Genomic DNA, 224,276 nt, shown 5'->3' with positions numbered 1-224,276 from the left:
TTCTCTAATATGAAAGGTTATAAAGAGTGAATAAATCATCAATTTTCAGTCTGCAAATTTTAGATATATTGAGAAGTTAGACCAATCCATATTGGAATAAGTCCAGGAATGCAAGATTTAAAGCCATTTGGGCTAACCGAAAGTTTACTGGTTGTGTGATGCAAAGGAAGGGGAGGGACAAGAGGCAGTGAAGGTATAAGCAAAAGACAAAAGATTCTTGAACAAGAAAATATAAACTAATCAGAGGATTGAGTAAATGAGATAGTGCTAAAGAATTTGGAAAAGTTGTCCCTGAAATGGAGCTTCTAAGCATCTAAGACAGATTGAGACTTAACTCCACAGAGAGGCAAATACACATGCTACATATTACTTTTATTTATTCACTTTTGTAGTGCTGGGGATTGAGCCCAGGGCCTTACACATATAGGCAAGTGATCTACCACTGAGCTACAACCTCAGCCCCCAAATTACATTTTAAATTTGGCAAACTCTGGCTTAAACATATTGCTTAGCCTGTGATTAGTTCTTTGCTTTCTAATCATAAAGTGGATTTTTCTTTCAAGCATATTCACTGCTTCTCCCAAATTTACATAAATTTTTTTTTTCAAATTGTTATCAATAACCTCCCACATCCAGACTCTTTTCATAGGAATTTAAGTTGATGTTCCTTAATTATGTTTTTTACATGTCTCTTCTGATATTTGAATCAGTTTATTTCACTCATCACATAAATCAAGCATAAAATTTCCTCCTAAGCTTTTTTTTTTTTCCACCTAAGCTTTTGAAAACAGTAGTGTAATTTTGAAGGCTATTTGCCACCATTATCTCAATGTTTTCAGCATTAAAGTTTTCCATATGTGTGAAGTCAGATCCTTTATGTTCAGATAATTCTCACCACCATCAAGGAACTAAGCCCACCACAGAGGTCAAAAAATAAACATTTACCAATTTATTAAGGCTGATTTCCACACAACAATAACATGAGATTTTCATAATGTTTTAAAGAAGCCAGTGGCACATACCTGTAATCCCAGTGATTTGGGAGGCTGAGACAGGAGGATCCCAAGTTCAAGACCAGCCTGAGCAACATAGTGAGGGCTTAAGAAATTTAGCAAGACCCTATCTCAAAATAGAAATTAAAAGCGCAGGGGACTGCCTGGAGTTATACTCAGTGGTAGAGCGCTTGCCTCCCACGTGTGTGGGGGCCCTGGGTTCCATCTTCAGCACCATAAACAAAAATATTGTGCCCATCTACAACTAAAAAAAAAAAAAAAATTGCAGGGGATGTAACTCAGTGGTAAAGTAACCTGGGTTTAATTCCCAGTACCAAAAGGAAAAAAAAAATCTATTGGAGAACAAAGGAATTTAGTATGTACTGAGGACCTACTAATGATGAACACAGCATTGTACTGATCGTCTCTATAAAACAGACTGTTAAATCGCCCAGGATCCTAAAAATAGATCGTGTGGAAGCAGGAATATGAACCCCAAGTTTTTGGTTAAGTGTACAAGCATTTGCCTATGGGGGAAAAAAATAGGACCTATTACTACACTCTCAACCCTTGGGTACTGCCTGAGGTTGTAAACCGGATTGTAATAATGACATGGCCATACTCACAATTCAATTAATTGCCATCATACCCCTAAACCAGGTCCAGCTCTACTTTTTTCTGTAACCTTTCTTGCTAACATGTCATGTAATTTATGTTTATTATCTGACTCCACACTTTTCCTCCCCACAGAGCTACTTCAGATTTTTCTTTTTGAGGTGCTGGGGATGGAACAGAGATACAGCACATCTATGCACGTGTTCTACCACTCAGCCACACCTCAGCCCCGGGAAATATTTTCTCAGCAACAATTTGTACATATATTTCTGGAGCAAAACCAGTTCCCACGTTGGCAGAACCAGAAGCTGGAGGACAGTTACTTCACAAATAGGGCTGCTCCCCCAGATCATGTATTAAACCAACAAGTTCAAGGTCAAGTGAAACGGCCTGATTCTCGCTTTTTCCCTTTAGTAGAGCCTTGCAAAGGTTCTAATCAGACTGATTCTTGACTGGCATACCCCCAATCTCAATTTCCCAATTAATAATAACAAGCATTGATTCCAAGGTTTTAATTTGTGAGGAAGAAGGTACGTAAAGCCTTTCACAGAGCGTCCACAACAAAACTAGCCTACACAATTGTTAGCTATCACGACTAATGACTTCCTACTCGTTTTGTGCTTCGCCCACTTTAATCAAAGGAAGCGTGCGCACAACTCCTCTCTGGGCATGCGCATCAACATAATGGCCGCGCCCTTTCGTAATTAAATCATTGAGGTGAGGCAAAGTAGACTAGCTTCTGCCCAGCTCAGTATAATTTTGTGGTTAAAACAATTTAAGGCATGTCACAACGCAAGCTAAAAGTGATAGATAGCTCCGCGCCCTCCTTGCCAGAACTGCGGCACCACGAACTCGCGTCCCGGAAAAATCAGGGCCTCTCAAGCCCGCCCCGGCTCTGCGCTAGAAGCCGAGCCAAGCCACCCGCAGCTAACAGGGGAGGGAGCAGAGCGCCTTGCCGACTTTTCATTGGCCCAGGGTCACAAAGGCTGGAAGCTTCTCCCCCTTCCGGTTTCTGAGTGGTTGAGGCTAAAAAACAACGCCTATTATCATTGGCTGAACCCGGCTGTCAGTCGTTTTGCGTGTCGCGGCGCGGCACGGCTCGGCGCGGCCTATAGAGCAGCGCCGAAGCCTGCTGCAGGGAGAAGATGGCGGTCGCAGTGAGAACTTTGCAGGAACAGCTAGAAAAGGCCAAAGAGAGCCTAAAGAATGTGGATGAGAATATTCGCAAGCTCACCGGGAGAGATCCGAATGACGTGAGGTAAGGGCCGAACGGGAGCTGCGAGCTCGAAGAGGCATCTCAAGTCTATGTGAATTGGGGACGGGGAGGTCGGCCCTCTCTGAGAGGGCTAGAACATCCAGGCCTGTTCCCCGGGCGGCGGTAGAACCCCGTCCTCAGCGGGTTGGGGAACTTCCCGGCTCCCACTGTAGAGCGCTGGGCTTAGGTACTTGCGGAAGGAGAGGGAGGCCTGGTAGCGCTAGGATGGCCTCCCGACCTGTGAGGAGGCCCGGACTGCCGATTCCCGCCCTCGGCGCTGCAGGCCCGGAACTACAGCACAAAGCCCATTCGCGCTGCCGCGGCCACTCGGCCCGGCCTGGCCCGGAGACCCACCTGGGCCACACTCGGCTACCTCGCACACAGGCTGTGGACTAGGTGCCACTTTCTTGGGGATGGCGGGCTAGGGCCCGACTCAGGTTTGTTAATGTGTGGTGGCATCGAGTCAGTGTAAATTCTGAGATAGCCGTCTTGGAAAAAGAAGGAAATTTAATGAAATTATATTTCCCGACCTGCTTTAAAATACATGGATATTAAACCGTCATTTTAGGACGATTGTTTTTTTTTTTTTACCTGTGATGTACCACATCTGTGAAAGTGCCCTAGATGTGTCTACATATGATTTTTTTAATTGATTGTAAATCTTTTGTAGGCCCATCCAAGCCAGATTGCTGGCCCTTTCTGGTCCTGGTGGAGGTAGAGGACGTGGTAGTTTATTGCTGAGGTAAGATTTCCTTAAGACTTAAACTCATACTGTAAGTGTTGGTACTTCCTATGTTAATGTATTTGAACCAAATTCATGCAAATATTAGAATAACAGTGTTTGTGTTGTCTTTATTTTGTTTAATGCTGTGATATGCTAGTTTTCTCTGTAGTTATCCTGCATCTTCATTTGTGTGTGCAGCTAGGGATTAAAGAGTATATTTACTGTTCTATATAAACTTAATTGTACTTTTTAAAGTAATATAAAACTCTTTTGGAGGGGTGGATGTTGCCTACTGCATGCACTAAGCCCAGGGTGCAAACCCCAGTACTAAAAAGAAAGGGGGGGGAGCTTTTTGGAGTGAATGCTTATTTAAGGCTACTTCAGTGGGAAGACTTTGTTTTTTCTTTAATTCAACCAGATTTTCTTGCAAGTGGAAATACCAGTTCTGTCTTTGTATTTCAAGTGCTTTTATATTGGACATTTTTAATTGCAGGCGTGGATTCTCAGATAGTGGAGGAGGACCCCCAGCCAAACAGAGAGACCTTGAAGGGGCAGTCAGTAGGTATGTTTAAAAAAAAAAAAAAAGGTTACTCTGTGGGGAGGGAACATGCCTGTAATCTCAGAAGCTAGGGAGCTAACACAGAAAAATGGAAAGTTCAAGGCCAGTCTGGGCAATTTAGTGAGAACATGTATCGAAATGAAAAGGGCTGGTGATGTTAATTCAGTGGTATAGTATCCCTAGTTTCAGTCCCCAGTACTGAGAAAATAAATACATAAAAATTGAACGAATATAGCTCAGTGGTAGAGCACCCCAGGTTTAAGCCTTAGTACCACCTTTTTAAAAATTCTTGAAAACGTTCTTGTATGCTCTCCTTTCTGAAGTGGTACACAAATATAAACATTTAATAGACGTTATTGAATTGAATTGTATTAGGATTAGTAGTATACCACTTCCCACTGAGGATCTTTAGTATTTGTTCAAACCAAGACAGCCAGCAATCTTCAAAACTCAGATATTCAGGGCTGGGGATATAGCTCAGTTGATAGAGTGCTTACCTCAAATGTAAAAGTGCTGGGTTTGATCCCCAGCACTACAAAAGAAAGAAACACTTAATTCAGGAAGCAGTGGCACATGCCTATAAATCCTAGCATTTTTTGAGGCTAAGGCAGTAGGATCATGAGTTCAGGGCCAGCCTCAGCAACTTGGCCAGGCCCTGGTCAACTCAGTGGACCATGTCTCTAAATATAAGGGCTGGGGATGTGGCTCAGAGGTAAAGCAACCCTGGGTTCAATAAATTATAAATATAAATAAATTAAAATACCAATAAATTAATAAATATACACTCAGTTTTATTTTAAAAAAAAGATGATGATACAGAATATCCAAGATTGGTTGGAACATTAGTTGCTGTACTTTATTTTTCACTGCTAGAGGAAAGAGTAAAATGGGATAGAGACTGGTAGAATGAGGCTTCTGGAGATGAGTCCTAGAAAAAGTAGGCATTTGACATTAGTATGCACTTATCTCAAATTCTACAGTGGTCATTTAAATGATATTTTTTGTGCAGGCTGGGCGGGGAGCGACGGACAAGAAGAGAATCACGCCAAGAAAGTGACCCAGAGGATGATGATGTTAAAAAGGTACTGAGATTAAAAGAACATATTAGAGAATTAATATAGTACTTTCACTTTACTGCTAGTTAAATTTCTGAGATTTTTTTTTTTTTCTTTTTGCAGCCAGCGCTGCAGTCTTCAGTTGTAGCTACCTCCAAAGAACGCACACGTAGAGACCTTATCCAGGATCAAAATATGGATGAAAAGGGAAAGCAAAGGTATCTGTAGAATGCTTCTAGTGGGCAAATCTGTCACATAAATTGTTGGATTTATCAAATGCCCATAGTTTCTCTCGGAAAATGGCAAGTTTAATGAAATGAATCCTATTGAATTTTTTTTTCTGCTTTTTAGGAACCGACGAATATTTGGCTTGTTGATGGGCACCCTTCAGAAATTTAAACAAGAGTCTACTGTTGCTACTGAAAGGGTATTTATGCAATATTTTCTTTGCTTTGTTTATTTCAGTTACCAGAGTATTCATGTTTAAAAAAGAAAAAAAAAGCTTAAAAGCTCTTTAGACTTAATTTCAAGCCTAAAATAAAGTAAGAATTCATTAAACTTTAAGATTGTTGTATTTTCAGCTGGTGACAGGGGTGGGAGTTGCTGTATATTGAATGAACTTCTATTTTTGGTACAAAGACCATGACCTATAAATCTTGAGAACTGGATTCTAATCTAAGCTCTTTAATAATCTCATTGTGTAGTTAGACAAATCCCTTCATTTCTCTAGGTCTCAGTACTTTCTTTGAAACAAAAGTAGTTGATTTTGCAACTAGTCCAGTGATCATAATTTTTAAGACGCGCACGCACACATCTATCCTTCACAGTTTATTTAACTGTCACCTTTCTAGAATTTTTCTTTTGTTAAAACTACAAAATTGTGTCTGGAGTTTATTCTCAGGTTATTGCTTCTAAAAGAGAACTACTACAGTTGAAAGGGAGTTAGCAATTCAATTATGGGTGATTCATAAATTATTTTAGTTTTTACATATTAATTTTGAGACAGTAAAAAAGCTTAAAAGCATGTTCATGTTTGAAGAATAAGTTGATAGGTTTTTGAAACAGGCAGAGAGGAAAACACTACTTTGTTGGTTAGGACTCCTGTCTCATTGTTTGATTTGGAGAAAAGAACAAATGAAGATAACTTGGAAGGGTAGCACCATTCTTTTTAGGTTAACTTATTTATTTATTTAGTTAGTTGTAGATGGACACAATATATTTATTTCTATGTGGTGATGTGATGCTGAGGATCAAACCCAGTGCCTCACACATATGAGGCAAGTGCTCTACCACTGAGCTACAGCCCCAGCCCTGTAGGTTAACTTTTAAGAAAGAACCTTACTTAAACTTTACGATTGAATGGAACATTGGTCATTTTATGGCTAATGGCTTCTAAATACTCAGTTCTGGTATCCTAAGTTGAAAAAAAGAAACATGCAGAAAAGTTTCTGTAGTAAAATTGTAATGTTTCATGTAATCCGGATGTATATTTTTTCTGTAATTAAAGTACTTCTTGATTTGATTTTATCTGGACATAAATATTAAAGGAATTTACTTATTTTTAGCAAAAGAGACGCCAGGAAATTGAACAAAAACTTGAAGTTCAGGCAGAAGAAGAGAGAAAGCAAGTTGAAAACGAGAGGAGAGAACTATTTGAAGAGAGACGTGCTAAACAGACAGAATTGCGGCTTTTGGAACAGAAGGTTGAGCTTGCGCAGCTGGTGAGTAATGTTTCAGAATCCTAGGATTGGTAATCTTTCCTGTTTACAAAAGCACTGACCTTTTACCTCTTCTTTAGCAAGAAGAGTGGAATGAACATAATGCCAAGATAATTAAATACATAAGAACTAAGACAAAGCCCCATTTATTCTATATTCCTGGAAGAATGTGTCCAGCTACCCAAAAACTAATAGAAGAATCACAGAGAAAAATGAATGGTAAGTACATGAAAAAGCCTGTTTTGAAATTTTCTTAATGAATAAGATAATACGTTCACACAGAAATATTTGTTTCCTAAAATAATCATGATTGAATAGTCTAGTTTTGGGGGCAGTTTTGTTTTTTAAGATTTTCTGAGATGCCAGTGAAGTTGGACTGAAGGAGTGTTTCGTGATGGATTTCACCTGAGACTCATTTTGTAGGCAATGATTATGCATGTGTATTTCTGAAATTATTTGTGTAAGATAACTTTTTGCTTGATAGTCTTGGTAGCCATATAAAAATGCTAATGAGACAATGTTCATAGAAGGATGTACATATGGTAGTATAAACATTATGATTTATTTTTCCTTGGGATCAGAAAAATTAATGCATGATTATACTAACTATAAAACTGGTTGTGCTTTAAGGAAGTTTTGTTAAGTTTCGTCTAGCATAAAGTTAAATAGCAATAGTGACCTTTCTCATCAGGTGTGGTCCAGTTTTGCCTACTATAGTTTTTTAGTGTATAAGTTTCTAGTAGGTCTTTGCTTGAGTTATGTCAGTTTGTAATTATTTATTTGCCATAATCAATATTTTGTCATTATCTCTTTACAAAAAGACATTTAGAAGAAGCTGACAGTTTGTGACCAGGTATAAAGTTGTGACTGAATTTTCTCGATTATAGTAAATTTTACACGTGTAAATTTGTATTTTTAGCTTTATTTGAAGGTAGACGCATCGAATTTGCAGAACAAATAAATAAAATGGAGGCTAGGCCTAGAAGACAATCAATGAAGGAAAAAGAGCATCAGGTGGTGCGTAATGAAGAACAGAAGGCGGAACAAGAAGAGGGTAAGGTGGCTCAGCGAGAGGAAGAGTTGGAGGAGACAGGTAATCAGCACAATGATGTAGAAATAGAGGAAGCAGGAGAGGAAGAGGAAAAGGAAGTAGGTATAGTTCATAGCGATGCAGAAAAAGAACAGGAGGAAGAGGAACAAAAACAGGAAATGGAGGTTAAGATGGAGGAGGAAACTGAGGTAAGGGAAAGTGAGAAGCAGCAAGATAGTCAGCCTGAAGAAGTTATGGATGTGCTAGAGATGGTTGAAAATGTCAAAAATGTAATTGCTGAGCAGGAAGTAATGGAAACTAATCAAGTTGAAAGTATAGAGCCTTCAGAAAATGAAACTAGCAAAGAATTGGAGCCAGAGATGGAATTTGACGTTGAGCCAGATAAAGAATGTAAATCAATCTCTCCTGGAAAAGAGAATGTTAGTGCTCTAGAAATGGAAAAGGAATCTGAGGAAAAAGAAGAAAAAGATTCTGAGCCCCAGTCTGAGCCTATGGCTCAACTTCAAACCCAGCCCCAACCCCAATCCCAACCTCAATCCCAGCCCCAGCCCCAGCCCCAGCCTCAACCCCAGCCCCAACCCCAACCTCAGTCCCAGCCAGTACTTCAACCCCAGCCTCTCTCTCAGCCTGAGACTTTGCCATTAGCTCTTTTACAGCCACCACCTCAGGTTATTCAGGAGCAAGGGAATTTACTACCTGAGCGGAAGGAGTTTCCTTTAGAGACTGTCAAACTTCCTGAGGTGCCAGTAGAGCCAATCTTGATGGCACATTCAGAAAGCAAAAGCAAAACCAAAACTAGAAGCAGAAGTAGAGGTCGAGCTAGAAATAAAACAAGCAAGAGCAGAAGTCGAAGCAGCAGCAGTAGTAGTACTAGTAGCAGTTCAACCAGCAGCAGCAGTGGAAGCAGTTCCAGCAGTGGCAGTAGTAGTAGTCGAAGCAGTTCCAGTAGTAGCTCCAGTACAAGTGGTAGCAGCAGCAGAGATAGTAGCAGCAGCACTACTAGTAGTAGTGAGAGTAGAAGTCGGAGTAGGGGCCGAGGGCATAATAGAGATAGAAAGCACAGAAGGAGCGTGGATCGGAAGCGAAGGGATACTTCAGGGCTAGAGAGAAGTCACAAATCTTCAAAAGGTGGTAGTAGTAGAGATACAAAAGGATCAAAGGATAAGAATTCCCGGTCCGACAGAAAGAGGTCTATATCAGAGAGTAGTCGATCAGGCAAAAGATCTTCAAGAAGTGAAAGAGACCGAAAATCAGACAGGAAAGACAAAAGGCGTTAATGGAAGAAGCCAGGCTTTCTTAGCCTATTCTTTGCAGCAGAAGATTTCTTGATGAGTAAAAGGATTACCTTTCCTTGTAAGGAGGATGCTGCCTTAAAACATTGCATGTTGTAAAAAATCTTTTTGGAAAATACAGACTGTTTGTTTACCAGACATTCTTGTACTTTTTGCATAATTTTGTAAGAGTTATTTATCAAAATTATGTGAGGTTCCAAAATATGTAAAATAATAATAATAAAAAAAGATTAACATCCCTTGTCATCTTTTTTAAATATCCTATACTCTTCAGTAAGAATCTGTATATTTTAATAGGTAAATCTTTACGTCTGTTCCCTTCTAATTCTGTACCATACATTGCTTTTGTAGAAATAAATGTTCATTTCTTTCATTATTTTTGGGATGTCCTTGTTGACACTTGTATAATAAATATCCTCTTGGTGTCATTTTCAGCTTTTATAACTAGATATTGAACATAATTAGAATGTTTTTGAAGGTTTCATCATTTTATTTACCTTAGACAATTATTTTGAGTTCTCAGAGTCAGATCTTTGAGGGGGAATAGTTCTCTCTAAAATCATTTACTGTTTTCTAATCTCCCTTGTTTTAATCTAAGCATTGTCCTGTTTCTCATTTTTAAACCATATAGTTGGTAGATAACTTAAAAACAGTATGATTTGGTTGTCATTTTCCTGATTATGGGAGCATCATTCTTTTGTCTTCATGGTTACTTGTGTGATAACAGCATATACAATCTGTTAAAAATAATGACTTCTTTCTAGGGGAGGGAGGTAGAAGTATCTTCTAAACTTGGATTTTGAGTTTGTGGTCTTGTCTTAACTTTTGTGTTGGCTCTAACTGAAACATGCTGATATGTGTTTTCAAGAATTTTTGTTTAAGGGTGTTGTATGAAAGTTTACAAAATGAAGGAAGTTCATCTAGACTTGAATATGTAAGCAAGTTAGCACACAAGTGTACCGAGTGATTATTAACTTTGTTGTTTTATAAATTTGTATGAACTTGAGTATCTGTTGCCCATTACTATACATGTGCAAATAAATGTGGCTTAGACTTGTGTGACTGCTTAAGACTAGTACTTGTATTAACTTGATGCTTTATAAGAGAGTAAATTACAAATGACCTTTTTTTTTTTTTGAGTTAACTTAACAGCTTTAGGCTTGACTTTGAATATTAAATATGCCTTCTCTTGACAAGTAAAATGGTTATAGTGAAAATGTGAACAAGCATTTCCAGTTAGCTTTTGTGTCAATACAGCTCACTTATGTAAGTGTAAGCAAACATGTTAAAAAGAACTCTCTAAGATGCTCTTTTCTTGGAATGATTATTAAAAACAGTACATGGCCAGAACTCAAATTGCAGAACCATCTACATCCCTGATTCAGTTTTCACCAAGAGTAAGCTTCATGTATAGCTTGTAGTACTCTGTAGCAAATTGTTATTTCCTGTGTGCCACAAGAGGGAACAGGTTGGTGAATGATGAAATGAATGGGATGGCTGTAAATTTAACTTGGTTGAGGGGGGAGAACCTTATTTGACTCTTCCTAGGTGTAAAGATCCTTTGTATAGGATTTCAGGGTATAAAGTCTAGTAGTAGAGGGCTCACATAGCATGAGGCTTTGGATTCAGTCCTCCATACCACCAAAATAAGTGTGAAGTAAGCATTGTTCACTCACTCTTTGTGTTTGGTGCTGGGGACCCAGCACCTTGCTCATTCATACTAAATATACACACTACTACCATTGAGCTATATACGCTGGGCTTCCTTTTTGTTTATTTTGCTTTTTTGGTACCAGGGATTGAAGCCAGAAGTGCTTAACCACTGAGCCACATCCCTAGCCCTTTATTTTTTTTATTTAGAGACACCAAGTTGCTAAGGCTGCCACTTATTCATCTGGAAAATGTGAGCATTTATACTTTTAAGTGAAATTGTTGGGGTTGGTAGTTTAATACGTGGGGAAAGGGGCAGTTATTTTTAATTACTGCAGTCAAGCTCTAATTGTATATAGGAAGAATTTTAACTAACATTTAACTGGTGAGCATTTTTAAATTGCAAGGTTTAATTTTTTTAAATTCTAAGATGTTTCCAATTAATGCTTTATCCTTAGCAATTAAGTTTTATGGAACTCACATTCAGAGAACCAGGAATTATTTATTCAGATAAAAGGAATGTAAAAGTAATCACAATTTTCTTGGGGGAAAAACACAAGAGGGGGCCTCCTACTACGTATCACAAGTTAGTGTTTATGGAAAGTTTAGAAGCCAAAAGGGTAGGGCTACTAAGAACTGAAGTAAGTTTGGAGCTCTGTTAATTAACAAAGACATCTGAGGGGTTGTTTAGGGAAACATACTTATTCTAATTCCAAGTTTTGGATAACCATTGAAATTTATATTCAATGAGCTATATTTCTAGAGTACTACAATCTGTAGAACTCTGGAAACTATTCAGGTAATTTAGGCTAAGTAAAACCCACTGAAGCAATGTCAAAATAAATTTAGAAGTAGTGACATGGCCCAGTGCTGTTAGAAAAAAGGACTAAGGTATTTTTTGGAGCTAAAGCACTTAAACATGAGGGCTTTTTTGTTTTGTTTTAATTTGTGAATTCAGACTGATGGAATCTTTGGCTATTTTTCCTTTTTGAAATGCTACCAAAACAATACAGAAAACATGTTAGCCATCTACTTGGTTGATCTCCCCGTCACATGTCAGTGGGAGGGGGCTGGGATTGTGGCTCAATGGTAGAGCGCTTGCCTAGCATGTGTGAGGCACTGCGTTCCGTTCTCAACACCACATATAAAAAAATAAAGATCCATTGACTATTAGATAAAAATGTCAAGAGAGCCTGAAAGTTGGTAAAAATATACCTAAGATATCTGAGGATTTTTTAAATGCACTTTTAAAAGATGATGCAGAAATGGCTACAACTGCTTCCCCTTGATGACTTCCCTATTAATAATAAATTGTTATTTTCTTATATTTAACACTACTTTGTTCAGTTATACTTTATTGTCTGTAGAATGCAGACTCCATAGTAATAGGGATGCTTGCCACTAGAGCTTTCTTTGAGGTACTTAGAATAGAACTTCTGTGTAGCAGACATTCGGTGTTATCACGACTTAATTTATGACAGGTCCTTGACATTTTTATTCCAAATTATGGAGACAACATTTTGACTTTTTTTTTCTTCTTAATGCTGTGTAACTAAAGGGTGTTAAGAGTGCTGTTTGTTAAATAAGCTCAATGGCATAGCCATGCAGTGTGCCCTGGGTTTGATCCCCAGCACCATGCCAGAAAACACACACATACCTAGTAAAATATATCTCTGAAGGAACGTGGTGGATACAGATGAAAATCAGAGGTTCTATCAAATTACTAGGATAGACCCTATCTCTAAGAATCCATGTTGTGAGCTGGATGTGGTGGCACATGCAGCCTCAGCAGATTAGTGAGGTACTAGGCAACTCAGCAAGACCCTGTCTCTAAATAAAATGAAAAAAGGGCTGGGGGTGTTGCTCAGTGGGTTAAATTCCCTGTACCAAAAAAAAAAAAAAAAAATCCATGTTGTTTTAGGGCACCAGCATTTCCTCTTTAGATGTATAGCTTTAATGTGCTAGATGGGAAGAAAATCTTAAGTAATCAAGATTGTAAAATGAAAGTTAAAAAAAAACTTGTGTCTTCTAATTCAAGTTATGTATGATTGCATTTGATACCATCAGAGCCCCCGCTTTCCTCCCTCCCTCCCTCTCTCTCACGGGTACTCCACCACTGAGCCACATCCCCAATCCGATTTTGTATTTTATTTAGAGACAGTCTCACTAAATTTCTTAGTACTTCACTGTTGCTAAGCCTGGCTTTGAACTCTCATTCCTCCTGTCTCAGCCTCCCAAGCCACTGGGATTATAGGCACGTGCCACCGTACCAGCTCCAAAGGGATTTTTTCTGGGTCTCATTTTATTCCTATTTGAAATGTGATATTTGAGTTATTTGTTATCTATCTCAGCAAAAACTTTTCTGCCTCTAACCTGACAAGAAAAACCTTGGTACCTCATTATTTTAAGATGACTTTCTTTTTACATTCTACCTAGGAATTATGAATGTTTTTAGTGGAATGATCTAACTTCTACATCATTGGAAATAGAGTTCAGTATATTTCAACAAATATTAAAAACTTACTGTACGCTGGGCATGGTAGTGTACGCCTGTAATCCCAGCAGTTTGGAAGCCTGAGGGTGAAGGATCTCCAGTTTGAGATCAGCCTCAGCAATTGAGTGAAGACCCTGTCTCAAAAAGAGCTGGGGATGTGGCTCAGGGGGTAAGTGCCCCTGTATTCAATTCCTGGTAAGAAGAAAAAAAAGTTAAATTTCTGCTCTCATGGAGCTTACATTCCTTTTCTCTTTCTCTTTTTCCTTTCTTTCCTGGTGGTACTAGGGATTGAACTCAGAACCTAAAGCATGCTAGGTTAGTAGGTAAGCACTTTATCACTGAGAGACATCCTATTTTTTTTCCTTCACTCAGAATCTCACTAAATTGCCCAAACTGGCCTGGATTTTGCAAGGCAATTCTGTTATCTTTCAAGTAACTGGGATCAGAATTTCTGGCTCATTCTTAATCATTATTCCTTCAGATATTGCTTCTAATTTTCTTTTTCCTTCTTGGATTCAGTTTAGACACATGTTAAAGCTGAAAAGCTCAATCTTGCCTCAGTGTTTTTCTTTCTCTCCCTTTTTTTTTTTTTTTTTTTTTTTGGCAAGGGGAGTCAGGTTACTTGGGGTTGGACCTAGGAGCTCTTTACCTTTTTTTTTTTTTTTTTTTTTTTTTGGTACCAAGGATTGAACACAGAGGCACTTAACCACTGAACCACATCCCGTTTTATTTTTTTTAATTTTTTTTTCAAATATTTTTTTCGTTGTAGTTGGACACAATACCTTTATTTTACTTATTTTTTATGTGGTGCTGAGGATTGAACCCAGTGTCTTTCACGTGCTAGGCGAGCACTCTATACCTTTTTTATTTTGAGACAGGGTCTTATCTTAACTAAGTTGCTTAGGGCCTCACTAAATTGCTAAGACTGGCTTTGAATTTGCGATCCTCCTGCCTCAGCCTCCTGAACTGAGGCCCAACCCTTCTTTTTTTAAAATTTTAGATGGGGTCTTGCTAAGTTGCTGAGGCTGGCCTTAAACTCATGATCCTCCTACCTCAGCCTCCCAAGTCCCTGGGACTACAGGTGTGTGCCACCATACCCAACTTCTTCAGTATCTTTGAATTTATCACATCTATTTCTTCATCCTGAATTCTGAGTAATTTCTTTTGATAAATCTCTGGTTTGTTAATTCATGTCATTCATGTTCCCCAACTTTATATTTTATATATATATACTTAAATATACCATATACCACAACACAATTTTAACAGAAATAGAATTATACAATCTTTGCAGTATTCCCTGTACTAAATAAAATACAGGGGCTAGGGATGTGGCTCAAACGGTAGCGCGCTGCTGGCCTGGCATGCGTGCGGCCCGGGTTCGAGCCTCAGCACCACATACAAACAAAGATGTTGTGTCCGCAAAAAACTGAAAAATAAACATTAAAATTCTCTCTCTCTCTCTCTCTCTCTCTCTCTCCCCCCCCATCTTTAAAAAAAATAAAATACATCTTTGCATAACAACTATTTCTTGCACTCACTCTTCCTCTCTCTCCTGTTTGCTAATGTTTGAGCTTAAACCCAGGACTTCATACATGGCAGGCAAGTGTTCTACCACTGTGCTCAATCCTCATCCCCATATTCCTATTTTTTTTTAAATTTTTTAGTTGCAGGTGAACACAATACCTTTATTTTGTTTTTATGTGGTGCTGAGGATCAAACCCAGTGCCTCACACGCACTAGGCAAGCGCTCCACCACTGAGCCACAACTCCAGTCTGTATCCCTAATATTTTTAAGAGCTACAGCAAGCTGCAGGAATGCACACACGTTATCCTAATGGCTCAAGAGGCTGGGGCAGGAGGATCACAAGTTCAAACCAGCCTCAGTAATTTAACAAGACCCTAAGCAACTTAGTGAAATCCTAACAATATAAAATAAAAAGGGCTGGAGATGTGGCTCAGTAGTAAAGTGCCCCTGAGTTAGATCCCTAGTACCAAAAATGAATAACAATTAGGGATGTGGCTGAGTGATTAGTGTCCCTGGGTTTGATTCTTGGTACCAAAATAAAATTTTAAAAAAAGGAAACTGCAGAATTTTGTACTGTACGAGTGATAATAGTCTGAAATCTTTTTTCCCCCAATCCTTCATTAGATCTAAGTGCTAGGTAGGGAAATGCAATCCATGTAGACACTACATTTCTCAGTGTCTGGCAGCTAGACATGGTCACGTTCAACCTCTCCTCCACTTTTCTTCCCCTTTACCATACACTAGCATGTTTGGTAGCAGTAAGCATGGACTACACTGGAGAAAAGTAGAGCAAAACAGTGGAAGGAATCTGGATGATCTTGAGGTGTAGCCCCTTGGACCTCCTATCCTGATTACAAATTTGTATGAAAAATACATTTTCAGTCTTGTTTAAGACCAATTATTTGATGTCTTTAAGCAAATGAGTTAATTGCCTATAATTAACAATAAAGATTGACTTCTAAATTGTTTGTAATCTTTCATTATTATAAGTAATGCTGTGTAAAATTATCTACCTAGGGTAGGTTCATATGCATAAAATTGATGAAACCATAAGACATTTGAAACATTTTGGAAAAGCATACAGTTTATACTCCTACCATCTGCAGAGGAGATTGCTTTCCTCTCTAAATTCTTCCCAACACTGGTTTTGTCAAATTTATTTATTTATTTTGGTACTGAGGATTGAACCCAGGGGCACTCAACCACTCAGCCACATCCCCAGCCCTTTTTATTAGTCTTTAATTTTGTCCATTTTAAATTACTTTTTTTAAAATATTGTTTTGAGTTCCTTATATATGTTGGATGTTGATGAACCCCTTATCAAATATTTTCTCCCATTTCATAGAATATCTCTTCACACTGTTCCTTGTTTCCTTTACTGGACAAAACCTTTTTAGTTTGATATAATCTCATTTGTCAATTTGGGGTTTTGTTGCCTGTACTTCTAGGGTCATATCCAGGAAATCTTTACCTAAAAGAGTGTCCTAAATAGTTTTTCGTATTTTCTTCTAGTAGTTAAATACTTTTGGGTCCTTTATTTAAATTTGTGATCCATTTTGAGTTGATTTTTGTAAATGGTAAGAGATGAGTCTAGTTTCATTCTGCATATGAATATCCAGTTTTCCCATAACCATTTATTAACTAGAATGTCCTTTCTCCAATGTATGTTCTTGGTGGTTAACTCTGGATACGTGTATTTATTTCCGTTGTGTGTGTTTTTTGTTTTGTTTTGTATTCAGGATTGAGCCCATGGGTGCTTTACCACTGAGCTATATTCCCAGTCTTTTTTAATTGTTTATTTTGAGAGAGGGTCTCACTAGGTTGCTGAGGGTCCCGCAAGTTGCTTAGGATGACCTTGAATTGTAATCTACCTATTTCAGTCTGCCAAATCACTTGGATTATAGGCATGTGTCACTGTGTCCAGCTGTATCTATATATTTTTAATGAAAACTTTAGAGTGACTTCTCAAGTACCAAAAAGTGCTAATTTTGGCTGTGATTGAATTGACTTTTTTTTTTTTTTTTCATACTGGGAATTGAACCCAGGGGTGCTCAACAACTGAACCACATCTTCAGCCTTTTTTTTTTTTTAATATTTATTTTTTAGTTTTAGGTAGACAAAATATTTTATTTATTTTTTTATGTGGTGCTGAGAATCGAACCCAGGGCCTCACACATGCTAGGCAAGCATCCTACCACTTGAACTACATCCCCAGGCCCTCTTCAGCCTTTTTTAATATTTTATTTAGAGACAGTATCTCACTAAGTTGCTTAGGGCCTTGCTATGTTGCTGAGGCTGACCTTGAACTCATGATCCTCCTGCCTCAGCCTCCAGAGCCACTGGATTACAGGCATGCCTCAACCTCCTGAGGCACTGGGATTACAGGCATGCACCACTGCTCCTTTCTTTGACTTTTAAATTATCAACATCTTTGGAATATTGTATCTATCCAAACAAATAAGTATAATTCTCCATGTTTTTGATTGTTTTATATTACTTAGTTTAAAATGGAATGGTTTTCTTCATCCAGATTCTACATGTTTGTAAGTTTTCCCAAATGTTTGTTTGCATGTGTTTGCTATTATGAGTATAATTTTTTTTTCCTTTTCCTTGTATTTCTACTTATTTGTTGTGGTTTACAGAAAAAATTTATCATTGTAATAGCACAATTTATATATTTCAAATGGACCAAAATTAGTATAATTAACAATATTGTGAGATAAATTGCTGCTGGAGTGATGGTGCACACCTGTAATCCCAGAGGCTCAGGAGGCTGAGGCAGGAGAATTGCAAGTTCAAAACTAGCCTCAGCAATTTAGCGGGGACTAAGCAACTGAGTGAGACCCTTTTTGTAAATAAAATACAAAAATTAAAAGGTGGGTGGGCTGGGATGTGGCACAATGGTTAAGTGCTCTGAATTCAATCCCCAGTCCAAAAAAAAAAAAAAAAAAGATAAATCGCCTTTGGGAGCTTCCTTTCCAATACTTTGAGGTCTACAGGATATACCTGGAAAATTTACTACTGTAAAAAATGACTGCTTAGGGCTGGGATTTTGGCCCAGTGGTAGAGTGCTTGCCTCATACATGTGAGTCACTGGGTTCAATCCTCAGCACCACATAAAAATAAGTGAACAAAATAAAGATATTGTGTCCATGTATAACTAAAAAAATATTTTTAAAAAATGACTGCTTAACTCAAATTAAGCAGGGGGAGGGCCTATTTTTTTTTATTTTATTTTTTCTTTTCTTCATACTGGGGATTGAACCCAGGTGCACTTTGTCACGAGCTACCTCCCCAACCCTTTTTATTTTCTATTTTGAGACCATCTTATGAAGTTGCTTAGGGCCTCACTAAGTTGCTGAGACTGACCTCAAACTTGCAAACCTCCTGTCTCATCCTTCCAAGTTGCTGGGATTATAGTCATGCACCAATACTCAGCTTTCTTTTAATTGCTATAACTCATCCTTCTGGCAATTTGAGGAAGTTTCATATTTTCTTTAGACATCAAGTACTGCAGCCCTTGCAGAACAAATTTGATGCTATATGAATTCTGTTATTTTACTAGCACTGATATGGCTCTTGGGTTCACCACTCCATTAGAACTATTAATACTATTCATATTGATTTTTTGTTACAAATCCTGTAAAGAAGGGTACTTCTGGGTATTTAGATCCACTTTGTATTTTCAGGCTATGTATTCAGTTTTCATAAATTGAGCCCATAAGGGCTGCCATCTTACATTGCTCTCACTCAAAGGCTATCATATATAGTAAATTTTAAAATGTTTTTCCAATTTACAGGAAGCTCCTGTTTTCCTTTTGTCTATAGTGTAGACCCTTGTGACTCTGTTTTCCCTGACATGGTTGGTTGGATCATAGTTAAAGAAACTATGTAAGGCCATTCACCAGAAGATTAGAGAATCTCTTTTTTTGTGTGTTTGGAACTTTAACATGTTTTCTTTTCCTTTTTGTTTATTTTTCTACTATCAGGGGTGCTTAAATATTGAACCATATCCCCAGCCCATTTTTTGTCGTTTGTTTTGTTGTTTTTTGTTTTGTTTTTGTTTGAGACCAGGTCTCACTAAGTAGCTGAGGCTGGCTTTGAACTTGAGAATATCCTGCCTCAGCCTCCTGAGTTGCTGGGATTACAGGCATGTGCCATCACACCCGGCTCAAACATGTTTTCTTTTTGTTTTTGCTGGGGATTGAACTCAGGGATGCTATACCACTGAGCTACATCCTTAGTCTTTTTATTTTTTATTTTGAGACAGGGTCTTGCTAAATTGCCATGGCTGACCTCAAACTTGCAATCCTCTGTCTCTGCCTCCTAAACCTGGGATTAGAAGCATGTGCCACCTCACCTGGCCCCATACATGTTTAACTGAAGTAGTAAGTCTGGCCATTCAGGCTGCTATTACAAAATACCATAAACAGGGAGGCTTATAAACAACAAATTTATTTCCCAGAATAAATTCTGAGTTTTAGAGGCTAGGAAGTTCAAGAAGATTTAGTCTGGTTAGGGCCTGCTTCCTCATACATATCCCCTTCTCTTTATGTCCCACATGGTAGAAGGGGTAAGGAGTCTCTCCTGGTTCACTTTTATAAGAGCACTCATACTTTTAATGACCCCGCCTTCAAATACCATCACCTTTGGATTAGGATTTCAACATAAATTTTGGAGAGATACAAATATTCAGACCACAGCAGATTCTTATTTCAATAATATATAATTTTCCTTTTAAAACTGTTACCAAAAATTATATGTTAAATCTTTAGTCATGCTTTCTTAACAATTCAGTCCAATTTCATAGCCTTAAAAAGCACTTTTAGTGTGAAAAGCTTTGAATATATAAAGACAGAAAGGATGTTGGGCTGGGTTGTGGCTCAGCAGTAGAGTGCTTACCTAGCACATGTGAGGCCCTGGGTTGGATCCTCAGCACCACATAAAAATAAATAAAGACATTGAGTCCAACTACATCTAAAAAATAAATATTAAAAAAAAAAAAAGAGGACTGGGGTTGTGGCTAAGCTGTAGATTGCTCGCCTCACACGTGCAAGGCCCTTGGTTCAATCCTCAGCACCACATAAAAATAAATAAGTAAATAAATAAAGGTATTGTGTTCAGCTACAAAAAATAAATATTTAAAAAAAGAAAGTATATTATAATGAACTTCCATGTGTTTAAAACTCAACTCATAGCTATTTTTGTTTCATTCATACTCCACATATCACATATCCTTATAACACACACCCTTAGTATGTGCCACTTGAGTCATTTCCACAGTTGTTTTTTTTTTTTAAGACTGTTCATTAAATTGCCAAGGCTGACCACAAACAAGGCTGGCTTCTGCTTCAGCCACCCAATTTGTCCGGGATTACCATGCACATGACACTGCACTCAGGTATTTCCAAAGCTTTTTGATGCCTAGGTTTCTTTGTTGAGTGTGGTAACTACCCTCTTTTCACAATGTCTACTTCATCAAGAGGAACATGATTAAATATTACAACATTGAATAGGAATACAGGCTGCTCCTCACCTTTTCCCTTCCCTCTCCCTCTCTTCTTCTCTATTTCTTTCTTAGCGGCAGTGAGTCTGAGCATTAGATATTATGCTGTTTTGGGGGTTAGTACTTTTTAGATGGCAATATGAGCAGTAGAGGAGTTAGTTTTAACATGGCCCAGCAATATACAAAAGGGATGACAAATTAAATGCAAAATACTCCCATTTCTCACTTGTGCTCATCATGAAAGCAGGGGGATAATGGACACTACTGTGAGCTCTGTGTGCCATCTTCCATTTCTTTTTTTTTCATGGAAAGCTCTACAAAGAAGTTACTGCATTCAGATATCAGTTTTCTGAAAATAGAGTGTGAAAGTATTTAGTGTTATTTTGTTTGTTTTGTTTTTTGGTACTGAGAGTTGAACCATGCATGCTAAGCATTGGCTATACCCCTGAGATACACCTCCAACTCCCAGCTATATTTTCTAGGAAATTCATTGGATACAGAAAAGACACTGCTTGACACAACAGTATGTTACACATATAAACTCAAGAAATGTAGAGAAGTATATAATACCATGGGTACTAGAGAATAATGGAAGCTAGTCTGTAGAGAAAGAATATAACCAACTAAAGAAAGAAAGAAACTGGAGAAAGAATATTTCTTGAGGTCCTGATGGGTTTTATAGGCACTACTTCAAGTAGATTTTTCACTTTATTTTTTTTATTTGTTTCTTTAATTTGTTTTAATTAGTTACTCATGACAGTACAATGATCTTGACATATCATACATTTGAATCAGATGGGATATAATTTTTCATTTTTCTGAGTGTACAGGTTGTAGAATTACATTGGTCATGCAGTCACAAATATACCCATAGCAATAATAATGTCTATTTTATATTCTGCTGTCCTTCCATTCAGCTTTTTCACTTTAAATTCCATACTTTTCCTTTTAATAAATTATCCATTTTTGCTCAAGATAGCAGGACTTAAGTTCTGTAACTTGCTATCGAGGAGTCCTAATTAATGTAGTTTTGTAATTGGCCATCCAACTAAACTCTTATTAAAAATATAGTTTTCAGGGCTGGGATTGTGGCTTAGCAATAGAGTGCTCGCCTAGCATGGGCGGTACCCGGGTTCGATCCTCACCACTACATAAAAATAAAGGCATTGTGTTGGGTCCATCTACACCTAAAAAATAAAATATTTTTTTAAAAAAATATATATAGTTTTCAATTGATTTTATTTTTCTAGAAACATATGACCTTGAAAATAAAGATAAGTTTGCCTCTTCTCTTCCAATACTTAAACATCTTTTACTTAATTATCTTGCCTAATTGCATAGGCTAGTATTTGTTCAATAATTGAAAATGAACAGGCCCAGGCTGGGGTTGTGGCTCAGTGGTAGAACGTTTGCCTAGCATGTATGAGGCACTGCGTTCGATCCTCAGCACCACATAAATGTAAAATAAAGATATTGTGTCCACCTAAAATTAAAAAAAAAATTAAAAAAAGAAAGAAAATGAACAGGCCCTTCTAGTCCTCAGCAACAAAATAGTCTTCCCTTTAGATTTAGCCAGCGAAATAAATTGGCACTGCTTAATTTCTAAATTTTATGTTCATATATCATTTGACCCAGAAAACCCATTTTTATAGGTCAATTTTAATGATACCCTGGCAAAAACATTAGAAATGATGTATGTCCAAGACTATTTACTATAGTAATATTTGTAGCAAGAATGTGTATCAATAGAGGAGTAGATGAATAAACTTTGTACATCCACGTAGTAGAGTACAATGTATCTGTGAAAGTAATCAGGAAGCATCCTATATGTACTGCTATGGAATGATCTCCAAAGGATATTAAGTGAATAAAAATAAAAGACAAAGAGAAAAAAAATGAATAGTATATTACTTTTTGTTTATTAGGGGTGGCTTGAGCAGAAGAATAAACACATTCTATGTGTACACGTATTTGTTTATATTTTTTTTGTTTTCTTTCTTTCTTTCTTTCTTTCTTTCTTTCTTTCTTTCTTTCTTTATTTCTTTCTTTTCCATATGTATGTGTGTGAGAGCAAAAGAGAGGGATAGAGAGACAGAAAGAGACACCATGTGAGAGTGTTACTGGCAATGAACCAGGGGCACTTTACCACTGAGCTACACATCCCTGCCCTTTTTATTTTATTTTTGAGGCAATGTCTTGCTAAGTTGCCAAGGCTGGCCTCACACTTTTGATTCTCCTACCTCAGCCTCAAAGGGAGATCAGTAGAAAAAAGGGACCAAAGGGTAGGAGGTATGTGTTGGGGGAGAAGGTGGGGAGTAATATTGGCCAAAATGTATTTGTGTGCATGTACAAAACTGTAACATCAGTATGTACAAGTATGCACCAAGAAAATTTTGGCGGGGGGAAATATTTAGAACCCAATATCATGTGCTTTCAAATGTGATGCAATAGGAAATAGCCAGCATCATATATTCTACCCAAATGTGAATCTAGATGAAGCAGGAGGATCACAAGTTTGAGGCCAGCCTTAGCAATTTAGCAAGACTCTGTCTCAAAATAAAAAATAAAAATGACTGTGTTGTAGCTCAGTGATAAAGCACCCCTGAGTTCAATCCCAAGTAAAAAAGAAAAAAAAAATTTGAATCTAATTAATTGAGTTCTCAGTTTATAGAGAATAAGGTTCAAGGATAAAACACATTAAATGACAACACAAGGATGAAATCAGTCAAATTCAAAATGTGACAAATTCAATAAGACAAATGTCAACTAATAATTGACATAGAAAACAAAAGGGGAAGAGGGGACTATTATATATTGAAAAAGACTTAAAATATATATCAACCAAATTTAATATCTTGTTTTAATACTGTTCAAACAAACAAACTTTAAATATTTGGATATTTTGAGACATTTGTGAAAAATTATTCATGGTGTCAAAATAAGATATTATGGAATTATTAAAAGTTTAAAATATAATAATGCTATTATGTTTTTTAAAAGTTGTTATCTGATAAAGTTGTGATCTAAAGGTATATGGGCGGAAATTACATGACATTTGAGATTTGCTTTAAAACTTAGCCATCTCAAAAAACAGTTTGGAGGAAATAGGTGAAACAATGAAAAAATACTGGCTGCTGTTAAAGCTAAAATAATGGATACATGAATTTCATAGTGCCATTCTATCCATAGTATTTATATATTTTTGTGTGTATGTTTCAACATTTTTGTAATAACAAGTAAAAAATAAAAAAGTTCTTGCTTAGCTGCCACCCCTGACCAACATGGACAGCTGAACTAATATCATTTGTGTGATTTTGCAGAGACACAAAATAAAACACAGACACAATTTACATTTACACAAGTTTTAGGATGGCTTCCAGAGCTCTCGGCTTCAGGCTCCCCAAAAAGGAGAGCAAGAGAAAGTCGAGAGGCTGAGAGAGGGGGGGGGGGACACACATGTTGGAAGTCAGCTTTTATTAGGGGAACTCTTGTTCTTAGAAAGTTCTATCCATAAAGGGCAGAGGGGTGGGGTGGGGTTGTGGCTCAGTGGCTCAGGTGGTAGAGTGCTTGCTTAGCATGTGTGAGGCACTGGGTTCGATTCTCAGCACCACATATAAGTAAATAAATAAAGGTCAATAAACAACTAAAAAAAATTTTTTTAAAAGGGGGCAGAAGAGGCAGGACTACCAGGGAACAGGTGAGTGTAACTCAACCCTAGGGGCACACCCCACAAAGAAGACCTCCTTGCTATCTAGCCAGTCTCTGCCAGACCACAAGGAATGCAGTGGTTGGCCAGAGCCTGAGGCATCAGGACTGGAAGGCGTGGTCATTCAATGTGGCTCCCCACACTTAGCCAAATGGTTTATCTTTTTTTTTTTTTTTTTTTTGCAATGCTAATGATTGAATCCAGGGGCATTCTACCACTGAAATACAATCCTGACCTTTTTTATTTTTTATTTTGAGACAGGGTCTCACTAACTTGCCGCTAAGTTGCCAAGGCCATTTTTGAACTTGGTATCCTCCTGCCTTAGACTCCTGAGTTGCTGGAATTAGATGTGTGCCACTGTGCCCAGCCACCCAACCCTAGTGATGAGACTGTTTTTGAATGAGATCAACATCTGAATCAGTAGACTAAGTAGATGGCTCTCTCTAATGTGGTTGCCCCTCCTTTAGTCAGCTGAAGGTCTGACTAGAACCAAAGGACTGAGGGAACTCCTCCTACCTGACTGTCTTGAACTGAGATTTGAGACCTTTCTGATTTTCAGACTTGAACTGAAGCATCATCTCTTCTTGGTTCCAACCTGTTGGGTTTTGGACTAGAATTATACCATTGGCTGCTTCTTAGGCCTTCTGACTCCATCTGGAAATACACGTCAGTTTTCCTGAATCTCTAGCTTGTTAACTGCAAATTTTGAGATTTCTCAGCATTCCTAATTGTATGAGCCAATTCTTTATAAATCTGTGTGTGTGTGTGTGTGTGTGTGTGTTCCTCTTGGTTCTGTTTCTCTGGGAATCCTGACTAATACAGATTAACTATTTTGCTTGATTGCCCTTCATTAGCTGAGCAACTAAGGGAACATCATTGTATCTGTCCATAGAGCTTTATGATTTCAGTTTATTTCCCTAAGTATGTTACTTGTCTTCATAGGTTTGAATGTATTTTACCCCGATCCAAAAATTCTATTGAAACAAGAATGAAAAAATTAGTACACATTAGAACAATAGTCAGATGAGGGTGGGGGCCAGAATTTTCTTTTTTTTTTTAATTTTTTAATATTTATTTTTTAGTTTTTCGGCGGACACAACATCTTTGTTTGTATGTGGTGCTGAGGATTGAACCCGGGCCGCATGCATGCCAGGTGAGCGCGCTACCGCTTGAGCCACATCCCCAGCCCCAAAATTTTCTTTAAAAAATTAAAATAAAACTCCAGGGCTGGAGTTGTGGCACATGCAAGGTTTTGAGTTCTATCCTCAGCACCACATAATATAAATAAACAAACAAATAAATAAATAAATAAAAGGTATTGTGTCCAACTACTATATATATATATATATATATATATATATATATATATATATATATATATATGAATAAAATAAAGCTCCACTGAAAGTGGTAAAGAAAGCCCCCCAGGATATCATCCACAAGTCTACATGCCCCTTTGAGGTCTAAGACTGTCTACCTCTGTGTCAGAGGCAAAGCTGTGTCATCATTATTCCTTGACAAAGGAGAAAGGGAACGTCTTCCCTCTACTCCTACCTGCAGTTAGGTGGAGCCATGTACTTATTTCTGACCAAAAGAATATAAACCACTCTCAGTTCTGGTTTTTAACAGCATTGAGATGTAACCTTGGTCATACTCCAGATGGTTTAGCCACAGGTTAGCTGCTTCCAGCTCAGTTCACACCATACTGTCATGTAAACAAAAAATATGCTTTTATTGTGTTAAGCCATTGAAATTTGTCCATTTCCTACAAACTTAGCTAATGAATCACCCTAATAAATATACACTGTGGGGATAATGCTGTATTAACTCCTGCATTGTGAAACTTATTCTAAAAATACAGGTAATTCTTTGCTATATATTCTTTATAATTTCCTATAAAGGAAATTTTGTATCCTGCAACTGTTGATTGATTCCCATAGATCACATCCTAAACCCCTCAGTGTCAGCCATTTAGTAAACAGAATATATAACGCATGTGATTACTATTGGTAGTTTATCATATTTATAGTAAACAGCAGTTTCTCTTGTAATCTAAAGTAAAGAAACTTGCCAGGTGATGTGGTGCACACCTGTAATCCTAGCGACTCAGGAGGCTGAGGCAGAAGGATCATAAGTTTGAGGCTAGCCTCAACATCTTGGCAAGACCTGGTCTCAAAATAAAAAAATAAAAAGGACTGGGGATATAGCTCAGTGGTAAAGAACCCCTGAGTTCAATCTCCAATAACCCTACCCCAGATGTAAAGAAACCTTGCTTCATAAGGTAACAAATTCTCTTTTCAGAAGAAAAACTGTAATAGTCCAACTCACCTACTGCAACAATATAACATTAGTAGTATAATCACCCTCCATTGCATTGCACTGTCCTCATTTTTATGTGAATGGGGCACCACTGGAGGCCCTAATACCATAAAAGGATCAACAATTTTTCTGCTCTTTGATATTTTAAGATTTTACAGATGTAGATATTTTTTTTTTTGGTACGAGGAATTGAACCCAGAAGCTCTCAACCACTGAGCCCCAGGGTCACTTTACCACTGAGCTACATCCCCAGCCCTTTTTTACTGTTTTATTTTGAGACAAATTCTCCTTAAATTGCCCAGGCTGGCCTTAAGCTTGTGATCCTCATCTCCACATAATATGCTACATGTGAAAAATATGCACTAGGTGAAAAAAGAATATGCACAGTATGAAAAAAGAAAATATGTAACATATCTTATTATAAGTACCGCGCGCTAACCGATTGCGCCACTGGAGCTCCAACGTATCCTATTAATAAATGTTTAATTGAACATTGTAGTAGGCAAAATAATAGTTTAAAAGATCTCCATATCCCAACTGCAAATATATTACGTTTGTTATATGGCAAAGGAGAATTAAGATTGTAGGTAGAATTAGGTAGTAAAATCAACTGACCTTAAAATGGAAAATATCATAAGTTGTCTCTGTGGGGTCAATGTAATCACAGGTGTCTTTTTTATTTTTATTTTTTGGTACTGGAGAATGGACCCAGAGTCACTTTACCACTGAGCTACATCCACAGCCCTTTTTTACTGTTTTATTTTGAGACAAATTCTCCTTAAATTGCCCAGGCTGGCCTCAAGTTGTGATCCTCCTGTCTCAGCCTCCCCAGTTGCTTGGATTATAGTTGTCCACCATTGAATTGGGCTCAGTAATGTCCTTAAAAGTGGAAAGGGATCTGGTTGTGGTGATGCACACCTATAATTCCAGTAACTCAGGAGCCTGAGGCAGGAGAATCACAAGTTCAAGGCCCACCTTGGCAACTCAGTGACACCCTAAGCAACTTAGCAAGAAATAAATAAAAAGGGCTGGGGATATAGCTCAGTGGTAAAGCACTCCTGGTTCTAGCCCAAGTATCTAAATAAACAAACACATAAATAAATAATACATACAATTCAGCATCTAGCATGCAATGTAGAATAGTACATTTTACATATTGTCTGGGAATATGACCTCAGATTTACAGCTATTTAGTACTTTTTACATTTTACAGTTCATTTAAAGAAGTCATGATTATTGCTAAAATTCAGAGGCAAACAAGTGCTACACATCTTTCTGTAGGGCTACTTCAAAACTAGCAATAGATATTTGCACAAAACCATGTTACAGAGGTTTTGTGTCTACCTCTGTGTAGAAGCTAGCTAGATTGACACAAAATATTTCTTTTTCCTGGGCAGCACAATCCTTAGCATAAGTTAGGCTGTAGCCATGGGATTGGGTTCTGTCAAGAGGTAGTGGGCAAAAGGGATGGGCTTCCAGACCTGATCATAAAAGTCCATGCATGATTGCCTGTGTTTTCTCTTTTGCTTTTGTGTTGACCTCTAAGGCCACATGTTATAGATGGCAAAGTCACAAAGTAGAAGGATTTTGAATCTCTGAGTTACCACCTGGAAGAAAGTCACCAAAGAAAGCTACAAGACCGGGGCTGGGGATGTGGCTCAAGCTGTAGCGCGCTCGCCTGGCATGCGTGCGGCCCGGGTTGGATCCTCAGCACCACATACCAACAAAGATGTTGTGTCTGCCGAGAACTAAAAAATAAATAAATAAATATAAAAAAAAAAAAAAAAAGAAAGCTACAAGACCAACTGTGTGAGTGATAATTAAGCTATTTTTTTAAGTTGCAGAGATTCGGTGGGTTTGTTACCAGGCCATAGCTTATACTAACTAATATAGTTCTATTTAATAATGACTTTTTAGGAGATAATTCTAGAAGCTACATGGGCAAGTTTATCTCCAACTCCACATAAGTGTTATAATTTGCAAAATATATATGCTCATTGTCCATCAGGCAAACATTTCTTTAAATATATATTTTTTTAATATTTATTTTTTAGTTTTCGGCAGACACAACATCTTTGTTTGTATGTGGTGCTGAGGATCGAACTCGGGCCGCATGCATGCCAGGTGAGCGTGCTACCGCTTGAGCCACATCCCCAGCCCCTCTTTAAATATTATACAATGCAAAAACAAAGAAATAGTGTATGTGCCCTTGGGGATTGATGTGATAATTCATAAATTCATATCAGAAGGGCACAATCAACTTTGTTACAACTCTTTAAAGTCACACTTTATTGGAAACTGTATACTTACAAATACTAAACAATTAAATAAAAATAGAACAGGTGGCTTTTCTTTTGTTTCTCTTTATAATTACAGGGTCTTAATATTTCCCCAAATAGAGCTTCTTCAAATAAAATTTGATGATATTAAAGTATACTCTCAGATTCTTCAAGATAGATATATTAATAAGTATTTCTAGATATTTTGCATGTTTGAAGGATAAAGGCAAAGCATTCTACCTTTTTTATTATCTTCATTGTTTCACGTGTCTATCTTATAATTAGTAAGAATTTTAATTACAGATCAAAGCTAACTACTATGAAACTTTTAAAGTATATTGTGTGTGTATGTTTACACATACAAATAAATACAATATTTGTACAAGTCAGGAGGATATTTTCTAAAAATTCCATTATAAACATGAATAAAACTCACTTCTACATTTTTATTCCAAACTATACTGAGAAGCAACATTTGGTCCAGAATCCTAGATTTGTGTCAAGGCCACCAGTGCTTTACAAATCCAAAGTTATACTTTTTTGAAGCCAGAGGTGGAGAGGGTATAGGTGGAGGAATAAATCTCATGAAGAGTGATAATCAAACAATACATTAGTAGAGTTAATTCATGACTCTTTCAAGACTTCAGAGGGACATTTCTATACTTTGTCTTGCTGAGCTGAGTCACAAATATACCTCAGATCTATACACTAGAGATAATATCATGGCCTTTAGTTGTATTGTTTCTAATAATGCACATGCTTAAAAGTGTAAGAGAATGAATTACAAGGGCTGTTAATGCTGAAAAGTACAAAATTCCTGTACTATCGTCTATAGGAATGAGATATTTGAGAATGGTATGTGATCTTGAAAAAACATTAGGGGGCTGGAGATGTGGCTCAAGCGGTAGCACGCTCACCTGGCATGCATGCGGCCCGAGTTCGATCCTCAGCACCACATACAAACAAAGATGTTGTGTCCGCCGAGAACTAAAAAATAAATATTAAAAATTCTCTCCCTCTCTCTCTCTCTCTCTCTCTCTCTCTCAAAAAAAAAAAAAAAAAAGAAAAGAAAAAACATTAGAAGTTATAATAGTCAGGCTTAGGCATAGTACCTAATAGCTGTAACATAAAGTTTTACTTCTGTGGTTATTTGCCCTGCCTCCAAGAATATCTTCAAGCTAATTCTTGCCATCAATTCATGTGTATAGAGAAATAAAATTTTTTATATGTTTGAGAAAAATACTAATAAAGCAATGAGAACTATTTCCCTGAATCTCAGAATATGTTCCAAATTAAATATCACTTGTTCGGTTATTCTCATTGTTAATGAGAATTTAATAGTATATGTTCCTCTGGTTAGAGAAGACTGCTTAGTCCAGAGGAAACCTAATGTAGAATGAAAAAGTTATTGAAAATAGTAAAATTGGCATGATTGTGGTGAACTCTGGAGCCTCCTTCAGAGATATTGAAGTGAATATCAATATGAAGTGAACAGGACATAATTAATATGATTTTATAATTTATAAGTATGAAAGGAATTTATCATTACTTTTTTTTTTTGGTAGTGGGGATCATACCCGGGGTGCTTAACCACTGAGCCATATCCCCAGCCATTTTGATTTTTTATTTTGAGACAGGGTCTTGCTAAGTTGCTTAGGATCTCACTAAATTGCTGAGGTTAACTTTGAATTTGTGATCCTCCTGCCTCAGCCTCCTGAGCTGCTGGGATTTCAGGCATGCACCACCATGCCTGTCTATAAGGAATTTGTCATTTCTAAATCAACCACAATAATCACAACATTCAGATAGTGAGACTTCTAAAGATGAATTCTAAATATATATTTGTATCACATTATAGGAAATAAAGAAACAAAGACAATTCCACAGGAACAAGGAACAAATCACAAGTAGAGACATATAGTCAACTTCTGAATTGACAGATCAGGATCACATCATTCCATATGTTGCTCAGATCTCAACTTTGCCTTTGGGTAAAATTATGACAATAAAAATTGCCCAGGATCCTGATGATTTACTCTAAAGTATTACTTAGAGTTTGAAATATATTCATAAGAAGATTGTTCAATGAAATCTTATAATGAAAAATGTAGACTCATACATCATAAATGATAAAAGGTATTTGAAAATATTGAAACTTGAAGAAGTATAAAATAAATCCCTAAGGTAATAGTAATAAAAAAAAAAACTTGAGGCATTTGTCATGTGAAAGCCATATGAAACCAGTGTGAGCTCAAGTACCATTTATGCTGAGTCTTACAGGTTGTGTATATTTAGTAGTATTCATGGTCAAAGTTTTAGAAAGTAACTTATCAAATGTTTTATTGTTTTTGTCACTAGGATTACATTGTTAATCAAGAGTTTGATCAGTTATAATGGTATCATGCTTATTCACGAGGTCAGAGTGTACCTTTATTGTTGTTTTTTAAATTAAATAGTATTCTTGTGTGGTGGGTCATCCTGTAGATACTGGTTTAGGAATAATTATGTGTGTCTGAACAAAGCCTCCATCTCCTGGATCCACTCTGTCTTCAGTCCTCTGTGCTCCAGGACACCTCTTGGGGAGATGGTTATTCACATCCAGGAGCAGGTTACACCACCACTTCACTTCATTGAGTTCTCTCTTGAGGCTACTGAAGCTTCTGTTTTTCATCCCTTTCTCACTATCATCTTGCTGCTCTGTTGCCTCCCCACTGCCACTTTCTATTACTTCATTAGGAGCCAAGCCTAGTTGGAGAACTATTAACTAAGAGTAGATGAAGTTGCCTGGCTTGACACATTCAAAAGTGTTAAGGGCTGGGCTGGGGTTGAGGCTCAGTGGTACAGCACTTGCCTAGCACATGTAAGGCACTAGGTTTGATCTTCAGCACCACATAAAAATAAATAAATAAAATAAAAGTATTTTTTAAAAAAAGTCAATTGGACAGATGCCTTAAAAAAAGAAAAGTGTCAAGGCAGGCATTGTGTGCATGCCTGTAATCCCATAATGGCTTATGGAATTTATTTTTGTAAAAAAGAACATTTTTAGGGGTTGGGGTTATGACTCAGTGGTAGCGTGCTTGCCTAGCATGCGTGAGGCACTGGGTTCGATTCTCAGCATCACATACAAATAAATAAAATAAAGATCCATCAACAACTATAAAATATTAAAAAAGAACACTTTTAAAAGCATGTAGTGGGATGGGGATGTGGCTCAAGCGGTAGCACGCTCGCCTGGTGTGCGTGCGGCCCGGGTTGGATCCTCAGCACCACATACAAAGATGTTGTGTCTGCCGAAAACTAAAAAAGAATAAATATTAAAAAAAAAAAGCATGTAGTGTTTTAAAATGTATTTTAATTAAATATGTTAAGTCTAATAAGTGATTTTATTTTGCATTTCTTTTTGTATGCTTAGTGTCAAATATGATTGACTTGATTCCTGACTAATGTCAAAAGCCTCAAAAGATGTCAACTTTGAACATCTGAACTTTGAACTAGCAGAAAGTCTCAAAGGTAACCTTTATTGGAGTTTAATCTTGCAAAGATTAAAAGAAACAAAGATATGTTTGTTTTGCTTTCAATTCTCTTATACTTTCATTATCTTTCTATTCTGCTGAAGGATTAATAAGCCTCATGAAGCGAATCAGCAAAGTTAAGAATTCTCCACATAATTCAGATAAAATAAATTTTGAGCTTAAAAGTTAACTTTAGAGGGCTGGAGTTATGGCTCAGTGATAGAGCACTTGTCTGGCATGTGTAGGCCCTGGTTTCAATCCTCATCACCGAATAAAAATAAAAGATCCATTTATAAGTAAAAAATATTTTTAAAATAGTTAACTTTAGAAAGACTTGGAACTGTTCTGTACGGCACAGTGGTAGTGGATACTTGTCTATAAATTTGTCAAAACTCATAGAATGCATACCTATCCCACAAAGTGTTAATTGTACTGTATGCAAATAAAAAAAAAGTCAACTAGGACTAAGCAGGGGAACTCATGATGGAATGTAGGTGATGACAAGGAAATCCAAATGTATTACAGAATGTATGACATAACCTTACTGAAGGGGATGGGGAAGAAAGGAGCTCACCTAAATAGCTGTAAAAATAATTTGATTAGATAATATAAAGCTAAAGACAAAAAGAATTGCATACAAATGTCTGACTGTGGTAAATTAGTTAAGTACAGGGTGTGGGTTATCAATTTCAAAACTACGTGTACATTAGGGTAGAACAAATGAGGAAATATGTTGTAGCCAATGAACTAGGAGTCTTACTGTTGGAGAACCTACTGTTAAGTTCTTTGATACTCCTCCTCCACGAGATAGAGCTGAATTCCGCTCTTGAAAGTGTACTAAACACTTTAACTCTATTCAAACAAACAGAATATGAGAGGGAAAAATAGTTACTTTACTTTGAGAATACCTGGTAGATATTATCTTAGCCAGGTGACAATCAAGGTTAACAATACCAGTAATCTGATATATTTGTATCATGGATAGTCATTTAAAGGGTGATATGAGGAAGTCAGACCACTTTGTGGCATTCTCACCCACAAATCCACAACTTTAATCATGAGAGAACATCAAACAAATCCAAGTGAGGGACATTCAAAAGTGTCAAAGGAGGGCATGGTGATACAAGCCTGTAATCTCAGTGACTTGGAGGCTGAGGCAGGAAGATCTCAAGTTCAAGTCCAGTCTCAGCAATTTAGTAAGACTGTCTCAAAATAAAAAATATAAAGGGCTGAGGATATAACTCAGTGGTAAAATACCCCTATGTTAAATCTCCAGTGCAAGAAAAAAAAAAAAAAAGAAGAAGAAGGAAGGAAGGAAGGAAGGGAGGGAGGGAGGGAAGTCAAGCATGGTGGCAAGCGTCTATAATCCCTGTGACTCATGAGGCTTAAGCAAGAGGATTACAAATTTGAATACAGCCTCAGCAATTTAGCAATGCCTTAAGCAATTTAGCAAGACCCTGTAAAAAATAAAAAGGGGGGCTGCTAGGGACATGGTTAAGCACCCCTGAGTTCAATCCTTGGTACAAAAAAGAAATTAAAGAATCAAGGAAAGGGGCTGGGGATGTGGCTCAAGCGGTAGCGCGCTCACCTGGCATGCGTGCGGCCTGGGTTGGATCCTCAGCACCACATACCAACAAAGATGTTGTGTCCGCAGAGAACTAAAATAAATAAATATTAAAAATTCTCTCTCTCCTCTCTCACTCACTCTTTAAAAAAAAAATTAAAAAAAAAAAAGAATGTTTAAAAAAAAAAAAGAATCAAGGAAAGACTATCTCAGATTAAGGAAAATGAGGAAACATAGAAACTAATACAATGTTGTATCCTGAATTAGATTCTTGAACAGAAAAAAGGCATTATTTGTAAAACTAGGGAAATTATACAGCCTGTAGGTTAGTTGATAAATTATAATGTAAAATCTCGCCCACGTACTGCGCAGGTGATGGAATTTGGGATTCCTCTGCCTGAAGCGGGCTGGCTGTGAAATAAAGCTAAGAAAAGAAGGTGGCAAAAAAACAAAACAAAACAAAAAAACATGACACAGAAAATAATTTTAGAAAGGGAGACCAGGACAGCTCTTCCACCTTAGGGGTCAACTTCCACACTGGAAAGAGTGAGAGCCCACATTTGCTTTATTTATACAGGGGAACTTCAAAGGCTTTCTACAGAATGTTGTTCGCCAAATAAGGTAGGAAGTGGGTTGTCCGGTTCCCAATGGGAATGCCCAATTCTGGAGATCAGTCTTCCTAGCCCAGCAAAGACAGAGGTCACGTGCATTGCACAATCCATTAAGTGGGAGGAGATACAAAATAGCTTGCAATGCCAAACCAAAAATCTCCTTGGCTCAAGGCCTAGTGAAGACTTTTTAAATAGCTCAGAGTGGCTCCCCACAGTAATATTAACTTCTTATCTTTGATAATTATACAAATGGTTATAGAAGATGTTACCATTGGAGGAAGTTATGTGAAGGTTAAACAGGAACTCTATATTTACAAATTTCCCTCCCTACAATTTGTTTTTGTTTTTTTCTTTTACTTACTACTTACAGAGTTCTCACATTAGTACTTGCCTTAGTTCCTTTTCAGTTGCTAATCATACAATACAAATGTTGAATAGTTACAAAGAAAAGAGGCATATTTTGGCTTGCAGTTCTGTCCAAGGTCAAGAAGCACCATCTGGTGAAGGCTTTCTTGCTGGCAGAATCCTGAGGCAACTCACAGTATCACATGGTGAGGCAGGGAGAGCAGGTGTGTGTCTCTATTTGAAATTTTTTTGAAGATGAGACACATCCCACTGAGATACATCCCCAGTCCTTTTCTTTATTTCAAAATAGTCTTTTTTTCTACTTTTGATATATTATAGTTGTGGGTAATGGTGGGATTTGTCATTGAATATTTACAAATGCACATGATACAACAATATAATTTCACCAATATCATTCTCCAGTATTGCCTCTTTCCTTCCTCTCCTCTCTTCCCCTTTTCCCTTTCCTCTACTCTACTGATGTCCCATTGATTTTATGAGATTCCCTGCCCCCCTTTCTTTTCCTTTTTTCTTTTCTAGCTTCCACATATGAGAGAAAACATATGACCTTTAACTTTGAGTTTGGCTTATTTAGCTTAACATGTTTTTTTTTTTCTTTCTTTCTTTTTTTTTTTTTAATTTATTTTTTTATTGGTATTAGGGATTGAAACCAGGGGCACTCAACCACTGAGACACATCCCCAGTCCTTTTCTTTTTACTCTCTTTAGAGACAGGGTTTAGCTGAGTTGCTTAGGGACTTGCTAAATTGCTGAGGCTGGCTTTGAACTTGCAATCCTCCTGTCTCAACCTCCTAACTGCTGGGATTACAGTCATGTGCTACTGCATCTAGCAACATAATGATTTTGATTCAATTTTGGCAGGTCATGTGTGTCTAGAAAAGTATCCATTTCCCATAGTTTTTCCAATTTATTGGAGCATAAGTTTTCAAAATAGTCACTAATGATTGTCTGGATTTCTGTAACATGATGATTACTCCTTTTTCATCTCTAATTTTACTAATTTGGATCTTCTTCTCATTTGGTTAGTTTGTCTAGTGCTTATTAACTTTTTTTTATCTTTTCAGAGAACTAACTCTTCCTTTCATTGATCCTTTCTATTTTTGTTTGTTCTCAATTTCATTGATTTTGGTTTTAATTTTAATTATTTCCTTCCTTCTACTGGTTTTGGAATTTGTTTTTCTTCAAAATAAAGATTTTAAAAGCCTTCTTAAAAAAGATTTACAAGTAATTTTCCAAAATATTTAAATTTTGATTTTTTTCTACAATAATTTGTTTTACTCTCAATTAGCATGTCCTAAATTCACAATCTCCCTCTGCCTCTCTTTCAAAACCTGCCCCTTTTCTGTGTTCCTGTCTCAGTAAATGACACCACCTCACTCTCAAAAATTTAAATGAGAAACAGAGAGCCATCCTTGACTTTCCTTCTCTCTTGCTTCACAACTAAAACTAATTAATCACCAATCCTAGCACCCTGAATATCTCCTTCATATTCTTAAATTTAGTTGCCTTATTTGTCTTGCTTTTTGGATTATAAATTCCAAGGAGAGAATAGTATTGTCTTCTTTTGCTCTGAATGTTCCATAACTGAGTGAAATGTTTGGTGCATGGTAGACAATTAAATTTGTTCAATAAGAGTATGAATTCATATTTTATTGTATGTTGCTGTTTGGTGGCATATGATATCTGGATCTTCTTTTTTCTTTTTTTTTTTTTAAGTTGTAGATGACACAATATTTCTTTTTATGTGGTGCTGAGGATCAAACCCAGTGCCTCATGTGTATGAGGCAGGCGTTCTACCACTGAGCTACAACCCCAGTCCCTGGATCTTCTTGAATCTAATACATTATGATGCATCTGTATGCCTCCTTTGTTTTTTTAATCTGTGGTAATCAAGTTTCTCTTTTTAACAGAAGGTCCACTGAGTACAATAAGGTATTCTCACTGTAAAATTAATGAAATTTTAGAGAAACATGGAATATATGACCTCAAAGGACTTGGAGAGGTCATTAGACCAAATTTCTTGTTCTATGGTTAGACCTGATCTTATTCTATGGATGAGAACTTCGAAACTCCAGGAGATTAAAATAGTTTGTCAAGTGTTATCATTCATTCATTGACTGAGGGGGTATTTATTTAATTGTTCCAGGAAAATATAAAGGGGAGAGAAAAAATTAAAGAAAATAATATCAGATCAAGTATTATTTCTTTATTTCATCTTTGAAAGAAATTAATATAATAAGGAATAATTATTATGAAGTACTTATCTTAATTTCCATATAGAAATTTTATATGATAAACTCTTAAATGTAATTATTTGGGAGAGACAAACATTAAGTTACTGAGCTTTTTGTAAGTTATTTTATTCTTTTCTTAAGGAAGCTTGGGGGCATGATGTATCTAGGGACATGGACACCAAAAAGGAGTATGGGAAAAAAAGGGGTAACATAAATGGAAAAGGGATGGCGGCAGAGAATAAAGGAGGATAATTTTGGAGAAGATAGTACAAAAACATTAAAATGGCCCATATGTATTCTTTATTCACATCTAAACTATTAATTATTGGAAGTTAGTTGGAATATGAAATACATCCAGACTGTCTGTTGCTAATGAACCTACTCATATATACCAACTTGTCAAGCATTCCCTGCAGTATTTGGGAATCCAAAAGCTTTTCATAGGTTTACTTTCTGGATATTTAGACATTTTCTGTTGCTGCTAATGTCAATCTAGTAATGAAGATAGATATGAAAAAGTTGGATCTGATTCCTTTTGGCCATTTTTACAAAAGAGAAAAACTTAATTAAAAAGATTACTTGCATTTCTTTTTGAAATGGCAGAGTTTGGATCACATAGCTGATGGATTTTAATTTAGTCATGAGGAATGACTTACTCTTAAAAAAAGAAGTCAGTTCATGCTTGCATTCTACATTCATTCAATAAAAAGTGTGATAAATTTATTAAGTGAGTTAGCCTGAGTCCTGAAGAATAAATATGAATTAGCAAAGCAAAACAGTAAAGTTATATGATAAAACAAATCACATCATTCCGTTTTTAAAAAATTCCTACAGCTTATATTTTAAAAAATTATACAGTTTTTCACTGTGCTTAGAATAAAATACTCTACACTTTCACAGCCAAAAGTCCCTGCATGATTGGATTCTTGTCTGTGTCTTCTATTTTCTTTCCTATTGCTTTCCACCTGCCTTTATGTTTTTGAACATGTAGTCTTCACTCAGTATCTCTAGGGATTTGTTCCAGCACTCTCTGAAGGTGTATTTTATAAGTAAGTTTCTTATAAAATGACACAATATTTGCATATAACGTATGCACATCCTCCCATATACTTTATTTACTACTATTACTACTACTACTTCTTCTTCTTCTTCTTCTTCTTCTTATTATTATTATTAGTAGTAGTAGTAGTAGTAGTAGTACTAGTAGTATTTTGATTTTAGAGATTGAACCCAAGAGTGCTTAACCACTGAGACACATCCCCAACCCTTTTTATTTTTTTATTTTGAGACGAGTCTCACTAGGTTGCTTACAGCCTTGCTGAGTTGCTGAGGCTGGCTTCAAACTTGTGATCCTCCTGCCTCAGCCTCCAGAGCTGCTGGGATTACAGGAATGTGCCACAGTGCTTGGCCGCCCATATACTTTAAAGCATATCAAAATCACTTATAATACATAATAAAATGTAAGTGCTATGTAGAGTTGTTATACTGTATTTTTTAAGAAATAAAGACAAACAACAACAACAAAAAAATGGTCTGTACGTATTCGGTACAAATGCAATTTTTTCCCATGTATTTTTGATCCTGTTAGGTTGAATACACAGATGCAGAACCTACAGGTAGGGAGGGCTGACTGTATATATCAAGTTATTTTCCATCTTCCTGAAGGCCTTGTTTTCTGACATATTGGAGTACATCTGAATGCTTCCTTTGTTTTTTGTTTTTTGTTTTTTTAAATTTGTGGTAATGAAGTTTCAGACACTGAAGTATGGTTTCCTCATTAATTCTGCTCTGTACACAGAATGTTCTGTCTCTCCACCCTCCTTTACTCTCCAGAGATGCCTTCCTTAATACCTTATCTAAGCAGACATTTTTATCTGTAGGAACTTATCACTACCAGAAGTTATCTTGTTTTTTTGTTTGCCTGTTCTTGTACCCTTCATTAAGCATGCAAGGTCCATAACCCAACAGGAAGCTCTGGATGAAAAGTATCTGGAAGGTTCTCCCACATTAGGCTGAAATGACCATGCCTTTCATTCCCTCCTTTACTCAATAGATTTATTAGACCACCCAAGACGGAGCAATTTGGGGTAAGGGAAGTCACTGCACTGAGGCCAACCTTGACATACCTACCAGTTGGAAACAGTCTGCTAACTGTATTCCCCTTATCAGGGAAGAAGTCCCACCTTGAAGAGGAGTTTGGGGGGCAGTTTTCATGTCTTCCACATCAGTTTGAATCTCAGTCCCTCCAGGGCCCTATCTCTCAGTGCACACCTATTTGCCATAGGGATTGTTTCCAAAGGAATGTTCTCATGCCCCATTCCTACCATCCCTAGTAATGCCCCCCAGCTTAATCAGTTCAGCTTATCCCAAGTACTTTCTAATTAAATTCTGTCTTATAAATTGCCAAAATGGTGGGCAGATGGAACTATCTTCCCATTTTAGGAAATTTGAGATAGTAAGAAGAAGGTACTAAATAACATCAGAAATAACATCTCTACCCCATTTGTGAACATGTGTCAAAATGCATTCTAGTGTCATCTATAATAATTTTTTTAAAAAATAGGAGACCTATAGAATAGAAGAAGGGGATTGGGGCAAGGAAGGAGGGAAAGGGGAGGGAATGAAATTGATCAAATTATGCTGTTTTATTGTGTGCACATATGATTATATTACAACAAATCCAACTTTTATGCATAATTATAATGCATCAATAAAAAGGAAAAAAATCTATACCATAAAATTAGCCAACTTAAAAAAAATAACATCACCTGAAAAACCAGCCTCTATCTCAGAGCAAAGCCTGTCCAAGGAAGGGACATGACCTTTGTCCTTGGAAAGACCCACAGAGTTGGGCTGGGGATGTGGCTCAAGCAGTAGGTAGCGTGCCCGTCTGGTATGCGTGCGGCCCGGGTTCGACCCTCAGCACCACATACCAACAAAGGTGTTGTGTCCGACGAGAACTAAAAAATAAATATTAAAAAAAAAAATTCTCTCTCTCCTCTCTCACTCTCTATTTAAAAAAAAATTAAAAAAAAAAAAAAAAAAAAGAAAGACCCACAGAGCACTCCTAGGCACATTCCCACCCTGCTAAATTGGGAATAACAGGAGAGATCTGCTGCACCAGGTGTCCCTGATTCAGGCTAGGTGGGGATCCATAGCAACCCCCTAGTAGCCACCAATCAGCATGAGACAGGGAAATACCTGGGATGACAGATGACCCTCCCAGTAGTTTATGGTGTTGAGAAACCCTGTAGTTCAGCAGGAACACCCCTCTTGGCTTAAGCCAATAAGTTCAAATGAATACCTCTTTTGTACTGACCAATCACCCTTACCCAACTTGTTCCTGCCAGTGAATGTACTAATCATGTTTTAGAGTTGTTATTTGATTTTCCCACGGTGTGTGATGATTTGCTAAGAGATGCTATGATGTATGTGGGGGTCCCTGCCTTCTCCAAAGAATGTATAAAACTGCTGCAAACCCTGGGCCTCTCAGCATCACCAGTTGCTGTGTGTGCACGCGGAGGACCAAGGTAGCTCGCAATAAACACCTCTTTGCTGTTTACATCGATCTTGGTCTCTGGTGGTCTTTTGGGGGTCTCGAATTCGAGCATAACACACCAAGCATAGGAGTGAAGCACTCATGATCATTTTTATGTTCCCACAGGAAGACTTGTTCTGGGATTTTATCGCTAAGATACTATGAGTAGCTCTGATGATTCATTCTTTTGCTTTATGAGGTAGGTGTTCTTACCTCCTGTTCCATTTGTGTAGAAGGATATTCTTTCAGTGTTCTTAGCTGAGTTATTACCAAGACACCTTTCTCAGGGTTAGCTTTATATATTTGAATATTGTTACATTTAATCTATCAAATACATCAGCAATTAGGTAATATATGTCTAAGTTACCATGACTGTTATTTATAGTGAAATAGCCTTCTTTGTTTTTCAACTAAATGTGCTTGTCCTCTTTATGTTGTAAGGATCTGGCGAATCGTTGGAGAAAGAGACCACAAGAGATCAGCTTCATGCAATGGGCAGGAGGGAGTTTATTGAAGAGGATCCTAATTCAGCATGCTGAGGCTCAAGGCTCACTCAGGAAGGGAGAGCAGCCCAGAGCAGAGGTCGAGCAGAGCTTAAGTACACTTTTTGGGGAGGGCGGGGGGGGGGTTTGCATACATCACAACAAATCATCATGAGGCGCGGGAAAATTTTTTTTTTTTAAAGAGAGAGTGAGAGGGGGGCGGGGAGAGAGAGAGAGAGAGAGAGAGAGAATTTTTAATATTTATTTTTTAGTTCTCGGCGGACACAACATCTTTGTTGGTATGTGGTGCTGAGGATCGAACCCGGGCCACATGCATGCCAGGCGAGAGCGCTACCGCTTGAGCCACATCCCCAGCCCAGAGGCGCGGGAAAATTGAACAACAACTCTGAGACATGATTAGCACATTCATTGGTGGGAACAGGTCGGGCGGGGGTGATTGGTTACTCCTAAGGGGGGTGGGTACACATTTAAACTGATTGGTTCGGGCCCTAGGCTAAATGGCCAGTAGGGCGTTGTCTTAACTATCTCAGGAATTTCAGGTTCTGGGTGTAGCAGAGGAACTTTGCGATGCCCGGGTCTTTTACATGTTAATTTTGCAGTTTAGAATCAGCTTAGAAATTTTATCCTTACATTGTATCCTTTACCTGGTTCTGTGAGAGACTGTTAATCAACATTGTTCTATCATACTTTTAAATATCTTGTTAAATGATATTTAAATGATGATCTGAACACAAAATGAGATCATGTGCATTAAATAGAAGAGTGTGAGAGCATTTCTAGTAGGAGCAAATCTCTCTGGGCTGGTATTGTAAGCAAGAATTTTTCTCTACTCAAGTCTCCTTTAGGCCAATCAACACATGAATTTAAATTTTACCGGGTTCATATTGTTCTTAATTTAGAACATGATTAATTAGTCCTAAATTTAGTCTTAATGTTTTTAATATTGAATATATAACAAGGATAATTAGGCTATATGAATTACTAGATATTCTTGATTTAATATTGGACTTGGTAATATAAATTATGCTAATAAACTTGTGCCAAATTTTGAAGCTGAAAAACTTGATTCTTTTTTAGATGTCTTTGGCATCATTGCTTATAGATTTTCAAAGGTATTACCCGCTGGGTACATGGCACATGCCTGTAATCCCAGAGGCTGGGGAGGCTGAGGTAGGAGGATCATGAGTTCAAAGCCAGCCTCAGCAGTGGCGAGACGCTAAGTGACTTAGAGAGACCTTGTCTCTAAATAAAATACAAAATAGGGCTCAGGATGTGACTCAGTGTTTGAGTGCCCCTGAGATTTAATCCCCTGTACCAAAAAAAAAAAAAAAAGAACCCACTTCTTTTTGTTTGTGAATGTGTGCAAATGATCTGTGCTCTGTTGCCAGCGAAATAACCCACAGGCATCTACTTTTTAGATTCTTTCAGAGGATGTAAAAATCTTAGCTCTGAGAGATCAGGCTTTGTACCTATTATTGATTTTGAAAAACAAATACTTCCTTTTTTAGAACTTTGAAAGCAAAAGTCCTTCACGTTAGATTTCTCAGGTGCTGGGCATTTGTCTTAGTTCTGTCAAGCTTGATTCTTGGTGGTAAATCACCATGGTTACCAGTGTGAAGTATCACAATACCTAGGTTTAAATTTCTTCTCCATGCTATATGACATTGGGACTTAGAGTGTCTCTATGTGCCTAAATTCCCTCATATGCAAGTATGGAGATGATAATATTGCCTACCCAGTAGAGTTGGTATAGGTTAAATCAGATCATGTATCTACATACTTAAGATGGTACATGAAACAGTGAATAGTTACTACATTTTAAATATTACTCTTAGCTAAACACAGTTATAGTTTCATAGTAACACTGAAGAGCTTTTTAAAATATTAAAATAGAAATTTTTTTCAGATACTTTTCATTATATTGCTGTTTCTACTTAAAACTATATACTTTGTCTGTTGAGGCTGGGATTTTCATGTAGCAAATACTTGGTTTGTACTTGTTGACTAATCTACCCAAAGACTGTAACTGTTTTTGTGAAGGTCCGCTTGAGAACTGTCCTGTCAAATGTAAGGTACCTTTAAATGAGACTGTTGTACATGGGCTGCCTTTATGAGACATTAGTCCAACTACAATCCTCTGTTAATTATTAAGCCTTACGTATTATCTGGATACCACAGATTGAGAACACAGTGTTTACTCAAGTTAAACTTACACACAGATAGAAAAATGTAGCTATCAGGGGACTAAAAACCAAAAGATCTTTGCTGTTTAATGAAGACAGTAGAATATCTCCTGTTTTGGCTGGCTTGTCTACAACCTAAATAACTGGTTTAGATCTCATTTGGAATTCCTGGTTTCTTGTTTTAGCATGGCGGTACTTGCTGTTCACAGAATCCTTCTTTTGGTTATTTCACTGACAAAGTACCTGGAGGGTACAAAACTGCTGGCAGAACTTAAAAAATGTGGTGACGTGGAATGTGAAAGTAAGTTCATTTTTCTTTTCATTCTACTCTTAAATTGAGGCTCTGAAATCACATAAATGTTTTTTTGTGGGCATTTGTGATAAAAAATGAACCTTAATATAATTGTGAAATATTTGAATTATAAGTATAGCCCAGTATAAAAGAAAAATTCTGGAAGAAAAGCATTTTTTTTAATAATGTTTAATATAAGCATACAAAGGACAAATATCAGATTGATACAGAAGTATATCAGAGTTAAATAATATAAATCCATACCTCAAACACAAATTAATCAGTTCTTTTAAAAAGATAAATATAATTGATTTGAATAAAAAAGATATCAGGCCGTTGGATAGTTCTTTATTTATAAAATTTCTACTATTTAGTTTCTATTTCATATGATTCTCATAAATTTTCTAAAAAACTTTTTATTTCAAAAAATCTGTCTAAACTTTATCAAATATTAATCATTTCTGTATTTATTATATAAAAGTATTGAAGTAAATCTTACAATATAAATATAATTTTATACTATTAAATACCATTAAACTTTTTTGATTTACTGTGAGGAAAAATTAATTTCCATTTTATTGTTTGAGAACTTATTTTTTGTGTTATTAGCATTATGTTTAAAGTAAATGAATCCTCATATAGTATAGTTGCTGAAAATTCTTTCTTTCCAATATGTGATTTATGTCCAATTTGCAACATACATATTTTTAGCAGTGCAAAATATTATTAATGTAAACATGAATAATTTATAAGTAACATTTTTATGAGTAAACATTTTTCTCAAGCTTTGGGTAAATAATTTAATATGCAAAGAAGTATATTAAATAGCATATTATAATAATAAACCCTCTTCCCCTATTTATGCTGTAATATAACCCATTTTAGTATCCTTGGGGCCTGACAGAACATGAAAAAATTACACTCCAACATTTAGTAAGTTATAAGGTTATTTTAACTTTAATTGTATGGCTTTAAAATATTTAAAAATTTTACATGTTAGTATCATTATGATAGTTAATGCATGCACATTGCCTTGTATGATTCTAGCATATGTAGTTATGGTTCATAGTTACTGAGGGTCTATACTATGTGCTGGGTCTGGGGGGTAGGTGGTTGCCTACCCATATTCATTCTACTTAATGATAACAAGACATATCAATATAAAATAGCAAATAGTGATATAACACAATAAGAGTAATAGCCCTAAGTTTGTGGGGTTTTTTTTTGTTTTTGTTTTTTCAATGAGACAGAGAATTTTTTTTAACAGATTTTTTTTTTTTTTTTAAAGAGAGAGTGAGAGAGAGGGGGACAGAGAGAGAGAGAGAGAGAGAGAGAGAGAGAGAGAGAGAGAGAATTTTAATATTTATTTATTTTTTCTTAATTCTCGGCGGACACAACATCTTTGTATGTGGTGCTGAGGATCGAACCCGGGCCGCATGCATGCCAGGGGAGTGCACTACCGCTTGAGCCACATCCCCAGCCCCTTAAGTCTGTGTTTTAAAGTAATAGTAAGGAGATCTTTTTAAATAGGGAAGGGGGACTAGATCATGGATGTCCTTGAATACCAAGCCAAAACACCTGGGCTTGAGGGTGTGTGCTGTGGGAAGTGTATATAGGTTTTTGTGACCATAAATGACATAAAAGAATTAGCATTTGTAAATACATAGAATGATGAAGATCAGAGAAAGGGAAATCAGAATAGGCTAAATGATTAGGACTGCCTTGGAGAGGAATTAGGATATGAGTGAAGCATGTAGAGATAGAGAAGAATTTCTTTTCTTTCTTTCTTTTTTTTTTTAATATTTTTTAGTTGTTGATAGACTTTTATTTTATTTACTTATTTATACATGGTGCTGAGATTGAACCCAATGCTGCACACATACTAGGCAAGCACTCTACCACTGAGCCCCATTCCAGCCCCCTCTTTTTTTGTTTTTTGATTCAAGGATTAAACTCAGGTGCTTTGACACTGAGCCACATTCCCAGCCCTTTCAATTTTTAAAAAAATAATTTTTAGTAGTTGATGGACCTTTATTTATTTGTATGTGGTGCTGAGAATCAAACCCAGTGCATCACACATCCTAGGCAAGCGCGCTACCACTGAGCCACAACCCTAGCTCAATTTTTTATTTTGAGACAAGGTCTAGTTAAGTTGCTGAGGGTCTCCCTTAGCTGCTGAGGCTGGCATCAAACTTGTGATCCTTCTGCTTCAACCTCTGAGTTGCTGGGATTACAGGTGTATGTCACCATGGCCAGTTTGGGAGGGCTTCTAGGCTGATCCAAGAGCAGAAATAGAAGCTCAGAATAAGAAAGGTGGTGCTGCAGTGAAAGAAAGGGAGGGAGGGAGGGAATGTCAATGCACATCTGGCTCCACCAGAGTTGTATGACCAATTCTCTAAGCCTCAACTAAAGGCTCACTTGTTAGACCAAGATTTCTTTACAGACCTGTTTTGAGGATTTAATAAATAAAATGAAAGTGGTTATCATAATGTTTGGAAATATAGTAGGTACAAGAAAGAAAACTAACTTTCCTTTTCAGCAGATTGGATAATGGTAATGAAATATTCCAGGGACAACGGTTTTATAACCTTGATTGTAGCCCTAAGTCTGTGTTTTAAAGTAATAGGAAGGAGATCTTTTTAAATAGGGAAGGGGGACTAGATCATTGATGTCCTTGAATACCAAACCAAAATACCTGGGTTTGAGGCTATGTGCTGTGAGAGATGTATATAGGTTTTTGTGACCATAAATGACATAAAAGAATTAGCATTTGTAAATATATAGAATGGATTAGAGGAGAGCAAAATGGAAGAAGGAAAAATAACATTTTAATTTAAAGTATGTTTTTCTTTTTATGTTTACATAGCTTTAATAAGCAGAGTTGTAGCCATGAGAGATTACACAGGACCTGATTGCCTATTCCTGAACTTCACTAAGGGAGAAGAAATATCTGTTTATGTTAAACTTGCAGGACAAAGAGAAGATTTGTGGGCAGGAAGTGTAAGTAATCAGACTTATGAACTGAATACAGAATAAATAACCAACTTAGACAAGGATGCTTATTTTTTACCTTTAAAGGAACTCTGGGATTTCAAAGTATTGTAAAAATATTAAAAGCCCCTAACATTTAAACAAACAAAAGTGGTTATGTTCATTGGTGGTTCCAATATTTCCATAAAAGAGGCTTTTGGAAAGATAGTCTGATTGAGATGGAAGACAAAGAGAATGCCTTGAAATTATTTTTTGTATAACATGCATATATTTTAAACTTAGCTTTTATTTTTATTTGGGGAGACTTTAGGGGTGTTGTTGTAGATTATGGGGTGGGTAGGCAATTCCAGCTATCTGTTAGTGTTGCCATGTCAAGTTGGGGAGGGACTGGAAAGTTTTAGTTAATGGGATTATCTTGTTTTTCTAAACAAAGGGTTGAGTTGTTTTTGAAAAGATCATGAGAAAGGTTGGTAGCTTAGGGAAGCAAGGTTCATGTGTTTTTATGAAAAATAAAATAATAACTGGGAGACACTTTTATTGTAACAGTGCTGGATTAGAGGACCAAAGCAAGTAAGTTTTTTTATTTGGCGCAAACTCTTAGTACACTGACATTTCTAGAAGGGCAACATCTTGCATGTGCTTGAGCCAGGTTAAGAGAATCTCTGTTACCAAGTCAATCCCAGGGAAGTTGAATTGGACTAAATCTTATCTTGATGACTCCTGGGCCTTTACTATTTTAATGAATCTATCTGTGGCTCTTCCCTGAGCATTACATCTTGAAAATGTTGACTATGTCACAGCTCTGTCTACCATGGCTATTGCCGCCACTGCCTTGCCTTTTTATATTCCATATCTACTAGTGTAAGTCTATGGTTGACCTGTTCAACAAGATCATTAAAGAACAGAGGGAGAGAATGAAAGAGAGAGAGAGAGGAGGAGAGTATGATTATATGGTGTAGTTTTTGTTTGAAACAGTAGAATTTTAGAGTTTGGCTCAGTATGTTCTTAAATTAATGTTATTCTTTTGAATAATAAAAGAATATGGTTTTACTCATTTTTTTAGATGGTATTTGATAGCCAATTAATGTTTTGTGATTTGACTTAGATAAAAGCCAAGGACATGGTATAAAATCAGACTCAATAGTTATTATTGCTTTGATCACTCTTCCTTGGTAATTTTTGTTCTTCATTTTGATAGAAAGGAAAGAACTTTGGGTTTTTTCCCAGAGATGCAGTCCAGATTGAAGAGGTATTCATATCTGAAGAGGTTGAAATATCAACTAAAGTGAGTAAATTCATTCTCAGCTATGAATTGAATTTAAAATTTCTTGGCCAAAACAGTTTTTCTTGTACAAGTGTCCATTGATTGTGTATCTCATATAGTAAATGTATAAAATAGTTGGTCTGTGGACTTACCTTAGGAAGAGTTCGATGATATGAGTAAAATTAGGTAAGACAAAATTGATGATAAAGATTCTGCTTTTAGAACAATTCATAGGTGATAGTTAAAAGCATGAATTCTAGAGATGGATTGAATTTAAAGCCTGACTCAGATACTTACTAGTTATTTGGCTCTCCCTGTCTCAATTTCTTCATCTGCAACAGGGGAGTGATGAGTATAACATAGTGCTTCCTCAAATTTATTGAGGAATACATGATCATATATAAAAAGTACATAGACACTTAGTAAGTACTGTATAGGTGTTAGAGACAATTACTTAATACTCCTGTGCTACTAGGACCAGAGTTTATTTCCCACCATATTCCCTAGGTCTCAAATTTGTACCTCTTTTGCTGTTGGAGTTTTAAATGAATTATTAATGTTGATCTTAATAATAATAAAGGGACTCAGAAAGTAACTTTAAAAAATTTTGTTTTAGTTGTAGATGGGACACTATATCTTTATTTTTATTTATTTATTTTTATGTGGTGCTGGGGATTGAACCCAGTGCCTTACATGGGCCAGGCAAGTGCTTTACCAGTGGGCTACAACCTCAGCCCAGAAAGTAACTTTTTAATATATGAACATGATTAGCCCATTTAATTCAGATTTCAGGTTTGGCCAATTTATTGCAAATAAGGTCAGTGTGATGTGAGCCTATCTAGTTAAACCAATTATCTATTGTCTGGCTTTTTCCCAACACAAACTCAGGGATTAACTGTCCATTTATTGTATAATAATTGGTCCTGTCAGTTCTATTACTATAATGTGTCTGCAGCACACTGTCTTCTGCTAATTTCTGCTCTCCCTATAGCACTAATCCAAGGCATCATCCTCACTTGATTGAAATGCTACCATACCATTCTAACTTTTCTTGCCTCTTCTTTTGCCTTCTTCTAATCCATTCTCTAATGATCATATAAAAACAAACACACACACACACACACACACACACACACACACAAAATGAGATGTTTACATGTTCTGTCATTGCCCCCTGCCCTCCTCTCTCTTTCAGATTCCTGCTTACTGCCATTCCTCTCATTCACCATTCTCCTGATCTAACAGGCCTTTGGATCATTCTTAGAGCATGAAAAGCTCAGGGACCCAAATAGGTTTTTTTCTTTTTTGTTTGAATGCTTTCTCCAAATTCTTCACCTTGCTAGTTCCTTTATATCCTTTAGGTCACAGTTTAAACATCATTAAAGTTTTCTGCCTCCCAATGTGGGGAAAAAGGCACACTCATACATTGCTGGTGGGACTGCAAACCGGTGCAGCCAATATGGAAAGCAGTATGGAGATTCCTTGGAAAACTGGGAATGGAATTACCCTTTGACCCAGCTATCCCTCTCCTTGGTCTATACCCAAAGGACTTAAAAACAGCACACTACAGGGACACAGCCACATCAATGTTTATAGCAGCACAATTCACAATAGCTAAACTGTGGAACCAACCTAGATGCCCCTCAGTGGATGAATGGATTAAAAAATGTGGTGTATATACACAATGGAATGTTACTCAGCAATAAAAGAGAATAAAATCACGACACTTGCAGGTAAATGGATGGCATTGGGGAAAATAGTGCTAAGTGAAGTTAGCCAATCCCCAAAAAAACAAATGCTGGATGTTTTCTCTGATATAAGGTGACTGATCCATAATGGGGTAAGGAGAGAGGGAGCATGGGAGGAATAGACAAACTCTAAATAGGGCAGAGGAGTGGGAGGAAAAGGGAGGGGAGTAGGGGGTTAGCAATGATGGTGGAATGTGATAGACATCATTATCCAAAGTGCATGTGTGAAGACATGAATTGGTGTGAACATACTTTATATACAACCAGAGATATGAAAAATTGTGCTCTATATGTGTAATAAGAATTATAATGCATTCCACTGTCATGTATTTTAAAAATAAAATCAATTAAATATATTTTTTAAAAAGTTTTCTGCCTCCCAGAAAACTTTTAGGATAATAGGCACATACCTGGATTGTGATGGTAACAACAGTATATTCATTTGTTCCAACAGAAAAATACATAAGGTAATTCTGTGCAACTTTTTGATAGTCTTCCATACAGCTGGGGGGGAAAGTATGCTGAGTTTACAAAAACAAACAACAACAAAATCTTCAGAGAGGCTTTCTATGATGATTCTAAAGGAATTATTCCTTAAGTGCTTTTTTTTTTTTTTTTTTTTTTTTTTAATACTGGGGATCAAACCTGCTTAACCATCCCTGGATATTTTTATATTTTATTTAGAGACAGGGTCTTGCTAAATTGCTGAGACAGGCTTTGAACTCCTGATCCTCCTGCCTCTGCCTCCCGATCCACTGGGATTACAGGAATTCTTGCTTCTTAATGATATCACCGGTTATCATTATTGTGACAAGTTCTGTTCCCTCACATGTTGAAGTGTAACATTAGAGAAGCATGCCGAGGCAAACATATGAAACAGGGTTTATTTAAAAAGGGGTTAACATAGACTTCTCCCAGGAAGGAGAAGGGGGCCATAGCTGGTATCCTGGTATCCCAAGAAGTGAAAAGTGTTCTGCCTTTTTTATAGGTTTTAGGCTGTTGTTCTCCTGCTCTCTTCCCCTTATCTCTCTCCTTCTTGACTAGGCCCAGGAGAAGCTCAGTGGGATGGCCAAAAGGTGGAAAGCAGATGGGTTGGAGTGATCTGGGCAGGAAGGGGGCATAATTAACAACTCCCTGTAGGGAGGGACAGGTTACCTTAGCAACAGGTTGGAGCAAGGGCAGGTTATCATGATAATAAAGGTGGAGAAAGTACTCTGAAGGAATTAACATCTCAATTCTTCATTCTCTGGATCCAACCCTTGCCTTTCTGCCTATCTAATTTTGGCTTTTTGGCTTCATTAATGTGATTTTCTTTCATGGCACTAATTGCAATTTACAACTACCTTTTTTTTTTTTTTAATTGCTTACTGTAGAACCCTAACATCTAGCATGGTAGCATAATAAAAGAAAAGGGCCTGGATTCTTTTGTTTTGTTTTGTTGAGATTGTGACCTGCTGTGTTGCCCAGGCTGGTCTTGAACTCCTGATCCCTTTTTCTCAGCCTCCTGAATAGCCAGATTACAGGCACCCACTAACATGCCCACCTCACCCAGATTCTTGTATCAAATTCCCTAGGAAACAGACACTGAGGCATGTTTTCTGAGGAGTACCGTTGGGCACAGTACTTGTAAGGCAACAAAAGGAAAACAGAATTGGGCTGACAGAAGCTGAAAAGTCATGCAGTTAAAATAAAGGTAGCCTTGGATTCCATAAGGAGCTCTGAGGTTAGAGTTATCCTGAACATAAATAAGAGCATTGGGCCATCTACCCTTATAATACTGCAGCAGAAGTAACTTTTTCTGGAATAGTTTAACTTTGAGCTGGGTGAGGCTAATATGTACTGGAGACAGTTACTATTCGAAACACTTGACTCATTTAATACTTAAAATACTCTTGTAAGGAAGAGGACTATCACTGTTCCCATCTTACAGATCAGGAGAAGGAGGCATAAAAAGGTCATAATTCATCCAAGGTCGCAGAGCTAATAGATGACAAGATCCAATGTCTGTTCTTAGTCACCTACTATTCTGTAGTGTCAAACATATATTATAAAATTGCAATTCTGAAGTTTTTTCCTCAAAAATCTAAACTTTATCCTCATTTTATAATGGTAATAGCCAAAGAGGAGCCCACACCACTATTTCTAAATTTCAGGTTTTTAAAAAATGACTTCTTAATTTTTTTTCCTTTATGATTTTGTTGCTCTGTGAGATAAGCAAATAAAGCCTCACTGTCATTGGTTATATGTAAAAGCCGAATAAGGACATCTGAATGTTTTAGTACAGCTTTTAACTAGGGCTTCATACTTCAGCATCACAGGTCTATCTAAGCTGTGATAATATGCAGTAAAATTCCCTAGGTCTCGTCTGTTCTTGCTGCTGTACCAGAATACCAGAGATTGGGAAACTTTTTAAAAAAATTTTTTTAGTTATAGATGAACACAATACCTTTATTTAATATATTTATTTTTATTTGGTGCTGAGGATCGAACCCAGTGCCTCCCACGTGCTAGGCAAGCATTCTACCACTGAGCCACAACCCCAGCCTGAGACTAGGAAACTTTTAAAGGGAAGAAATTTATTTTTCACAGTTCTAAAAACCAGGAGGGAATGCAAATCAAAACCACCCTAAGATACCATCTCACTCCAGTAAGATTGGCAGCCATTAAGAAGTCCAACAACAACAAGTGCTGGCGAGGATGCGGGGAAATGGGTACACTTGTTCATTGTTGGTGGGACTGCAAAATGGTGCAGCCAATTTGGAAAGCAGTATGGAGATTTCTTGGAAAGCTGAGAATGGAACCACCATTTGACCCAGCTATTCCCCTTCTCGGTCTATTCCCTAAAGACCTAACAAGAGCATGCTACAGGGACATTGCTACATCGATGTTCATAGCAGCACAATTCACGATAGCAAGATTGTGGAACCAACCTAGAAGCCCTTCAATAGATGAATGGATTAAAAAAATGTGGCATTTATACACAATGGAGTATTACTCTGCAATAAGAAATGACAAAATCATAGAATTTGGAGGGAAATGGATGGCATTAGAGCAGATTATGCTAAGCGAAGCTAGCCAATCCTTAAAAAACAAATGCCAAATGTCTCCTTTGATATAAGGGGAGTAACCAAGGACAGGGTAGAGAAGAAGAGCTTGAGAAGAAGATTAACATTAAACAGGGATGATAGGCGGGAGGGAAAGGGAGTGAGAAGGGAGATTGCATGGAACTGGAAGGTGAGCCTCAGGGTTATACACAATTACATATAAGAGGAAAGGAGGGGTAGGAGAAAAATTATATAAGTGGAAGAAACGATTTATAGTAGAGGGGGTGGAAAGAGAGAAGGGGAGGGGAGGGGAGGGGAGGGGAGGGGGGATAGTGGAGAATGGGATAGACAGCAGAATACATCAGTCACTAGAAAGGCAATTTGTAAATCAATGGTAATGTAACTGATGTGACACAGCAATCTGTATACGGGGTAAAAATGGGAGTTCATAACCCACTTGAATCAATCTGTGAAATATGGTATATTAAGAACTATGTAATGTTTTGAACAACCAACAATAAAATAATTAAAAAAAAAAAACCAGGAGGAAGTCCAATATCAAGAGACCCGCATCTGGTGAGGGTTTTCTTTCTGCATCATTCCATGGTGGCAGGTGAGAGGATGAGAGAGGACATGAGAGAGCAAGAAGGGGTTGAGTTCATACTTCAGAGAAGGAAGTCACTCCTGGGATACATGGTAGGATGAATACACTCCTACCATAGCAAAATTTATCCATTCTCTCTGCTCTCATGGTCTAATTACTTCTCTTTTGGTCCCATATCCTAACACTGTTGCATTGAGAATTAAATTTCCACCACAGGCTTTTTGGTGAATACATTTAAACCATAGCAGTCTCTCATATCACCACACAGACACATGTATCCTCTCAGTATAATCTTCAGATGTGCAATATTTTGTGGATCTGCATGCCTTTTCTTCAAGAGCTTATTTATAGAATATACTTGAAGCATTGATTCTCTCTTCTTCTCAACTATTTAATAACTCAGAAACTGTAATGTAAAAGGATTTTCATTATAAAAAGAGAAAAGAAAGAAAAAACTGGATTTTCTTTTAGGTTTATATTATTAACCTTTAGAAGTCAGTTGTGATGTGTTTGAGATTAGAAGATCTGATTTTAGTTTTTGCTCTGAAGTTGAGCTTATTGTTTTGTCTTGGGAAAATCATAGTCATCCTTTTTAAATGGTACAGAGAGAATGAGGAGCTTTAGTACATTTATGTGAAATGCAATTTTTTTTTTCTTTTAGGAATCTGACTTTCTTTGTCTCCTTGGAGTAAGTTACATATTTGAAAATAAAGATAGGGAGTTTAACAGTCACAGTGGTGAAAATATGTATCCATATGAAGAAGAGCAAAAATATAGTATATATGGAAGTGATTTCCAGATAGAATCTGAATTTTATGCAATTTCTGAAGGCCAATTTCCCACATCAAAGTCTTCTGAAGATATTAGAAATGACTGGGAAGAAGCCAAAAGTGGAAGTGTGAAACAGGATCACGTTCCAGAAGTGGATCATATCTCATCACCCTTAACTGAAGTACAAGGATGGTTTGGACTGAGAAAGGAACATGGTGAAGAAAAGGCTCTTGAATCAGTCATTGAACCTGTGCAAGGAAGCTCATTTCAAAGTAGAAAAATAACAGTGGAAGATGAAAATAACCTAGAGGAATTAAATAATGGTGAGCCCCGAACTGAACATAAGCGAGAATCTGAATCAGAATTTGATTCAGTACCAAAGGAACAGTTGGCACTAGCACTGGAGTCAGAGCATGTACTCAAACCCCAAGCCAATGGTTGGTTTGGTGGTGAATTTACAAGTAAATCTGATCACAATAATGAACAGGAAATAAAAATGATAAAAACTATGGAAACAGAGGATCAAATAGATAAGGAAAAAGTCTTAGAGAAAACAGATGATTCTTACACCATAGCATATTTTACAAAGTTATTCTATAATTTTGATAACCCTTGGAGCTTCCAGAACATTCCAAAGGAAACAGAGTTGCCATTTCCCAAACAGATACTGGATCAAAGTAATATGGTTGAAAATAATGAAAGAGAAGAATTTTCTGGAGAAAATGATCCTATAGATAATATGAAAGATCTCACAATGTTGAAAAACAGATATTATCAATCAGGTTGGTATGAAGATATTTATAATTTATTCATTAACATAATTTTTTTTATTTTAATTTTTTTAGTTGTAGATGGGCACAGTACCTTAATTTTATTTATTTTTATATATTGCTGAGGATGTGCTAGGCAAGCACTCTCTCACTGAGCCACAATCCCAGCCTGACATAATTTTTTTCAACATTTATTTTTTAGTTGTAGTTGGTCAGAAAACCTTTATTTTATTTATTTACTTTTATGTGGTGCTGAGGATCGAATCCAGGGCCTCACACATGCTAAGCACTCACTCTACCACTGAGCCATAATCCCAGCCCCACAATTTATTTAAGTACAAAGTGGATAAAAAACAGTCCAGGAAACCATGTTGTTCAAAATATTCAATAATTAGCACCAACCACTCTTTTTTTTTCTTTTTTTTAGAGAGAGAGAGAGAGAGAATTTTAATATTTATTTTTTATTTTTTTTTGGCGGACACAACATTGTTGTTTGTATGTGGTGCTGAGGATCAAACCCGAGCCGCACGCATGCCAGGCAAGCGCGCTACCGCTTGAGCCACATCCCCAGCCCTACCAACCACTCTTTTATAAATTTCTAGTTTACTGTGGAACTTAGATTATAATCTTATAAGGCAAAATCCCATGGGAAAAAGAATAATTGGAGAAATATTGATGTTCTAAGAAGATCCTAAGGTATTTTATAGAAACTTTATTATCAAATTGATATATGTAAATAGGTTTAAATTTTTAAATAGCACTAAGCCATTTTTTAAAAGCAATTTATTTCATATTCTTATTTCCTGAATTCTCCAAGTGCCATGGGGGGGTCCTCAGATCTTTTCAAGAGTTCCAAAAGGAGGCTTTACGTGTGTTCATAAGCCATTCTGTTGTTGTCACAATGGGGCAGTTATATCAGGTTCTCTCTGACTTCAGCTCTCACCAGATGACTCTCCATGACCCTAAACCCTTTGAAGGAATCAAAACTGTTGTGTTTCTGGTCATCTCAGGAAGCTGGGTTTCTGTCTACGGGGAGATAACCCACAGTACATGGGCCTCCAAAGTGATTTGTGTACTATGGGTTAGCTTCTGACCTTTCCCCTCTGATCTCATAAATTGAGATCAAAAGTCAGAAAGGGAGCATCTACTTGATCAGTCCTCCTCCTCTCTACCAAGATCCTCCTTCTGCCCTTTATCCTTTGCCACCTTAAGGCAACTTTAGATTCTTGGAGCCAGGACAATTGCAAATCTCCATCTCAGAAGGAGCTGTTCCTTCACATTTGCTTGTCTGCAAGATCAATTTGAGTGCTTTTTCCTGATACAAGAACTGGGTGTCCTAAAGGCATATAGAAATTTGTATAGGAACGGGATTCCAGTGAAAAGTTTGCTTTGATTGTTCTCTTGGGCTCATTGAAAATCTTAGGACTGAGATTCTGTGGAGCACAATATAACGTAAGGGTCCAAGTAATAAATAAGACAAATTGAGCCTTAAAAGAAGTGAAATTATTTGTAAGATGAAAAAAAAAAAAAAGCAATTTCTATTGCTTCTATTCCAATCCCACCTTTGTTCCAGAAAAAATAATTTGTTTTTTTTAAACATTTTTTTTTGGAAGTGGTTGGAAACAATACTTTTATTTTATTTATTTATTTTTATGTGGTGCTGAGGATCGAACCCAGGGCCTTGCCTGTGCTAGATGAGCGCTCTACCACTGAGCCACAATACCAGCCCCAATAATTTGTTTTTGATGTTTTAAAAATCAAATCTTTTTAGTATTTTTCTTTAGTTTTCTAAATATAATCTTTATATTATTCTGTTTTTATTAATCTATTTTATACAAAGTCTTTTGACTTCCTGTTCTGATAAATGAAGATTTTTGCTTATTTATACTCATTTTTTATTTATTTATTTTTATTTTTTAAGAGAGAGAGCGAGAGAGAGAATTTTTTAATATTTATTTTTTAGTTCTCGGTGGACACAACATCTTTTTTTTGTATGTGGTGCTGAGGATCGAACCCGGGCAGCACACATGCCAGGCGAGCACGCTACCGCTTGAGCCACATCTCCAGCCCCAATATACTCAGTTTTTAGACTTTCGCAGTATAACCATATTTGAAAGGTTTTCTTAGAAACCTAAGCTAAGGGAAACTTCAGTAATTCAAAATAGTCTTGATTTTTTTATTTTTTAAAAATTTTTATATCAGGGATTGAACTTAGGGGTACTCAACTACTGAGCCACATCCCTAGCCCTTTATATTATTTTGAGACAGTGTCTTGCTCATTTGCTTAGGGCCTCACTAATTTGCTGATGCTGACTTTGAACTTGTGATTCTCCTGCCTCAGCCTCCCCAGCTATTGGGATTATAGCATGCACCACTGTGCTGTGCCTTGATTTTTAAATTATATTTTATTCTAGATCAGTAGTAATGCTTTGTTTTGTTTTACCTAAGAAGCATATTTTAAAAAGGGTTTTCTCTAAGTGTTCAGGTAATAAGGAATTTTTAAGCATAAATAAGGTAAAATGTTTTCAACTTTCTCCTTCAAATCTCTCAATTCTGGAAGTTTATCAGAGGGCAATAAGAGAGTGTGAATATCACAGGACACTTCCAGATTTAGATGTCCTGGTATCTAGTAACTCTTTTGATTAGAAAGGATTGTGTTATGTGACTTCTCTACATCTCCATTCTGATCTCTCTGTAATGGACAGATTAGAAACTCAGCAAATATTTACCAGTAATACAGAAATGATAACCCTTTCAGAAGAGGCCAACAGTGTTGCAAATTCAGGAAGAATTTTCCTAAATTTCCAAAATTATATGTCATGTCTTTATATTTCCCCAAATTTTAGCTCTGTGCTTGACCAGCATCCTCAACCAGCATACAGGGAGATTATTAACTTGTTTTCCAAGTTAGAAAGGCACATGACTAAAAACATTAGAGACTTAGATGGTCAAAAGTGATTGAAGGGCTGGGGATGTGGCTCAAGCGGTAGCGTGCTTGCCTGGCATGTGTGCGGCCCGGGTTCGATCCTCAGCACCACATATACAACATCTTCCGCCAATAACTAAACAACAAATATTAAAAAATTCTCTCTCTCTCTCTTAAAAAAAAAAGTGATTGAAAAGTAAATTCCCTTGTATCAAACTTGACATATTCTAAAGGAATATGTGTGAAAAAGCAGATCAGAGTCATTGGAAAGAAGAGAGAGTACAAGAAAACAAAACAATATCAGGTCCAGAAATATAGAAGATTCAAAACATTAATGTATAAACATATTTTAGACATAATTATATGATTTCAGGGCATCCTCAAAATAATTTTATTTATTTATCATACAGAATGATATTGGGAGAATTTCTAAGCATGAAAAAGCCTGATGAGTAGTCAAATGAGAATAGGGTATTCATGCAATTATAACTAGTTTTGAGGGATTTTCATGAAAATATTCAGAAATTCTTTTAAGGTTCAGATAGAAGATATATAATATATAAACAAAGTGGGTTATTCCAAAACATTACATTATTAAGTAAATGAAAAGGAACTTGGGCTTGAATAAAAATTAAAAAAAAAAATAGAATCCTAAAGGAGGAATTTAGATTAAAACCACAGGCCCTATTTTCTGGATATTGAAAAAAGCTAAAACAGCCAGTCTTTTCAGATCATTTCAACAACTGTTTTAGGGAATAACAGATGAAACTTGCTTTAATTGGAAAAATTGCATAAGAAAATGGAATCAGATCCTAAATCAATATTTTTGAAAGGCAGAGACTTGAGATAATGATATTACAGAAACACCATGCTGGTATAGATATTTATAAGAGAAAGCAGGGAATTTTTTTGTATTACAACATTAATGCCTATTTTACAAAGGGACTCCAACTGAGTTTATTTAAAGGACATTTCAAAGAACTGTTAAATATCAAAAATTATTATTTTGGGGGCTGGGGTTGTGGTTCAGTGGTAGAGTACTCGCCTAGCACACCTGAGGCACTGGGTTCGATTCTCAGCATCTCATAAAAATAAAATAAAGTTATTGTGTCCACCTACAACTAAAATATATTTTTAAAAAATCATTTTGTTTGACTTAAAATTGTGTCACGAATTATAAGGAAATTGCATGTCTGAATCTAATGTATATTTTAAAGTCAGTTTAAGTTATGAAAAATTATATCTCGGGCTGGGGATGTGGCTCAAGTGGTAGCGCGCTCGTCTGGCATGCGTGCGGCCCGGGTTCGATCCTCAGCACCACATACCAACCAAGATGTTGTGTCCGCCGAGAACTAAAAAATAAATATCAAAAATTCTCTCTCTCTCTCTCTCTCTCTCTCTCCTCTCTCACTCTCTCTTTAAAAAAAAAAAAAAAAGAAAAATTATATCTCAAAATTATAATTAAATATAAAAATGCTATAAGAAGTATCCATTTTTCTTAATATATATTTATTTCAAATGCAGTTTAAAACAGTATTTTGAAAAAATCAATATAGACTCATATAAATTTGAATATAAATAGTCCTTTTTCCCTAATTAAAAAAAAAATTTTTTTATTTTACTGGGGATTGAACCCAGGTACATTTAACCACCGAGCCACATCCACAGCCTTTTTAAAAGTGTTTTATTTTTTTATGGTTCTGAGGATTGAACCCAGGGCCTTGTACGTGCCAGGCAAGCACTCTTTTTTTACAACTGAATTATATCCCCAGCCTTATTTTGAGACAGGGTCTCACTAAGTCCTTAGGGCCTTGCTAAATTGAAGAGGCTGGGCTTCAATTTGTAATCCTCTGGCCTCAGCCTCCTGAGTCCCTGGGATTATAGGTGAACACCACTGCACCCAGCTTCCTAAGTATTGTTGAAGATCGCTATTTTGATCCCTGTATTTACAACAATTTTAGGATATTCAGACTTTGGTTGCTGCAGTCATAGCATTTTCCAGGCTGAGGTAAGAGGGTGCCTCAAGTCCAGGAGTTTGAGACCAGCCTGAACAACAGAGCAAGATGCCCACTCAAACAAAACAAAACAAAATGCCCTGGGTTTGAGCCAGGCATGGTGGCTGTTTTAGTCAGCTTTTTGCTGCTATGACTAAAGGACCTGACCAGCACAATTATAGAGGACAAAAGTTTATTTGAGGGCTTGTAGTTTCAGAGGTCTTAGTCCTTGGAAAGACGGCTCCATTCCTGGAGGCTGAACATCATGGTGGGAGAGAGTGGCAGAGGGGAGCAGCTTATTTCATCAGGAAGCAGAGAGAGTCTCCACTCTCAAGATATAAAATATATACCCCATAGCCACATGCTATCACCTCAGTTACCATTCAGTTAATTCCTATCAGAGGATTAAATCAGACTCTTACAACCCAGTAATTTCTACTCTGAACCTTCTTGTATTGTCTCACATGTGAGCTTTTGGGGGACACCTCACATCCAAACCATAACAGTGGCACATGTCTATCATCCTAGCTACTCCAGAGGCAAAGGCAGGAGGATTGTAAATTCAAGGCCAGCCTCAGCAATTTAACAAGCTTCCATCTCAAAAAAAAAAAAAAAAAAAAAAAAGAAGAGGAAGAAAAGGGTTGGGGTTGGGGTTCAGTGATACAACTGGGAGCCCTCAGGAGGCCCTAGGTTCAATACCTAGCACCATAAACAACAACAAAGTCAAAACATAAATCAAACAAATAAAAGTATTGGCTTAATTGTTCTTTACTACTAACTTCCACAAGTGATATTATTAAATGACTGATATGTGTTTCTTCATTTGGGACTTTCATCTTTTATTAAACAATGCTAAATGAGTGACAGCATCAAAGTGTTAAGAATTATTAAGGGAGGGCTGAGGTTGTGGCTCAGTGGTAGAGTGCTTGCCTAGCACCTAGCATCCTCAGCACTATATAAAAATGAATAAGTAAATAAAGGTATTGTGTCCAACTACTACTATATATATTTGTTAACTCAAAGACCAGAATTAGACATTGAATATTCATTTACTACTTAGTTGCTTTCAGGCCTATACTGATACTTTTTTTTTTTTTAATCCTTGTCTTAAAAAGTCAAAGTAACTGAGAAGTAGATTTCACAGATCACTTGAAATCTATACTTCGGATAGGGCTATTAGAACTGAAACCCATACACAACTTGTTTCATTATACTCAATTCAATCAAGTGATCAGATTAAACTACATTTGAAAATTTAATGGATTATCTTTTCTTTCCTTTTTTTTTTTTTTCTTTTTTAAATTCAATTTTGCAGCAGTGGGGATTGAACCTGGGAATATTTACCACTGTGTTATCCCTCATCCCTTTTTAGATTTTATTTTGAGACAAGAGCTCACTAAATTGCCCAGGCTCATCTAAAACTTGTATACTTCTGCCTCACCCTTCCAAGTTGCTGGGATTATAGGTGTGTGCCACAAACACAGCATCAGGTCAAATTGAACTTTTTAAAAGTAAATTGATGGCTATTTTGAACTGACATGGACATAATTATATGATACAATATTACAAACATGGCAACTTTTGATCTAGAGATGGGTCAAATTTGAAATTTTAAAAGTAATTTTGGGAAAGGTAATACTTTTTAAATGAAGGTTGAGAGATATGAATAAGTATTCTAAAGTTGAATTCAGGCATATTATAGTTCATTTAAAGATGTAATTTGTAGCATAAAAGCATAAAAGTCAGGATTATTTTATTTAATCCTGTATAAGCATTGTTTAATTGCAATATTTTCCCTTAAGTAATAATTATTTTATCATTTGGATAACATGGATTTTTATCTAATAGTGCAGATTTACCTGCTTTCTGTAAAAACAAAGAAACAAACAAAAAATAGGAGATATATTTGATTGCGGGATTTAAAAAGCTGTTAAAAACCTGGGTATGGTGGCATATGCCTATAATCCCAGCAACTTGGGAAGCTAAGGAAGGATGATCACAAGTTTCAAATTAGCCTCAACAATTTAGCAAGGCCCTAAGCAATTTAGTGAGACCCTGCCTCAAAATAAAAAATAAAAAGGGTTGACTATAGCTCAGTGGTAAAGGGCCTCTGGGTTAAATCTCAAGTACTCCCCACCAGAAAGAAAAAGTTGAGTGTCAACATAAAGTAGCGGGCTGGGGATGTGGCTCAAGCGGTAGTGCACTCCCCTGGCATGCATGCGGCCCGGGTTCGATCTTCAGCACCACATACCAACAAAGATGTTGTGTCCGCCGAGAACTGAAAATAAATATTAAAAATTCTCTCTCTCTCTCTCTCTCTCTCTCTCTCTCTCTCTCTCTCTCCTCTCTCACTCTCTCTTAAAAAAAAAAACATAAAGTAGCTGTAGATACTATAAATAATTTTGGTCATTTTGATTCTTTAACAGCTAAAATAAGAAAAAATATTTCTCATTGATTTTCTTGAAAGGCAGAAATATGTATTTTTGCAATGGTATCTAGATATTATACCTTCTTGGATGATAAATGTATCTAACAGGAATGAAATCCTAAGGGGACTATGTATTATCTTATTCTTAACCATAAGCTTATATGGTTCCACAGAGTGTTTGTTGACAGTTATGTTAGTTTTAGGTTTTTTTTTTTAAACATACTTTTTAGGATTAAAGGCAATGTAGAAGATAGAATTGCATATAGTTTTTGTGATTCTTCCTTGGACAAGGAATAAAGGAAAGACTGTACGGTAGATTGAATAAAGGTGCCTCAAATGTGTCAAAGTTTTAACCTCCAGGCCCTGTGACTTTGGAGATGTTCCTAAGGATCTGGGATGGAGAGATTATATTTTATGGGCCCCAAATAATCACAAGAACGAGGCAGGAGGGTCAAAATAAGAGAGACAGATTAGAGGATGGATTCTGCTGGCTTTGAAAGTGAATGGTGGGCTGGGGATGTGGCTCAAGCGGTAGCGCGCTTGCCTGGCATGCGTGCGGCCCGGGTTCGATCCTCAGCACCACGTACCAACAAAGATGTTGTGTCCGCCGAGAACTAAGAAATAAATATTAAAAATTCTCTCTCAAAAAAAAAAAAAAAAAAAAAAGAAAGTGAATGGTGCTGTGAATGAAGGAATGCTGGAGGCTTCTAGAAGACAGAAAAGGCAAGGAAAATGATTCTCTTTTAGAGCTTCTGGAAGAATGCAGCCCTGCCAATACCTTCTGACCTCTTGTACTCTGAGAGAGAAAATTTGTATTACTTAAGCCACCAAGTTTGTGATAGTTTGTTATATCAGCAACAGGCATTAATATACAGACTACAAATTTATGTTTTAATGCATTATTTATCAAACAAATTGTCACAATGATCACAAAGTTTCAAAGAATGACCTCCTAGAAGATAAAAGGGAAGCCCACAACAATGTAGGTATTTCTAAAAAGACATTTCTTTGTATTTGTTTGTAGATATGATCGCTCAAATAAAGTTACCTATGAAAATTCATGAAGAAGTATTTTTTGAAACCTCATCTTCTAAAAATGATGAAAAATCAAAACCATCAGTGGACTTTGAAGGGTCTGCTCAGGTGGAAATAGACAGATCCATGGAAAATCCCCTGTTAAACAGCCAGATGGTTTTAACTGATTGCTCTTTGTCTTCTCAAAATTACATTTCTCTAAATGGTAAGAAACAGGTTATTGTTTTCTAATTTCTCAGTTAAGGAACAAATTAGGATCAGCAGTTATATGTCAAATATTAATATTTTTATTTATAACTCCACAGAAAATGCTACTGAGTTTCAGATTCTGAAATACATATTTCAAATTAATGTTTATGAGTTCGTGAATTCTGCACTTTCACTGGTTATAATTCTTACAGAAAGGGTAAGTTGGCCTTTTAAATCTTTCAAAATAATTTAATCTATTTTACTAAATATTTAGAGCAGCTCCAAAATGTTTTTTCAATCTTTCTTTTTACAAATTAATTTATTTTAATTAGGTAAAATGACAGCAGAATGCATTTTGATTTATTATACACAATTGCAGCACAACTCTTCATTTCTCTGGTTGTACACATTGTAGTGTCACAGCATAAGTCCAGTCACACATGTACCTAGGGAAATGATGTCCATCTCATTCCACCATCTTTCCTGCCCCCATGTTCCATCCCTTCCCTCGCTCTCCTTTGCCCAAAGTTCCTCCATTCTTCCCATGTCCTCCTCCCATTCTGTATCAGCATCTACTTATCAGAGAGAACATTTGACCTTTGGTTGTTGGGATTGACTTACTTCATTTAGCATGATATTCTCCAACTCCATCCATTTACCTGCAAATGCCATAATTATTTGATTGTTTTAATGCTGAGTAATATTCCATTGTGTGTGTGCATGTATGTGTGTGTATATACATACATATATATATATGTATGTATGTGTATGTATATACATAGATCTATCTATCTATCTATCTATCTATCTATCTATCTATCTATCTTTCTCACAGTTTCTTTATCCATTCATCTATTGAAGGGCATTTAGGTTGCTTCCACAGTTTAGCTATGGTAAATTGAGTTGTTATGAACATTAATGTGGCTGTGTTACTATAGTATGCTGATTTTAAGTCCTTTGGATATAGACCAAGGAGTGGGATAGCTGGGTCAAATGGTGGTTCCATTCCAAGTTTTCTATGGAATCTCTATACTGCTTTCCAGAGTGGTTGCACCAATTTGCAGTCCAACCAGCAATGTATGAGTATGCCTTTCCCTCACATCCTCACCAACATTTATTGTCATCTGTATTCTTGATAACTGCCATTCTGATTGGTGTGAGATGAAATCTTAGAGTAGTTTTGATTTGCATTTCTCTAATTACTCTTATGCTCGAATTTGGGGACCCCCCAAAAGACCACCAGAGACCAAGATCGATGTAAATGGCAAAGAGGTGTTTATTGCGAGCTAGCTCGGTCCTCTGCGTGCACACACAGCAACTGGTGACGCTGAGAGGTCCGGAGCCCAGGGTTTGCAGCAGTTTTATACTCTCTTTGGGGAAGGCAGGGACTTCACATACATCATAGCATCTCTTAGCAAATCATCACACACCACGGGAAAATCAAATAACAACTCTAAAACATGATTAGCACATTCACTGGTGGGAACAAGTTGGGTAGAGGTGATTGGTTACAACAAGAGGGGGATTTATTTGAACTGATTGGTTTAAGCCAAGAGGGGTGTACAGTGCTGAACTACATGGTTTCCCAACACCTTATCAACCACCATAAACTACTGGGAGGGTCATCTGGTATCCCAGGTATGCTGATTGGTGGCTGCTAGAGGGTTGCTATGGATCCCCACCTAGCCTGACTGAGACAGGGACACCTGGCACAGCAGATCTCTCCTGTTATTTGTAGATAAACAACTTAGCAGGGTGGGAATATGCCTAGGAGTGCTCTGTGGGTTTTTCCAAGGACAAAGGTGATGTCCCTTCCTTGGACAGGCTTTGCTCTGAGGTAGAGGCTGGTTTTTCAGTACTAGAAATGTTGAACATTTTTTCATATATTTGTTGATAGAATGCATATCTTCATCTGATAAGTTTCTATTCATCTCCTTGACCCATTTATTGATTTGGTTTTTTTTTTTTTGGTGTTAAGTTTTTTGGATTCTTTATATATCATGGAGATTAGTGCTCTATGTGACTTGTGTGTGGCAAAAATTTGCTCCCCAAATGTAGGCTCTCTGTGCATTTTTTTTTTTCTGAGAAGAAGCTTTTTAATTTGAGTACATCCCATTTATCAATTCTTGATTTTTTTTTCTTGTGCTTTAGGAGTCTTGTTAAGGGAGTTGGGGCCTAATCTGACGTGATGAAGATTTGGGCCTACTTTTTCCTATATTAGGTGCAGGGTCTCCTAGGTCCTTGATCCACTTTGAGTTGAGTTTTGTGCATGATGATGTTACCACTGTTGACTGGTGTCGAGTCCTTGCTTCCCCAGTGTTGAAGTATAACACCAGAGAAGCACGCCGAGGCAAGTTTAGAGTGGAAATAGAAGTTTATTAAAGGATAGCAGAAAAGACTTCTCCAGGAGGAAGAAGAGGACCCAAGAGGTGGAATCTGTGGAAGTGTGGTTGTTTCCCTTGTTTCCCCTTTTTATAGTTCTTTTAGTGATGGAATGTAGGTGGGAAGGCCTGAGGGGTGGGACACAGGTGGGCCAAAGAAGTAATCTGGGCTGGAAGGACTTCATTAACACTTCTTCGGGATGGGCTATCTTCAAATCTGCTGGGGCTGTTCATTAACATTTTTTTGGGATGGACTTTGGGGCTAGGGCTTTTCTCGGGACTTCGTTAACATTCCATGAGTTGTCCTGAATTTCTCAGAATTCATTCTCAGCATGCCCTCCATTTTAGATTTCACTTGATATTAGACCTGATTTAGCTAACTACACTGACTACCTAATTTTAAATCTGGCTTCATTCCCCCATCTAATTTTGGGAACTCCTTACTACTGTAAGGAAAGGGGGCGAAGATCATTCTGGCTTCTTCAAGCTGAAAAGGGGAGGATGTTGGGAAAGCAGTTTGGAGTCCCCCTTTAAAAATCGGGTCTATCGAGTGGTCCATGATAGAAGTCTGATTGAGAAGTAATAGGCTGGAGGGCCATTTGAGTGGATGGGTGGTCTATAAAAGAAACAAGAATTCATTAGTACTGGAACCAGATCGATGCAGCGATAAATGCCACAGTACAGGAATATGCCAATGAGTATGATGATAAAGACAGAGACTAACAATGTTTTCCACCAAGAAGTACTGAAAAACCAGCCTCTACCTCAGAGCAAAGCCTGTCCAAGGAAGGGACATCACCTTTGTCCTTGGAAAAACCCACAGAGCACTCCTAGGCACATTCCCACCCTGCTAAGTTGTTTATCTACAAATAACAGGAGAGATCTGCTGTGCCAGGTGTCCCTGTCTCAGTCAGGCTAGGTGGGGATCCATAGCAACCCTCTAGCAGCCACCAATCAGCATGAGACAGGGAAATACCTGGGATGCCAGATGACCCTCCCAGTAGTTTATGGTGGTTGATAAGGTGTTGGGAAACCATGTAGTTCAGCACTGTACACCCCTCTTGGCTTAAACCAATAAGTTCAAATGAATACCCCTTTTGTACTGACCAATCACCTCTACCCAACTTGTTCCCGCAAGTGAATGTGCTAATCATGTTTTAGAGTTGTTATTTGATTTTCCCGCGGTGTGTGGGTGTGTGATGATTTGCTAAGAGATGCTATGATGTATGTGAAGTCCCTGCCTTCTCCAAAGAATGTATAAAACTGCTGCAAACCTTGAGCTTGGGGCCTCTCAGCGTCACCAGTTGCTGTGTGTGCACGCGGAGGACCGAGCTAGCTCGCAATTGCTGCTTACATCGATCTTGGTCTCTTGTGGTCTTTTGGGGGTCCCGAATTTGAGCATAATAGTACCAGAGAACCAGGAGCTAAGATATTGTTCCCATGACAAAGTTGGTGAGGACATGGCTTCTATCTGAGCATGTCAGTCTTTAAGGATATTTGTCACATTGCCAGAATTGTCAGGGATGTAAACACAACATTTAACTTTTAGGGTTACAGATGTCCTTCCCCTTGAGATACAGTTTAATAATTTAATGTCATCTGATCTTGCAAAATCCTTTTACTAGTATGACCTCTGTGTCTAATAGAGAAATCTTTAATTCTGTTACTTAGGGCTGGATAACCATTCTAGCAAACACTAAGCCTACCTGTGTAGGTTAGAAATAGCTCTACTCTGGCAGTTCCTTTTGATAGTTATCAGGCATTCCTGCCTAAGAATCTCTTTTGTAGCCTGCAGTTTACTTATGCATGCCAGGGGAGAGTGCTACTTCAGGAGCCACATCTCCAGCCCCTCATTAACACTTCTTTGGAATGGGCTGTCTTCAAATCTGCTGCGGCTGTTCATTAACATTTCTTTTGGGATTAACATTTTTTGGTGCCTTTATCCAGTATGAGATATCAGATATCTGTATTTATGTGGGTATGACTCTGTGTCTTCTATTATGTACCATTGGTCTACATGTCTATTTTGGTGCCAATACCATGCCATTTTTGTTACTATAGCTTTGTAGTATAGTTTAAGGTCTGGTATTATGATGCCTCCTGCTTCACTCTTCTTGCTAAGGATTGCTTTGTCTATTCTGGGTCTCTTATTTTTCCAAATGAATTTCATGGTTGCTTTTTCTATTTCTATAAGGAATGACATTGGGATTTTAATTGGAATTGCATTGAATCTGTATAGCACTTTGCATAGTATGGCCATTTTGATAATATTAATTTTGCCTATCCAAGAGTATGGGAGATTTTTCCATTTGTACGGTCTTCTTCAAAATCTTTCTTTAGTGTTCTGCAGTTTTCATTATAGAGGTCTTTCACCTTTTTTGTTAAGTTGATTCCCCAATTTTTAAAATAATTTTTAGTGTTGATGGACCTTTATTTTATTCATTTATTTATATGTGGTGCTGAGAATTGAGGCAAGCGCTCTACCACTGAGCCATAATCCCAGCCCCCAATTTTTTTTTTTTAGGCTATTGTGAATGGGGTAGTTTTCAGAGGATATCTCTTTCAGAGGATTCATCCACAAATGTATAGAAATGCATTTGATTTATAGGTATTGATTTTATATCCTGCCTACTTTGCTGAATTCATTAATTTTAGAAGTTTTCTGGTGGAGTTTTTTGGATCCTCTAAGTATAGAATCGTGTTGACAGCAAATAATGATAGTTTGAGTTCTTCTTTCCCCATTTGTATCCCTTTAATATCCTTCATCTGTCTAATTGCTCTGTCTAGAGTTTCAAGGATTATGTTGAATTAAAGTGGTGAAAGAGGATTTCCTGTATTGTTTCAGTTTTTAGAGGGAATGCTTCCAATTTTTCTTCATTTAGAATGATGTTGGCCTTGGGTTTAGCATAGATAGCTTTTACAATGTTGAGGTATGTTCCTACTATCCCTAGTTTTTCTAGTGTTTTGCACATGAAAGGGTGCTATATTTTGTCAAATGCTTTCTCTGCATCAATTGATATAATTATTTGATTCTTATCTTTAAGTCTACTGATGTGTTGAATTACATCTATTGATTTCTGTATATTGAACCAAACTTGCATCCCTGGAATGAATCCCACTTGATCATGGTGCACTATTTTTTAAAATATGTTTTTGTATGCAATTTGCCAGAATTTTATTGATATTTTTTGTGTCAATGTTCATCAGGGATATTGGTCTGAAATTTTCTTTCCTTGATGTGTCTCTGCCAGGTTTTGGTATCAGGATGAATGAGTTTGGAAGTGTTCCTTCCTTTTCTATTTCATGGAATAATTTGAAGAGTATTGGTATTAGTTCTTCCTTGTAGGTCTTGTAGAACTCATCTATGAATCCTTCTGGTCCTGGGCTTTTCTTGGTTGGTAGGCTTTTGATGGCATCTTCTATTTCTTTGCTTGAAATTGATCTGTTTAAATTGCATATATCCTCTTGATTCAGTTTGGGTTGATCATATGCCTTTAGACATTTGTCAGTGTCTTCGAGGTTTTCTATTTTACTGGGTATAAATTTTTAAAATAGTTTCTGTCTTCTGTATTTCAATCATGTCTGTTGTGATATTTCCTTTTTCATCACAAATTTTAGTAATTTGAATTTTATACCTCCTTCTTTTCATTAGAGTGGCTAAAGATTTGTAAATTTTATTTATTTTTTCAAAGAACCAGCTTTATATTTTGTTAATATTTTGAACTGTTTCTTTAGTTTCAATTTGAAATATGTTTTAGTGAATCTTTCTTATATAAACTTTATATAATGTCTATTTTTCCATAAAATATTACATGTAAGAGTCCTGTTTATTTAACGGTTTTGTTGCAAAGATGCTGTTAAGGATTTTTAAAAACCATTTCTTAAGCTTTGCTGATCTTGACTTTTTTTCCTCCCTTTCTATTTTTCAAATTATGGGAAATTACACTAAATGAGTTAAATCAGAAACAGTACAAACTAAAAATAATTTTAAGCACATTATTATTATCCAAATGATAGTTGTGACCTCCAAATGTTATAAAATGAGAGTATAAAAGCAACTAATACCTTAAAATTTCACCAACCTGTAACTAATATCTCAAATTCTGTTCCCTTTTTTATTTATTACAAATCTTAGTATTGCATATAATTTAGGAAGCATTTTTATCATCTCATTTATAAGAAGAAATTTAACAGTGGTTGTGTTCAAAGAATTCATTCTAGTTAGAGGACACAGATAAGGAAAGCAATAATACAGTGTTGTAATAGCCATAGTGTGCTATCTAATTATCTTCCTACCTGCCTACCTACCTAGTAGATTGATAGGGATTAGTAGGTAGAGAAGGTAGGAAGGAGGAGACTAGGAAGGTATCTCAGAATCGATCATTTGAGCTGATCTTGAATGAAGAGTAGAGTTAGCCAAATTTAAAGGATGGGCATTCTAGGTTGAGAAGGAGTATTATTTGGGGAGTGGGGATTGAATTCAGCGGCACTGGACTACTGAGCCACTTCCCTAGCCCTATTTTAAATTTTATTTAGAGTCTATTCTCAATGAATTGCTTAGTGCCTCACTTTTTGTTGGGGCCAGCTTTGAACAATCTTCGTGCCTCAGCCTCTGGAGCCGCTGGGGATTACAGGCGTGTGCCACCACACCCAGCTGAGAAGGAGTATTTTTAAAAGTTCAGAAGTGAGAGAGAACATGGCTCCCACTATCCACCAATCCCTCTCCAATACTCTGGGGACTGGACTCAGGAATGCCTTATCACCTAGCTATATCCTCAGCCCTTATTATTTTTTTATTTTTGAGATAGGGTCTTGCTAAATTGCCAAGGTTGGCCTGAAATTTATGATCCTTCTGCTTCAGTCTCCTGAGTAGCTGAGATTATGGTGTGCACCACAAGCTGAGCATGACAATTTTGAGAACTATAAGCAATGCAGTCTGATTGAGCATAGGGTGAGGCTGAAAATTTATATAGGGATAAAGTCAAGAGTACTTAAAAAAATTTTTTTTAAAAACAGTATCCTGGATTAAAGTCAGGAGTTACTGAACTATGTCCCCAGGCTTTTTTATTTTCTGAGACAGGGTCTTGCTAAATTGCCCAGGCTATCCTTGAACTTTCTATTTTCCTGCCTCACCCTCCTGAATAACTGGGATTATAGGCATGAACCATCACAATGAGCTCAAAAATAGCTTTCTGGGCTGGGGTTGTGGCTCAAGCGGTAGCGTGCTTGCCTGGCATGCGTGTGGCCTGGGTTCGATCCTCAGCACCAAATGCAAAACAAAGATGTTGTGTCCGCGGAGAACTAAAAAATAAATATAAAATTCTCTCTCTCTCTTCTCTCTCTTTAAAAAAAAAAAAGCTTTACATGTTATAACAGAAATTAAATTCTATCCCCGTTTTTTAAAAATTTTTTAATTATTTATTTATTTATTTTAAAATTATTTTTTAGGTGTAGATGGACACAACACAATGCCTTTATTTTTATGTGGTGCTGAGGATCAAACCCGGGTCCCGCCCATGCTAGGTGAGCGCTCTATCGCTGAGCCACAATCCCAGCCCCTGTTTTTTATTTTTTAAATCCCAATTTGTAATGCTGGCAAATATTTGAAGAAAGAAAACAACATACAAGTCAGACTAAATATTCTGTGAATTGTATTTGACTCACTAGCCACATTTTTATACCGTGGCCTGTTCTTATACAGCAATAAAGCTCAAGCAGTACTGCTTACTTATGTAGATATGTACTCTTCCTACATTTATTTCAACTGTTTGGCTTCCATATGGCTTTACGTTTATAATATTTTTTTTTCCTTTTTTTAAATATTTTTTTAAGAGAGAGAATTTTTTTTTTTTTTAATATCTATTTTTTAGTTCTCAGTGGACACAACATCTTTGACAGTATGTGGTGCTAAGGATCCAACCCAGGCCAGCGCTAAGGCTTGAGCCACATTCCCAGCCCTAAGTTTATAATCTTTACACTAAATCTACTGAAGAGTTCCTGTCAGATCTAGAAATCTAACAATCTGAATGCATCTATTAAGCAACCATAATATAGATTTGAATAGCTGCAATAAGTGGAAAATTTGAGTTATTTTACAGTTAAATTTAAGTGAAAGGGTTCTTTTCTTCTTGCCTAAATGTTTACACAATTGTTTTAATTTGCTGGTAGTTTCAGGTAGATTTTGTATAGAACATACTTTCTTTGTATTGTTCAGGTAATAGCAATAAACACTACTTTTTACCTTTATTTTATAAATGAGGAACCTATGAGAGTTCTAACATTTATGTACTCCTAAATAACAATCTTCATTTATAGTTAAAAGAAACAATGGAAATGACCTAGCTCTTATTCAACAGGTAGCTTCTGATTCACTCTTCTTAGAAAAACTCTTACATCACTAGTACAGAGAATGACAAGGTGGATCAACAATTTTGTTTGATTTTCTTCCAAAGGCCTAGATCTTATGTCCTGTGACACTGCCTGTTTAATTAAGAGGGAGTAACTAGCACTTACAGCATTGTCAGGGCCGCTCATCAGGGGAAAGGGTTTCCAAATTTGTGGAGGAAGTTACTGGTAAGTATGTTTCCAGTGGTTTTGGATACTTCCTAGTAGGTGTTACACACATTAAATATTTGTTGCCCATTTCCTTTAATGCAGGTCATATATAAGCCCATAGCTACTTATGGAGAACAATTTTTGAATATCTTTTACAGGATAGAAAATATATACCCTTCATAAATAGACTATAGAATTTAGTTCTTAGTAAAATTAGAATTTTTCTTTCAAATTGTAGGTTTTAAGATGGTAATAATATGTGTGATATTTAAGGAAAAAAAAGTTTATGCTGTGAGGTCCATTAAATTGAATTACAGGTTGGTAGTCACAACTCCACCTATAGCACCCCTTTATCACACAAGTGTCAAAACAGGATCGGTCAGTGTGGAAACAGAAGGGTACAGGATGTATTAGAATCTGAAATCTTTCTCCAGGATATGAGGTGCTTAGAAGAACTTTATTTACATCTAAGGTTATCTTAACATGAGCCATTTAAGGAATGGAATTGAATGATCTTGAGGAAGAGGTAAGTTAAACATACAGAAAAGAAATTGGGTTTGGAATTCTGTACTGAGTTTGCTAAGATTTACGTGTTTTTGCTATGGAAGAAGATTAGATTTTTTTTTCTATTTTTTAGAATTTTACTTACTCTTTTGTCCCTAGTCTGTTTTTACTATTTGGAATGGTTAATTATTGAAAATTGGAAATGGGCACAGACTAATTTAGGGAGCACAAAGGGATTATTATTATTATTGATAAATCCTTAAAGTTGGAAATGTTCTGGAGTCTCTGAAAATGTCCAGACTCATTAAAGAATTTTAATGGAGTAATACAAAGTTCTAATTGAGAAATACATTGTTCTAAGAGTCTTTGAAATTCTGAAGATAAATTTATATGATGTTTCTGTTCTGACTAGCTACTCACATAATTTAATTTCAATACACACTACACAACATGTATGGAAGGTTTGTAACACCTTAAAAATAATTATTAAGCAATATTTCTGCTACTCTCTGATACTAGAAGTTCTTGAAACTCACCAGGATGATGTGGGAAAGGAGAGAAAGAGCAATTTGAGTTCTGGAAAACTAGGTCACATTTTAGTTCTTGAAAATCACATTCAGTTAACTTTGACTTTTTTTTTTTTTTTAATTTCTACAAGAGCTTACACTGGGAAATTTTACTAAGGTTCTAAGATTTTGTTCATCTATTGTGTTTTCTTGGGAGATTTGTTCAGGTAGAAGTATCTGCTCCTTTTTCAGTTGCTTCCCTGCAGACTTGAGTTAGGCAGAATTTGATGAGATTATACTGGTATGGAGACCTATGTATTAGGAATGGGTCATCCTTTACACCTATTAACCTAAATTGCCTACTACAGACAAATCCATCTCTGGGCACTTTATTCAACCTCCCTAAAAATAGGATCCTAAATTTAGAGGGCAAGTTGCTACTTTTAGCTCTTCTACTCAGATGAAAACAACATGTCTTGGGCCAAAGTCTACACGGGTTGGATTTAGTCAGATCCATCTGCCAGCGCCTAGATCACTGAGAGAAGTGACAAACCCCTGGCACCCTCCATAGGGCAAAGGAGAGCCTATAGATGTTTTCTTGTGTAGGAGAGGTTAAACCCAGACCAGACCACTGCTGACCCGAGACGCTTTCCTGCCCAAAGTCCAAAGTCCAGACACGGTTGGCAATGCACCCTGGCTGAGTACTGCAGGCCATTTTCTAACAGGAATGCAGGAGGCGGCGGGTTTCCTTGGGCCAGCTGGGTCCCCCGGGGTACGACGCCTTAAGGGCTTGTGTGGGGTGCAGATGGCTCTAGTGGAGGAGAGGGCTGGGGTTGGAGTTGGGGCTGGGGCTGGCTCCGGACCCTGGGTCGAGGGGGCGCGCCGCGCTCACGCCGGGCTGCGCCAAAAGCCTCTGAGAGAAGTTGCCGCCACAGCAACTGAAGCCAGAGCCCTGCCACAGCCCTGGTCTTCAGGCCTGTGCGGCCCGCACCCCAGCGCAGAGCCTGAGATCGAATCCCAGATCCTTTGACTTCCAAGGCCCTTGGCTTCCCCAGGTACAGCGCCGGTCCCTTTAAGAGCTAACTACCAGGACACGTCTACCAACATCGCGCGAGGAAGAAGGGGAAGTTTACCGCGGTCCGCGCCTCCCCGCCTCTCCGCGGCAGCCTGGCCGAAACCAAACTGAGGGGTGGGTGGCATGTCGAGGAGGCGCCGTGGGCTGGAGTGGGACGGGCTTGAACCTGCTCTGTTTCAGAATGCACGGCTTAGCGAAGGGGTCCAGGCTCCCCCCGCAGGCAGCATGAGTGCACGAGGCCTGTGGGATCCCGTGCCCGCGGCTCCCCCCGCAGCCGGCTCGCAGTGGTCTGCTCCGTCGCCGGGTGCAGGTTCGGGTTCCGGACCGAACGCCGAGTGTCCGCCGCCTCTTTTGGCGTGGCTGGGCAGGCCGTCGTTGCGGCGGCAACAGCCAAAGCAACCTTGGCGTGATGGAGGGGCCCAGGGGTGCCCCTCAGCGGTACTGGAGGCTGGTCCTAGAAGAAGTACGCAGGGTGAGTCGGCGCGATCGGGGTTTCGGGGTTACGTGGCCCTGGCGTAGCGGGGCCGCCGGGGAGCGCAGCCCCTGACTTTGGCGTTGGGGTTGGCGCCTCGCTTGTCAGGGGTTCTGAAGCCAGATCTATCCTGCCTCCGGCGGTAGTCAGGTCAGGGTGCTTGGAAGGGTTTTGTGTAGTAGCAGGGGACCCGGAGATCAGGAAGGTGACGAACGCATTCGCCCTGCTGGACTTTGCAAAGGGGTAGTTACCGTTAACCCCTACTCCCCAAATGAATTAGCTGTTCCGTTTTGTTATTTGTTTTGAAGAGGGATTATTGACACGTGATTCTTCCGACTGTGAGAACCTTGGGGAACGATCCTCTGAAATGAGTTTTATATTTAGTGATGAAACTTCTCGTTGTCTTGCGCGGGAGTTGGGATTCTAATTCTGCCGTCTTTCAATATAGAATGCCCGTTTGAGGTGCTTTGCCATAAAGCGAGATTGTTTTTTGCTTGTTTGTGTCTTAACGTAAAAGGTCTAGGCATAGTAAATTCTCAGTTAAAATTCACTTTTTTTTCAGGTTCACTTTGTAATCAGGTTGCAGAGATTTTTCTCCTTAAGTGTCCGTAAGTGTTTTTGTTGTCATGTTCAGGAGCATTTATGTCGCTCTGTTTCAAAAAAACTGCATTACGTTTTATATATGTATATATATTTTAGTTGTAGTTGGACACAATACCTTTATTTTTATTTATTTTTATGAGATGCTGAGGATCGAACCTAGGGCCTCACATGTGCTAGGCAAGCGCTCAACCCTGAGCTACAACCCCAGCCCCTTAAAAAAGACTTTTTAAAATCTTGAGGCAATTATGATTGTTTTCTTCCTATGTGAATTAAAAGTATTGTTGCCATGCTTTTCGTTCATTTATTCAACCTTAGTGTATCTAGCATACACTCATGAATGACAAGGTCAGCTCTGTGGAGGTTCTAAATGGACTAATACGAACTTCTGGTCCTTAGAAACATGCTGTCTGTTAAAGGAGAGAAGACAAAGAAATTAGTCCAAAGTAGAAACTGATGAAGTGCTTACTGAAGTGTACATACAAAGTGAGGGGTGGGAAAGATAACATTTTCTTAATTGGTTAGTAAAGTCTTTCCAGGCTGTGCAAATAGTTAAGTAGAGGAGGCATAAAACAGCCAGGTGTGTGCAGAGAAGTAGGACCTGTATTACTTAGAGTATAAAGTGGACTCAGGGCATGATGTGCAATGATGCTTACTGGAAATAAGTAGGTTCCAAGTGCTACTGTAAGGTGCTGGAGAGCTGTTGAGGGCTTTTCAGTGTTTCGACTTTACATAGCTTCCTGATAGTAGCATGTAGGTTAGATGTCAGTGAAACAAAACTCAAAACAGGCTTTAAGGGAGAAGTGACAATGGTAGGGATAAGAGATACAGGGTACTGAATGTGGAGATATTTAGAAGCTAAAAGTTAAAATGTTTATGGATTATATGGTTACTGATTAGATTTGATTAGATGGAAAGAGAGAAGAAACCTAAAATGACTCCTAGGTTTTTGGCTATGGCAGTTTAACTCATTTACTAAGATGGGGTTTATAAGGAAGTTGTGGAGGAGAGATAATTTTCAGATTGTACATATTTCTTTCTTCACTAAAGACAACAATAATCAATACTTTTTTTTTTTTTTAACAAGACTCCAATGGAGAGAGACATGGAGAGAGGCTGTCAGGTTCTGCAGGATTTTCTTCTCTGATGATCATATCCCCCCCCCCCCCCCCCCCAGGGATTGAACTCAGTGGTACTTAACCAGTGAGCCACATCCCTATCCCTTTTTATGTTTTATTTTGAGACAGGGTCTTGCTAAGTTGCTCAGTGCCTCCCTAATTTGCAGAGGCTGGCTTTGAACTCAAAATCCTCCTGCCTCAGTTTCCCAAGTCACTGGGATTACAGGTGTGTACCACCACACTCGGCCATCCATATGATTTTTTTTTTTTTTTTTTTTTTTTGCTAAATGACACAACTTTTACCACACTGGCCTGGGTGTTAGGAAGTCACAACATTGCTTTGATTTTAATTTTCTTTCTAGTTTTTTTAAAGCATTATTTTTTGGGAAGTGGGAGGTACTGGGGATTTAACCCAGGGACAATTTACCATTGAGCTACATCCTTTTTATTTTTTATCTTGAGACAGAGTCTCACTAAGTTGCTTAGAGCCTTGCTAAATCACCGAGGCTGGCTTGAACTTGTGATCCTCTTGCCTCAGCTTCCTGAGTTGATGGGATTATAGACATGTCATGGCACATTTGACTTTGAGCCACTGTTAAACTGTATTCCACAGAGGCTACATCTTTTTACATCCCCATGAGCAGTTTGAGTTCCAATTTTCTGTACTCTTAACATTTTTATGTGTGTGTGTTTAAATAGCTACTCTGGGGAGTATACAGTGGTATCTTGTGGCTTTGATGTGCATTCCCTAATAAATAATGACATTGAACATCTTTACATGTGCTTATTGGCTATTTGTATATATTTTCTTTGGAGAAATATCTATCTTTAGTCTATTTAAACAAATGATTTGTGTTTTTATTAAGTCATAAGAGTTCTTTTAAAGTTTTTTTTATTTTTAAAATTCTTTTTTAGTCATACATGACAGCAGAATGTATTTTGACATATAATACATACATGGAAGAGTTCTTTATTTATTTAGGTACTAGTCCCTTCTCAGATACATGATTTGCAAATATTTTCTCTTATTCTGTGTATTGTCTTTTCTTGATGGTATTCTTTGAAGCACTACAATTTTAAATTTTGATTAAGTTCAACTTGTTTATTTTTTCTTTGATTGCTTGTGTTTTGGTGTCATATCTAAGAAACCATTGCTTAAAACAAGTCACAAAGATTAACACCTATGCTTCCTTCGAAGAGTTTTAGCTTTCACATTAAGATCTTTGATCCATTTTGAATTAATTTTTTATGTATAAAGTCTGAGTCCAGATTCATTCCTTAGCATTTGAATATTGATTTATCCTAGTATGATTTGTTGAAAGGACTGTTCTTTCCACATTGATTTGTTTTGATATTGCTATTGAAAATAATTGGCTGTGAATTTAAGGGTTTATTTCTGTACTCTAATTTCTGTTCCTTTGGTCTATGTATTACATAGTTATGTTATTATATTGTCTTTTAAAATTTTTCTGACATCATCTTAATTATTATAGTTTTGTAATACATTTTTGGAGTAGGGAAGTATGAGTCTGCCAATATTATTTTTCTTTATCAGTATTATTTTGGATGTTCAGGGTTTCTTGCATTGCTAAATGAATTTTATGATCAGCTGGTCCATTTCTGCAAAAAAAAGGATGTTGGAGTTTTCATAGGGATTGCTTTGAATCTGTAAATCACTTTGGGAAGTATTGCTGTCTTTGACATAAAGTCTTCCAGTCCACAGACAGAGGGTATTTTTCCATTATTTAGATCTCAGTTTCTTTCAACAATGCTTTGTAGTTTTCAATGCGAGCTTCTTTTGTTGAATTTAGTTCTAATATCTTATTATTTTGGATGCTACTGAAAATAAAGTGCTTTTTTAAACTTGCTTGTTCAGTTTGTGGAATCCAGCGTATTCACCAGGTAAAACCTAAGCTGGATGAAATGAGGGAAGGAACATCTGAATCTGAGTCATTCAACTTCTTTCTTTGCCTTTCCAGCTGCTATTTCTCATCCTTGAAAGGTCTGAGGCATTTCTGTTGCACTCCAGTTTGAAAATCTTTGTATCTCACTATGATGCTTTTCTTCATCACTTGGTGATAATGGTTGAAAGTTGCCAGAGAAATGTTTTTGGATATCTTCTGTTTGGTGTTACTCTGGCAGCCCATTTTGTGAAAAGGATATTAATAGAGTTGAACACATGCATTGGAACCTATATTCGTAATCAATAATTATTGTCAAAAATGCAGGTTTATGGACTTAATTTTTTTTTTTTTTGTCTTGAAGGTTGTGGAAGCATTGCCTGAAGATATGAGACCAGGCCCTAATCCTTATGGCCTTCCGTGGGAGTTGGTGATATGTGCAGCTATTGGATTTTTAGCTATTCTCTTGTTTTTGTGGAGAAGTTTTAAATCTGTAAGTAAGCAGTATATACTAAGAGAAAATGTTCATTCTGACTAGAGTCTGAACAAGTAGTATGAGAAACATTTGTTTTTTTAAGGAAACAGGCTGTAGTTTGGTGGTAACACATGTTAATGTGTGGCTAACAGAAACTATGTATTCAGAGGAACTTTTTTTTGTATACAAATTTTATTTTGTTTATTTAAAAAAAAACATTTATTTTTTTAGTTGTAGGTGGACACAATGCCTTTATTTTATTTTTATGTGGTGCTGAGGATCGAACCCAGTGCCTCACACATGCTAGGCAAGTCCTCTACCTCTGAGCCACAACCCCAGCCTCATGTATAAAAATTTTAAAGAATTTCTTTATAGAAGTATTATACACTAATATTAAACCCCTACCTTTATTTATTTATTCTTTTTCTCTCCCCACCTTCTCCAACATCTGTGAATGTATCACTTAACTTGGAATAAAAAACATTGTCGGGCTGGGGATGTGGCTCAAGTGGTAGCGTGCTTGCTTGGCATGCGTGTGGCCCGGGGTTCGATCCTCAACACCACATACAAACAAAGATGTTGTGTCCGCCGCAAACTGAAAAATAAATATTAAAATTTCTCTCTCTCTCTCTCTCTTTAAAAAACAAAAACAAAAACAAAACATTGTCATTTACATTTAGGTAATCCTCCCTCATTTCACTCCCCGCCTTTAAAAATTTTGGGGACATCATATTATATCCTTTAAAAGTATAGATTATAATTTTACTTGATATCATGCCATATGTCATCTTTTGAGCTTTGTTTTTGACCTTATGTTGTTAAGATACATCCATATTTTGAATGTTAAGATTCATCATACCATGCTGCATGCAGTGGTGCGTGCCTGTATTCCCAGCAACTCCAGAGTCTGAGGCAGGAGGATTGAAGTTCAAGGCCAGCCTCAGCAACTTAGTGAGACCCTGTCTCAAAATTCAAAGGGCTGGGGATGTAGCTCAGTGGTAAGTGCTCCTGGTTTCCATCCCCAGTACCAAAAAAAAAAAAAAAAAAAAAAAAAAAAAAAAAAAAAGATTCACTATTATTTACTATTTCTGTAGAATATCACATTATAAAAAATATAGTTTTGGGCTGGGGTTGTGGCTTAATGGTAGAGCGCTTGCCTAGCATGTGTGAGGCCCTGTGTGAGGCCCTGGGTTCGACCCTCAGCACCACATAAAAATAAAAAAAGGTATTGTGTACAACTACAACTAAAAAATAAATATTAAAAAAATATATACATATATATATTATAGTTTTATCTGTACTTTTATGGCCCTGGACATTTGGGTTATTTCCCAGGCTTTTTTCTATTATAAACAGTACTGCTGTGTTTATTATTAATTCACATCTCTTGTTGTATATTTGTAAGAGTTTTCTTGGGAATATATGTAAGTATGAGATTATTAGATTATAAAGCATATGGAAGTTTTACTTTTAAAAGATAATGTCAAATTCTTTTCTACATTATCTGTATTGCTTTATACTTCTCTCAGCGCTATATAAGAAACCCTACAGATCCATTTGGTCCATGTTCTCTCCAACACTTACTGTTGTAGTTCTTGATTTTTATCATTTGAGTGGCTATAAAATGGATCTTATCATGGCCTTGATTTGAATTTCCTCACGATCTCTCCCAGTACATTTATTAGCCGTATATATTTGTTGTTCTTGAAAATCTTTGTCTTTTGCCAAGATTTTTTTGAGTAGTTTGTTTTTTCCTATTTCATTATATAGTCGTCTTCTTTTTTTTTAAGTTTGTTTTTGGTTATTTACTCACATGTGCCTGTAACAAAGCAGGTATAACTGTTGTGTATCTTTATTTACTTATTTGTGGTGCTAGGGATTGAACCTAGGGCTTCTTGAATGTCAGGCAGACACTCTACTACTGAGCCACGTCCCCAGCCTTCATTATATATTTTTGTTGCTATCTTTATTATGTGTATTGCAAATGTCCCAGTATGAAATATCTTTTCCTTTTCTTTTAATTTTTTTATGATATACAGAAATTCTCACTTTTGAATGTGAAAAAATTCTCACATTCTCAGTTTTGCTTTTAATACTGAAATCCTTGATCTATCTTTTTTTTGTTTGTTTGTTTTGGGGGTACCGGGGATTGAACTCAGGGGCACTTGGCCACTGAGCCACATCCCTAGCCCTATTTTGTGATTTTTACTTAGAGACAGGATCTCACTGAGTTGCTTTGCACCTTGCTTTTGCTGAGGCTGAGGCTAGCTTTGAACTTGAAATCCTCCTGCATCAGCGTTCTGAGCTACTAGGATTACAGGCATACACCACTGCGCCTGGCCCTTGATCTGTCTTGAGTTATTTTTTTAGGTTAGGGATTCAGTATGTCTGGTTCCACATATTAAAATTCATGTATATGAGAATCTTTAATGCATTCTATTCCATTGAATATTGTTGAAAGTAGATGCATGTACACATTAGATTACGAATGTTAATTGACTGATTGTATTGTTCATGAATTACATTTTTTTGTTTTTCTTTGTTTCCTACATTAATCAAAAATGAAGAAAAGTGTACTGCATTCCATTGTTATGATGGATTTATCACGTTCTGTTTTTCTGTTCATTCTTGTTTTGCATATTTTGAGGATATTTTGTTAGGTGTATATATGTTTAGAATTACGTATCTTCTTGGTGAATTGAAACCTGGCAGTATCTAGTGACCTTCTATCACTCTAATGATACTTTTAAGACCTCTTATATCCAATGTTAAGAGAGCCATACTAACTTTGAGTGATAGTTGATATCTTTTCTCATCCTCATATTTTTCAGCCTTTCCATGGTCTCTATTTAATGTGTATTTTGTATATGTATATTAATATCTAATCTGGCAATCCTCTTTTTCACTGTTGAGTGTAGTCTATGTACACATATTATGATTATTGATTATGGATGCATTTGGAGTTTCTTCCAGTTTAATTTATTAATGTGTTCTACTTTTTGTATGTTTCTTTTAAATTCTTTTCACTTTGATAAGTAGATCTTTCTGCCTGGAAGACAAGAACCTCAGCACATTCTTATATCCAGGGTGTCCTTTTTTACTTTCCAATCTTTATCATGTTGATATAATCTATGTTTTTATCCTGGATTTATAAGCAGTCTCTCTCTCTCCCTCCCTCCCTCCCTCCCCATTTTTTGTTTTCAACTTTTTATTCACCTCTTTTCCATGATCAAGACAATGACAGATATTATAGTATATGATTACTGTTAATTGACATATTTTTTGCTGGGTCTTCTAGAAATAATTTTTGTCATCTTTGAACACTTGAAATTCAAGATGTGTTTTAATGTCTTTCTTTTTTTTTTTTTTTTCTGTTACTGGGGATTTAACCCAGGGGCAATTTACTACTGAGCTACATCCCCAGTCCTTTCTATTTATTATTTGGGACAGTATCTCACTAAGTTACTTAGGGCCTCACTAAGTTGCTGAGGCTGGTTTTGAACTCTCAATTCTCCTGCCTCAGCCTCTCAAGCTGCTGGGATTATAGGGCAGGCACCATTGTGCCCGGCCTGACTTCATATTTCTTAACTTCCATTTTTCTATTTTTTATGGGATTCTGTTACTTTACTTTTTTTTTAAATTGTAGGTGCAGAATACCTTTTTATTTATTTATTTATTCTTTATGTGGTACTGAGGATTGAACCCAGTGCTTCACATGTGTTAGGTGAGCACTCCATTACTGAGCTATAACCCCAGTCTTGGGATTTGGTTACCTTTTGAGAAGGTTCTTCAATCTGATGTTTCATTCCCTAATTTCTTCATCTGTATCCATTCTGCCAAACCTTGTCTTTTAAATTGGCTCTTTTCATTTCATGTCTATACATGTTCTGTAGGTGACCTAAGTTCCTTTTTGTCTTTTCTACTTGGTTATGTTACCTCAGCCCTAAGAGTGCTGCTTTCTCATTATTCAAGAGAGAAAAAGCTTTTTCCAAAAAAGAAAAAAAAAAATTGGTTTGTGGTTTCTTTAATTAGGGAGACTTTAATATGTAGCATTTTCTTTTTTCATTGGAAGTAGAACTCTTTTGGCTAACTCATGTTTATAGTAAGGCAAGAAAACTGTTATTTTTAAGTTGGTAGTAGAAATTAAATAAATTAGATTTATTTGAATGTATGCTTGTTTTAATATGATTTTTGTTAAAAATTTGTTTCAGATTAGAAGCCGGCTTTACATAGGTAAGCTAATTTTTCTATTTTAGATCCCATCATTTGTTGAGTATAATTTAAAAACTTATAATAAATAATTCATTCATAATAATATTGACCTTTATTTTTTTGTTTTTTTTGTTTTTTTTTAAAGGAAGAGAAAAAAAGCTTGCTCTAAAACTTTCTGGACTAATTAAAGAAAAATGTGAACTACTTGAAAAAGTTAGCCTTGTTCAAAAAGAGGTAAGACATTTTTGGAAAATAACATTTATGTTAGAGTCATAGTACTGACTTTCTTTTTTGATACTGGGGACTGAACTTAGGGGTGCTTTACTATTGAACCACATCCTTAGTCCTTTTTATTTTGAGACAGGTTCTTGATAATTTGCTGGCTTTGAACTTGCAATCCTCCTGCTTCAGCCTACTAAATCACTGGGATTATGGGCATGTGCCACTCATGAAACTTTCTGTTTTTCAATGTATCTACTTCTATGTAAATTTAAGATTAGTAATGCTCTATTTGCAAAGTATGAGAGTTCTGTTGTTCCTCAACTTTAGTGCTTAACCCATCATATTAATTTTGGCCATTATATTAGGTGTGTAGTGTTTTCTTACTGTTGATTGAATTTGTATTTCTCTGCCTAATGAGAGTGAGTGCATTTTTATATATTTTTTTGGCCATTTTGATATTCTTTTTGTGAATTTGTCTTCAGGTCTTTTTCATGTTTTAAAAGGAATTGTTGTCTTCATCCTTTTTTTTTTATGTAGGAGTTTTTCTATATCTCAGATACAAGTTCTTTGTTAGATATATGAACTGCAAATATCTTCTTCCACTCTGGCTTACCTTATTTCAAATGTGCCTTGGAAAGCAGAAATTCTTAATTAGTATAAACTAATTTGTCGGTTATTTATTTGTGATAACTGCGTTTTGTTTCCTGATGAAAGAAATTTTTGTCTACCTGAGGGTATAAAGATACTTTTTTGGTGTTATCTTTTAGAAACTTAATGGTTTTTCTTTTTCTTTTCTTTTTTTTTTTTTTGTCTTTGTATTAGTTTGTTAGGGCTACTGTCATAAAATATCACAGACTTAGGGACTTAAATAGCAGAAATTTATTTTCTCACAGATCTGGAGATAGGAGTCCAAGTTTAAGGTATTGACTCATTTGATGTCTTTTGTGACCTCTCCCTGGCTTGTAGATGACTGCCTTCTTGCTGTATCTTTATGTGGAATGGGCATACACATATTTCTGGTATCTCTGCATCCAATGGTCTTTTCTTATAAGGACACCATTCGTATTGGATGAGGACCCATTCCAACAGCTTCATTTTAACTTAATCACAATTTTAAAGGCTCTGTCTCCAAAAATGAAGTTATATTCAAAGTACTGTGGATTCGAGTTTCAACATAGGAATTTGTGGAGGACACAATGCAACCCATAACAGTTTTTGTTTTTTGGGATACTGTGAATTGAACTCAGGGGTACTTGACCACTGAGTTACATCCCCAGCCCCATTTTGTATTTTATTTAGAGACAGGGTCTCACCGAGTTGCTTAGTGCCTTGCTGTTGCTGAGGCTGGCTTTGAACTGGTAATCCTCTTGCCACAGCGCCTGAGCCACTGGGATTATAGGTGTGCATCACCACAGCCAGCCTATAACAGTTTTTAATCCATCTGGAATTGAATCCATGATGATGTAATGGGAAGAATATGTCAATAGTAAATTTTTATATGGATATCACACTAATTATTGACATTTATTTATTGATTGATTTTTAAAATATTTTTTAGTTGTAAATAGATCTTTTATTTATTTATTTATTTATGTATTTATTTATATGTGGTACTGAGGATCGAACCCAGGGCCTCACACATGCCAGGCAAGTACTCTACCACTGAGCCACAACTCCAGCCATAATTATTGACATTTATTGAAAAGACTTTTTTCTGTTGTTTTATAATGTCATCTTAAATCAAGTGACTGAATATTTGTGAGATTATTTCTATAATATCTTATGTTCTGTTGGTCTTTTTAAAAACTTTTATACCAATACTATACTTTTTTGATTACTATAATTTTATAACCAGCCTTGTTATCAGGCAAGGTAAACCTACAAGTTTGTTGTTCTTCAGAATTTTCTTGGCTCTCATGACAGTCTTTCTATATACATTTAAAATCTTTCATGTGCGCGTACACACACACACACACACACACACACACACACACATGCATGCACTCAACCTGCTAAGAGTTTGGATTCTGTTGGGTGTATAGATCAATTTTTAGAAATAATTGACATTTTTATAATGTTGAGTTCTTATCCCTGGTGGTACATTCTTCTATTTATTATGTCTTTTAAAATTCTCTCAGCTGGGTGTGGTGGCACATGCCCAATTCCAACAGCTTGAGAGGATGAGGCAGGAGGATTGCAAGTTTGAGGTTAGCCTTAGTAATAGGAATTAGGAAGGCCCTAAGCAACTTAGCAAGACCCTGTCACAAAATACAAGATAAAAAGGTCTGGGGATATAGCTCAGTGATAAAACACCCCTGGGTTCAATTCCCAGTACCCCCACCCCCCAAAAAATTGTTTTACAAATTTTTGATTTATGGTCTTGAATATCTTTTCTTATATTTATTCCCAGGTATTCTTTTTTTTTTTTTTTAAACAGCTTTATTGGGATACAATTACATAACATAAAATTTACCCATTTAAAGAATATAAATGAATGGCTTTTAGTATATTCACAGAGTTGTGCATTCATCATAGCAATCAACTTTCAAACATTTTTATTACCCCAAAAAGAAACTATGAGCCCTTTAGTTATCACTCTTCACCCAGTCTGACCCATGCCAAAGTCATGGATAATTTCTATTTCTATAGATTGGCCTATTCTGGACATTTAAGTGGAATTATATAACATATGGTTCTTTGTGATTTTCTCTTAGAATGATGTTAAATACAGATGCAACAATTCAACTCCTAAGTGTATACCCAAAGGAAATGTTTCATTTATATTATAGCATGTATCAGAATTAATTTATTTTTTGTCAGATATTTATACCACAATTTATATATCCATTTGTCAATTGATGAACATTTAGGGTTATTTCCACTTTTGGTGTTATAAATAGTAATGCTTACTATATTCATGTACAAGTTTTTGTGTGAACGTACAAAAGAATTACTAGTTTTTCACAGTGGCTGTACCACTTTACATTCCCATCAGTAGTTTGTGAGTTTTTTGACTTTTGTATACCTTTCCCAATACTTGTTGTTGTATTTTTTTTATTACAGTTCTACTGGGTATTAATTGATATCTCATTGTGGTTTCGATTTGCATTTCCCTGATGGCTAATAATCATCTTACTATAGCTTACTGGCCATTTGTGTATCTTTTCTAGAGAAAATTTTGTTCACTTCTTTGCCTGGTTTTTAATTGGGTTGTCTATTAAAACTTCTGTCTTTATGTATTCTGGATATAAAGCTTATCAGATATATGATTAACAAATATTTTCTCTCTTGGGAGTTGTTTCCTCACTTTCTTAATGTTGGTATACTATGAAGCATAAAAGTTAAAATTTGATGATGCTCAGTTGATCTTTTTTTTTTTTCCTTTTCTGTGCTTTTGGTAGCAGGTATATGTAATGACTGCTTAATACAGGATCAAAAGACTTACACTTGTTTCCTTCTAGAAGTTTTGTAGACTTCTTATGTTTTAAGTCTGATCCATTTTGAATTGATGTTTATATATAGTGTGAGGTTTTGTATGTTGATTTTATATTCTACCACTTCATTGAATTCATTTATTAGAAACTATAGTTTTTTGGTGGAGTCTTTGGAATTTTTCTACAGGTATGATCATGTCATCTGCAAATAGAGATAATTCTATGTCTTCTCATCTAATTTAGGTAACTTTTATTCTTTTTTATTTGTTGTTGTTCAAGTGTGTTTGGTAGAACTCTTCTAGGTCTGTTGACTGAAAGTGGTGAGAGTGAATATCCTTGCCTTGTACCCAGGATCTTTGAGGAAAAGTTTTCAGTTTTTCCTGATTATGTTAGCTGTGAGTTTTTCATAAATGGCCTTTATTATGTTAAGGAACTTTCCTTCTATAATTAACTGTTAAAGAGTTTTTTCAAGAAAGAATTTTGTATGGGCTGGGGCTGTAGCTCAGTGGCAGAGCACTTGCCTAGCTTTTGTGAGGTACTGGGTTCGACCCTTAACACCACATAAGAATAAAAACAAATAAAATAAAGGCATTCTGTCCATCAACAACTACATTTTTTTTTTTAAAGACAAGATATTGTACTATGTCAAATGCTTTTCTCTGTCAGTTGTTATCATCATGTAATTGTCCTTCAGTATGTTAAGGTGATGCATCACATTGATTGATTTACATATGTTAAACTAGCCTTGCATGCTGGGGATAAATCCTACAAGATCATGATGTATAGTCTTTTTTTTTTTTTTTTTTTTTTTAGTACTGGGAATTGAACCCAGCAGTGCTTTACACTGAGCTATATCCCAGCCCTTTTTTAAAATTTTGAGATAGGGTCTCCTAAGTTGCCAGGCTGTCCTTGAACTTGGAATCCTTCTATCTTAGCTTCCCAAATGAATAATGTATAAGTTTTTTGATGAGTTGTATTTTATTGAGGATTTTTGCTTTAAAGCTTATTTTTTGTAATTTTTTTTCACATTAATGTTTAACAGAAATATTGATCTGCAGTTTTCTTTTTCTTTTGGTGTCTTTATCTTGCTTAGGTATCAAGGTGATGCTGGCTTCTTAAAATGTGTTAGAAAGTATTCCCTCTAACTGTGTTTGAGAAGAGTTGAAGTATTGGTCTTAATTCTTTGTTTGAAAATTTGTTTGAATTCTGCCACAAAGCAGCCTGGTCCAGGACTTATCTTAGATGGGAGATCAGATTACTTTAATAACAGATTGAGATGTGTAGGAGCTATATCTCAGTTCAAAAGATTAGTCTGTTTCTGGTTTAAGCTTTAATAAGATAGTCAGTTTTAGCTGGGTGAAGGTGGTATATGCCTGTAATCCTAGTGACTTGGGAGCCAAGACAGGAGGATCACGAGTTCAAAACCAGCTTTAGCAACTTAGCGAGGCACTAAACAACTCAGGGAGACCATCTCTAAATAAAATATAAGAAATGGCTGGGGTTGTGGTTTAGGAGTTAAGTGCCTCTGGGTTAAATCTCTGGTACCCAAACCAAACAAACAAAAAAACCCAGTTTTGATTAGTATCGGTTTCCTAATAAATACCACTCTAACAAATTACTACAAACTTAGTGATGTAAAGCAACAAAAATTTTTTCTAATTCTGGAGGTCAGAACTATAAAACTCTTGTTTTGGGCTAAAATAAAGATTTAGCAAGTCTGTTTTCTTATGCAGGCTCCCAGAGAGAATTTATTCCTTACTTCTTCCAGATTCTAGAGGCTGTAGTGATTTCTTGGGCTCATAGCTGCATCACCCTGATCTCTGCTTCTATCTTTACATACTTCTAAAGATACTTGTTAGAGGGAATAATAGACATCTTATATAAAAATATACTTTTAAAATAAATCTTTGGATAATCTTCAGTACAACCTTGCCATTAGACTTTTCATCTCCTTTTTAGTTGCCTGCCCTCTTTGTTTTTGGTGCTAGGGATTGAAGCTAGGGCCCTCTGCATGTTAATAAGCACATGATCTACCAGTGAGCTACATATACCCTCAACCCCCTTGCCTCTTGCCTTGGATATATTGGGCTTATCAGAATATTACTGGTTACTCCTATCTCAAGATCCTTAACTTAATTGTACCTGGAAATACTGAGGATTAGTACTTAAACATCTTAGGAGAGGTTATTATTCAGTGAAGGGACAGGGTCCTATCCTGACACCTGAGTTCTATGGCTCATCCTACTCAGCAGGTCCTAAATTCTGCATTTTATCTTCTCAGCTTCTGCTTTTCATGATCTCTTTGCTCAGTTTCCCACCTGTCAGCCTTTACTTTTTGGGGAAAAAGAATTGTCAAATGCTGAATTTGTCTTTCTGGGAATTCCCTCTTCTCTCATATTATTTTCACAGTTTTAAGTAGTCTTTGAAGCCATCAGACAGATCCTGTTTCTTTTTTGTCCAGTTCTTCTTAGCAGAAAGACTGATTTAAAATAGCCTAGTTTTCAATTTAATCTCTTTTTAAAAAACAGTGAATAAGTGCACTTCGTCAGATTTTATAATATTGTTTATTTTATTGTCCTTATTTTTCATTTATTCATGACAATCCTCTTATGTTCTAAAGATTTTGCCTTCCTTACTTGCTTTATTTGTCTTATTCTATGAATTTAAAGTGAACATTTCTGATGGCCAGCTACTATAAATTTCTCTTTATTGAAAAGACCTAAAAAGACTTGTTAGAGGGAATAATAGACATCTTATATAAAAATATACTTTTTGAATAAATCCTTGGATCATCTTCAGTACAACCTTGCCATTATACTTTTCACCTCTTTTTAAATAAAGAATGATCATATGAGTTACAGCCTTATGTTTTTTGAGAAGCAGACTTTGAACAGTTTTCCTAGTCTTTAACATTTTTTTTGCAGTATAGGGGATTGAACCCAGGACCTCTTGCATGCTAGGCAAGTGCTCTACCACTAAACTTCATCCTGAGCCTTTCTTTCCTAGTCTTAAGGGCGAAGTTCTGCCATATATTGCCCAAGTGAATGATTTGTGATAACGTTAGCTGCCCTGGCTTTGTTTGTTACAGTGGTCAGATTTGAAGAACTTAAAAGCTGAGTAAATCCAAGTGAATTTAACATACGTGAGGAAATAGATGCTGTCTGCTTCTTAGACATCTGTCTAGATAAAATCTGGTATAATATTTTTATTTTTATTTTTATTTTTTTATTTTTTTTTATAAATTGAAATCCATTGCAATTTTATTGAAGCAATAATTTAACCAAAGAGAAAATCATTAGAAATTTTGTTATTTTAAGTGAAGGTATTAGTCTCAATAACTATTTTTTTTGGTACTCAGCTGTATAATATTTATTTATTTATTTATTTTTATTATTGGTTGTTCAAAACATTACAAAGCTCATGACATATCATCTTCCATACATTTGATTCAAGTGGGTTATGAACTCCTATTTTTTACCCCAAATACAAGTTGCAGAATCACATCGGTTACACATCCACATTTTTACATAATACCATATTAATGACTGTTGTATTTTGCTACCTTTCTTATCCCCTACTATCCCCCCTCCCCTTCCCTCTCATTTTCCCTCTCTACCCCATCTGCTGTTGTTTAATTCTCTCCCTTGTTTTTTTTCCCCCCCTTTCTCCTCACAAACTCTTATATGTTATTTTGTGTAACAATGAGGGTCTCCTTCCATTTCCATACGGTTTCCCTTTTCTCTCCCTTTCTCCCACCCCACTCGTCTCTGTTTAATGTTAGCTTTTACTTATGTGTTGCCTTATTTCAGTATGAAGGCTTAGAGTCATCTTTAAAGGATGCCAGTTTTGAGAAGGAGTCAACAGAAGCACAAAGTTTGGAGGTAAAAAAGAAAAAGAAAATTTAAAACATTGGGGTAAAGGGTTCTTACTAAATAACTTGAACTTTAAAAATAATAGAGCTTCTCAAAACTTAAGTATTTCAAAGAAATGTGAATGAATATCTCCAAATGCCAAAGCTTAAAGAATTAAAAAAATTAGACGTAGGTAGCATAAAATACTTTAAAAATTTGAGCCTTTGATGCTTAACTTGTTTTTAGTGAGGAATAGTCAGTTATTGGAATCTAGAACTGTACAGAAGTTTTTATTCTTCATTGCTAAGAAACACATTAAAGTAACTATTCCTACAGATTTAGGATTCGCTGGAAATAATACATTATGTAAATTGCCTTTACTTCATCCAGGATAGTAGAAGTTAACTAGAATTAGGCCAATGTAAGTAGTGGGGAACTAGTAAATGTTTAACAACCACTCTCTGAAGAGCATTTACTGAGTTTTATGTATAAATATTCCCACTGTGGCCAATTTTAGGCTATCAATATGATCTCACTGAATAACACGTTTTGAAGAGATTTACATAGTTGACTTTCCTGAGCCAGGTGTGATTCAGTTATTCATAAAGAAGGAAAATATGGTAATTTAGCTAAACTAGGACAGATTCAGGCCTTAATGCTGTTAAGAGATGAAGGTGTTGTATTAAGTGAAGTAGTAGAGAGGGACAGTAGAGGAAGCCTGTTTCTGATAATGTAAAGGTAGAAAGCAGTAGACCTTGTACCTTTGACATATATGTTCAGTCCAGGTTGGCAGTTCTCAGTCACTAATGTCTGTTCTTAGAAAGTTATATGTCATGATTCAGAATTTCCTTGTTAGAGCCACAAGGAATTTATAAATTGAATTCCCAAATAAAACAAATTTCTTGGTTTTCTCTTTCTTCAGTTGTTACCTTTTAATATCCAATAACCACTGAAATTGTATTTTATTTGTTGACCCTGTTTTAAATTCTGTCCCAGTAGTAATTTATTAGTTTGATAAATAAAAAGAATTTTAGAAGACTTTAAGCACGGTAACAGAACAAAAAATGGGTAGTAAAGACATTTACTTAAGTTGGGTGATATTGTGAATAAAATAAAATATACCAATTTGTTGTCAAGGCATGAATTTATATAACTTAGTAGTAAAATTTGTTGAGTTTTTAACTGAAAGAAATAAATTTTGGGAAAGTTTCTCAAATTTAGTATTTTTTTTTTTGGTGGTGGTGGGGGGATTGAACCTAGGGTCTTGTGCATGCAAGGCAAGCACTCTACCAATTGAGCTATCTCCCCAACCCCTCAAATTTAGTAATTTTTTAAATAAGTATTTTTCAGGAGTAGCCATCATAATTGAGTATACACTATATATAATGTGATATAATTTGTGGAAAGTTTGATGATTATAGATAAAAATCAAACAAATAAAGTAATTTTGATTCAAGTTAGATTTCCTATAATAAAATTGTCAAATTGGGTAAATATATAAAACAAGTTTTTTAATAACAGTAGTATCTTTAGATTTGTTATTTTTATTTATTTATTTTTTTAAAAAAAAGTTTGAAGGCTCACAAATATCAGAGGTATGTTTATTATAGCATTTAAAATCCACTTGAAATAATCTAGTGACTAATCACTTTAAATCAAAGAGGCTATAGAAAATATGTCATAATTCAATGGGGGAATATTATAATTAAGCAATCTTGATTGGTTTTGAAGTTTATTTTTAAAATTTTCTCTTTTTGTGTGCAGTTCTAGGGATAAAACTTAGGGCCTCATACATGCTAGGCAAGCACTCTATCTATCACTGATCTTTTCTTATTGGACCTGTTTTTCCTTAATGTGCTTTAGGGCAGAGGTTGGCAAACTGCTAGGATTTTCCACCTGTTTTTGTAAATGAAGTTTTATTGAAACACAGCCATGTTTGTTCATTTAGGTATTGTCTTTGTTTCTTATTAACAGTGACATACATAGTTGAGTATTTATGACAGACTACATGTTCTACAAACCTGAAATATTTACTCTCTATTTACAGAAGTTGTTTGCTGACCACTGATATAATTTCTCTATTTTAATATTATAAAAATGAGCAAATATATAAATTACATATGTAATATGTACATGTTTGTCTATACTGGTCTGATTTACCTTAACCAAAAATTCATGAGTTTGTCTTATAAAGTTGATTTTCTGTTTTAGGCAACATATGAAAAGCTGGATAGGTCCAAATCTAAACTTGAGGATGAAATACTCTTTCTAGAAAAAGAGCTAAAAGAAGAGAAATCTAAACATTCTGAACAGGATGAATTGGTAAGGCTTTCATATTTGAGGAGAAAATAAGAAAAAGACAGTTATTGTTTTAAAAATTAATCCAATATTGCTAAAATATTACAAGTACTATAAAAAGTGCAAAGAATACAGAAGAGCAAAAATTTCCAGATCTACTCTTTTTACTTCCTAGATGTTATTTTAAATTTTTTGCATGTTCCAATAGAAATTTTCTATGTGCATTCTGTAAGTAACTCATACATATTTCAAGTTGAATCATTACATGCCTGGTGGGTATTTTTATTACTTAAATAAAAGATATATTAAGAACATTATGACTTTCTGTTTAAAATATGGCTTAAGGAAAATTTTGATGTGGTGAGATTATTTAATAAGATGATGTAATATTGATGGATTTACTTGAGCCTGTGTAAGTGTTACAAAATATTGAATTTGAGTTTAGATACTGTTGTTATGGAATGATGGTATAAAATCCCTACCAGCATATGGTAAATAAACTGAGGAACTTCTAAATTTGAGCCCTTACTTATAAAACAAAAACAGTAGATTAACAATAAACCTAATATATATGAAATCTTTGAAACTGAACGGGTTTAGTAAATACTTATTTGTTGAATGATACTGTCTTTACAGATGGCAGATATATCAAAAAGGATACAGTCCCTAGAAGATGAATCAAAATCTCTCAAATCACAAATAGCTGAAGTAAGTTGAATTAGTCTAACAGTCTATTGCTTATGAAAATCACTGTAATTTTATTGTTACTTTTATTATTAAGAATTAAGATACTATACTAGGATTTGAGATATGGGGAATCTTAATCTATTTTTATTTACGTGAGATACTTCAGAGAAGTTCATTTTTTACTGGGCAATTGAATGTGAATAGCACATGTGGATACAAAAGTGTCCAGGGGGTTTAAATTTTAGTAGGGGAGACACAGATTGTTAACAAAATTTGTTGCATAGTACCTAGTTTACAGACTATTAAATCATTTGTTCATGTCACATGGCAAATTAGTGGCACAACCAGGACTATACACCTGATTCTACTTTTTTTTTTTTTTTTTAAGAGAGAGGGAGAGAGAGAGAGAGAGAGAGAGAGAGAGAGAGAGAGAGAGAGAGAGAGAGAATATGAGAATTTATTTATTTTTTAGTTTTCGGCAGACACAACATCTTTGTTTGTGTGTGGTGCTGAGGATCGAATCCAGGCCGCTACCTCTTGAGCCATATCCCCAGCCCCCTGATTCTACTTTAATGTTTTTCCTGTAATACTATGCTGCCTTGGGCATGTTTTTGCCTTTGTTTAAATTCCATGTTCTAGAGAGAAATGTGTAAAGATAAGCTGTTATGTTAAACTAATTGTTAGAAACTAAATAATTTTTGTTTTACTTAGGCTAAAACAACCTTCAAAATATATCAAATGAATGAAGAACGACTTAAGGTAGTAATAAAAGAGGCTTTGAATGAAAATTCCCAACTTCAGGAAGGTCAGAAACAGGTTTGTACTCTGTAAAGACTCTTTAGCTCAAGAATATATAATCATAAATTTTCTGGGAATACTTATGACTTACTCATCCTAGGAGCAAGAGTGGGCTTTTTTTTTTTTTTTTTTTTTGGAGAGCACAGGAGCAGGACAATCTCTGTTGCTTACTTTGTTGTTTCTTTTGCATAGAATACTAAAGTGTATACTTCAGTCACCTTCTTTTTCCAGGAATGAAAGTAAACTGGGGTATTTAGCATTTTGGTAAACACAGAAAATAGCATTTAACACCCACTCCTCAAAGCTAGCATGCAGGGCAGGGTGCAGAGAATACCAATCAGGATTATTGAAGTTATCAGTTGGGGACTTAAGGATGGAAGGAGTTCTGGTGGTAGAATAAATTAGGATTTAGCTTTTATTCTCTTCTTCATATAGACATATACAGTCCCATACATTCACTTATATTTCCTACTCTTTGTTTTCCTAATAAAGTTAATAGTTTTTCAGTGAGAAAAATTTTAGGGGTTATTGTGATTCTCTCAATCTGGTATACCCTTATTATATATTCCATTTTTATCCAACATTTATTTTACCTGTAGTTAATAATGGTTTTGTTTCCTGTAATATCTACCTGTAATCCACTGTCTTCTAGGGTTGTGAATTTCTTATTTATGCTTTCAAATGCCTTGGTTAACTTGTTTATTTCACTTTCTTTCTAGAAGCAATTTGTCCTGGGGCCTTGTATTCTCATGGTTCAATAATAACTTGTTCTGTAGATCTGTTAGGCTTCTGTTGTCCTTAAATTTCACTTTCCTTCCATTCTGAGGATTCCACCTCTTTTTCCTGTGCTATACCTAAGACTAACTCTTTTGTAGTTAATTCTTTTGATTAGCTTCTTGAGAAAGAGGTATAGAAGGTAGTGTTTTTAGACCTTGCATACCTGAAAATATCTTGTTTTTCTCTATTACTGATATTTTTATAGCATCTGACTTGCAATTATTTTTCCACAAAATCTTGTCATTATTATTCCATTGGCTTTACTGTCCATTGTTGCATTTGAGAAGTTAAATGCTGTATGGATTATGGTACATGTTTTTGTTACCTTTTCTTCCCTGGAAGATTTTAGTAACTTTTCTTTGTTTCCAGTTCTCTGAAATTACATGACTATGTGCCTTGGTGTGTGTTGTTTTATACATTGTGTTGGATCCTTTCAGTTTGGTTTGATTTGGAAACTCCTCTTGATTCAGTTCTGGGAAATTTACTTAAATTATTCCATATTTTTTTGGGCATAATTTCTTTAATAATGACTTGAAAACATCTTCTTTTTCATCTTTATGTAACTTTTGTTCATTTTTTTTTCTAATCTTTTTTACTTGTAAGGATTTTTTTTTGGTTTGCTTTTGCTTTTTTTTTAATCTTGCTGAGGATTTTGAAGGTTTTCTTAAATATTTTTCATTTCCCTGAATTGCCTTGTTAACTTTGAGTTTCTTTATTTTGTGTTTTGGCCTATATCTTATCTAAAAGATTCTCTTTACAGATATTTGGAGATTTATGGCTGTTTTCTTGTTTGAGATGCCTTCTAAATCTAATTGGAAGTACCACATTTGTCACCCAGGGTCTTTTCTATAGCGTGATCTGGCTGGGGTGTTTCCAATTAGAGGATCTCTAGGATCTCAAGGCCCTAGGTTCATTCCTCAGTGCTAGATGGAAAAGGTAAGGAGGAGACCAAATATAATGGCTATGTACATGTCAGAAAGCCTTCTATTTGATATGAATTTATTTTGTAAATCAGTTGAATGTGTAAATTGTCTCTTATTTTGTCTTACTCCTATTTTGAAAGTTCTTTGAAATTAGGAGCCATATCTTTCTTTCTTTTTTAAGTAGCAGTACTGCCTTCTTAATATTTTTAAATATATACCCAAATATATAAATAAGTGCATCTACCCATAAGCTTGATGAGGTGAAGTTGAATTTCTTTGTTGTTTTTTTCAATTTCAGCTTTTGCAAGAAGCTGAAGTGTGGAAAGAACAAGTGAGTGACCTTAATAAACAGAAAATTACATTTGAAGAATCTAAAGTACATGCAGAACAAGTTCTAAATGATAAAGAAAATCACATTAAGGTAAATGGCTCTCATCAATTTTAGTGACTGAGCTGGCTAGACTTTTATACTAACTCTGAAATTTGAAAACTTTTGTTTTTAGCCACTTTTGATTATGTATTTGGCCAGATTTCAAAATGCTATTTGAAGATCTTTGTAATATATATCAACATATATGTCTATGTCCTTTTCCTTTTGTCTCTGCAGTGTTTAAGCATAAGTATTTCATAAAGAAAAAGAATAATGTTTTTTGCCTTTCTAGGTTTCCATCTGCTTTTGATGGTAAGAAGATGTTAGAGTTTGAGAAATTAGGCAGATAGTTAATTTTTTTTTTTATTGCTTGTGTACCTTTAATACTTACTGGTGTTTTGTATTTTTACAGAGATGAAGAATTTTAAAGAGTAGATTTACTTTCAACTTGACTCTAATCATAGTAATAGAGTAATTGATATTACTCTGTTGACTTTTTCTTATTCCTTGTTCTCCCTACTGCTAACCCCTTTCCCCTGTGTATATTCTTTTAAATCTTATGTTTTCAATCTATAAACAAATCCTCAAGTGTGAATATCAAGAAATGAAATGTAAAACTGACCATTTTATAATTTGCATAGTAAAATGGATGTTGTCATAATGAAAGCTATACATTTATGATATTTATGTTGCTACTAAGAATTTTTTCAAGATTCTGATTTTGGAGTTTTATTCTTAATTTGGTATATAGTTGGCCCACGTGTCTGTGGGTGTCACATCTGTAGACTGAAAAAATTACAGATTAAAAGCATTAAAAAACAGTATCTGTACTGAATAATATACAGATTTTTCCTTGTCATTATTCCCTAAACAGTACAGTGTAACAACTATTTATATAGCACTTGCATTGTATTAGGTGTTATAAATAATATAGAGATGATTGAAAGTATACAAGCAGCTGAGCGTGGTGGTACACACCTTCAATCACAGAGGCATGTGAGGCTGAGGCAGGAGGATTGCAAATTCAAGGCCAACCTCAGCAATTTAGTGAGGAAGTAAACAACTTAGACTATCTTAAAATAGAAGGGGCTGGAAATGTAGTTCAATGGTAAGAAATCACCTCTGGGTTTAATTCCCAGCACTCCCAACCCCTCAAAAAAAGTATACAGGCAGATGTACATAGGTTATATGCAAATTCTTTGCCATTTTATATAAGGGACTTAAGTGTGTATGAATTTTGGTATCTGGATTGAGTGTGTCCTTGAACCAGTCCCATTTGGATATGGAGAGATGACTCTACTAATATTTTCCCCCTAAACTTATTGTACTTAAAGAGTTTATAGGGTGAAAATTTTAGAGCAGAGTAGATTTTTAGGTGGGCTTTTCCAGAGAAATACTAGGCACAGTCATTTGGTTATCTGTAGTGTTAGAAAATCTTTCTTTGTTCAAGAAAGTTAAAGTACTCTTAGAAAACTTTTGAGTGTTCTCATATAAATTCTCCTTTTTATCTTTTTAAAATTTCAGTTGAACTCCTCAGGTTGTTTACTTAAATAAATCAAGTGGAAATCTATGATCTTTTTGTGTATTGTATGTCTCACTTGCAAATTTGGTAGCATGTAAATTTTTTTTTTTTATTGGTTGTTCACAACATTACAAAGCTCTTGACATATCATATTTCATACATTAGATTGAAGTGGGTTATGAACCCCCAATTTTACCCCAAATGCAGATTGCAGAATCATGTCGGTTACACATCCACAATTTTACATAATGCCCTATTAGTAACTGTTGTATTCTGCTACCTTTCCTATCCTCTACTATCCCCCCTCCCCTCCCCTCCCATCTTCTCTCTCTACCCCATCTACTGTAATTCATTTCTCTCCTTGTTTATTTTCCCATTCCCCTCACAACGTCTTATATGTAATTTTGTATAGCAATGAGGGTCTCCCTTCATTTCCATGCAATTTCCCTTTTCTCTCCCTTTCCCTCCCATCTCATGTCTCTGTTTAATGTTAATCTTTTCTTCCTGCTCTTCCTCCCTGCTCTGTTCATAGTTGCTCTCATTATATCAAAGAAGACATTTGGTATTTGTTTTTTAGGGATTGGCTAGCTTCACTAAGCATAATCTGCTCTAGTGCCATCCATTTCCCTGCAAATTCTATGATTTTGTCATTTTTTATTGCTGCATAGTACTCCATTGTGTATAGATGCCACGTTTTTTTTTATCCATTCATCTATTGAAGGGGATCTGGGTTGGTTCCACAATCTAGCTATTGTGAATTGTGCGGCTATGAACATCGATGTGGCAGTATCCCTGTAGCATGCTCTTTTAAGGTGGTAGCACGTAAAATTTACTCCTGTATTAATGGCCACTGTTATTTGTGGTATGTGAAAAATGTCGTATAAGAAAATGATTCATTGCTCTGTAGTTATTTATTTAGCAAGAATGGGCCATTATCAAATGTTATATTTGATTTAGGAATAACTAATTTTGGTTTTCCTTTTACAGAGTTTAACAGTCAGTAAACGCTGTAGTTTAAAACACTATTTACATATCTTAATAACAGGTAGAAAATAAGAGCTCATGTGCTGTTATTTATACGTATTGATTTTTCAACTACTACTGTACATTCATAAGTTGTAAAGCCATTAGCATAAGGCATTACCTTTCTCTTTTATTTTTTCCCTTTGCTAAATGTCAAGTCTCTGATTGAACGCTTGCTAAAGATGGAAGACTGGGATGCTGTGCTTGGAGAAGACCCAGCAGATGATGGTAACTTGGAATTGGAAATGAACAGTGAATCAGAAGTTGGTGCTTACTTAGGTATTAAGTCATGACTCATCCTCTTTTGCTAAAATGGTGACTAGCTCTTCTATTTCCTTTTTGTTCCTCATATGCACTGTGTTCTTTACACACTTGTACTTTGGTATATTCTGTTTGTCTGTCTGAAACACTGTGTCTTTCTCTCACCATCCCATGTGGTTTAGCTTCACCTAATCCAGTAAATATTTCTTCAGCCCCTCAAATGGACTCACACAGCTCCTTTATATCTGTTCTCTTTATGTATTATAGTTGTTGTCATTATAATAATTTTCATAATTGCATCAAACATTTTATTGCTTGTTTTTCTCAGGACTCTTAAGTTAATTACGTGGATGGGTTACTGGTTTAAAAACTGAGTGTTATATAAAAAAATAATTCATGATACTTTTTTTGTTTTGTTTTGTTTTTATCAGATGATTATAGTACTTGGATCTTGGCCATCTCAAATTATTGTTTTGTTTTTGGGTACTGGAGATTGAGCTCAGGGGCATTCAGCCACTGAGCCACATCCCCAGCCCTATTTTGTATTTTATTTAGAGACAGGGTCTCACTGGGTTGCTTAATGTCTTGCTTTTGCTGAGGCTGGCCTTAAACTCGTGATCTTCCTGTCTCATTCTCCCAAGCCACTGGGATTATAGGAGTGTGCCACCGCACCTGGCACCTGGCTTTAAATTGTTTTTATCATTACCCTCACTATAGCCACTCACTGTATTCTCAAACTAATTCCTTGGACTGGTTAAAAAACAACTTTTATTTTGAAATAATTGTGGAACTATTAGACCAGGACGCAAGAAAAGACCACTGACTCCAATTAAAATCAAATTAAAGCAAGCTTATTATTTCGACCGGCCGGGCTGCCTCTCCTTCCCAAAACGGCGGGAACAAGACAGCCACAGCAGCTTTCTGCAGCCCAGCTTTATAGCCCAGAAAGTTACACAAAGGGGGTTTACAGATAACAGAACTCTGACAAGCATCACACTAATGGTAGTTTACATTTTTTGCTGGCCCCAACATCAGAATTTATGAGGACCATTAGAGCCTCAGAGAGGGTTGTTGTCTGGCCAGGGAAGGCCAAGATTTATGAGGTGTCACTAAAGTTTCAGAGAGGGCTGCTCTCGGTCAGAGAGCCAGGCATGGGTGAGTTCAAGGCACAGGCAGGCATTCCAAACAGGTTCAGAATTTGCAGTAATTTATAGTAAAGCCGAAATTATCTTTTCATGTCTTTGTGGCGAGATTGCTCCCAATTTTAAGTAAAGATCAGGTTGGGTCTATCAGAACCATAGAAAGTTGTAGATATAATACAGAGTGATTCCATGTACCCTTTACTTGGTTTGCTCCACTGGTAGTTCTTTTTTTTAGATACCAGAGATTGAACCCAGGGGCGCTTAACCACTGAGCCACATCCCCAGAGCTTTTTGTGTTTTGTTTTGAGTCAGGGCCTTCCTAAGTTGCTGAAGGTGTCTTTGAACTTATCATCCTTCTGCCTCAGCTTCCCAAGTCATTGAGATTATAGGTGTGCTCCATAGTGCTTGGCATCCTTCAATGGTAGTTCTAACTTATATATTCTTTTTCTCTTTTCTCTTCTCTGACCTACTACTGCATAATTAATTTGTTGAAGAATATGTAATTTTTAAAAAAGTTTTCTTTCATGATACTATTAATATTTTGGAAGAAAATTACACTTCCAAAATGAATATATACAATAGTCCTCCCTATCCATAGGAGATAACTTTTTAAGCCCCCAGTAGATGACTGAGAAAACAGTTAGTACTGAATCCTGTATATATTTTTGCTCCTGTACCTACATGCCTATGACAGAATTTTTTTTGTAAATATTTATTTTTTTTAGTTATAGGTGAACACAATATTTTTATTTTATTTTTATGTAGTGCTAAGGATCGAACCCAGTGCCTCATGCATGGTAGGGGAGCGCTCTAACCTCTGAGTCACAACCCCAACCCCTATGACAGAATTTTTAATTTATAAATTATGCATAGTAAGAGACACAATTAGCAATAATAGAGTATTTATGAAAGTTCATATAATTCACATAGTAAAAGTTATGTGAAGGTGGTTTCTTTCACTTGTGATTCTGTAGTAGGTTGTCCAGGTATTGAGATGGCTACTGAGTAACTAATGAGCAGGTAGCATATACAGCATGAATACTCTACACAAAGAGATGATTCATATCTCAAGCAGAAAGGAGTAGGACAGTATGAGATTTTATCGTATTACTCAGGATGGCATGCAGCTTAAAACTTGTGAATTGTATGTTCGTGGAATTTCCATTTAATATTTTGTAATTGTTTATGAAACCATGAAAATCACAGAAAGTACAACCACAGATAAGATGGACTGTAATAGAGTTCTATGGACTGTAATAAAGTTCTATTTTTTTTGTTTGTTTGTACTTTATCATCTAGGAATTATTTTGCTAATAGAGAGAACCCATGCTTATTTAATGTATTTTTCATTTGGGTTATAGTTCTCATATTTTGGGTGCTGTAGGAATCCAAGAATAGTTGGGAAGTCTGTGATCTGTATTAAGGTGAATGCTTAATCCTTATTATACCTCTGTTCTTTTGGTTAATGTTGAAGAACATCATAAATGATATGGTACTTCCAGTGCTTTTATTGTTTAGCTTCCTGGGAGCAGGTCCAAGGTTGTTCTGCCTTATACCAAATTCTTTATTGTATGTAGCAAGAAGAGGTATTGCAGGGCTGTAGTTGAGTGAACTAACATAATCATTTGGGTGTCTATTGTAGTATTATGCTACAATAATTAATCTAATTATGTAGATTTTTCTCCCAAATAATCATGTTTTTGTTTTTCACTGTAGATAATCAGCCAAAAGGAGCTTTGAAGAAAGTGGTTTATGCTGCTAAGGTTTGCAAATATATAATATGTAATATAAAATGTATAAATATAATGAATATGGTAGAAGAGAGAGAACATAGATTAAACCCATATCTCCTTAGTGACTATTTTAAAAGTCCATTTTATTGTTCCTATGTAAGTATATTTAAGAAATGATCAAAATTTTCTTTTTCGTTTTTTTTTTTTATGAAATTCATAGTTAATTTTTAGAATTTGTTAAAACAAAAGTTTTCAAGTTCTGTACTTATTTCTTCAGAGAAGGAATATATTTAAAATGTTTATTTTATCTCATAATTCCTTTGGTGCATTCTTTTTCTCTGGTCTTATTATTTTCTGTCCCTAAAGCTCTGTATCTTATTTTGAGAAGTAAAGGCTAGGTTCAGTTTCTTCCGGTTTATTCCTTCTATTTTCTGTCCTAGAAGGAGTATCCTGGTCTTGGATGATGAATATAAAGTCTTGGTAATGTAGTTTGAAGACTACTTTAATCAGACTTTGTTTTGAAAGTAAATAAAATGAAAGTGGCCCCTCTTTAAGCATCCAGTGAAAAGCATTCACTGCTTTTCTGTATCTCTGTCCTGAAACTGAACTACTCATGATTTTTCTAGCTTTCTATTATGGAAGCTGCATTGTTAATTTCTAAGTGATAATTTCATCAAAGTGATAAAATAGCTGCAGAAGGGCTGTGGGTGGCATATTGAGGTTGTATGTGTGTGTGTGTGTGTGTGTGTGTGTGTGTGTATGTGTATGTTGTATAACTGATGTTGCTTTTTTCTTTTTTTATTCTTTAAAGTTAAATGCCTCCTTAAAAACCTTAGAAGGAGAAAGAAATCAAATTTATACTCAATTATCTGAAGTAGATAAAACAAAGGAAGACCTTACAGGTAAGTAAGCTATATACTTAACAGTTTTTAATACATTCCCTTATAGAGAATACCTTTCTACTTATTTTGTTGATAGTATTTGTATTTTAAAAGAGTAAACAAGTTCTTTTAGTTGTGTTCGAAAAAAGATTAAGTTAGCATCTCATTTTGTAAAAAAAAATAAAAAAATTACCATATATTTATTTATTTTAAATTTTTTATTGATTTTTTAAAAATAAATGACAGTGGAATGCATTATAACTCATATTACACATACAGATTACAGTTTTTCATATCTCTGGTTATATATATAAAGCATATTCATACCAATTCATATCTTCATACATTTTATTTCAATAATGATGTCCTTCACATTCCATCATTGCTAATCCCCTGCCCCCTCTGTTCCCCTCCCATCCTTCTGCCCTCTCTAGAGTTTGTCTGTTCCTCCCATTCTCCCCCTCCTTACTTCACTATGAATCAGTCTCCTTACATCAGAGAAAACATTCGGTATTTGTTTTTTGGGATTGGCTGACTTCACTTAGCATTATTTTCTCTGACTCCATCCATTTATCTGCAAATGCCATGATTTTATTCTCTTTTATTGATGAGTAATATTCCATTGTGTATATATGCCATATATTTTTTATCCATTCATCTACTGAAGGGCATCTGTGTTGGTTCCACAGTTTAGCTATTGTGAATTGTGCTGCTATAAACATTGATGTGGCTGTGTCCCTATAGTTGCTGTTTTTAAGACCTTTGGGTATAGACTGAATAGAGGGATAGCTGGGTCAAATGGTGGTTCCATTTCCAGTTTTGCAAGGAATCTCCATACTGCTTTCCATGTTGGCTGCACCAGTTTGCAGTCCCACCAACAATGTATGAGTGTACCTTTTCGTCACATCCTCACCAACACTTATTGTTGTTTGTCTTCATAATAGCTGCCATTCTGATAGGAGTGAGATGAAATCTTAAAGTAGTTTTGATTTGCATTTCTCTAATTGCTAGCGGTGATGAACATTTTTTCATATATTTGTTGATTGATTGTATATCATCTTCTGTGAAGTGTTTATTCAGGTCCTTGGCCCATTTATTGATTGGGTTATTTGTTTTTTTGGTGTTTAGTTTTTTGGAGTTCTTTATATACCCTAGAGATTAGTGCTCTGATGTGTGAGGGGTAAAAATTTGCTCCCAGGGAATAGGCTCTCTGTTCACCTCACAGATTGTTTCTTTTGCTGAGAAGAAACTTTTTAATTTGATTCCATCCCATTTATTGATTCTTGATTTTAATTCTTTTGCTATAGGAATCTTACTGAGGAAGTTGGGGCCTAATCCCACATGATGAAAATTAGGGCCTACTTTTTTTTTCTATTAGACGCAGGGTCTCTGGTTTAATTCCTAGGTCCTTGATTCACTTTGAGTTGAGTTTTGTGCACGATGAGAGATAGGGGTTTAATTTCATTTTGTTGCATATGGATTTCCAGTTTTTCCAGCACAATTTGTTGAAGATGCTGTCTTTTTCTCCAATGCATGTTCTTGGCACTTTTGTCTAATATAAGATAATTTTAATTTTGTGGGTTAGTTTCTGTGTCCTCTGTTGTATACCATTGGTCTACCAGTCTGTTTTGGTGCCAACGCCATGCTGTTTTTGTTACTATAGCTCTGTAGTATAATTTAAGATCTAGTATTGTGATGCCTCCTGCTTTACTTTCCTCGTTGAGGGTTGCTTTGGTTATTTTGGACCTCCTGTTTTTCCAAATGAATTTTCTGTTTCTATGAAGAATCTCATTGTAATTTTAATAGGAATTGCTTTAAATCTGTATAGCACTTTTGGTAGTATTACCATTTTGTCAATATTAATTCTGCCTATTCAGGAGCATGAGAGATTTTTCAATTTTTTAAGGTGTTCTTTTATTTCTTTCTTTAGTGTTTTCTAGTTTTCATTGCATAGGGTCTTTTGCCTCTTTTGTTAGATTGATTCCTAGGTATTTTATGTTTTTTTTGAGGCTATTGTAAATGGGATAGTTTTTCTAAATTCTCAGTTGATTCATAACTGATGTACAGGAATGCAATTGATTTATGGGTGTTAATTTATAGTCTGCTACTTTGCTGAATGCATTTATGAGTTCCAGAAGTTTTCTGTTGGAGTTTTTTGGGTCTTCTAAATATAGCATTATATCATTGGTAAATAGGGATAGTTTGAGTTCTTCTTTTCCTATTCGTATCCCTTTAATTTCTTTTCATTTCGTTTTTTAGGTTTGGGAAGTTTTCTGATATTACTTCATTGAAAAGATTGTGCATTCCTTTTATTTGTATCATTGAGACCTCATCTATCCTGATAAATCTTAAATTTGGTCTTTTCATATTATCCCATATGTTTTGGAAGTTCTGTTAATGGTCTCTTAACATCTTTTCTTCATGGTCCAATTTATTTTCAAGATCATATGTTTTTTCTTCATTGTCTGGAACTCTGCCTTCCAAGTGGTCTAGTCTGTTGCTAATACTTTCCATTGAATTTTAAATTTGGTTTATTGATTCTTTCATTTCAAGGATTTCTGCTTGATTTTTTTTAGAGTATCTTGTTATTGAAGTGATCTTTCACTTCCTTTATTTTCTTTCTGATTTCACTCCTTATATCATCCTTTACCTTGCAAATCAGTTTAACTATGATCATTCTAAACTCCTCTGACATTTCTTCTACTGTGGTGTTGATGGATTGTTATTGAAATATCTTGGTTGATTTGGGTCGATTTGTTCCCTTGCTTTTTCTTGTTGTTTGTGTGTCTACCCATCGAACACTATGGATCTGGGGCAGTAGAGATTATACCCTGTGTACTTATATTGCCCCTGAAGGTTTTATAGTACCTCACCATTTGGGGGGAAGACATAGTTAACAACAACCAATTGAAGCAATATGCAGCATTAAGCCCAATAGTTCCTTCTATGATGTCTATAATGTTAATTGTCACAATAAATAGAAATGATATGATCAGTAAGTTTGCAAAAGGGTTTACAATTTTAAATGGTGGACAGGGAGAGAACAGAAGTGACGCAGGATGTGATGATTATGAGGGAAGAGCAGAGAAGATACAAGTAAAAATTGAAAGGAAGAGTGAAACAACAATAAAGATTGACTGTTAGCAGAAGAAAAGAGAGAAAGAATCCAGGAAAACAAATACGTGAGAGAATAAAATATATAAAGTAAAAATTTAAAAAATTAAAAGATAAAATAATACAAAACAAATGAAAATATACTAATCAAATATCCTAGCCCTTGAAAAACTGATCGATGAAAAATAACTGGCTTAAGAAATGCCAGGAATGTGAAAAACAAAACAAATATGAGTATGTATAAATGCCCATGAACCATTAAGGTCACAATCAAATAGTGAAAAGAAAAAAGGAAAAAAAAATAATCTTGATGAAAAGTTAAAGAATTGTTTCAGTTGGAGTTCAAGAGCCTCAGCTTTCATTCTCAGCAGTGTTAGGTGGGGTCATCTGGAGTATGATGTTACTCAACTCTCAGGGTGGGGTTGCTAGGGTGAAAGATGTAATCTCTAGGCAAACCTATAGGCAAAGGTCTCAGGCTCTTTGCTGTGTGTCAGTTGGTCTGGAGATTTTAAATCCACACTCCTCCATTGCCCAGCAATTGTTGGTCCACATTAGAAGACTGCTCCCCAATTATCTTCCCTGGGTTCCACTTATGTGGAAGAGCCAATTCTTAGTCTAGTGTCACCTAGATCACCATTTTCTGATCTTCGTTTCAGTCTCCAAACTCAATCTCTCCCACCCCCATCCTTTTGAATTCCTAGCCAGGGGCATCTCTCCTAGCTTGACATCCTACAAGTAGCTCTTTTGGAAAAGTAAGGAGAGAACCTGCTGGGTTTCTGTGCTCAGTTTTTCCCTGTGTAAACTTCTTTCCACATTTGATTTTTTCTTGGTCATTTAGGCACACTCTTGATATCATGCAGTGTGGGTTTGCCAGACCTGTATTTCAGGCTAGACTTGGGTTTGCCAGGAATTGGCTCCTTTAGCTGCTGGCCCTCACGCTGGCTGCAAAATGGTTCCTCCCTCTGTCCTCTGCATGCAGCTTGGAAAGGTGGGGCTTCTTTCCTGCCCTAGGAATTGTGCAGTGTGTCTGTGTTCAATGTGGCAGTGTCTTTGATCTCTAAACTGTACCCAGACATGCCTCTGGCCTCCTAAAAATGCAGATTCTTTTAATTCCCTTTATCTCCCTCCCGTTTTGTTCATGGAAGGACCATTCTGGCTGGTGACTCTGGCTTTAGCAGAAGCTGTGGCACTGGGGATTTCTTCTTTATTTTATTATATCCAACCTTATGAGTCCCTGATCTGCTTTGAATGTCCAGTATTAAATTCCAGGAAAGTCCCCCACTTTCTCTTTCTTTTTTCTTTTTCTTTTTTTTTGTGGCGGAGTACCAGGGATTGAACTCAGGGCACTCAACCACTGAGTCACATCCCCAAGCCCTATTTTGCATTTTATCTAGAGATAGGGTCATAATGAATTGCTTAGTGCCTCACTTTTGCTGAGGCTGGCTTTGAACTTGTGATCCTCCTGCCTCAGCCTCCCAAGATGCTGGGATTACAAGTGTGCACCACTGTGCCCAGCCTCCTTTCTTTTTTGTTTACCCACCTTGCTAAGAAGCTGCCCATCTGCTTTCTTCGTTTCACACCATAGAGCAGCCAGGAAAGTGATTTTCTGTGTTCTACCATGTTGAAAACTCCCCTCTTCATATAATTTCTTAACAAATCTTTAATTTTTTTCTCAAATGAATATTAGAGAATCTATCTGCTTGTACTTTTATTCCAAATCTAAATTTCTTTTTTAATGGGTTTTGAAAAAAAAATTTTGATAATGATATTCTACTTATAGTATAAATGTTTTCTTTAAGTAAATGGTTTACCCATCTCTCCCTTTTTTTGGTAGTCTTTTATAGTGTCCTTTTAAGCTATAAAAATTTAAAACAAAATAGCTAAGTACAAAAGTATAATAAAGATTTAAGTGTTGTTTAAAGTGTTTGGCTTTGTTTTTAAACAATAGGTAAAATTCAGTTTTAGTTGCAAGAACACTCAACACAGATTTCTTTATTAAGTGACTTTTCTTAGCAATGGCTTAAAGCCTAGATCAAATATTTTTCTGATGTAGATTTTAAAATTTCTGCAGAAATACAGATGTACACAGTTTTCTAAGCATTTAATCATTTAATGTTAACATATTTACTTAAACTATTCTTTTGGTGTATATGTTTACTTAATGGGTGTTTTAGAATGGTTGTATATAATTACATGTAATTATAGCATTTTCATTATTAATATGATTTTGAAACTACACTCTTGAAGCACAGTGAGTTTTTTTCTTATAGTAAGACTCATGGTTGTGATTCATACACAGCCTTTGGGAAATGATACCTTAACCTTAACAGAGTTCAGAATTGAGATTATTATAGTGGTACCTGAATTGAGGTAATTATTGAAGATAAATGAGGTTTTAAAAAGCAATTGGTATACTACTTAGAAATAATTCATAATTATTTAAAATTATTAATTTTCATTTTTGTAGATGACTCTTAGGTAATTTCGCAGTTGAAACAATGATAAAGTTGGTATTTTTCTCTCTAATTTTTTTCTCATTTAAGTTAGAAGACATTTGTGTATTTGTTATGAGAAGATCCTTAATTTTCACTTGTGATACATGTCCAAAATTGGCTTAGAAAAAAGGGCTGGATAGAACTTAATATTATTGAGAAATAAAGTTTTCATTTAGTAAAAACAGTCCATTTATCATGTGAAAGTAGAGAATGTTAAACTAAATTATCTGCCTTTAAAACACTCACCTTTACAGTCTTCCTACAAATTCACTGGCTTTTAGCTTCCAGGTTGAAAATTGATTGCTGGAATTAGAATGTTGAATGTTTTGGGAATCTTATAAATAATAATAATTAAAAAAATTGAAAACAATGTATTTGGCTTTTTAATTGAAGTAGTAAAAAGAATTCAGGTATACAGAATACCTTACAGATTTTGTTGTTGAAGAGAGTTTAAGATTGAGTTTATTATTTTTAATAATTTTATTTTTCTGAAATGTTTTTGTATAACTCAAAATCTGTACTCCTTTAATTACAACTTTTCAAAAATTTCTTTAGAACATATTAAAAATCTTCAGACTGAGCAAGCATCTTTGCAGTCAGAATATACACAGTTTGAAAGTGAGAATCAGAAGCTTCAGCAGAAACTTAAAGTAATGACTGAACTATATCAAGAAAATGAAATGAAACTCCACAGGTAATAAAAATTATTTGATAACAAGTATAATAGCTTTAAAAGTATTATGTAATATATTTAAGATCTATAATCATTGAAATTTCTCATTTTATGACTGGATTATATTTCATAAGTTCGTTTTAAAGAAAATTATTTGATCTTGAAGCATTTTTTCTTCAAGGAGGAAAATATAAATGATGTTGGAACTTCCAAGCTAGTTCACAAAGTCCTCTGGTAACTTACAGTAAATAGTCAACACATTATTGCCTTAAAATTTCTAATACTGGCAGCCAGGCCAGGGAATCTGATTGAATGCTCTTGATTGCCTCTCTGATATATGCAAGGGCTGGGGATATAGTTCAGTTGGAAGAGTGCTTGCCTTGCATTCACAAGGATCTGGGTTCAATCCCCAGCACCACACACATAATAAAAGAATGACCATTTCCTCTGATATATGTAAAATATACCTTTCTCTTATGTAAATTGTTCCTGTCCAAGTGTTCCTTTTTTTTTTTTTAAGTAAATGGCAGTGTCATTTGCCTAGTGGCTTAGGGGAGTGCTTTCTAAGCAATAGATATTTAGAGTGTAGAATATAAAACATTTACTTGTGCTCTGTAGTATTTCTAGAAGTTCATAAAGGAGAAGAAGATACCCACAGAGGATTCCATATGTGTTTTCCTATAGGATTCAATACATATTACTTTCTTTTTTTTGGTGCCATGGATCGAGCCCAGGGGGTATCTTACCATTGAGCTACATCCTAGCCTTTTTTAATTTTTTATTTTGAGACAGGGTCTCACTAAGTTGCTTAGGACCTTGCTAAATTGCTCACACTGGCCTTGAACTTGTGATCCTCCTGCCTCAGTCTCCTGAGTTGCTGGGATTTGAGGCATGTACCACTGTACCTGGCTCAATAAATATTTCTTGAGAGACTGATGTTATTAATGATAGTATATAAAACAATATGGATAATGTATTATAAAGTGTTACTGCTTGGGAGCTTTGAGCCCTATTAAAGTGACATGCCATATAATGACATGTTGTGGTTGAACTATATGTATGGTAAGTGGTCTCATAAGATTTTTTTAAAAAAATATTTTTTTAGTTGTTGATGGACCTTTATTTTATTCATTTATTTATATGTGGTGCTGAGAATTGAACCCAGTGCCTCACACATGTGAGGCAAGTGCTCTACCACTGAGCCACAATCCTAGCTTCTCATAAGATTTTTGTCACTTTCTGATATCTTAGAGTTCCTAGTTTATACAAGTATATTCTGATGTAAACATAGTGATAAATTGCCTAATGAGGCATTTCTCAGGATGTATCCCTACTGTTAAGTAAGACATGATTCTATTTAGTTTTTCTGTGCTTCATTTTCATTTATGTAAAATAGAAATAACGATAATACCCTTCTTGTAGAGCTGAAGGGTAGTAATTAACAAAGACCTAAGAAGTTTCTAGTTCATACTAATGGCTTAATAAGTTATCTATTATATCAGTATTAAAGAACTAAGAGTACTAAGTAGAACTAGTATTACTACTAATATTATTTATTATCATTACTGTTATCAACTTTGTCTAGAAACCTACTATGTAATTTAACCACCATATTAGGAAGTTACTAAAACACAGTTTATTAGTTGGTGCCTCTTTATCTAACAAATGTGTATATATTATTCATGAAGGCAGAATAACTGACACATAGTCACAATGGTTAAAAAAGTTTTTAATATTTATCTTGGGTAATTTACGTTTATAATAAATTAATGTAGAAACTCCTGAGACTATTGTTAGTACTACAGTATAAGACACAATACAGTTTTCAGTTTATATGATTTAATTTCACCCAAGAAATATTTATACTGTAATGGTATTGTGGAAATTGCTTTATGGGAAGCACTAGTTTTGATATAATAAAAAATATGTAATTGTAATTGATTATTATATGACATGTATTAAAAGAAATAAAACATTTTGTTTTAAGGAAATTAACAGTAGAGGAAAATAACCGGTTAGAGAAAGAGGAGAAGCTTTCCAAAGTGGATGAAAAGATCAGCCATGCAGCTGAAGAACTGGAGACCTATAGGTATTAAAATACTCTTTGAGGTGGGGAGGGTATCTAAAAATTCAGTATTAGAAAAAAATACCAAAGCAACCAAAAATAAATGATAAAATTTTACTTTATTACTTTTTATTCAGATTTATTGCTATTATTTATTTATACAAAAAATATAAAAGGAAGGAAAAATGTTTTCTTTTCAGGGTGTGTGATTTTAAAATCTCACATTTGAATATGGGCAAATCCTGTTTTCTGTTATTTGAAGAAATTTATGGATAGACATTAGTTTTAAGATTTTCTTTGGTTCAAGTGGGGAACAATATATACAATATTAATGAATTCAGCAAGCATGCTCAAAAAGAAACAAACACAATTAGTGTATTGAATAAGTGTGTGTAAGACTAAACATCTAGTTGTTAACTTGGTTCAGTCCTCACTGATCCAAGGAAATAATAGAAAACATAGAGGAAAAAAGAGGAAAGGTATTAACTATCCCAAATAGTTGTGATATTTTATTGTCCCTTAAGAGGAGTAGGCTTGGGTTTTACCCAAAGAAGGAATTTCCTTATTAGTCTTATAAAGACAGAAGTAGCATTCTACTGTGCAAAGGTGGTTAATTTCCTAGAGTTCTATTAAGATTACAGACATCTGAATCAATCTCCCAGGATCATGGTTCTTGAAAATAAAACAACCAATAACCTGTATAAATCTTTGTATGACTTTTGCTTTGGATAAACCCAAAGAGTAGTACACTTAAAGCTTAATTAAGGTTAAAATTATATCAGGAAAAAATATACTTTAGAATCTCTTAAAGGTGATTATTTCTTAATGTGGAGTTCTGGAAGTGTTTTACACAAAATAGAGCAGTCTGGGTGTTTTAATATTTTTTAGTAGAGAGTTTGTGCTCTCATTTCTTCTACATTAATACTGTAGTAAAATAATTATTTGTTTCTTGTAGAAAGAGAGCCAAAGATCTTGAGGAAGAATTGGAGAGAACCATTCATTCTTATCAGGGGCAGGTATGTATGTATGTATGTATGTAATAATGTGTGCCTATATGTGTCTCTGTGCATGTGTTTGTGTTTATATAATTAAAATCATTCTGATTTGTTTGAATTGATACAGGAATATAATTACTTGGCCAATTGCATACCTCCCTTGAGGTATTGTGTGTAGCTGTGGAACATTTCCAGGGAGCTAAAGATTTTAAGATAAAAAATATTATTTAAAGTTTTCTGCTTCTTTGGGAATGTTGCATAAATAAGCATCTATCAGCTTTGGGCTCTCAAATTCAGACAGATTAGTTGTCTGTTAACTGGAAACTTTTATAGTTAATTATTACATAAAGAGATATTTGCTATTTGGTTTTCATTTTAAAAGTATGATATATTCCACAATGAATCCTGTGTATACATATAAATATATCATATATGTATATAATGATAATGCACTAATTAATAATAATAATAATGATAACCATAGAAGGAAGATCAGTGGAATAGAGCAATTAGATGGGGGAGAGAGAAGGGGAGGAAAATGGAAGGTACTGGGGAAGGAGATTGAGCAAATTATGTTATGTGCATGTATAAATATGGCATAATGAAGTCCACTGTTATGTATAATCATAATACATCAATACAAATAAATTTTAAAAAGTATGCTAGATTAGGTCATGTTTACATAAAAATTTGTTTTAAAAATGTTGCTTGCTTACTTTTCTGAGATGCTGAGGTATTTTGAGTTGTGCACTAAATCATAGTGGAAGATCTGAATGGTTTTTATTTAAGAAAAAAGTTGTCAATATTTTAATGATTTTCTTTTTCAGATTATTTCCCATGAGAAAAAAGCACATGATAATTGGGTAAGTTTTAAATTTCCCTAAGGCTCTTTTGTCAAATTCCTTTCAGATGATATACTACTCATTTAAATTAAGTGAAAATATAGTATTTAAAAAAATCATTTTCTATGAATTTCACCATTTGTAAAATTATGTTAAAAGTTCAGACCATATGGAGAGGTACAAGGAAGTAATAATTAATATTGCTTTCATTTATCTGTTCTTTTAATGCATTTAAACATAAAAGCATGAATTAAAAAAAGAAAGAAGAAATTAAGAAACCCTATTATATCTTACTATTTATAAATTGCTTTCTTAATGTCATTGATATATTTTTATGAATGTTTCATAATTTATAAAACCTTTCTCATTTGATGAACCTTTAGTTTTTTTCTACTTTTTATGATTATCATTTCAGATATTACTTTCTTCACTAAGCATTTCTTTGCTTCATCCTGTTTGATTTAATCTGTTTTTCCTTTGATCTCAGGTAGTTCTTTATTTTTGTATGTCCTGTGTCAGGTATCTTGTTATTATTTGCTGTAGTCATTTATATTTGTTTATACCATAAGAGTTAAACTCCATAAGTCAGGGATTGTTTCTTTTTCTAAGATAGCTGTACCTAATAGAATGCTTTGTATATTATAAGTATTCAGTATTTGAATATAGCATTTTAAATCAATGTCTGATCATTCATGAAACACTTTTACCTAATCTTTAAAGCTATAAGCTTTTCAAAAGTCTGTAATCATTTGCCATCTCCTCCCCACCCCCATCCCACCTCCACTACTGGAGTTTGAGTCCAAGAGCACTCTGCCATTGCTCTACATTCTCAGCCATTTTTATTTTTTATTTTAAGAAAGTGTCTCACTAAGTTGCCCAGGTCAACCTCAAACTTTCTATCCTTCTGCCTTAGTCTCCAAGTTATTTGGATTATAAGCATGTGCCACCCATGTCCCGCTCTTAATATATTAGTTTTTAAGTACAAGACACAAAAACTCTTAGGAAATAAGCTATCTACATAAAGATATATTATGAAAAATAGATAATTTAGCAAGACCCTGTCTCTAAAATAAATAAATAAAGCTGAGGATGTGGCTTAGTGATAAGAGTGTACCTCTGGGTTTAATTCCCAATATTGCCAAAAAAAAATATATTTTTTTAATGGTAAATATTTTTTTAATGGTATGTCATATTGTCTTAAAAACATTTATAAGTAATTTTGGTTCTTCATTGTTAATAGTTAACTTAATTGGTATACTTTTACTAAAATTGCCATTGGTGTAATATTGTTAGTACAAATTTGATTATATAATTACTTAATTGGAAAAAATTACATGTGGAATCTTTTTGATAGTGATAAAATATATTTAGGCTATGCTTTTTAAAAAATTTACAGAATTTATTCTTTGGCCAGTTAGAGTTCTAATGTGTAGTTCACAATTTTAAGTGAAAGAAAATTTGACAGCATTGTTCCCTTTACCTATAAATAATTATTGTTATAGACTGTTAATTTCTCTACCTTTGTATGATCAGTCCAACCGTCAGTTCAGTGTTCCGAAATTGTTTAATCTAATTTTCAGAGTCACTTCCTCTTATATGTAATTTTGTATAACATTGAGGGTCTCCTTCCTTTACTATGCAATTTCCCTTCTCTCTCCCTTTCCCTCCCCCCTCTGGTCCCTGTTTAATGGTGATCTTCTTCTCATGCTCTTCCTTCCTGCTCTGTTCTTAGTTGCTCTCCTTATATCAAAGATGACATTTGGCATTTGTTGTTTAGGGATTGGCTAGATGGGGTAGAGAGAGAAGATGGGAGAGGAGGGGGGATAGTAGAGGATAGGAAAGGCAGCAGAATACAACATACACTAGTATAGCAGTATGTAAAAAAGTGGATGTGTAACTGGTGTGAATCTGCAATATGTATACAGGGTAAAAATGGGAGTTCATAATCCGCTTGAATCAAATGTATAAAATATGATATGTCAAGAGCTTTATAATGTTTTGAACAACTAATAATAAAAAAAAAAATTAAAAAAAAGATGTGAGAAAAAAAGATAGCGTTACCCTAGATTAGGTAGAGAGAAGTGATGGGAGGGGAGGGGGAGGGAATGGGGAGATAGGAAGGGTAGTAGAATGAAACAGACATTATTATTACTGTGTGTGTATATGTGACTGCATGACGAATGTGATTCTACAACCTGTATACTCAGGAAAATGAGAAATTATATCCCATCTGATTCAAATGTATGATATGTCAAGGTCATTGTACTGTCATGTGTAACTAATTAAAACAAAAAAATAATTTTCAGAGTCCACAGAATGATGGGGAAACATGCAGTATACTATACATGTTTAGCCTTTGTCCACATCTATTTGAGAACACTGCATGTTCTTGATATTTATCATAAACTTTGTTATTTATATATTTGATTTTTAACCTCTTAGTAAGTTAAAAATCATTAAACAAATGTAAAAGACTTAGAAGAATGCCATCTGTACAATGCTTAAGAGATGTGCAATGTGCATTGATTATATTCAGCCATTTAAAAAAAAGACCTGAACTGTCATGCTGTGAAACTATTTTAGATCTTTGTAGTTCACTGAATCACAGTAATTTTTTTTTCCTCAGAGATGCTTGTCTTATTCGATAGACAATGCTGCCATGCCTAGTGACCCTGTGTCTCCATTGCCTTTGCCCTAAGCTTTTGTGTTTTTATATGATTCTTACCCTGTAATTTGGATATTTACATCACCAAATAATGCTAATCCATGATTTCACATATAGGTAGTTACACTTATTAGCAAGTACACAATTAAACTCCTGCCTTAGGCTCATGTCTTCTGCTTACATGAAACACATTCCCTTTTTAAATAATTCCCTAAATTTAAAATGTTTTACCTTGAGTTTATTGAAATGGATACTTGTTTAAGAGATTGAGATATTTCTATGCCATTATTGTGATACTTATGCTATTCTTTCATGAAGTTTGTATTAATGTATTTTTAATATGTATTAACTTCTTTTAGTTGGCAGCTCGGACAGCTGAAAGAAACCTTAATGATTTAAAGAAAGAAAATGCTCACAACAGACAAAAGTAAGTATTTTGGTGGGAACACTTTAAAAACTTAAAATTAGTTATTACTTTTGTTGTTAGTTATTTTATTAATTAATACTTTTTAAAGGAAAAATAAGAAAACTTGCAATGGATTCAGCATATCCTATTATGGAATATCTATTAGTTTTATTAGGTGTAACTAGTTTTTGTTTGCTTGTTTGCTTGTTTGTTTGTTATTGTTTGAAATGCTTGTTTTAGTAAGGTCATTGAAGCAGCACTTGGGGAAAACTGTTTATAGATTCTAAGTGTAACTTAAAATTTTTTTTTTTTTTTTTTTTTTTTGGTAAACCAGAATATGTGGAGTGAGGTTAAAAAGGGAAGAAAAGAAAAAGGTGAATCTCTGACATTGTAATGTTGATAGTATCAGCATTTCTTTATGGTTAAGTAGAGAGAATTAGTGTTTGTTGTCTCTCTCGTCTCCTGGTTTCATTGTATTAGGTGACATTATTGTATAATAATAAAATGAAGGGGAGAATAAAAGTATGTAGCAGAGGGAAGAGTAAATGCTTTTCTCTGAGGCTGGTATCAGTCTTCTCAGAGTGTTCTAATTTCTTGCCAGAGTATACTATTGACACTGTTGAATATTAGTTTCAGTCTTCTTACTCATATTTTCAACTCTCAGAAATTAAAGCCAAAGAATTAAATATTTTATTTCAGGTCTGATGGTTAAAAACTAGAAATAAGATTTCTTTAAAATATTAGATTTTTAAGATAAAAAGTTGAAGGATAAAAGAGTTAGTAGGGTTAATGGGATTTCTAGTTTTATGTTATATTGAAATCATGAGTTACATTACCATGGAAAGCATACATAACGAAGAGCCAGTAATGCTGGGTTTTAATCCTGCATTTTCTTAATTTAAAGTCAAATCATTTAAACTCCTACCCTCAGTTATATTAGTTAAAATGATGAACTTATTGACCTTGGGGGTTTTCCATTTGAAAAATTTGGATTCTGTATGCACTACTCATTGAAGTTTAGTTTTGAGGAAAAAATGGAACAATTCCAAACATTAACAAAGCATCACTATCCTTAAGCAACAAGAAACTGGTTACCCTAAAATAAGTATTGAGAGAGAGAGAGAAAGGTGTTTTGGTCAGAATAATTTTTGAGGACCTATTCCTCTATACAGATATGGAGATGTAAGAGTAGCTTTATTTGTTAGTGGCATTTTTTTGAAATGTGGGTGCTTCTCTTGGCCATCTTAACTTAGAGATGTTTGTTCTTTATTTACAGATTAACTGAAACAGAGTTTAAATTTGAACTTTTAGAAAAAGATCCTTATGCACTTGATGTTCCAAATACAGCATTTGGCAGAGGTAGTCCTTTTTTTTAACCCCTCATTTAAAATACATAATATATATAGATTACATATATATTGCATATATAGTTTGTAATAGCATAAATTACTACTATTATTTATAAATATTTTAGATTTTAGAGCCAGATTCTATTCTATGTTCTCTTAACTCCACACTTCTGGGTTTTGTTTTGCTAGTAGTAATGAAAATTATTTCTACGTCCCTTTCTTAGTAGAATTTTGTAAGATAGCATATTTTTAGTACTGTGAATTCTTTGAAAAGCCAAGAGCTTGGTATTAATAAGGTACTCACTAACTATTTTTTGGGCGAATGAATGAATTAGAAGTACTTCAGTAGAATAACATAGTGACTGTTTACATGTTAACTGTACTTAGAAATTTTCTTGAATTATAAAAATGAGAATAAAAATGTTTGTTTTTTAATTATTTAAAAGTATTAAATTAAAAAGTGGGGAAAACTTAATCTTAGTTTTGATTAATTTAATTATCCCCAATTCTTTGTAAGATGTATTTACTATTTCTGTACATTCATTCATCATTGAATTAGCATCCTCAATGATAACAAACTATTTCAAATTGTTTAAATTTTTCAAAATAATTTTAGTTTGATTAAGCTCCTGTTACAGTGAAAATAAACCAATCTTTATAGATAGAATCTCATTTTAATAATCTTTGGGACATTATAAAAAATCACTTTTGAGAGTCATCTTTAATTAAAGTGAAAGTCTATTTCTACATTTTAAAAATATCAGACTATTACAAATTTAAAGTAGTAACAGTTGTGGGGGAACTTTATAGAAGGAATTTTTGTCTAAATCCAGTGTAGTAGTCTCAGGGAGGGTAAATAATGCTTTGATTTTTTTTTTTTTGTTGTTGTTGTGACTGGTTTGAGTATTATAATAGCTGCACCTTATAGAATTTACCCTGCTTTTAAAAAAATGTTATTTTGGTGATATTTGTTTATTTTTTGATGTTGATTTTTGACCTCTGGAAGCATGGCCATTACTTGAGAGTGGTTGTTTACAAAATGTTAGTGCTGTTGGTTACATGGATTGTAGAAAGTGACCTATTTGATGAATACTGTACATAACCTGATTTTTTTACTGGTCAGAATCAGAAATAATTTCTGATGCTTCAGAGTGTTTTATACGTTTTCTACATTTCAGAATCTGAGCTTTATTCAACATTTTATGACCCAACATAGCCTATGTGGCCCTAATTTAACGTGAATGCTACCGTGTTGTAACCCTCAGCTGCAGCTGAATTATCTGGAAACATATTGCAATAATACCAAAACAAAACTGCTTTGCACAGTGTTGGTATTGTACCCAATGAGGTTTATCCAAGCAAGATTATTGCTAAATGAAAAATTAAACCAAACCAAAAAACTTAATGTCTCCCAAATCCTCCTATAATTCCAAAATATCACCAGTATCCTTTGCTTAAACTGTATGATTATTTAAGTGTATTAATCACTTATAGGATGATATTTTTATTGACTGAAATGTCTGTAAAAATATGAGAATTCAGGGCTGGGGATGTAGCTTAGTGGTAGATCTCCTATTTAGCACACATAAGGCCCCAGGTTTCATCCCAGCACTGCAAAAACAAAATAAAACCAACAGACTTCATATTTAATTCAGTCCTAAAACCAACAGTCCTTCATATTTAATTTTAGCAAAACCAAAGGCATTGGATTAAACTTAAGTTTGCAATAAGAGAACCTGATGGTAGTGGTTGATATGGCAATCTAACTTTATAGTGTAGCTAACTGAAGCTATGAATTTAAATATGTTGTTTTAATTATTCCAGAGCATTCCCCATATGGTGCCTCACCATTGGGTCGACCTTCATCCGAAACGAGAGCTTTTCTCTCTCCTCCAACTTTGTTGGAGGGTCCACTCAGACTCTCACCTTTGCTTCCAGGTGGAGGAGGAAGAGGTATCTTGTTTAAACATTTTTATTACTCTATATTTCTTCCTTCCTTTATTTTTTCATCTCAACTTACTTTTAAAATGATCTGTGAAATACACATTTGAAAAATACGAGCATTCCTTGCACTTACTGAGGGTTGCTTTTTTGGGGGGAAGATCTCTACAACATCTAATTTTTAATATATTTTCTTTAGAAATAAGGTTGCAGAGGTTGTAAAATCCAAAATGCTCTGAAATCCAGAACGTTTTAGGCATGGTGCTCAAAAATTTTTGGATTTTGGATCATTTCTGCTTTTAGATTTTTAAGTGTGCAATCAATAAAGTTCCTGGAGGTACTCTAAATTTTAAAGAACTTCAAAACCAGAAACATTTGGTCTTGACTATTTTCAATAAAGGATACTTAACCTGTACGAGATTACATTTTGATCAATGACATTATGCACACATTTTTGCAATCATATTTTAACTGTATGTTATACTACATAATATAAAACTTTTTAAAGATTGCATAAAATATAATAACAGAATAACCTAGCATAAAATTATATTTTGGTGAAACATTATTGAATGTAGGATTTTTAAGTTTTTTTTTTTTTTAACTTTATTACCATTATCTTTTTATTGTAGAAAACCAGGAATTGGAAGAACCCTTTTTTTTCCCCCTCAAAGTGAAGAATTCAGTCGTGCTCTTTTAGGCAGAGTTTTGAAGGAAACCTTATATAGACCTAAATTATTTGTTGAGACCAACCCAGGTGGTCTACTTTGTTGCCCCCCACCCCCCACCCCTTACTTGTTCTTGAGAATTTCTGTGGTTACCTTAAGCCTAAGTGTAACAATTGGTATTTCTGCATTTACATCATCAGTGTCACCCTGGTGTTTCAAAGGCCCTACTGCCTTTGAAAACTTGTATGCCTGGAGATTCCTTTTTTGCTCTCTCACCATATTTTCTCCACTTTGTCAAGTTGCTTTAAAGTTTTTCCTTGATTTTTGCCCAAATTCAAAAATATTGAGCCTTATTTATTTTAAAATTGAAAGTCTTAGGTGTTTAGTCCTACATCTTTGTTTTATGAGAGCTGATGGCATTTTTCACTAGTGAAATGTTCCGACCTTTTCTCTGAGTGATTTTGAGTGATTTTAACAGTCTGAATCTGAGGTAGGAACATGATATAATGAGACTACATTTAAAAACACCAGACTAAATCCTCTGTATCAAAGTTCATACATTCAAATTGATATTACTCATCTAAACAGTCTCAGGAACTCTGTATACTTCCCTGTTGAAGCTGCCATTATTCTAAATATTTTTGGAACTCTTTCTTAGGAATTGCTTTCAAAGAATATGAGGAAAATCACTTTCTCCTTTTTGATTGTGAGATAGTCTCTCTTTGGCATTCGTACTTATATCTTCTCTTTGCTCCACTTAGAGCTGCTCCTTTCTACCTCCCAGACCCTTGCAGATTGGGTTTACGGTTTGGGTTCACCTTGGAAAGAGCCTTTGCTTGTGTTGAGCTGGAAATTCCTAGGGAAAAGGAAGTATACAAAGAACCCCAGGGGGCTTTGCATTGAGCACTCCAAGAAGGGATATAATTTTGAAACTCATAGGTGTGCTATAAGCTTGGGGCTTATTATCCTAAGTCAGTGTTCCCTTACCCCATTTAAAAAAAAATTTGACTTATATTAAGAAATACATTTTCTATCATGTCAAACTACACACAAACCAGTTATATGAAATTATACTTACCATTACAGTTTTGATGATTTGTGATATTTTCTATTCAGTTTCATTCTATTTCATTAAAAAAAAAATGCTGATTAACTTCACATACCACAAATGGGTAGCAGCTAGAAGTCTGAAAAACAGTACCCTAGAAATAGGGTATAATTGGTTAAATTGAAAATGTGAATTACTGGAAGTAGAAATTATATAAGTCAAAATGGATTGCTTGTAGTCAGTTTCATATAACAAATGAGAATAAAATTTACCTTTAATTTTTTTTCCTCTTCTGTTTTTACTTCTCCTATTTAATTGCTTTCAAGATACAGTGTGTTTACATTGTTTGCAAAGGTGTTTTATTACTTTTTGTTTAAAAAACTACAGAAGTTCTTGGTAAGTTATCAGCAGGTTTTATAAGAATGCTTTGGACTGAAAGTTTCTGTGAGTCACCAAGGAAGGAAAGAGAGCATCCTCCCTTTTATTATATTTTCACATTTGAAAGTTTGGATGAGATGTATGTTTAAATAAGATTGAATATAGGAAAATAATTTCTTTTTGTAGTAAATTATATATAGCTTTTGGTTTTAATAATAATAAAAGAAAAACTTTTAACTTCTGACATTTTCAGATTTGTAATTTTTACCTAGTGATCAGTTGTGGTCTGGTAGTAAGCAATAAGGAGAAAGTCTTTGAATTTCTTTTTATTTCCCCATAATATTCTTTATTAGTGCATTGTAATTACACATAGTAATGGAATTTGTTGTTGAATATCTCTTTTAAATTTTTGTGCTTTGATCTAGATGATGAACTCAGGATATCTGACTCTTGAAAACACTTTCGGCTTTTCTAGACTTCTAATGAACTAATTAGAAGAATGAACAAAATAGGAGGACAGATTTGGGGAATTTAATAGAACCATAAGAAAAATGATATTTGCCCTCCTGACAAAGTCTGTTGATCTGAGCCTATAAAAGAGAATAGATAGAAGTTTTTTTAAAAAAAGATCATTATTTGTTAAAAAATGATTTTTCTACTGATTTCTTTTACAAGTTACTAAGAAGAGGTCAAATTAATTTTGACCTCTCAAGGAAGTCACTGAAATGGGAGAAGTATTTTAGTTAGATTTCTATTTAAAACAGACGTTTAAAAGCTGTTTCTTGAACATAATAAGCTTTTATGTTCTGGAAAATATATTTTGAGAAGACCTACTTGCTCCCTCAATGACAGATAAACAAGATATTAATTTTTTTATTGGATGTCTTTTTCTTCTTAATTGAGTGTGGGATTTTAATTAAGGTACTGTTCTTCCTGTGACCATGGAACGGGAACTCTAAAATTATTTCTCCCTTTATAAAAGTATCAATGTGCTGGATTTTCTTATCTAAGTGAATACTATCTTGTTATTAAAGAATTTATTCCATAAATGCTGTAATTTGTTTTAGAATTTCCTTCAGAGATTGTGAGTTCTCTTTTTTGTGACTGGGAATTTGATATTTAGAAATTACTTAAAAGCCATTTGTGGCTGTATTTATCTGGTGGTTGTAAAGGTTGTAATCAGGCTCATTAAAATTGTTTTTAGGCAAAAGTAGAAAGTCATACTACTACAAATTGTGATTCCGTTTTTTTGCGTGGCTCTTAAATTAATCTGAGTACTGTACATTTCCAAATGAGTTATTCCAAAAAATACTTTGAGTAGTGGCAAAATTATTGAAATAAGTATATTGCCACTAAGATGACTGGAAAGAATCTTGCTCATTTTCACTATTAAGATTTCTTATTTATAATCATCTTATTATGTCTAGTATAGAAATTTATTTTCTATGTCCTTATTTGAAACTCAGTATTTGTGATTTAAAAACTGATTGTTAAGGATAAAACAATGATGATGATTACAATTAAAAATGAATTTTATAGGAAAATGTTTGTTTATCCATATGGCAAAGATTTATTTTTATCTTGTCTTAGAAATGAGGATAGGATAGAATTATAGTTTAAATGTATCCTGGGGCTGGGGATATGGCTCAAGTGGTAGCGCGATCGCCTGGCATGCGTGCGTCCCGGGTTCGGTCCTTAGCACCACATACAAAAAAAACAAAGATGTTGTGTCCGCCGAAAACTAAAAAATAAATATTAAATAAACAAATAAATGTATCTTATAGAAACTTAATTAGAATCTGTATTCACCTTTTAGAGTATCTTAATTTTATTTGTTGATAAGTCTTATGCCATTTTTAAGATAAAACAGATTTGTATGCTTTTTTCCTTTAATTAGGCTCAAGAGGCCCAGAGAATCCTCTGGACCATCAGATTAGCAATGAAAGGGGAGAATCAAGCTATGATAGGTTAACTGATCCTCATAGAGCACCTTCTGACACTGGGTCCTTGTCACCTCCATGGGAACAGGATCGTAGGATGATGATCCCTCCACCAGGTATGTAAAAACAAAGGTTATTATTATGTTTAAAAGGCAGCTAGTATGTGGTGGAGCCAGTAGGAATAAAGAGAGGACTGTGTGTTTTCTGTTTTAGGAAAAAACATGATATATTTTAGGAAAAAAAAAATTTCTAAACAGAATAATAGGAGATTATTGTTTACGTTACAGAAAGCTGCTTTGCCCCCCAAATGGAAGGTCTTTATTGTTTTTGTTGCTTATAAAAATGCAATACATTCTAGCCACACATAGTGATACATCCCTATAATCTCAGCAACTCAAGAGGCTGAGGAAGGAGGATTGCAAGTTTGTGGCCAGCCTCAACAACTTAGTGAGACCCTACTTCAAAATTTAAAAAGGGGCTAGGGATGTGGCTTAGTGGTTAAGTGCCCCTGGGTTTAATCCCTGATACCAAAAAAAGTAATGCATTATTTTAGAAAATCTAAACAATGCAGAGATGTATAATTAGAAAAGTGAAAAATTCTCCTTATCTCATCATGTTCTCAGTATTTAGTTATATATCTTTTAGATTTAAAAAAATATATAATATGTTCATAAACATAGGTATTCAAATTCTTCTGTCACTTCTGTGCAGTTATGCCATTCACCTTATTTTGTAAGTGCCTGTTTTCAGTCAGTACCATTTAGAAAATATACAAACACATGAATAGACATTAACATACATGTAGACAAATAGTTCTGCAGTTCAAATGTGATGGTAATTTCACAAATTTACATGTGACTAATGGCATAAAATATATACATGCATAGTACCAAGGTTAGTTTCCTCTTATATTGCCCTATATTTATGAAGGATACAAAAATTGGAAGAAACTGGATAAAGGATATCCAGAACATGTTATTGCAGCTTTCTCTGAATCTGTATTTTAAAATTAAAAAGAAAAAAAAAAAAACAACTTATTGGATATAATATGCCATAGGAAAGCACAAGTATTCTTAGGCATATGACTTGATTACTTTTTATAAGTGGAGTGCCTAGGTAACTAACTAGTACTCACATCACTTTTCAGTTTATTTTTTGTATAATGAATTTAATTTGAAATGTTATTTACAGTTTTAGCAGAAAAATATTTTTAGTAAATAATATGAATAAGTCAGTATTATTCACATAACGTCTAGTACTCAATTAAAATTTTAACACTTATGACTGGAAATAACCAGTCCATTATAAATACTAAACTAGAATAAAAATTTACTAGGGTGACTTGATCAGTGCTTCAGTCCATAAGAAAAACATGTATTTTCATATTTAGAGAGAGTATTATATAAGATTAAAGTGGACTGGTGAGAAAATAGTTTAAATTGTTTGTATGTTTTCTTTGCTAAGGTTAACTTCATAAGAATGATTTTCAGGTGGATCCTGTAATCCCAGCTGCTCAGGATGCTGAGGCAGGAGAATTGCAGGTTGAAAGCCAGCCTCAGCAACTTAGCAAGGCTCTGTCTTTAAATAAAATATTTAAAAAGGGCTGGGAATGTGGCTCAGTGGTCAAGCACCCCTGGGTTCAATCCCCGGTACCAAACAAAAGAATGATTTTCATAAAAATTTTCAGTTTGTCTGGGTGCAGTTCTCAGCTGCTTTGGGAGCCTGAGGCAGGAGGATCATGAGTTTAAAGCCAGCCTCAGCAACAGCAAGGTACTAAGCAACTCTGTGAGACCTGTATCCAAATAAAAGAGGACTGGGGCTGTGGCTCAGTGGTTGAGTGCCCTTGCGTTTAATCCCTGGTAACTGCCCCCCCCCACCACCAAAATTTCAATTTGTATGTGTTGGCTCATTTGTCTTTGATTTTTAAAATAAAATTGAGGTACTGTCATTTATTAAGTAGGTAATGTCACTATCTTCTAGATGACTATTTTCTAACTACAGCTCTGGTTGTTAGAAGTTAGTTTGAAAATTATTGTCATTGTTTTATATAGAAAGATACAATGGGGTTGGGATAGTGGCACATGCCTGTAATCCTGGCTACTTGGAAGGGTAAGTCAGGAGGATCATAAGTTCAAGGCCATTTCTGGCAACTTAGTGAAACCTGTCACAAAATAAAAAGTAAAAAGAGTTGGGAGTATAGCTCAGTGGTAGAGTGTTTACCTAGAATAAAAAAAACCCTGGGTTGGATCACATGTGGAAAACATACACACACACACACACACACACACACACACACACACACACATAGCACACGATGAGTTATTAGCTTTCCCATGTGGAAGGATTTAAATATTAACTGTGTTTTAAGTCCTAAATAAAATGTCAGGATCTATGTGTTATACTTTTATTTTTATAAGAATTCCCAGTGGAGCTGGGGTTGTGGCTCAGCGGTAGAGCACTCGCCTAGCATGTGTGAGGCGTTGGGTTCAATCCTTAGTAACATGTAAAAAATGAATAAAATGAAGGTATTGTGTCCAATTATAATTTATATGTATACGTATATGTGTGTGTGTGTATATATATATATACACACACACACATATATAAATATATGAATTCCCACTGAACATTTTTATGTCAAGATATTGGGTTAGAGAGTAAAAGAAAAATATTTTTAAAAATAAGGTATGGTTATGTAAGTGAATAATGAGTTAGTACAATAAAATGAGTATAATATTAATATACTTATTTTTCTATAAAAGCTATCTATTAGAACTTTTGACAATGATAGAAAGTTTTCTTTTGTGTGTGTGTTGCTGGAGAACCCAGGGCCTGGTACATGCTTGGCTAGTGCTTTACCACCAAACTACATTTCCAGCCAGATGGAAGGTTATCTGTGTCATCCAATACAGTAGTCACTAGACACTTGTGGCTAATGAGCACTTAAAATGTTCCTAGTGCAATCTGCACTAATTAATGTTAATTAATGAAAATTAAAATTTAAAAACTGCTGTGTTAAATGACTAGTAGCTACTTTATTGGCTAGCACAGCTCTAAAATGAATACTTTTGTGTATGAACCTTTTTAAAAAAATTTTTGTTTTAGTTGTGGATGGACACGATACCTTTATTTATTTACTTATTTTATGTGGTGCTGAGGATTGAACCCAGTGCCTTGCATGCTTTTAAAGAGGAGATTTTGATATTCTTTGCTGCATATTATCTTGTTTTATAGTATAATATGACTAATTTAGAGATTCTTTTCAATCTTATTCATAAAGTAAAATAATACATTACTTAATAGTCATATAAGGAAATGTAAAAATACAAGTCAGTAAATTATTTATAAAGTGGACATATTTTTGTAACCAGCACCCAAAATGAAAAACAATACATTATGAGTTCTGTAGAAGTCATCTTTTGTCAATTAACTACTTCCTTCCAAATATTACCCTGCCCAAAGATAACCATTATTTTCACTTCTAACACTGTAAATAGCTTGGGTCTGTTTTTTGAACATATCAATGGTATTGTATGGTATATTTTCTTTTCTGTCTAACTTCTTTGATATGAGATTATCTTTTTGAGACTCATTCATATTATTGCATATTCTTCTAATTTGTTTATTTTCCTTGGTGTATAATATTTTCTAAGTGAATATGTACCAATTTATTAATTATTTGATTGGCATTTTCCAGGCATGGTGGAACCACACCTATAATCCCAGCAGCTCAGGAGACTCAGGCAAGAGGATCGAAAGTTCATAGCCACCCTCATCAATTTGATGAAGCCTGTCTCTAAATAAAAATAAAGGACTGGGGATGTGGCTCAGAGATTAAGCACCCTTGGGTTCAATCCCTGACACCAAAAAAAAAAAAAAAAAAGGACAATTAGGTTATTTCCAGTTTAGGAAATTATTATGAATGAAACATTCTCATGTGTGTATTTTGGTGCATGCATTTATTTCAGTGTAGATCTAGGATAGCATTTGCTGGATCACAGGATAATGCTTATTGGTTAACCTTTAGGACATTATACAAGATAGTATTCCTAAGGACTGGTGTATCATCAGCTTATACTCCTGCCAACAGTGACTTTTGAATTTTAGCTTCTCTTGAGTAGTAATAGTATTATGATTTCCCAATTAAATTGCATTCCTTTTTAATAAGTTTATTGGACATTGAGTTTTTTCTTTTTTGTTATGTACTTTTTTTTTTTTTTTTTTTTTTTTTGAGGCACTGGAGATTGAACCTAGGACCTCACACATGGTAGGCAAGCGCTCTAATGACAAATTACACATCCATTGCTATTTTGTACCTTTTTGAGTTGCATGCACATTTGACTTTTCTGTTTTTTCTATTTTCTGGAAATGAACTCTTTTCATCCCCAGTTTTTATATATGACAGATGTCTTGGACAACCCTGGTTTGCTTTTTTACTTTCTTACTGGTTTTTTGATGAATAGAGTATTGGTATTAATATGGTTCAGTTTACTGATCACTTTTCAATATGGTTACTTTCCTTAAGAAATTTTTCCTGATGGGTGTGGTAATCTCAGCTACTTGGGAGGCTGAGGTAGAAGAATTGCAGTTTTGAAGCCAGCTTTGGCAATTTAGTGAGATCCTGTTTCACTCCAACATAAAAAGGGCTGGGGTGTAGCTCAGTGGTAAAGCGCTTCTGGGTTCAATTCCCAGTAACATAAAGAAAAAAAAAGAAAGAAATCTTTCCAGGTTATGAAGATAATATCCTGTGGTATATACCAAATATTTGTACTATCACTATAAGATCTCTAATCTACCTGGAATAAATTTTGTGTGAACAGTATCTAAAAGGAATCAAAATTCATTTTTTTTTTTTTGTACTGGGGATTGAACCCAGGACCACTTAAACTACTGAGCCACATTCCCAGCCCTTTTAATTTTTTAAATTTTGAGACAGGGTCTTGTTAAGTAGCTGAAGCTGCCTTTGAACTTGTGATCCTCCTGCTTCAGCCTCCCGAGTTGCTGAGATTATAGGTGTGTGCCACCATTTTTGGTTCAAACTTCATTTTGTTTCATATGAATGTCAAATTGATTAACATCATTAATTAAAAAACACTCCTTTCTCCACTGTTCTTTAGTGTCATCTTTGTCAGAAATTAAGTGTATATATGTCAGTGAGTTTCTGGCTTTCTATTAAGTTCTGTTGGCCTTTTATGTATTACCAGTAACACACATCTTAATTTATTTCCTTCCACCCTCCTTCCCTCTCTTCCTTCTTCTTCTTCTTCTTCTTTTTTTTTCTTTCTTTCAATTGAACCCAGTAGTGCTTTACCTTGAGCTACATTCCCAGCCCCCCCCCCCCTTTTTGAGGCAGGGTGGCCTCAAACTTGAGATAAATCATTCACTTTAGCGTTGGGCTTCCTGTCCTCCTTCCTGTCTCCCTCATACGTGGGATTACAGCTATTGGACAACAGGGCGCTGGGCTTAATTTCTAAAGCTTTGAATGAATGTTGGTATTGGTAAACGAGTCTTACCTTTTTGTTGTTCTTCAGGATTGTTTTGACTATTTTTAGGTTTCAATTCCTTAAAAATTTTAGCATCTACATGCCAATTTCTTAAAAATTCACTGGAATTGAAACTGGTGAATGTAGAATTAATCATCTGTTAGCAATTTAGGTCCTTATTTTCTCCTAGTGCTTTGTAATTTTCTATGTGAAGATTTGGTACATATTTTGTTAGCTTTATCTCTAGTCATCTCTTATTTTTTATGTAATTACAATTGTATCTTTAAAATTTTTATTTTCTCTTTTAATTGGTACATAAAATAATAATTGATTTTATATATTATTCTTATATCTAATAACTTAATCTACTTTTGATTTTTCTACATATAAAATGATATTGTCTTGAGTAATTATAGTTTTATTTTTTTCTTTCCAAATCTTTACATATTTTATTATAAGTATGTATGTATGTGTATATGGATGGATACTTATGTTATTTTCCTTTGCTGGAGGGGCTGCATTCATTAATTTCCAAAAGTGTAATTGTTCGGGTATCTTTTAGTATTATTATCTAGTTTACTTCCAGTTTGGTTTAAGTACATAAATCTATAATTTAAGTCCTTTGAAATTTGTTGAAACTTGCTTTATTTGGTAAGTATTCCATACATATTTAGGAATAATATGTATTCTTTCTAGGTTGGCTACAGAAGTGTATGTGTATGTTTGTGTGTGTTTGATGAAATTTATTATTTGTGCCTCACATCGTTTATATTTTTGATTACATATTTTATTAACCTATTTTGATATATTATTTATATATGACTATACCAGTTTCCTTTTGTTTGTGTGGTATATCTTTCTCTTTTAACCTTCTTATATCCTTTTATTTAAGCTGTATTTCTTATAAACTTCATATTGTTAGTTTTAATTTTAATTTATTCTGATAGATATTTGAGCCTAAACCTGTTTTGCTATATATGTTCTATTTCTCTCTAATCATTTCTACACCCCCATTTTCGTGGTACTTAACCATTTTTTAAAAAAAATTAATGTTTTCCAGGGAGGATTTTTGTTTGTGTCAGCCTGGAAGCAAGAGGTACTAATAATTCAGGATCACAATTAGAGATTGTGATCCTTCAGAGTTGAGGAATGGTTTTTATTTCTGATTTATCCTTCTATGACATAATCTTTGGGATTATAGCTAATAAATTTACCAGCATCACTGTTCCTGCCTTTACAGGCCATAAACTTAAAGTCAGTAATTTCCATTGGAATTGGCAGATGCCTCCTTGAAAAGTAGCCTTAAATGCTGGGCTGGTCTCTCTTGAGTTTTCTTATTCTTTCAGATCTCATTCTTATAATACTTCCCTGCTTTGTTAGTCCTTGATATTTTTAAAAGATTTTAAAAAGCATGTTTTGTCTAGTATATCTAGTTCTTAAAAAGAAGAGTGGTCTAAATGGTAGTCTTTCATTATAAGGAAATAGAATTAATCTTGTAAGTTAATACTATTTGGTTTATTGGTTTTCTTAGTTACAAAAACAAAATAGAGAAAAGCAAAACAACATTATACAGCATTTGTAATGCCACTTACCCAGAGATAGATGTATTTTCCTTCAAGATGTATTTTACCCAAGAGGTGGAATCCGTTCTCCTTGTTCCATGAAGGAACTCCCATCTGTGAACATGGTGAGGTCAGGATTGGATAGGGGAAGGTTTTGAAGGTCCTTTCTAGCTGAGTAGTTTATAGACAGGACTTGTTGGCAGTCATGTTCAGGATTTCCCGCTAATTTCTCTGGGAGGAAGGTAGCTGGGTTTAAATTAGAACAAGTCCTTATTTGAGTTACAGGTCCTTCTAAAAGTAGGGTTTGATATTTTAGAAGGCGATTGTCTGAGAGCCATAGTTCACCTTTTGTATTTAAAATTCCTGAGAGATCATGGGAGGTGTAGACAATAAGGTCTCTTCCCAGGGTGATTTTAATTGTCTCAGGAACTAGCAAGGCCACAGCTGCTACTACCCTCAAACAATGAGGCCATCCTCGAGACACAAGATCAAGCTCCTTACTGAGATAAGCTACTGGCTGTTGAGCTGGTCCCTTCTTTTGTGTGACCACTCCTAGGGCTATCCCTCCTCTCTCAGTAACAAATAGGTTGAATTTTTGTTCAGTGGGTAAGCTGAGGGCAGGGGCTTGGAGTAAGTCCCCTTTTAATGCCTTGAAGGCTTTAATCTGTTCTGGTTCCCATATGAGGGAAGTCGTTCCTTGGCGTAGTGTTTCTTTGAGGAGGCTATAGAGAGGTTTAGCTATTTCCCCATATCCAGGGATCCAAAGCCTACAGTATCCAGTTATCCCTAGAAAGCCTCTGAGTTGTCTTATGGTCTGAGGTAGAGGATATTGTCCTATGGGGGTTATTCTTTCTGGTCCTAGCTTGCGAGTTCCTTGAGACAGCTGTAATCCTAAATATTGAACTTGTTTTTGGAACAATTGAGCTTTTTTCTTTGAGACTTTATAACCTTTATCAGCTAAGAAGTTTAAAAGTTCTTTAGTAGCCTCTTGACATTCCCTTTTAGTGGAGGCACACAAAAGTATATCATCTACATATTGCAGGACAGTCAGAGATATCTTATCTCTAAACTCTGTTAAATCCTTAGCTAGGGTTTGGCCAAACAGATGGGGACTGTCTCTAAACCCTTGGGGTAATACAGTCCAAGTTAGTTGAGATCCACTCTCTGGCTCTTCAAAGGCAAACAGATATTGTGATTGGGAGTCTAAGGGTATACAAAAAAAGGCATCTTTTAAATCTAACACCGTGAACCAGGCAGCAGTTGCTGGAATCTCAGATAACAGAGTGTATGGATTAGGAACCATAGGGTGGAGAGGAACAACTGCTTCATTAATTATTCTCAGGTCCTGAACTAGTCTCCATTCCCCATTGGGTTTCTGAATTCCTAAAATGGGTGTGTTACATGGGCTATTGCAGGGCACTAAAAGTTCCTGTCTTTTGAGGTTCTGAATGATCTTCAATAAACCCTTTTTTGCCTCTGGGCGTAGGGGATATTGTCTCTGATGTGGAAAGACAGAAGGGTCCTTTAAGACTATTTTGATTGGAACTGCACTTTTCGCCCTTCCAATTTTGCCTTCAGTAGCCCACACTTCAGGGTTTATATCACATTCTAATAAAGGCAGACATAATGGTCCTCTTGGTCTTAAATTCATTGTAACTGACGCTTGAAGTTTTGAAAGTATGTCTCTTCCCAATAAAGGGGTAGGACATTCTGGGACTATCAGAAATGCATGAGAAAACATCACCCCGTCCCACTCACAACTCAGTGGGGGAGTAAGCCTTCTGGTAATAGGCCGTCCAGACACCCCTTGTATGGTTACAGTATTAGAGGAAAGAGGTCCAGGATAAGAGGTGAGTACAGAATAACTGGCGCCAGTATCTAAAAGGAAGTTGACCTTTTGGCTCCCTACGAAGAAGCATACCCGGGGCTCACATGCGGTGATAGGAGTCACGGGAGCCAAGGTTGAGCCCGGGCCCCGTCAGGCCTGTGTAGAGGGGTCTGACTTCAAGGACTTATGCCCCTGAGGACAGTCACTCTTCCAGTGATTGCCTTGACATTTAGGGCAGGGCCGTGGAGGCGGTCGCTTGGCCTTTGGGCAATCCCGTTTGAAATGTCCTTCTTCTCCACATTGGAAACAAGTCCCTTTTGTGGATTGAGGAGCATTTCGTCCTCCTGCACCCTGGGAGCTTACTCCTCTGAGAGCAAATACCAGCGTTTCAGTTCTTTTTCTGTCTCTAAGCTCTTTCTCCTTTTTTTCCTCTATATCTCTATTATAGAAAACCGAAGTAGCAATTCGGAGGATGTTATCTAAAGATTGATCAGGGCCATATGCCAATTTTTGTAACTTCCTCCGGATGTCTGGGGCTGACTGGGTGATAAATTTGTCTTTTAAAAGTAGTTGGCCCTCTGTGGATTCAGGATCCACGGTGGTATGTTTTCTCATTGCCTCTCTGAGTTTCTCCATGAAAACAGCAGGGCTTTCCTGGGGGCCCTGAATAATTTCTGAAATCTTAGAATAGTTAATGGGCTTTTGCTTGATTCTCCTAAGGGCCTCAAGGATCAATACTTGAAAATGGCTAATTTTCCAAGCGTCTTGCTCATCATTTGGGTCCCACTCAGGATCATTTCTGGGAACTGCCTGTGCTCCAGTTGGGTAATTAGGTTTGCTCCTAGTCTGTTCTGCTGGGGAAGGAGCAAGGTGTAGTTCATCCCCAAATTCCTCAGCTGCTCTTAGAGTTGCTTCTTTCTCATTGAAAGTCAAGGTCTGGTTGAGTAATAGCATAATATCTTTCCAGGCAAGGTCAAATACCTGGCATAAGTTTCGAAATACCTCAATATATCTATCTGGGTCCTCTGAAAATCTCCCCAAATCAGTTTTTATCTGCCTTAAGTCTTGAAGGGAGAAGGGGGTATGTACTTTGATTGGCCCAAATTCTCCTCCTGGCATCTCCTGGAGAGGTAATACATTTGGTTTGTCTGTTGGGGCAGACGCAGGGGGGCCAGGATATGGAGGACAGGAAGGCTGTTGTTGCGCACTAACAGCCGATGGGGATTTTGTGGGTTCTCCTGATTCTTTTTCCTCAGTAGGTGAGTCCCCAAGACTTTCTCTCTTCATGGCAGATACCATGGCTAAGTCTACTTTACACTGTTGACATAATTTGCATAATTTAGGATTTTCCCTTAGAGCAAAGAAAACCTGAACATATGGCACCTCACACCATTTCCCTTCCTTTTTGCAAAATTTATCAAGTTGTAAAATAGTATTAAAATTGATACTTCCCTCTGGTGGCCAGGTTTCTCCATCAGGGAGTTTGTATTGAGGCCAGGCCTGGCGGCAGAAGAAAATGAGGCGCTTTTTCTTGAGCGTTTGAGGGTCAAATTTATCCCAATTTTTCAATACGCAGGTAAGTGGCATACCTGACGTATTAGAGAGTGAGGCTCCCATCTGAGTGAAGAGAGGAAAAAACAGAACTCAGGCGCCCGCGCCGGAGAAAACTGTTGATCTCCCTAAGCTTGAGCCTCCTAAACGGTCCAGAAAACTCGTTTCTCACCTTGCTTTGCCAAGGGGTTTCTGGTCCCCTTTAGCAAACTGCTAGGGTCTCAGTTTGCCCTGTGCCAGAGACCCTGGGAGGATTCAGACTTAAGGGCCTTACTGCTTATCCTCCCGGCCACTAAAACCCATTGAAAAAGAAAATCATGCACTTTTTGTTGCCTTTGCTCTGTAGACTAGCAGATTACCGGAGGAGTTGATTCTAAAAATGCTTCTCTTAGCAGCTTAAGGAACACAGCACATTTTAAACATTGGGCGGTAAAACAGACTATTGAAAGTTACCTATGCACCTTAGGGAACCTGGGCAGATCTTACTAATTATCCCATGCCTTTTTCTCAGTCCTACAGCCTGAATTGCTAACGTTTCTGACCGGCGAAGGAAGGGGAACATCCAGGAGGGATTGGATGCGGGGTTGGGAGTGTTGCATGGCCCATACAGAGGCAAATGTGATTGGGGCTTTCCCTCAGTGCCATTCATCTACCGATCACCCTAGATACCACTGAGGGCTGTCGGGAGGGGGCTCAAGAGAAAGGAACCTTTGGAAACGTCTGAGAGTAGCCCAGAATTCCGCAGTTGTTCCAAACTCCTTCCTCCACCTCCATGCATCCGAGGCAGATCGGGATTCGGGACACTGTGTACTCACGCCAATTGCTCTCCGGGCCCAGACAGAAAAGTTGGAAGCGGCTTTGGAAGAACCCAACATGCCTGCTCTGTACCGAACAGGTGATTGAGAGCTGCTTAGGCCGAGAAACCTCTCACCCGAGTCTTGAAGAGTGGCAGCTGCACTAATTGCGTTTAAGTAGCCGTCGGGTGCCCACCTTACCCTCCAGAAAGAAAGAGAAAGATGCACCTCAAACGGACATGTGCGTACACTTACCCCGGTGTAGAATCTCGGTGGGATCTCCAATATGTTACCGCTGTTGACCGGTGATGAGTTCTTGCTTCCCTGATGTTGAAGAATAACACCAAAGAAGCACGCTGAGGCAAGGTCAGAGTAGAAATTAGAAGTTTATTAAAGGACAGCAGAAAAGACTTCTCCTGGAGGAAGAAGGGGACCCAAGAGGTGGAATCCGTGGAAGTGTGGTTGTTTCCCTTGTTTCCCGTTGTTTCCCCTTTTTATAGGTGGAATCCAGTTGGTGGGCAAATGTGTTCCCCTTTTTATAGGTTTGGTGATGAAATGTAGGTTGGAGAGCCCGAGGGGTGGGACACAGGTGGACCAAAAGGGCAGGGAGGACTTTTGGGATGGGCTTATCACTCCTCTGGGATGGGCTATCTCCAAATCTGTTGGGGGCTGTTCATTAATACTTCTTTGAGGTGGACTTTGGCCTAGGGCCTTTTCGGGACTTCGTCAACATTCCATGAATTGTCCTGTGTTTTCCCTGAGTCATTCCCAGCATGGCCTCCATTTTAGATTTCACTCGGTATTAGACCCGATTTACCTAACTACACTGACTACCTAACTTTAAATCTGGCTTCAGAGTGAGCTGGTCTTGGCTTCAGAGATTCAATTATATTTTGTGAGTCTCTCATCCTTGTATTGACCGAGGACAGGAGCAGAAAAGAAGAATCAAGCAAGTGCTTTTTAAAGCTTCTCTCTGCTTTCGGCTGGAACCACCATCTTCCAGTAATTGACCAAAATGACTAATACAAAGGGAAAGAGGAGAGGAACCTGATATATGTTCTCTAGGCTTTTTAGAAAGCATGGAGTTGTTCCTTTGGCCACATATATGCTAATCTGTCATAAGTGTGATTCTGTCGACATGAAGGGAACGGGTACTGTTCAAAAAGAAATTCCCCACAAATGTTAACGGGGCAAGACTGAGAGAGTCTACAGTGTTACCCAGGATGCTGTTGGCACTGTGAATAAGCAAGTTAAGGGGAAGATTCTTGCCAAGAGAACTGATGTGCATATTGAGCCTATTAAGTACTCTAAGAGCTGAGACAGCTTCCTGAAACATGTGAAGAAGAATGATCAGAAAAAGAAGGAAGCCAAGAATAAAGATACCTGGGTTCATCTGAAGCACCACCCTGTTCCATGCAGAGGTGCATATTTTATGAGAAAAAATGGAAAGGATCCTAAGCTGCTGGGACCTATTCCCTCTGAATTTATGGCATGATAAATGTAAAACAACAAAACAAAACACAAACAAAAAAGCAAAAACAAAAGGCCTATGTACTATAAAAATGATTTTCTTAAATTAAAAAAAAAAAGCATCTCTCTGAGCCATACCAGCTAACATTCTATTGACCAAAGCAGGTCATATCACAATTTAGAATCAAATGGACAGGAAATATATTCTCCCTCTTCAGAATAAGGCTGCAGGGAGAAATGAAGAATAGAGCTCAGGAATGTAATCTACCAGAGGGATAATACTCTTACAATGTATTTTCACTTACTATATAATTATGTTTAAAAATACACTTTGTAGATTCCATCGTATATTTTTCTAACAGGTCTGATTTTTCCCTTCCCAAGAGGGAGTAGTAATAGAGAAGAATAAGAATCTTAATCCTTTGCAAATCTTATGCTACCTAAAGTAGAGACATTAACTAAAGGGAATTATGTCACATTCCCACTCTATACTTTTTTGAACTTTCACAGTCTTAGTTTTAATTGTTGAGAAGAAGGAAGTGGTTATGTGCTAGGAGCCACAACCAAATAATATGATGCATGGCACTTTTTGGTTGTAAGGTGACGCCAGCTAGCCATTGAGATGATATGATTATGTTAAGATTTACATTCATATAGAAATTGGACTCCTGCTGTTCACCTTGGCCTGCTACGGGACTCCTGGAGAGTTCCCATTGGTTGGGGAAGGATAGTAGGAGGGAATTCCGGGGGAGGTCCTGGGCCCTGGTTCTGGTAGAGGCGCGTGGGTGGACCGGTTTTGGCTTGCCGGCGTGTTCGGAGGATTGGCGGCTTTTTCAAAAATAAAGTTTTGTTCCTGCTTGAGTGGCTCGTGATTCCGTGCCCAGCTAGACTGCGACAGGTATGTGGTTTCTGTTACTTTTGTCAGTGCTTCTTGTTTACTGATTTAGGTTATATATTTTATGTAGAGGTAGAAAAGAGACTAAGCAACTATACTTTGGTGATATAATCATAAGTTAAGTCTGGTCTTCTTGCTAGCATGCTTAAAAACGTGTTTTTTTGTCTTGAAGAGGTAAACAAAAAAGAGACATGTACCGGGGCTGGGGTTGTGGCTCAGGTGGAGCGTTTGCCTAGGTTCAATCCTCAGCACCACATAAAAATTAAAAAATAAAGATATTGTGTCCACCTAAAACTAAAAAATAAATATTAAAAAAAGAGACATATACAGCCTAATTGATGAGGATTCTTTTAATGCTTATGTTAAGAAACAAAGGCAGACCAGAGTACCTTGGACAGCTCTGGAAGTAGGAACATAGATTTTTACTTTATTGGCTTTTATGCAGAGATCATTGTTCTGCATTGTGAACATTCTTTCAGATAGGATTCATTTGGTGGAATTGAATTTTATCTTAAATCTCATCCCCTTGATGAGATTATGAAGTCTTCATTAACCTAATGAGTTGTCCTAAAATTTTTGCTTAATCTATGCTTTTATTCTCTCAGAGGATGTTTATTTTAAAGTTGTTCACAAATTTTGAGGCTACTATTTTTTTTAGGGAGTTTATGTCTCTTAATCACATATCTTCTTATACAGTGATTCTCTATGAATTTTAATGCTTAGTATTTTGTTGATAAGTTATAGATTGATATATATATGTATATATATATATATACACACACATATATATATCTATATATGTGTGTGTAGCATTAAACTGTGATTCATTTGTCATTGTTCCTGAAGAGTGGGTTGATGAGAGATTAGGATGTGGGGACAAATGTAGACTACTTTCTGAAAAATTTTACTTCGAATGAAGGAGAGAGATGAGATGATAGCTGGAGCAAAAGGTGTTTTGTTTTTTAAAGATGATAATATTAGTACATGTTTATCTGTTACTAGGAATATTCCAGGATAGAGGAAATGGATGTTTATATGGGAGAGGGTATCTATGGAAAAGTGAAACCCTTGAGTAGTAAGCAAGAAGCATGGGATCCAGATGGTAATTGTAGAAACAAATAGAAAGTGGATCACTTAACCACTGTGAAAGGAAGGAAGACCAAGTAAGTGAGAACAAATGTAGAGGGGAAGTGGAGGTGTCCACTTGCTTTAGTTTTCTTGACATGGCTAGATCATCAGATTAGGGGAATGGGAAAGGAAAGGACTGACAGTGATTTGGAGAGAGAAAAAGATATATGGTAGTCATTTGGGAAAGTGGAGGAACTCAAATAACAGTGAAATATGTATTATGATTACAGGATATTCTTGTATATCACTCATAACAATGAACTCAATTTATCATCACAGTTACTTTTGGGTGCTTGTTTTGTGCCAGATACCATGTTAAGTGCTTTTTATTGATCATTCTAACTCTGATGAAGAAACAAAAGCTCAGAGAGATTAGGTAATTTAACAAAGTTCTCAGAGTGAGATATTGTAGCACAGTCCTGTTTATCACTTCCCAGGATTTACATATTAATATTTGCTTCAAATATGTATGTGTGTGTTTAAATATGGAAGTAAAACAAAAAAATCATAAAAAGTATAAATGTGTAAGACATAAATAAGTGGGTTGCAGTCTATTCCTTTTTCTTTCCTGGGCACATTACTGTCCTTCCTTTAAAGGCAACTGCTCATGTGTAAACTTTCAATCTATATATAATAAAAAAATATTTTGTCAACTTTCCTTATCAACATTATGTTCTTGAATTATGTACATGTTAATATAAAGCTTATATTTTAATATCAGTACAATTTTTCATCTTAATAGCAATACAATTATTTAGTATCAGCACAGTATATATAAATTATCTACAATATAGTTAACCAATCCTTGTTGATGAGTATTTATAGAGTGTTTCCAGGGATTCAATGTTGGTAACAATGCTGCAGTTAGCACTTTTTGTACACTTGTTCTGTGCATTTATCCAGGAAATGGAATTGCTGGGTAAAGCATATTCATATTTTCATTTTTAGTAGATTGCTCCACTTGTCAAGAGTAGCTATGGATGACGTATATGAGATAGTTGTTTCTCCAGTATAATTCTTGGTTGAGAAATTGCTTCATCATGCCTCTATATTTATTCCTGCTCCTCATTCATTATTCTCTCTGATCCTTTTTCTTTTCCTGTTCTTTAATCATCTCTTCTCTTATAATGTCTTAGAAAACAAAGGTATGAAAGCAAAATGAAAAGAATGAACCATTTATATCCTTATTTTCTACATTTCAGTATTTCATTTATTGTATGCCTTCCACCTAGCTTTATCTTATGTGTGTGAATAGGTGTGTTTGACCAGTATACCCTTGTTTACTTGTTCATTCTTTTTTTTTTTAATTTTTAATATTTCTTTTTTAGTTTTCGGCAGACACAACATCTTTGTTGGTATGTGGTGCTGAGGATCGAACCCGGGCCGCACGCATGCAAGACGAGCGTGCTACCGCTTGAGCCACATCCCCAGCCCCTACTTGTTCATTCTTTACTTTCCTTTTAGGGAAGTTTTATTCCTTCTTTAACACCATTTCTGATTTCTCTAATCAGCATTAGGCCAGAGTGTGTGTGTGTGTGTGTATGAATGAATTTGTATCCTCTATATTAAGACATTAGTCTCATTATATTTACTAATTTCTATTATTAGATTAGAAGGGCACAGACTGTATTGAGACAACACTATATTGCTAGTATCTAGCACATACAGGCTGTGGTAGATTTAAGGAACAGATTATTTTTGCCAGTGGAAGGAAACATGGGCATATGATTTATAATATAGTAAATTTGTAACAAAATTTCAAAAATTTTGGAGTTTGCTCAGTTTTTGACATGCATTTTAGAAGCAAAATATTGATACATTATCTTGAGACCTGGTTAAGAAAGAGTTGAGAGGTTTTTAGGTTTCCCTATTTCATCCTCTTGTACAAATCCGACATTTAATTAATCCTGTATTTGAAGTAGAAAGGGAAAACTCATTTTAGATCTGTATTTAGTGCTGGCCTTTACTTTCACAGGGCTAATTGTGCTCCACTGAGATAGCTCTTTGCTAAGATTCTAAAAAGGAGTGTAAGTGAGCCTTCAAGGCTATCTGGATCTTTCTGTCTTCCATCACATCCTCTAACCCTTGGGAGCTCATTAAATTCATTTCCCTCCATCGACTCTGGTTGATGCTAGGTGGTTTCCTTGGCTTTGTGTGGGGGGAATGTTTCAGTAAAGTCCCATGTGACTGAGTCAGACAAGGAGTGACCTGTCTAATAATGATTGTACGGAGTTCACATTCTGAACCACTGCCTGGAACCATCGTGGAAAGCAATTTGAGGATATTTGTTCATATCTCTAATAGGATCGGAGAGAGTCACACAATTCACCCTCTTTGACCTTCTCCATGTATTTGGACTTGGACATATACATACCTGGCAAAGATTGCCAACACCTCTCTAGAATGAGATAGACTATTTTTTTTTCAAGAAAGTTGAGTTCCATAAGGACTCAGGAATTACCATTTTGTCATCATAAATGACCCCCAGGAACAAAGGATGGTGGCTGTAGATGAATCTAGGTAAAGTCTGGGTCTAAATTTGAGTCTATCCAGATGTCTTTAATCTTAGCAGTGTGAACCTCTGTTCATCTATTGAGTTAGAGATCTTTCCCTTTAGTTTGAGTTGGATGCTGAGTTTTACAATGTTAAATTTAGTAAATATTTGACTACTGATGATTTCCGACTGATGCTGTTTCTGCTGTGGTGTCATATTGTTACTTGTTTCACTATAAAACAAGTTTCTTGCTATGCTTATATTTTCTTCTTCTTTTCTCCCTATGCTAGTAGCTATCTTCTGTCTTTGTTGATATGTTTGTTTATTCATCTTAATCTACCATAATAATAGTAATAATAGAAGTTAAATGAATTTATGTATAAATGTATTTTTAACTGAGTTCTGTTTTCATACATTCTATCAAGATAAATTGTTCATTTTATACTCAAATAGATTTAACTCACATTTTTATACATAATAATTGAAACTTTCAAAAATCCAAGGTAGCAAATTATACTTGTATTTAATATAAAAGCAAAGTTATTGCTTATAGTATGCAATTTTTCTTTATTTTTTATTTTTTCTTTTTTTATTGATTGTTCAAAACATTACAAAGCTCCTGACATATCATATTTCATACATTAGAATGCAATTTTTCTAAGATTAATATTGTCTACCAATAATATGGGTCAGAGATTTTTGGAAGCAGGAGAAATTTCTAAGTTTTTTAAAATTAAGTAAGTTAGATTTTATGTTTATATTAATGAAGATATTTTAAAAATCTGTTTTGTAGGTCAACCATATTCTGATCCACCTCTTCCTCCACAAAGGCAAGATAGATATTATTCTAATTCTGGTAGATTATCTGGACCAGCAGAACTCAGAAGTTTTAATATGCCTTCTTTGGATAAAGTGGGTAAGAAATACTTTGTGTGTTTAAATAATAGTGACACACTAAAGAACTGGAAGCTGAATGAAAGAATAATGTAAATGTATGTCTGTTAGCTCTTAAGACTGAAATCCCTTTCCTGAAACTTCCTGGTTTTATGTTTCTTTTTATATTCTACACAGACATGGCATCCAAATATATTGTGGCGATTGGTTTGAGCACTATGGTAATGGGTTTCTTCTATGTACCTCTGATGATAAACTTTATTCCATTGCTATTTTAAAAATTTTCCAGGGGCTCAACAGTAGAGTGCTTGCCTAGCATGTGCAAGGTGCTGGGTTTGATCTTCAGTACCACGTAAAAATAAATAAATAAATAAATAAATAAATAAATAAATAAATAAATAAATAAAACAAAGATGACGTGTCCAGCTATGACTTAAAAAAAAAAAATTAAAAATTTTCCTGTCCACTTAAATATATCCTGTTTAGTAAGTAGAGAAATTAGGCAAATGTGAATGTATATGAGAAAGTCCACCAGAAAAACAATTTGGGTACATATTCTATTAATTATTTAATCAGTTACCTTGCTACAACATTTCATAAGTAGATTTAAGTAACAATTACTGAGCAATCTACTATTAGTCAGGTATCCTTTTACTTAAACTATCTCACAACCATCCACTGAAGTTAGAAAGTATATGTATCTAGTGTAGCAATCAAGAGTATAACATAGGGGGCTGGAGATGTGACTCAAGCGGTATCGCGCTTGCCTGCTGTGTGTGCGGCCCGGGTTCGATCCTCAGCACCACATACAAAGATGCTGTGTCTGCCAAAAACTAAAAAATAAATACTAAAAATTCTAAAAAATATATATATATAACATAGGGTCTAGGGTTGTAACTCAATGGTAGAGCGCTTGCCTAGCAAGTGTGAGTTTGATCACACTTGGTTGGATCACACTGGGTTTGATCCTCAGCACCACATAAAAATAAATAAATAAAAGGTATTGTACCCATCTACAACCCCCCCCAAAAAGCATTTTAAAAAATGTATAACATTAAGAAAGCAAAACAATTTTTAAGAAGTGGAGTATTAAAATTAATTTATTGATAAGAGAATAAATTACCAAAAGAAAGGAACCTCTATTATATCCTTTAATACACACACACATAAACACACACACGCACACACACACACAATGTATGTATAATATACATATATTATATGTATATATTTTGGGGGACATTATCCATTGAAGTATTTGTTTCAGAAAATTAGTATTTTTTTGAATAGTGAGCAAAGAAGCAAATCTAGAGTCTATATTTTTGTTATTGGTTATAATTAAGATAATTTTTTCTGTTTGGCTTTTGAGGTTGTTTTCCCCCAGTAATTCATGTTCAATATGTATATGCATGATTAACATTCATTTCTTAGCTAATGCTGTTTAAAATTTTTTACTATTTTCATTTTTTCCCTAATTGAACAATAAATAATTTACCAGATTATTTTAAGTGCCTACTATTTAGGAGATACCTTGCATAAAATGCAGTATATATTAAGATACAGTCTTTGCCTATAAGATGTTAATAATTCAGTAGGGAGAAAAATAAATATATACGTTTATTTATTAGTACAAGTCAGAATAGTAAGTCCCAGTAGAGAGTATGCTTTGTTCAGTGAAAAGGAGAACTCCCATCTAGTTGAAAGAGCAGAAAAACTCTATTAAGGGGGTATCATTAAAGCTGCTTTTCAGGGAACTTGAAAAACTGAGCATGAGCAAAAAATGAAAAAGGTAGCACAAGTCATAGCTTGATACATATGCTCTGCTGATACATGTGTACCAGCAGTATATAGAGAGCGGATTCACTGAACAAAGTAATGAGTTATATCCTAGATAGGAAGAGTGGAATGGTACTTTTTTTTGAGTACATGGTATTCAAAAATGAATTGCTTTTTTCTGAAATTTTGCATTTAATATTTTTATACCATAGTTTACAGTGAATAACTAACCACAGAAAGTGAAATGTTAGATAAGAGAGGAACTAGTGTAATATAAAATGAGGACTAATCACGTCTATTTTAATTTAGTACATAAATAGATTTTCAGATGTTGGGGAAAATAATTTCAGTGGATCAGTAGTTGTTGCAAATGAATTGCAGTAAAATGAGAGCAAAAGGGGAGAAATTTAGAACAATATGTACAGAATAGTTCTTTTATTTTTTCAGAATAGTTCTTGATTGTGAAGAAGAGAGGGAGCTACAAAAGGATTCTCTTTTTCTTTCTCAGTCTTAAATAGGAGAGATTAGAACCTAGCAGAAAGAAAGGAAGGAGCCCACAGAGAGGGGAAGATCCCTGAGGAAGCTGGAGGGAGAAGGATTTTGGACTCTGGATCATAGATTGTCTAGAAGGATCCTTTTCCATGATAGTAGGAGGAAAGATCATAAAAATATAGCTGCAGCATGTTTATGTTTATCACAAACATTAAAGGAGTGTACCATGCAATTTTGAAGAGAATGGAGATTTGAATTGCTAAGGAGAAAGCTGGCTTAAAAGACATGGAAGTATGTTGGTGGAAGTATGATTGAGTGGTGCCAGACCACATAACTCGTTTTTTTTTTTTTTTTCCCCACTCCTGGCAGTACTAGGTGTCTCAGGTATAGGCAAAGTACAGGAGTAGAGACAGAGATCTGGATTAATCTAAGCTTGAAATGTTTTGAAGCACAGCTGAAAAATGACTGTGCTTCTGGCTGAAGTGATTGACTTTAAAGTCTACTCAATTAGGGAAAGAAGGGAAGAGAGAAGACTAGATGAGAGGACTGGAAGCCTTAGAGACATCCAAGGACCCATGTAGAGTGACTAAATGAGAAAGCTTAGGGAAAATAGGTAGATGTGGCCAGAGAGAAGTTAGCGTTTATTCCTTGGGGACTGAACTGCTTTTGATGATAAAGTCCAGGAACATTCATTTAAAAACGGGCTAACTTCAAATGGCTAAACTATATCACTTGAGGAAGGAAGAAAAGGGAGGGAGAGAAGGAGAGGAGAGAAGGGTGCTACTTCCCATATGTCTCCTTATGATGCTGCTGCTGTAGGGTTGCTTAGGAATCAGCTGGAGAAATCACTTGCCATAGACTGTTGCAGAATTCTTTCTGCCAAAGTTTTCATGGCTGTCAGGTTGTACTTGGTGCCTGAATACAGAATGCTGGTGTCAAACTGGTTTCTTTGCCAACAAGGGTAATGAGAAAATGTCAATGTCCTTTGTATCTGGAAATAATCTAGGTATGTAGTGATAAATCATGTATTTTTCATGGTTTAATTTTTATTTCTAGATGGGCCTATGTCTTTAGAAATGGAATCCAGTACAAATGATACCAAAGATGATCTTGATGTAAGTATTGAAACTGGAATTTTATTCATGTTTTCAAGAGCCTTCTAATCTCTTTGCTTACTAGAATAGAATATAAAGCTGCTTCTCTCTTTTAACAAATAAACTTTCTATATAGCATTAAAGCTTCTTATTTTCTGAATTGTAACCTGTGGAGATAAAGTACAACTTGCAGGCCAGAGATTTGAGTTAGTTTACTAGTTGACTATAAGATTAGATTTCCCTCTTTGATTTTAACCTGAGTGTCATAAAGTACGTGTTTTGGTCAGCTTTTTCACTGCTGTTACTAAAAGACCAGACCAGAACAACTGTAGAAAAGGAAAAGTTTATATGAGGGCTCACAGTTTCAGAGGTCTTAGCCCACAGAAGGCTGGCTCCATTCCTTGGGGCTCAAGGTGAGGCAGGACATCATGGTGGGGGAGAGTGTGGTGTAGGGAAGCAGCTTGCATCATGATCGGAAAGGAGAGAGAGAGAGAGAGAGACAGACAGACAGACACAGACAGACAGACAGACACATTCCACTCTCCAAATACAAAATATATACCCCATAGTCACACCCCTAATGAACCACTTCCTTCAGCCACACCCTACCTGCCTTCAGCCACCACCCAGTTAATCCCATCAGGAATTAATTAGCTGATTAGGTTAATGCTATGGCCTGATTATTTCTCCTGAAACTTTTTGCATTGTCTCACACGTGAGCTTTTGGGGGATACCACATCTAAATCATGACAGTACACTTTTTTTTTTTTTTAAATTGATGGTCGTTCAAAACATTACATAGGTCTTAATATATCATATTTCACAGTTTGATTCAAGTGGGTTATGAACTCCCATTTTTACCCCGTATACAGATTGCTGTATCACATCAGTTACACTTCCATTGATTTACATATTGCCATTCTAGTGTCTGATGTATTCTGCTGTCTATCCTATTCTCTACTGTCCCCCCTCCCCTCCCCTCCCGTCCCCTCCCCATTTCTCTCTCTACCCCCTCTACTGTAAATCATTTCTTCCACTTGTATTATTCTTTTCTTACCCCTCATTTCCTCTTATATGTAATTTTGTAAAACCCTGAGGATCACCTTCCATTTCCATGCGATTTCCCTTCTCACTCCCTTTCCCTACCACCTCTCATCCTTGTTTAATGTTAATCTTCTTCTCAAGCTCTTCGTCCCTACCCTGTCCTTGGTTACTCCCCTTATATCAAAGCAGTCATTTGGCATTTGTTTTTTAAGGATTGGCTAGCTTCACTTAGCATAATCTGCTCTAATGCCATCCATTTCCCTCCAAATTCTATGATTTTGTCATTTTTTAATGCAGAGTAATACTCCATTGTGTATAAATGCCACATTTTTTTTTTTTATCCATTCATCTATTGAAGGGCATCTAGGTTGGTTCCACAATCTTGCTATCGTGAATTGTGCTGCTATGAACATCGATGTAGCAGTGTCCTTGTAGCATGCTCTTATTAGGTCTTTAGGGAATAGACCAAGAAGGGGAATAGCTGGGTCAAATGGTGGTTCCATTCTCAGCTTTCCAAGAAATGTCCATACTGCTTTCCAAATTGGCTGCACCAATTTGCAGTCCCACCAACAATGAACAAGTGTACCCTTTTCCGCATCCTCTCCAGCACTTGTTGTTGTTGGACTTCATAATGGCTGCCAGTCTTACTGGAGTGAGATAGTATCTTAGGGTGGTTTTGATTTGCATTTCTCTGACTGCTAGCGATGTTGAGTATTTTTTCATGTACTTGTTGATTGATTGTATGTCCTCCTCTGAGAAGTGTCTGTTCAGGTCCTTGGCCCATTTGTTGATTGGGTTATTTGTTATCTTATTGTCTAATTTTTTGAGTTCTTTGTATACTCTGGATATTAGAGCTGTATCTGAAGTGTGAAGAGTAAAGATTTGTTCCCAGGATGTAGGCTCCCTATCTACCTCTCTTATTGTTTCTTTTGCTGAGAAAAAACTTTTTAGTTTGAGTAAGTCCTATTTGTTGATTCTAGTTATTAACTCTTGTGCTATGGGTGTCCTATTGAGGAATTTGGAGCCCGACCCCACAGTATGTAGATCGTAGCCAACTTTTTCTTCTATCAGACGCCGTGTCTCTGATTTGATATCAAGCTCCTTGATCCATTTTGAGTTAACTTTTGTGCATGGCGAGAGAAAGGGATTCAGTTTCATTTTGATGCATATGGATTTCCAGTTTTCCCAGCACCATTTGTTGAAGATGCTATCCTTCCTCCGTTGCATGCTTTTAGCCCCTTTATCAAATATAAGATAGTTGTAGTTTTGTGGATTGGTTTCTGTGTCCTCTATTCTGTACCATTGGTCCACCCGTCTGTTTTGGTACCAGTACCATGCTGTTTTTGTTAGTATTGCTCTGTAGTATAGTTTGAAATCTGGTATCGCTATACCGCCTGATTCACACTTCCTGCTTAGAATTGCTTTTGCTATTCTGGGTCTTTTATTTTTCCATATGAATTTCATGATTGCTTTCTCTATTTCTATAAGAAATGCCGTTGGGATTTTGATTGGCATTGCATTAAACCTATAGAGAACTTTTGGTAATATCGCCATTTTGATGATGTTAGTTCTGCCTATCCATGAACAGGGTATATTTTTCCATCTTCTAAGATCTTCTTCAATTTCTCCCTTTAGGGTTCTGTAGTTTTCATTGTATAAGTCTTTCACCTCTTTTGTTAGGTCGATTCCCAAGTATTTTATTTTTTTTGAGGATATTGTGAATGGAGTGTTTTTCCTCATTTCCATTTCAGAGGATTTGTCGCTGATATACAGGAATGCCTTTGATTTATGTGTGTTGATTTTATATCCTGCCACTTTGCTAATTTCATTTATTAGCTCTAATAGTTTCTTTGTAGACCCTTTTGGGTCTGCTAGGTATAGGATCATGTCATCTGCAAATAGAGATAATTTAAGTTCTTCTTTTCCTATTTTTATGCCTTTAATTTCTTTCGTCTGTCTAATTGCTCTGGCCAGTGTTTCGAGAACTATGTTGAACAAGTGGTGAGAGAGGGCATCCCTGTCTTGTTCCATTTTAGAGGGAATGCCTTCGATTTTCCTCCATTCAGAATGATGCTAGCCTGAGGCTTAGCATAGATTGCTTTTACAATGTTGAGGTATGTTACTATTATCCCTAGTTTTTCTAGAGTTTTGAACATAAAGAGATGCTGTACTTTGTCAAAGGCTTTTTCTGCATCTATGAGATGATCATATGGTTCTTAATTTTAAGTCTGTTGATGTGGTGAATAACATTTATTGATTTCCGTATATTGAACCAGCCTTGCATCCCAGGGATGAATCCTACTTGATCATGGTGCACAATTTTTTTGATATGTTTTTGAATCCGATTCGCCAGAATTTTATTGAGGATTTTTGCATCTAGGTTCATTAGAGATATTGGTCTGTAGTTTTCTTTCTTTGAAGTGTCTTTGTCTGGTTTAGGAATCAGGGTGATGTTGGCCTCGTAGAATGAATTTGGAAGTTCTCCCTCTTTTTCTATTTCCTGAAATAGCTTGAAAAGTATTGGTATTAGTTCCTCTTTAAAGGTTTTGTAAAACTCTGCTGTATACCCATCCGGTCCTGGGCTTTTCTTACTTGGTAGTCTTTTGATGGTTTCTTCTATTTCCTCAATTGATATTGGTCTGTTTAGGTTGTCTATATCCTCCTGACTCTATCTGGGGAGATCATATGACTTAAGAAATTTAGATGCCTTCACTATCTTCTATTTTATTGGAGTATAAGGATTCAAAATAATTTCTGATTATCTTCTGTATTTCTGAAGTGTCTGTTGTGATGCTGCCTTTTTTATCCCGTATGCTAGTAATTTGAGTTCTCTCTCTTCTTCTCTTTGTTAGCATGGCTAAGGGTCTGTCGATTTTATTTATTTTTTCAAAGAACCAACTTGTAGTTTTGTCAATTTTTTCAATTGTTTCTTTTGTTTCGATTTCATTAATTTCAGCTCTGATTTTAATTATTTCTTGCCTTCTACTTCTTTTGCTGTTGTTTTGCTCTTCTTTTTCTAGGATTTTGAGATGAAGTATGAGATCATTTATTTGTTGGTTTATTCTTTTTTTAAGGAATGAACTCCAAGCAATGAATTTTCCTCTTAGAACTGCTTTCAATGTGTCCCATAGATTCCGATATGTTTTGTCTGTGTTTTTATTTATCTCTAAGAATTTTTTAATTTCCTCCTTGATGTCTTCTATAACCCATTGATCATTCAGTAACCTATTGTTCATTCTCCAAGTGATGCATGATTTTTCCTTCCTTCTTTTATCGTTGATTTTCAGTTACATTCCATTATGATCAGATAAGATGCATGGTATTATCTCTACTCCTTTATATTGTCTAAGATTTGCCCTGTGACATAATATATGATCTATTTTTGAGAAGGATCCATGTGCTGCTGAGAAAAAAGTGTAACTGCTTGATGTTGGGTGGTATATTCTATATATGTCCATTAAGTCTAGGTTGTTAATTGTGTTATTGAGTTCTATAGTTTCCTTATTCAACTTTTGTTTGGAAGATCTGTCCAGTGGTGAGAGAGGTGTGTTGAAGTCTCCCATGATTATTGTATGGTGGTCTATTAGACTCTTGAACTTGAGAAGAGTTTGCTTGATGAACATAGCTGCACCATTGTTTGGGGCATATATATTTATGATTGTTATGTCTTGTTGGTGTATGGTTCCCTTGAGCAGTATGTAGTGTCACTCTTTATCCCTTTTGATTAACTTTGGCTTGAAATCTATTTTATTAGATATGAGTATGGACACTCCTGCTTGTTTCCGCAGTCCATATGAGTGGTATGATTTTTCCCAACTTTTCACCTTCAGTCTATGTACATCTTTTCCTATCAAATGCGTCTCCTGTAGGCAGCATATTGTTGGGTCTTGTTTTATGATCCATTCAACTAGCCTGTGTCTCTTAATTGGTGAGTTTAAGCCATTAACATTTAGGGTTATTATTGAGATATGGTTTGTTCTTCCAGCCATATTTGTTTATTAATGTTACTAAACCTGATTTGTTTTCCTCTTTGATTAGTTTCCCCCCTTACTGTCCTACCTCCCACTGTTGGTTTTCATTGTTATTTTCCATTTCCTCTTCCTGTAATGTTTTGCCAAGGATTTTTTGAAGAGATGGTTTTCTAGCTGCAAATTCTTTTAACTTTTGTTTATCGTGGAAGGTTTTAATTTCATCTTCCATCCTGAAGCTTAATTTCGCCGGATACACGATTCTTGGTTGGAACCCATTTTCTTTCAGTGTTTGAAATATGTTATTCCAGGATCTTCTAGCTTTCAGAGTCTGTGTTGAGAGATCAGCTGTTATCCTGATTGGTTTACCCCTAAATGTAATCTGCTTCCTTTCTCTTGTAGCTTTTAAAATTCTCTCCTTATTCTGTATGTTGGGCATCTTCATTATAATGTGTCTAGGTGTGGATCTCTTATGATTTTGCACATTCGGCGTCCTGTAGGCTTCTAGGATTTGGGATTCTGTCTCATTCTTCAAGTCTGGGAAGTTTTCTCGTATTATTTCATTGAATAGATTGCTCATTCCTTTGGTTTGGAGCTCTGTGCCTTCCTGTATCCCAATGACTCTTAAGTTTGGTCTTTTAATGTTATCCCATATTTCTTGGATGTTCTGCTCATGGTTTCTTAGCAGTCTTGCTGAGCTGTCTATGTTCTTTTCAAGTTGAAATACTTTGTCTTCATTGTCTGATGTTCTATCTTCTAAGTGATCTACTCTGCTGGTAGTATTCTCAATTGAGTTTTTAAGTTGGTTTATTGCTTCCTGCATTTCCAGGATTTGTATTTGTTTGTTTTTTATTACCTCTTATCTCCCTGTGTAATTGATCTTTTACTTCCTGGATTTGTTTATGTAGTTCCTTGTCAAAGTGATCTTTCATTGTCTGATTTTGCTATCTCATGTCTTCCTTGAGACTCCAGATCATCTGAAGCATGTATATCCTGAACTCTTTATCTGACATTCCATCTGTTGCAGCTATTACCTCTTCTAAAGTTGAGTTGACCTGCATTGCTTGTGGTCCTTTCTTTCCTTGTCTTTTCATACTGCTCGCGTTTCTTTCTGCTTGGTGAAACTCTTGTGTTTTTGAAATTTTCCCCCTATTTATTTATATTGCTCTTGTATTTTTGGAAAATCTCCCTTGCAGGGTGGGTAGTGGCTGTGCTCCTCCTCTAATTAGGGTCATCTGTCTACCACGCTGGTCGGTCGCAGGTCTGCCCACCCTGCGGGCGCGGGTGGCAGCTCTGCTCTGCCCGCACTCCAATTGTGGTGACGTAACTACCACGCCCTCGGGTCGTTGGTCCTGATCTGGATGTGGGCGGCGGCTCTGCTCGGCCCCTACTCCAATTGGTGTGACGTGTCTACCACGCTGGCAGGCCTCTAGGCCTGTTCCGCCGGTGGGTCGCAGGTCAGCCTACCTTGTGGGCTCGGGCGGCAGTTCTGCTCAGCCCCCACTCCCAATGAGGGTACCTGACTGCCTCTCCAACGGGTCGCTGGGCCTTTTCCGGACACGGGCGGCGGCTCTGCTCCACCCCCACTCCAACAGTGTGACGTGACTGCCTCGGTGCTACGTGTCCATCACACTGGCAGGCTACCGGGCCTGTCCTGCCAGTGGGTCGCAGGTCTGCCTACCTTGCAGGCTCAGACGGCGGCTGTGCACAGCCCCTACTCCAAATGGGGTGACTTGGCTACCACGCCGTCGGGTCGCTGGTCCTGTTCTAGGCGTGGGCGGCTACTCTCTTCCGCCCCAGCTGCAGTTGGGGTGTCGTGATACCACGCCGGCGGGTCACTTGGCCTGCTCTGGGCGCAGGCGGCAGCTCCATTCTGCCCCCGTGGCCTCCACAGCACCCAGCAGGACCCGGACCGAGAAGCAGTCACCGCAGGTTCCCCAACCCTGGGCCAAAGCAGCTTCGGGAGCCAGAACCCAGCTTCTCTGATCCTGGCTCATGCGCCGCTAGGAGCAGGCTCCAAGGAGCGACCCCCGCGGGTTCCCCTGCCCCAGGCCAAAGCAGCTCCGGGAGCCAGAGCCCGGCCGCTCCAAGCTCTCCGAGCTCGGTGCAGGCTCCGCTGGGAGCAGGCTCAAAGACGCAGTTCCCGCGGGCTCCCCAGCCCCGGGCCAAAAGTGTTCCGGGAGTCAGAACCCAGCCGCCCCGAGCTCAGCGCACGCTCCCCTTGGAGGTGGCCTCAACACGCAGTCTCCGCTGGTTCCCCAGCCCTGGGCCAAAGCAGCCCCGGGAACCGGAATCCGGCCGCTCAGATCCCGGCGCACGCCTTGCCAGGAGCGAGCCCCTAGGAGTATTCTCCACTGGTTCTCCAGCCCCGAGCCTGAGCAATCTGTCTGCGAGACGCAGGCAAGTACCAGCCTGAAATCACCTGTTCCGTAGCTGAATGAGCTGAGATCAGTAGAAAACAGGGATGGTTATATCAGCTCTCCATGATGGCGGCTGCTGTCCTCCTCCGTGGTCCGACCGGTGTCGAGAACTGAACTGGACCGCTTCTCTCCTCTGTCTCAAAGCCGGAACTCAGCACTAAGCACGGCCATTGCACCACTGGCAGGAGCCCCCAGAATCCGCATCGCTGCACCCCCGCTCCGGCACCTCACAGCCTCCAGCTGCGGGGCAATCCGCCGATCAGGCAATGCGACCCTCCGTGCGGAGAAAACGCCCACGTCCGAGCCCCCGCAGCCGAACCTCGCGCGATGGAAATCCGTCCACTAGATTATGGAGCACCTCAATTTCTCTGGAAATTCCCAACAGGATAGCCTTCAGCTGTTTCACCTCGTCTTTCTCCCGCACAGTGAAGCGGCGCACTGGGGTGATGCACTCCCTTCGCCGCCATCTTCCCACTCTGTATCCCGACAGTACACTTTTGTTTACTACAATTACAATATTGGTTTTGGATACTTTGAAAATATATGCATCTTGTTCTTTCTTGTGTTTTAATATGTGCTTGATAAAAGATTGTAATTTTGATATTCTACTATATCTGTTTTATCTTTAACCAGAATATACTTTATTGATTGAAGTTGTTTTCTGTTAATAAAATACTTATAGTAGCTAAAATTTAGCTGTTGGTTTAAGTGGAAAACTGAATCTTTCTCTGTAGCTTTCTAAGACTGTCATAGATGCTTTCTGTACATGAGCCTATGTGCTTTCTTCCAAGCCTAAGATTTTCAGGAAAGCTATTGCAAGTTTTGTTGTTGTTTTTAGTGACTGTAACTTGTCAATTTGTTTCAGAATTCAAATGTGCCTGATTCATCTCTGCCTGCTGAAAACCAAGCAACTGGCTCTCGCTTTGGTTTTTCACCTCTTCCTCCAATCCGAGGTCCATTGTTTCCAGTGGACCCAAGGAGTCATTTCATGAGAAGAGGACCTTCTTTTCCTCCACCTCCTCCACCTCCAGGAAACATGTATGGAGCATCCAGAGATTATTTTCTACCTGGCCCACCACTCCCTCCATTCCCAAGTAGGTTTTTGGTTTTTTTTTTTTTTTTTTTTAAACTTAATATGTGCTTTGCATAGTAAATCAGGTGGTAATTTTTCTATTCTGGTAGTAAATAGTACAGTGGAATAATAATTTTTTTTTAATGTTTAGTGAAGTGTGCCATTACTTTTCCAAATGAAAAGGCAGCCAGCCATCAGTTGACCATAATAAGGCTTCAGGTATAGGCAAACTAGAGCCAGAGATCTGGATTAATCTAGGTTTGAAATATTTTGAAGCATAGCTGAAAAATGACTAACAGGGCAAGGGTATTAATTACTGGTTGAAGTGACTGAAGTGATTAATCTTGATTTGTCTTAATGATGTGGAATTATTTCTGAATTTGAGTAGTCCAGAAAGTCATTGACTTTTTGCAAGTCTAATATTAAGACTAAAGTTATCTGTATATTATTTGTTAGAAAATATTTCAACAGTTAAAGTAATTATATTTCAGAATTGAAATTAGTGGCTGAAGTATTTTAAAAAGTTTTTTTCATAAGTAGTAGTCTCATATGATCCTATTTACTTAACACCTCAGACGCATTTATCATGTTTGGCCTATTTGTTGATTTATTGAAAGTTTTTCATGGTCTTATATATGAAAAAAAGAATTCTTTGCTTTTTTATTTTTTTATTTTTTATTTTTTTTTAGTTATAGGTGGACACTTTTATTTTATTTTTATGTGGTGCTGAGGATCGAACCAGTAACTCACGCATGCTAGGCAAATGCTCTACCGCTGAACCACAACTCCCTGCCTGAATTCTTTGCTTTAATAGTCATGCTTTACCATTCAGAACTATAGGTTACTACAGAATAAGTTATGATTACCAAATAATAGACAAAAGCACATTAGTTTTCTGGTGTAGTCATTCTTCTATTCTCTATTTTTAGTTAGCATGAATTAAAATAAATTTTGAGGAATTTTAAGACAATTGTTGGTTTAACTGGAAATGTTTTAGTATAGTATCAAGTCAGAATCACTAATCTGAATATTAAGTCTGGGAAACTATAAATGTTTTTAAGTCAGTTTTGCATATTTTGAAATAATTCTTCTCTTTTTTAAAAAAATGTTAGGATAAATTGTGTTTAAAATTAATAATATTATCATTAATCATATATAATTGAAGAAAGTGTATTTTTCTCAATGTAAAATAGATCAAATACTTATTCTGTTGTCACCGTTTGAATATAAGAATAGGTGTTGGAAGTTATAAATTTAATAGGGCTATAGTTACAGTTTAAATTAAACATGTCTTTACCAATCTCTTTAAACAGTGAGAAATGCTTATTCACCGAGGGGTTTTCCTCATTATCTTCCCCCAAGAGCTGGATTTTTCCCCTCATCCCCACATTCTGAAAGTAGAAGTGAGTTCCCTTCAGGGTTGATTCCGCCTTCAAATGAGCCTGCTACTGAACATCCAGAACCACAACAAGAAACCTGACAATATTTTTGATCTCTCTTCAAAAGTAATTTGACTTATCTCTTATTTTTAGTTTAAGTAACTGCTGTTACTTAAGTGATTATACTTTTGCTCAAATTGAAGCTTAATGAAATTATAATTCTCAGGATAGTATTTTGTAAATAAAGATGATTTAAATATGAATCTTATGAGTAAATTATTTCCATTTTATTTTATTCTAGATAGTATAACTATTTTAATTTGATGAATCCACTATTACATAAACAATAATGGGAGTTTTATATACATAATCTTGCACTTGGGATATTTTAAACCCCCCCAAAAGACTGTCTTTATGCCAAGAAATATATTTACTATGATTGTAGCAAATGTGAAAGTAACTTTATGCTTAATGAAATAATTTTAATTGATTTAAAGTATTGTTTGGCATTGATGATAATAAAAATCAGCTAGTTTTTCCATAAATATGGCTCCATAAATTAGCTTTTTTTCCCTTGTACCAATAACTATGATGTGTGCCTTTCTGATTTGATTATCTTACAAATGGACATAAATGTCCCAAAGCAATAGCATACTTTTAATACTTTAAATATATTTTAAAAAGTCAAAATTGTTTCTAGTGTAAAGAAAATCAGGACACTGTCTAATGGTGAACTTTTGATCATCTTAGTTGATTCACTGGTTTTCATCTATGGGTTGGTTTTTTTTACTATTCATTTTAATTCTTAAGATCTTTACTATTTTCTGTGGGGAATGTTAGATTTTTTTTTTTTTTTTAGAGAGAAAGAGGAGAGAGAGAGAGAAAGAGGAGAGAGAGAGAATTTTTAAATATTTATTATTTTTTAGTTCTTGGCGGACACAACATCTTTGTTGGTATGTGGTGCTGAGGATCGAACCCGGGCCGCCCGCATGCCAGGCGAGCGCGCTACCGCTTGAGCCACATCCCCAGCCCCAGAGGGATGTTAGATTTGATACAGGATAATTTGACACATATTGAAGCAATGTGTCATTTTGAGCTTTGGACTCAGTATCTTTAGAGTGTTTCAGGCTTGTGTCCTATTATTAGTCTTGTGCAACCAAATGATTATTAAAGGAAAGACAATGAAGCCCAACTAATAAGTATCATAACACTTATAAGCAATTGGTTGTTTTTAGTTATTTACTTGGCTTTTTTTTTCCAGTGGCAAAAGACAGAAGATTAAATATTCTTGAACCACAGCAGTGATGCATTTATAATTGGAACACTTCATGCTAGCATTTCCCAGACGTTATTTGGAACCCTGGTCTTGTGAAGTATTTCTTTTCTTCTTCCATTACCATCCCCACCTTAGAGAAAAAGGGTAGAAAGAAAGATTGGGTAAATCTTGGGTAAAATAAATGCTTTGGGTAAAATATTAAGTGAAATGAGAACTGTAGAAACATGATTACATTAAAGTTTGTTTGCTGTGGTCTAAATGTGTCCCTTCAAAATTCATGTTGAAATTCTAACTCCCAAGGTATTAGGTGCTACACACCAGAATGCTGACTCAGTGACGTAAAACAAGTCAAATGAGAAAACAGACAGGAAAGGTTTTTATTAGTCCTTCTCCTAAGAGAAGGGAGATACAGCACTGACTGGAGAGTGTCAGTCAGGTTTCCCCAGTAAAGGGAGAGAGCCAGTTTTATTCTGGTGAAAGGGCTGTTTGCATAAGGCTAAGGTTTAGAAATATTAATTAGCTTTAGGTACATTTCAGAGGTGTGTTTTTCTTTTTCTATGAGTGTACTGTAACTCTGAGGAAGGCATGGTCAGTTGTCCTGAAGTCAGATGTAAGTTTTTTTTATATCAGTGCCACATTCTGTGTAAACATCTCTGTCTTGTGATGAATTGCTATAGCTGTTAAGAGAACACATAAGTGGGAAATAGAAGAGAATTTAAATTATGGCAAATAACAAGGGCCCTAGGAATGTCCTGTTTTGTCGGCTCCTCAATTTTTATCTTTTATGTTGTTTGTCCTTGAAGAGTCATGGCAAGAGCATCCTGGCCCAGAGATACACCAGGTCTTTGAAGCTGATAAGGCTATTCTTAGGGAGGTGGGCAAGGCACATAAAAGCATTTAATAGCTAACAATCTATGAATTAAGGTAGGAGAGCATAGGAATAAACTTATTGTCGTTAATGTCTGTCAAGTCATGAGTTATGGTGCTCTCTAACTGAGTATTAAGAGTTAGGGGCTCTTGGGATAGAATTGAGTCATTAGGGTGGAACCCTCAGAAATGGGATTTGTGCCTTTATTTAAAAAGGCCCATGGGAGTGTTATAGATTGGATATGAAGTATCCTCCAAAAAGTTTATGTGTTAGAAACATGATATGCAACACAGCAATGGTCAGAGGTGAATATTTAGATTTTTGAGAGCCATAAACTGATCAAAGTAATAATTCGAATGGATTGCTGGGTAGTAACTGTGGACAGATGGGGTCTGGCTGAAGGAAGTAGATCACTGGGGGTGTACACTTTGGGATATTTTGTCTGTAATTTCTTATGTGTGCCCCCCACCCCAGTCTCTCTTTCCCTCTCTCTGTTTCCTGGTGGCCATAAACTGAGCAGCTTTCCTCTTCCATCATGATGTTCTCTCTCACCTTGGGCCCAGAGCAATGGAGTTGGCTGACCATGGACCAAACTCTGGAAATCATGAACCCTAAATAAACTTGTTCTCTTAAGTTGTTCTTGTCAGGTATTTTCATTAGCACAGGGAGCTTAACCCCTTCTACCGTGTAAAAAGATGTGGCAAGAAGGCATTATTTGTGAGTTAGAAAGCTAACCATCTCTGGAAACCAAATTCATTAGCGTCTTTATCGTCTTGGACATATTAGCCTCCAGAACTGTAAGAAATAAATTTCTGCAGTTCATAAGTTTACCCAGTTCATCGTATTTTGTGACAGCAACTTGTGGTCTGCTATAACAAAAAAGCCAGACTTCAGAGGAAATAGACTGTTTTTTAAAAATGGAATGAAAAGTGAAAGAGAAATAGGAAAGACATTATTTCGAACATTCCAATCAATTGAATTTTTTGTTTGTGCTAGAATAGGGAGGCCTGTCATGCCTTAAGGTAAAAGGAAAGGATGGAGGAGGAGGCAAATCAAACAATAGAGAATTGGAACAAATTGAAGAAGCAAAATCATTGGGGAGGCAGGGAGAGTATGGAATAAGAATGTAGTAGAAGTTAGGAAGGCTTGCTGTAGGCTGAGTAACTTATCGTACTTGGATTTATACAATAAATAACATTTAGTTTTGAAATATTTTTATTAAAGTAATATAAAAATTTGAAACAAATCAAATAATAGAATGTATCTTATGATAGTAAGTTTCCCCCATTTACTTTTTATCCTCAGCTCTATGTCCTAAATAGTCTCTCTTGTTTATTTGGTTTTAAACAATTTAAGATTGTAAAAATTTTCCAATTCTTAATTCTGATGTTCTAGAATTTTGGAAAATATGCTTATATCTCTAATTCCTCTTTTACTAACTTGATTTATCAATTTGTGGCTTGGTTCCTTGAGATGGAAGACTGTGATTTTGGTAACAATCTCTGTTAATATCCCTGCCCTTAGTTCTACTTTCCTTCTTCTTCTACCCTGGCCAATGTACTACTTTCTGTTAGCTATACATTTATATTTTCAAGTTTGCTAATAACTATATTATGCATGCAAGTATAGCCCTTCTGTAATTGTTCCATAGTTGATCTAAAATTTGGAAATCATTAAATAGCACTTGTGTTGATATAATCATTTAAATATTATTCACTATTATACCAAATTATGTATTAAGTTTGTACTTTTGTACAAACTTTTGTTTATAAGTTCCAGTGACATAATTTCTGGGTTACTTTGAAGAGAATGCTTTGGATCCTCAAGGTGAAATCAGTAATTTTTTCTTAACTCTCTCTTTCTTCACTCATTCACCAATAATAGCCTAAAATAATGATAATATTAGTTTGCTTTATCCTTGGACAAATTGGCCTTGGGACCAGTACTCACTTCTTTATCATATCCCAATTTTTAAAAATTATTTATTTGTTCTTTTTAGTTATATATGACATCATATCCCAAATTTTAAAAACTTCTTTTCACATCTTTTCTTTTGAACTTTGTGTGTGTGTGTAATTTTTTTTAAGGACTTTTGTTCTGGAGAGAGCCTTTGTCCTTCTGCTGTAAAACAGACTGTTTTCTTTCTAGGCCCATGAAGAGAATCTGCTCTTTTACAGATTTTTTGGGATTGCTCTCCTGTTCCATCTGGATCCTAGACCATCTGTCCTATTGGATTTTTTGTTTGTTTTTGAGTGTCTTATTTTGTTGAAATTCACTATCAAGTCAATTTTTTAAGAAAGGATATGTGGAATATCAAATTTGTAAATTTTTGGTGTTAGTTTATTTGGATATAGAATTCTAGGTCAGACATTTTTATATTGTACTTTTTATATCAGTTAATTAATACCATTATGTTAAATTTTAGTGTCCATTGTTGCTGATGAGAAGTCTAATGAGAATTTTATCCTCTTTCTTTTGTTGATAACTCAATATTTTTCCATATAAAAACTTAAAAGATTGTTTTCCTTTATCTTAGATGTTCTGAAATTCACAGTGTGGTGCATCTATATGTGAGGCTTTTTTATTCAGTTTGTTAGTTTAGGTTCTCTGATAAGCAGCTTCCAAGATGGAATTGGACATTGAATGGAGACTGAGGAAGAAACACCATGAAAGATTAACAGGAGAATTTAAAGAATTATGGGGAAAGAAGACTGTGATTCAGATGTGACATCTATGAATGGGAAGAGGGAGGGAAGGAAGGAAAGTTGGATAGGAACAGTGTCAGAGTATAGTGAAGCAAAGATTGCCTTTTAGCACAGTTCCTCACAGTACGAATGGTTTCTCTCTAGCTTCCCTGGTGTGTTCTGTCCTTGGCTTGGAGCAGCTCCTGGGAAGAACGTGGTTTTGGTGTGAGTGCTGAAGCACAACAGCTAGACTGTGATAGGAGGGTGTGTTCACATGGAAAAACTGGGAAGCTGTTTGACAGAGTCTGAGAGGATGGGAGGATGGACTAGTGACCTTTGCGATTATTACCAAACTAATTATTTGGATGTTAGAAGGAGAAATTTGTTTTTGCGTCTAATACTCTATACTTTTTAAAACAATTCTATGAACGAGTTAAGGCAGGTATTTTTATTCTCCTTTTAGATATAGCCTTAGGAAGCAGGCTTATTTTTTTTTTTAATTTCTGTTTGTTCATTTTAGTTATATATGACAGTAGAATCTATTTTGATATATTTATCTCAGAATTATCTCAGAAGCAGGTATTTTTAATTTGATTTTTAAAACCAAAATTGTTTTAGAGAAAGTATTTTAAAATTTCCAGTATGAACTGAATTCACTTCATTTTTCATTTCTGTGTCTGGCTGTCAGACTTTGGAGAACTAAGGAACAGACTTGGTTTGGTATGAGGTAAAGAAAATGTATAATCAGGAAATAAATGTTTTCTTGCCATGGGATCATTAATAGGAGAGAAACATTTCTCTCAATTAAAACTTAGGAGCCTTCTGCTTTCTGAATTGCTTTTTGTTTATGGAAGAAGACTAACATTTTGGTTCTAATTAGTTGACTAGCTAAATCTTAACACTTTGCATTTGTTGTCTGTAGTGGTATTACTGAAAATGGTGCCATCATTAGTTCATACTTTTTTTTTCTTTTTTTTTTATTGGTTGTTCACAACATTACAAAGCTCTTGACATATCATTTTTCATACATTAGATTGAAGTGGGTTATGAACCCCCAATTTTACCCCAAATGCAGATTGCAGAATCTCGTCGGTTACACATCCCCAATTTTACATAATGCCCTATTAGTAACTGTTGTATTCTGCTACCTTTCCTATCCTCTACTATCCCCCCTCCCCTCCCCTCCCATCTTCTCTCTCTACCCCATCTACTGTAATTCATTTCTCTCCTTGTTTATTTTCCCATTCCCCTCACAACCTCTTATATGTAATTTTGTATAGCAATGTCTCTGTTTAATGTTAATCTTTTCTTCCTGCTCTTCCTCCCTGCTCTGTTCATAGTTGCTCTCGTTATATCAAAGAAGACATTTGGTATTTGTTTTTTAGGGATTGGCTAGCTTCACTAAGCATAATCTGCTCTAGTGCCATCCATTTCCCTGCAAATTCCATGATTTTTTCATTTTTTAATGCTGCGTAATACTCCATGGTGTATAAATGCCACATTTTTTTTATCCATTCATCTATTGAAGGGCATCTGGGTTGGTTCCACAATAGTCTAGCTATTGTGAATTGTGCTGCTATGAACATCGATGTGGCAGTATCCCTGTATTATGCTCTTTTAAGGTCTTTAGGGAATAGTCCGAGAAGGGCAATAGCTGGGTCAAATGGTGGTTCCATTCCCAGCTTTCTCAGAAATCTCCATACTGCTTTCCAAATTGGCCGCACCAATTTGCAGTCCCACCAGCAATGTACAAGTGTACCCTTTTCTCCACATCCTCGCCAACACTTGTTGTTGTTTGACTTCATAGTGGCTGCCAATCTTACTGGAGTGAGATGGTATCTTAGGGTGGTTTTGATTTGCATTTCTCTGACTGCTAGAGATGGTGAGCATTTTTTCATGTACTTGTTGATTGATTGTATATCCTCCTCTGAGAAGTGTCTGTTCAGGTCCTTGGCCCATTTGTTGATTGGGTTATTTGTTATCTTATTGTCTAATTTTTTGAGTTCTTTGTATACTCTGGATATTAGGGCTCTGTCTGAAGTGTGAGGAGTAAAAATTTGTTCCCATGATGTAGGCTCCCTATTTACCTCTCTTATTGTTTCTCTTGCTGAGAAAAAACTTTTTAGTTTAAGTAAATCCCATTTGTTAATTCTTGTTATTAACTCTTGTGCTATGGGTGTCCTATTAAGGAATTTGGAGCCCGACCCCACAATATGTAGATCGGAGCCAACTTTTTCTTCTATCAGATGCAGAGTCTCTGATTTGTTATCAAGCTCCTTGATCCATTTTGAGTTAACTTTTGTGCATGGCGAGAGAAAGGGATTCAGTTTCATTTTGATGCATATGGATTTCCAGTTTTCCCAGCACCATTTGTTGAAGATGCTATCCTTCCTCCGTTGCATGCTTTTAGCCCCTTTATCAAATATAAGATAGTTGTAGTTTTGTGGATTGGTTTCTGTGTCCTCTATTCTGTACCATTGGTCCACCCGTCTGTTTTGGTACCAGTACCATGCTGTTTTTGTCACTATTGCTCTGTAATATAGTTTGAAATCTGGTATCGCTATACCGCCTGATTCACACTTTCTGCTTAGAATTGCTTTTGCTATTCTGGGTCTTTTATTTTTCCATATGAATTTCATGATTGCTTTCTCTATTTCTACAAGTAATGCTGTTGGGATTTTGATTGGCATTGCATTAAACCTATAGAGAACTTTTGGTAATATCGCCATTTTGATAATGTTAGTTCTGCCTATGCATGAACAGGGTATATTTTTCCATTTTCTAAGATCTTCTTCTACTTCTCTCTTTAGGGTTCTGTAGTTTTCATTGTATAAATCTGTCACCTCTCTTGTTAGGTTGATTCCCAAGTATTTTATTTTTTGAGGATATTGTGAATGGAGTGTTTTTCCTCATTTCCGTTTCAGAAGTTTTGTCGCTGATATACAGAAATGCCTTTGTTTTATGCGTGCTGATTTTATATCCTGCCACTTTGCTGAATTCATTTATTAGTTCTAGTAGTTTCTTTGTAGACCCTTTTGGGTCTGTTAAATATATTATCATGTCATCCGCAAATAGTGATGATTTAAGTTCTTCTTTTCCTATTTTTATGCCTTTAATTTCTTTCATCTAATTGCTCTGGCCAGTGTTTCGAGAACTATATTGAATAGAAGTGGTGATAGAGGGCATTCCTGTCTTGTTCTAGATTTTAGAGGGAATGCCTTCAACTTTTCTCCATTCAGAATGATGCTAGCCTGAGGCTTAGACTAGATAGCTTTTACAATGTCAAGGTAAGTTCCTGTTATCCCTAGTTTTTCTAATGTTTTGAACATAAAGGGATGCTGTACTTTGTCGAATGCTTTTTCTGCGTCTATCGAGATGATTATATGGTTCTTATTTTTAAGTCTATTGATGTGGTGAATAACATTTATTGATTTCCGTATATTGAACCATCCTTACATCCCAGGGATGAATCCTACTTGGTCATGGTGCACAATTTTTTTGATGTGTTTTTGTATTCGATTCGCCAGGATTTTATTGAGGATTTTTGCATCTAGGTTGGTCCGTAGTTTTTCTTTCTTTGATGTGTCTTTGGTTTCGGAATCAGGGTGATGTTGGCCTCATAGAATGAATTTGGAAGAGCTTCCTCTTTTTCTATTTCCTGAAATAACTTGAAAAGTATTGGTATTAATTTTGCGTTGTTAAGGTTTTGTAAAACTCCGCTGTATACTCATCCGGTCCTGGGCTTTTCTTGGTTGGTAGTCTTTTGATGGCTTCTCAATTTCATCCATTGATATTGGTCTGTTCAAATTGTGTGTATCCTCCTGACTCAGTCTGGGCAAATCATATGACTTAAGAAATTTATCGATGTCTTCACTATCTTCTATTTTATTGGAATATAGGTTTTCAAAATAATTTCTAATTGTCTTCTGTATTTCTGTAGCATCTGTTGTGATATTGCCTTTTTCATCCCGTATGTTAGTAATTTGAGTTCTCTCTCTTCTTCTCTTCGTTAGCATGGCTAAAGGTCTGTCGATCTTATTTATTTTTTCAAAGAACCAACTTTTAGTTTTGTTAATTTTTTCAATAGTTTCTTTTGTTTCAATTTCATTGATTTCCGCTCTGATTTTAATTATTTCTTGTCTTCTGCTACATTTGCTGTTGTTTTGATCTTCCTTTTCTAGGGCTTTGAGATAAAGTGTGAGCTCATTTATTTGTTGGTTTTTTTCTTTTTTTGAGGCATGACCTCCAGGCGATGAATTTCCCTCTTAAAACTACTTTCATTGTGTCCCATAGATTCCGATATGTTGTGTCTGTATTTTCATTTATCTCTAAGAATTTTTTGATTTCCTCCTTTATGTCTTCTGTAACCCATTGATCATTCAGTAACATATTGTTCATTTTCCATGTGATGTAGGATTTTTCCTTCCTTCTTTTATCATTGATTTCCAGTTTCATTCCATTATGATCAGATAAAATGCATGATATTATCTCTACCCCTTTATATTTACTGAGGGTTGCCCTATGGCATAATATATGGTCTATTTTTGAGAAGGATCCATGTGCTGCTGACAAAAAAGTATATCCATTTGATGATGGTTGATATATTCTATATATGTCAGTTAAGTCTAGGTTATTGATTGTGGTATTGAATTCTGTAGTTTCTTTATTCAACTTTTGTTTGGAGGATCTGTCCAGTGGTGAGAGAGGTGTGTTGAAGTGACCCATAATTATTGTGTCATGGTCTATTTGATTCTTGAACTTGAGGAGAATTTGTTTTATGAATGTCGCAGCACCATTATTTGGTGCATAAATATTGATAATTGTTATGTCTTGTTGTGAATGGTTCCTTTTAACAGTATATAATGTCCTTCCTTATCCCTTTTGATTAACTTAGTCTTGAAGTCGATTTTATTCGATATGAGGATGGCCACCCCTGCTTGCTTACGAGGACCGTGTGCATGGTATGTTTTATCCCATCCTTTCACCTTCAGCCTGAGTATGTCTTTTCCAATCAGATGTGTCTCCTGGAGGCAGCATATTGTTGGATTTGTTTTTTTAATTCATGATACCAGCCTATGTCGCTTTATTGGAGAGTTTAAGCCATTAACATTTAGAGTTACTATTGATATATGGTTTGTACTTCCAGCCATGTTTGATTATTTATCTTTTTTTTTCCTAATTTAGTTTGTTTCTCCATGATTATCTCCCCCCCCCCCCCCACCGTCTGTCTTTACCAAGGCACTTCCCACTGATGGTTTTGGTTATTGTTTTTCATTTCTTCCTCGTGTAGTGTTTTGCTCAAGATGCTTTGCAATGCTGGTTTTCTGGCTGTAAATTCTTTTAACTTTTGTTTATCGTGAAAGATTTTTATTTCGTTGTCATACCTGAAGCTTAATTTTGCTGGATACAGAATTTTTGGTTGGCATCCATTGTCTTTCAGTGTTTGAAATACATTGTTCCGTGACCTTCTTGCTTTCAGCGTCTGTGATGAAAAATCCGTTGTTAACCTTATTGGTTTACCCCTGAATGTAATCTGCCTCATTTTTCTTGTAGCTTTTAATATTTTCTCTTTGTTTTGTATATTGGATATCTTCATAACAATGTGTCTTGGCTTTGGTCTACTGTGATTTTGTGTGCTCTGTGTCCTGTATGCATCTACAATTTGTATATCTGTTTCCTTTTTTATTTCTGGAAAGTTTTCTGTAATTATTTCATTCAGCAGGTTACTCATTCCCTTGGTTTGAATCTCTGTACCTTCTTCTATCCCGATGACTCATAAGTTTGGTTTTTTTATGTTATCCCATAACTGTTGGATGTTTTTTTCGTGATTTTTTACCAGCCTTTCTGAGTTGGCTAGACTCTTTTCAAGATGATATATTTTGTCTTCATTATCTGACGTTCTGGCTTCTACTTGCTCCACTCTGTTAGTGATACTCTCAATTGAGTTTTTAATTTGGTTTGTCGTTTCCTTCATTTCTAGAATTATTGTTTGATTATTTTTTATAATCTCTATCTCCTGATAAAGATGCTTAACTTCTTCTTTTATCTGTTTATGTAATTCGTTTTCAATGTGTTCTTTCACTGTTTGAATTTGCTGTCTCATATCCTCTTTAAGGTTCCATTCCATCTGTCTAAGGTGTTCCTTGAGTTCTTTATATGACCATTTTTCTGATGACTCTAGGTCCTCCTGAATACTTAGGCTTTCCTGCATTGTTTGTAGTCCTTTTCTTCCTTGGTTTTTCATGGTGCTCATGTTACTTCTTGTCCTGTTTGACTGCTGAGTTACTGTTTACTCCTATAAATTTATTTGATGCTTGGGAGGAAAGGTATTAGAAGGGAAGGGAAGAAGTCACTAAAGAGAATGAGAGTAAGCAGGTGGAATTCAAGGAAGGGGGAATAAGAAAGTTGAAAAGAAATGAAAAGACAAAAGAAGGAAAAAAATAGGAAATAAAAAAATAAAAAAATTAAAAAAAATAATAATAAAAGTTAAAATTAAAATTAGAAGAAAAAAATAAAAAAATTTAAAAAACAAGAAAAATGAAAATGGAAAAAAAAACCCAAATCAAAAAAAAAAAAAAAACACTAATAAATGCAGTCTTAGAGTTTGATTAACTTCTTTTCCAGTAGGTGGAGCTGTACCCACCAGGCCAAGCTTCTCCTGTCAATACGCGGGAACCAATCACTGTACAGCAGTTCCTTCTCCCAGACTGGGCGAGTCTCCAATCCTGAGTGCCTAGGGCCTCCTCTTGTGTCTAGTCACTTCCCCACTTTTCCTCTAGCCAGGCCCCTCTCACCGGTGACGCTCACCACAATACTGGCTACATGCCAGGTCTGCTGCTCCCGGGAGTCCTATTTTCATGAACGACTGGGCACACTCTCCCTGTTTGTCATTCCCTCAGACCCTAAGTTTGTAGAGCTTGGGGCTGAGAATCCTCAGCGAATTTTACTTGCCCTCTGGTAGCCACGACCCTGGTAGCTGGTGCAAGAGACCTCAGTTGTCACCACTGGTGGGAGCGGTAGCCGGGAGTTCCCCGCCGCGGGTCCCACGCCACTTCTGATTCCCTCGGTCTGGCTATCACGCTCACGGGAGAGCTGGGAGGGGCCCTTATGGGAGAGCTGGGAGGGGCCCTTAAGGTTTCCCCGATGTGTGGAGAGGGAAGGCTAGGGAATTACACACCTGTTTCCGCAGGTTTCAATGAAGTCATCTCCTCCGCCGCAGTCTGGTGACGTCAGTTCTCTGCCATGGTGGTATCTCTTGGAAATGGCGACAGTTCATTTCCCTTTGCCGGGTGACCAATGCAACGGGTGGGTCCTTACTATCTCTCCCAAGCCCCGTTTCAAACCTGTGGCCACTACCTATGAAGGCTCGGTAGGCATTTACCTCCGTAGGATCAGAAGGGCTGACCAGTTGTTTCAGCTGGATGGATTAGTGCTGAGTCACAGCTGTTTGTCTGCGGGAAGCAGGTGAACGGGAGCTTGAATTCAGCCGATCCGGGCTCAGTGTGTCTTCTGAGAGGACCAGACTGTTCGCCCCAGATCCACGTCAGCTCAGCATTGCCTAGTGATCCTGAGCAAACAGAAATTAGACTGTTTACGACTCCGTATGCCTGCACAGCTGAAGAGGTCAGAGACTTGATCTCTCTGCGCCCGCCGCCATGTTGGATCTCCCTAGTTCATACTTTATTCATTTTATTCCTTGGATAGAGTTTGTGCCATGTTAAGTTCAGCCTGATATTGTAAGGCTAACACCTTTAGTTTCTAAGGAAAATAAAAGGAGAGCATTGTTAAGATTGTGGAACAGTTAAGAGTTGAAAAGTTAAAAAAAAGAAACCAACCTAAACAATTAATATTTTGTTATTGCTTCACTGAAAAAAAATTACATGACTAAATTTTATTTTTTTCATAAGATCATGAAATTATAAATCTTAGAAGAAAAGCTGATAGATTCTGGTAGGCATTTTAAATAATTTGTGCCATGTTGTTATTTTAATTAAATGGATTTTTTAAAAAACAAAAAACGGGACGGAATAGTAAAAATTAAGTGAATTTAAATTTATCTGTAAAGCCAGGGATTAGACAAGCTGATTTTAATACTTTCAGTATTGAAATTAAATGTCTAATATGATAAATTATAATAGATTGCTTTGAGTTGAGTGTTTTAAAAAATATTTCAGAGTGAGGATGTAGCTCAGTGGTAGAGTGCTTGCCTAGTATGAGTGAGGCCCTAGTCTTGATTCCTAACACTGTGTGTGTGTGTGTGTGAATGAATAAACATTTCAAATATAAGTTGAATTAGAGGGCTGGGGGGAGGGTCTAGCTTGGAGTCTAGCTATAGTGCTGTCTAGCATGTGTGAAGCTAAGAGTTCAGTACTCAGCACCATGGGCGGGGGGGGGGGGAAGAAATTGGAGAGCTCTATCATTTTAAAAATTAATTCATCATTCGCTTTAATAACTAATAAGTAACTCATGAAAACAGAAGAATGGCTAATTTTAGATTTAATTATTTCACTGAACATAATGAGAATGTAGCATTTTCAAACAGAGGTGAACTAAGAATTGAGGAAGAAAATTTTATTTTTCAAAGAGATGTTTCGTAACAAAATTGTTTCCTGACTTATTATTAAAAATTTCTTTGTAATTTTTAATTTAATATCTTAAGACTTGAACACCATTCTATATATTTGCTGTGGCCAAAGTTTTTTTTTTTTTTTTTTTACAAGAGAGAACTTTTGTTTTATTTATTTCTTTTATGAATCCTGGCAAAATTCTTCAACAGATGGTGCAAATTATGAGGTTGTGGCTCAGTGGTAGCACCCTTGCCTAGCATTCATAAGGTACTGGGTTTGATTCTCAGCACCACATACAAATAAATAAAATAAAGGTCCATCAACAACTAATTAAAAAAAATAGTGCGAATTAAAAAGAAAAGGGTCATGGAGTAGAACCAAGCCTATCTGCTTATCATTTATTGCCTTACTAAGAAAGAATTGTTTCATAAGACAGTGGGGTTTAACTTTGGTCAATATACAAAACTCTTGATAAGGTACAGCATGCCCATCTACAGTATTCATTGACATCTATCCAAATAGTCTCATGTTTTTTTCCTTCTTCATCCAGTACTACTTCTTAAAGAGTTCAGTTTATGTTTTATTTTGTTGCTTTGTCATGAATTTCAAGCCTTTCAGTCTGTTTTCTCATCCTTTTCCACATCCTGTTAAATACTCATCTGATTTCCCTCTTTGGAATGTTTTCTACATGCAGTAATATTAATGCTAAGCCAAATATGCTGTTCATTCAACAAATGTATATTGAGAGTCTGTAGTGTGTTAGGTATTGTTCTAAGTGTTCAGGCAATAATTGTGAACCAAACAGACAAGTTTTGCTCCCGTGGGAGCTTACCTTCCATTAATAGTGGGCAAACAGACTTTAACAAAGAAAATGTAAAAGAAAATTTAAACGGGTAATAATAGTGGGTAGTCAAGAAAAGCCACTTTTAGAAGTTGAATTTTGAACTGATTTGTTAAAAATGCTAAAAAATATGAATATGGAAGAGAACATTCACAAAAAGGAGACCGGTGCAAGTATAGCTCTGGATGAAAAGGAGTAGACTTTTACCTTGAGGAGAAGAAAGACAGACAGCATGGTGTAGTATAATGAGCATATGTGAGATTTATTTATTTATTTATTTATCTATCTATCTATCTATTTATTTATTTATTTATTTTAGGTAGAGAGATGTGTGAGGCCAGGCCAGCCTTGAAAGGGCCATGTCAGAGAGTCAGCATTTCATTCTAAGTAAACGGGTAGCCAGTGGAAAATTTTTACATGACCTGACGATATATAATCTGAAAACCATTTGTTTGTGGAGAATGAACTGATGGGAGAGAAAAGAATGAAAAGAATGAAAGCAAAAAAAAAAAAAAAGACTAAGACATAGTTTAACTCATATAATGGTGGCCAGAAGAGATGGGAAAGAGAGAGAGAGTGGGTGGCTTTGGGATGTATTTGTTGGACTTCCTGATGGAGTGAATGTAGAAGGTGAGAGAAACATGGATCAAGGATGATTCAAGTTTTGATTTGAACATTTGGGGGAATAATACCATTTATGAAAATGGGAGAAACTAATACATTTCAGATAATGAAAATCAAGAATTCTGTTTGTCATGTTGAGTTGGAGATGCCTATTTAGTCACCCAAATAGAGATGCCAAGAAAGTTTGTTTGCATCTGGAACTTTTGGAGGGGGCACATTAGGGTTAGGGAAATAAATCTGGGTCATCAGCATAAAGGTATCTATGAGAGTGGATGATGCAATTACCTAAGGAGTGAACATAGAGAAGCTTTGAAAATTTGCACAGCTTATATCAACTAAATATACAAATCACTTAAAATTTTAATTTAGAAAACTTTAGGATACATGTAGGGGAATAAAAAAAGAATGCCTTCATGAAATGACTGAAAACTATGCCCTTCCTTTCTAAGTTGATCCTCACAATGCTTTTTCTGAGCTGAATATCCTCTGGCATGGTTTCCTCCTCTATGGGTCAGACCATTTTATTTTAATCCCTTTTAATTAAGGAGATTAAGCTCAGAGTGAGTGAAAACTTTCCTGCTTAGATTTTATTAATCTTTTGCCATTATTCCAGTAAAAGAGATCTTATCAAAGGGAATGATCTTGTCTCAGACCATGTTTCGCTCTCACTGTTGCCCACCATGGTTGTTTATTGACTGTTGTATTGCCACCTAATTTTAGGAGAACTTTGAATTCATCTGTTTCTTAGTAGGTTGTACTATAGATACATATTACAAATAGGCAGCATAATTTGGCTACATACAAAGTTAAACCCTCTCTCTGGTTCCCTTGAAAGAATGTGACTTAGGAAACCTTACATGGAATGGCATTTATTGTCTCAAATGTGATAATATACCAGGAATGGGATTTTTCTTGTGCTCGGAGATCATTCCTAGATCACTTTGAGTAGCACAAACCATTTTAAATGGCATTTGAGAGGATTTTAAAGTATTTCAGTACTTGAAAATAAACCTTTAAGTATTTAAAAATTCTGTCTGGAATGCTCCAATAAATCAGAACACTTATAATGATGGTATTAATATTTCTCCTATAATGCTAAATGTGACTTATATGTTAGAAAATATTCAGGTGCAGCAGAACTTAGCAGTATTACATTAAGATGATCTCTTACTGGGAAGTTTTTACAGTTTCTCTGTGTTCACTCCTTAGGTAATTTCATCATCTACTCCCACAGATATTTTCAAAGCTATTTTTCCCCCTAAAGTTAATTTTGACTTTCTTTTTTTTACAGACCCTTTTAATTCTGACTTTTAATATCCTGTATTCTGATAGATAATTTGGTATTTAATCACATTTAATTTGTACAATACATAATGCATTAACTTTTCACACCTATGTATTGTCTTCAAAACAACTTGGTGATTAGGTAGAACAGCCATTAATATTTCTCTGCTACAGGCAGAATTGGTAATATGCCTGGGTTGGAACCTAGTCTGCATTTCAAAAAGATAGATACCCTTAAATAAGCTTACAATATAATTACAATACCAGTGTTCACCTTTTAAAATCCCATCGTCAAATATTATGTAACATTCAGTTGCTTAATATCATCAAATATCCATTCACATTTTCTCAATTGTTCTAAAAAGGTTTTATTTTGTTCACAAAAAGGAGACCAATGCAAGTACAGCTCTGAATGAAAAGGAGTAAACTTTCACCTTGAGGAGAAGAAAGACAGCCAGCATGGTGTAGTATAATATATAGTATAGGTTTTCCTCTTCATTTCTTCTTTTTTTGCTATATATATATATATATATATATATATATATATATATATATATATATAGCAGATGGACAATAATTTATTTTATTTATTTATTTTTATGTGGTGCTGAGGATCGATCCCAGGGATGTGCAAGGCAAGCGCTGTGTCACTTGGTTCTAGTCCCAGCTTTCTCTTCATTTCTTAATGAAGAAACCAGGTCATGTGTGCTGTGGTTTCTCACAGTGCTTCTATGGCTACAACTTCATGGCATCATTTAACATTTCCTCTGCCCTTGTTTGGTTGTAAATTAGTTATTAGCTCTAGAAACCTTATTTTGTATTTTGCTTAAATCTTCATTTGATTATTAAATCTAAAGTTTTATTTATTATTTCATTTTAGAAAAACTTTCTCTGGGACCTGATTAATTATGCCTTTTGAATCTTTAATAACACTTATGAATTCCTTAATAGCTTGGCCTGTGGAAAACTTAAGCATGCTTAGCCTTGTTTCTAAGAAGGGCAAATTAGTAGTCAGTTGAATTAAACTTATGTTCATTTTTTTTTCATTGTTTTTCAAATTGCTAAATATTTATACTTCCTTGCATTTTGAAATAGTTTATCCTTAGGGTGTTTGTTTTATTTAGTACTTAAATCTGGGCAAAGAAATCTTAAGGTCTCACCTAGTTGGTATTTCAATAAAATTATAATATATTTATTGGTATATTTTCAAGGAATCTGCTATGTAAAAAGAGAATTTAATTTCCTTGTTTTGGAGAAGAGATGCCAAAATGGTCTATTGATTTTATTAATTTAGAGGAAATCAGTTAGCTAATGTGTTATTTTATAAAACTGATTTTTATCAACTAGCCTTTGAAAAATGTCCTCCATTTGTTGGATGCACAAATGTAGCTGAGACAATATTTATAAAGGACAAAAATTATTTATATCCTAAGTACTTGAAAATCTCCAACAATATATTACCTCAGGTAAGTAGAGTTCTTAGTTTCTAGTAATAATACAACTATAAGGTAGTACATATTCTAATTTTATAGTTATCTTGTCCAATAGTGGGTAGGCTAGCCACATACCAAGTATGTGGCTTTTTTTTATTAAAACTAGGATAAAATAAAATTAGATGTAATATATTTCTATTTCCAACATGTTTTCACATATACATATTATGTATGTTTTAGAAATAAATTCATGTACCAACATGATCATTCTGTTGCTTTGGGATTCAATAGAATTAGTGATACCCATGCACAAATACACCATGAGCAATTAATGCACTTCAAGAAATACAGCAAGAATCCTGGTATATGTGATAAAGTTTTAATACTCTGCATTTATAATTAAGTGGAAGAACATTATTATCTGCCAAATAGCACTGTATAGTTGTAGTGTTAGAGTAGCAGTACAAAGATGGTATTATGTAGGAGTGTTGCCTTCTGGGTTTAAATTCTGCTCAGTTACTAGCTTCATGATTAGACAAGATTTTTAACTTCCTTTTGCCTCAGCTTCCTCATGTATGAAATGAGGATGATATTTATTCTAGGGTTGCTGTGAGAATCACATGTGAAAATGCTTGTGAAGTGCTTAAAGTCATGTTTAAAACAGTAAATATTTAGTACATGTCAGTTATGTTATTTCTTAACTAATTTTTCCAATGTTTTCTTAAAGAATTCACTGAAGAGAATATTTCTTGATTAAAGCCTGTTTTGTTTTTTTTTAAAGACACATTTATTTAATGTTGTGATCAGACTATTACATTTAGCAGTCCAACAGCATGGGTGCAAAAAAAAAAAAAAAAAAAAAAGAAAAGAAAAAAAAGTCTACATCAAAACCCCTTGTTGGAATGCTTTACTTTTTCCACAAAAATGGAAACTAAAATAACCTGTTATACAATTAGTCACAGGTACAGTCCTCAGGTTTTTTTGCCTATACATGAGTATTTTCTAAACCATGTCTTCTTTGTGGCAGCTAGGCCCTGCCACCACTGTGCTTGGCTGAGTTCACAAATCTTGTAACCTGTTGCTTCCCTGTCACTTCTCTGGCTCTCCTCTCCGGCTAAGCTTGGTTTCCTGACAGTATTAGAACCTTCTGCCACTGCCATAGCCACTACTGCTGCTAGAACCACCATAGCCATCTTGGTTTTGTGGTTTGGTGAAGTATTAGCGTCCACTACTTTAAGGTCCAAAGATTCTGCCTCCAAAGTTTCCACCCTTCATGGGTCCAAAATTTGATGACTGATTGTTGTAATTGCCAAAATCACCGTAGTTTTTCCCATTTCCAAAATTGCTTCCATCATTACCAAATCCATTGTAGCTATCCCAGCTGCCACCATATCCATCACTACTACAGCTGTCACTAAAGCCACCATGACCACTGAAGTTCCCTCCAAGACCAAAATTGTCATTTTCACCAAAACCACCTCCACAACTACCTCCAAAGTTTCCAGAACTACTTTGACCTCTTTGGCTGGATGAAGCACTAGCCATCTCTTGCTTTACAAGACTTTCCTCACTTCACAGTTGTGACCATTTACAGTATGGTGTTTCTGGATGACAATCTTATCTACAGAGTCATGGTCATCAAAAGTCACAAGAGCAAAGCCCCTTTTCTTTTCACTGCCTTGGTCAGTCTTGATTTCAAAAACTTCAGTTTTCTCGTACAATTCAAAATAATCTTCAGTGTCTTCTTTAATGCCATCAATAGAGATCTTTTTCACAATTAAGTGGGCCCTTGGTCTTTGAGAATCTTCTCTTGAGACAGTTCTCTTTGGTTCCACAACTCTTTCATCCACCTTGTGTGGTCTTACATTCATGGCTGCATCTACTTCTTCCAGAGTGGCATAAGTGACAAACCCAAAGCCCCTGGAGCGCTTTGTGTTTGGGTCTTTCATTACCACACAGTTGGTGAGTGTTCCCCATTGCTCAAAATGCCTCTCAGATTCTCATCAGTTATTTCAAAGCTCAGCCCTCCGAAGAATAGCTTCTGCAGCTCTTTGGGCTCTTTAGGGACTTCCTTTAGACATGAAAGCAGCAGGAAGAGAGACTTTAATGATGCTTTCTTGGCAGCAGCCACAGACAGAAAAGAGTAAGCTCTAAAGCCTATTCTTTTAAACATGAATTTTTATTTTCCATTTAGGTAGAAGTTTTTCTAAAATATATTAAATGCCATCTTGTTACACATATTGTGTACATAATATATTTCCATTATAGCTTCAGGGTGTTTCATGCTGGGCGTGGTGGTACTTGCTTATAAATTGCAGCTACTAGAGAGAGAGGCTGAGGCAGAAGGATCTCGAATTTGAGGCCAGGCTCAGTAGCTTAGTGAGATTCTGTCTCAGAGTAAAAAAAAAAGAAAAAGGGCTGGGGATGTAGCCGAGAGGTAGAGTGCTCCTGGTTTCAATCCCCAGTACCACAAAAACAAAAAGCAAAACAAAACACCACATCAAAGATAGGTTTTGTATTTCAAGCTGGGTGTAGGGGTGTTGAAGTCTGTTTTAAAGCTCTTTGGCAGTGGTCTAAGATGTTATATTCTGCCTTTCAGTTGTGTATGCTTCTGTGTCTTTCCGTTACCCCTTCTCTGTCCTTCTGATGTACTGTAGACCAAGTAACCAGATGTACAGGCTTGTTAGAATTATGCTGAAAAGACAAAGTGATCTAAAAGAAAGTGGGAATGGCTCTCCTGAGTGAATTACCTTGAAGCATTAGTGTAAGGACTAATTCAGTTTCATAAATCTTATACTTATTTCTGGATCCTTGGCTATACTTCAGATAGCTATGGTCATTTTATACAGTGTCCATATTAAATATGACTAACAACAATAGTGCTTTAAAATAAGATGGAGTCAACGTCAGTGATATTTTCAGCTTTATTGAGGTGTGATTGATAAAAATTGTATATATTTAAGTGCAAAATATTTTTATACATGAATTCATTGTGCAGTGAATACAGTAATCAAATTGATATATATGTCACTACCCATAGTTACCATATTTTGTCTGTGGTGAGAACTTGAGATCTACCCTCAGCAGATTTCAGTTATACATTATTATCACTGTAATCACCATACTGTATATTAGAACCCAGAACTTAACTGCAAGTTTGTACCTTTGATCAGTTTCTCACTTTTTTTTTTTTTTTTTTTAAAGAGAGAGTGAGAGAGGAGAGAGACAGAATTTTTTTAATATTTATTTTTTAGTTCTCGGTGGACACAACATCTTTGTTGGTATGTGGTGCTGAGGATCGAACCCGGGCCGCACGCATACCAGGCGAGCACACTACCGCTTGAGCCACATCCCCAGCCCCAGTTTCTCACTTTTTAATGATCAGAATGACATTAAAAAAAATCTGAGTTGTGTTTGAGCACCTTGGGTTACTGTGACAATCGCATCCATGTGTGGGTTGGAGGCAGTGGTTCTCTGCCTTGGTCACATTTATATTCAGCCACGATTCAGTGTTCTATCCTTTTTCTCTGGTCACTTTTATAGTTTGAATGTTTGTGTCTTCTCCAAAATTCACAGGTTAAAAACTTGAACTCTAATACAATGGTGTTGGTAGGTGGGGCTTCAAAAGTAAGTGTTTAGGTCTTGGGGGCCCAGTCTTCAGGAAGGAGTTAATGGCCTTATAAGAACGCCCTGGGGGTACTGGCAGAGTATTTGCCTAGCATGTGTGAGGCGCTGGGTTTGATCCCCAGCTCCTCAAAAATAAAGAATAAATTAATTAAAAAGGCCTTATGGGAGTGGGCTCACTCTTTCACTTTTCTGTTTCTTCTGTTGCTCCTCTCTGAAGGGTGCAGCATTTAAGGAGCCATCTGGAATTGAAGGCTGGGCTCTCACTAGACACTAAACGTACCAGCACTAACTGAGGAATCAATTTCTGTTCTTTATAAATTACTCTGTCTCAAGTATTGTATTATAGCAGCACAAAACGGACTAAGACAGTCACTCTTTAGACTCAGCCAGGATTATGAACCAAGTCAATCCACAAACATGCATTTATTGATAACTTGGATTGTATTGGCATTTTAAATTACAAATTATTTTAAAAATGTAGAAAAGAACAAATAATATAATGAGTATCCTTTTAGCTTTACTCAAAGCAAAATTTAACATTTTGCCATATTTCATAAAAAAGTTAAATAAACCCTCATACCAATCCTTGCCCTTAAGTTCCATAGTTGAGAGCACTGTTGTGAAGAGGATGTGAATATTTGTTATTTTTCAGTTAAATGTGTTCATATACAATCTGTATGTTTATTGTTCCTGCCTTTAAAAAATATGCATAAGTAATATCATTGAATAGGTCTTTTTAAAAGATGGTTTTTAACACTTTGAGCTTCATTCATGTTAGTAAATAGTTCATTTTGACTACTACATAGTATTTTACATATTAATATGCTGTTATTTATGGACACTGAGGTTGCTGTGGGTTTTTCATTACAAATAATGCAGAAATAAACATGCTAGTTCTTTGTCATATGGGCAATAGTTCTATAGAGCTATAGTGTTCAAACTGGGGAGTATTCCATCAGAGCAGAGACTTTAATTTCACCTCCCATATTCTTTCCATAGTTGTTCTGCCTAGGGATACATTTTTGAAGAAGGTGTAGATATCTTTTCCTAATCACCCAACCCCCACATTTCAAAAGGAACTCTACCTCTCACCCAGTTCCAGATTAACTGCAGTGCATAATACTAAGGTGTATAAATTTCTGGAGCCCCAAAGAGATAATTTAAAATTATTGGGGTCAGTGGTCAAAACGTGAATAATTGATTCTCTGATTTCTTTTAACCAGTTGGCTTATCTAAAATAATTTTAATGGTAGATGAGTTTTACCTTTCCCCCTGTCGTATGGTCAGAAGTTCAAAGGAGTGCCATTGCTATCACAAAATATTTTTTTTTATTTACTTGTTTATGTGAAAAAAAATTACACTTAAATTTAGTTCTAACACCTATAATCCCAGCTACTTGGGAGGCTGAGGAAGAAGGATAGCAAGTTCAAGGCCAGCCTGGGTAACTTAGTGATACTATTTCAAAAATGAAAAGGGGGCTGGGGTTGTGGATCAGTGGTAGAGTGCTTGCCTTGCATGTGGAAGGCACTGGGTTTGATCCTCAGCACCATCCACGTAAAGATAAAGTGAAGGTATTGTGTCCATCTGCAATAAATGAATGAATGAATGAATGAATAAATAAATAAAAAGGTCTGAGAGTAGCAGAGTGGCAAAGGACCCCTGGGTTCAATCCTCAGTACTGAAAAAAAAAATTGGTTCTAACAATTTGATAGCCAACCTAAATTTATATTTTTGATAAATTATATGTTTAATATATGGATGTAAATTTTAAAATTACACGTTGTTATAGTTTGGATATGAGGTGTCCTTCCACAAGCTTCTGTGTTAATGCAGGAGGTGAAATGATTAGATTAGGAAAGCCGTGATCTAATCAGTTGTGTGGTGCTGGGGCTCAGACCCAGGAAGCAAGGTTGGAGCTCAGCACGTAGAAGATGCAAGACACAGGAACAGTAGACATGCTTTATTCAATGGTGGCAACAGCCTCCAGCCTTCAGCTTCAGGTTTAGCGTCTAGCCAGTTCCATTTTGCCCCCCCCCCCCATGAGCCATTTTCATAGGTCCTTTTTATATGCAGGCCAAAGAAGGCACACTGCCAACAGGTTACATAAGTTGGCATATGCTCACAAGCAGGTGTTTATGACCTTTAGTACATATGCTGAATCAGAGTGTTTCTGACCTGACAACACACTGTCCATACAGCTGATTCATGGCCTTGGTTATAAAGTAAAATAGCCTGTTGGAAGCCTTGGCAAGGAAGCCATTTTGAGCTTCAACAAATGGATTAACCCATTTGATGGACTGATGGTTTGATAAAGTGGGTCACTGTGGGGGGCATACCTTGGGGATTATATTTTTTACCCCTGGTTCCTCCTGCTCTCTCTCTCTGCTTCCTGGCCTCCATGAATGAAGCAGCTTTCCTCCACCAAGCCTTTTCGCCCTGATGCTTTGCCTCAGCTCTAGGCTAGAGTGATGGAGTCAGTGGACCATGGACTGAACTTCTGAAACTGTGAGTCCCATATAAACTTTTTCTCTGGTAGGTTGTTTGTCAGTTTTGGGGTCACAGTGATGAAAAGCTGACATAAATATTTTCAATTTATATGCAAAATTTGTAGAAAACATATAATCAATGAAAAAACTCTCTAACAAAAGTATATTACTTAATTTTTTTTTTTTTTTTAAGATGGGTCTTACTGAATTGCCCAGGCTAGCCATGAATTTGTGACCCTCTTGCCTCATCCTCCAGAGTAGCTGGGATTACAGGTGTTGTACCACCATGTCCAAAACTAATAGTAGGATAAAATGCTGTGGGATAGTTGGAAAAGGATACATGTAGCAGTCCTGCTTGAATGAGAAACCACACATTTTAAATGGAAATTTAATATAAAGAATTCTTAACTATGTTGTAAATTATAAGGTCACTAATTTGACACCCTAGGGATGAGGAAGGGTACCCAAAGAAAGACAAACTCCAGGGTTCAAGCCCAGGGATAGTTCTTCAAGGCCTGAGATGGTCTGGAATTGCTTTGTATGCAACAGGCAAGGTCCAGAGCACAGATGGGAAAGTGCACTAACAGCAAAAAGTGGTAGGGACCTGCACTGGGAGCACCAGGGACTGATCGGGGACACCTTTAAAACTGTGGCACATGAAGTGTCTCTTGTTTCTGGGTGGAAAGGCTGAAGGAAAGTCAAGCTGCAAGTTTCATAGAAGAACTTCATCTGAACCCTGTTTGGGGCAATTCTCACTAGATGTCTTCAAGCCCACACCTACCCTGACCTGCTCTAGAGCCAACAGAGAGCCTCTTCCTTCGGCTGTGTCCCCTGAGTGTCCTTACTGAGAAATTAACTTTGTGCTCACTTTAGAACACTAAAAAGAATTCTGATACTAGCATTTACTGAAGGATGCATTCAGGGTTAAAAGGCAATAAACTGTTAACCGACATTATATGAGGTCAAGGAATAAAATGAATGATGTAAAATTTCCAAGTGATCAAGAGCTAATTGCTTTTTAATAGATGGGTATTCCAATTCAAGTTCCAAATGTTTTCCTTTTCCTTGCCAATACATGGTGTCCTTGCCCTGTTTTAAAAAATCTTTCAGAAAGAATGATTTAACTTTGTCTTGAAAACTTATTCTTGATACATCTTCCATTTTCATCCCACAGCCAACAACCCTAATTAGTAGACTGTACCAAATACCAAAGTGATGGCCCTCACAGCTACCTAATGAGTCCTGGGGTGGCTGAGAGCCTGCTGATACTTTCAGTCTGTTGAGAATCAAGAGGAAAGGTCTGTGCCTTGGGTAGAGGAAACTCAGACACTCATGACTCCTTGAACCAGATAAGAGTGTTGCACTGTGCTTTGTGGACAAGGGTCTAGGAAGCTGGGAGTATATGAATCAGGTGTCCAAAGGTCATGAAGGAAGCCTGAGTATGTAATATTCCCCAGGTGTAGTTGGTTTGGGTTTGTTGGGAGCTGAGCAGCGTTCATATCAGATACTTGTGTAATGATAACTAAAGTGTGCTCTCAGTGGTGTCTCTAGTAATAGTAGGGCTATGTTTGGAAATCACAAATTACAGCTTCATTATTGTTTTGAAATACTTGTAATGAAAAAATCCACTTAAATTTGAAACTAATTTGCAAGAAATCTGAATGTTATCCTACCAAAGAAAGAATGACTACTAAATTTCTTAAATTCACATGTGGCATAATGAATCTTGCTATTATGTGTAATCAAAATACACCAATAAAAATGTCTTAAATTCAGCTGTTATACATTTTGGAATGGGAATCTCATGAATATAGAAGGAGACAAATAGAGTAAAGGAGGGAGATGGAGAGGGAAGAGGGGAGGGCAAGGGGCAGTACTGGGGAATATGCTGTGTCCATGTTTCAATATTCCACAATCACGAACACATACACATAATTATAATGTACTAATCAAAATAATGATAGAAGGGAGATCAGTAGGATAGAGCAAGTGGATTGGGAAGGGAAGGGAAGGGAGGGAAAGGGAAGATACCTGGGAATGAGGTTGATCAAACTGTTATGTGCATGTACAAATATGGCATAATGAATCTCACTATTATGTATAATGATAATGCACCAATAGAAAATTCTCTTATGCCAGGACATGGAAATGGTTGGGAAGCACTGATTTAGACAATGTGGTGTGGTGCTTGTGCATTATTCACACCAGCTTGTGTTACTCTACAAGCACTGCATTATGGTATTGGCTTCAAAAAGATCCATTTGGATTCATGTTATAAGCCCGAGGAGGCTAGTTTCTGCATTCTTGTGTTCAACTGAAAGCACACTGTTCTTCCTAAGTCTCATCCCAGCTTCTTTATCCCCAGTGGGGTGGGAAAATAGGACAGTAATTTTAGATACATGTGTTTCATATAGTTTAGTAAACTATGTTGAAACTCTTCAGTACGTTTGTGAGTATGTCTGTGAGCTATCAGACTAACAAGAGTTGAGAATTTCAGTGAAGAATTGGTTTTATTTATTTTTTGTGTGGTGCTGGGGATTAAACCCAGGGCCTCGTGCATGAGAGGCAAGCACTCTACCAATTGAGCTATATCCCCAGCCCCCCAAGAATTGGTTTTAGATAATCAAGTCCAATCTTTATTTCTAAGGTGAGAAAACTTAAACTCAAAGAAGAGTCTGAGGTCAAGCAGCGTTAGAGCCAGAGCTCGGATCAGAAAAAGGTACTGAGCCTTCCAATTAGAGCTTTACCACATCAACTTTCACTTGATTGATATTCATATTATTAATAAGACTTTCTTTTTATGAATATCTTGGGCACATTTCGAGTTAGGGGTGTGTCTAAGTAATAAAGCTTTGATAGGTCTAAGGATAATTCCTTTTTTCCCCTTTCATTATACATCAGTCATTGACAGTGAAATGTACCAACCACTTGTCATTTGAAAGTTCTATCCATGGAGGGACAGTTAGAAATGAAGTGCTGTGAAAATGCAGGAAGGGACCAGGGAAGGTCAGAAACAGTTGCTTAAGGAGGTAGCCCTTGCAAAGGCATGTAGGTGTGTGCCTGGCATTGTGTGTGGTCTCCAGTGTTTGTTTGTCACAAGGAGAGGCTGCTTTTGGTAGAGGTGCTGGAAGTTCTCAGATTGGGGTTAGATAGGTGTCTATGGTTAGTTTGAGAATTCCAGCTAGTATGTTTAACATGGTTTATGTGAGGACCATGAGCAAATTGCCAAACCACCCTTGGAGGCATACCTGGAATGCAGCTTTCTTGTTTCCTAGCCTCTTCAGAACAATTCTTTTTAAATAACAGATTATTCAGAGATGAGGCAGTTCCTAAAAGAGTCAAAGTCTGGAATGATTAAAGAAGGAAAGATGGGAGAAGAAGGAAAATAAGCCATTTTTTTCCCCTATAAATGAGAGCTGTTTTTCTCAAGAATAGAGATCACAACATCAAACCGATAAAGGGGTTTATGAAATATTTAATGCTGGCAATTCTAAGTATTTTTGCATATAGTGTAAGAATTTTAAAAAATAAGCTCCTATAGTCTATAAATTAAGTTTCACCATATCAATAATGTGAGTACATAATTCACTATGACTTTGTGCTAACCAGTCTAGTTTTTTTGCTTTTTTTTGGTCAAAGTAAATTTCTTTAAAAATTAAAATCCTCTACTAAGACTTTATATGCTATATTTCCAGATTATGACTTTTTATGACATTCTCAAATTTAAGCTTTTTTTTTTTTTGCACCAGAATACAAAAGCAGCTAACATGATTATATACACTATAAGGATTAATGCAGATTATTTAACACTGAAAGTTTTCATGCTTTATATACAATAAAATATATTACAATGATCACTTTTTAATGCTTTATTCATTGATTAAAAGAATATACATTTAACATAAACCATACAACATCAGTCATCAGGTCAAACATTCAGCTGGTTTCCTTACAGTTTCTGTCAGGAGTTATTTTATCTGATCACATATACAAGATAAAATCTCACCACATCTGGCATTTACACATACTGTGCCAGTGGATTCACACTACTGATGTACATATAAAATCCGAATGGTATGTGCTCACTGGAGACAAAACAGTGCACACCTGTCAAAAGGTCATTTAATATAAGATGGTAAAACCATTTGTAAAACATATAAACTTTTTCCATAAATAGAATCATATCTGGACATCTGTTGCATAAATTGTGTTTCCAAAGCTTACAATAGAGCAGCCAGGTCTCAGCACTGCTGGGCACCCACGTTGGCTACTTACTTTATTATTGCAGACTGTCCTTTAACATTAAATGCACAACATTCGTACCACTTAAAACTGGGGTCAGGTGGAAGTCTCACAGAGACCACGTCTGTACCGCGGTTGCCCTGAACAGTTAAATTGGCTTTTAAAGCCTCTCAGATATAACAAGGTTTTAAAACATACTTCATGGAATGTTCTTCATGTATCATAGCAGCTCATACCTGTGATAGAACAAGCTTTCAGTTTTTCCTTTCTTTTCTTTACATTCACTATTCACAGTGAAACAGGTGCATGTTTTTTTTTTTTTTCGTTTTTTTTCGTTTTGTTTTTTTTTCAGAGTTCTGAGGTTGCTGACTGAGCCACAGCACAGCTGTGTACCACAGGTCGAAATTCGACCTTAAATATTACAATCTAGCAGTATCTGGCTGACCACAGTGGGCCGGCCCCTGCCAGCATGTGGGCACTTCTTCATTTAAGTCTATTCTTTGGCAGCTGACATGCGTGCTGACAGAGAAAAATCCAGTGACTTGTTGCTAGGGATTTCACGACTAATGTCTGTTTGCAAACATGTTTGTTTACAATTCTATTTTGATCTTATTTAGGAGGTTTTACACTGGAATACAGTTTCTTTCTTCCTCTACTATTTGAAATCTGGGCTAAAAAGCTAACTTGAATGTATAATGTAATTGTTGAGTAAAATTATATCAGATACAGTCTGAAAAAATCTGACCATTTAAGTATTCATGTTTATGTAAATGCATTTTTTAAAAAAGGATTAAGCAATGTTCTAACCTAGTACTATATGAAATTCAGAATGGTAATTGGTGTTATCAACTCTAATGTAGGTAATGGAAGTTAAACTCTTGGCTTTCTGTTAATATAATCCCAAATGAGTTATCTTTATCTTTATCTTCCCTTATTCCATTTCAAATCAAATTAATGAAATGCTATTGGAATACCTAGATGCAGTGCATTGCATACAAATCTATCAGGCTATGGATATATATATATATATATAGTATAAAAATATTTTGGCTCCTGAGTTCTGAACTCTGACACACAAAGAATAAAAATGTCCAAAAGGCAGAGTAACTCAGTGAAAAACAAAGTTAGCCAGCAACCTCAGACAATCTTCGATTGTATGTCCTTAAGGTTTGGTAACAATTCCATTAACCGTGAAAGCCCTATACATTGTCACTTTGAACTTCTAAACCAATACCCGACTACGTTCTTTGATCAAGAAGTAGAATATACATATATAATTCTATAAAGCTAATACTGATTAAACACAGCGCAAAGGGATTAATTCACACTACTGAAAAAAAAACATAATAGGACCCTACTTGCATATGTAACCACAGGAATTGTACATTTAAAAAAAAAGCTAAATGTCTTCACTGAAGTGTTGCATCTCTCTGTAAAAATGGCGATTTGGTTCAGTGAAGACGCTGAGTGATTCAATGTCCATGACGGCATGCCAAGGTTGACCCAGGCCCAGGGATACCTGCTCAATAAGGTTATGCACTGGATCCACATCCTGGTCGGCTAGTTCACCTTGGTCGAAATCAATGCTTTCTTCAGTGACTTCAAGCACTTTTAGATCAGAGCCACGAAGACGAGCAATGGCAATGAGGTTGTGTGCCCACACTGTGTAACCTTAAAAATAAGCAAAAGACAAGTCTGTCATTTTCTTGCATTTTATTTAATTTTTTTGATGTTAGTCTTTTTCTCATTTGATGCTTCGTGAGAAGCTTCAAATTTGTATCTCCCCAAATTGGTCTTTTTCCATTAAAAATATACTGAAACTGAAAAAGGGGAGTGGAGGAAAGGGGTCAGAATTTTGATACTGTCTTCAGGAACACTATTGTGTACGATGAACTGTTATGTAATGTGATCCTATTCTGACATTTCTTTCTGTAAAAGAGATGACGTTTAAAGTTTAAAGTAAATATAAATAAATTTGGAGGTTTGGATAGTGATATATCACAAGTACAAAATTTTATTTCATATACGTGTATCCATTAACAATACAAACTAGTATTTTTAATTTGTGAAAAATCATCTTGTGTGGTACTTCACAATCCAAAGAAATGAAGTGACACTTTCAAGTTTGAAGATAAACTGTTAATCATCAGTAGCACATATGAAAAGCATAAAACAGTCATGGTATGATACATATCAACTTCAGAATAATGGCTTCTCTGAAGAGAAGAGAATGGGTGGTATAGAGAGTTTTTCCTCTAATATCTTATATCTTAACAAGTGTTAAAAAGATTGCCTTAAATTAATTTTTAAATAATTTCACATTCTGTTTTTCCATTTTACGTTCCACTTTCAATACTGATTTATTCTTGCTACTTCTAATAACTGGCCAAATAATAAAACAAAACTTGAAAAACAAGATATAACCATTCCCACATATTAAGTATAGGTTAAAAACAGTTTAAAAACTATGAAACAGAGGCTGGGGATATAGCTCAGTTGGTAGAATGCTTGCTTTGCATGCACAAAGAAGGCCCTGGGTTCAATATCCAGCACCACAAACAAAACAAAACAAAACAACCCAAAAAACAAACTAATGAAACAGAGCTAATAAAAAATTTAAAAAACATTCTTATAGATTATTTTGCAATTGTATTATATCAGAAAAGAAAGTAAAAATTTTCTTTTATTGTTAGAACAGCAATTTGAGAATAGTTCACATTTAGATGAATGGCCCCACTAAGAAATAAAGATGTAACTAACCAATAGGATCATCATTTGAAAAAAACATCATACAAACTAGTACACTGATACCTAGAATCTAAGAGACGAGGCAGTGAACATAAAAGAAATCATACTGTGTATTATGCTTTTAAGGCATCTTGTGATTAGAGGAAATATATCTATTGCAGGGGAATGTGTATGTTTTCTTAGCTAAATTTAATTTCAGATGTCATGTGAAATACTATGTGGTAGAAGAAAAAAATTAACATGGAAGCTGAAGCAGAATGTTTGGGATAGAGGTATGTCTTTAAGTTTGTAAGTGATATAGTTTATGAACTTTAAAAAGCTTTATAATGACTGCATATCAGGTACTGGGGTTGTGGCTCAGTGGTAGAACACTTGCCTTGCACGCATGAAACAATGGGTTCAATCCTCAGCACCACATAAAAATAAATAAATAAAGATATTGTGTCCATCTACAAATAAAAATATATTTAAAAAAAGACTACATATCAATTTGTTGCAAGATTTCCTGACATTTTAAAGGCCATTGCCACCTTTTTACTGGCATAAATATTTTAAGTGTAAAAAAACATTTTAAGTGTAATGCCAATATCAAACTAATAGGGAAAAAAATCACATACCATGAATGGCCAGGAGAGAGAGCTTTGTACACCTCCATGCTAATAAAACCAATGGATCTTCATTTCGGTTGTCACTAAGATCTGGAAAACCAGACGTGTCTATTACATCATTCATCAATATAAAATGAGTGAGGAACTTGTCATACTGCCTGGATATAAGATCAACAATGGCCCCTGAAACACAAGTGATATAGCTGTCAAAATGAATCCTCTCTAGTGGTATACTGGGTTTCAGAATCTTTAACATATCTTCACTTTTGATATCAAAAGCCATTATATAAACCCGAAGACTGGTGCTCTTTCGTGACAGGGCTTTCCAATGGTCATCATTCGGCATGTTGTCCAGAGACTTGTGCATCACAGAAACATTGTGGACCAGGAGAGATAGTCGCTGCAAAGGCACATGGTTGCTATCAGTTAAGACTCTTGCCATCTCAGCTGTAAAGTCACAGAAATCCAGAGCAAGTGAGCGCAGATTCACAAATCGTTCTAGTTCAACTGCAGTGATAAGAGTGCTGTTACCAGGAATATTGTTGTCCAGTAAACTCAGGTGCTCCATGGTGTTGGCAATAGAGTTAGAGAGAGATGACAGTGATGATGGAGTTACTATTTCCAGCATAAACCCGCAGGACAGCCATTTCAGTTGCCTACTATTACTCAGTATTTCTTCAAACAGCTGCTGAATTCTATAAGGAAAACACATGCCAAAATGATCTAACTACAATCTTTTAATAATGATTTTTAAAAATAGGCAATAAATGTCATGCAATGTTGAAGTATATTTTCCCTCATCAGTTAATGTCTACTCAACTCACAATAAATACCACTAAAATTCACATTAACATCTAATGAATAAACTGTATCAAACATACAAATGTATTAAACATGTAAACCTATGTTTCTCATATAAGGAAAACAGCACATCAGAATGGTAGACATACAATAAGACAAGCAGAGAATAAACAGTTTTAAATCACAATAATTATCCAGCAAGCTATTTGATATCTTAAAGATTTATGGCATAGAATGACACATATATGATCACTGTATTTCATTAAGACATTTGTGTTTTTGCAGAAGACAAAAAGTCATTACTTTTCTGATTATTTTTTATAATTTTATAGTAAAAACTAGAATAAAAGTAATATATTAGTATAGATCCCTGTCCAATACGTAACTTACTGTTTAATTTTTTTGCCATCAGGGTCTGCCTTGCTGAGGTATGTATTTGACAAACTTCCTTGCTGTTGCAGAACACTTATGTCTCCAAAAAGACTAAACTTCTGGAGGTTCCTACAAGAAAAAGTATAAAAAGTGATTTTCTAAGTAATTAATACATAGAATTATAAATACTAAAAATAAATATGTGCAAAAGGGATATCCTAGAAAAGTTTACACCCTATAATTCACTTTTTAAAAAATATTTATTTTTTGTAGTTGTAGTTGGACACAATAACTTTATTTTATTTATATGTGGTGCTGAGGATCAAACCCAGGGACTTGAATGTGCGAAGCAAGCGCTCTACCGCTGAGCCATAACCCCAGTCCCTATAATTCACTTTGAATCCAACTAAATACTTTCTATATACACAAAACATAAGGCAACATGATGTGGGAAAAGCAGCATAAGCTTTGAATGAAGACTTGGGTGTAAAGGTTGGTTCAGGAGCTCAATTTTTAAAAATATTTTTTATTAGTGTGTTATAATTATACATAACATTGGGGTTCAATGTGACAGACACAGTCACACATGCACATAATATAATGTGCTCCATTTCAATCTCAGTACCTCCCCTTTCTCTTCCTATCTCCTACCCTGATCCTTTCCCTCTATTCAGCTGTTTTCTATTCATTTTCGTTTTTAAATTAGTACATTATAATATACATACATGTAGGATTCGTTATGATAGATTCATACATGCACAACATAATTTGGTCAGTTTAATACCCCAGTATCTTGCTTTCCCCTCTTCCCTTCCCTGCCTGCCCATCCCCCCTTTCCTCTATTCTACTGGTCTCCTATTTTCCTGAAATCTCTTTTTAAAATTTCCTTTTCCTTTCTAACTTCATATATAAGAGAAAACATTCAATCTTTGGCCCAATATTTTAATTAATATGTAATAACTATATCTACCTTACAAAGTAAGGATGAGCAACAAAATGATATAACTGTAATGCTAATTATAACAAAAATTCTCAAACTAGGTAACTTAGTCAACATGTTAAATGGTCAAGGGTGGGGCTCTTCCCTGAAGAACTCAGAAATTTTCTTTGATTAAATACAAAGAGAACCTTCTCCAGTCTTATGGTCAGTCACATGCACAGCTTTTGATTAATGGAGGTAAAAAAAAAAAAAAACTATGAAAAAATATTTTAGCTTTAAATAATTTCAGATATAAGACTACTTTTCTGATAGCAAAATTCTAAGTAGGATAAATTAATATTAAAAACTCCTAAATGGCAATCATAACTAACTAGAAATCCCATATATAACACAAAATATACAGATAACTTTAATAAAAAATGTTTAAGACACAAAGTAATAAAATTTAAATATAAATAAAATACAATTTCCTCATAGTATGTCTCATTTTCCCAAATTAATAACATTGATTTCACTGAAAAGCTTGATGATCCTAAAATTTAGCTCAAGGAATAATTACTAATTAATTTCCTCATTAAACCAAATATACCTTGAGGGCTACTAAGTGCCAGGTGCTGTGCTATATATTAGGGGTACAACAGTGACCCAATGCTGTGAAGGACAAGAACAGGGTGCTTGCTGTACATCAAGAGAATATTTGACACTGTGTTCACTGAGAGAAGGACTCCTGAAATAAAATGAATATTAAGACTGAGTAGAAGTAAAATGAAAAAAGGTTGTAGATACAGATAGGATTCTAAGTCAAAGAAAAACAACAACAACATTGTTTCTGTCTTCACTGCAATAAGCTGCTCCAAAATGGTTTCAAGGAGAGAATAACAATTAAATTTGTGCCTGGAAAATATTATTATAGCCTTAAGAAGGGAAGAGCCAAAGTAGAGGGACTATTTAAGAGAGTATGTTAGTACCCCTTCATGTTCAAAATACTAGAAAAACTAGGGATAACAGGAACATATCTCAACATTGTAAAAGTTACCTGTGCTAAGCCCCAGGCCAACATCAATTCTAAATGGAAAAAAGTTGAAAGCATTCACAGGGATGCCCTCTTTCACCACTTCTATTTAACACAGTAAACTCTAGCCCAAGCAATTACACAGATGAAAGAAATTAAAGAGATACAGACGGAAAAGAACTACTCAAATTATCACTATTTGCCGATCATATGATTCTATACCTAGAAGGCCCCAAAAATTCCACCAGAAATCTTCTAGAACTAATAAATGAATTCAATAAAGTAGCAGGATATAAAATCAACACCCATAAATCAAAGGCATTTCTGTGCATCAGTGACAAATCCTCAGAGAAACTAAAAAAAACATTTTGAATAGCCTCAAAAAAAAAAATATGGGAATCAATGAAAACTACAGCATGCTAAAGAAAGAAATTAAAGAAGACCTTAGAAGATGGTCATTTGTCAAAATGACCACACTACCAAAAGTACTATACAGATTCAATGCAATCCCAATCAAAATCCCAATGACATTCCTCATAAAGAAAAAGCAATCATGAAATTCGTCTGGAAAAATAAGAAACCCAGAATAGCCAAAGCAATCCTTAGCAAGAAGAGTGAAGCTGGTGGCATTACTAGTCCAGACCTTAAACTATACTACAGAACAATAGTAACAAAAACAGCGTGGTATTGGCACCAAAATAGACCTGTAGACCAATGGTACAGAATAGAGGACACTGAGACAAAGCCACATAATAACAGTTATCTCATATTAGACAAAGGTGCCAAAAACATATATTTGAGAAAAGATAGCATCTTCAACAAATGATGCTGGGAAAACTGGAAATCCACATGTAACAAAATGAAATGAAATCTCTCTCTCAACATGCATGGATCAAGGACATAGGAATTAAACCAGAGACCTTAGGCCTAATGGAAGAAAAAGTAGGCACTAATCATCATGTTGGGATTAGGCCCAACTTCCTTAATAAGACTCCTACAGTGCAAGAATTAAAACCAAGATCAATAAAGGGGACGGATTCGGCAAAAGAAACAATCAGTGAGGTGAATACAGAGCCTACAGAATGAGAGCAAATCTTTACCACAAGCACATTAGATAGAGCACTGATCTCTAGGATATATAAAGCATTCAAGAACCTTAACATCAAAAAAACCAAATAACCCAATCAATAAATGAGCCAAGGAACTGAATAGACACTTCTCAGGATATACAATCAACAAACGTATGAAAAAATGTTCAACATCTCACACAATTAGAGAAATGCAAATCAAAACTACTCTAAGATTTCATCTCAGTCCAGCCAGAATGGCAGCTATCAAGAACACGAACAAAAAGTGTTGGAAAGGATGTGGGGGAAAAGGCACACTCATACATTGCTGTGGGACCGCAAATTGGTGCAGCCAATCTGGAAAGCAGCATGGAGATTCCTTGGAAAACTGGGAATGGAACCACCATTTGACCCAGTTATCCCACTCCTCAGTTTATACCCAAAGGACTTAAAAAGAGCATACCATAGGGACACAGCCACATCAATGTTTATAGCAGCACAATTCACAACAGCTAAATTGTGGAACCAACCCAGATACCCTTCAGTAGATGAATGGATAGGGAACCTTTGGTATACACGATGGAATATTATTCAGCAATAAAAGAGAATAAAATCATGGCATTTGCAGGTAAATGGATGGAGTTGGAGAATATAATGCTAAGTAAGCCAATCCCAAAAAACCAAAGACCAAATGTTTTCTTTGATATGAGGACGCTGACTCAATGGTGATGGGGGGGGGGCAGGGCATGGGAGGAATGGAGGAACTTTAGATAGGGCAAAGGGGAGGGAGGACAGTGGAATGAGTTAGACATTATTACCCTAAGTACATGAATGAAGACACAAATAGTGTGAAAATACTTTGTGTACAACAAGAGATGAAAAATTGTGCTCTACATATGAAACGAATTGCATTCTGCCATCATATATAACAAATTAGAATAAATAATTTAATTAAAAAAGTATATTAGTGATTAGAGATGTGAGGTAATGGTAGCCTGAATTTTTCTGGTGGTGGAGGCTGACAGAATAGACAACATGAGCTATATTTAAGAGATGAAATGAATAGGGTGCTGGATTAACTACAGGAGATAAGAGTACTAATTTTCCGAGTTGTGGGACTATATAGAGGGTAGAGCTTTTCATTTGGGCAAAGACCACAAGAAATGAATAAAAAATTAATCAGGAAATTGTGTTTGTGTGTTGATGTGGTGGAGTAGCTAGATTATGAGTTCTCTTTTGTATACATTGAGCTAGAGATGCCTTTAAAATAGTCAAGACTTTATAAGCTTAGAAATAAGAGAAAAATCAAAAAGGAAATTTTAGACTATAAAAATGAAAAACCTGATATTGAATGACATACTTCTCCCAACATAGTGAGAAAACATGTAATAAATGCTAGTTATTTTTTATATATAAAAGAATGCCATAGGAATTAAGAAGAAAAACATTTAAAAATCCAATGGTAAATGGGAAAAGGTTATAAAACAGCCAGTGTAGACTATGTTGAAAAAACATTAAAAGTATTACTAATGGAAATAATCTTTTTCTTGATCTTTAAAAAAATTTCAAATTAGTCACCTTAGTAACTCAAATCACTTTCCATGTGATGACTAGAGAAACTGTATTCTTAAAAAATTTTCAAAGAAAGCTGTAAAACAAATGTAAAAAACCTAGTTTTCCATTAAAAAAGGATATAAAGCTGCTTTTGATAGAATGGCTACCATATCATGCTCCAAAGGTTACATAGTATTACATATCTATGTTTGCTTTTTAATTATTTCCCCTTTTATCTTCTGTTTATTTAAGTTTGCCACCATCCATAAATTACAAGGAAGTTACTTTCTCATAATCCTTTCTAAAAAGAAAAATTAAAAAATGAATATCTGTTTTTGGAGAATTCAATTTCTAATAATAAATAGATAGGAGAGTTATACAATCTCTATAATATTTTCTCCTTCAAACCCAATTTCCACAATCCTATGTCCATAACACTGTCCTGTGATATTAAAACACATTATGAAAAGACTTTTATTTCTTCAATAAAGGATTAAAGAACTGCCCACGCACTATAAAAATAAGTTAAAAAATTACATAAGGCATAAGATACAATTGTTTTCAGATACTGGACAGTAAGCATTATGGGACTGTGATCCCTGAAAGATGGGAAAAAGTAAGGTGAATGCTTGCTTCAGATCCTGGCCTGGAAAGAATCTGAAGGTGAATACAGGGTATGGGAACCCAATTTATGTTCTTAAATGTTTCCTTTGCTGTCAGAGGTTTTTATTTTGATGGCACACCACTTAAGGATTGTTAGTTTTATTTCTTGAGCTTTGGCAGTTTTATTAAGTAAGTCTCTATCTGTGTCAACGTGTTGAGAGTGTTGTCCCCATGTTTTCTCCTACCAGTTTCACTGTTTCTGGTCTAATTCGGAGGACTCTGATTCACTTTGAGTTGATTTTTATGCAGGGTGAGAGGTAGTGGCCTAGTTTCATTCTTCTATATATGGATATCCAGTTTTCCCAGCACCATTTCTCCAGAGTATCTTTTTGGCACCTTTGTTAAGGATCGGATGACTATAATATGTGAGTTTGTTTCAAGTGTCTTCTAGTGTACTCCATTGGTCTTCATGCTGCTTTCAAGGCAATATCATGCTATTCTGTTACTACAGCTGTGTAGTATAATTTGAGACTGGATATTGTGATGCCTCTTGCCTTGCTCTTGCTGCTCAGCGTTGTTTTTGTTATTCTGTGTCTTTTACTCAATATACATTTGAGGACTTTTTTTTTCTTTTTGAATTCTGTGAAGAATCTCATTGGTATTTTGATAGGGATTGCATTGAATCTGTAAACAGTTTTGGTAGTATGGCCATTTTGACTATTAATTCTGCTTATTCAAGAATATGGGAAGTCTTTCCACCTTCTAAAATCTTCTTCAATTTCTTTCTTCAGTGATGTATTATCTTCATTATATAGGTCTAGATTTATTCTGTCTATCCAAGAACACGGGAGGCCTTTCTAAGGTCTTTCTCAAATTTTTTCTCTAGTGTTAAGGTTTTCATTGTCATTGCCTTCTTGATTAGATTTATTCCCAAGTATTATTTATTTATTTATGTTTTTGAGGCTATTGTGAATGTGATAGATTTCCTGATTTCGTTCTCAGAAGAATGATTACTGGAGTATAGAAAAGTGACTATGATTTATGATTTATGTATGTTGATCATATATCCTGTAACTTTGCTGAATTTGTTTATCAGTTCTATGAGTCTTCTGATAGAATTCTTAGGGTGTTCTAAATATAGAATTATGTCATCAACAAACAGAGATCATTTGACTTTCTATTATATCTCTTTAATTTCCTTCATATGCCTGATTACCCTGGCTAGACTTTCAAGAACTATGTTGAATAGGGGTGGTAAGAATGGACATTCTTGTGTTGTTCTGATTTCAGAGGAAATGATTTCAGTTTTTCTCCATTCAGTATGATCTTGGTCTTGGATTTGTCACATTTAGTCTTCAAAATATTGAGGTAAGTTCTTCTGTCTTTAGTTTCTACAGCAGTTTAAATATAAATAGGTGCTGGATTTTGTGGAATGCTTTTTCTATTGAGCTGATCATGTGATTCTTGTCCTTAACTCTATGCATGTGGTGAATTACATTTATTGATTTGCATATGTTGAACCAACCTTGCATCCCTGGGATGAATCCCACTTGATCATGGTGTTCTATCTTCTAGATAATGGGTCTTGGAATTCAGTTTGCCAATATTTTATTAAGGATTTTTACATCTATTTACACCAGGTGATATTGGTCCAAAGTTTTATTTCCTTGATGTGTCTTTGATTTTGGTATCAGGGCAATACTGGCTTCATAGAATTAATTTGGCAGTATTACTTTTCTATTTCATGAAATAATTTATGGAGGGTTTTCATTAGTTCTTCTTTAAAGGCCTAGCAGAGCTCAGTAAAAATCCATCTGGTCCTGGGCTTTTCTTTGGAAAGATTTTAATTGTATTAGTCTCTTAAAGTTTTCTATATCCTCATGGTTCAATCTGTGTATGTCTTATGCATTTGGAAATTTATCAGTATCTTTTAGATTTTTCTTTTTTTTAGTGTAAAATTTCAAAATACTTTCTAATGATCCTTTACATTCCAGAAGTGTTTGGATTGAAATCTTTTTCATCTCTAATTTTGTTGTTTGGGTCTTATCTTTTTGGTTAATTTGGCTAGGAGCTTTTCAATCTTGCTTATCTTTTCAAGGAATCTTTTGTTTCATGATCTTTTGTATAGTTTTTTTATTCTCAAATTTTTAAATTTTAGCTCTGATCTTATTTCTTTTCTACTGATTTTGAAATTATTCTAGGATCTAGTTAGTTTTTTTTATATTTTCAATGCTATAAACTTTCCTCTTAGAACTGCCTTCATACTGTCCCCAAGATTTTGATGTTTTATTTCTATTCTCATTTGTTTCTAAGATTTTATCTCTCCCCTGATATCTTTTATGATTCATTCCATTTGATTGCATTGAATCTGTAAATTTCTTTTGGTAATATGGTCATTTTGAAGATGTTAATTGAACCTACTCATGAACATGGTCTGACTTTCCATTTTCTAATGTCTTCTTCAATTTTTTTCTTTAGTGTTTTATAATTTTCATTATAGAGGTCTCTCACCTCCTGAGTTAGATTTATTCCTAAGTATTTTATTTTTTGAAGCTATTGTGAATGTAGTTTTCTTGATTGTTGTCTCAGCAGATTCATTATTGAAGTATAAGAAAACTATTGACTTTTGTATGTTGATCTTGTATCCCGCTACTTTGCTGAATTTGTTGATCACATGGAAAAGTCTTCTAATGTCGTTTTTTTCCCCCCCTGAGCCTCTGAGGTACAGAATCTTGCCATCAGCAAACAGATAATTTTGACTACTTTTTCTATCTGGGTCCCTTCAATTTCCTTCTCTTGCCTGCTAGAGTTTCAAGAATTATATTGAAAGGACGGTTAGAGTGGACATTGTATCTTGTTCCTGATTTTAAGTATGATGTTGGCTTTGGTTTGTCCTATATAGTCTTTCTGATGTTGGCCTATGTTCCTTCTATCCCACCTCAGTGGACACAATCCCTTTTTAAAAATTTTATTAAAAAATTTTTTTTGTAGGGCTGGGGATGTGGCTCAAGTGGTAGCACGCTCGCCTGGCATGCGTGCGGCCCGGGTTCGATCCTCAGCACCACATACAAACAAAGATGTTGTGCCCGCTGAAAACTAAAAAATAAATTAAAAAAAAAATTTTTGTAGATGGACACATTATCTTTATTGTATTTATTTATTTTTATGTGGTGCTGAAGATCAAACCCAGGGCCTTATATGTGCGAGGCAAATGCTCTGTTACTGAGCCACTGCCCCAGCCTTTTCCCTTTATTTTTTATTTTTTAAAATTGTTTTTTGTTGTAGATGGACACAACATCTTCGTTTTATTATTTATTTATTTATTTAATGTGGTGCTGAGGCTCGAACCCATGTGAGGCAAACGCTCAACCACTGAGCTAAAACCCCAGCTCTTTCCCTTTATTTTTCATTACAATTTTTTTCTTCTTTTCTCCTTTTTCCATTAAGTGTAAGTGTGAATGCATGAGTATATATGTGTGTATGTGTTGGTCATGGATATCTATATTTTTCCTTTTCACATAAAGATTTTTCCTTTTCACATAAATAAATATTTTAATTTTTCCCTTTTTAAAAAACTTCCTCGCTTGTGTTTTTTCACCTTGTTTTGACTTTAGAAGGGCAGGGGGTTTTGTTTATTTGCTTCAGTTTGACTTTTTAAAAATTTTTATCACTTGCTTTGCTTTTATTTATCTTATTACTCCTTTCCCTTCAATAGTCAAATTCACTTGTTCTTTTGCTCCTTCTTTTCTTTTTTTTTTTTTTTTGAGAGAGAAAGAATTTTTTAATATTTATTTTTCAGTTTTCGGCAGACACAACATCTTTGTTTGTATGTGGTGCTGAGGATCGAACCCAGGCCGCACGCATGCCAGGCGAGTGCGCTACCGCTTGAGCCATATCCCCAGCCCTCCTTATTTTCTTTAAATTATTTTTTACTCCTTTTTTTCACTCCTTCTTTATAGCCATCACTTGCTACCTCTTTCCTGCTTTGAACAGTTTAACGTTCTTTTTTCTTTCTACGCCATTATTTTCCTTAATGAAATATAATTTTACTATATTTAGAACAATTTCGTTTATATACTTCCTCTCCTTGCCATTTATGTTATTGGGGTTATTAGACTTGGGAGGGCATAGTCAACACATGCTGTGTACTTTAATACTAAGTCTAGTTTATGACTGTTTATTGTGGTTGCTTTTGTTAAATGCTGACCTTGCCATTCTCCTTTCTGTAGTAATTAATAGTATATATATTTAATAGGCTCTGGGACATTTATTCTAATACTGTACATTGATCACTATTATTGTTACTGTTGATTGTTTCCCCTTTTTCTGAGAGGGGTGAAGAAGCAATTGGTACACTGTGAGTTCACAGAGACTCCAGGCTGATACACCCAAGCTGTGTAAAGTGACAGTACACCTTCCTCTACACAAAAACTAATCCTATTCAACTTCAACTATATATATATGAAAGTAAAAAGACTGAAAGTAAAAGGATGGAAAGTTCTCCCCCAAAAGTTTCAATTCCTCAACAAAGGAACACTTGGACATGGAAGGGGATGAAATACCAAAGCTGTAGCTCAGTGGCAGAACTTTTGCCTAACGCATGTGAAGCTCTGGGTTTGATCCCCAGCAACACTATATAAAAATAAATAAATAAGATAAAAGTATTTTTCCATCTACAATATTTTTTTTTAAAATCCCAGAATGTTAAAATAATTAGTGAGCTAAAAGAAGACCTAAGAAACAAATTAAGAAATAAGTTACAGGAAGCTTATGACCATTTCAATAAAGAGATAGAGATTCCAAAAAGAAACCAGTCAGAACTCTTGGAAATGTAAGATGCAATAAATCAAATAAAAATTCCCTTGAAAGCATCACTTACAGACTAATTACGTAGAGATCAGAAATAAAAGACAAAGACTGAGAGAATGGATTAAAAAACAAGGCCCAACCATATATTGTTTTTTCAAGAGACTATCTTGTAGGCAAAGATCTCCACAGATTGAAAGTAAAAGGATGGAAAGACATATTATATTCAAAGTGTGTGGAAATCAAAAGGAATAGCCACTCTCATATCTAACAAAGCAGATTTTAAGCAAAGATTAACTAGAGAAGACAAGGAAGAATGCTATATACTGTTGAAGGGAACAATCCAACAAGAAGATATAACAATAGTAAATATTTATGACCCAAATGTTAGTGCACCTAATTGAATAAAACAAACACCTCTCTCTCTCTTTTTTTTTTCTTTTGGCAAAGGGGAGGGTACCAGGGATTGAACCCAGGGGCACTCGAATACTGAACCACATTCCCAACCCTAATTTGTATTTTTAATTTTGAGACAGAGTCTCACTGAATTGCTCAGCACCTCACTTTTGCTGAGACTGGCTTTGAACTCGCAATCCTTCCGCCTTAGCCTCCTGAGCCACCGGAATTATAGGTGTGCGCCACTGCATCCAGCAACAAATACCTCTTTTTTATTATTTTTTTTTATTGGTTGTTCAAAACATTACATAGCTCTTGACATATCATATTTCATACTTTAGATTCAAGTGGGTTATGAACTCCCATTTTTACCCCGTATACAAATTGCAGAATCACATCGGTTACACATCCACATTTTTACATAATGCCATATTAGTAACTGTTGTATTCTGCTACCTTTCCTATCCTCTACTATCCGCCCTCCCCTCCCCTCCCATAACAAATATCTCTTGATTTTAAGTATCAGATAAGACACCAATTCAGTAATACTTGGTGATTTGAACATTCTTCTCTTTACAAAGGACAAGTCTCCTAGATATAAAACCAATAAAAACATTTCTGACCTAAATGACCTAACAGATATCTACAGAATAGTTCTCCCAACAATGGAATATACCACTAAGTCTTGGAACAAAACAGAAAGATCTCAAATCAACAATCTAATGTTAGAAAAGTGGGAACAAACTAATTCTAAACCCATCAGAATACATGATATAATTAAGATCGAGCTGAAATAATGAAATAGAGAATTAAAAAAAAACACTACAAAGGATCAAGACAACAAGGACTTGTTTTTTTTTTTTTAGTGAAATTGATAAACTCTTGGTCAAACCAACCAAAAAATTAAGAAAGCAGACCCATATCAATGAAACTAGGAATGAAATACAATTCAGGCATTTCTGAATTCCAGAGGATCATTAGAGACTATTTTGAAAATTTATATTCCAATAAATTGTAAAATCTAAAAGATACTGACAAATCTCTAGGCACATATGATCTATCCAAAATGAATCAAGAGAATACAGAAAACCTAAACAGGCCAATATATTGATGCAGTAATAAAAAGCCTTCCAAAAAACACAAAGCCCAGATGTTTTTTCAGCTGAGTTCTATAAGATCCTCAAAGAACTAATACCAATTCTCCCTAAATTATTCCATGAAATAGAAAGGGAGAGAATATTCCCAAACTCATTCTATGAAGCTTGTATCACCTTTATACCAAAACCAGATAAAGACACATCAAAGAAAGAGAACAATATCCCTGTTGAAAACAGATGCAAAAATCTTTCAATAACTGCATTCAAAAATACATTAAGAAGATTGTACACCATGACCAAATTGGATTCATCCCAGGGATGCAAGATTGGTTCAATATATATAACACAATAAATGTACTTCATCACAAAACAGAATTAAGTACAAAAATCATATGATCAATAGATGCAGAAAAAGCCTTTGACAAAATTCAGCACCCATTCATGTTAAACTCACGCATATCTTTAAAAATATTTTTCCTTTACACTATTTACATGCAAAATCCATTCTTATAACATTTTTCTTTTATAAGTGGTTTTGAACGGGATTTTTTTTGGGTTGGCATGGGGCAATCATGTGCTTCCCAATGAGATCTTCTGTCTTATTTGTACCATACATACAAAATAGTAAATGCATTAGTTTTAAAATTGGGGGAAAATTGAAAGATTGTTTATGCCAATTCTGTGTATTGGACTTGATGGGCAGAATATTTACAAAAATGAGTTTATCTGATGGTTTGCAGGGGGCTTAAAAATATAACTGCAAATGTAAAATAAGGGCATAAAAACATTCTGGTAAGATACTGTATATTCACTGTATATATCATGATACAATTTTTTTAAAAAGTTTCAAAACTTGGGGCTGGGGTTGTGGCTCAGCAGTAGAGCGCTTGCCTAGCACTTATGAGGGCCTGGGTTTGATCCTCAGCACCACATAAAAATAAATAAATAAAGGTATTGTGTCTAACTATAACTAAAAAATAAATATTAAAAAGTTTTCAAAACTTTATTATATAAACTGCAAATCTTGACAAAATATATTCATTCTTGTATATAAATGATTATTATCTTCCAGAGGATATTTAGGAAATTAATTATGAATCTATTAAAAAGTTGCATTTTAAGTTTTTTTTAAAACTTTTTTTAGTATTTATTTTTTAGTTGTAGCTGAACACAATACCTTTATTTTATTTATTTAACTTTATGTGGTGCTGAGGATCGAACCCAGGGCCTCACACATGCTAGGCAAGCCTTCTACTACAACCCCAACCCCTTTTCTGCTAAGTTTTATAGCAAATATATGTTTAGAAACAACACAGAAATATTTAGAATCATGAAGACTTAGTCTGCTAACTCACAGGAGGCTAATATGAGGGGGAAAAAATCATTCTGGGCAACAAAGATTTGCACTGAATTATCAGATTAGCCCATTCCTTTTAAAAAAGTATAAGGCAAGACAAATTGTCTCAAAGTTGCATGATCAACATAGGATAAAGTACGAGAGAAGCCACTGGCTTGATTTAGACATTTAATGATATAAGTGTCTGATAGATTAATATATATATATCTTTGAACAGACAAGTTTGGATTTTATATTCACTTGCTGGATCACCAGCTCCCTGTTCTTTGACAGACACTTACTATTTGAATCTTTCTTGTAAGAGTTCTCTGCCTTTTAAAAAAGCTTTATTGAGATATAAATACCCAAAATATTGGATACACTTAAATATATATCTCAATGAGTTTGAACAAATGCATGTACCTATAAAACCACCACATCACGATACTAATTATACACATTAGCTCTAAAAACGTCCTGTGTTCTTTATGTTTTCTGTGGTAAGAATAGTTAAAACAAATGTACCCCATAAATAAAAGTTCAAAATATCATCTTTTTAATGATAGGTACCATATGGTACAGCAGATATCTAGAACATTTTCATGCATAATCCACTTTATACCCATTGAGCAACCCAGTTTCCCCTCCTCCCAGCACCTGATAACCACCATTCTATTTTTTGTGCCTGTGCGGTTTACTTCATGTAAGTGGAATCATGCAGTATTTGTCTATGACTGGTTTTATTTTAGCATAACTTCCTCTAGGTTCATCCATGTTGTCACAAGTGGTAGGGTTTTCTTCACTTTTTAAGGCTGAATAATATTTCATTGTATGTGTACACTATTTATTCATCTTTTGATGGATATTTGGGTTGCTTCTTATCTTGGCTATTGCCTATCATTGCAATAAACTTGAGGGTGCAGACACACATTTGCAATCCTCATTTCAATTTCTTTTGTGCTGAGAACAGAACCAGAACCTTGTGTTTGCTAGATATATGAGCAATACCCCAAACCCAAGTCTAGTTCTTACGTAAGAAGTTGGATTGCTGGATAATATGATAGTTCTATTTTTATTTTTTTGAGAAGCTATTGTAATGCACCATTCTACATTCCCTTAAACAGTGTACGTGGGCTCTAATTTCTTCATATCCTCATGAATATTTAATATTTCTTTATTTGATAACAGCCATATTAACAGGAATAAAGTAATGGGTTTCTGTGGTCTTGATCTGCATTTCCCTGTGTGTGATGTCAAGCACCTTTTATATACCTGTGACCATTTGACTAGCTCCTTTGAAGGAATGTCTATTCATGTCCTCTGCTTATTTTTAAATTGGCCTATATTTGTCTTTATGCCAGTACCAAGTTTTAATCTTTTATTGTTGTAATATATTTTGAAATCAGGAAGTGTGATGCCTCCAGTTGTTTTCCTTTCACATATGAATTTTGCTATTACTCTTCTATTATTATAAAATGCCATTGAGATTTGCAATAAACCTGTAGACCATTTAAGGTGATACACACTTTTAACAATATTAATTCTTCCAGCCATAAACATGGGATGTCTTTCCATTTATTTATTTATGCTTTACTTTCTATTAGTATACAATAGTAACCTCTCACCTCTTTGGTTAAGGTCATTCCTATTCTTTCTTTTTGATATCACAAATGGGACTATTTTCTTTTTTCAGATTGCTTATTGTTAGTGTCTAGAAATGCAACTGATTTTTGTGTTGATTTTGTATTCATCAACTTTGCTTAATTTCTTAACTTGCAATTTTTTTTTGGTGTAGCATATTGAGAGTTTTCTATATATAACAACATGTCATCTGCAGACAATTTTATTTCTTCCTCTTGGATTTGAATGTCTTTTCTTTCCTAATTATTCTGGCTAGGGCTAACTACATTAAGAAACAGTAAGAGTGGGCGTACATGTCTTATTCCTGAACTTCAGGGAAGAGCTCCCAGTTTTTCAAAACTGAGCACAATGTTAGCTGCAAAGTTCTCATATAAGGCCTTCTTTTTCCTTTTTTTAATTATTATTTTTTAAAATTTGAGTCAGGGTCTATGTTGCTTAATCTTGTCTAACACTTGGGCTCTTTCTCCCAAGTGGTTGGGATTACAGGTATGTACTACTGCACCCTGCTATTCTTAATGGTCTTGTATTTCTGCAATATCTATTTTTTTGTGCATTTTTATCATTAAAGGATGTTGAATTTTGTTGACTGTCTTCTACATCTACTGAGATAAGTACATGATTTTTACTTTTCATTCTGTTGATGTGGTGTATCACATTTACCAATTTTTATACAATGAACCATCTTTATAGACTCAGGAATAAATTCTACTTGATCATGATGAATGATCCTTTTAATGTGCTGTTTAATTTGTTTTGTTATAATTTTGTTGAGGATTTTTAACATCTATGTTCCTCAGGGACACTGAACTATAATGTTCTTGTAGTGAGTATCTTTGGCTTTGACATCAGGGTAATGCTGGCCTCATAAAATGAATTTGAAAGTGCTCCTTCCTCTTCAGTTGTTTTGGAAGGGTCTGAGAAGTATCAATATTAGTTCTTTAAGTATCTGGTAGTGGGGCTGGGGATGTGGCTCAAGCGGTAGCGCGCTCGCCTGGCATGCGTGCGGCCCGGGTTCGATCCTCAGCACCACATACCAACAAAGATGTTGTGTCCGCCGATAACTAAAAAATAAATATTAAAAAATTCTCTCTCTCTCTCTCTCTCTCTCTCCTCTCTCACTCTATCTTTAAAAAAAAAGTATCTGGTAGAATTTAGTAATGAAGTCCGTTGATTCTGGGTTTTTCTTTGTTGGGAAGTTAATCATTACTGATTCACTCTCTTTACTCAAGTTGATCTATCCATATTTTCTATTTCTTTATGATTCAGATTTGGTAGGCTCTGTTTCTAAGAATTTATTTCTATTAAAGTTAGCCAGTTTGCTGGCATATGAATGTTCATTGTAGCCTCTTCTGATCCCTTGTGTTTCTGTGGTATCAGTCTCCTCCTTTGTATCTATTTTTGAGTTTTCTTATTCTAGAATTATCTTTTCAAAAAGTGACTCAGTCTTGTGATATTTTCTAGTTTTTTTCCTTTTCTTTTCTGCTCTTATCTTTTTCCTTCTGTTAAAGAAAAGATTTGACTTGATTTACTTGACTATTTGTTTAGAATTATGTACTTGTGAATTTTTCAGTTTTTCTCCTATTGCTGATTTCTAGTTTCATGTCATTGTGGTGAAAAAAAATATGTGATGTGATTTCAATATTCTTGAATTTGTTACTGCTAGCTTTGTAGCCTATATATGTGACCTATCCTGGAGAACTTTCTGGTTGTATTTGACAAGTATGTGGTATGTGAATTTGCTCCTGTTGGATGGAATGCTACACACACCCATACACGTTTATCTTTAGGTCCATTTGGTGAATAATGTGTTTAAATTCTATTATTTCTTTACCGACTTTTGGTCTAGATGATTTTATCCATTGATGAGAGTAGGGTATTGAAATATCCCACTACTATTGTATTGCTCTTTAGTTCTGTAAATATTTGATTAATATTTAGGTGCTCTGATGTTGGATGCATATGTAACTGTTATATCTTCCTAATGAATTGACTTTTTAAAATCATTATAAAATAACAATCTGTTTTAATCAGCTTTCTCACTGCTGTGATCCAAAGACCCTACAAGAACAATTTTAAAGGAGGCAAAATTTATTTGGGGGCTTATGGTTTCAGAGGTCTCATTCCACAGACAGCCAGCTCCATTCCTCAGGGCCTGAGATGAGGCAGAACATCATGACAGAAGTGCATAGTGGAGGCAAGTAGCTTGGAACATGGCACTAGGAAGCAGAGACTCCCCTCCCCAGGAACAAAATACATAACCCAAAGGCACATCCTGTTAACTCACCTCCTCCAGCTTCACCATAGATAATATACATACCCAAAAGTCATGCCCTGATGAGCTACCTCCTCACCACATCGTACAGTTACCACCTAATTAATCCATACCAGTGGATTAATTCATTAATTAGTAGGTTAAGGCTCTTGTAACACAACCATTTCACCTCTTTCTTGCATTGTCTCACATATCAGCTTCTGGGGGACACCTTACATCTAAATTATAACACCATCTTTGTGTCTTATTTCAGTTTGTGACTTAAAAGTCTATTTTGTCTGACATTAGCATAGCCACCTCTCTCTCTTTTGATTACCATTTGTATGGAATAGTTTTTCTTCCCATTCCTTCACTTTCAGGCTATGTGTATCCTTATGTCTCTAGTAGAGAGCACATGGATATCTTAAAAAATCTATTCAGCCCCACTTTGTATTTTGATGGGGGAATTAATTCATTTGCATTTAATGTAATTATTGAAGAGCAAAACTTCCATTTTCTTTCCTGTTTCGTCATTCTTTCATTCTTTTCCTGCTGTCTGATTTATTTTTATAATGGTATGCTTTATGTTTTGTGTATCTACTATATCTTTTTTTCTTTATGTTATCAGGGGCCTACAAAAATCATCTTATTTTGATAAAGTTATCTAAAAGTGCACTCTTATCTCCAAGAGTACACTTTTAGATAACTTTGCTCGTGTACAAGTCTTCTACAATCCCCACACACTGTTACTGATGCTCCAATTTACATATTTTTATATTGTAAATTCATTATTTTATCTACATTCTTTTTAAATATTTTTGGTAGTTGTGTATGGACAGCATGCCTTCATGCCTTTATTTTATTTGTTTACTTTTATGTGGTGCTGAAGATCGAACCCAGTGCCTCACATGTGCAAAGCAAGCACTTTGCCACTGAATTACAGCCCCAGCCCCTATCTACAGTTATTCTCGATATTTTTCTTTCAACAGTGATTTACTCACAAGCATTACAATAGTATTCTATATCTATACATTTTCCATTATTACTGAATTTTATACTTTCATGTGGATTGTGTTGCTACTTAGTGTCTTTTGTTTCAATGTGAAGTACTCTTGTTTAAAATTTCTTATAAAGTTGGTCTAGCGGTGATAAACCCCTTCAGCTTTTGTTTATCTGGGAAAGTCTTTATCTCTTCTTCACTTCTGATGTTCTGCACTGCTAAGTATTATTCTTGGTGGGCAGGTTCTCCCCCTCCCCTCAAGTACTGTGGGCATATCATTTCACTTTCTTGGTCTGCAAGGTTTCTTCTGAGAAAACTGCTCAGAGTCTTATGGATGTTCTTTTACATGGGATAAGTCACTTTTGCTGTTTTCAAAACATTCTGTCTTTGGACAATTTGACCATAATGCTGTTGGTGTATGCCACTTTGGGTTCTTTCTATTAATACCAAATAGGAAGCTTCATCAATCTGGATGAAATGATCTAGAATCATTTCCCTCCTCAGATTTAGGAAATGTTTAGTGGTTCTTTCTTTTTCTTTTTTGGTACTAGGAATAAACCCAGGGTGCTTAACCACTGAGCTATATCCCCACTCTTTTTATTTTTTATGTTGAGACAGGGTCTTTCACTAAGTTGCTTAGGGTCTCGTTAAGTTGCTGAGGCTGGCCTTGAATTTGTGATCCTCCTGTCTTGGCCTCCCACTGCTGGGAGTATAGGTGTGCACCACTGTGCCTGGTGCCATCTTGAAACAGCCTTTATGCTCCGTTCTCTCTCTCTCTCTCCTTTTGGGACTTCATTGCTTATATCTGTTCACTTGATGGAGTCTTATTAGTTTCCGTGAGTTTTCTTCATTCATTTTTTTCTTTTGTTCCTCTGACTTTTATTGTATTGTTTTCTTTTGCAGTGTTTCTTCTGCTTTAAAAAGTTAATTTCTGCTCTTTAAATACTCATTTGTTCATTTATTTACTTTTTAAATTTTCAGTTGTCTTTCAATGTTTTCTTTCACTGAGCTTCTCCAAGATGATTAATTTGAATTCTTTGAAACTAAATCATAAATCTCCAACTCTTACTTTTCTTTCTTCTCTTTTCGCAGTACAGGGGGAGAAAAACGGGCATCCTGATCTACATCCCTAGCCTTTAAATAAAAAAGTTGAAACAGGTCTCACTAAGGTGCTGGCCTTGAACTTGTGATGTGTGGCCTTAGTCTCCTGAGTTGCTGGGATTACAGGCATGTGCCACTATATCCAGCATAAATCTCCATTTCCTTTGGATTGGTTACTATACATTTATATTTGATTATGTCTTGTGTTCTTCATTTCTCATGTTCCTTGTTTAGGAGGTCTACCTCATCTGCAGGGAAATATATGTTCCAGCATCCCCAGTGGTGGACTGAGACAACAGTATCAAACTCTACATATACGAATTTTTTCCTATATGTATATATTTATATAGTTTAATTTATAAATTAGGCACAGTAGGAAATTAACAACCAATAGAACAAATATAATAACATATAGAGACATATAAAATACAAGAGACATATAAAATATGGTCTCTTTCAAAGTGTAACTTTTATTTTGCTTTTGTGAGCTCATGGGTTCTTCATTCTGTACACTACTGCCTTTGTCTTATTACACAGTACCAGAGTTAATCTGTCTTTCCATGTTTTATGCTCTGGTGCCTCTTTTGCACTTTTACGAATGTAGATTGTATTGGCAATCTTGTTCCAGAATGGCCTTGTTTCATTGCAATTTAAGAGTTGCTTTGGATGGCATTCTTTATCCTTAACCAATACCTTTAACTCTGCCAGAAATGTGGCAACAGCTTATTCATTGGCAAGCATAGTTTGTTCAGTAATTTTGATATTTTTTTAGTCCAAACCTATTCCTGAATCATATTTGTAATGGCTTGATGTCACCTGTTTTAGGACATCCCTTGCTGAAGTCTTCATACAGACTTAATGCTTTCTGTAGCAAAATGTTTCCATTAATTGAAATGTGTTTTATGTTCATGTTTTACACTGACAAATTTAGTGCCCTTTTCACCTTAATTATGCTTTTATCATACACTGTGGCCACAATTTTTGCAGTTTGAGGTGTCATAGCAATACTAAAACAAATTTATTTTTCCATCTTTACCATTTCAGAGAGAATATCTGTTCTCTTTGTAGATTCCACCAAACTTAGTGTACAATTATTTTCTTTCCTTAAGTACTTTCACATTTTCACTTCAAGGAAACACTTCCAAGGCTTTCCTTTGGCTTATCTGAACTGCCAGCATCACTACTCTGTGCTTTAGGGTCATTATTAAGTAAAATAATAGTTACCTGAATGTGATGCCTTGAATCATTCTGATAAATGTGATGGCTATTAAAATGGTATGCAATTTAGAACTTTTATTTCTGGAATTTTCCATTTAATATTTTTGGACTATTGTTAAGAATGGAGAACTGAAACTTTAGAAAGTGAAGCTGTGAATAAGGAGGGACTCCTGTATGGTTGTGTTGGTGTCAGTATTTGAAGAAACTACACCTTCACCCAAATCTCACAAAATAATATCAGGTATAGGAGGTGCTCATTCCTTTCCCTTTGTTCTTAGCTGTTCCAGGTGACTACGCTCTGCTGGTCCTTTAGTTCTTGGTATGAAGAAAGATGGAAACCAGCTCCTTGGGGATAACACTGAAAGACTGGTATAAGATTTACCTCATTTCTTTCCTCTTTCTGGAGGAAAAGCCCCCATTCTTAGCTTTTTCTCAGTCTCCAGAAACAAGTGTTAGTTATCTCAAGGTTCTCTGTTCTACGGGTCTTTCAGTGCTCAATATGAGACAAATCAGAAATTGGCTCCTTGGGGAACATACCAAAAGGTTAGAAGACATGATGCCAGCTGCAAGCTCCACACTCTTTTTTCCCCGCCAAAGACGAAGTCACAGGAGATTTTCTTGGTCCTAAGCTGAGCTGGTTTGGGGAAAGGGCTAATGTAAGCAAAGTGAAATTTACTTCTCTTACTCATAATGGTGTGAATTTTCTCAGCTTGTATTTGTCTGGGGTGCTTTAACTTCTTGACTGGTTTTTGCACTTAAAACATATCTTTGTCTTGAATATTGTTAGCTTAATGTTTAAGTGGGGAAACAAAGGCTTGGACTTCCTATTCCACCATCTTGCTCTCATGATAGAATTTTTGATTATGAGAAAAATATGCACATACCAAAATATTAATTAAAAAGTACAAAATAATAAAGTATTCTTGTAATTTTTCAGAAAGATGCATTACATTATTATCTCTAGTGAATCTTACTTTATTTTTTTCTGAATTTTTCACATTTTCTATTTTTATAAACATTATTTGAGAATTAATGAAAAAAAGTAGCTTTAAATAACTTTCACCTTTTTAAAAATTTAACTTTAAAATCACTGAAAAAAGTTGAAACTGAATCATAGCAAAATTTAGTGAGTTAATATAAAGAGTCTCAGAAGATTTTCAGTTTTGGATCTAGCTATTCAATATTTTAAAATATACTAGCAGTGTTGAAAATACACTACAGGGCACTTTAACAAAAATTCTAACTGCAGCAATAAAATGCTAATGTTATTGTTACATGCACAAACTTTCTTCACAGACATAATGACACAGACTTTTAAGATTTGTGGAATCCAATCTTCTCTCTTTATAGATGAGGAAATTGAAGTGACTTGTCTAAGTCTGCAACACTACTTAAGGCAGAAACAAGTAGAGAACCCTGATTTTGACATCCACTTTGTTTATGCTATTTGAATTTAAAACTGTGTGCTTAAATATAATGGTCTTATTGGAAGTGACAGGAAAAACTATAAGTGATTTATCTTAGAATAGTATATGAGGGGCAATTGTGGAAAAAGTTTTTCAGTACTTATTTTTCCATTCAAAATTAAAATGTATTAATGATACAAAATAAAATAATTAACTTTAAAAGTTAGAAAAACAAAAATAATTGACAATTCAGGGGTACCTTTCAAATATAACATGTTGAAATTAGATAATATACCATGTGGTAGAAACTGCACCCACATTGCTTGTAATTGTTTTAGACAGTAGAAAAGGAACTAAAAAGAGTATTTAGACAAGAACACAGAAGAGAACCCACTTAACTTGTGGCAATAAATAAATGCCTCATTTTTATGACAGGAGACTCTTCCATAACAAGACAAGACTAATTGTGCCACATACAACTTTCATTTTTATTTATTTATTTTTTTTGTGGTACCAGGGATGGAACGCAGTGGCACTCTGCCCCTGAGCTACATCCCCAGTCCTTTGTATTTGTCATTTTGAGCAAACTTACAATCCTCCTGCCTCAGCCTCCTGAGTTAGGCGGATTATAGGCATGTCCCACTGTGCCCAGCCACATACTCCTTTTAATTAAAAGTGAAATCTGAAACCTGAGTAGTCATTCATTATTGTTGAATAACAAGTGGAACTCAAGTAGAAGAAAGTGTTCATTCCTGCAGAGTATCTGTAACATACAACTAGCTCAAAAACTATGTAACAAGGGCTGGGGTTGTGGCTCAGCGGTAGAATGCTCACCTAGCATGACAAGGCCCTGGGTTCAATCCTCAGCATCACATAAAAATAAGTAAGTAAGGGGCTGGGGTTGTAGCTCAGTGGTTGAGCGCTTGCCTCGCATGCCTGAGGAACTGGGTTCGATCCTCAGCACCACATAAAAAATAAATAAATAAATAAATAAATAAATGAATAAATAAAACAAAGATATTTAAAAAAAAAAAAAATAAGTAAGTAAAATACACATATTGTGTCCAACAACTAAAAAATAGATATTAAAAAAAGCATGTAATATACCAGGAAAATTTTATAGTTAAGTTAGAAATATTTTTCATCTTAAGTCTTCAAACTAATTTGTTCTGGTTCCTATGGTAACACGGATAGTATACAACCTATTCACCAGTCCTAAGATATGTTGTGAAATAAACCAAAATCATGAACAGTGCTTCACCCTCTTTGTAAAGCATACAAAAGCCATTATTATCACCAAAAAGAATGAATTTCTTTAATCTAATTGTGTTCTTTAACCATATTTTTAAAAGTCATCAGTTCCAGATGTGGGGCTAAATCATATTATCAAGCACTTAGAACTTAAAAACTCAGCCTACAGACCACTTACTCCGTGTTTATTCAATGACTAAAATATGTATTGTGTACTAATGATGTGAAGGAGTTATGGTAGTTAAGTTTCAACCATCCATGAACCTATTATTAGATTCTTTGAGTGGAAATAAGGGTTTCAAAAATACCATTTCTTTAAAAATCAGGTGATATGGAGGAATTATTGATAACTTTGTTAAGTATATTAACGGCATTGTAGTATTTATGAAAATGCCAGTAATTTTCAGAGCTCTTCATACTTTAGTGTGCAAGGTAAAATGACACGGAAATCTGGAATTTGCTTTAAAATATTTTAGCAAAGAAAAAAGACAACAAATGTTGCAAAATCAAATTACTTGGGGTGATGGATATAATTGGAATTCATGTATCTGGTTTTGGTGTGTTCAATAATTTCATAAGGTAAATTAGAAAAACAGGTAGTCATTTCTCTAATTATGTAATCCTGGCAAGTTTACTCAAGTATTCTGTGCTTCAGTTTCACCATCTATAAAAGAGGAATAATAAAGGTAATAATAAAGGATTGTTGAACACTGCTGTTTGACTAGAAAAGCCAGCTTAGGGTTTGAAGGGATGTCAAGAACACATCCAAACAATGTCTGCAGTGCTGACAATACAAATGGGCCTTATCAGCCTAGTGACCCTGGTGGTGGTTCTGTAGATTCTAACAAAACTTTGGTATGTAGGATGTGTGGCTTGAGAAGGTGGGGCTAAGTTACTGAAGATCAAAGTTGGCTTAGGTGGCTATGTTTCCTCTTTGTCTTCAACCAAAATTATTCTTTTTAAGGCTTTTAAATGTGGAATTCTTTTTCCATATTATTAGCAACATCTGAATAATAAACCAGGTTAAAATGTAGCTTGACTCAGTCCCCTATTTCCTCCCCTTTCCTTATATACGTAAGGGATATAGTAGAAGAATGCACATGAAGAAGGTTTGAGTTAAAAAACAGATTTAACAGGGGCTTGTGTTACAGATGATGAGAACAGTGGTTTGGACACAAGATGAAGAAAGAACACTCCTTCAGAGCATCACCTGCTTCTTCCTTCCCACCCACTCCTATCACCTGAATCCATAGCTCATATGAGTAGCAGACTCAGGCAAATGCCAAAGAGTAATGAGTTTTTGTAAGCAGAAAAGTGAGTGAGGATAAAAGAAGTAAAGGAAAATTCCCAGTGATCACAGTAAGGAAACTCAAGAAGTTTCTGGGGAAATTCAATAGACTGACCCAAATTTATGTAAGGCCTATACGAACAGGGCACTGCTGTACAAGTCCTTTGGTAGTAACAAGTTTAACACCAAAGAAATGTTTTCAGAAAACAAACTGTGTCTAAACCCTAATGACATGTCTGTTGACATCCAAATGATTAACACAAAAAGAAAAAAAAATGATTAAGAATAACCATAAAGAAAAGTATTTTTAGATATTTAGGGAACAGCAATTTAAAGGACTTTATACAATTATATCTAATTATTTGTGCTCAGATCCCAGTTCCAGAAAACTTCTAGATACAAATAAATACAGAATCAAACTATTCATCATTTCTGCTGCTCCTACTTGTGTCCAAGCCACACTATCATCTCTTGCTTGAATTACTCCCACCCTTAAGCTGCAAGCTGTTCCCAACACAGCACCCAGAATGATTATTTCGAAATATCAGTTCATGCTACTCCTCAGCTCAAAATGCTTTAATGGTCCCTCATTTCAAAGTAAAAGCCAAAGTCCTTACAGCAGCTTACAGATTTTCAAATAATTTTTCAGGTCTCTTGCTTTATTGTGGTACTAGGGCTCCAACCCAGTGCCCTGCATGCGAGGTAAATGGTCTACCACTGAGCTACATTTCCAGACCTTTTTATTTTGAGACAGGATCTTGCTAAGTTGCCCAGGATAGTTTTGAACTTTCAATCCTCATGCCTACCTTCCCAAATACTTCAGAGTACAGGTATCTGCTACTGTGCCTGGCTCACTTCCCCCTTGTGAGGCTAACTTCTTGTATACCTTACTGCTTTCTTTGCTGTCTCTCAAATATGCCAGTAATACTCCCATTGCAGAGTCTCTCCAATTACTACTTGTCCTGGCTAATATCACTATTCTCAGAGAGACACACGGTTTGGTCCCTCCCTTTTTTCAAATACTATTTCAGCAGTTAAGACCTTCCATAATGTATTTATTTTTGTACAGAAACATTTCTTCCTACCTCTACCACTCCCATCTCCCTTCACTGTGTTATTTTGCTTCATAGCATATATTATCAACTGATATACTATATACTTGTCATCTTTTCCCACTAGACTAAACTCCATGATAAAGAACTTTCTGATTATTAGCTGTATCTCCAATTCCTACAATAGGGCCTGGCATTTGGTGTATTTACCTTAATTTATGAGAAAAACTAATAAGTCAATCTAGCTACAACTCATTTATCACAGATGTCACTTGCAGACCAGTTTTCATTTATATTATACAATAGGAATCTCTCTAAAACAATACATTTGCCGGAAAACTATAAATTCTTTGCTTATACCCTATAATTTTTTTTCTTTTTGGGGGGCAGAGGGTTTCTCACTGTGTTGCCCAGGCTAGTCTTGAACTCCTTGGTTCAAGAAATCTTCCCACCTCAGCCTGTCAAATACCTAGCACTAAAGGCTTACATTACCATACCTAACCTGTATTTGTCTTTTCAACTACAGTTACTGAAAAACACGCAACTTAAATATGTATATTAAAATTCCACTGAAAAAATATTTTTTGTTATGATTTATATATGAGGTGTCCTCCAAAAACTTAAAAGAGTTAACGCAGGAAGGTCCAGAGCTATAACCTAATTAGTCCAACCTAGTATGAATGGACTGAATGGGTGGTAACTGTAGGCAGCAGGGGCATGGCTAGAGGTGGTGGGTCACTGGGGGCTTGCCCTTTGAGGATTTTTCTTTCCTGTTGCCCCTCCTATTTACTCTGCTTTCTGGTTGCCATTAACTTTGCAGTGCTCTTCTGCCATGCCTTACTGCCATGATATTCTTCTCATCTAGGGCCCATAGCAATGGAGTCATTTAACCATAGATCTAACCTTTGAAACTATGAGCCAAAAGAAACTTTTCTTTCTCTAAGTTGTTCTTGTTGGGCATTTTGATGACAGTAACTAACATGTTTGCTTTCTTTATAACATAAGAATTTCCCCATTACAACTTTTGATAGTCTCAGAAAAACCAATTTAGGCAAATTCTTCGAAAACTATTAACCAACTATGTACTCAAGAAATACTTCTCAAGATTTAATTGCAGAGGGATAAAAATCCTTAATTTTTCCCTCAGATTCCAGTTGGACTGTTTAGTATAACTAAGACACAAAGCATCTGAGATCTCAAGCATTAAGATTTTGTTTTTCTTCTGTTGTTCAAGATTGGGGACTTCACCTATGGCAGTGTATATTTCTGTTCATACCAGAGAATCCAAAATTATTTCCATGATGTAATAAGAATAGTGGAAAAATGCAAAATGCAGCCACCTTAAACTGGATTTAATATAGATAATTCTAATTATCTATGGAAACAAGGAATACAAATGAACCTGTTTTTTTAAAAAAGATACTCTTAAATAGATTAAAATCTTTCCCAATGCTAAACAAGATTATGAATAATTTTTCTATTTCTCAAATAATAAAAAAATAATAATTACATGAAATTCTCTTGGGTCAATTCTATTTTTCTTAACCCACATTCAATGTGAGTGTTTTCACACTGACATAACACTTTTTTTTTAATTTCCCTTTTGGTAGTGGGGATTGTACTCAGGGATACTCAACCACTGAGCAACACCACTAGCCCTATTTTTATTTCCTTTTTGGTAGTGGGAATTGTACTCAGGGGCACTCAATCACTGAGCCACACCACTAGCCCTATTTTGTATTTTATTTAGAGACAGGGCCTCACTGAGCTGCTTAGTGCCTTGCTTTTGCTAGTTACTTATGACTCAAACACTTGAAATATGCTTGTGGGATGAACCAAATCTTTAATTTTATTTAATTAATAAAATCTAAATAACTACATGTGGCTAGTGGCTACAATACTGAATAGTGCAACATTAGAGCCCAGAAATAAATCACTGGCCTGTAATAATATTCCTTATTAGCTTTATTAGGATCCATTAACTAAACCTACTTCCCAGAATTTATAAGTTCCATATAAGAATCACCACCACCCTCAAATCCCAAAAAGTTACATATGAAAGGTATATTTAAATACAATTAACATTGAAAATTATTTTTTAACATACTATCAAAACATAATTTTATCAATAAGGAGGTCAAGAAAATTGAGCAAGTCTTGCACATATGGTGCAACTCTACACTGTGCACAGAGAAATGAAAAGTTGTGCTCCATTTGTGTATAATGAATCAAAATGCATTCTGCTGTCATGTATAACTAATTATACAAATAAAAAATAAAAAAATCCACAAGAACCAGAAAAAAATGGAATGAGTCTTAAAAAGAGAAATGATGAAAAATATTTGCTTCTTTTTCTCTTACATCTAATCAGCAAGTCCTCTTGGCTTTACAATTCCAAATTCATCCACTTCTTTCCACCTCCTATGTCTCTACATTAGTCCAAACTACTATCATCTCTTATATACATTACTGCCATTGCTTTCCAACTAGTCTCCCTGCTTCCTCTCTTGCTCTATTCATTATATGCTACCAAAGTGATGATCTTAATGCAAATTACATTTGTTATTCTTGTCCTTAAAATTTTTTAAATGCCTTCTATGCTTAGAATATATTTCAAATTCATTCCACATGTCATATAACCCCATTCCTCCTCCTTTCTTCACACTGAAGCTCATCATGACACTGTTCTCATACTCATTGCTATGGTCCTGTCAGACTTTCCTAGTACTCCTACTGGTCAAAAATTTGTCTGTTGTAAGGTCTTTGTGCTAAGAATGTAATTTGCTCAGATCTCTCAATGGGCAACTCTTATCATTCATGTTACAACTCAAATATCCTTCTCAAAAGAGGTTTTCCTAGATCACTATCTACTGTTGCCATCTAATCACTATTACATAGTTCTCTTTTATCATCAGATTTTCTGAAATAACCTTTTATTAAATTACTTGTTTCTGGGGCTGGGGATGTGGCTCAAGCGGTAGCACGCTCGCCTGGCATGTGTGCAGCCCGGGTTCAATCCTCAGCACCGCGTACAAACAAAGATGTTGTGTCTGCCAAAAAACTAAAATAAATAAATAAATAAATTCTCTCTCCCTCTCCCCCCCTCTCCCACTCTCTTAAAAAATAAATAAATAAATAAATAAATTACTTGTTTCTGTCTTCCTCCTCTAGGATGTAGATTTAGTGAGAACAGGGAGCTTTTCTTAACTGTATGATACACAGTAGGCTCTCAATATTTCAGGAAAGAAACCCCAAGTTTTCTGTAACTGTCATCTTAGATTCTATATAAACTGGTGAAGTTGGTGGGAGTTCTTCCAAGACTGTCTCAGGGACAATATTACATTAAAATGGAAAGGTTTAATGACTTTACCCAAAAGCTGCTCAATAGCTTCATTTAACAGGGGAAAAAAAAAGATATTTAAAAAATCTTTTCTTTTTTTCCTTTACATTTTATCCTCCTTTTATCAGTTTCTCAGTGATCAGAAGAATGCACCTATGGGAATGGGGATTACTTCAGTGGTAGAACACCTTTCTAGTGTGCCTGAAACCCTCGGTTTGATCCCTAGCAATGCCAAAAAAAAAAAAAAAGAAAGAAAGAAAGAAAGAAAAGGAAACAAACAAACAAAAAAAGAATGTACCTATGGAGAGAGCTCTAATCCCTTTCTTAGCAGCCCTTCCAGGAAATTAGTTTTTTTAGATTCTCTTCTCAATGACCTTGAAGTTATCCCTAGGGAACCATATTATTATGTCAGTTTTTTAAAAATATATTTTTAGTTGTTGATGGACCTTTATTTTATTCATTTATTTATATATGGTGCTAAGAATCAAACCCAGTGCCTCACATGTGCTAGGCAACCACTCTACCATGGAGCCACAACCCCAACCCTTCTATGTCAGTTTTAAGGTAAGGAGTCTGTGGGATTGCATAGTCTCACCTCACTTCTCTAACTGCTACTTGGGCAGTGTAGACTAAGAAGATTCCCAACAAAGTTATTTAATCTGTAAATGGGCTTTTTAAGGCAACGAATAATAATAAGAAAGTCAGCTCCCAAAAGTGAAATGCTGTCCCATATACAATTTATTATCTCTGATGAGGAAAAATATTTCAAGAAAAACAAGGCAGTTGTACAAACTTTCAAGGTACTTCCTAACATCTTAGATAGTAATCTGAAATGTCCAAAAATTTTAACTTATTTATAGATGTACTATTAAGAGATCTTGTTACTGTGTTTTGATAGACTGATATTGAGGAAATAATACAAAGCTAAGATTTTTCCTTCCTGTGTGTGTCAAATCAATAAGATAACAACAACAACAACAACAAATCAAAGAATTGCTAGTATTTTTTTGTGTAAGAAGGTGCTATAGTTTGAATCTGAAATGTCCTCCAAATGTCCATGTGTTAAAATCTTGGTCCTTAACCTGTGGCACTATTGTGAAGTGGTAGAAACTTCAAGACTTTGGGCCTAATGGGAAATTTCAGGTCCTGGGCACATGCCCTTGAAGGGGATTGTGGGACTCTAGTTTCTTCCTTTCTTTCTCCACATCCCAGACATGAGATGAGTGGCTTTTTGCTCTATAGCATGCTTCCTACCATGAACAACTACCTTGCTACAAGGCCCAAAAGCAACAGGTTCCAACAGTCAGGGACTGAAACATCCAAAACTGTGAATCAAAATAAACCATTTCTCTTTTTAAATTGATTTATCTTAGGCATTTGCTGTAGTAATGGAAAGCTGACTAACAGAGGGCATAGAAGCATAAATTGAAATGTTCAATTTACATACATGTAATGAGAGATGTAATCAGAGTTTTAACAGGAAATCAACCTGTTCTGGCCATTTACAATATTCATTCTTTTAAATACCCTAATTTAGCATTTCATTAAAAAAAGGCTTATGTAAAATATTTTATACAGTCCAGAAAACATAAACTAGATAATGACAATGTGCCTGTGGCTACTATGAAAGAATGTGTTTTCAGCAAGTGAGTCTATTAACATAAATCTTATGAATCACAGACTCTTATTTTTCTTAATTGGTCTAAAATACAGCATTTCAAGTTGATACTCAACATGATAAGCAAATTAAAAACTATAAATATATTTCTGAATTTGTTATTTTATGGTACAATTTTTTGGAGAACTGTGAAAGAAATTCAGCCAATTGAACCTATCATACAATTAATTGAGTCCTTACTGTATTTCTGTTTTATATATCAAGTGATAGGTGTCCTAGCCCCTTGTAAAGAAGGGATTTATGAAACATGAAGGACTGTTTTACCTTCTAAGAGCCAGTTCTACACCTCATTTGTTGTTCCTAACACCTAAGATATCAGTATGGCAACCATAATCATTCTGACAATGAATGTGAGCAAAACAAAATGCCAATTATCCTCACTGAAGATCAGTACCCTTGAAATTTCCCACAACTTAAGGTTACAGTTTTTGTTCTTTTCTTGAAGTACATGAAATTATCTGGAATAAAACAAAGTAACAGTCTGGATTGTATGAACTGTATAAAGCAATTTAGCACAAAGCCTGGAAGCACAATATTTATGCTCTGGTATAATATCCTTTTCCAACTTGTAGAATTGCAGAAATTATAAAGCAAAACCACTACAAATTTAAAAAGAAAAATATCAAATGTTTATATAGTTACTAAATGTTATGGTTTGGAAAACCAAAATGCCACTAAACGATGTTATTATACACTATGCTTCAGGTCTTTAATTGAACCTGATCTGATGTCTGTAGTTTATAATTACAGAAAGAAATACCAGGCTTTCCCAGATTTACTAAATAACAATTTGATTTAAAACATTTTCAGATTTGTTAAAACTTAAAGGAAACCAGTTATGTCTATATTTTTGATAGCTGGATTAATACTTCCAGTATTACTAGAGCAACAAGACATTTTCAAACATAAAAGGCATAACTTATACCTAAATTTATAAACTTATTTTTAAAAACTCTTTGACCAAATTGTTATGTGCATGTTATAAATATGACATTCATCACATTCATCACAATGAATCCCATTATTATGTAAAATTAAATGCAATAAAAAACTTTGAAATATCCTTAGTACAAATAATACAATTATACTAGTTTAATTTCAAACACATACATGAATATGCTACCAAAGCAGCATCACATGTAGGTAGCTCCATTCCTATAGTAGACAACAAGAAAATCTTAAAATCAGGATGATAGTCTTCTGTATTTGTATAGAGGTGACTGCTGACATAGAAGAGCAAGCATAGGTGGCCTTACAGACAAGTAGATTGGGATGCTAATAAAAGTAGTAGGGGTGAGGAAGAGGTCAGGAGAATTAAACAACAAAGGGAAGATGTGATATGCCATTATTTGCCTACATAATATTATTCATCCATCCATATGTCCAAACAGTTATTAAAATGCTGAAAAGAAAGTAGGCACTGTAAAATGTTAGTTTTTACTTTGACCAAAGTCACGCATTTTTTTTTTTTTTTTGGATGGTTGCACAGAAGGGCTATATGATTTCAGAACAGACTTAAACTCCAATCTTGGTTTATCAGTGAGTTTGAGTCTTTCAACTTCTGGGTCAGTTGGTCCTCTAACTTACACTTACAACTCTGAGAAAGAATCTCCAACTTAATCAATACCAACAGCCTAATAATACTTAACCGACTCTCTTGCACAGTAAAATCAAAGTAAGTAAATGGAATGTCTTCATGTAAAAAGCTGTGGAAATACACAGGCCACTGGAATAATAGAGCCATGCTCCAGATACAACTTGGTGTTATAATGCTTATCTCTTGACTTCTGATCTGGACACAGAATTATGGAAATATCTATGTACCTATAATATTTATATAAATTCACAATTAACCAAGGCCTGCTCTCAATCGTCTTTAGCACAAATGCTGGCAGTGTGTTTATTGCAAAAGGAAGAATGTGATTCTTGGTAGAAAAGTAATGCTGCATGACAATGTGTATACCACCTGACCTTGTAAAGCATCAGTTTCGTTTCTATAAAATGGGATAACAATCAAACCCTGACTCATAGGGTTAGTGAGAGGCTCAAATAGGAAATGAATTTGAAAGTACTAAACCATTAATACTATGTAAGGTTCTCTTTTTTTCCCCTGAACTTTTGAACTTTCAACTTAAAAGAGGTTTAAGATCAAAATATTCAAACGTAGGAAATACAAACTAATAGGGTTTGGAAAGGGTGAAAGAGAAATAAATTTACGATCAGGATACTGAGTTAGAACAGGGAGAGTAAGTTGCAGAATTATAGTAAAGTCCTGTTGCAAACCCAGAAGAGTTTCATGCTTATCCATTGTAGACACGGGCCGGCCATGGCACCCCCATCCCCACCCCCAAACTATACTGTGTTAGGCTTAGGTGAATCACTGGGGACAAGTTCAATCTGGAGGTGCACTGCGGGGGCGGGGGGGGGGTGGAGGGTGCTGAGGGGGGTAGACTTCCAATTCTGACAATCACCTCTCCCCCAATACTTTCAACGAACACTCCATTCCTCCTTCTCTTTGGATCTGGTCCAGCCTATTTGAACAATTCCAGGTGAAAAAAAGAAAAATGACTGTTAAAAACTTCTTTTAGAAGGACTCTGTAACTATGGAACACCAGTAGCACCATTACTCCTTCCCTACCATCATCTACTTCCAATGGTAAGGTTCAGTGTCTGAAAACCGGGTTATGTTTTGTTTCTCCCACAGGCCTTACCCTCCAAGTCTGACTCTCTCATGTATGAAATGAAGAATGATAGCTCCTGTCAGCCTCATCTCACCTCCACCAAGAGGATGAATGAGACAGTGCCTGGAGTGGTGTCTGAAAAACACTTGAGTTCATCGCTGTAAAGTGTCCCATTATGCCCTCTTGCCTTAAGAAAATCGTCCTGTTAGAACCGACATCTTCACTGAAACAAACAAGGCTGAAGCGAGCTTGGCGCGTCCCACAGAATCTATTTCGGGGAGAAGGGAAGGGGGCCCGTCGCCAGTCGGGAGCGGGGACTGGGCCCACCAGAAACCTACCTGTTGTTCCGGATGCTGACCAGCACGCACAGCACCAGCTCCAAGTAGGTGCGCAGCACTTCCAGCCAACGGGTGGAGAGCTGCAGGCCCTCGACTTCTTCCCCTCCAGTCCCCGAGTCCGCGCCACCTCCGTCGCCAGGGCCTCCGCCTCCGCTCAGGTAGTTCTCCGCGGCGAACTCAACGCGCAACTCTCGCACGAACCAGCCGCACTTGCGCATGAGGAATTCGAGCCGGGGCTGCTCCGCGGGCGAGACGCGGAGGCAGATGCGGAGCTGAGGCCACAGAGCCGGGTAGAAGAGGCACTCGCGCCAGTGCGAGCAGGAAGCCGAGGCCCGCAGCCGGTCCGGCGCGGGCAAGAAGGAGAAGATATGCACGATCAGCTCGCTGGGTAGCGACGCGGCGCCCGCTGCCTGCCCGCACAGAGCCATCCGGCCCCGCCGCCGGCTGTCGGCTCCCGGCCGCCCCCGCAGTCCCCGGAGCAGCCCCCGCAGCCGTCGCAGTTGCTGCAGCCGCAGCCGCTGCCGCCGCCGCCGCCACCGCGCCACTCGGGCGGCCCCGGCTCGGGTTCGAGCTCCCGGCGGTCGGGGCTGCGGCACTGACAAGAACAACAACATCAATGACAAGGAAGAAGGGGGCGGAACCGTCGTGGGTCTCGGCGGAACCAAGTGGAGTACAAGTTGCGGAGAGGGGGAAAGGCCCCTATGTAGGTGGCCTGCAAATAGCGAGTCGTAGGCCTTTCAAACTGTACTCACGCGCGTCCAAGGCCTGCCCAGTCTGTAACTTCAAAACCCTCGCTGGTACTGTCTAGGGGCCCGGAAGTAGCTGGGCTTACCGTAAGGAAACGACAGCCCTCCCCGCGCCTGGAGGCGGAGGCTGGGCAGTGGTAGGAGCTGAGTTTGACGTCACCCGTGGTGGGAGGAGCCCTGTGCGAATGAGCGCGACTTCCGGAATGAGGATGCGCCGGGTTGCCGGTAGGGAAAGGGAGACGCGGCACGTGACTCCTGACGCACGGAAGCCAGGGGCATTGAGGGGGCGGGCCCGGACTGGGCTCTGGAAATCGGGACACTGGATTCTTGGTCCGAGGCGGTAGAACTTGGGCGGAGTGCTAGAGATCTTGAGACTTCTTTTTGCACGTTTCTTACTTGCTGCGCTGCGGACTTTTGAGCCAAAGTGCCCACTTTTAGGGTCTCTTTCAGTGGTCCCACTTGCCAGAATATTAAGAATTTCAGAGATTGCATTGCTGAAGAGAAGCAGGGGGACTTGCAGGCTAACCTGCACAGGAGGTGTCCGAAGAGAAGAGGCGTGGGGCGGGGCAGGGCCTTGGGGGGCCCGGCGGCCACGAAGCCTATAGGAGGCCCCAGGCGGACCTCCTTCACTCGGACTGCACAGGTGGATTTCCCCGCGCCCCCAGTGTAGGGAAGGAGCGAGGATAGTGCCACCCTATGGTTTTAAAGGGGGAGAAAAAAGTGGCAAATGAATCTGGGATCTGCTGATTGCCAGTTCGTTCTCTAGGGCCTGAGGAAGGGCCCCAGTTCCTGCTACTGAGATTTGAAGGCCCCCGTTGAAAAGTTTGGGATGATAGTGGCTTTCTTCAGCTTGGCACCTTTGGTGGTGCTGGGGATTGAACCCAGGACCTTGTGCATGGAAGGCAAAGCACTCTACCAACTGAGCCATATCTCCAGTCAAAGAAGAGGAGTCTTTGAAATACTGTCCCTTAACTGCACCACAACTTGAGAGTTACATGACTGGTTGAAAAGGGGCAGTGAAGTCAGAAAGGATTAAGTGATTTTGTGTAATAATTGAGGTTTGCTCTGGGTGGGGGCTGCCTCTTCAATTAGAAGAGCCACATCCGCCTCCAAGCGTTACCTGTGATTTTGAAACAGCTACATTTTCCTGCTCTATACGCTAAGAAAGCTAGATGTTTTTAGCCTTTTTTGGGCAAAGCTCTCTGTTCAAGAGTCATTGGGTTGTCAACAGTATTATGTTGTTACCTCAGAGTTTTCTTCACAGTGCCTATTTTTCTTTTTTTTTTAAAGGAATCCTGTAGGTCGCTTCTCAACTCTTGCGTGCAAGAGTTCTGTGTAGTTATATTTTATGAATATTTAACAAGCATTTAGTGGTAACAGCAGTGAATTAGGAAGTTAAGGCTTGGATTTTAAATTTAATTCTTTGAAGTATTTTGAAGTGACCTTTAGACATCTAGATCTTTTAGTTAGTTCATTGTATGTCTATGAAACATATTCCTGTATAAAAAGAATAACCTCATGGGCTGGGGATGTGGCTCAAGCGGCCCAGGTTCTATCCTCAGCACCACATACAAACAAAGATGTTGTGTCCGCCGAAAAATAAAGAATAGTAAAATTCTCTCTCAAAAAATAATAAAAAAACCCCTCACACTTGGCAAAATTTCAGTATTGTCTAATATTCCTTATACAAATTTGGAGTTATTTTCCGATTGTCTGTTAAAGCTGCTTTCTCCCAATCAGGATCCAATTAAAGACCACCTTTATATTTGGTTGTCTATATCGTCTCTTTTAATCTAAAAATTAAAAGTTTTTTGTGGGGTTGGCGGGTACCTGGGATTGAACTCAGAACTCAGGAGCAGTTAACCACTGAACCACATTCCCAGCTCATTTTTGTATTTTCTTTAGAGACAGGGTCTCACTGAGTTGCTTAGCAAACTCACTAAATTGCTTAGGCTGGTGTTGAATTTGCGATCCTCCTGATCTTCCTGCTTCAGCTTCCTGACTGGCTGGAATTACAGGCATGCGCTAGTTTAGTCTTTTGATTGTTAGTGTTCACAATTCTCACATTTTTTTTAATTGTTTTATTCTTGGGAGATCTTTTTTCTTTAAGTTTATTTATCTTTGAGGCAAGCACTCTGCCACTGAGCCACAACCCCAGGCACCCCCCCCCCCCAACTTGTTTTTAAACTGATTTTTTAAAAAAGACCAGGCTAATTGCCTGAGATGGAATATCTTATCTTCTGTACTTGACTACTTTCTTTTGGTGTTCAAATTTCACCTCTATTTCCTGTATTTCTTATAAATATGCAAATTAATAAAGACTTTAGCCTTTATATGATGTTGAGTACTTTACATGAAATCACATTTATTTGAACAATCACAAATAGTTTTACAATGACTATTTGTGGATTAGGCTGATGATATCTTGATCTTCCATGTAAAGTTCTGTGGTATTTTTTCCTTCCTTCAAAAAGACTAACTTGTGCAGTGTGATTTTTGTTTCCTACAAATGTCCAATTCTCCCATCAACCATTCACTGAATGGGTTTGATAGCAATTCATAATTCTTGCCTGAATAATTTTTATTAAGGGTTATAAAATGACAATTTTGCATTCTTTCATTCCATCTACATTTATTAATTTTTGTTCTGCAGATGCTTTCTTTCATACACTAGGATCATTTATTTACCCTGAAATATTAGCTCCTTTTGGAAAAGCAGAAAAAAAATGCATAATTGTCTCTTTTTTTTGTCAGCCATTTTGAAAGCAAGTTTTTATGGCTTTGGAGGATGATAAGTGAATTTTCTTAGCTCTTTCTGAAGAATATTATATATATATATATATATATATATATATATATATATATATATATATATAATGTATTTATTAATGGTTTATAGATTTTAAGCAGTTATAGTTGTTCATTCTCAAATCTTGATGCTTCTATAACACCTATCAATTCTGTGTAATTATTATAGTCTTAAAAAATTCCTTGAGTGGTTTCAGTAGATATAACACAATGGGTAGGAGAGTGAGGCTAGATTTTGATTTTTTTTTTCCT

The 224,276-nt window shown here is 35.9% G+C and overlaps 3 protein-coding genes and 2 pseudogenes across 7 annotated transcripts; 3 read left to right on the top strand and 2 right to left on the bottom strand.

The window, feature by feature from the left end:
• The first annotated feature begins 2,680 nt into the window (after positions 1-2,680).
• On the top strand, positions 2,681-10,318 carry PNN (pinin, desmosome associated protein). The gene is made up of 9 exons (XM_081291307.1): positions 2,681-2,865; positions 3,533-3,604; positions 4,080-4,148; positions 5,155-5,227; positions 5,324-5,418; positions 5,552-5,627; positions 6,766-6,921; positions 6,999-7,137; positions 7,838-10,318. Exons 1-9 carry the CDS (start codon positions 2,753-2,755, stop codon positions 9,244-9,246), a joined length of 2,202 nt encoding a protein of 733 aa, XP_081147433.1. The 5' UTR covers positions 2,681-2,752; the 3' UTR covers positions 9,247-10,318.
• A 33,121-nt stretch (positions 10,319-43,439) lies between these two features.
• On the top strand, positions 43,440-158,486 carry MIA2 (MIA SH3 domain ER export factor 2; the record flags this gene model as incomplete). 3 transcript variants are annotated; one of them, XM_081291704.1, is made up of 30 exons in its annotated part: positions 43,440-43,554; positions 46,412-46,545; positions 47,735-47,821; positions 53,858-54,749; positions 63,110-63,325; positions 63,426-63,526; positions 78,786-78,914; positions 83,108-83,129; positions 83,254-83,342; positions 90,574-90,645; positions 92,827-92,937; positions 93,550-93,621; positions 94,312-94,416; positions 96,397-96,519; positions 99,172-99,292; positions 102,133-102,179; positions 102,961-103,051; positions 109,195-109,333; positions 111,300-111,401; positions 112,333-112,393; positions 113,200-113,235; positions 116,239-116,306; positions 117,562-117,644; positions 119,459-119,587; positions 123,567-123,725; positions 141,608-141,730; positions 145,033-145,091; positions 153,368-153,596; positions 154,888-155,079; positions 156,215-158,486. In XM_081291704.1, 29 exons carry the CDS (start codon positions 43,440-43,442, stop codon positions 155,052-155,054), a joined length of 3,882 nt encoding a protein of 1,293 aa, XP_081147830.1. In that variant the 3' UTR covers positions 155,055-155,079; positions 156,215-158,486. The 3 variants fall into 3 exon arrangements, with proteins under 3 accessions (XP_081147830.1, XP_081147832.1, XP_081147831.1); XM_081291706.1 differs by lacking the exons at positions 43,440-43,554; positions 46,412-46,545; positions 47,735-47,821; ... (1 more) ...; positions 63,110-63,325; positions 63,426-63,526 and adding an exon at positions 72,621-72,771 and having other exon boundaries at positions 156,215-157,880; XM_081291705.1 differs by lacking the exons at positions 43,440-43,554; positions 46,412-46,545; positions 47,735-47,821; ... (1 more) ...; positions 63,110-63,325; positions 63,426-63,526 and adding an exon at positions 74,363-74,802 and having other exon boundaries at positions 156,215-157,881.
• LOC308647532 (large ribosomal subunit protein eL21-like) lies at positions 135,843-136,322 on the top strand (annotated as a pseudogene). The gene has a single exon. The product of its transcript is annotated as a large ribosomal subunit protein eL21-like (transcript).
• A 14,953-nt stretch (positions 158,487-173,439) lies between the features above and the next one.
• LOC308647824 (heterogeneous nuclear ribonucleoprotein A1-like) lies at positions 173,440-176,005 on the bottom strand (annotated as a pseudogene). The gene is made up of 2 exons (XR_014024415.1): positions 175,880-176,005; positions 173,440-175,679 (listed from the first exon to the last, which is right to left on the bottom strand). The product of XR_014024415.1 is annotated as a heterogeneous nuclear ribonucleoprotein A1-like (transcript).
• A 4,635-nt stretch (positions 176,006-180,640) lies between these two features.
• FBXO33 (F-box protein 33) lies at positions 180,641-222,071 on the bottom strand. The gene is made up of 4 exons (XM_081292313.1): positions 220,471-222,071; positions 187,433-187,543; positions 186,251-186,936; positions 180,641-184,556 (listed from the first exon to the last, which is right to left on the bottom strand). The coding sequence occupies exons 1-4, from the start codon at positions 221,082-221,084 to the stop codon at positions 184,285-184,287; spliced, it is 1,683 nt and encodes a 560-aa protein (XP_081148439.1). The 5' UTR covers positions 221,085-222,071; the 3' UTR covers positions 180,641-184,284.
• Between the last annotated feature and the right edge of the window lie 2,205 nt (positions 222,072-224,276).

The sequence above is a fragment of the Spermophilus citellus genome (assembly GCF_964194105.1).
Source record: "Spermophilus citellus genome assembly, chromosome: 4".
NCBI classification, from domain to species: Eukaryota; Metazoa; Chordata; class Mammalia; order Rodentia; family Sciuridae; genus Spermophilus; species Spermophilus citellus.
The sequence above is the reverse complement of the archived record's forward strand: the minus strand, read 5'-3'. Positions and strand labels throughout refer to the sequence as shown.

Bases quoted from the DNA above. Each gene is read 5' to 3' on its own strand.
- PNN (XM_081291307.1), top strand. From the start codon at position 2,753: ATGGCGGTCGCAGTGAGAACTTTGCAGGAACAGCTAGAAAAGGCCAAA. The intron at 4,149-5,154 runs GTATGTTTAAAA...TTTTTTGTGCAG, and splicing joins CTTGAAGGGGCAGTCAGTAG to GCTGGGCGGGGAGCGACGGA. The intron at 7,138-7,837 runs GTAAGTACATGA...TTGTATTTTTAG, and splicing joins ATCACAGAGAAAAATGAATG to CTTTATTTGAAGGTAGACGC.
- FBXO33 (XM_081292313.1), bottom strand. From the start codon at position 221,084: ATGTTGTTGTTCTTGTCAGTGCCGCAGCCCCGACCGCCGGGAGCTCGA. The intron at 187,544-220,470 runs GTAGGTTTCTGG...TTTTTCTTGTAG, and splicing joins GTCAGCATCCGGAACAACAG to GAACCTCCAGAAGTTTAGTC. The intron at 186,937-187,432 runs GTAAGTTACGTA...TTTTCCTTATAG, and splicing joins GATGGCAAAAAAATTAAACA to AATTCAGCAGCTGTTTGAAG.